At 41.8% G+C, this 283150-nt stretch overlaps 29 protein-coding genes and 1 long non-coding RNA gene across 50 annotated transcripts; 13 read left to right on the top strand and 17 right to left on the bottom strand.

Moving 5' to 3' along the window:
* Positions 1 to 4329: 4329 nt before the first annotated feature.
* On the top strand, positions 4330 to 15564 carry out (outsiders). Its single transcript, XM_030389889.2, has 5 exons — positions 4330 to 4770; positions 13092 to 13268; positions 13351 to 13477; positions 13536 to 15062; positions 15136 to 15564. Exons 2-5 carry the CDS (start codon positions 13104 to 13106, stop codon positions 15273 to 15275), a joined length of 1959 nt encoding a protein of 652 aa, XP_030245749.1. The 5' UTR covers positions 4330 to 4770; positions 13092 to 13103; the 3' UTR covers positions 15276 to 15564.
* Positions 15565 to 16144: 580 nt separating this feature from the next.
* On the top strand, positions 16145 to 22249 carry LOC115564981 (uncharacterized). Of its 5 annotated transcripts, none has more exons than XM_089264307.1 (5): positions 16145 to 16755; positions 17560 to 17769; positions 17838 to 18108; positions 18168 to 19439; positions 22034 to 22249. In XM_089264307.1, exons 2-5 carry the CDS (start codon positions 17596 to 17598, stop codon positions 22159 to 22161), a joined length of 1845 nt encoding a protein of 614 aa, XP_089120433.1. In that variant the 5' UTR covers positions 16145 to 16755; positions 17560 to 17595; the 3' UTR covers positions 22162 to 22249. The 5 variants fall into 5 exon arrangements, with proteins under 5 accessions (XP_089120433.1, XP_089120432.1, XP_089120435.1 ...); XM_089264306.1 differs by having other exon boundaries at positions 16145 to 16461; XM_089264309.1 differs by having other exon boundaries at positions 16145 to 16399.
* Positions 22250 to 22410: 161 nt separating this feature from the next.
* On the bottom strand, positions 22411 to 114650 carry LOC115565019 (chronophin). Its single transcript, XM_089263310.1, has 5 exons — positions 114543 to 114650; positions 114213 to 114333; positions 113739 to 114116; positions 113100 to 113675; positions 22411 to 22685 (listed from the first exon to the last, which is right to left on the bottom strand). Exons 2-4 carry the CDS (start codon positions 114228 to 114230, stop codon positions 113133 to 113135), a joined length of 939 nt encoding a protein of 312 aa, XP_089119436.1. The 5' UTR covers positions 114231 to 114333; positions 114543 to 114650; the 3' UTR covers positions 22411 to 22685; positions 113100 to 113132.
* LOC115565324 (uncharacterized) lies at positions 22698 to 46852 on the bottom strand. The gene is made up of 4 exons (XM_089263298.1): positions 46079 to 46852; positions 24044 to 26594; positions 23300 to 23439; positions 22698 to 23136 (listed from the first exon to the last, which is right to left on the bottom strand). The coding sequence occupies exons 1-4, from the start codon at positions 46082 to 46084 to the stop codon at positions 23050 to 23052; spliced, it is 2784 nt and encodes a 927-aa protein (XP_089119424.1). The 5' UTR covers positions 46085 to 46852; the 3' UTR covers positions 22698 to 23049.
* Muc18B (Mucin 18B) lies at positions 51183 to 52722 on the bottom strand. Its single transcript, XM_089263612.1, has one exon. It carries the CDS (start codon positions 52601 to 52603, stop codon positions 51344 to 51346), a length of 1260 nt encoding a protein of 419 aa, XP_089119738.1. The 5' UTR covers positions 52604 to 52722; the 3' UTR covers positions 51183 to 51343.
* On the bottom strand, positions 52816 to 54460 carry Mur18B (Mucin related 18B). The gene is made up of 2 exons (XM_030389812.2): positions 54233 to 54460; positions 52816 to 54158 (listed from the first exon to the last, which is right to left on the bottom strand). The coding sequence occupies exons 1-2, from the start codon at positions 54332 to 54334 to the stop codon at positions 52959 to 52961; spliced, it is 1302 nt and encodes a 433-aa protein (XP_030245672.1). The 5' UTR covers positions 54335 to 54460; the 3' UTR covers positions 52816 to 52958.
* LOC115564939 (uncharacterized) lies at positions 56448 to 59198 on the top strand. Its single transcript, XM_030389821.2, has 5 exons — positions 56448 to 56925; positions 57243 to 57552; positions 57622 to 58331; positions 58392 to 58740; positions 58805 to 59198. The coding sequence occupies exons 1-5, from the start codon at positions 56770 to 56772 to the stop codon at positions 59110 to 59112; spliced, it is 1833 nt and encodes a 610-aa protein (XP_030245681.1). The 5' UTR covers positions 56448 to 56769; the 3' UTR covers positions 59113 to 59198.
* On the top strand, positions 59559 to 64690 carry LOC115564940 (uncharacterized). Of its 2 annotated transcripts, none has more exons than XM_089263706.1 (7): positions 59559 to 59711; positions 60139 to 60850; positions 60913 to 61004; positions 61419 to 62286; positions 62359 to 62544; positions 62600 to 62798; positions 62927 to 64690. In XM_089263706.1, the coding sequence occupies exons 2-7, from the start codon at positions 60303 to 60305 to the stop codon at positions 63539 to 63541; spliced, it is 2508 nt and encodes an 835-aa protein (XP_089119832.1). In that variant the 5' UTR covers positions 59559 to 59711; positions 60139 to 60302; the 3' UTR covers positions 63542 to 64690. The 2 variants fall into 2 exon arrangements, with proteins under 2 accessions (XP_089119832.1, XP_089119833.1); XM_089263707.1 differs by having other exon boundaries at positions 59560 to 59707.
* LOC115565651 (sentrin-specific protease 1) lies at positions 65505 to 67275 on the top strand. Its single transcript, XM_089264476.1, has 2 exons — positions 65505 to 65713; positions 66538 to 67275. Exon 2 carries the CDS (start codon positions 66634 to 66636, stop codon positions 67150 to 67152), a length of 519 nt encoding a protein of 172 aa, XP_089120602.1. The 5' UTR covers positions 65505 to 65713; positions 66538 to 66633; the 3' UTR covers positions 67153 to 67275.
* On the bottom strand, positions 70723 to 76196 carry Dsp1 (Dorsal switch protein 1). 5 transcript variants are annotated; one of them, XM_018109009.3, is made up of 7 exons: positions 75919 to 76196; positions 75529 to 75709; positions 72357 to 72842; positions 72125 to 72286; positions 71899 to 72062; positions 71597 to 71771; positions 70723 to 71521 (listed from the first exon to the last, which is right to left on the bottom strand). In XM_018109009.3, exons 2-7 carry the CDS (start codon positions 75550 to 75552, stop codon positions 71327 to 71329), a joined length of 1206 nt encoding a protein of 401 aa, XP_017964498.1. In that variant the 5' UTR covers positions 75553 to 75709; positions 75919 to 76196; the 3' UTR covers positions 70723 to 71326. The 5 variants fall into 5 exon arrangements, with proteins under 5 accessions (XP_017964498.1, XP_089119434.1, XP_089119433.1 ...); XM_089263308.1 differs by having other exon boundaries at positions 72357 to 72818; positions 75866 to 76196; XM_089263307.1 differs by having other exon boundaries at positions 75866 to 76196.
* On the top strand, positions 77798 to 78514 carry LOC108656762 (HIG1 domain family member 2A, mitochondrial). 3 transcript variants are annotated; one of them, XM_089263314.1, is made up of 3 exons: positions 77798 to 77935; positions 78026 to 78201; positions 78267 to 78514. In XM_089263314.1, exons 2-3 carry the CDS (start codon positions 78057 to 78059, stop codon positions 78428 to 78430), a joined length of 309 nt encoding a protein of 102 aa, XP_089119440.1. In that variant the 5' UTR covers positions 77798 to 77935; positions 78026 to 78056; the 3' UTR covers positions 78431 to 78514. The 3 variants fall into 3 exon arrangements, with proteins under 3 accessions (XP_089119440.1, XP_089119439.1, XP_017964516.1); XM_089263313.1 differs by having other exon boundaries at positions 77823 to 77973; XM_018109027.3 differs by lacking the exon at positions 77798 to 77935 and having other exon boundaries at positions 77980 to 78201.
* On the top strand, positions 78898 to 81200 carry LOC108656760 (uncharacterized). 2 transcript variants are annotated; one of them, XM_089263309.1, is made up of 4 exons: positions 78898 to 79016; positions 79579 to 79919; positions 80046 to 80358; positions 80427 to 81200. In XM_089263309.1, exons 2-4 carry the CDS (start codon positions 79585 to 79587, stop codon positions 80736 to 80738), a joined length of 960 nt encoding a protein of 319 aa, XP_089119435.1. In that variant the 5' UTR covers positions 78898 to 79016; positions 79579 to 79584; the 3' UTR covers positions 80739 to 81200. The 2 variants fall into 2 exon arrangements, with proteins under 2 accessions (XP_089119435.1, XP_017964513.1); XM_018109024.3 differs by having other exon boundaries at positions 78965 to 79054.
* Positions 81401 to 83772, bottom strand: CalpC (calpain C). The gene is made up of 2 exons (XM_018109002.3): positions 82811 to 83772; positions 81401 to 82730 (listed from the first exon to the last, which is right to left on the bottom strand). Exons 1-2 carry the CDS (start codon positions 83509 to 83511, stop codon positions 81431 to 81433), a joined length of 2001 nt encoding a protein of 666 aa, XP_017964491.1. The 5' UTR covers positions 83512 to 83772; the 3' UTR covers positions 81401 to 81430.
* Positions 83857 to 85436, bottom strand: LOC108656752 (XK-related protein 4). The gene is made up of 5 exons (XM_018109012.3): positions 85004 to 85436; positions 84775 to 84930; positions 84582 to 84712; positions 84348 to 84500; positions 83857 to 84278 (listed from the first exon to the last, which is right to left on the bottom strand). The coding sequence occupies exons 1-5, from the start codon at positions 85240 to 85242 to the stop codon at positions 83890 to 83892; spliced, it is 1068 nt and encodes a 355-aa protein (XP_017964501.1). The 5' UTR covers positions 85243 to 85436; the 3' UTR covers positions 83857 to 83889.
* Positions 87339 to 88990, bottom strand: LOC108656758 (27 kDa hemolymph protein). 2 transcript variants are annotated; one of them, XM_018109022.3, is made up of 2 exons: positions 88835 to 88990; positions 87339 to 88765 (listed from the first exon to the last, which is right to left on the bottom strand). In XM_018109022.3, the coding sequence occupies exon 2, from the start codon at positions 88661 to 88663 to the stop codon at positions 87761 to 87763; it is 903 nt and encodes a 300-aa protein (XP_017964511.1). In that variant the 5' UTR covers positions 88664 to 88765; positions 88835 to 88990; the 3' UTR covers positions 87339 to 87760. The 2 variants fall into 2 exon arrangements, with proteins under 2 accessions (XP_017964511.1, XP_089121256.1); XM_089265130.1 differs by having other exon boundaries at positions 88841 to 88954.
* Positions 89219 to 91749, top strand: LOC108656747 (uncharacterized). The gene is made up of 3 exons (XM_018109003.3): positions 89219 to 89465; positions 89559 to 90293; positions 90365 to 91749. Exons 1-3 carry the CDS (start codon positions 89316 to 89318, stop codon positions 91394 to 91396), a joined length of 1917 nt encoding a protein of 638 aa, XP_017964492.1. The 5' UTR covers positions 89219 to 89315; the 3' UTR covers positions 91397 to 91749.
* Positions 91680 to 93122, bottom strand: Had1 (beta Hydroxy acid dehydrogenase 1). Its single transcript, XM_018109015.3, has 3 exons — positions 92770 to 93122; positions 92325 to 92703; positions 91680 to 92239 (listed from the first exon to the last, which is right to left on the bottom strand). Exons 1-3 carry the CDS (start codon positions 92811 to 92813, stop codon positions 91703 to 91705), a joined length of 960 nt encoding a protein of 319 aa, XP_017964504.1. The 5' UTR covers positions 92814 to 93122; the 3' UTR covers positions 91680 to 91702.
* LOC108656745 (uncharacterized) lies at positions 93263 to 97520 on the bottom strand. Of its 2 annotated transcripts, none has more exons than XM_018108999.3 (7): positions 97291 to 97520; positions 96051 to 97223; positions 95805 to 95973; positions 95371 to 95734; positions 94887 to 95291; positions 94567 to 94814; positions 93263 to 94498 (listed from the first exon to the last, which is right to left on the bottom strand). In XM_018108999.3, the coding sequence occupies exons 1-6, from the start codon at positions 97310 to 97312 to the stop codon at positions 94692 to 94694; spliced, it is 2256 nt and encodes a 751-aa protein (XP_017964488.1). In that variant the 5' UTR covers positions 97313 to 97520; the 3' UTR covers positions 93263 to 94498; positions 94567 to 94691. The 2 variants fall into 2 exon arrangements, with proteins under 2 accessions (XP_017964488.1, XP_089121255.1); XM_089265129.1 differs by having other exon boundaries at positions 94563 to 94814.
* Positions 97688 to 98726, bottom strand: SelG (Selenoprotein G). Its single transcript, XM_018109025.3, has 3 exons — positions 98576 to 98726; positions 98424 to 98508; positions 97688 to 98355 (listed from the first exon to the last, which is right to left on the bottom strand). The coding sequence occupies exons 1-3, from the start codon at positions 98592 to 98594 to the stop codon at positions 98151 to 98153; spliced, it is 309 nt and encodes a 102-aa protein (XP_017964514.1). The 5' UTR covers positions 98595 to 98726; the 3' UTR covers positions 97688 to 98150.
* On the top strand, positions 98974 to 108656 carry LOC108658049 (anoctamin-7). Of its 3 annotated transcripts, none has more exons than XM_089263293.1 (9): positions 98974 to 99173; positions 101767 to 102332; positions 104155 to 104655; positions 105486 to 105541; positions 105633 to 106182; positions 106257 to 106863; positions 106967 to 107172; positions 107244 to 107525; positions 107599 to 108656. In XM_089263293.1, exons 2-9 carry the CDS (start codon positions 101802 to 101804, stop codon positions 107851 to 107853), a joined length of 2988 nt encoding a protein of 995 aa, XP_089119419.1. In that variant the 5' UTR covers positions 98974 to 99173; positions 101767 to 101801; the 3' UTR covers positions 107854 to 108656. The 3 variants fall into 3 exon arrangements, with proteins under 3 accessions (XP_089119419.1, XP_030244977.1, XP_089119420.1); XM_030389117.2 differs by lacking the exon at positions 98974 to 99173 and adding an exon at positions 100500 to 100703; XM_089263294.1 differs by lacking the exon at positions 98974 to 99173 and adding an exon at positions 100500 to 100703 and having other exon boundaries at positions 101767 to 102245.
* On the top strand, positions 109853 to 112300 carry LOC115565020 (uncharacterized). Of its 3 annotated transcripts, none has more exons than XM_030389953.2 (6): positions 109948 to 110193; positions 110358 to 110439; positions 111168 to 111334; positions 111393 to 111527; positions 111586 to 111793; positions 111855 to 112300. In XM_030389953.2, the coding sequence occupies exons 1-6, from the start codon at positions 110179 to 110181 to the stop codon at positions 112163 to 112165; spliced, it is 918 nt and encodes a 305-aa protein (XP_030245813.1). In that variant the 5' UTR covers positions 109948 to 110178; the 3' UTR covers positions 112166 to 112300. The 3 variants fall into 3 exon arrangements, with proteins under 3 accessions (XP_089120542.1, XP_030245813.1, XP_030245814.1); XM_030389954.2 differs by having other exon boundaries at positions 110192 to 110272; XM_089264416.1 differs by lacking the exon at positions 110358 to 110439 and having other exon boundaries at positions 109853 to 110009.
* Positions 114651 to 115394: 744 nt separating the features above from the next.
* Positions 115395 to 119983, bottom strand: crm (cramped chromatin regulator). 2 transcript variants are annotated; one of them, XM_089263296.1, is made up of 7 exons: positions 119834 to 119983; positions 119008 to 119583; positions 118739 to 118942; positions 117251 to 118671; positions 116709 to 117186; positions 115888 to 116039; positions 115395 to 115829 (listed from the first exon to the last, which is right to left on the bottom strand). In XM_089263296.1, exons 2-7 carry the CDS (start codon positions 119546 to 119548, stop codon positions 115728 to 115730), a joined length of 2898 nt encoding a protein of 965 aa, XP_089119422.1. In that variant the 5' UTR covers positions 119549 to 119583; positions 119834 to 119983; the 3' UTR covers positions 115395 to 115727. The 2 variants fall into 2 exon arrangements, with proteins under 2 accessions (XP_089119422.1, XP_089119421.1); XM_089263295.1 differs by lacking the exon at positions 119834 to 119983 and having other exon boundaries at positions 119008 to 119805.
* A 721-nt stretch (positions 119984 to 120704) lies between these two features.
* Positions 120705 to 125910, bottom strand: Syx4 (Syntaxin 4). 2 transcript variants are annotated; one of them, XM_030389949.2, is made up of 8 exons: positions 125760 to 125910; positions 124367 to 125680; positions 123307 to 123495; positions 121699 to 121792; positions 121380 to 121622; positions 121251 to 121324; positions 120932 to 121180; positions 120705 to 120866 (listed from the first exon to the last, which is right to left on the bottom strand). In XM_030389949.2, the coding sequence occupies exons 2-8, from the start codon at positions 124397 to 124399 to the stop codon at positions 120795 to 120797; spliced, it is 954 nt and encodes a 317-aa protein (XP_030245809.1). In that variant the 5' UTR covers positions 124400 to 125680; positions 125760 to 125910; the 3' UTR covers positions 120705 to 120794. The 2 variants fall into 2 exon arrangements, with proteins under 2 accessions (XP_030245809.1, XP_030245810.1); XM_030389950.2 differs by lacking the exons at positions 123307 to 123495; positions 124367 to 125680; positions 125760 to 125910 and adding an exon at positions 123075 to 123116.
* Positions 125911 to 183171: 57261 nt separating this feature from the next.
* Positions 183172 to 183876, bottom strand: LOC149090543 (uncharacterized). Its single transcript, XM_089263392.1, has 3 exons — positions 183730 to 183876; positions 183597 to 183628; positions 183172 to 183545 (listed from the first exon to the last, which is right to left on the bottom strand). The coding sequence occupies exons 1-3, from the start codon at positions 183755 to 183757 to the stop codon at positions 183351 to 183353; spliced, it is 255 nt and encodes an 84-aa protein (XP_089119518.1). The 5' UTR covers positions 183758 to 183876; the 3' UTR covers positions 183172 to 183350.
* A 10428-nt stretch (positions 183877 to 194304) lies between these two features.
* Positions 194305 to 196149, top strand: LOC115564903 (T-complex protein 1 subunit alpha). The gene has a single exon (XM_030389735.2). It carries the CDS (start codon positions 194336 to 194338, stop codon positions 196007 to 196009), a length of 1674 nt encoding a protein of 557 aa, XP_030245595.1. The 5' UTR covers positions 194305 to 194335; the 3' UTR covers positions 196010 to 196149.
* An 11865-nt stretch (positions 196150 to 208014) lies between these two features.
* Positions 208015 to 216114, bottom strand: LOC115565277 (transmembrane protein 120 homolog). The gene is made up of 7 exons (XM_089263379.1): positions 215941 to 216114; positions 215585 to 215703; positions 211127 to 211256; positions 210902 to 211041; positions 209823 to 210040; positions 209374 to 209753; positions 208015 to 208891 (listed from the first exon to the last, which is right to left on the bottom strand). The coding sequence occupies exons 1-7, from the start codon at positions 216025 to 216027 to the stop codon at positions 208682 to 208684; spliced, it is 1284 nt and encodes a 427-aa protein (XP_089119505.1). The 5' UTR covers positions 216028 to 216114; the 3' UTR covers positions 208015 to 208681.
* A 1249-nt stretch (positions 216115 to 217363) lies between these two features.
* On the bottom strand, positions 217364 to 227839 carry w (eye pigment precursor family transporter white). The gene is made up of 6 exons (XM_089263378.1): positions 227459 to 227839; positions 219877 to 220159; positions 219150 to 219804; positions 218768 to 219083; positions 218042 to 218173; positions 217364 to 217982 (listed from the first exon to the last, which is right to left on the bottom strand). Exons 1-6 carry the CDS (start codon positions 227528 to 227530, stop codon positions 217368 to 217370), a joined length of 2073 nt encoding a protein of 690 aa, XP_089119504.1. The 5' UTR covers positions 227531 to 227839; the 3' UTR covers positions 217364 to 217367.
* A 24661-nt stretch (positions 227840 to 252500) lies between these two features.
* LOC115565124 (uncharacterized) lies at positions 252501 to 253821 on the top strand. Its single transcript, XM_030390122.2, has one exon. It carries the CDS (start codon positions 252636 to 252638, stop codon positions 253707 to 253709), a length of 1074 nt encoding a protein of 357 aa, XP_030245982.1. The 5' UTR covers positions 252501 to 252635; the 3' UTR covers positions 253710 to 253821.
* Positions 253822 to 255137: 1316 nt separating this feature from the next.
* LOC115565125 (importin-4) lies at positions 255138 to 260172 on the top strand. Its single transcript, XM_030390123.2, has 2 exons — positions 255138 to 257053; positions 258226 to 260172. The coding sequence occupies exons 1-2, from the start codon at positions 255332 to 255334 to the stop codon at positions 259852 to 259854; spliced, it is 3351 nt and encodes a 1116-aa protein (XP_030245983.1). The 5' UTR covers positions 255138 to 255331; the 3' UTR covers positions 259855 to 260172.
* A 14558-nt stretch (positions 260173 to 274730) lies between these two features.
* LOC149090544 (uncharacterized) lies at positions 274731 to 275559 on the bottom strand. Its single transcript, XR_016197319.1, has 4 exons — positions 275403 to 275559; positions 275273 to 275312; positions 275140 to 275204; positions 274731 to 275088 (listed from the first exon to the last, which is right to left on the bottom strand). It is a non-coding gene; the product is annotated as an uncharacterized LOC149090544 (long non-coding RNA).
* Positions 275560 to 283150: the final 7591 nt, after the last annotated feature.

Genomic DNA, 283150 nt, shown 5'->3' on the forward strand with positions numbered 1-283150 from the left:
TTTCTTTCGTATAACCCGAAAAGGCAAGTCATGCTGGCCGCTCATCAGCAACAGCGTGCGATGTGTCATGCAATTGCCGGTAATTGGAGCCGACGCCGAAGCTGAAGCCAAGAGCCGAAGCTGAGGCCGAAAGCCGAAGCTGAAGTCGAGAACCGAAGCAGAAGCAGAAGCAAAAGTAGAAGCTGAAGCAGAAGCCCAAGCCGAAGCTGAGTGCGCTAACAGACAATGTTGCGAAATATTTGTTGTGAATGTGTATGTGTGTGGGTGTGTGGGTGTGTGTGTGTGTGAAGCTCCCAGTGAAGCCGAAGTGAAACGAATGAAGTTGCAGCCGCTGCCCTTTGGCTCGCTCGCATTTGACAGATTGAATGAAAAAGCTCTGCCCGTGGGCAGATATCAGCTGGGTCGCTGATCTCTGCTTCAGCTTGACTTGGCTTTGGCTTTGGTTTGGTTTGTTGGCCTTAAACCGGTTTATGGCCGTTGCCAATTGTCAGCCGTTGCCGGCTGGCCGCCCCAGCTCGGCCAATAAACAAACCGCACAAATGTGCAGTCCGACGCGTCTGGCAGTTAAATTAGGAATTTACATGAAACGCATCGAGAATCGAGCAAATATTGAACTGAGCCTAGGCAATCAGGACTCGCCGAGCGATAAAAATCCCGATGGTGCCATTGACCATTGATTGTCTACGAAATGAGTTGGTGCCTACGATATATACTTGATGAGAGCTCGATTTTGGTTCGACAAGTCACGATCATTAATCAGCGAACAGCGAATTCGACTTTGTCAATAACATTTGGGCAATGAGCGAAACTGATCAATCAATAGGCAAGAGCATTGCCATCGGGCGCTACCGACTGCAGAATACTCGCTCTAGGTCCAAATGTCACCAGCTACAAGATCGTGTGTTATCTATAAATTCGTTATACCCGATTTCCCATGCCCCCAAATGAGCGTATATACATATATAGTACATTTATATACTCCCCATATATATATTTGAGCCCCCCATTCTAAACCGGAAGTCTTCTGACAAATCGCAAAATAATAATCCCGATATGCCATTCCCCAGAGAATATTTGATCAATTTACGATCACGAGAGTATACTCGAGTACATGTATACGAAATTTAAAGTCTCTACCTTTAATAGCTATGCAATGGTTTGCTTATACAGACGTACGGACAAATTGACGGACAGACAAGAGACCAGTGGCACATAACGCTATGACAAGCCGATATGCTCATTTCACTTTCGTGACTAAGTACAAAAATACAAAAAGAACTTTTGATAGACAGTTTGATCAACTCATGCTATGAGTCAAGAGCTCGGTACAAAGTGGAAAGTCAACAGACCTGACGACGAGCTATCCATTAATGCTAAGTAGAACCCATAAAAAAAGAAGAGAAGAACTGTGTAAATATTTGCGAATGTTTTCGGCAGGGAAAGGCGCCATGAGTCCTACTACTCTATGTGTATAAGCAGTTAGCAGTTACTCAAAAATCGTCACAATTTTCGGATTAGAGACATGGAATTTCCATATACATTCAATATATAAAAGTGCCTAAGTCTGTGTAAGTCTCATATGGTTTTCGATTTGAATTGAATTTTGATTATCGTTATCAAGTAAGCAGACTCGCAGATATAGCAAACATGTTTCAACTTAAATAGAACCATTATCAATATGGTATACTCTATAGATGATTAGATCTACATAGCAGAAAATGCAAAACCTTGGAATACCCCAGTCAATTGAATCTGCCATTAATGGGCAAAACTCGAGCGAAGTCTGTCGATAATGTTTTAGGAATCTCTAGTGTAAGACTATATAATAATTCTTTTAGAAATATTTGATAAGATTACCGTCCTGAAAACTGTATTTTATAATATTACTCATAGATTTCACAGGCTGAAATATTTTTAATAATTCCTTATCGATAAGGCATGCAAAATCTATTACAGATGACTATAAGTATTTAATAGAACACACATTGTACAGTTATCTTATATATTATATAATATATTTGTATGTATTTGAGTACAATTGAACCTATTGAACTTGAAACCAACAAATTGTATACATATGTACATATTGTATATATAATCGATTTCAATTATAATTATTAATATTTTTTTACTTTTATTATAGAGCTATAAACAGAGCCAGTAATTGTTAGTTGGGTTAACTGCGCTACGACAGGTATGAACAAAGTTGTTTTTATTATATCATTATTTTTATTATTTAAGACAAATATATATGTATATACAAATATTATGAATTCTCATGGTGAATTAGAATATTTATAGTTGTGTCTGAAGTCTTCAATCATACATGCGAATAAAGTATTTGTATTAGTTTCGCGATAGTCGAGCACAATTTCCGTATAGAAACATACATACATAGAGACGAGAGCGAGAGAGAGAGAGAGAGAGATACACATACATACACACATAGTTAATTATCTACCTTGTATTATAATTGACTCAATGCGGCATTTCGTAGCACCTGTTTAGAAGCTATGGCGCTAGCGTATGAATGAAAACGCCGGAGACTAAGCAACAAGGCAAGCGAGTGTATGCGAGAGCGAGAGAGCGTTAGAGCGGCGAGCGGCGAGCATTAACGAAGCGACGCGTCATCATCAAGCCAAGCCGCGCTCAGAGCCTCGTGGAGTGGGTGAGAAATGATTGAACTGCTCGGAATGCCCATGGTTATGGTTGATTTATATACCAAAAATTACATATGTACATGGTATATGTATGTGTATGTATGTATATGTAGGTAGTACTCTCTGCAATTTGCAATTTGAGCACCTGCAGCAAATTTCGCCGGCGATTATTTATTGATGTCGGATCAATAATCAATTGGGCAATCTGCCGCACAGAGCCTTGAGGCTTGCCGGCAACGTTAGTTGCTCTTTAAAAGTTAATTAACCATCGATCGATCTGTCAGTCAAACTACCTGATTTTTATCTATTTCCCGCAACTTCTACTTTTGAATGTTTCTCTCTGTGTGTGTGTGTGAGTGTGTGTGTGTGTGAGTGTGTGTGTGTGTGGTCGGTGCTGCCATCTGGTCAAAGTTCAAACCCTCAAGATTTCGACAAGCGGCTAGCAACGGAATCAAAGTGCCGCTGTTGCTGCTGCTGCCTCTGCCGCTGCCTCTGCTGCTGCCTCTGCTGCTGCTGCTGCTGCTGCTGCTGCCGCTGCCTCTGCTGCTGCTGCTGCTTCTGCCACTGCCTCTGTCCAGCTCTGCTGCCAGCGCCAGCGATCGCACTGATTATCTCCCAAACAGAGTGACAATTTATGCTGCCGCTGCGCTGTCGCGCTGCTGCGGCGCTGCTTTCGCTGCTACTAAAACAAGTGTGCGAATCAGGCGCGCAAGCAGCAACAGAGATTGGCGAGGTTCGTCGTCGTCGTCGTCGTCGTCATCGTCTTCAAGTGCATGGTCGTGTTGCTGCTGTCTGCGCTGCCCGGTTTGTCGGCCAGCAGCCTACGCATACGGTTAACTGTTAATGCGCCAATTGCATTGCTCTCTTTCCTCTGCTCGACATAGTCAGCGTGCGTCTCTGTGTATGTGTGTGTGTGTGTGTGAGTGCTGCTGTCTGCCAATGCTGCGAGGTTGTTAATCAATCAGTGAAGCGCGAATGCTTATATACCCTGTAGGCAATGAATTTATATTGTGATAAATATATTAAAATATATTCTTAAATATTTCTGTCATGTGAAAATGTAGTATTAAGTAATTTTTATAAATATACACAAATTCAAGTATATTCTGAGACACTTTTATTAATTATTTTAAATTTTAATCATTTAATATAAATATTCTTAGTTGCTAAATTATAAAAAATAAATATTAAAAATATTCAAATATACTCTGAAATATTTTTAATAAATAATATTATATATACTGATGAATAGTTTTATTAATAAATAATATAAATTGAATATACCATTTCCATATAACTTATTAACATAGATTGTAAGCAAAATACATATATACAAGACCTAGGTATATTTTAAAAATATTTATATAAATATTAATTAATTGTGTAATATAAATATTCAAATTTTTTAAAATTATTTACATAAATATTATTAAATTGTATAATATATAGATATTTAAATTTATTTTGAGATATATTTATAAAAAATAATGTACATGAAGTAAACATAAATTGTTGAATAAATACTAATCAAAATTTAAATATATTTGATTTATGACATAGAACTTAGAACTAAATGATAACCCATAGTCTGTGTGTGTCTAGCATACCCCCTCCACAGTCACACACATTCATGTACAGGGTATCGCGCTATAAAACCAACAGCAATATCTGCTAGCAGGCAAGTCGAGTGCTGGACGCGTAACAGTTAACAACACGTTCGGCTCAGCTCGAGTAACGTGTGTGTGTGTGTGCGTGCGTGTGCCTGTGTGTGCTCTACGTATAATTACATATGTATTAACATTGGCGCTAACGTTAACATTCGCATTAACAGCGACATTTACATCTATTGTACATTGTTCAAGCCGGGCTTTGTGCTCTTCCCATTGTATTTGAGCGCTGTGCTGTGTAAAATCGCTATTGTGAAGTCAACAAATAACTATTAGCAAACATTTTTTTTATTGTGAATTTATTTAAAGTGTGTATATGTGTGTGTGTGTGTATGCGTTTATCAGCCATCTAATGAACGTATAGAAAGCCAAAAAAATTCAAATACACGTTATTAAACTGAAAGCAAAGGCGAAATCTAGCATCGGAAGTGATAAACTGTCGCGTAAGTCAACCCACAGCTATGGCAACAAGTGGAACGAAGTTATTCGGGCTGGGGCATGCGCCCTTCCTGTATGTCTGTCCCAGTGGCATTTCCCGCGTGCCCTGGCCAAATTGAGTTAGCCAAGAGCTGGGCGAAAAAAAAAACACAGTGTACAAAATCAAATTATCAATGTTTGAGCTGCATGTTTTTTTTTGTTTTTTTTTTTTTTTTTTGTATCGTTTATAAAACCGTTTCACCTTGGGGCTCAATAAGCGTAGTCAACTGTAGTAGAGCCTGCAGAGTGCTATCTCAAATAGAAAGGGATTTCGATTCGGCAGAGGAACAACAACTTATAACAAGTCATTCTAGAACCAGTTACTCTGCAATTAGCAGTAGTTAAAGTTAAAGTCATGAAGCATTTAAAAGTTGTGATACGATCAAAACATTTTAATTCAAGCAATTCCAGAGTTTCGGTCGTGTTTTAGATGTTAAAGTTAAAAGTTGAGTTTATCATTATCATAAAATAATGACAAAATAAATAAATATTGCATTTTTTATTAGATCTATATGATTTATATGATCTATGTATATGCTCTATGTGATCTATATGATCGATATAATCTATATAGTTGATCTATATGTTCTATATGATCCATATGATCTACATATATGATATATGTGAACTATATTAACTATATGATCTATATGACCTATATAATCTATATGATCTATATGATCTATATGATATATATGATCTATATGATCTATATGATCTATATGATCTATATGATCTATATAATCTATATGATCTATATGATCTATATGATCTATATGATCTATATGATCTATGTGATCTATGTTATCTATATGATACATATGACTTATACATTTCATATTTATATTTCATATATTTCTACGGTCTCTGTTATCTATATGATACATATGACTTATACATTTCATATTTATATTTCATATATTTCTACGGTCTCTACAGTTTTATATTCGAATTATACGATCCATACGATACGATGTGATCTATTTGCTCAAAAACTAATACGATTATATATTGAATAGGATCTTTGAAAATATGGCATTTACATATGATCTACATAATCTATAATTTAAGGCGTCCATATAGGATCTGCACGAATATATTTTATATATTTCATATATATGCTCCATATAATCCATATCAGCTATACGATCTGTACGCTTCATATAATCTAGACAATGCTATCAATTGATTTTGCACAAATATGCAAAGTGTAGTTGGTTTTTCTCTCAGTGTGCCCTTGGCCTCAGGTTTACTAGCGGACATTATGTGTATGAAGATTAGAATCCAAGAGTCTGATTATTATCGGCGAAATACGAAAATAGCTGTCGGCTGAGTGTACGCCGTAGTTATCGCAGTGAATGCGATGCGGTGTCGATAAAGACAGGCAGAGGCGATAAATGTCGATCGTTACAGATGTCTGGGATGGCATAGATTAACAATGTGCAGCTTGGGGAATTGCTCGGTTGATATGTTTGTCCGTTTGTGGGGTCGCTCGTCATGTTTGACAGGGCGAATTGCCATCGGCTAATGGGGAAAATGTTTTGGGCTTAGACCGCTTTGGATGCTCCTCAAGTGGCATTCGTATTGAATTTCATACACATTCCCTTCACAGAACCACTTAGGGCGCACACATTAGCCGCGTCAAATTGAAGTACGTGAATTTATTTGGTTGTTGAACAAACTCAAGCAAAACTCAGCCTAGAGAAATGACTTGAAATGCGCATTAAATGCATAAACAAGCGACACGCCACTCGCATTGAGCCCGAAAATCGAAAATCCAAAACCAAAACTGAAACCAAAACCGAAAACCAAAAACCGAAAACCCAAATCGAAATCCCAGCTCTGAGTCGGCACGCAGCGGGACAAAGGAGGGGCTGGCTGGCCGGCTCATCGACACATGTGAGAATGCGTCGGGTGCTGGGATTATTTTGCGGCCTATGTGTGCGGCGTGACTGTACGACAATAGCAAAGGCAAAGGCAAACCCAAAGGCAACTGCAACTGCATTGCACACTGACTTAGCACGCAGTCCAATAACAATAATCAAAATACACCTAAATATAGCAATTCCTATGGCAACAGCAACTGGAACCGCGACTACGTACAACACGTGTGCCGTAATCAATGTCACGAAATATTTAATGCGCTGCGCTGACATCTGAGCTGATGGCCCGTCTAATCCATAATCCAGCACACTCAAGCCGAACTCACTGTCTTTGCCTCGGATATCAAAGCATAGAACTTTCATTTCAAATTCAAGCCAAGTTTGCATTTCAATTTCACTTCAAACAGCTCAGCGAGTGGCAGGTGATTCGACTCATAGATCAACTTGAATACTAAAACACAAACTGCATCAACTGATCTCAAGCTGGTAGCTGGGAAAACAATCTAACAGAAAGCTATAATTAACTAATCAGTCAGCTGCTAGTCTACTTGTTCAGGGTATGCAGGGTTCTGGTTCTGGTTTAACTAGCTGATCTTCAGAGATATATCTATAAATATAATGGAAGACCTTATGACCCTTATGAATCCAAATGGGCTCTACTGTATTTATATTATAATTGCGATCAGTTTTAGTGGGTGTCAACGACTGCGTAATACTCGTCCGAGCATATGATATTATGATTTGTTTTAATAACAAACCTTGTAAGACTTATCACTAGGCTTATCATTATTAGATAGAAATATTATGTTATTTTAATAGCTAAGATTTGATATTTACACTCGGCTCAAGAAATCAGCAGCACATAGAAATATCAAATTGAATACTTGTTGAGCTCCACCATAGATCGGAAGCATTACTCCAATTGCTATTCTCGCCAGCTCTCTGTAGTGGAGCTCAATAGTAATATAAACTTTTGATCAATTTATAGAGCTGTATATTTCCATGTGATGCTAATGCCTAAAATATAATATAAATATAAAAATAGCACCCGATTAGCCCCGTGGTAAACCTTGCTAGGACCAAGTCTCGACCTGCTTCAAACATCTTCATATGCTTCAAGAATTTGGTAATTGTTGACTCTACCCATCCAGCAATTGTGGGTAGGGTCCACTACAACTAAAATGACGACAAATCTAGCTAAACTATTGAATAGCTTTTATAGAATCGTTTGCCAATTATGCCGTCTGAGAGAATAGCATTATATTAGCGAACCGAGCCTTTGATTCAATCAATGAGACTATAATAGAGTGCATCAGAATTTTATTGGCACCTCGGTTCGATTGAACTCATTTCGTTTGCTCAGATTGACTGGCCGCTTATCTATATCGTATAATTGTAGTGGGATTGTGGGAGCGCGCGAGAGGGTGAGGGTGAGAGACAGAGATCGTCCCGAAAAATAATGCCCATTAGAGTGCAATCAATAACTAGCTGTAACTCGCACCCATATCTATGGGCCTCAATTAACGCTCATTGACACAATTTAATTGTTCAGCATTCGAAGTGAACGAAACTCTGCTACACTGAGCGAAAAATATGTACAATAAAATGATATAAACCTTTTAGCAATCGAATGCAAGAAAGAGCTAAGAAATGCTCAACCATGAAATATACAATATAATATATAAATTATAATATAAATTATTTTGAATTGCTAGAGTTTTTCTCACAGTGCATATTGGGTGTCTTGTGAGTATAATTGAAAAATTGCGCCGTTCGATTAATCTCAATTAAATGGCAAACAAACTGCCAATTGGCTAGCGAAATGATGAAAAACAAACGAAAAGGGAACACGAAACGCAGCCTCAACTTCCGCCTGGCAAAAGATACAGATATATGGCAGATGTATCTGCCAGATACACGAGCGAGAGCTACACCTGTGGCTACATCTTGTTGTTGTTGTTGCTGTTGTTGTTGTTGTTGTTGTTCCCTTAAGTAGACAAATATGTGAACTTGAGTAACAAGTGTTTCACTATTTGTATTCTGGCTCCGCGCCTCCTCCTGATAAGCTAACAAGAGAGACACGAGACAGACAGAGAGAGAGCGAGAGAGGGAGAGCGAGCGAGTAAAGGGCTAGTTACAATGACCTAATCAATAGAGCCGACAGCGTCGATGCCAATATCGATGTCTATAGTCTATGTCTTTTATCTACGAGTGAGTCAACGGCACAGACTAATTACCAACACCGAACGGCGCATGATAAGCCGCATCGGGCCGCTAGATAGCGATGCGACCGGGTGCGGCCGGTATCTTAGCTGCTGCTTGTTTCCCAAATGTCGTAGCACACGGGCCTGTTGTTTTATGCATCCACAATCAATACACAAAATATATAATAAGCTCGATGTAGGTACATGTATATGCATATTGATATAGATATGTTATATAATGGCATTTATTAGATAATATTAGTGAAGCGACAGAGTTTGATAAGAGATACGCTTTCGCATGGGCTGAACAGAGTTTCTATGAAACTTGTTGGATAGGCAAGAAAACTGAAGCAGACAGAGTATACATAGGTAAAGCATACTGAGTATATGAAGTATACAAAGTATATTGAAGTATACAAAGTATATGAAAATATGTACATAATGTATACAAAGCAATAGAGGTATATGAAAGTATGAATATAAAGTATATATATACTAAGTATTGTATATGATGTGTCTAAAGTATACCAAGTATAAGATGCAGATGAAATATAAATATATAAAATGCAGAATATAGAGTATCTGGGATATACAATGTTTTTAAGGTATATATGGTATATGAAGTATCAGAAATATACAAAGTTTACAAAGCACATGATGTATAAGAAGTACATAAGGTATACAAAGTATATAAAGTATCTGAAATGTATAAAGTTTAGAAAGTATATACAACATATTTCGAGAATAAAAAGTAGACATAATGAATAAAGCATACAACTACGAGTATTGTATATTCGATTTGGGCTAATCTACCCAAGGCCATCACGACAGAGCTAAGAAACATCCAAAGCAGACTTTGCTCTTCTTTCCACAATATCACGTCATATACACATCTGTATATATATACGTATATAGTTATATACACATATATTATTCCCCATGTCAAGCTCTTAGCAAACAAATAAGTCAACGAAACGTAGCAAAAATAATCTTTTTCTTGTTTGCTTGACTAATTAAAGTCAGATGTACGTATATAAAAATCTGATTTAATTGGAATTTAATCACGCTGTTTGCTTTTTTATAAGAATCATATGTATAATTAAATAATTCACTATTTAAATAGGCATAATTATATGCTTGAAGTGTAGAGGTTAGCCAAAAAGTCACAGACCGAAACCAGTTAGGCTCGGGGGCAGCTCTATAAATAGCATCCACTTATAATATTATTCTTGCTTTAATTTATGGATACGACAAGGTATGGATTTACTCCATAAATTGTAATCGCTGAGAAAGTATGACGATAGAATATGTCTATATAGATTTTAATTTGTAACAGTCTTGAATGAATTTCGTGAATGAATCATGTACTCTTAAACTAGCTGATATATAATACTTGAGCTTACCGTTAGCCCTCGAGTAGAGAGTTTCGAGTACAGCGAGAAATTGCGAACAGTCATCGTGGCTTGCTGGAAATCGAGTGTCTGTCTCTCTCTCTCTCTCTATCTCTATCTCTCTTTCGCTCCTGATGATCATGAATTCTGACGTATGCGGAATGAGAATCATTAGCTTGCGTGCTGTTGATAATGATGATAATGATGGTGATCATGATGATGATGACGCCTTCGCGTTTTGTCATGCTAATGGCGTACTTATTATTGTCCATGCCGCATGACTTGCGAAAAGTAAAACCATTAAATAGCCCCAATCGAAGCGACGACAAATCACAACTAGCTGCAAACCGGTCGAGTTGATAACGCTTGTTAAGTATCTCTCTCTCTCCCTCTCTCTCTCTCTCTCTCTTTGACTCTGCTCTCTCTCTCTTGGTCAGTCTGGCCGCTGTCAGTCGGGTCCAGTCTTCGGGCCAACTAAATATTTGGACTGGCTGCGTGTGCTAAGCGAAAGTTATTTGCGTATACCCTGAGATCATTTCAACTGGGTATATAGTCGCTCTCATCTATAATGTATGCCAGTGGCCGAAATGGGAGTGGCTGAAGCCCTAATATACGCTTACATATTGATTGATATGCAATAGACGCGCCCATAACGAGCTGCCCTAAAGGAAATACCGGAGTGCCCTAAAGGAAACACCGGAGTGAGAGATTTCTTCGACAGATGAAGCTTACATTAAATAATCGATAATTAGAGTTATCGAACTTTAGTTCAAGATAGATTCTGGCATATAGATACTCACAAGTATTGTGTAATCCACATATTATGATCGATTTTGACTAGGACGAGTTATTGATCTTTAGTTTTATAAAGCTAAAATAACCAACAAGGGCATATAGATATTCCTAAACAATCTCCAGTTTGTGCTTGGGTTTGAGCAAGTTATAATAAAGCTTACCAACTCTGGCTTATACTAGTTACCCCCGAGTACTGTGCAATCCAGTCAGGGTATTCCATAGCCGAATACTATCGAACTGCATAGCTCTTGTCTTATTTTGTCACAGCCGACACGGGCATTGATCGATGGCATGAGTGCGTGAGGCTGTTAAGTGCTGCTCCCCTTTTCTCAGACTTGATCTTGGTCATGGTTTACCTCGGCTCCCCTCCTCGCCTACAGATGGTTTCATTCAGTACGCCCCTGACACTGACACTGTCTGTCGGAATCTCTGACAGCGGGCGTCAATTTATGGCACGCTTCGATGGAGTTCAATGGCAAACAAGAGGACGGCAGCCACGACAACAACTCCAACAACTCCAGCAACTCCAGCAACGGCAACCACTCGCTATCTTCAGCTGCGATGAAGACATCCAAGTGCCAGCAGCCAAGTGCACTGGCAGCACCAGTTGGTTGGCCTGTCTCCGAATTATCGCTGCATAAATAGAACTCTACAGATGAGGGCGATGCCAGACTGAAAGAGAGAGAGAGAGAGAGAGAGAGGGGGGTGGAGAGAGGGACGCAGATAGGGGCTATGCTTAACTGCTCTTTTCCTTATGGACTCTTCATTATTTTTACAACTAAACCAAATGATTTTGTGTTTTTTTCTTGTGTTTTGTCTCTGCGTTTTTATGAAGAACCCAAATGACGGCGACAGTCTGCCTCTACCACTGCCTCTACCCCTCGTCCAGCAGCAATTCCTGTCTGGCTGCAACCATCAGCCATTAAGCCAGCTCCATGGCATCGCATTGATCTCAATGAACCGGGCACACCCGCTAAGTGATTTCCCAAGCCACGTTCGATTGCCGCTCGCTCTGGGCGAAGAAGCAACAGCGATTGGTGCGACTATCGTGTTTTGCATATAAATACGAATCGCTTAGAAAGATCGACGCGGTTTTTGGTCACGTCGCGCCCATATGGCAAAATCAACACAATATATTGTAGAAAGCACATGTCTAAGACAGACCCAGACCCAGACCCAAACCCAAACCCAAACCCAGACCCGTTCCTACCATAATAGTAATAATGCCTAGCATGGGGGACGGTCTGCCGACGTTGTCGGCGACAATGCCAATTAGCAATTAGAGCATTATCTAGCATTAGGCAATGGCAATAACAATAATGATGAGGTGTGCCGCGGCATGCCGCAAGGAGTCGAAGTCTAACAGCTCTGATAGACCGCAATTTTCCACCTTACAAATGGCGACAATTTTGCATAGCTTCAGGTAAACGCTGATAGATCAATAGATAGATGCCTGTCTGGTTATGCCATGTTAGCTTAGAAATTAGAGTTGAGTTTGTCTATAAGAAAGACATGCTATTTAATCATGCCATGGCATGCGTCCGACTTGTGGCTCTTCAATTGGTTTCGCAAATATTTGCCCTCTAAGCAAAGTCTTCACTGACTTCCGGTATATCGGGATTTTTCTGCTTGAGCACGAATTCAATGTCATGTTGCGTAGTTATCTGAAGATTATCTAATCGGGTAGACGTTTTCGTATGCTAACAAGCCAAATTATAACTGTGAAATGCATTTTGGGGTAGGGAGAAATGGGGAGAGAGACATTCGATCTCTTTGAGAGTAATTTCCTGACCGTCGTAAAGATTCTTGCGGACCCAAAAGTTGTCTTGGCTAACTCTTGTTTAAGTTTCCAACATTCTATACTTTGAACTGGGATTTGGATTGGGCTACATTTCGATTGTAGAGAGATCTGTGAACTAATGTACCCTATCCAATCCACTTCAGTCAACTAAATGCAAAAGTCATGCAGAAGTAAAGTCTAAGACTTTTCCCACTTCTTGCACTCCCATTGCAGGCATCAACTACCATGGATAAGTCCACGTTGACACAGAAGAATTACGCGAGCGTCTACAATGAGACGACGAAGCCCAAGAAACCGAAGCGTCGCGACAAGAGCGATCTGGGTCCCGATTTTGTGGCGCCCGATGGCGGCTGGGGCTGGGTCATCTGTGTGGCCGCGGGCCTGAATAATGTGAGTACCACAGAGAGAGAGAGAGAGAGAACTACAGCAGATATGGAAACGACTTCAACTAATCCTTTCTGGCTTTGTATAGTTCTTCATGTTTCCGGCACTGCAGCAGTACGGTCTGATCTACCGGGCGCGCATGTCGACGCTGGGCTTCGATGCCAAGGAGACGACGATCATTGTGAATGTGGTGATGACGCTGTCCTCGCTAGTGGGTAAGTCACAGCATCTCTGGGTGGATCTAGGCTCGGTAACTACATCGACTATTTCCAGGCATTTTCAATGGAGCAATGTTTCGGCGCTTCACCTTCCGCCAGGTGGCGCTGGCTGGCGCATCCCTTGGCTTTTTGGGCATCTTCGGCTCGGCCTTTTGCACCACCTTCTGGCAGTACATCATCTGCCTGTCGCTGATCTATGGTGTGGGCCTGGGTCTGGCCATGGCCGCCGTCTCGCTGGCCGTGAACACGTACTTTAAGCAGAGCCGCCGGCGTGCCACCGGCTTCTCGTGGACCATCACGGGCCTGGGACCCATCATCTTTCCGTACGTGTCCACCTTTCTGCTGGACTACTATGGCTCGCTGGGCACGATTCTGGTGTATGCCGGCATCGCGTTCAATGCGGTGCTCTGCGCCCTTACGCTGCAGCCGGTGATGCGGCATGTGCGCAAGCCGGAGAAGCCCGAGCCCGACAGCGTCGATCCCAAGGACCAGCCGGAGCTGCTCGAGGCCAATGGCAATTTGCTGTCCGCGGGCAGCGATCCGTGGAGCGACTACGAGTGCAAGTACTGCCAGTACCAGAAGCGCGCCAAGCGTGGCATCTTCTCCTCGCAGTATCTCTTCAATGACGACGATCCCGAGCATCCCGGCTACGAGATCACCGATCCAGGCACACCGATGCTGGCACGGGCCAACGACGGCTGGTTCGGCTCCAAGTTGTCGCTGGCCTCCGAGCGGCGGCAGGTGCTGCTGCGCCAGGCCTCTGTCAGTGTCGCGACCTCGGCGGCCACCAAGCTGAGCCGCGACAACTTGGACAAACTGGAGGAGGCCAACGAGGCCGATCGGCTGCAGCGGCAGCAGGAGTCGGCCATGGGTCTATCCAAGCCGAACTACTTCAATCGTGAGCGCGGCGACCTCGGCCGGTACGCTAGCAAGACGAGCATCTACTCCAAGCCGGGCGGCGAGGAGCCCCTGCGCTGCACTTGCGCCGAGGACAAGGCGGTGCTGGAGAAATCAGCCGAGGCGTTGCGTCTCCAGGAGCAGGCACTGCAGGCCGCCGTCGAGGCCGAGGAGGTGGCCAAGCGCAAAATGAAGTTTCGCCAGAAGGTGGCCAAATTCTTCGATCTGGATCTGCTGCGCAATGTGACCTTTGTCAATCTGGTCGTCGGCATGAGCATCATGATGTTCGGCGAGATGAACTTCTCGGTGCTCACGCCGTTCATTCTGAACAGCTATGGCTATACGAACGAGCAGTGCTCCCTGGTCATGTCGCTGCTGGCCTGCATGGACATCTCGGTGCGCTTCCTGGCCCCGCTCTTTCTCGAGAAGGTGAACCTGGACAATCGGGTGCTGTTCGCCTTCGGCATCATTTGCATCGCTGTCGGCCGCGTCATCGTCACCATGGCCTCGTCCTTCAACGTGATCGTGGCCGTCTTTCTGCTCATCGGCTTCGGCAAGGGTTTCCGCACCATATTCTCCCCACTGATCATACCCAGCTATGTGCCGCTGCGTCGCCTGCCTGCCGCCTCCGGACTGCAGCTGATCTTCAACACGCTCTTCTCCTTCGCCATGGGACCCCTGCTGGGTGAGTATTTCCGCTCGAGTGCAGCACACTGGAATCCCTCTAATCTCGAATCTCCATGCTTTGTGCTTTGCAGGCGTCATCACCAATGCCTATGGCTACAGCGCCACCATTCACTGCCTCAACTTCCTCACCGGCCTCGCCCTGCTCATGTGGATCGCCGAGTCAGCGATCCGACGTGCGCTCGGCAAGCCGTACAGCCCACCGGAACAGTAGCGGTCAGCTGGGGCAGCCCTGCTGCAGGAGAGCTACTTATGCGGCCCACCACTGTAGACCAGTTGGCCCAGGTCAAATCTACATCCGTTTCAATTACCTTGTCTATAGTATTACCCTAAGCAATTCGCATTAACTTCGGCTCGTAAGCTCGTACCATAAGCTGCTAGAATTTAAGAGATATTACCTAGCGTAATACCCGATTGCATATACTTCATAAGTACTTATAGTAAGCTATAAAAAAATATTTTTTTTTTTTATATACATATATGTGTTAGCTTTAACGGAACTGTACTTTAAAAACTGAAGAACTGAGTTAACATACATTTATTTGGCTAAAGTTTTTAGATCATTTTATTTTTACTGTACCATGTATACTGTAAAATCTCTAAAAAAAAAAAATTATAATAAAATAAAGTAAAATACACATATTATTGTTCGATTAAGAAATATATAAAGATCAACAGTGTACACTCGGTTAATGAACACAATTCTTGTTTGAGACGTTCGTTAACCGAGTGTTCACTGTATATGAGAATACATTTACTGGATGCCCTGAGGCCAGTTAGCACTGAAATATAAATTTCGTTGGTTTTCTGCACAGTTGGCGTTCGCTAATATCATAAGAAGTTAAGCAAAGTTGAACAAGAATTTAAATAAAATTTAATATCAATTTAATGAAAAATAAGTTTCACTGTGTAAACTGAATTCATCAAACACACCTCGCTGCTGGCTCGCTCGCTTGGCTTTACTGGCGTTAACAGTCGCAGCGCTGTGGGCTGCACAGCATGCACTGCTGTTAGTTAACAGCACGCTAACAGTTCGCTGTTGAGCGCTGCACACTGTTCGGCGTCTCTCAATTGGATTGGCATTTGCGCTGATTTGACGTCGGGCAATTATCGGTATTTAGTTTGTTTGAGCAGCTAAAAGAGACGAGACCGCGGCCCACGTATTGAGCCGATAACCGTTTACCCGCTTAACCGCTCAGCCGCTTAATCGCTTAGCAATTGTTAACCATCGAAGCGGCATGCCAATTGGATAAGTGCAATTGCAGTGCCGCATTGTTTGAATTGGATTCGAATTCGAATTTCGGTTACGTTGCGTCAATTGGACGAAATTAGATTGCGGTGCGTGGTGCTGGGCGACGTTGAACTTGATGAGTTGCCAAAGTCAAAGCCACTAAAAAGATGTAAAATTATTTATTCATCTAATCGTTTCTTTTTTGTTTGCTTTTTTTTGTAAATGTGGGCGTGAGAGTGTGGGCGTGTGTGTGAGCGCACAAGTAAAAATAAAATTGCACACGCAAAACGAGAAGGAGAAGGGAGGGCAGAAGGCGCCAAGAGGCAGATCGACTGCCAGCGATAAATTCGCATTCGCATTAGCCAAGAGGAGCAAGCCAAAGCAATTAGCGACAATTATATATATATCAATTGATATATGTATATATATATATATATATATAAATATATATATTGTCATCGAGGTATGCACACACTTGCTTAGAGATATATCAATCTATGGCTGATTAGATGGCCTGATTAAATCGGTTCTGTAACACGTTCTTATCACGAATTTCGCTCATGAGCTGGGCGCACCTGCCCGCAGGGGCGTGGCTCTAGGGCAGCAAAAAGAAATCGAATCCCTCAAATCAGTTAGCGATCCCAGGCAATCGATCGATCGCACAAAAGAACTATTGTTATCACTTGGCTGTATCTCTCGCTATATAGAAGCTACATATATGTAGTAGTAGCAAACAGATAAAGATAAGATCAACAAGCGAGCCATTGACAGAGCGAATTGGCTTGCAGTTTGCACAGGTAACTAAGGCAGTGAGTGATAAGGCTTGATCGATCAATAGAACTAAGGCAGCAGGAGCTGAGATCGTTTACAACTATTATGCAACATATATCATATATATATATATATATGCTATATACCATCTACTAATCATAGTCTCTAGCTCTAGTTGGCCAAAATGATTCATTGTAGGCTTAGGTTGGTCTTGGCAACGTCTGGTCATATGACGAGGCTGATTGGGCGGGCAAAAGATCTCAGCTCTGAGCACGACAAAAACAACAACAACAACTACAACAACAACAACCACACGATCTCATACCTGACATCTGCCTCGTTCTGTCGCAGTTAATTCTGACAAGTGCTCGTTAGAACTCTATTGCAATTGAACTGGCTTTAAATCATTCCGGAATTGACGTCGATGCCACGCTCATGACATCGGCTCCCGTTGCGTCACAGTGCGAACTGATGAATCTATTGGCATTGATTGCAGAGCGAGGCCAGAGGCGCCAGCGAGACGAGATCCGACATGCCGTCCCAGGAGCAGAAGGTCTATGGGGATACGACACAGCCGCTGCCGCGCCGGGCCGCAGGAGACGGCGTCTACTACAACCGGAAGGACAAGAGTGATCTTGGCGAGAATTTTGTGGCGCCCGATGGCGGCTGGGCGTGGCTGGTGTGCATCGCCGCCGGCATATCGAATGTAGGTAAAATCGAAACTCCCATCCAGTGCCAAGCAATTATCCATGGGCAATGCCATCGCTCTGACAGATGTCGCTGTATCCGTGCCTGCAGCAGTTCGGCCTGCTGTTCGGCCAACGCCTCAGTGTCCTGGGCCTGAGCAGCTCCCAGGTGACGACCATAGTCAATACGCAGCCGGCTGTCGCTGCCTGTTCGGGCCTGCTCAACGGGCCCATGTTTCGGCGCTTCACCTTCCGCCAGGTGGCCATGGCGGGTGCGCTGCTCTCCTTCACCGGCATCGCGCTGAGCGGCTTCTGCGAGACCTTCGCCGGCTACATAGTCGCCTATTCGGTGCTTTACGGTAAGTCGTGTGCCATTCGATTGCTCCAGTTCCTTGGTCACATCCATCTCCATTCTCAGGCTTTGGCATGAGCATCAACGTGTCGGCCTCCTCGCTGGCCATCAACACATACTTCCAGCAGAAGCGGCGACGCGCCGCCGGCTTCTCGTGGACCATCACCGGACTGGGGCCGATCTTCTTTCCATATCTGGTCACCTTCCTGCTGAGCATCTACGATGTCCAGGGCACGGCGCTGATCTTTGCCGCCCTTTCGCTGCACAGCTTTGTCGGCGCGCTGATCTTTCAGCCGGTGCGCTATCACCTGCGCCCGAACGCTGCGACTGCGGCTGCGGCTGAGGCTAAGGATGAGGCTGATGCGGCACTCAAGCAGGCGGAGCAGCAGCCGGAGATACTGTGCGCCCATTGTATGCTGCAGCGCAAGCGCGAGCCGGGCGGCATCTTCTCCAGCCAGTATCTGTACCAGGACGACGATGCCCAGCGACCCGGCTACGAGATCATTGAGCCGGGCACGCCCATGTTGTCGCGGGCGAACGACGGCTGGTATGGGTCCAAGATGTCGCTCAGCTCTGGACGCATGCGCTTCCGCACGGTGTCCAGCTCGAAGGACTTGGAGCATACGCAACGCGTGGCCAGTCCTGCCAGCAAGGAGCAGCAGCAGGACGATGACTTCCTGCGGCCGAACTACTTTCGGCGAGAGCGCGAGGAGTCCATGCTGGAGTCGAGTCGCTGCAGCTGTGCGGAGCAGCGGGCGATCGCTGCTGCTCGCCAAATGGAGCAGCAAGCGGAGCACAACAACAACCACAGCGGCGACACGGAGCTGCCGCCGCCATCCCAGATGAGTTTCGTGCAGAAGATCGTGACCTTCTTCGACCTGGACCTGCTGCGCGACATAACGTTTGTGAATCTGGTCTTCGGCCTGACGGTCATCAACTTCGGGGAGCTGAACTTTGCGATTCTGACGCCGCTCATATTGACGGACTTTGGATTCGAGACGTCGCAGATCACGGTGGCCATGTCCCTGATGGCCGGCATGGACATGATGGTGCGCTTCCTGGTGCCGTTCGTCACCGAGAAGATACCCTGGGATAATCGCGTCTTCTTTCTCATTGGCGTCATGGGCATCGCCATCGGACGCACCGGCGTCGCCTGCACGCGATCCTACATGGGCATCCTGGCCAGCTTCACCTGGATTGGCCTGTGCAAGGGCGTGCGCACCATCTTCTGGCCACTGATCATACCAGGCTACGTGCCGCTGAATCGTCTGCCAGGCGCCTCTGGCCTACAACTGCTCATCACGGGATTGTTTACGCTCATCTTTGGTCCCTTTGTGGGTGGGTATCTGTATCTGTATCTGTATCTGTATCTGTATCTGTATCTGTATCTGTATCTGTATCTGTATCTGTATCTGTATCTGTATCTGTATCTGTATCTGTATCTGTATCTGTATCTGTATCTGTATCTGTATCTGTATCTGTATCTGTATCTGTATCTGTATCTGTATCTGTATCTGTATCTGTATCTGTATCTGTATCTGTATCTGTATCTGTATCTGTATCTGTATCTGTATCTGTATCTGTATCTGTATCTGTATCTGTATCTGTATCGTATCTGTATCTGTATCTGTATCTGTATCTGTATCTGTATCTTGTATCTGTATCTGTATCTGTATCTGTATCTGTATCTGTATCTGTATATGTATCTGTATCTGTATCTGTATCTGTATCTGTATCTGTATCTGTATCTGTATCTGTATCTGTATCTGTATCTGTATCTGTATCTGTATCTGTATCTGTATCTGTATCTGTATCTGTATCTGTATCTGTATCTGTATCTGTATCTGTATCTGTATCTGTATCTGTATCTGTATCTGTATCTGTATCTGTATCTGTATCTGTATCTGTATCTGTATCTGTATCTGTATCTGTATCTGTATCTGTATCTGTATCTGTATCTGTATCTGTATCTGTATCTGTATCTGTATCTGTATCTGTATCTGTATCTGTATCTGTATCTGTATCTGTATCTGTATCTGTATCTGTATCTGTATCTGTATCTGTATCTGTATCTGTATCTGTATCTGTATCTGTATCTGTATCTGTATCTGTATCTGTATCTGTATCTGTATCTGTATCTGTATCTGTATCTGTATCTGTATCTGTATCTGTATCTGTATCTGTATCTGTATCTGTATCTGTATCTGTATCTGTATCTGTATCTGTATCTGTATCTGTATCTGTATCTGTATCTGTATCTGTATCTGTATCTGTATCTGTATCTGTATCTGTATCTGTATCTGTATCTGTATCTGTATCTGTATCTGTATCTGTATCTGTATCTGTATCTGTATCTGTATCTGTATCTGTATCTGTATCTGTATCTGTATCTGTATCTGTATCTGTATCTGTATCTGTATCTGTATCTGTATCTGTATCTGTATCTGTATCTGTATCTGTATCTGTATCTGTATCTGTATCTGTATCTGTATCTGTATCTGTATCTGTATCTGTATCTGTATCTGTATCTGTATCTGTATCTGTATCTGTATCTGTATCTGTATCTGTATCTGTATCTGTATCTGTATCTGTATCTGTATCTGTATCTGTATCTGTATCTGTATCTGTATCTGTATCTGTATCTGTATCTGTATCTGTATCTGTATCTGTATCTGTATCTGTATCTGTATCTGTATCTGTATCTGTATCTGTATCTGTATCTGTATCTGTATCTGTATCTGTATCTGTATCTGTATCTGTATCTGTATCTGTATCTGTATCTGTATCTGTATCTGTATCTGTATCTGTATCTGTATCTGTATCTGTATCTGTATCTGTATCTGTATCTGTATCTGTATCTGTATCTGTATCTGTATCTGTATCTGTATCTGTATCTGTATCTGTATCTGTATCTGTATCTGTATCTGTATCTGTATCTGTATCTGTATCTGTATCTGTATCTGTATCTGTATCTGTATCTGTATCTGTATCTGTATCTGTATCTGTATCTGTATCTGTATCTGTATCTGTATCTGTATCTGTATCTGTATCTGTATCTGTATCTGTATCTGTATCTGTATCTGTATCTGTATCTGTATCTGTATCTGTATCTGTATCTGTATCTGTATCTGTATCTGTATCTGTATCTGTATCTGTATCTGTATCTGTATCTGTATCTGTATCTGTATCTGTATCTGTATCTGTATCTGTATCTGTATCTGTATCTGTATCTGTATCTGTATCTGTATCTGTATCTGTATCTGTATCTGTATCTGTATCTGTATCTGTATCTGTATCTGTATCTGTATCTGTATCTGTATCTGTATCTGTATCTGTATCTGTATCTGTATCTGTATCTGTATCTGTATCTGTATCTGTATCTGTATCTGTATCTGTATCTGTATCTGTATCTGTATCTGTATCTGTATCTGTATCTGTATCTGTATCTGTATCTGTATCTGTATCTGTATCTGTATCTGTATCTGTATCTGTATCTGTATCTGTATCTGTATCTGTATCTGTATCTGTATCTGTATCTGTATCTGTATCTGTATCTGTATCTGTATCTGTATCTGTATCTGTATCTGTATCTGTATCTGTATCTGTATCTGTATCTGTATCTGTATCTGTATCTGTATCTGTATCTGTATCTGTATCTGTATCTGTATCTGTATCTGTATCTGTATCTGTATCTGTATCTGTATCTGTATCTGTATCTGTATCTGTATCTGTATCTGTATCTGTATCTGTATCTGTATCTGTATCTGTATCTGTATCTGTATTGTATCTGTATCTGTATCTGTATCTGTATCTGTATCTGTATCTGTATCTGTATCTGTATCTGTATCTGTATCTGTATCTGTATTAGTAGCTGTAGCTGTTTTTTTATCTATGTTGTTCTACATATCTTGATCTTCATCTGATTCATGCAGGTCTAGTGCGCGATCGCTTCAATTACTCGGTGGCGCTGCACTGCCTCAATGCGCTGTCCTTTTTGGCTGCTGCTTTGTGGGTCCTGGAGGCGCTGCTGCGACGCCAAAGACGCAAGCTGGCCAGTTGATTAATATCAATATTTAAAAAATATATTATTATTTTTTAGCACTAAGCTCTTATGTAAACTATGCACAAATACATATGTACATATTATACTAGCTGACAAATCCTTAGCTTTGCAGTCAAATAATAAAATTTATAGCATACCTTTATGCGCTACACAATATCAGCTAATTCAACTGCTTCACATTTTTGTTGCATACTTTTAGGCAGCTCCAATATTAAATACAGGAATAAATCAAGGCACGTACAAATATTACGTTTATTTAAATATATTGATAAAATTGCAATTTTCTCAGCTTAGATACATAAAAGTGACTTTGATTCGCATTTTATATGTCTTATAATAGCATTTCAATAGCTTATTTCTTCATTTTCCTGTGTTTTTTTTTATCTCTTTATTCCGCTTAAGTAATTAGAAACATACGTACACATTGCGCAGCCGCCCCCACACGCACGTGACAATGGGGCGTGGCCAAACTAGACTTTCCATATTGCTACGAACATATATATGTATATATATATATTTACCTATATATATGTATATATTTGAAATACAATTAAAGTTCACGTCACGAAAAAAAAAAAAAAAAACAAAAAAAATGTATATATAGACTGTAGTAGTAAAACACATTACCAATACGGATAAAACTAAGTGTACGTGTAAAGCTACCAAATGCAAAAATACTCTAAAATTGGTTTAAGGCTTACAAAATAAATTCGCAACACGATAAGTCAGGTGCATCCATCCATCGAATCGGCCTGGGGAAATATATTACAATAGATGCGCCGCTCGGGTCAATGGAACCGCTTTGGGAAATCGGAACTCAGGAACTCTTTGCTCTCTGATCTCTGCTCCGGCTGAGTCCTGGCGGGCTGCGTCCTGGCATGGACTCTATCTGGGTCTAGGCGATATCGTGGACTTTGGTGTTGGCCGTTGCAGCGCAGCCGCGGACGGCGCCGCTGTCACAATTGTGATTACCTGAGTGTGTGTGTGTGTGAGTGAGTGTCGAATGAGCGGATGCGAATGCAGTGATGAATCATGAATGTGTGTGTGTGTGTGTGCGTTTGTATGAGTGTGTTCGAGACAAAGCAAACATTATGATTACGTATCAAAGCCAACGGTTTGCTGCATTGCGATTTACTTTGGAATTGCCATCAATGATCTCCACAGGCTCCGCTGGCACATAGGCGGACAGACCCATCAAGCCAAATATGTCCGGCGTATAGTTGCGCACCTGTTCCGTGGCGGGCGTGGGCGTGGCGGCCATTACATCGCTGGTGACTGCGAGAAGAGAGAGAAAGGGACAAAGAGGAGAAGTGGGAGAGAGAGGGGTGTACGATTAAAGATATGTACTAAAATTATCATATAATCTTAGGTTATCCTAATGGGATGGATTAGCACTGAGTTGTTGTAATCCCATGCCCCAAAAGGCCTTCCACATATCAGAGAAATATTTCTAATTTGGCCTCTTTTTGATCTCTAGCTTCAGCAAACAAGCGGACAAAACCAATATGCCCAGTTCTCTTTATGAGCATGTATAAAGTGAGAATATATCAAAAGGTAAAGTAGGATATCCAAACTTCATTATGCCAGATCCAAACAGCTTCAATAGAGCACAGATTGATAGCCGCAGTTAATATACCCAGCTTACTAGGTGAGAGAGCATGAGAGGATAATGCAACAAAGTTTCTGGAAGCAGACTCCATTGCCCTATATGCTAGATAGACCCTAGGTAAAGCTAGCTTAAGAGTTTATAGACGGATAGGCAAACCCTATATATATACCCAGCTCACTTCATGAGCGAGTGTTGGGCCCAATGTGAAGCACGGGAAGCAGCCTCAGTGGCCTTAGATGCAGTTAGTAAGCCTATGCAGTGTGACCTTACCTGTTGCCGCAGCTGGAGTGGGTCGCACACGTGGAAATCGAGGCCCTGGCGTTTGGTAGACCGGAGCCGGCACCGAGGCGGATGCGGCCAGCTCGCTGTGCTGGGGCTGATGGCGCGGCTGTGGCGTGACGACGTACACCTTCTCGTTGGTTTGGGGCAGAATGGCCACCTTGGCCTGTTTCCACAGCTCGACGGGCGCCGGCGTGGAGGCGGTGGTGCGCGTGTACAGGGGCGTGATTGAGTCGCGCGTCGTCTCCGCCGTGGGCGCTGGCGTTGTCGTTGTCGCCGTGGGCGTGACAGTGGGCATGGGCGTGGTGCGATGCGACGACTCGTAATAGTCGGGCAGCAGGCGATTGTCCTCGACGGGCGGAAAGCGTCGCAGATGCAGCTGCTCCAGATTGTTAATCGAGGTGGACAAGTCCCCGGCGCTGCCCAGGCTCGAGGTGGCGCCGCCGCCCAGCTCGAAGCCACCGGCGGCACCGCTGCGCGTCGTCTTCGACTGACGCAGGGCCGCCGATGTGGCCGTCGGAGTCGCCGGCGTCGTGGTGGTAAGGTACTCCGTGGGTATGTGCTTGGAGCGGCCACGGATGGTCGGCGTGCTGGGCCGGTGCGACAGCGAATTGTACTCCTGCTCCGTCCAGCCGTCGATGTTGTGCTGCAGCTTCGAGATGTCCACGCCAAAGTGGGCGGGCCGACGCTTCGTCTCGCGCTCCCGCTTCAGCAGCTCGCGCAGATTGGAGGCAAGGATTTTGGTCAGATACTTGGTGGTGCGACGCGTGTTCGGTGGTGGAGCCACTGTCACCGCGGACGTGCTCACCAGCTTCGATTCCTGCTGCTCGTGCAGCTCGTTCTCCTGGCTCGGCCGCAGCCGCCAGCCGGGCGTCCAGTTGACCGGCTCGAAGGGGCGTGGCTTCTGCTTGGTCGTATACGGTATGATCACCTGCTGTGGCCCCGGCGGCGACATGCCCGCATACTGTCCGCTGGCATCGATGGCACCGTACGTGGACGTCGGCGTCGGCGCTTGCGTCTGCGTCTGCGTCGGCTCGTCGTGCCGGAAGCTCAGCTCGGCGGGATCTCGGGTAAAGGGGCGTGGCGGCGGTGCACCGTGCGCCTGGCCATGATTGATCGGCGAGTCGAGCAGCCGCTTGGGCGTCTCCCGCTGCCGTCCATCGCGTCCATGCGGCACCAGATGATTGTTCAGCTCGACAGCGGCCGCTGGAACCGGCGCCGGCTGCTCCGTGGTGTAGACCAGCGACTCGTACACGGGCGTCACGGTGCTCGTCTCGGCCAGGTCCTGGTACTGCTCGGCATAGTAGAGGTGCTGCTGCTCCTGCTCCTCCTCGTGCTGCTGCTGCTGCTGTGACGATGCGGCCGGATAGTTGTCTGCGGCCGGAATTTGCGTTGTCGGCGTCTCCACGGTGATGGGCGTAAAGTGGCCCAGCTCCGTGAGCAGCTGCGAGGCGGGCAAATGCTGATGCACTGCACCGCTGCTCAGATCCTCCAGCTGATAGCGCACAGTGCTGATATCCAGCTCCTGCTGCTGCTGTTGCTGCTGCTGCTGTTGCTGCTGTTGCTGCTGTTGCTGGTGTTGCTGTTGCAACTGTTGCTGCAGCTGGTGGAGAGGTCTGTGATTCTTGGGCAGCGCCGTGGCCGTTGGCGTTGCCGTTGCCGTCTGGCCCAGGTCAATGGCATGCGACTGCACATAGGTGGCCGGATACTCCACGGAGGTGACGAAATCTGTCAGCTGATGGCTTTGCACAATCTCAAAGCTGCTGCTGCTGCTGCTGCTCGATTGCCGCGGCGGCGGCTGAGGCGTCGTCGATGGCACCGCGGGCACAGGTCGCAGCTCCGAGTGAGCGCCAACATTCTCCAGCGGATACAGATGAGGCTGTTGGGACTGCGGCTGCGGCTGTGGCTGTGGCAGCGGTCGGAACGGCTGCGCATTGTAGAGTGGAGGCATGGCCACATGGCTCAGTCCGGGCACGGGCAGCGAGATGGGCAGAAAGACGCTCTGGGGTGGCGCCTGAAACTGGACGGCGCGCTGGCGATGCTGCGAGGCCTGCGCCAAGGGCTGCTGGTGGTGCTGCCAGGCAGAGATCTGCTGCTGTGGCAGCTGCTGTTGATGCAGCTGCAGAGGCGGCGGCGGTGGCGGCGGCTGCTGCTGATGCTGCTGCTGCTGCCCGAACATGGGCACCCAGGGATACTTGTTGCACAGGCCGCACGGCTTGCCGTCCGCTGTGAAATGCTGCGCCGGCTTCGGATAGGCATAGCTCAGCCCGCTGGCGCTCAGCTGCTGATCGCGCGGCGCTGAGCCCGGACCGCCCAGGCCGAACCAGCGGGCGACGCGCGTCATGAAGCCACCTTCGGGTGGCTGTGGCTCCGAGTAGCCGGCATGTGTGAGTCGCTGGGCCACAGGCAGCGCCGGCGATGGTGGGGCGGGCGGCGGCACCAGGTGATCAGCTGGCTGCGGCGGCGACAGCGCAACGGCAGCGGTCACCAGCAGCGCTGCCAGCGCCACGCCCAAAGCAGTTGTCAGCTGGCTGCGAATTGCCTGCAATGAGAACAATGGATGGAGGATGAGACTGAGAGTACACTGAGAGAAAATAGGAGCAACAAATACGTGAAATGTGGAACCTAAACAGTTCTAGGTCAATTCCTGGCTCTGACAATTTGAAAATCGCATAGGAGGGCAGCTGATGTGTTAGCTACACTGAACGAAAAGAGGAGACTGAAGAACCTTAAGACTGAAAGCCTGAAAATCCTACAGCTTCTACTCTTAACAAGGCAAAAAAACTCTTATGCATTTAAAAATCATGAAGAAATGCAGCGAAATTGAAAACGAGAGTTGCGCACAACAAGCTCAACATACACTGACAGAAAAGAAGAAGTAACACGAGATGCGAGACAAATAAATGAAAAAGCCGCCCACCTCTACTCCAACTCAAACAAGTCTCACGCTTAATGAAAATCACAGAGAAGAGCAGTGTAATTGAAAATGAGAGCTAGCTGCACATAAAGTCAACATACACTGAAAGAAAAGAAGAGTAACATCAAAACGAGATGAAGATCTTAAGGACTGCTATGGTGATTCTTACTCCGACTTCAGACAAGTCTCAAGCACAAGGGAAGCTCATTTACTGAGTAGCATTGGTTTGAGAATCGCATAGAAGAGCAACAATGTTGAAAAAGTCAAGGCGAGCGAACTTCAAATCTAATGCAGCGAAGTTTCGTCCACATGAAGCTCGAAATGCATTTGAGAAGCGCATAGAAGGGCAGTTAATTTAAAAACGAGAGTTGGTCACACATACACCCACTGATGGAAAAGTAAAGTCACACGAGATGCGAGGCAAACAATGATGTGAGAAACCTCCACTTTGCCTCAGAGGAGTTGCACTTGAAAATCGCAGAGAAGAGCAGCTCGACTAGTTTGTGGCACACATTTTCGCCCAGTGCAGGCAGCGCGCAATCAATTTTCCATTTCACTTTTCAGCTCATAAATTGAATGCCTCGCGGCGAGATGGCAACCATTAGTTTTGGCCAAATTGGAGCGGCCCGGTAAATGATTGGGCCTATTGATCCGGTTAGCGGCGACCGAGATCCATTATTAAGCCGAGCCGGTTAGGCGAGTCACGGCCAAGGTCTGGCCGGCGTCAAAACAATGCCAGCAGGTGAGCGTAACAGGCAAACACTTAAGCAGGTAATCAACTCTTTGCCCATAGAGCGACAGACGCAAATCGAAATGAAGTTATTAGTCGCATAAGGAGGAGCTCAGCTCACGCATAGCATGGAATATTTCCGAGGCTATTTACACAGAGAGCATCGATAGCAGAGGTCTTGAGTGTGACGATCAGGGAATGAAATATATTCGAAATTATATAACGGTCCCATTGATATCGGTTATCAGCTGGCCGCCCCTTTGACGTGATAGTGCGCCTCTGCGATTGAAAGCCCGACCGTAACTGAAACTGACTAATCGGCCCAATGACAGATTCACATAGATACGACATAATTGCAAAATAAATGAATCAGCCATTGATGGTGCGACTATGTGCGACATATCTCTAACTGAGCCCAGCATAGAACAATGCGCACTCACTCGACTCTACGCGGCCCGGCACATAGCTCGAGTCGCGCTGCTAATCTCGGCGATTTCAAGTGGTTTCCTTAGATTAAAAGCCAATTAACGTCAAAACCTCGCACAACCAAATAACAACAATACCAGCGACAGATAACTACAGATATCAAACTGAATACCTGAATATAGGTATATATATATATATATATATGTATAGATGTGACTAAGAGTGCCTAAGTAAATCAATTAAATGTTGGCCTACATGCACTGTGGGGCCTTGACTTCAAATATGCCGACAAAAAATTTATATCAAATAGTTTCTAAAACAAATAACAAATATATTTTTGACAATTTTTTTAGAATACATGTTTTTGATACATATTTTTTAATAATATTTTTTTTTGAAATGATTAAAAATTTGTTAGTCGATTGTATGTTAAATATTCTAAATTAAAATTGATTACTTATTATTATTTTATTTTTATAGCTTTTTTTATAATTTTTATTAAGTTGTATTTTTTGAAAATTTTTTATAGTATATAAAAAGATATATTTTAATAAAATAAAATATAAATTTTAATATAATAATATATAAATTTGTTAGTTAATTATATGTTAAATATTCTCAATTAAAATTGATTCCTTTTTTTAATTTTATAGCTTTTATTTTATAGTTTTTATTAAGTTGTATATATATATATTTTTTTAATTTTATCATAATATATAAAAAATATATTTTAATATAATAAAATATAAAACAAATAAATATTTTTATTATTTTATTAATTTTTATTTCGAATTTTTATTTTCTTTATTAATTTAAAATTATATATGTGTCGAATTTTTAACTAAAATATATATGTATATATACATATATACATATGCATATTATATATGTATTTTATGATATATGTATATTTATTTGTACTTTTTTTTAATATTTATATGTATATTTATCTTTTTAATATATATATTTTTTATAATTAATATTTTAATATTTTTTATTTTTTTATTTTAATTATTTGTTTATTTTTTATTTTTATTTTTTGAATTTTTATTTCATTTTGTTTTATAAAAAAATTGTATATTAAGAGTATAAAATATAAGTACAATGTACTTGGTACATTTTCTATAGTGTTTGATGAATATTTTCATTATATATATTAATAAAACTTTTTAAATTAAATATGCAAAATAGAGTTTTCTTAAGCATTTCAATAAATATTAAAAAAGTAAATTATTTATTGTCTTAGTAGAATTTAATAACTGCTCAAAAAACAAGAGTAGAGAGTAAAGAGTGTCTGGCCTTTCATTTTTGGTAAACCCTAGCTCAATAACAGAAAACAATTTGTATTAACAAAATTTGAATATGATTTGAAATATGTGTAACTGTGGCTATGACGAATGAATTTTGGCTCAGTGCGGCTTTCTCTCGACTCGAGGGGGCAGGGTCGTGGCCCAAATTGTTAATTGACCCAAGCCAATGCCCAATGGCCAATGGCCAATGGCTACCGGCCGCCAGATGGCGTCATCATGGCCATCAAGTAACAGCAACTAAGACTTGGCAATGCCTTTTGCTTTTGCGTTAGCTGTTGTTGTTGTTGTTGTTGTTGCCTTTGCTTTGGCCTTTGCTTCAGTTGTTGCTTTCCATGCAACAACGTCCGACCACAATAAAAAAAAAAGAAAAAAAGCTGCATGCAACACACGGCCCGGTACCCACAACTATGTTGAACTTCCTTCCATGTGCGTCTAAATGTCAATTTACCATTATTTATGGTGGCTCTCGGCATTCGCCCCGCTCATTGACATCCCCACAGCGCCCAGCTCTGGCTGAAGCTGAGACTAACCAGGCATCTTCCCTCTCACTCTCACGCTCACTCTCTCTCTCTCTGTCTCTCCCTCCTGCTTGTGGTTGGCTCTTCATTATCTGCACCACGATTCCGCATTTCGATCGCCAGCAGCTGCTTAAAAACTACTTAAAGCGTAAACAAACCCAAACTAATTGAACTTTTCTTTGGGAATTCAATTCCATTTTTGGTTGGAAGTCAGTTTGCTAGCTGGATATTGGCTATTAAATATGACTAGATATAAGTTTGGAGATAAGAAAAGATCAAATTGAGAGCTATATTATATTTAAAATTTTTGCAAATCGTAATATTTGTCAGGCATCACGAGAGAAAGAGAGACAGAGGAGGTCAGAGGAAGCTATAGATAGCGACAGCGAGAAAGAAAGACAGAGTGAGAGAGACTGAGAAAGAGAAAGACGAAGAGAATGAGAGAAAAAACTAAAATACACTGAAAGACAATGAGTGGGAGACATAGAAACGCGGATAGTGAAAGGAAAAAGAGAGAGAGAGAGAAGGAGTAAGACAGAGACGAATGATCATAGTGTGTAAAAGAGAGACTGACAGAGAAATACTGCAATACACTGAAAGAGAATGAAGGAGTTAAATAGACAGATGGAGAAGGATAGAAAAGGAGAGAGATGAAGAAACAGACATCTCGAGATTGAAAAGAGAGGTAGGGATAGAACTAGATGGAGAGCGATAGCACGAGACAGACAGAGAAACGGACAGAGATAATCAGACATTGAGATATCGAAAGAGAGAGTGAGAGAGAAAGATGGAAAAAGAGAGAGGACAGGGCACATATCGGAAGGGAACAAAGGATAGCATAGAAGGAGATAGACAAGTGTCTGAGTAGAGAAACACAACAAAATAAGGAGAGAGAGAGAGAGGGAGAGAGAGAAAGAGAAAGAGAAAGAGAAAGAGAAAGAGAAAGAGAAAGAGAAAGAGAAAGAGAAAGAGAAAGGAGACAGCAGTAAACAGAATACAAAACGGAGATTAATACAGAGAGAGACACAGAGAGAGCCATAGTGAGATAAAGAGACAATAGGACACAGTGAGACACAGCGAGATGCAGACAGAGACACAGTTAGAGACCAAGACAGAGAGAGAGAGAGACAGAGAGAGAGAGAGAGAGAGAGACAGAGAGAGACAGACAGAGATACACTGAGAGGGACAGAGAGAAACGCAGCTCACAGTGGGACACACTGAGGCACAGTGAGACACAGAGCGAGATAGAGAGAGAGAGACATACGGTTAGAGATCCAGAGTAATTAAGAGAGTGGGGGAGAGGTAGAGAAAGGGAAGACCAATGAGGGATTAGTAAGCAAGAGCAGCGAAAAAGAGACACACATATGAACTCAAATAAGAATCTGCTAAGAACTCGAACTCCAATTGGATATCCGCGTGTGAAATCGCCAATCGAACTTAATACAACGAACCTGCACTCAGACTCGGATTAACTAAACTAATCGCAATCCCACTCAACGCCAGCAGCAAGAGCCGCAATCAATTATTGAATGAGATATTGTCATTGGCTCAATTTTCAGTATTTCTCAGCTCCCGGCTTGTCATTGGCATTGCCCCACGATGATCCTAATGACCCAATTTTCATAATACATGGAAATTTCGGGCCCAGCTTCCACTCGGCGTGACTCTGGTCAACTTTGAACCGTAGTTGGGTTATTTTATGGAGCCGGAGCCAGCTGAGCTAATTATGTGAAAACTTGCTATCAATGGAAATGGCAATGGAAATGACGGGGGAAATGACGGGGGAAATGGCAGTGGGTGAGTAGCCGAAAACGAGTTGAGGCGGCAACAATGGGCGTGGGCTTTCTCATAATTATATTTGGGCGACTTGGCGCTTGGATGAGGGACGAGAGAAGGGGCAGGCATAACTGTCACCATGTGGGGGGGCAGGGAAAGAGACAGAGACAGAGACAGAGAGAGAGAGGGAGATAGACAACGTAATTCAATTAGAGGCGCTGTGACACGATATAAAATACAAATAAAACAAAAGCAGCGGGGGCTGTGTTTGTTGTTGCTGTTGTTGTTGTTGTTGTTGTTGTTGCTGTCATTGGTAATAAATCGGGGTCAGCGCAATTTCGAAAGAAAGTGAAATTCTGCAACAGTTGGCAGCATCAGCTCCAGCTGATGTCTCTCTCAAACAAGCTGTACTCTCAGTACTCTCTCTCCCACTCTCTCTCTCCCCCTCTCTCTGTCTCTCTCGCACAGTGTCTGCAAACCCGTTTCGTGTCGATAATAGAGCCAACTGCTGGCTCAACTCCTTCGCATGCAACCTTGGCTTTGCACTTGAAAACGCCATAAGGTTTGACAAACGACCCCAGCGGGCAGACATACATATATGTATGTATGTATCTGTATGTATGTATGTATGTATGTATATTCAATCCAAGAGCGAGTCCATAGAAAAATACTGCACGCGATTCAACAATGCGCCTGGGAATCTTTGAGCTGCCAGCGACCGCAATTGTTGTCGACCTTATATATGCATCTACATACATATATCTCTATATGCATGCATGCATGTGTGTGTGTGTGTGTGTGTGTGTGTGTGTGAGCTTGAGCTCTTCCTCGAGCTTGTGGCGGCAACGAAAAGTGAAATTGTCGATCAAAAATGTGAAAAGAGGCGGCAAATGCAGCAACAAAAACTGTCACAGACAAACATATATAAATATAAATATATATATGTATATATGGGCATATACATAACGGCATTGGGTTTTCCAAACAACAACAACAACAACAACAATTGCAATGGCAACAACATTCGCAATAATTCACATTAGGCCGCGCCGCATATTTCTCTTGGCGCAGCTGAAAGAAATTAATTATGAAAATACTCAGCGCATGGGCCATAAATATTATTAGAGATGGAAAAAAAAAGGCCAGCAACGCCCAGACACTCAGCAGCAGCAACAACAACAACAGATATGACTTTTTATGTGTCAGCTGGAAGTGCAAATGATTATTAAGATGCAAAATATGACCCATTAAAAAAAAATAGGCAACACTCAGACTTATTAGACCTAGACAAAAGCAAAGAAGAAGCAGAAAGCATAATTATTGAATACAAATGGCAAATGAATTAAATATCATAGATATACAGAGACAAATGGCAAATGAATTAAATATCATAGATAAACAGAGACAAGCTCAAGACTGAAGCTAGAGTTGAACGATTTGCATTAGCTCCATTTGAGCAGTTAGAGATTTGCCATTTATTCTCAATTTCCATTTCAATTCACTCTTTGTTCTAACAAAAGTTTTTTTTCTGAATGAAATCTTACAATAATTTAAGAATTTTAGGCTAAAAAATAGGTTGTTATATTTAATAAACTATTTGGGGGTAAAAAAAAAAAAACATAGAAATAGAAAATCTTATTTTTATTTTATTTTCTATTAATTATTAAATTAAATTAATAATATTAATTAATAATATTAAATTAAATTAAATAATAATAAATTAAATAATAATAAATTAAATAATAATAAATTAAATAATAATAAATTAAATAATAATAAATTAAATAATAATAAATTAAATAATAATAAATAATACCAAAACTACATGTCTATGCCAGGTCGCTTATATGCGCATCAGTGATGCCAATTTGTCCTCTTTTCGGACAGAGCTGTCCTGGTTTCAAGGGGAAAAATATTAAATATCATCTATCCGAAAATCTGTCCTGTTTTAGTGAATGCGAATTGTGTTCTTGTTCTTCCAGTTGGTTGCTTGTTTTTTTTTTTCAGTTGATCGATTGAGGATGCAACAGAGTTCTATTAATTAACATTGCAGAACAGTTGAACAGAACTTTAGCACTAAATATGCTTAGGCAAAATTGAATTGTGTATGTGCCTTGTGTGTATTGCCGATATTGTTTGTAATTGTGTTCAATGCGAATAGAGTGACAAAATGCCCAAGAAGGCTTATAGGCAAAAATTTCGTGATTTCTAGCTAAAACAGCCAGATTTCAAGTCATTGATATCCCGAAATGAAGACGACAAGAATAAGGCGCTCTGCAGAATCTGCAAATGTTATACAAACTGAAAATTTATAAAAAAAAAAAAAAAAAAAAAAAAAAAAATGTCCTCTTTTCTGTCTTTTTTTTTAATTTAGCCTTTTTTCAGTATTTTACAGACTTTTTTGCCTTTTTTTCAAAAAAAAAATTGACATCACTGATGCGAATATTTCGCGATAGACCATTATCTATTAATCTCACATTGGCTCGACAATGTAGATCAAACGTGGAATGATGCCATGGAAGATTCAAGATAAGTTTCAGGACTTTATTTAGCGTGATTTGGCTATATCTGACCAGACTGCTTGGAATATTGACCTAAACGAAAACATTTTTCTTTTCTATATTTAGATTTGCCATTTAATAAAATATATTTAATCAAAAATATTCCAAATAAATATAATTTTCATGCCCATGACTCCATCTGTAGTGAATATACACATAAAGCCTACGGCAGCAACTTTTCTCTTTGGCAGCAAATAAAACTTTGGTGTCAAGAGAAAATAAAAATAAAAAAAAAAAAAACCATCACAATACAGTTTAATTAACTAATTAATTAGCTTTACTTAACAATCAAATTCCCATGATAAAGCCCAAGTAAGTTGCAGTGCAAGCAAGCAGAGCGCTAATGTGAGAGAGAGAGAGGGAGAGAGGGAAAAGCGTGTCTTAAAGAAGACTAAGAATACCAACTACGACTTCTAGGCTCAGGATATATCCTAATCAGGCAGTCCATGCCGCAAGCCTCTTACATAATTTGGACGCACAAATCACCTCTGCTATCACCCTAAGCCAAAGATTTCGTATACCCAGCCTCTCAACTCTCTAAGACATCCTCATTTCATGACTTTTCTGGCCAAATAATTTTCATTTTAATTACAAACGATGAGCTCCAATTGGATAACAATAATGAGAACTCTGGGCAGCAGCCGCCTCTCGCATTTGAGTTGACTTTTCTTTTCCATCTCTTAGCTGTCTCTAAATTGTAGCGCGGAAAGTATCTGGGCGGATATTTCTGTTGTTTCAATGTTGCATATCATTTTGCAACAACTTTTCCAAATGACGCTGCACAAAATTTCAAATGGGCAAGTGGAAACGAACCGCAAAAAAGCAAAAAAAAAAAAAAAAAAAGTAAACAGCAAAACTCAAAGAGACGATATTATGCACCGGAATTTGGGCCACAAGCGAAGATCACGTGACAGCGGGCTTCTGGCGAAATTCCCATTAAAATATATATGCATAGTTACATATATGTATATCCCCTGGTATATGTATGTATGCTTGATAAAAACTAGAGTAGCGTGACATAAATAGCTTGGGACCAGTCTTATCTCGCATTGGTATTCCAGATACTATGCCAGATAGGCAATCACAAATGGACAATGACTGCCAGCCGAATGACCGATTCCTGGTATTGGATGGCGACGTTACACAAATGGAGCCAATCAGCAGTTTTTGACGCATAATCAAAAGTAATGCCGATAGGCCACACTATGTAGTCTATATCTAATATGTATTATGATCATGATAAACAGCATTCGAATTTTTCGTTTTGCAATACGTAATATATTATTAGAGAGCGGGAGAGTGAAGTGGAGGGAGAGAGAAAAAGAGATGGAGAGAGACAGAGAGAGAGAGAGAGAGAGAGTGGTCTGTACTCAAAGTAAGAAGCTCTAGCCTATAGGACTTTTTAGCTCTACGATCTAGAACTATGCTTAATTGTTATAGTAGATAATTTTTTATCTGTAAGGAATATCTGCTTAGGAAAGAAATGTCTCTTAGAGGCTAATTTCATTCTTTGTGTACTTGTGGAACTATCGAAATACTAGATCCAGATAAATGGAGATTGACAGCAGCTTTAATTGATGGAAAAATGGAAAACCTGCCTATACATACCACCCATATAGTATTTCAGTTTGTTAACTTTTGTGACTTATGAGCTCAGTCGGACCGACGAACAGTCATAAGGAGCGAACAGACGGGCATTTGTGAATACTTATGTAACAGGCAAAAGGAGGCGTGACAGAGTCCATAAAGCTTATATTCTTGATCAGAGCGACCATGGATGTACATACATATAAATACATTCCTAGCAGGACAAATTTATCATATATCATTGTAATACCTTTTACCACTTCAAATGGACTCTGCATATACAATAGTCGCATATTAAGTTGTAAGAATTACTAGGGATCTTATATTTATATGATCCTAGATACTCTCTATAGAAATAGATAGATAGATAGATTCACAACCACTAACATTATATCATACAAAGTTTTCACTCTAACTGATGTAGCAATATGTGTATATATATACATATATATATATATATATATATATATATCTATCTATCTATAAATATGTATATGTATATTATCTATCTATACATCTATACATAACTTCTAATTCTAATTAATATAGATATAGATGATATATGTATACGACTTTACATAACTAACTCTACATCACACGCACTTCCAACTCTAATTGGGATACATATATGCATTAATGAGACTGACCCTAGTCTATAAATTTGCCCTTGCCCCAACTTCAACACCAGCTTCAACTCGAACTCCAACAGCAACTCCAACTCCAATTCCAATTCCTCCACCGTGAAACCACTCGAATGTGATAAAGTTAGTGAAGCTGGCTAATTAGTGGATTGGTTGCGCTTCTCTGTGCTTTGTCGGGCAGGTGCTATTCGGGCCAGCTGGCTGCGACATTTTGCGCAATTTGTTTCATGCAGATAATTTGCGAGCAATGCGCGAATGTTGTGCGGAGTAGTTGGCCTAGCAATGCGGAAAGAGAAACAGTGAAGTGAAGACAGTGCGAGAGTGCGAGAGTGAGAGGGAGAGAGTGTGAGAAAGAGGGATGGGTATATTTCTCTCTAGCAGAGCCAACAATTGTGACAGCACGCGAGTAATTAACGAGTTTTTCTGTGATTTGTCGCGTAATCGCATTATAAACAAATTATTGCCTCGCATCGGGGTCCAATCGAGGAGACATTATGCTCCACAGATCGATCAGTTAGCGAAGACCATCAAAAAGATGGCGCCATCGCACCGAGCCGAGCTGAGCTGAGCCAAGTCCGTCTGTCTGTCTATCGTGTCGATGTAACCAACAATTTGCATTGTCTTTGCATAATCGCATCAATCGATGCTCAATTGTCATACTCCAGACCCATTCAGTAAGCCAGCCAGTCATCTATTCAGCACTCCCGGAAGACCGCATTTAACGCCGCCTGTTGCGGTGGCACATTCGTTGGGCGTATCAATTGCTTATGATACATGGATATATGTACATGTATAATATATATATTGGCATATCCCACGGCTATAGGATAGACTAGGAAAATAAAATGAAAAGAAATGAAAGACATCCATACCTAGGCAAGGTCCTAGCGCACAATGGCTTAGACTTGAGCTGAAGAGAGATTCCTGTAGAGAGTTTTTCTAAGAGCTAACCAACAAATATATCATATATATCTGAGAGCTAACCAATATCAAATACATTATATTCACATATATTTCTTTCTTACTTAAGTTAGACTGTCTAAAAGTTCTATCAACTTTATATATGCAACTGAGCTAGAACTCTTCCAAATGGATTGTTTCCAGCTAGATAGCTTATATGTGTAACAGCCCGATCAATTTACGGATTTAGCTAGATGTTCTATATATTTATGTTTCTTTTTCTTTCACCTTAAGATTATTTACATGAATTTCGTACCCTACAACTCTTAATAGAAGTATATGCATATATTGATATTCCATCTTATATATTGAGAGTGAAATAAACGAATAAAGGTTTACAAAAAATTCGAGCAGATTTTAGACTTTAGATATATATACATATATGTATATATATGATTTTTAGTTTAAATTTTCACTTTGATAGAAATTGGTACAAATTCCTTTATATACAGTCGAGACTCGTTAATTTGTACCCCACTAATTTGAAAAAAATCCGATCCCCTTGAAAAAAATAAGTTTTTAATAATTTTCAAAAAACCTGATCCCCTTGCCATATCGAATTATAGGGATTTTAGTGTATTATATATAAGCATATTTTATACATTATTTATATACATATGTATGTGTATATGCATATGACTAAAGTCAACGTCCCGCCCAGACCTGGTTACCCAGAGGCATTCACATATTCTCAAACTGAAGAGGCTTAAAAGGACAACCCTATGCGATGACTGAATAGATAAGGAGCAATAGATAAAGCAACTCGAACAACTTGACAAAAAAAAAAAAAAAAACTTTTTTTTTATTTTCTCTTTCGAATTAATCTATAATAACAGTTCAGACATACTTTTAGAGATGATATGAAATACACATATTAAATATAATATTATATGAATGCATTAGAGTATTATACAACAAATTACTCAAAAGAGAAAAACAAAAATTCTTGTTAATGTTTGTACGCAACACATCATTATGAAGTACCTTAGTTAATTAGCTGATATTGGCCCAAAGGCAATTAATTAATCAAGCATAGTTGGACAAGTTCAAGCCAAAGGGAGCTGTGCTGCTGGCAATTGGCCAATGCCGTTCACAATGGGCCAGCGCGAACGTCGTGTGGCCCAGACCCCAGCAGAGCGCAGCTCTCACATCGAGAAGACACACACAGAGAGAGAGGGAGTAAGAGAGAGAGAGAGACGGCATCATAATAATATATGATAATAACAGCTCCCAAGATTGGTAACATAATCGGCGCATTGTGGATTTTTATTGTTATATCCATTGTCGCATGGCGCTCCAGTCACCCACAGCAGCCGCTGCCGCAGCTAACTAGCCAAGTCAGGCTAAGCCTGGCCAACGGCGGCAACCGCAGCGCCACCTACAACAACAAATCTAATAGTTAGGAAAATAAAAACGAAAACACAAAAAAAAAAAAAAAAAAAAAAATAACTACAGCCGGCACGTCAGGCCGTGCAGCGGCAAAGGCTGCCGCCGCTCAGGAAAAACAACAGCAAAAACAACGACAACAACAACGAAATCACAAAAAAAAGTGAAAATTTGTCCGCGTCCAAAAATTATGCGCTTTTCACACGCGCAGCTTCAGATTCAGTCGACGCTACTTGCCCGACGTCTCATTGTCCCGCTCAAGGTGACGGGAGGGGAGGGGACGTGGGCGGCACTGGGACTGGCGCTGGGGTGCTCCAGCCAGCCAGCCAGCCAGCCCCCCAAGACGTGTGACAACGTGCACATCGTAGAACCGGTCGCCCGTTTGGCTTTGCTTTAGTTTCGCGAAATTCACGTAGCTGCTGAGCAGCAGGACGGACAAACGGACGGACAGGGGATGGGAGTGTGCAGCGGGGGGGCAATTGCCAAGCCAGTGGAGGCGGCCGGAAAGCAGCTGCTCAAACGAGGCACAGTGCAGCAAGGTGAGAAAAAACAAACGCAATAAAAATGAAAATGAAAATGAAAATAATGATATATTGAGAAACCTAATAATAATACTTAAAGCGCATGACTTCAAGACGTACATAAATCTTAAAAAATCATTCTCTATATATAATATTTGCTCGACAAGTTCTTATTTTATGAATACCACAGATAAGTCAGTAAATAGCCTAGGCATATCAAAGTTTCATTGAACTACACTGATTAGATTTAATAAAACACGCTACGAGTACTACGCTTAATAAATCAACTGAATCAATGGAGTATTATTTCTAGTAAATATCGAATGGTTAAGCAGAAAAGAGACACTATAGGCTCGTAATGCGCATAGGAATAGATATTGCAAGCTTACCAAAAAAGGGAAAGACAGAAGGATAGACGGAGATGGGTATATGCTGATCAAGATGTATACATATCTGTATATATGAATAGTACGCTCCTTCTGACTAAATCATTCTGCCTTGAATTCACATGACGAATTCATAATTCAGCTTCTCCAACAACTTTCTGAAATAATTTTCGGATATTTAACTTCAGAGATCTGAAGAGCTGAAGACTTAGGTTTCTTTGTCATATTATTCTTATAGTCAATACTATTATTATTAATCATATTATAATCATCATTCTTGTTTTCATTGTTACTATTGTTATTATCATCATTATCATTCTTAGGCTCTTTAGAATCATATTACGTATTATCATAATTATTATTCCTGTTATAGTCATTATTTTTCTTATTAGTGTTATTAGTATCAGTATTATTATTAATATTATTATTACTGATTATTATTATTATTAATATTATTATTATTATTATTATTATTATTATTATTATTATTATTATTATTATTATAATTATTATTTTTATTTTTTTTTATTTTATTTTTTATTTTGCATTACCATTATTAGTCATTATTTTTCTTATTCGTGTTATTATTATTAGTATTATTATTAATATTATTATTACTGATTATTATTATTATTTTATTATTATTATTATTATTAATATTATTATTATTATTATTATTATTATTATTATTATTATTATTATTATTATATTATTATTATCTTATTATTATTCTTCTTCTTATTCTTCTTCTTCTTCTTTTCTTCTTCTTATTCTATCTTATTCTTCTTCTTCTTCTTCTTCTTCTATTTTTTTTATTCTTCTTCTTTTCTTTTCTTCTTCTTCTTCTTCTTTTATTTCTTTTTTTTTTTTTTTATTATTGTTTTTTTTTTATTTTATTTTTTTTTTTCTATTACTATTATTAATATTTTGATTATTATGAAATCTGTTAAACTGTTTCAATTAGACTTTCGCTATTATGCAAAACTTGATCAAAACCCTCTGGGCTGGCCCATCAAATTGATCTAGGCCCACTGTGCAGGCGACACATTGTGAACTTGAGTGTTGAAAATGTAAATTAAAACAAAAGTAAAAGTTGTTGTTGTTGTTGTTGTTGCTGCTGCTCGCTGTTTCTAAGCATTTTCTATTGTTGTTGAACTTTTTTTTCGGTTTTCTTTTGTGGCCATTTCTTTTTGGGGTCAAATGCGAGCATCGAGCTAGATGTGTGCGTGTGTGTGCGTGAGTGTGCGTGAGTGTGCGTGTGTGTGGCAGTGCATGTGTGTGGCATGGCCCAGCAGCTGCCCTTTGGTAATTAAGATCTTGGCACTGGGCCTAAGTGACGCCAATTAAGCCATATTTTTATGGGCCGCTGGCCAAATGGCCAACAGGCTGCCTGCCTGGGCGTCAGTTAACAGTTTAGGTTTTCGTCTTCTAGCATGCGCACTGCAGTTATGCAAGTTCTGCACATTATCTAGGGAAATGCCGAAAATTGTTGCATGTTTGTTGTTCATTTTCTGTGGAACTGTGGGAACAGCTCAACGGAGTTGGACAGCCCTCAATTATGAGGCCGGACGAGACAAGTCAAGACGAGTCAAACTGAGACTCCGACTCGTAGTTGGAGTTGGAGTCACATAAATAACTGACACTCTGTGTAAGTTGTTAAAATTGAAGTGAAATTGCAACTGATTATTTGAATTGTTTTTTGTTTGTTTCGTTTTTTGTTTTTTTTTTTTTTCTATTTTATTTTTTATTTTTTTTTTTAGTTTTTTATCTCTGTTTTGGGCCATAAAAAGTGGGCATAATGAGGTAAGCCGCATCATATACTAGATATTTTTGAGCTATAATTAAATGGCGCGACGCTAGAGCGCTTATAAATAATGTAAACCAGACCCTGATGGCACTGTTATAGTCATTGTTGATTGTTTCCATTCGCATCTGTTGCTGCTGCTGCTGCTGGCTGTCGTTAATTTCGTGATAGCTGCTCGGCCAGCGGCTTAATTGGCCGCGTCTTAAATCAAAAGCGTGTCAACTAAATGCATTAATAAGCTCATATAATTTACTTCATGTATGTAACACACGCGGCGTATGCGTAATATCTGTACGAACATTGCTTGCATAATCCATTCGACAGTCAACCGTAATCCATGGCATCTCTGACTGTCTGCGCTAGAAATCCCGCTGATTAATCTCTGATTAATGCAAATCGAAATTAGCTAAGCCTAATCAGTTTTCTAATCGGAATAGCGGAAGGCTTTGGCCAAACGGAAATCGATCGAAACTTTGAGCGAATTTCACTCAACTCGATTTGTGGCAAAAAGTGAAAACTTTGCGTATGCCAGATAGCTGCTAAAAGTTAACATTCAGTTGAAAATGTTACAAAATTTAACATGTGTTTGGTAAAATGAGTCTTTAGCTGAATATTTGCTTTAGAATTGAAAGAGCTTTGTTCATATGTTAACATGTAAAATATTTAGGGCAAATCGTGGGATAACTGAACTTTAAATTTAACAGGTAGTTGCCAAAACTGAATATTAAATATATATTTGACACTAGTTAAAAACTCGTAAAGAAGTTGTTTCATTATGATTCGGATTGTTTTTATATATTTTGATTATTTTTTTATGACTTGTAAATCTTTTGTAGTAAGTCAATTTGACTCATAGAAGTAACTGGCAGATCTAACATTAAATTAATGGAATTCACTTGCGAAGTAGCTAGCAAATGCAACCATGACTTGTAAGCTGAATGTCAAATTGAGAATTTGCAAATAGAATTTCCAGATGATGAAATAGATTAGAATTACTTTAAGGACTTATAGTAAGTGCCAAGTAAATTTAACATGCAGTTCGTAAAAGTAACTTACAATCAAGTATGACAAGGCAAATTTCACTCTGGCTTTATCTGACAACTCTTGTTACATTTCATATTTATCATTCAATAAGCAAAAAGTAAATGACAATTGACAGCTACTTTGAATTGACAGGAACTTTAATAGATCCAACATCCAAATCAGCCCGTCAATCAGGCGAGCGTACATCTCATTTGAGATGGATCATCGTGAGAGCGAATCGATGCCGACCGTATGGGAGCCCACGTATATAAGTGGCCCGGGGTCAGCGTCAATCACTGATTGGACTCAAGTAGCGCCCCTGTAAGCGATTGCCAAGACGCTATTTAGCCTTATCAGTGGCATTAGCGAACGCTGCAACGGCCAATTACGCATTATGGCGAACGAACGACGAACGACGGACGGAGGTAGAGAAATGAAAGATCGATTCGGCTTTTTGGCATGCGAAAAGCGAAACGGACGCGTTTCTTTAGTGGGTTACATAAAAGCCAAACGCAGAAAAATAAAATACCAAAAACAAAATAATATATATATATATATATGTGTGTTTAAATATATTACACTTTGGGTATTGCCATTGTTAATGTTAATGTTATTGTTTCAGCCCGGTTGCGGTTCGAAGGCGGCGCAACGGGGTTACCTGTGCGTGCGTAACAGGTGCGCGCCGGCCAATGCATTTCAATTGAAAAGTGAAACACCAAATTGGACGAGCACCAAAGCGAGCTGCCAGACATGTGTAGCTATGCTAAGCTATGGTGCTATAGCACCAAATCCTTCTCTCTTTATGTTTCATTGTATTTTTGTGTGTGTTTTCATTGTATTTTTTTTTTTTTTTTTGGTTTACGCGACACGCATAACATGCGCCACATTATATAGTACTTCGATATATGCATATAATGAATAATGAATTGCATGTAGTCGGAATGTAATTGTAGCACTTGGAACGGCGCTGATTGTGTAAGATACTCCAGATAGACCAAAATAGAAGTCCGAGTCGAAGTCCAAGTCGAAGCTGCGGACGAATGTCATTGACACGGGCCGCAACAGTTATGCGATTGCACGCTGATGGCATCTTAATTTCATCTCGGCTTAGCCGCTGACAGGAGTGAGTACAAACAGCAGCAACAACAACAACAACATAGTCACAGTGACTGCCACAAGGCTGTTGTCAGTTGGCCAGGCGACGCATGAACGTGTTGATGTGATAATGCATTTAATTGCTAAGCTCATTGGTAAGTGGAAAGCGAGCGCTTGCATTTGCTTTTAGCCAACTGATTTACCCTTCAATTATGATTTGACTGTTTTTTTTTTTTGGCTTCTTCTTCTTCTTCTGCAGCAAATAGTTTGTTGTCAGGCAATCCGGCCAAGCTAACAAGCCACCCGAGATGTGCCACAGGCAGTGGAGGCAGGCCTAAGCCTGAGTGTGGGCACAGCATGCATCAAGCTGCATATACCACATGTCATAATATTTAGCTAAACGAGACCTGAGCATGTGTGTGTGTGAAAGCTACATACATACATATGTATATGGTTATTGTATGAGGTAGCTACTGCTCATATATAGATGCATATAACAGGGCAGTCATCAGTGAGTGCTGCCTAGAGAACAATTCTTACTTATGTTGGTCTATACCATATGAATGCCTAATGAAAATAGCTAACTGCAAGTTAATACTCATATGCATTATTAGTAAAATGTTTAACTGTATCATCTGTGCACGGTCAAGATTTACAGTCAGTGTCAACACTCTTAACTAGCAGTTAAGATTATATACAAGAAAGTACTTTAACTAAAAGTCAATACGACATTACTATATAGTCAGCTAATTAGTAGTTTATTCTACATAGCTGAGTGTACAATAGTTTTAACTGGTAGTTAATAGTATAAAACAGAGTAGACAACAATTTTAACTGGTAGTTAGTCGTATAGAAGAGAATAGGCAATAGATCTAACTAGTAGTAGTACTATAGAACAGAATAGTCCACAATTTTAACTGGTAGTCAATAGTATTGAACTAAATAATCAACATTTTAACTTGTAGTTAATACTATACAACTGAATAGTCAACAATTTTAACTGATAGTCAATAGTATAGAACTGAATAGTCAACATTTTCAACTGACAGTTAGTCGTATAGAATTGAATAGGCAATAAATCTAACTAGTAGCTAGTAATATAGAACTAAATAATCAACATTTTTAACTGGTAGTTAATACTACACAACTGAACAGTCAACATTTTTAACTCTTAGTTAATACAATACAACTGCATAGTCACATTTCTTACTGCTTGTTAATATTCCATAGTCGTATATTCTATGTTCTCAAATGAAAGTTAATACTATAGAAAATTATCAGGCCTTTTGACTGAAAGTTAACTATACTAAGTGGATCACTTAACACAACACCTAATATTGAACACTCAACATTTCTAACTGGAGGTTAAGATAGTCAATAACCTTAACTTAACCAGTAAAACTAAATAGCTGCATAGTCCACTATCTAACTGGAAGTGATCAAAAAGTCCAACACATTTAACTTACAGTTAAAGTAAACTCGAGGAATTGTAAACCATAAAATACTAAACTGAGAGTTCGTATTTTGGTGTCAATCTAAGTCTTAAAATGGTCTAGTATATTAAAAATATATAAAAAAAAATATTTTTAATATTTTTTTAACATATAAAAAGTAAAAAGTGTTGCTTAAAAATTCTAGAAATATTTTGAAGTACTTTTAACTACAATAAACAATTTAGTTTTTGATAAACATGAGACCCAAAATTATACAGTAAAATGTCTTCTAAAAAATAAAATAAAAATAAAAAAATAAAAAAAAATAAATTTAAAAAAATGAAATCCTTCATTTAAAGATTCCCTTGATATTTTTAAGGCATATTCATTTTGCAAGTCATTTCACTTCTTGGTTCTGGACCCAATCGAAATACTTCTAGAAACTTCAAGGAAATTCAGCTGAAAGTGAAGGTCGAAAAGGGCTGTAAGAAGTGGCAAATGCACGTACAAGAGGAGAACATTCAAGAGACCTACAATATGCTAGAGAGGCTGCAAGTGTGGTTCTATTAATATAGATCTAAAAACATTTCCGAATACAATATGAAAGCGAGAAGAATTCTTGTATTTTCTATAATGCATTTTATAGCTATACTCTACTTTATGCTATATGCGCACAATTATCGCCGCATTATATGGAAAGGTGGAAAGTGATTAGGTGGCCTGGGCCAGCCAGGCAGCCGCTGCCATAAAACCCATTTCGGAATGGGCATTAACAAGCCCTTGACATTCTACAGAGTCATTTGCGAGCAGAGAAAACCTGACCTAACCCTCAGCGAGGCTCATAAACTTTGTTAGCCATGTGAAAATTCTTGGTAAATGCTGTTCGCAATGCGTCATTTGTTTTTACTACTAGTATTTGCTTTCCATTTCCAGTTTTCATTTTCACACTTACCATCATCAGTGTCGGCGCAGCAAATGCATACACCAAATTTCCCAGGAAAAGTCTCAAGTGCGAGCTGGGACGGGCTGGGGCTCACAGTACGCTGATTGATCGATTGATAGATCCTGCGCGCAGGACAGGTAAAAAAAAAAAAAACAACTAAGAACACTCGATGTTTCTCTTATTTACTTTTATCTATGTTAAGATCACTTTGATGCTGGATGAAATGAAATAGCACTTGAAAAAAAAAAAGAACTACGAAAATATATATAATTCGATTTTAGAAACTTTTTGCACTCGATTCTTTGTTTTTGTTTTTATTTTAATTTTATTTGATTTTTTTTAGCACTATTTATGTTTTTGTTTTCTTCTTTTTTTTTGGTAATTCGGCACGGATGGAGGCTCGCTGAGGTGCACCCACGTATCTCGTATCTCGTTGATCGTATATATACAAATAAAAATATATGTTTCTTTTACCGCTAGCCAAGCGATCGATGCCAGAGACAAAAACTAACTGCACATGCGCGCAGGCGCCCACAAACTGAGCCGCGCTCGTGGAAAATGCGGCAGGTAAAGCCAACAAAGCGACGCGCCGCAACGTGAGATCGGCGCAAGAGAAAGAGAGTGCGAGCGACAGAGCGAGAGAGAGAGGGAGAAAGGGAGAGATAGCGTCGCATTGTGTATGTCTCTCCAGTCTCTAGTCTCTAGCGCTACGTGAGCGCTCGCGGGCGGTTTTCGCTCAAAGGCAACATGCAAAATGTTGCAAATAAATGTGACAACGGCCAAAAACTCCAAACGAAAACTGGAATCGAGCTCGCTAAACTGAAAATGAAACTGAAGCTGAAGCTGAAACTGAGCCACTAAGCCACTGAGACACTGGAGACATCCTTGGCCAAAGCTCTGAGCACATTCAGAGCAATGAGAAATTCCAATTGCGACAAGAAAATTGATTTCTTCTTAAGTGTGCTGGAAAAGCTTGTAAATTTAATAATGCTTCTCTGTTTTGATCAAATAAATAAAAAATAAAATAAAATTAAAAATTTTTTTTTTTAAATCTTGAAGAGATTGATCAAGAAAAATCTCTCAGCTGACTAATAAAATTTGAAGCGATAATTTTTCATTTTTATTTTATTATAAATTTGAAGCGATCATTTTTCATTTTTATTATTCAGTCAAATAAATAAAAAATAAAAAAAATTTAAGTAAATCTTAAAGAGTTTTTGCTTGATCTATCTCTTTAAGTTTTACTTATATTTTTTTTATTTATTTTTTATTTATTTTTTTTATTTTATCATAAATTGTAAGTTGAAACTATTTATGCCATGGATATGCAGGTTATAATGCTTTGGTAATGAGTATGTTACAGGCAGTAGAAGGCGCGGCAGCCTTAACTCAGTTAACAGCCAATAAATGTCTCTTCTTCTATCTGGTTTGATATTTCATTATGGATAGACATAATACTCTGTAATATTCAAAATATTGTTCTCAGATTGCTTGAATGCCTGCACTTCAATTGAATACAATCCAAAAGCTTTATAAATGCTGCCTAGATAAAAAAAAAAAAAATTACTATTTCATATGCCTCAGGCCTTAGAAACGATGATTGAATATTGAGAAAATTAGGGTGCCAGACAGCTCTATGCTGAGCTCGTAGTATCTCCTAGTTGTGCACACCCGACTAGAGACGTCTTAGTTGTTTTCTCTTTTGGCTTTACTTGGTTAGAAAGGCTGGGAGAACGTTTGCAAACTTTTTACATTTTCACTCGTAAGAAATACATGAAGAGCACTACGATCATTCGACGCTGCTCATTGTAGAATATCTCCAGGCAACAAGAACAAATTTGGTGCACAGTTTGTACTTGGTAAATATTGTTGCAGTTTAGTTGAGCCAGATCCAAATCAGTTTCTCAACATTGGATAACTCTGTGACGTCATTATGGCAAACTTTGCGAACAGATCTTGGCTAGCATTCAGATAAGAACTAGAGCGTCGTTCACACGTCTATTGGGCTCAACAGCAACATGGAAATTATGACGTTTCATCAAGTGAAACGAGTATGTTGGCTTTGTGCTAGTTTCGTCTTGCTGTTCATCCGTCTGTATGTCCGTCTGTCCACCGCCCTTCCATTCGTCTGTCTGTCCGTATGTTCTTCTGTCCATCTGCCCGTCCGACTGTCTGTCTGTCTGTATGTTCTTCTGTCCATCTGCCCGTCCGACTGTCTGTCTGTCTGTCTGTCTGTCTATCCGTCTGTATGTCCGTCTGTCCACCGCCCTTCCATTCGTCTCTCCGTCTGCCCATCTGTCCTTCTGTCTGTCCGTCTTTCTGTCTGTCTGTCCGTCTTTCTGTACGTCTGTCTGTCTGTATATTCTTCTGTCCATCTGCCCGTCCGACTGTCTGTCTGTTTATCCGTCTGTATGTCCGTCTGTCCACCGCCCTTCCATTCGTCTCTCCGTCTGCCCATCTGTCCTTCTGTCTGTCCGTCTTTCTGTCTGTCTGTCCGTCTATCTGTCCGTCTGTATGTTCTTCTGTCTGTCAGTCTGTATGTATGTCTGTCTGTCTGTCCACCTGTCTGTCCGTCTGTCTGTCCGTCTTTCTGTCCGTCTTTCCGTCTGTCTGTCCGTCTGTCTTTCTGTCTGTCCGTCTATCTGTCCGTCTGTATGTTCTTCTCTCCATCTGTTCGTCTGTCTGTTTGTCCATCTGTCCGTCTCTCTGTCCGTCTGTCGGTCTGTCTGACCGTCTGTCTGTCCATCTGTCCGTCTGTCCGTCTGTCTGTCTGTCTGTCCGTCTATCTGCCCGTCTATCTGTCCGTCTATCCGTCCGGCCAGGCTTCCGTCTATCCACTGGCTTTCCATTCCTCCGCTCGTACCACGGACTTTCTCAGTTGAGATACTTCCAACTTCCTCTCGAGATCTAGCCCTTCATTTTGCCACACTGAAACAAAGTGAGTACTGATAACCCCGATTGGACTCCGGCAAATACCCAAAAATAGCTCCGACGTAATGGCTGGCAAAATTTCTGTTGAAACAAACGGCTGGAATTGTTGTCGATTTCGTTTGCCTGGTGGTGCGGATCGCATAATTTGCGCACAACATTTGAATGCTGATCTGGGCTAACAGCCCAGCTCTCAGCTGCTTCTTCATCTGCTTCTTGCCCGCATTGATGCTTGGGCAACAGCGGCGACAAGATGAAAGAAAATGAGTAAATATATATGTATATGTCTATGTATATATACGTATAAACAAATAAAAAATAATGTGTAAATGCGCAAATTACATAAGAAGTGCGAGTATGAGCAACATTCAAATAAAGATACAATTGTATCTTGCCATTTATCTTTACTGTGCCCCCACAGCAACAACAACAACAACAACAACCAAGTTTTGGGCGCAGTTTCTGTGGCCCCCAAAAAATATGATGATAATAAAAGAAAGGTTCGCACGAAATGTTTGTGATTTGTTTAGTGCTGTTTAGCTGTTTGCTGGGTCAGCAGCGACGCAACACCTGCCCAGAAGAAAGCGAGAAACAAGTCTCATCACTGTTTGAGACAAGACTCGCATCAGCCGCAGCAACTGCAGCAGTTAGCTAGCTGTTGCTGTTGTTGCTGTTGCTGTTAATGTTTGTTAATAATGGCCAAGAGTTACATTTGCGCCATGAGCGTATATGAGCATCGTTTAGGGCCAAATGGCACAGCGTTGGCTGGCCCGTGCGTTGCACGTAGCTCGTCTCATTGCTCTAACGCTTATCATCAACATGACAACTCGACAGACGGACAGCGACGTGCCTGGACTGCGACCAATGCAAAAGTGCCGGAATCATTTTTGCATTTGAAGACATCAGCCAACTGACGACTGACGACTGCCGGCCTGGGATTGAAGTGGATCGAGTCTGGCTCGGCCTGCGTTTAATTGTCGCCAGCGTTGGAAATCATTTTAACGAGTTACGCGCATGCGCAATTGTCCAACCAAGCGACGGTTCCCGCTTCGTCTTCATCTGCCTCCCTCTATCTATGCCCCCGCGCTCTTCCCTCACCCGGCTTATGCAATCGTTGTGGCGCCGGCGACTTTCACTCATTTGAGAATTCATCGAGTTGTGGCCGCCGTGCGATTTACTTGCATATTTATTGTGCTCATTGCCAGATTCACACTTCTCTACCACTCCCCTCATCCGCTACTCCTCTACAGTCACTCCTAATCAGACGTACTTTTTCTTGAATGGTTTCTCTATCACAACAATATTACAGATAATGTGTTACTCCATCTCCCCAAGCACTTCACTTATCAGGAAGGCATTTCTCCGTCGAGATTAGAATTTTTATTATGCGCAATTATCTGCATCGTTATACCTAGCACTTCTAGAGCAGTTCGGAGTGGGCACAGCATGAACAGGAATCGATAGCATTAGGCTCCTAGGCTAGACTCCCCCTAGGAATATTTAGTGAAACAAAATCAAATCATGGCATTCACGGCCGAGCAATATCTTTCCTAATGAACTTTTTTTGATAATAAGCTGAATAGAAGTTACCCATAGACCTCATCCCTCTGACTATTAACTAAATATTGACAAAGCCCTATCATCATATATCATGTTCGATGAGCTCTGAGCTTATATATAGAATTGTTCGCATTTAAAATAAATTTCCTTATCAATCGCAGCTATTGACTATTTCGAATCATAATACAGGATGTTGACTTCGATGTGATTCACTGGAATTGACTATCGAAACTATATGCTTAATCAGATATTACAAAGCGATTGCAGCCAAATGGAATTCAGGCAGACTCTGCCGGCCAGCTCTGGCTCAGCTATTCGTAACTATGCAGAGAGATAAGAGCGGATCATTCGTGACACTGTCTGATTTATCGTAGGGCTAATAAAGTAATGTTCCCCACAATCTGGTACGAATGGCTACGTGGCGCTCATTGCAGTAGCTCGTCATTTCGTTGTCCAAATTTGGACTTGAATATCGAAAGAGCTCATCAAGTGCCATCGATAAGATACGGCAGACAGTCAGTTAGGCGGAATTTTAAAATTAAAACGCCCTCTTATCGTGGTCACTTGAGTATTTTCTATTAAAGGCGAATCGATTACTGATTTCGCATATATCTTCTCCAATCAATTAACATCAATTAGACTAAAGTTTATTCATTTGAACAAAAAAAAAAAAAAACATACAAAAAAAATTCCACAACGATTGAAAAAAAATATATGTTGCTATAGTTATGCATTGCTTAATAGTACACACAGTGGGATATTTATTTCATCATTCAAATTCTGCACTTATTTCTCCTGCTCGACAATGCATTCACCATTAGGTGAAGGCTTGGTGCAGTCGTAGTTTGACCTACAGAATCCGCAGCCCGGATCAAACTGCTGCCCATTGATGCACTTTTGGATTATCGGGTGTAGATCACCCTCGTTGTCCTCATAGCAATATACGAATTGATAACAGTTTCCAGTTTTGGGCATGAATCCAGTTGTTGCGCACTTTATGTCAGGTTCCGGGGTGGTCGATCCAGTTCCGGGAGCATCCGTTGTTGTTGTTGTTGTTCCGGGAGCATTTGTTGGTCCGCTGGGCTCAGGAGCAACGGTTGTTCCGCCGGTTCCGGGAGCATTAGTTGGATTAGATGGTTCAGGAGCAATCGTTGTTCCGCCGGTTCCGGGAGTATTAGTCGGATTAGATGGTTCAGGGGCAATTGTTGTTCCGCCGGTTCCGGGAGCATTAGTCGGATTAGATGGCTCAGGAGCAATTGTTGTTCCGCCGGTTCCGGGAGCATTAGTCGGATTAGATGGCTCAGGAGCAATTGTTGTTCCGCCGGTTCCGGGAGCATTAGTTGGATTAGATGGCTCAGGAGCAATCGTTGTTCCGCTGGTTCCGGGAGCATTAGTTGGATTAGATGGTTCAGGAGCAATTGTTGTTCCGCCGGTTCCGGGAGCATTTGTTGGATTAGATGGTTCAGGAGCAATCGTTGTTCCGCCGGTTCCGGGAGCATTTGTTGGATTAGATGGTTCAGGAGCAATCGTTGTTCCGCCGGTTCCGGGAGCATTTGTTGGATTTGATGGTTCAGGAGCAATCGTTGTTCCGCTGGTTCCGGGCTCACTAGTTGGATTCGATGGTTCGGGAGCAACCGTTGTTCCGCTGGTTCCGGGAGCATTAGTTGGATTAGATGGTTCAGGAGCTGCAGTGGGACTTGGAGGCCCTGGAGCAACAGTTGGCTCTGGAGGCGATGCGGAAGTACTCTCATCTAAATTTCCAGGTGGAATTGTGGGGTTCTCAATGTCGCCACCATCAGCTGGGACCGCATCCCGCTGAAGATCAACACATTGAGCCTGTTCCGAATCGAAAACCATGTTATCCTGGCACCTCAGGCGAACTAGATGGTAGTCCCCATTTGTTGATGGAAGGCACGCATAGAACGCGTTAGAATTAAGTCCATCAGCAAAGAAATCCGTGCCACTGCATGGCTGACTGTAGCCAGCGTGGACAGCTCCAAGCAGCGCCAGGCAGGTGGCGCTGAGTGCCAATTGAATGATAAACATATTCGGGTCTTATTGCTCGATTTTTGTTCCTCTGATGGTACTATCTCTTGCGATTCGTTACTTGTTTCGACAGACTAACTGGATGGGCACTTGGTTCGGTTCTTTTATAGTCGGCCACAAACAACTTTTTGACAATCGTCAAGATTGCGGCTGATTAGCTGATAAACGCACCGTCTAGGGCGCTCTGCGTTGACCAAAAGCATTTGAAGCCATTTTGTTAAAGAGCTCTAGTCTTTATTCATGCAAAACAGGGAGAAAAAAAAAATTGTGCAATTAACAACCATAACTTAGTGAGACTACGCTATACACCAACATAGATTAGAACTGAATTACTGGACTGAGTGAGTGGGCCTGATTACTCTTCGATGCTGGGCACCTCGGGCGACTCGACGCTCTCAATGGACACGGGCTTGTTGGCCTTGGCCTCCTGCTTTGCCTTCTCCTTGGCCGCCTTTTTGGCCAGCTTCTCGGCCAGCTTCTGTTGCTTCAGCAGCTCCTTGGCCTTGAGCTTTTCGGCCTTCTTGCGCAACTTCTCCTCGGTCTTCAGTTCCTTCTGTTCACGCTTGATGGCGGCCAAATCTTCAGCCTCATACGCCTGTCCGGGCTGGTAAACAGTCCAATCGTAGCGCCAGCAGCGGCCCATCAATGGCTCGAAGCGCTGACCGGGCGAGCAGCGCACAATGTACTTGTGATAGCCACCGCGCAAGCTCACCACACAGTTGTAGTAGTAGCTGGAGTCGATGCCTGCAAAGCGTCCGGGGGATGTGCAAACGAATGCATCACTGTCGCATGCCGAGACGTCGCGCACGCATCGGCCGTACTCGGGCGAGAATGCCATCAGCGGGGGGCACACCAGCTCGTATTCATTCAGCGCACCCAAAGGAGCATTCTGGACGCACTTATGGAAGCGTTGGCAGTCGCCGCTGCTGTGGGCGAACACACCAGGCGTCTCGCACTTGAATGCGGGCGGTGCCGGTGGTGTGGGTGCAATGGTGGTAGCGCTGGACTCTTCTTCGGGAGTTGTTGGCTGCTCCTCGCTGGGGCTGGAAGTGGACGGCTGTTCGCTGGGGCTCGGGCTGGCAGAGGATGAGCTCTCAATGGGGCTGGCTGTGGATGGCTGTTCGCTGGGGCCGGCAGTGGATGACTCCTCGCTGGGACCGCCAGTAGTCGGTTCCACAGTGGAGGGCTCTCCACTGGGGCCATCGGTTGGCTGCTGTTCGCTGGGGCTCGATGTGGACGACTCCTCATTGGGTGCGACTGTGGTCTCTACCTCCGGCTCGCTGGGACTGAGCGTGGTTTCCGCATCCTCAGCGGCAGCAGTGGTTGTCTCTACGCCACCCTCTGCTGAATTATCGGCAGCTGTTGTCGTGGTGTCCAGCTCCTCAATGGCATCCGTTGTCACTTCCTCCTGCACGGTGGATTCGTCTGGCTGTGCTGTGGTTATGATCGTCTCCTCCCAACCGCTACCCTCGGCCACCGTTGTTGTTTCGCTCCAGGCCAAATCACCGCTACCAGCACCGCTAAGGGCCTGAACGCCGCAGGACTTGGTCAGCAGCTGTAATCAATGCAAGGTCAAAGGTCAGCTATCCGAAAATCCTGAACTCGTTGCTATGCTGATGGATCTCTTACCAGGGCTGCGCAGAGCAGCAGCACCGCGGTGGCTGTCGAGAAGAATCCGTGTCTCGCTGTCATCGTTGTTCTGGTTGTTCTTCTGGTTGTTGTTGTCGTCATCGTCGTGTTGCCTGTGGCTAACTTCGGTCGATCGTTGTATGAGCTACTTGTGTTACCCACACTCTATTTTATAGCAAAATCTTGTCGCCGGATGCTGGGGCTTATCAACCCTAGCGCCTAATTACGATCGGCCCTATCTCACGGCTCCAGGCCGACTTTAGTATATAGCGCAAATAAAATCTGTTGCTTTAACGTCACCATCACCAGCGCAAAATACAGTTGTAAACCCATAAAGACTCACCAGTGCGAATAGGGGCAGCCGGCACGCCCAGTGCACTGCTCTGTCCGCGGATGTGAAACGGAAGTGTGTAAAGATATTGTCTTGATAAGCGCCATACAGGAGGTCAACCTCTGTCGCTCTCCGATGCATCTGCAATTTGGCTGAGCTCCAATCGGACACCGCCGACACCCGCCCACCTAACCACCCATCAACCATCACCCAGCCACCGCTCCACAATATTTATGGCCATGTGTTTACATTGGAGGTGATGAAAACAACAAGTCTGAATCACGGCAATTTCATAATTTTACTTTAAAACAGTTTGCATCTAAAAAGTTTTCCTTAATATCTTATAAGCACATAGATTAGCTTGTTCCACTATCTACTTAAGACCGTGTTTGCTTTACTTTATTTCCCAGATTACCTAGCCAAAGATCCATTTGAAATGATTATGCTCAAAGTAATCTACGTTTCCCATGAATCATTGAGCAGGGATCATGCATGGACTGATAACATCTCTTCGTCTAAATTTAGTGAGAGTTAGTCATTATGAGCCTGAGGCTAGTAGATTATGAGGTGGATTGTAGGCGGATTTTAATATTCGATATTCAATATTCAATTTTAAAAATAAATAGAATTTGTATACAAAAGAAATTGTGAGATTTCAAAATATCAGAGTTTATTTTTATTTCAAAATGAATATTTAACATCTGGTTCTAAATTTCGAATATGTATATAAGAAAATATATTTAAAAAAATAAATAAAAATAATTTTTAAATACAAGAAGAAAAATAAATAAATTGTAAAAGCTAATTATTTCCATGATATTTTATTTATGTACAAATTAAAATAAATGTTAAAAGTAAAAAAATAATAAATAAACAAGTAAAAATATTTTATAAATAACAAAAATATATAAATTAAAGGAAATATGGGAATAAAGTATTTTTAATAAGCACATATTAAAATATATTTAAAATAAATAAAAAAAATAAACAATAAATAAAAAATATATTATTTTAATAAAAAAAACTAAATAATAAAAAAAAAAAAGAAAAAAGAGTATTAGGAAGATATTAACATATTTGTAATATTTAAAAAAAAAAAATAATAATAATAATAATAATAATTAATTAAAAAAAAAAGTTTTTTAATAAATAAAAATAGTTTATAAATCAAAGAAGAAAGAGAAGAAATTAAAATAACTTTATAAAAAACGAAAACAAGGAAATCGAGAATATACATAGTCAAAATTTCAAGGCGTCGAAATGGTTTGCATTCAGACCAACAGACGGACGAACTGAGTGACGAATAGATGGACGAACAGCAAAACGAATATTGCACAAAACCAATATGCTCATTTCACTGCTGCGAATGAGTATCAAAAAATAATACTTATATAAGACTTCAAGGAATCGTAGTTTAAGGAGGAACATTCAGAGGGCGACGCTGAAGGCAGTTGCCTTGGTTGCCTCTTGGTCTGATCTTAACATTCAATTGAATGAAGCTTTCTATGTGATGTGTGTGTGTGCGTGTGCGTGTGTGTGTGCTGTTACACAATTGCTGGCAACGTTGCACTCGGAATGGCTCCTATTGCCGGATCGTATGCTGCGCGTTATCAGAGTGCGATGTCTGATCAGCTGGCGTGTGGTCATAAACATAATCCTCTGCTGGCGTTTGCTGGCCGGAGCTGCAGGAGAGCCAACAGCGTCAACAAAGACGAACGATTATTTTTCTACATTTTTTTCGTTTTTTTTTTTTTTTGTTTCTTTTTTACATATGTATCTGACGTTAATCTCGGGCACACACACACACACACACCCACAAACACCCACACCCACACACAGCTAGATAGACATGCACGCACACACACACACACACACACTGTGCATGCGTCGTCTGTGGGGGTGTTGGTACGCAGAGATATCTTCAATGTGATAAGCGCGATTATTATCACAATTTTATTTATTTTTTTTTTTTTTCGCCATTATCTAAACGGGTTTCGGTTTGGTAAATGATGAATGCTAACGGCCAGACGACGCGCCTCACACAGTACCAGCACACAAATTCCATACGAAAAGCAAACTGTGCGGGATCATCCACAAAACGCTCGCAATTTTCCAGGGAAAAGTGATAGGAACGGGGAAGGCAACGGGAACGGGAACGGGAACGGGCACGGGAAGAGTAACTGGAACGGCAACGGGAACGGCGGGCATGACAACAATGCCAATGACAGCAGCGGCTGCGGCACCAGTGGCTGGTGCACCCGTACGTCGTGCCGCTGCCCGCGCCACCGCCGGAGTGCAGCGGCGGCGGGTGGTCAAGAAGCACATACAACAGAAGTATATGCTCTGCGGCTTTGCCATACACGTAAATATACATCAGTCAAGTCTCTCTCTCTCTCTCTCTCTCGCCCTCTCTCTCTCTCTCTCTCTCTCTCTCTCTCACCTCTCCGTCTCTCTCTCTCTCTCACCTCTCCGTCTCGCTCTCTCTCTCTCTCACCTCTCCGTCCCTCTCTCTCTCCCTCTCTCTCTCTCACCTCTCCGTCCCTCTCTCTCTCCCTCTCTCTCTCTCTTCATTGCCTTGCACTTAGCTCAAGTCTTACTTGCTCTGTCTCTTTCTCCACCCTTCCCCCCCTCGATTCATTTATCTTCTGCCTTCTCTCACTCGTTTATTCGCTTTTCTAGGCATTTCTGGCAACGCCAGCCTATTTATATGGCAACGTCGTGGAATCGGACAAGGATATGGTGCTGCGCATTTGGCCAGCGATCGTCTACCAGGCCACCGGGGAGCTCTGCCGCTCCATCATGGAGCACCTGGACACAGAGTATAGCGGCCGGGCACGCGAAACAGTTCAATACAGACGCATCTTTCTGCTGGCCACCTTGATTGCCTGCGTCTCGCTCATGATCAGCGGCATCTTCTTCTCATCCGCCTGGGTGGTGGTCACCACCACCACTCAGACGGTGGCCATTGTCTTCTACGGCTGCTTTGCGGGTAAGTCGCTTGTGCCGGCTGTCAGCAGCTCCCAGCATCCCAGTTTGAAATGCCCGCATGACCTTTTAGGTATCGGCGCCAGTCTGTATCAGTGGAAGACGCATGTCATACTGGAGGCAGTGCGTCCGCGCGAGGACAAGTACGTGCGGAAGACGATTCACCTGTGCGGCGAGGCCTTCTGCCAGCTGTTTCTGTCCTTCGTCTTCACCAGCCTGCGCACCCTGTATGGCACCGCGCAGTCCATTGTGTTGATGTCGGCAATGCTGGTGAATCTCATACCGCTCAGCCTGATCATCACCAAGCATCGCGAGGATGCGTTCACAACCAAACGGATCTCAGTAATCAAGGCGGAGCCCGGCTTCGGTGCGCTGCCATTGCGTGCCGCGCTGGCGGCCATCTTTGTGGCGGATCAAATGGATGGCCTGGACACGCCCATGTCCTGGCGCAATCCGGGCACAGAGATGCAGACGAACGCAGCGCCAGCCTCAGCTGTGGCCGCCGCCGTCGTCGACACGCACAGCAACTATATGCTCGCCACGGATGAGGCATATGTCACGTATGTGAATCCGAATGGCGTTGAAATCATGGAGATAATACCGGAAGAGGACGAAACGGTGTCCATCATGCGCTCCAGCAATGCGACCATCGACAACTACAGCATATCGCAGTCGCAGATGCTGCACAAGTCCCAGTCGAATGGTCGCCTCTACTCCCAGAATCCGCCGAATGCCAGCGCCACCGGCAGCTCCTCCCCCTCGCCCGAGGCCTATGCGAATCTGGTAAGCATTGGAGCGTCTCTGATGTAATCTGATGTGATATCAGCTTTTGCTTGTTGACAGCATCGCATTCGACGCATGTCTCTGGCGGTCACATCGCACTTGTGGTGGAATCTGTTGGATAAGATTGTGATGCCGCTGCAGCAGGCGCTGCTGGTGCCGCAGCTGTATGCCACCACACTGCTCATCTCGGCGGACATCTTCAGCTATGTGATGTGCCTGACGGTGCTGCCGGGCCTGGCTGTTAGCCATCATGCGCTGAAGAACGCCGAAATTCCATTCCTCTTCTCGCTGCTGGCCTTTCCCTGGATGTGCTTCTCGCTGATGACGCCGCGCTTCGGCTCGAGCCTGTTCAAAAGGAAGCTGCAGTGGTTCACGTTTGGCAGCATCTGCAAGTGTCTGGCGCTCATTTGTAAGCATTTAGATTGTGGCACACCATCACCTATTACTATCATTTACTATTAACAATTCTGCAGTTATTAGCTTCTCCACGTCCAAGCTGCTGTTGAGCGTTTCGGCTGTGCTGTTGGGTTTCGGCCAGGTGGTCACAGCATTTCTGCAGGAGATGGTCTTCCAGTTGGGCATGACGCGTGCCAATTGGACGGCCATTCGCCGGCCGGTGCACTTCACCAACGGTCTGCTGATACTCATCTGGGGCGCACTCGCCCATTGGGTCGTCGTGCACTACACGTTCCAGGCAACGGTGGGGCTGGCGGGCGCTTTGTATGGATCCACAACATTGTTGTGGAATTTTTTGTTTTTCTGTTGCCAAAGCAAGGATTAACACTGCATTATTGTGCATATTGTCTGGCCCTAGCGATTGGGGATTTCAAATAAAACGTACATACATACATACATATAACTATAAATGTTAATATATAAGCTGTAGCATAAATTCTTTTAAAAAATAAACAAAACAAAATGGCGCACATGCTTTCAATTTTTAGCGGGTCACGTTTTAAAGAAATCGAGCTATCGATATTCGACAAGTTTCCGCACAGCCATTTAGTGTTGCAAAATACATTGTGCAGAGCAGATTTGCAAAAAATTATGTATTTTATAATTAATTTTAAATCAATTGAGAGTTAAACCAAGAAACAAAAATAAAAATAAACAATTTTTAGAGTAATAACCATTCAATGAAATCTTCAAAATGAAACACTTAACAACATCGTGCAACATCTAAAAATAAATACTGATTTTTGTTCGGTATTTTTCGGTATCTTTTTGGTAATCTTGTATTGTGTTGATGTGGTTGCTTTATAGATATGTGAGGCAGTCAGCACGCTTAGTTTTAGGAGATTAGACTTTAAATTTTGGAAAAACTGTAAACTTTGTATACATTTTCAAATTCATCGTAAATAAACTCTAAACAAGAGGTAAGTGCATGCCCATGCAACGATACAATATATGGTGCATTTGTATTTATGTGGACGCATACGTTTCAAAGCGCAACTGCGAATGTCAAGAGCGGCGTCGAATTAGCAGCAACCGGCATTAAATTAACTTCACTTATAAAATCTGCAGTTTCATTAGACGTGCGTGTTGAATTCGCAATGCAATAGCTATACCACATATTGTTTTGCTAATAGCACAAGCATTTAGCTTGTTTCGTACATGAGCATGTTGTGGTATCCGCGTTTTCTTTTGCTCTTTTCCTGTGTTGCCGTTGTTGTTGTGCCCAGGCGGCGCGCAAAATTCGCCAATGCACCTGGGCTCCGGGCAAGAGTTTGGCAACGTCGCATGGCGGCCATATTCTGATGCATGATGAACTAAAACTTAATGCATTTGCATTTTTTCTCCCTATTAGTATTCATTCTATAGGTGTGCACACTCTAGTAGGGGTGCGCAAATCAACCAACCAATATACTACCTAGTCAAGTAATTGTGGCGGCCAGAGGAGCCAACTGTAATCCAGGGCTGGCGCTGCCATTCAACGGTGTTGTGCTCCCGATCTATTCGAATACTGCATCGATGACAAATGGCTCTGAATTCTCGCCTTCAAGCAACACCATAATCACATCAATCTACAATTCCACATCACGAAGTCAACAGGAACAGCTCATAAACGCAACTGACTTGGAACGAGTGGCATTTGCATCAAATAGCAACGTTGCGGAGACGAAGCCGGAATCGGATCCGCGCTTGGCAGTAATACAGCGAGCACTTGACATAATTGTGGAAACCTGCCGGGGTCGACATTTCAACAGTCTTTGGGCCGTTCTACTGCTACTGACTAAACTGAACGATGTACGCGAATATCTGGTGACTTCCATTATAACTGAGCCAGCGACTGCATACGAAACGTCTGATCTGCTGAATGAGATCGATTTAAAAATAAAAACGCTATCAACCAGAGTCGAACAAATCAAAGGCGGACCCGATACACATCTCGATCCGATGGGCTTTGATATAATTAACTGGATACGTCACTGGTTGCCAAGCGGCGGCCGCAATTCGAAGAACAGCAAGGAGCCCCCCAATACTGCAGCTGAAGACAGCGAACGTTCTCGCAAGCGCTCGTAAGTCCATCAATGCAATCTAGTTGTTTACATTACCTAAATTCTCCCATATTTTATTACAGCTACCCAAGCTTGGCTGACGGGGGTGAAACTCTACAGTTGATCAAATATCGCCGCGTGGATAATACATTTCCAAAATATATGCCGAATGACGGTAAGTACCAGATAGATGAAGATATCGCATGATCGCATGGATATTGAAAATCCATTCAAGAATTCAAGCCAAATTCAATCAAGAAAAAGTCAAAAATAAGAATATGCTGGCCAAGTGTTGATATCCCTGAATTTGAAACTTCCCCATCAACTTTCTCTTCAAAATGATCTCAATTTATACATATATGTACCACAATATGTGATATAAACGAATGTCAAAAGGAAACTGTGTTTTTGTATAAAAATAGAGCAAAACTATTTGTATTTTGTATGTTTATATCTAAGTTAAATTTTAAGAACCAAAAGCCATATTGAATGACATCCACATCAGTCATCGATCATCTCAAAATTGACGACAATATCATAGTCAAGGAAGTCTGTTATGTATTGAATTTCAATCTTATATTCTCCACAGTTGATACTTTTTGCCGTATGGCAAACCCAACCCAGCGCAAGGAGCCAGAGAACAACAACAGCAATCGCAATGCCTTCCAGTCGCAGCCGAAGCGTCTCTCGATATTTAACACGCCGCCAACACGGCAAGTTAATGTCCGCAACATACAGCCCACTTCGCCGATCGATCTGTCCGACTCGGACGATCAGCAGCATAACGAGAGTAACTTGTACCAAACATTCGCTGATCGTCTTGGCCCAAGTGGGCAGCCAGCGGCACGTCAGAATGAGTTTGGACGCATCTCGTCAGTTAGGCGCAACAATTTGCTCTACTCCGACGCATTGCGTTTCGGCACAAATGGTTTTTCAACCAACATCAACTACCAGCGTCCGTCTAGCAGCCTTGCGTCGTCCGAGGCGCGCTTAAATGGTCACAGCAGCAATATGTTTGAGTCGGGAGTTCTTGGAAAAGATTCCATATTGTCGCTAGAGGAACAGCGCAATGAGCACAATCAGTATGTAAATCTGATCAATAATCTAAGTCTTCATGATCGAGAATATGCACGGCGTACGGCCGCTGCACGTGAAAAGGAGAAGCCACCGCCGCCGCCGCCATTGCGTCCGATCACCCTTAATAACCCCGACTGGATGCGCGCTTATATTAAGAACAAGGCCGAGTCCGGTGCGGCTGGACGATCCGAATATGCTAAGCTCTTGAACATCAATTCGAAACCGGATGAAGTCAAGTCAACCGATCCACTGAGCACGAAACTATCGTCAACTCCCCTTCAGAGCTACTTAAAGAGCGACAACACTGGCAACAGCACAAATGTCGAAAAGTCGCCAATATTTAAAATCGTAGATGGCGTTCCCAGCCAACTGTCGGAAAAGTGAGTGACATTAATAAGCCGGTTAACATTTGGCAAGTCGAGCATATATTTTTCTATTTATTATTTACTTAGTTCGAAGCCGATTACGCAGCCGCAGCCATCGACCCCGAAGGAGCTGTCGATGCCACGCACGAAAGCGCTGCAGATTCGCAACAGCAAATCGATCTATTTTGACGACAATTACGGTAAGGTTTTTAACCAGAAGTGCACCAAAATTCAGGAAGAGGTGCACCGCGCTCGGACAATGGTACTTCAGGAGTACGTAATATCAATATTTATGGTCTGTCAACTGTCTAATACGTTACGTTCGCAGAGCTGAACTGAGAACCGAGGAGCGTCGGGCATTTGAGCAAGGGCTGCGTGAGAGCCTGGCCAAGCGACGCTATGTCGGCCAGACATTATTTGTCTTGGATAAATATCCGGTTGAGGAGGATAGCAAGCCAGAATTTGTTCCATGGACCGATGCCCATCAGCAGCGTTATAATGAACTGATTTTCGGCAAGCCCGACCAGGTGAATATTATTTTGACAGGAAACTTTGTGTGTGTGTGTGTGTTTTTTTTTTTTTTTGAGCTGTCACTTTCAATCACTATAACTATCCCTCTCTCTCTCTTTCTCATTCGTTCTCTTTCCAACTGCAGGTACTGATTTCGAAGTTCAGCCTCAGCATTACTCGCAACGATATTCGCACTCTGTCTGGTAGTTCCTGGCTGAACGACGAGGTTATCAACTTCTATATGAATCTATTGACCGATCGATCCCAGCGCAGTGAGGGCAAACTGCCCAGCGTGTATGCCATGAATACGTTCTTTATACCGCGCCTCTTGCAGGGCGGCTACGGCAACGTGAAGCGCTGGACTCGCAAGGTTGATATATTCAGCAAGGATATTATTCCGGTGCCGGTGCATGTCAGCAACGTCCATTGGTGCATGGCCATTATTCATATGAGAAATAAGACCATACGCTATTATGATTCTATGGGTAAACCAAATACGGAGGTGTTGAACGCCCTCGAGAACTACTTGTTGGAGGAGTCGCTGGACAAGCGCAAGAAGCCGTTCGACACGAGCGACTTTATTATTGAAAATGTCCAAAATGTGCCCCATCAGACCAATGGCAGTGACTGCGGTGTCTTCAGCTGTATGTTCGCCGAGTATATAACACGCAACAAATCGCTGACCTTCTCTCAGGAGCATATGGAGTACTTCCGCAAGAAGATGGCCCTCGAGATTTGTGGCGGAGAGCTCTGGAATTAGGGAGCACCACATGCCCATCAAGTAATATACAGCATTATCATTACTTAAGAATTACATCAAATCCTTTATTTAAAGTAATTTATTTATTATTGAAAATAATGTATGTGTGTGTACGATAAGCAGCCGCGGGCGTTCTCAACCAGGAATTCGGAATACAATGGTTGCCTTCAATTAATTCGGGCTATCTTACTTTTTTGCCAACTTATGAGCATACAAAACATTTAAGCAGTGCGGTTATTCAAAAAAAAATATATATATATACTAGTAATGACAGCTATTTGAGTTTTGCAAAACACAAACAGATACCGAGACAGAAACCAAGCCCGATATAACCGAAATACTCCTATATTATTGTAACACATGGAAATTGAATCCAGATCGTGTAATAAAATGAAGGCAACCACCACGATTATGCCCATGTCTATTATTGGGGTTTGATTCAATTTGTAATTACTTTCAGCTATAGCAATTAAGTTATTAAGTTAAGAGCTATGTATCAAAATACAAAGTTAATCAAACACTAGAAATAGTAGCAGCTCTATGGACATCTCTGTAGATGTCTCTCTAACTCAACTGTTCTTGAACTAAGCCTAACTAAACTCAAATTAAGTTATATATACATAAGTCGGATCTGACCATAGACCAGTTACTCTTAAGTAATTTTATTTTGATTAATAACTAATTTTTTATAGAAAGGAATGTAGTGGCTGGAGTTATGCTCCATCAACTGATGTTAGAAAGGGCAAGAGAAAGAGAGAGGTGTCAGATATATGTAAGCCATCTCTTTCTACCTACATTGAAATACCCAATTGGAATTCCTTTGGATGTAAAAATTCGGAAAGAAATTTGAATAGCTTAAAGCAAATATCCCATGTATTGCTAAATCTAAAATCTATGCAGAATTTCTCAAAGATGCGTCAAGATATGAAATGGAAAACTTACAATTTTAGCTAAGCAAAAATGAATGAAAAAATTGTTGTCTGTATAAGATATGCAAATAGCCTAAGTTTTGACTATATGTTAGTGCTATCTCCCTCTCACTTCTGAGTTAGTTACTTATGTTAAATAGCTTACCTTTATTGCGCAAAATGTAATTTTTTTTTCTTTTTAAATCCAAAAACATGTAATAAAATTAATTTAGTAAAAGTACAGCAAAAGTTTTTTGGGTCATGTAACACTTAGAGAGGGCAGACACTGATGTCTGAAATAGCTTCGTCTCGCTCTAATCGATTGCTTGACGCGCATTCACCATACTCGCCTATGCAGAGAGTAGGTTCGGTTTCAAGGACTTGCTTTATATTTATACATATGTATACGATCCTTGTGTAATATCGAGTACTCAAAAAAGGGAGTAAGAATTGTAGATTACCAAGCTCCTTGGGATATCGTAAAACAGTGCAGTTACTATATATAGAGTTATACAAACCAGAAATCGAAATAGGCTCCTTCTATATCTTCAGAAATCGGAAAGTTCTTTCACTTTTGTTTCCAAATATATATGTATGTATATATAGAAGCCTGTAGAACGTATATGAATCATGGCTTCGTATTAATAAAAAATCCTATCAAAATCAATTAAAAAAAAAATAAATAAATAAATAAAAATAGAATAAATTGGAAATCATATTTCTCTCTGCTTCTTCTGAAATCGTCAAAAATGAAAGCAAAGTAAACAACAGACACAAAAGCATATATTTTTCTATTTATTATTGTTTTATTTAGTTCGAAGCCGATTACGCAGCCGCAGCCATCGACCCCGAAGGAGCTGTTGACGCCACGCACGAAAGCGCTGCAGATTCGCAACAGTAAATCGATTTATTTTGACGACAATTACGGTAAGGCTTTTAACCAGAAGTGCACCAAAATTCAAGAAGAGGTGATTCGCGCTCGGACAATGGTACTTCAGGAGTACGTAATATCAATATTTATGGTTTGTCAACTGTCTAATACGTTACTGTGTAATACGTTCGCAGAGCTGAACTGAGAACCGAGGAGCGTCGGGCATTTGAGCAAGGGCTGCGTGAGAGCCTGGCCAAGCGACGCTATGTCGGCCAGACATTATTTGTCTTGGATAACTATCTGGTTGAGGAGGATAGCAAGCCAGAGTTTGTTCCATGGACCGATGCCCTTCAGCAGTGCTATAATGAGCTGATTTTCGGCAATCCTGACCAGGTGAATATCATTTTGACAGGAAACTTTTTTTATACCCTGAACCCATTGAAACTGGGAAATCAGGGTATAATGGTTTTGTGTAAAAGTATGTAACAGGTTGATCAGCACGACGAGCTGAGTCGATAGAGCCATGTCCGCCTGTCCGTCCGTCCGTCCGTCAGTATGAACGCCGAGATCTCAGAAAATATAAGAGCTATTGAGCTGAAATTTTGTGCACATACTCGTGTATACCATACGCAGTACGAGTTTGCTTTATTTTTTCGATAAATTATCCGATAGCTTTGTTATCGAGAATAATTGAAAACTTTATTTTGTTTTTTGAGCCTCATCGGAGTACTATTGGACGTGGAGACTTCAGATTTACTGTGTATATACATATGATGAATACAAACATTTTGTAATCAACAGATTTTGGATACCACGCCCCCTTCGCCCCCAATTTGTAAAAAACGTATTTCAAGTACTAGAGACTTGTGCTTTGGAATGTACACACATTTTGACCACATAATTACGCCCTGAAAATTTCATTAAGATCGTGTGTTTACAAAAGAAGTTATTCACCAAGTAAATTCTCATACTATTGCCCACCCTGCAGCGCAGCCCAAGCGCAGTCGCTGCTTACTGCGCAGTTAGCAGAGCGCGGGCGCGTGAGGGTGGATGCATGTGTATGTATGTGTGCGCGCATAAAAGAAGTGCAGAATGATAAGAATATCAGCTTGGAGGGTTCAGGATATATCCTAGTCGAGCAGTCTCGACTAGAGTCTTCTTACTTGTTTTTTTTTGTCCTTCTCTCTCCTTCTCATTCGTTCTCTTTCCAACTGCAGGTTCTGATTTCGAAGTTCAGCCTCAGCATTACTCGCAACGATATTCGCACTCTGTCTGGTAGTTCCTGGCTGAACGACGAAGTTATCAACTTCTATATGAATCTATTGACCGATCGATCCCAGCGCAGTGAGGGCAAACTGCCCAGCGTGTATGCCATGAATACGTTCTTTATACCGCGCCTCTTGCAGGGCGGCTACGGCAACGTGAAGCGCTGGACTCGCAAGGTTGATATATTCAGCAAGGATATTATTCCGGTGCCGGTGCATGTCAGCAACGTCCATTGGTGCATGGCCATTATTCATATGAGAAATAAGACCATACGCTATTATGATTCTATGGGTAAACCAAATACGGAGGTGTTGAACGCCCTCGAGAACTACTTGTTGGAGGAGTCGCTGGACAAGCGCAAGAAGCCGTTCGACACGAGCGACTTTATTATTGAAAATGTCCAAAATGTGCCCCATCAGACCAATGACAGTGACTGCGGTGTCTTTAGCTGTATGTTCGCCGAGTATATAACACGCAACAAATCGCTGACCTTCTCTCAGGAGCATATAGAGTACTTCCGCAAGAAGATGGCCCTCGAGATTTATGGCGGAGAGCTCTGGAATTAGGGAGCACCACATGCCCATCAAGTAATATACAGCATTATCATTACTTAAGAATTACATCAAATCCTTTATTTAAAATAATTTATTTATTAATGAAAATAATGTATGTGGGCGTTCTCAACCAGGAATTCGGAATACAATGGTTGCCTTCAATTAATTCGGGCTATCTAGTTTTTGCAGAAACCAAGCCCGATATAACCGAAATACTCCTATACTATTGTAACACATGGAAATTGAATCCAGATCGTGTAATAAAATGAAGGCAACCACCACGATTATGCCCATGTCTATTATTGGGGTTTGATTCAATTTGTAATTACTTTCAGCTATAGCAATTAAGTTATTAAGTTAAGAGCTATGTATCAAAATACAAAGTTAATCAAACACTAGAAATAGTAGCAGCTCTATGGACATCTCTGTAGATGTCTCTCTAACTCAACTGTTCTTGAACTAAGCCTAACTAAACTCAAATTAAGTTATATATACATAAGTCGGATCTGACCATAGACCAGTTACTCTTAAGTAATTTTATCTTGATTAATAACTAATTTTTTATAGAAAGGAATGTAGTAGCTGGAGTTATGCTCCATCAACTGATGTTAGAAAGGGAAAGAGAAAGAGAGAGGTGTCAGATATATGTAAGCCATCTCTTTCTACCTACATTGAAATACCCAATTGGAATTCCTTTGGATGTAAAAATTCGGAAAGAAATTTGAATAGCTTAAAGCAAATATCCCATGTATTGCTAAATCTAAAATCTATGCAGAATTTCTCAAAGATGCGTCAAGATATGAAATGGAAAACTTACAATTTTAGCTAAGCAAAAATGAATGAAAAAATTGTTGTCTGTATAAGATATGCAAATAGCCTAAGTTTTGACTATATGTTAGTGCTATCTCCCTCTCACTTCTGAGTTAGTTACTTATGTTAAATAGCTTACCTTTATTGCGCAAAATGTATTTTTTTTTCTTTTTAAATCCAAAAACATGTAATAAAATTAATTTAGTAAAAGTACAGCAAAAGTTTTTTGGGTCAGACACTGATGTCTGAAATAGCTGCGTCTCGCTCTAATCGATTGCTTGACGCGCATTCACCATACTCGCCTATGCAGAGAGTAGGTTCGGTTTCAAGGACTTGCTTTATATATATACATATGTATACGATCCTTGTGTAATATCGAGTACTCAAAAAAGGGAGTAAGAATTGTAGATTACCAAGCTCCTTGGGATATCGTAAAACAGTGCAGTTACTATATATAGAGTTATACAAACCAGAAATCGAAATAGGCTCCTTCTATATCTTCAGAAATCGGAAAGTTCTTTCACTTTTGTTTCCAAATATATATGTATGTATATATAGAAGCCTGTAGAACGTATATGAATCATGGCTTCGTATTATACACACTGATGTATTTAATAAAAAATCCTATCAAAATCAATTTAAAAAAAAAAATAAATAAAGAAATAAAAATAGAATAAATTGGAAATCATATTTCTCTCTGCTTCTTCTGAAATCGTCAAAAATGAAAGCAAAGTAAACAACAGACCAAAAGAAACATAAGAAAAACTTTTAAAAATTTGCCTTCATAAGCATACATCTAGCTAAATTATATTTATTTTTAACTATTTTTACAGGATTGTGTAAATTCATAGAAAAAAATTAAATAAAAAAAATACCTTAGTAGCTACCGTTGTATTGCTAATGTATTTCACACTTACATATACATAATAATAATATTAAAAATAAAAATAATAATATGTAATCCAAGAGCTTATTATTTTTGTGTGGGGAAAAAGGGCTTAGGATTTTTGTTTCTCCTTTCCTTTTTTTTTTGTTTGTATTTTTGGGGAACTTAAAAAAAATTAGGATATATGGAGCCTGAACGTATGTACATACATATCGTACATATCGTATACACTAAAAACAAAGTATCACTTTTCTAAAAGTTTATTTGTATTAGTTTAGTTTCTTATATAACAAGCACGGGGAACTGGAATTGTCATAGTAAATGATGTAAGGATTTACGGTTTAATAGAAATAATTAAAACACATATATAAACGATATGGACTCATATATATATATGTCCTAATCTACACTTCTATGAATATCATCTCGGTGGCGAGTTGTTCTCTGGCAAAACGAAAACGAAAAACAAAAACTAAAGAAAAAAAAAAATAATAAAACTCAAATGATATTTATGAAAATAATATCTGTACATACATTTTGAGGTATATAACGTGACCCATCATCAGGTGTACGGTATTCTTAATAAAGCAGTAACGCTATCATGTTACAAAATATCATTAGATATATATATAGATTTATATGTTAGTTGTCATTATTGTGGTTGTTGTTGTTGTTGTTGTTGCTGTTTTTGCTTGTCGATTTGTCACGCCATATTCTAACTAATACGTATCCCTACTAGTCTATACATACGAATTAGGAAGTCTCACGTATTACCCAGATCTTGTTCGATATCTGCTTGTATTTATTTATTGATAGATGCCACACACATCGGAGTAAGAGAGTTACACGATTGCGTCTTATCAAAAAAAAAAACAAAAAAAAAAAAAAAAAAAGCATAATTTACTCTATATAGTATATACATATATATATACATATACATACATATATGCGTGTGTGTGTGTGTGTTTTTTTGTTTTTTTTAACTGAGTTAATTGGCCTGCATAAAAGGATCCATGTCTATATGGTCCCCCTAAGGCATTGGCAATACTTTCCCCTAGTGTACATATGTATATGTTGTCTTGTCTTGTTAAAGCTATATACTCCTTACAGACACAATCTGATATTGGTATAAGCCCAATGGTTTAAATAATACTTCAATATGTATGTACATGGCCAAGACAACGGGTACGTTGTCAAGTGCTTCTGCTTCTACTTTCATATAATGCAATACAATTTACTCGTGTATATATATATATATGTTTCAACAGCCTAAAAAACATACAGTTTTCATATATTCATAATACATCCGGATTCTATCGGAAATCTAACATCTAAATTAGGCTCTTATGTATTTACACAGAAAAATAACTCCAGCCAGACAGAGTTCACATCATTTGACAAGGAAGAAGGGAAAAACTTTTGCAATTTGGAAATGTTTTACATATATACATACATATACATATATGTATACTGAAATAGTTCTATATATATATATATAGGTGTGTATATATTGAAGTAGGTGTTGAAATTTCCGATTTGGACCGATGAAAATATAAAATTTTGAATGCTTTTCGTCGTCATTTCATATTGATAAAAAGTTATTCGTTAAATGCTGACCGTATATCCATTGTGATAATTTTCAGTAGTAGTATTTCTGAAACTATGATAATTTATGAGTACATATACATATCTTCATATATATATATATATATATATATACATAAATATGTAGAGAGATATCACCCGCCACTGAGTTAAGTATTTCAAATTATCACGTTTCATTGAGTGGTTGCAACTGCAATGAGTAAACGCATCATTTTTTGTTTGTTTTCAGTTGTTTTTTTTTTTTTTTAGTTTTAGTTTTAGTTTTTAGTTTAAGATTTAGATTTTTGTTTCATCATTTTCTTAGTTTCATTATTGGTGTGAATCATCTAACTTTAATAAATGGGGGAAATATGTACCAATAATATACGTAATATATGTATATACATATGTTTGCATGTTTAGTGGTAACGTGTCTATGTATGTGAGTGTTCTGTGAGTGTTTGCTTGCTGAGAATGACATGATGAATTTCTTCAAAGTTATAAAATAATTCGTACTTAGTGTTTTAGGAGAAACTTATCATTGAAGCACAAAATTAAGATTTGCAGACAGATTAATGTCATTTTAATCTAACCATATATACTTATATATTATATTCTTAAAAATAAAACTTATAAAAGGTTTCTTTGTGATTTTCTCCTTCAGTAATTCATGGAAATTTGATTACTTATTATTAAAAAAAAAAAAAAATTAATATTATATTTCTATATATATATATATATTGTGTGTATATATATATATATATTATATCAATATATACTGGTGTATATATATATGTTCAACACGCATCAGTTAATCTGGTTATCGATCAGCTGACGCCATTTCCTTGTTCGTGATGACCAACGGAGGATAGTGTATAAATAGTGAAGAGTATTTTACTGCTAGACCTATTGATTCTCGTCATCATCGCCGTCACCGTCATCGTCGTCGTGCTGCTCATCCAGCTGCTGATGCTGCTGCTGCTGTGCGGCTGCGGCGAGTAACGCGGCTTTCTGTACTGCTTGGGCCTGCGCCTGGATCGACGCTTGCATCGAGGGCGCTGACATGGCAATTTTCCCGCTTGTCTTGTACTCGGTCATTTCCTAAACACGAAACGAATATTTAATCATTAGCAATTTATACATCAAATATATGTATATGCGACCGTTGGCACTTACTCGCTCATATCGTGCCTTGTCCCTCTCTGCCATCGACTCGTACTTTTGCTTCACTTCGGGATCGACGTCCGACCATTTGCGGCCCAGCTCTTTGGCAATGTCACCAACACCGTATTCCGGATTAAGAGCCTTCACTTTATTTCTTTCATCATTGCAGAACCAGAAGAACGCAGACCTGCAAATCGAATCAATTGGAGATTAGTTATTGTCCCTTTTAGAAATGGGCATAGATGCCGCATCAATGCCAGATTCGAATTAGTAAATAGTATTAGTATTAGTAATCAATTTTGCTACGAACTCACAATGAACGTTTTGGCGCATTCGGATCCTTGATTTGTTTTCTTTTCTTGCCACGGCCCACGACCGCACCCTTGGGCGGCACATAGTTCTGCATCTCCTGCTCGTACCGTTGCTTGTCTTTTTCAGCCATTTCGTGGAAGCGTTTCTTCTCCTTGTCAACCATCGTCTAGATGAAAGGCAAAACAACTGGTAGACTTCAACTATGCTGTTGATGGGGTTATTGCTTACCTTCCAGCGCTCAGCGCATTTCCTTGAGAACTCAGCGAAGATCACTGTCTCATCGGGATGCTTCTTTTTGTGCTCCTCTCTGCATGTCTGTACAAAGTATGCGTAGGCGGTCATTCGGCCTCTGGGTTTCGCATCAGCTTTGCCCCCTCTAACCATTGGGCTCTGAAATTAATGTGAATATGGATATGAGTATAGATGGTAGATATTATTTCTTATTATTTTAGCAATTTACCCCAGCTGAGTTGATGACATTCTGTTGCTGCTGCTGTTGTTGCATCTGTTGTTGTTGCTGTTGCTGCTGCTGTTGCTGTTGTTGCTGCTGCTGTTGTTGCTGCTGTTGCTGCTGGAGCTGTGCAGCTGTGTTGGCATCAACCTGACCCTGATTGGCAGCCGGATACCACCATTGGGAGCCGGGCACCGCCGCGGCTGCCGCAGCCTGTGCCATATTTAGGCGGTAATCGTAGCCAGTGGTTGCCGCATTCGAGGTGGCAACGACCTGGGCCATTGTTGTGGCTGGATTGGGGAAACTACTGGCCATTTTGTATGTGAATAGCTGTTGGGTGCCAACGTTGGAGGTGGCGTTGGAGCTATTCTGATGTGCCTGCTGTTGATTTTGCTGGACAACCACTTGGTGTTGCTGCAACTGTTGCTGTTGTACTGCAGCCGCTTGTTGTTGTTGCTGCGCAGCCAGTTGCTGCTGATAGTGTTGAATTGTTTGCTAATCAATAGTTTGTTGTTGTGGTTGTTGTTTTTGGTTATGAATGTGTTTAGGTGTTGTGGGTGTATATGTAGGTGTAGATGTGGGTGTTTCAATAAGCACGAGGCCAAAACGCACCAATTGTTGCCAAAATTAATTAAACATCAAACAAGAACAAAGGCAAAGTCAACAACAGTGTCGGCGTCGCACTTATCACCCAATTAGATATAAACAAAAACATTACAAATTTACATTTGGATAGTTGAATAATTTAATCAAATTAATTCATCAAGTTCTCATTTATCGGTATATTAATCAACTTTCAAATTTAAATTAGAATGTTATTATTTAAGCATTTAAGCATGTGCATAACTGACCTAGCGTGCCTCAAGCACACGCATACATACATACATACATATGCATACACAAACACATTCATAGACGTACGTATTTATGTATGTATGTAAGAACGCGTGTACATTCATTCGCAACAATTCAATGAGTGTTTGCAATTAAAATTATATATGGGAGCGCAGCACACACACATACAAAGTTAAAACGTAATAAAAATAAATAAATAAGAAAACAAAGCATTTTTAAAGAGAACACTCAAAGCAGATCTTGCACAGCTTTTGTTGGCATTTGGCGCCAAAAACGATCTCTCATTAGTCGCTGGCGGGTTTCACGCTCAGCAGCACACACATGCATACGCAAGCGTACACATACATAGAGACACCGCCACCGCCACCGACACACACACACACACACACACACACACACACACACACACACACACACACACTCATAAACAGGCTTGTACATTCATATAGTCAGCGGTGAAAACGCGCATGAGCATAAGTTCCAAATGGCTGGAGCAGCGAACATCTGCGTTGCATGTTCCAATTCTCAATGATTCCATTCACTTTTTGTCCGTACAAACGCTACGTTTCTTATTGGCAATTAATGCGTGAAAAATGTAAACAAATTGCGACTCTTTTCGTGAGGCAAGGTAGAGCAAAACAAGTTAATTCATACGTAAACACATAAACAATAATAAACTATAGACAATAAATTGCATTGTTTTGTCACAAATATCAGCTGTTCACGTTTTTCTTGTGTTTTGTTTTTCCAAACAAGTCGCGCATATGCAACAACTGAGAATGGTTTTTGAAAAAACGGCAAGTTTTTAATAAAGAGCAGGTTCATTCGGTTCATGAACCAATTTATCGGCTCTTCTTTCATTCTCTCAATGCCAGGGGTGTCTTAACTACTCATGCAAAAAACGGCAACACTGTCAAACATACAAACACATGTACATATTTGATGTACGTATGTATGAACGCGAGAGAGACTCGCTGAGAAAATAAAATATATAATGCTCTTTACAATGTAAAGTTGTTTGTGCACAAATCAACACATAACACATATGTGTGTGTGTACGTATATGCGTACAGAGAACTGACAAAGCATTTCGAGTTTTGTACACATACACAAAAGCACATATAGACATACCAGTTGTAGTTGTCTTAAAACAAGAGACACTATACAAAGAAAAGAATTCACATGGGGAGCAGCACGTATACATATTTATGTACATACATACACATACATGTTTGTATGTACATACATACATAAATTTGTATGTACATACAGACAATTTCAGATTACGCAAGCTTCAATGTTGTGTGCATATTTCAAGTTTTCATACATATGTACATACATGTGTTTGTACATAAATATATACACATTCATAGCCACTATATGTATGTATGTATGTATGTAGAAACAAATACTAACAAACCGTCTTGTTTGTATCTGTTCAACATTCGAAAATCGAGGCACATGTCATTTCCAATTTTATAATGTTAAAGATATGTACATACATATGAACATGCATACACATACATATGTTTTATATTTGTATGCACACAAAAACGCATGTAGCATGCAATTTCGGCTGTTCTAAATTAACAAAATGCATAAGTTAATGCCGAACGAGCAACAAAATAAAATGAAATAAAAATGGCGGCCATAGATGCGCACGCAAAATAAAAATGTTTCTTGTATGCCTATATGTTCGTATGTTTGTATGTATGCTTGTACGAATAGCGTCGTCGTATGGATGCCTGCTTTTAGTTCGTATATTTAGTTTCTTCTGAACTGTCTGTGTACAGTACATATGTACATATACATATGTATGTACATATTTAAATGCTCGTGATGTACATAAAGACAAAAAAACTAACCAAAACTTATGTACATACATACATACATATGTATGTACGTATGCTGCTCGCACACATGTATGCATTGAGATTCCAACTCGGCCATTGTAAAATTTCCATACTCTCTCATGCGTCTCATTTTATATGTATACATCCATGCACACATATGTATATGTACATATGAATATGCTAAAGCGTATATGTTTGTGTGTGCGTCTATGTGTATATTAAAAGTAGTGCGTGTTTGCCAATTTAATTTGTTGTTGGCGGGAAAAAAATCTTTAACTTGCGACAATAAATGATGTAGACACAAAGTGAGCAAAATAGACGATGAACGCCAGAATAGTTTGTGCAAATATATCTCTCTATGTACATATGTATGTACACATGTGCATATATGTATACTAAACATACAAGACTGTAGATTGGTGTGCTTGTGTGTGTATGTATGGGTGTACGTGTGTGTGTGCACTTTAGCTTACCTGTATTTGATGAAAGTGTTCCATGATTTTGGCCGATTACTGTGCGAATGGTTCGTACTGAGGGGGTTGAGGGTGGCGAGGAGTTAGTTTATATATTTTGCAATAGTTTTATATATGTACGTATTTTTCTGCGTTCTTCCTCTTTTGATTTTTTGCACTGCACACAACACAAACTGAATGGCTAAAATAAGTTGAAAGCCAATTGCAACTCGCATTCGTTTATTCCATGTACATATGTACGTTATATTGATTATTATGCAGATATATAAATATATATATAATATATATATATTTATATGTATATACGTATTTATGTATGTACGACGAAGGAACTAACAGAAGCAGAGCCGTCAGACGCCACACGGTAAAGTTTGAAAAAATTTTTGTTACCGATTCTTACGGCGAATCGGCGTAACAGCGAACGGAACGATAAACGTAACGTAACGCGAGTTTGGAGTTTGGTGCTTCTTGTGTTGTTATTGTTTGTTTTTAGTTAGTAAAAAATAAACAAACGACGCCACAAACGCAGCTTTATTGCAGTAAATATGTTTTTGTTGGTATCAATGCGGAAAAGATGAGGTTCGCGCGCCGCTCGCTTGATTGAAAACACACACAGAGAGAGTACCAACAACGAATGCAAAGGCTATTGAATTGAATAGCCGTCTCTGCCTTACTGTGCTTCATAGCCCAGCCTGGCTAGCGCCAGACTTCTGTATGCGTTGAGTGCGCAAGTGTGTGCGTTTGTGTGAGTAACTCTTGTCTGTGTGTGGGAGCGAGAGAGAATGAGGGAGAGAGAGAACAGGCAGCAAACCAGCAAGCAGCCAGCGGCGTGCTCTGCTCTGAGTACAGTTTACTGAGCGCTTTCTCTCCTGGTGCCCAATGAGTGCTGAGTGTGTGAATATGTATGCATGTGTGTGACAGTGTGTGTGTATACACGTGGTGGAGGGAAACAGGCCTTTTAACATTTTTGGCTTGTTACTTTTTATACTAAGGTTCATGCAAACATATGAACACTATATGTATGTATGTATGTATGTACGAGTCTTAAGAAAAATGTACCTACGGTCAACGCATTTACATACATACATACATGCATACATATGTTTGTATGTATGTATATACATACATACATATTTACGTCCCTTTAAAAGTATGTGCATATGTACAAAAAGAAAACGCAATAAATCATCTTAATGTCTAATAAATATTAGTATTTACATACATACATATGTATGTATGTACATACAATGTACATACTATGTACATTTATACGTACTTACTTCCATATGTACATATGTACGTACATATGTATACAGTTGTAAGTAATTATGTACATTTGTATGTACGTGCCTGTGCATACATACATATGTATTTATTTATGCACGTACGTTCAAACGTACATACTTGTCTATATGTATATGCCCATATGTATATGTGTGTACATGTATATATCCCCAGCCCATTCCTACAATACATTCACATTTGTTTGAGTGTATGAGTTTGTTTTTCGCCTTTACACAAACACAAAAGTGCATGTATTTTATTTGATATACACACACAATGATATTCTCGCTACATACACATGTTTCATTTTGCGTTCCTCGTCTGACTGTACTTCCCAACTCTCTCATTTTAAAAAGAGAGAAACATTGTTGGAATAATGCAGCTGTGTGTGAACGTGTTAGTGAGGTCAGAAATACCCAACACACAAATTTTCTTCGATTTTATTTGATCATCACAAGGGTGTTTTTAAATAAATGTACATACATATGTACACGTGAACTTACGTACATACATATGTACATATGTATGTTTCAATGTACATACAATTGTATTTATGTAATAAGTTTTCATCGTATATACATATAGAGTAGAATTATGATGACATAAATTAAAATTTGTATTATATAAATAATATATACAGAAGCTAAATAAAAAAATTATATATATTTAAATAAGAATGCAATTATATTAAATATAGATATATATTCATATACATACATGCATAGATGTGAATTATGCATATGTATGTATAAATATATAAATACTGTACATAAGATTTGAAAAAAAAAGAGTAGCTCAATTCGATAGACGATAAGCTTGTGTGGCAGCCCTTGTTTTATTGCATATTCAAACCGACTAGGGATGGCGCTGATTCACATGCAACATAAATTTTAAATAATTAAATGAACCATGGATTAAAGTTTATACCACATGCATAGCAAAACTGATATACTCATCTTATGTATATTAAATAGCTTTATAGAAAATATATGATATAGGAATAATTTGAGAAAACAATCAAAATCGAGTGAAATGTGAGCTAGTTCAGGCAAATATTTTAATCGGAAACTGGGCAAACATTCAGCCCTGTTTCATTCCATTGTGAATTTGCAACGGTGCGAACGTATGTAATCATATGTTTATATAGTTGTTTGTGCAATTGTATGTTAATATGCATTGTCGGTACTTGATCTGGCATAGTGTTTAATTGCAGAGACTCTTACGTTCAGATATATATACAAAAGATGGCCAACAAATCGCAGATTCCGCTACCATCCGAAGATCTCGACTGGATACAGTTACGTCAGGACTTGGGCCCAGTTGTTGAAGTTGAAACGACAAAGGAACGATTTGTGCGTAAAGTCAAGGAAAATCCATTGGTGCCCATTGGTATGCAATAAATACATATGCTACACTTGCCACTGAGTGTTATATAAACATTGTAAATTTCATAGGCTGTCTGGCGACCACAGCCGCTCTGACCGCTGGCCTCTACAACTTTCGCACCGGCAATCGCAAAATGTCGCAGTTTATGATGCGCACCCGTATCGCCGCCCAAGGATTCACAGTTCTGGCTCTGATCGTCGGCGTAGTGATGACCTATGGCGAGAAGAAATAATTATGATATTGCCCCGCTAGTTACTTACTTTTAAAATGTACATACGTATATGTAGTATAAATTAAACGATTATACTATAGTTCACATACACGCATACCTACATATGTAGCTATAATTGATAATAAGGCATGGAGTGCAGTTATGTTCGTATGTATTGGTCTGATTCTAATTAGAATAAAAATTTGCAATGTTGTCCAATTAGATGTGATTTGGTCAGATTTGGCGCTGCTATGGAATATTATGACCGTAGCGCTGCTTACATACATATATGTATGTGCGGTTTTTTTACATACTTATGTGACTTGTAGATATTATTAAGTAAGCTGCATTTTACCATATATTTTCTTTGCTAAAAATTTGTTTTTATTATTTGTTTTACAGATTTACGTTTATAGCACGCAAAATGTTGTATTTTCTTTATGGGTAGTTGAATAATTGAATACATCCAGAGTGTGTGTATTGGCTGGGTGTGGCTAAGGCGTGATGCAGGGGTTATTTGTTACCCACTTTCGATGGGAGATGTGCGCGCGCATCAAGACTCTCGGAACTTTTGAAAATGCCAATTGTTTTCGGTAGTTAGTTCAAGGTAAGATTTCAACGGTAAAGGACGTTTATTGGATTAAGGTTGGTCAAAGTTGCAATAAATGTTGTTTTTACAAGTGAATTAGTGTTAAAAGCCCACCAGTTCATATAAAGATATACTATATACAAATATCTTAAGCGACTATTGGATATTCAAAAATTTGTTGATATTGAAAAGCAATTTTATTATGCTGGTATTTGGGTCGCACAACAGATATGCATAGGTGTATAACAGATATATGTGGGTAGTGTATATCTGTTATATACATAGCAATTAATATAAAACTAATTGGAATGAACTTTCCCCTCTGGGCAAGGTAAACATTTTTCTTTTTGGTGGGCAAATTATTTTCTAATAAGAAATCAACCCTAACGGTTTGTTATGGCCGTTTTGTGTATGTGTGCAAGTATGTGCACGTATACTCATACACACATACTTACATATGCATACATACATTGGTATTTGCGTAAAGCCAGTCTGGCGTCCCAGGCATACATACATACATACACATGTACATGAATGCAAATGTTTATTATTTACATACATACATATCTATTTATTTTAGGCAAAAATGAATATATTACTTGGCAATTGTGTGGGCAGCTGTGATCAATTGGCCGGCCCGCCGCCCGATTTCATATTATCGATGCCACCGCCGCCGCTGCCATCGTTTCTGATCTCGAAACCAAAGAGCATTGATATATTATTGCCAGCGAATGAGTCGCAGCCCTGCTTTGCGGCATTCATGTGCGGCCAGAATCAACATAATGAGAGCGGCAATGAGCTGATGGAGCTGGTGCGCAGCGATACGAAGAGTATGGAAAATGTTTGGTTTTTCGTCTCGTCCTGCATTGGCATCTTTGTGCTGGGCTGTTTTCTGGCATTGATCGTAATTCGATGCAAAGAGTGAGTTCATTTCAATTTGACTTTAAACAGGGCTGTTTCACACAAATGAAGCCTGAGCGCTTGCAGCCCTGATTAACGTTTACAACGGGACTTTAACTAAATGCATTTGTATTACTTTGCATGCAGCACCTTTTTCTCGTACCACGATGCGAATATCAAGCAAACGGCCATCAATGCCCTGGGTGAAGCAACCAAGTCCAACGCCTTCACATCGGGCGGCATACTCTATCCGTGCGCCACGGCCAATAGTCGAGATCTGCTCCAGAGCCAGCTAGTAAACGACAGCCGTCTGCTGTGGGCCACCCTAACACCGCACGGCACCCGGCATTTCATAATCGAGAACTCACAGGATGGACACTACGAGTCCGTTGACTATCGCGGCAAGGCACACAATCAGGTGTTCCGCGGCTATGCCAAGCAATCCCAATCCTTTGTCAAGGTATGTACATATGTCAAGTGTTTTCTGATTGGAGTCCGAATTGAATTCGTTTCACTCTATTTGTCTAGTCCTTCGATAATAATGGCTTTGTTGATTACGACTATGAGGATCCCACACCCTTGATGGACTCCTACCATGATGACATGGACTCGGGCTATCAGGAGCCGCATGAAGTAACCGGTTCGCTGCGTCGTTCCCCAATGCGTGCGCTCGCCTCGTCGCCGACCACACACGATATCTCGAACATCGCATCGGCCAGCTATAGTGCCAGCCTGGCGCCCAGCAGCCAAGCGGCGCCCAATTCGCTGTCCATCAGCCGTAAGACAACGTTGTCGCGTCGCATCAGCGATGCCTCCTCCCATAATGGGACATCCATGTAATTGGTGGCATCGGCAATAATGTTAATCAAAATGCAATCAAGTTTTTTTGTAAATTAAGCATGAATCTATTGAGCGAAGAGCGAACGGAGAAAGCTGATTCGATGGAACGCCTGTCGTCCAATAAAACAAAACTAAACTCAAACTCAAACTCAAACTCAAACTAAACTCAAACTCAAACTCAACTATTCATACAGTATTCATATACACATATAGAGATACAGTTATGTATGCCATCCTAGCTTAAGAACTCAACTTGTTGTATTACTGCTTATATAGTCATTATGCTAACTAATCCAAATCAAATTCAGCTGCTAAACCAAAAATAGATGTATGCAAAAGAGAAGAGAAGCGAAGAGAGGAGTTGAGAAAAGCAAACGATTGTCCTATCATATTTATATATATATATATATATAATGAATTTAAGTATATAAATATACAATCTCTATAACTAATATACATTAAGTCCGCTGATTCTGTTATGTTTCTCGTTTCTCAATTTGATTTTATTTTACACTTTGCGCTCTTAACAACTTATGTATGTTCCAATACATAGAAAGTATATTTCTTTTGTGTCCCATTTTAAAAATAAATAATTATAAATATATATATATATATAAATATATATATAAATATATAATTTATAGAAAAAAAAAATTTAAATATAAAATAAAAAACAATTTATTGCATTCGCCTTAGCAGCTCAATATGCTCTTGATCCAATCGTGCAGATGCACCTCAATCACATTCACCTGGTTGTAGTTCTTCGAGTGGAACTGATTGAAGGCCGTCGTCAGCTGGATGACCGCCGAGACGAAGTCGCTCAGGCGCAGGGTGCCATCCTTGCGAATGTAGCGCTGAATGAGACAGTTCATGATGTCGGTGCTCAGTTGGAAGCCAATGTCGTAGAGGGCATCGCGTAGCCGCTCCGCGCGCAGAATTCCCGCCTTCTCTTTCGTGTAGATTTTGAAGACGCCCTGCCAGGACTTCAGATTGACCATGAAGGTCTTGAACTGCTGGAATGTGATGCGGCCGCTGCCCGTCTTGTCCTGCAGGGCGATCACCTTGCGGCAAATGTCGATGTTGGCGCATCCCTTGATGTAGTCATTGGGCAGGCAGGCCTCCAGCAGCTCGTGCAGCTCGAAGCAATTGATGGTCTTGTTCTCGTCCGCCAGCTGCATATAGACCGGCTCGTACTGGCAGATGCTCTTGATTTTCTGCACATTGTCGTCGGTCTTGAGCGCCGGAAACGGATCCAGCAGGATCATCGTCTGCGTCTCCAGGCACGACAGCCGAAACGACGATGTGCCCAATATGCGCACCGTGAACTGCGCCTCCTCGGCCGGCTCATACGTGGTGGGCATCAGCACATAGTGACCGATGTCCAGCTGCGTGTGGTAGCTGACGTGCCGTGTGTTGCCATAGTCCGAGTTGAGGAAGCTCACCTGGTTCTTGAAGAAGTCCTTCTGCAGGCACTCGTTCAGGCTGTAGTCCCGATTCCACATGTACATGGTGAACCCAATCACTTTCGGCTCCACGGCCGTGTGCTGATTGAGCGCTATGACAATGTCCTGCTTCTCCTGTATGGAGACCAGCAGCTGTGGATTGATGTGAAACGATTCGTGGTTGCGACAGCCGCCGGCAGTCACGCCGCGCTTCCACTGTCCCTGGTACATCTTCATTTTCCAGTGCAGCGGCCGCCCCTTCAGCATCTGCTCGCCGTTCGCCGTGTCCGAGTCCAAGTAAACGATTTCCAGCGATGTGAACGTGTGCACGAAATCATAAAACGAGATCCAAAACTCGCCCAGCTCCAGTTGGGCCAATAGACGTCCGCGTTCCGTGGACGAGACGCGCTCCCAGGTCTTCGACGTGGGCGACCAGTCCCCGGTGAAATTGGTCTTGTCGCCGAAGGGCTTTGATGAGAATGTGTCCTTGATGCGCACCAATTGCACCGAATCGCCCATGACCGTCTCCACCTTGTCCAAGCAGGAGAGTCTACAATGGATATGTTTTAAATGTATATATATATAGAGAGAGAGAGAGATACTCTGAGAGATCTATGGCCCATATCTCACCTGTAGTTGACATTCAGCAGGATGCCATTGGAGAGCCTCTCCGCCGTGTTCTTCTTTTGCACGGCGGCATTCTTGACCGCAATACAGGTGACAATGCAAGTGGTGGCCAGGTGATCCTTCAGGGTCTGTGGCCTTATGGTATCCGCTATGATGGGCATGCATTTCACTACGCCGCCCAGCAGATCGGTCAGGCCATCGGAGCGTGTGCCGTACTTGAGCGCCTCGTAGGAGCCGTGCAGTTTGGCAATAGCTTTCTCCAGCAGCGATGCCCAGAAACAATTCGACGATTGCGGCTGCATGAACGCAAGTCGTCCATTGATCGTGGGCAGGCGATCGTCGACGAGCACCTCCACCCACTCGCCGCACCACCACAGGCGAAAGCGATAGATGCCCATCGCTTTGTCCAGACTCTGGTCGGCGGGCACAACGCGATAAAATAGATTCCTCAGCGAATAGAGTACGCCCAGGCAGGAGACCAGCCAGCGATCGCCCATCTTGCCAGGCACCACATCAAACTCCGCATTCTCATTGAGAAACGAGGCCTGGGCATTGTTCAGCTCGGCGATGCGCTTCCACTGGAATGTGAATGGGGGCGTTTGATAGTAGAATACCGATGATTGTATTGCTGGGAAATCAGCGTCTTCCCACAATATATTCCTCGCTCTGCAGTCGCTGATAATGCGCTCATATTTGGATGCCATATTACAAATAGATATAGTATTCCATAGGCTATTAGTTAGTTAGTAGTTCGGATCACATCGGTCGATCGATCGATTTCTGGTTTCTTTTATTTGATATTGATCTGTGCAACTTTTGATTTTTGAAGTGAAAGTTAATTTGTGACCTGCTCGCTTGGGTAGGCTAAGTCACTGCCACCTAGTCTAGGCCATTTCTTTCGCTCAGTGTGGCCAGATAGGCGCGACGAAAAAAGCGCTAATCGAAGCTTTGGTTCAATCGGCGCGCATGCGCCCTAAAAAAAAAAACAACAATTCAATAACAAAATAGTAATTTTAATTAAATAAACAAATTTTTAATTTTAATGGACTTTATTGCACTCTAAATGCTACTTATTTTTGTTATTAAAATACGGCAGATGTAATACCGGGATGGCATTCGAGATAATAATAAATCATAAGCACTATGCCTATTATATAAAAAGCATTAATAAAAATGGCAAAATATATTGGAATCCATAATATACAAGCCAGGACATTCTGTAAAAAGCATAGCAGCAAATAAATGATATACTTATACTTTGTGGGTCCATCGGAGACGGGCGTGAATATGAATATATAAACAGCGCCGAATGCCAGACACAAAATGTAGTTGGTTAATGCGGTTTTTGCAAACTTCGGAGTGTCCGCTATGAAGACAACAGTGCCACAAAGCAGCAAATGTAGAAGACAGGCGACAAATGTTTCCATGGGAAATATACTGGCCAAATAGGCAATGCATATGGTGCGCGAAGCTTCAAATAATGATTGAAATATATATAATAAATAAATTGAAATTTATACGTGATTGAAAGTAAACTAACCCGTCAGACAGAGCAGAAACCAGAACTGCACAAAGAGTCCCTTGGTGCCTATATCGTATTTATCCAGCTGCACCAATCGATTCGATCGGTTATAGGCCACCAAACACCAGGCGAGACTGAGAAAATAGACCAAAAATGTGAGCGCGCGTACATCTGAAAGTATCTTGAGATTATATATTTATAAATTTTATACGCTTCAGAGTTCTCAACTACGATATGCTCTATACTTATTACACGTTAAGCTTTTCGTATTTTGCAAAACAATGGCGAGCTGCAGGATTTTCTGCGGAGCCGTTTCCAGGAATGAATCGAAGAGTCGCAGGAAACCAATGTTGCAGTCCTCCTTCAAATACCTGCGGTAGCATCTACAGATATACATATATACATTAATTCGGTTATACACATATATATATATTTAACGTCATACTCGATTTCGGCAAGCTTGTCGCCACGCCTCTTTGCCTCGGTGTATTTCAATGCCCAGTTTAAGGTCGATGCGTCGCGAAATAGGTAGGAAGCCACCAGCCTCCAAAATTGGCGCGTGTGAGCAACGGGTTGTTTGCCTGAGTCGCTAGCAATTAGTCTACGAGTCGAATAAATGAATCATTCAATTGAACATAGATATATGTTGAAATAAAATCCGTAGTTAATCTTACACATGCGCATAGATTAGCGTCGTTATAAACAAGGGTATTACTATGGACATAATTGTCCAGTGGCAGTAGGTGTACGATTCGCTTCTCCAATACTCATAGGCCAGGCAGCAGTTCATTATGATTGTTAAGAAACGCATAAATGCCGAAATGGCCGTCATAACAATGTTGAATGTTGTTATATGATGCGGCAGTGTCGCAGTTTGCATATTCTCCAGAGTTTGCCCATCGACGAATTCCATTTCGAACAGTGAATCTTAGAAGGAGATATCTGCAGATATCTCCCATACGGTTTAACTTGTTAGAACAATCATTTCCAATCACTTGCTGACTATGGCCAGCTTTAGTTGAGATCAATTTGTGGCTTAGTTATGCTCGAAGGTAAGCCAGCTGCGCATTCGAGATGGGACAGCTTGAGTAGCTGATCTATCGAAATACCAGAATTGCGGCTTAGCAAATATAGCCTAAATCTTACCGAAATAAATACTGACATGCATTGTCTAAGGGCAACTGCTGTTGGACTAAATTCAATTTAATGTATTCAGATTGTTTTAGAAAAAAACAAGTTCTTCTACCCACACTTTTACTTTTCAACATTTTTATTTCTTTTTATTCTCACTTTCTTATACATTTCAATTTAAATTTTCAAACAAAGCAATCAAAAAAGAGGTCTAATTCGAGATTTCTTTGAGGTTTCTTCTAATATAATAGAAAGGGGATTGCATTTCGGAGCGAACCTGCTCTACCCATTACAATTGAGTCAGATTCGCATTTCCAGGCACGGGCAATGGTGGCTGTATGTGGCACATATTGTTTCTGAAAATATGTAATACGGACACTACCAAATTGATTGAAGTTTCTGGCAAACAGTTTTTTAAGTGCGACAGAAAGCAGTCTTCATATGAACCCAATTCCTTGCATTCATTCTCTCCAATAACCAAATTATCCTCGTCATCAGAGTTGCTAGCGAGCATCGGATAGCGGCATTCATCTAGATTGTCAAATTGTGATGCAAAGCACGTTTTGGTTGAATCGTCATTAAATACGCGTATAATGTGATCTTCGTTCTGGCATCCAAACGCGAACAGTCTTTCGACTGTAGTAATAAATGTTGCCACCGTTTCCTTGTCCTTCACCGTTAAGCATGGGTGCAATGCCGTCAATAGGTTCGCCAAACAATTTATAGGGACTTTGCGGTTGTCGCAAATGTATTTGAGAATAGAATGTGTCAGTTGAAGTTCAGCATCAGAAGATCTCTTGGGTCTCATTATCATGGACATCACAAAATTCTGGCGACATTTTGTAAACGTTTCTTCAGCTAGGACTATTTGCTGGAGCGCATGTTTGCCATTTTCTTCGCCGGCAACTGTGATGCATATATTACGAAACGTTGGCTCCAAACTAATAGTAGCAGATAGTTCAACGTCGTCCGATTCATCTTGGCTGTCATCTGAATTGATTACCTCCTCCGCTGCGCAAAGTGTCGCTCCCATTAGGATTAGCCAGATCCATATGTATGCCATCAACTTCATTTTCTTATTGAATGTTGTTTAATCTTACACAAACTTTTGTTTTAAAATGCAAAGCTCTTGCTGTGTAGATGATTCAATAAATACTAAAGTAGATCCTAATAAATGGGTACACTTTATAGGTACCTTGAATTTGAAGTCTGATCCGCATGTGCCTGAGATTATCATTATTTGTAATTTTTTTTTTTTTTTTACATTTTTTTTGGCTAGCAATGTTAGCAGTCTTATCGCTGCTATGTCCAATTATATGTACATATGTATATAGCTGCATTTCAAAATATGAGTCTATATTGCCCACGATTAGTCATCAAATTAAAATGAATATTAAAATGCATCAAAATAATAAATAAAATCTCTAGTATGCCAGACTCTTACATTTTTGCATGTACAGGTCGATGTCAAAAAACTCATCGCTTATAATAATAGTCCTCTATATTTTTCTAGGTGCGTATATGTATTTGAATCAAACGGAAAAAGGTCGATTGCAGTGTCTAAGGTGATGTCAATAACAAATAAAAATAAAATGTGCAATCGATAGTCTAAACGATAAGTGATAGCAAACACGTTGAATTATCGTCAAACTTTTTAAATGTCCAAGGCTTGACGAGCTGTTTGCCGCCCATTTGCAAGAAATTACTTTATTCGTTTTGTTACTTGATATTTATTTTTGAAATACACATTTAAAAAAATAATAAAACTTGTGTTCTTCAGCGGAAATTAAATCGCTGAGAACGTTTGTTAAGTTTTACTTGTATAGTTGTCTTTTTTTTTTTTTTCTTCCAATTTTTGTTTCTTTTTATTTCCAATTCTTCCAATTATGTATTTCCATTTATACGCCAAGTCTTTACAAACTTTCAACCTTTACCTCTATATAAATATATTGGTTTTTTATATGTTTATGAGATTTCCTTGATTTTCAATATGTAGTAAATATTCAATATTTGATATAAAAGCATAAAATAATAATAATAAAGCATGTTCATAATACATATTGTGAAGAATATACATATTCTTTAAGTTCGTTCGATTGCATTTTGTGGAAAAACTATTTCTTATTCGTCGAAATATGTATAAGAAATCTCAATTGACACCTCATTATTTTTGCTTTTGTTTCCATTCCATTTTTTTGTTGTTCTTGTTTTTGGCAAGCAAGCAAGCATATTTTTTTTTTCTTAAATATAGAAGCATGCACCATTCATTCCATTACAAATTGGAATGAAAAGAAGAGAAATTACTTAAAATAGGAGAACTTAAAGAGAATAACGAGCATGATTGAAAAGATGAGTATGTTATTTATATGAGTAACATGGGCAAATGCATTAGCTCCCCCAGTCAATGCCATCTGATTGTAGTTGCGGCATAGAGTTTCGTTCCTTATAAAATTGAACATCGACTCTATTAGATTGGCCGGTGTGATTTTCGAGCAGTGTTCCAGGTGACGCACAACGCAGTTCTCAAATGTGATTATGTCGCCGCATTGTTTCTCCTCGACAACTAGTTTGGGTATTGTTTTGATTTTGTTGTTGCCCTGCATGTCGATCTCATCGAAATAGGTTGAGAAGGTGCTATTGAAGCACTGGTGAATATTGTCCTTTTGTGATTCGAGGCATTCGAAGCCTTCTTCGGCAATGAATAATGCTATCTGATCGCCATCCTTGTGACATACAAAGTTTAACAGACTTTTCACGATATGTTTGATCACATCCAGGCTCTCCAGCTCCTTCTTATCCAGACACGGCACCAGCTTGTTCGTGAAGGCATCAACGCATTCTGTCGCATTCGAGCGCTTCGCACAGTACTTATTGAAGACGACGTCCAGTTCGCCCTGAGGACTCGCCTCCTGAATTTCCTTCTGCATTGTCGTATAGTTGACAATGTTGTTCATGCATTCGCTAAGTGTTAAGAAGCCAGTCTCTATATCGGCGTACGCCTGTTCGCCATTTTTTTCGCCGGAAACCTCGATGCACTTCTTGCGAAAAGCTTCCTTTGCTTGATTGAAGCTGCTGTTTTTTAACAAATCCTCTGGAATTTGGCTTTGCATGTCGAGCTTATCCAGATTCAATTCTGCCTGAGCCTCTAGGCTGACGAATACGATTAGGATTGACCAGATCCATGCTTGCGTTGGCAGCTGCATCCTGTTTACTTGATTCTCAACAATTCTTACTCAACTTTGAATATTCCAATTGTAAATGCTTTGCTTCACCGCTGATGATCCAACAGGCAACACCGTAGCTCCCTTTAAAAATCAAGGTACTGTTTTAGTAATTAGTTGTAAATTGCCATCACATATGCATATTATGTGTACTTGTACTTTGAAATCCGAACCGTATGTGTGGATTGTTATAATTAATTTGTCATTGTGTTTATGTTCACTATGCCCACATTTGCTTAAGACAATCTATCGAAAATGATGGAATAGAACAAGAATTGCTCATGTCTTACCCGCGATAAAAAAAAGAGTGTTCATCTGAGCTAGTTATCTGATTTGGGTAAAATATGATAAGGAAACTTATCTCAGTTATTGATACATTTTTATTTGCAAGTAAATTACGATTTTTTGTTTATTTTTTAACTACGTTCTTATTTTAATATGGCTTTAGATAAAAAAATACAGATACTGCAAATTGTCTCATTTGATAGCAACGGTCTGCGAATTTTAAACTTTCGATAAATGATTCGATATTATGCAAATTTGCAAAAATTGCATCACTAGATTCAGGTAAAAGCGGGAAATCGTGCATAGCTTCAAAAGACTTTCGCCAAGTTTATTGTATACTTCAGATAAAATGTGTGATATTGGAAATCTAATTGATTTAACGGGCTGGGATGAGCCTGTTAAAGAAGAGACGGTCGTAGAAGATGCGCCAATTCAATCGAACAGCTTTAAAGGACCATACGACCCATTCGATTCAGTGGAAAAAGAAGCCTGCATCAAGGTGTGTATGCGCATGCACACAGACACTCTCTCTCTCACACACAGAGATTTATAACAGGATGACAAGCCATTTTTCAAAATCTCTTCTATTTAGGGCGAACACTTTAAGAATGATATCCAAAGCACACCAACTACACCAGCTGAGGGCCAGCTCGTTAACAATGAGTCTTCGCCATTAACCACAGAATCTGAGCCGAGCAATTCAGATATAATTAGTAGCTCTACAGTTAGCAATGAATCGCGTCACCGCAGTCTACAGCAGCTTGCCAAGCTGAATGCAACCAGGCTATCAAATATGAACACACCAACGAGCAATTTTTTGGTAAATGTTGCAACAAGTGGGAATAGCTCGTACTTTAACAGCTGCTTTCTGACCGAGAATCTGCAAATGATTGCAGCTGAGTCGCCAGTTAAGCTCATAGAAGATGAGCCCAATCCCATTCCAACCACGATGCCATCTGTCGATCTGCCTGACTATACCTGTTCCAATACCGAGTTCGAAGTACGCCTAAAGCAGATGCGCATTGCCATGTTGGGCTCGCCAGCTAAGTCCGCTGCAACAGACCCTCTCCCTCTCCCAGCTCAGATAACGCCAAATGCTCACAATACTCCAGCAGAGATTGAAGCGCTGTGGCAAGAGCTGAAATTTCTGGTTTATGCACACGTTGAGCTCTCCAAGAGGGAGCAATTCAATGCGGTAATTGAATCGCTACGCAGAGCCATCCACGCGACCAATCGCCCAGCCTCAGAAGATGTCAGCCAGGTGCCTAAAGAATCGCCAATTCTATATACACGTCAAGGAACCTTCGATTTAGATCTAGAGCAACAGGTATATCCAATCTGACTTCAATTGATGCACTGCATCCAATTTAATATATTTTGTTCCATGTCCATCTATAGCGAATGAAAGCAGATGCTGCGGATCATTTGAAGGCCAATGGAAATATACAAGAGTTTCCCGATGTGATGACGTGCTCGTCGGCCACATACGATGCGGAGTCGGCTGATAAGCCAATGAGTCCGATTCGAGAAACCGAATTCAAGAAAACACCCGATTCGTATGTGACCGAAGTGGTTAACGACGACAATCTAGCTCAGCAAATCAATCAGCTACTGGAACGACACAATCTAACCAAGCAGCAGGTCAATGACAATGAGCCACAGCATCACGAGTCGGAAACGAATCAGCACTCGTCTGGCCAAACGGTTATCTTGGTGGTTAACTCCACGGCCGGCAGTCAATTGCCCAACTGCATAGTGCATCCGTCTTCGGCCAGAGTGTCCAACGCGGCTGCCAAAACTGAGAACGATAACACGCTGCGTCGACGCTCATCATCACTGTCCATTCACGACAAGGCCAAGCAGGAGCGCTCGAAGTCGATAGTTAAGCAATCATCTGCCGAAGGCAACGGCAACAGCAACAGTCACGTGATGCCTCTGAAGGAACTATCGACTGTGGGCGATAAATTCAATGCCATGTCGAACTTTAGACAGCGTCGCAACTCCTTTTCAATCGCTTCAATAGGCGGTGGCAAGGGCACTGCGCCTGCTCCCGCCGCCAGCCAGGGCAGAGGCCACATGGTTGGCCGCACCAAGGTGACGGCCATGAACGAATCGGTTATGAAACTGAATGCGACCTCAAAGGCGAACAGCAAGCCGGTTAAACGGGTTGTGCCCATGGTGAAGCCATCGCTGGAGCTGACTGATGTAACGCACCTGAATTCAACGACGCCCCGCTGCAATGTCCAGGACACGCCTCTGACGACCAAAGGCAAGCAGGCCAGTAAATTATTCTGCACCAGCACACCGATGCCACAGATGCGACCGCTACAGCGCCGCTCCCTGAGGCCAGTGAGCAGCTATGCTAACACCTCCTGCGCCACCACCTCCACGCTGCGATCCGCCAACTACTCTAAGAAAGCTGCCCAATGAATTGCCAGCCGAATTGTGATGTCTCTTGATAGAAATGATTTTGTTTTCAAGTTTAGTTAGAGTTAAGAATAAGAAAAATTAGATTAAGAATCCGTCCGTTTCTTTTTGGTTTACATAATGTATACGATTGGCAGAAAGAGGCATGGCCAAACCAAGACTAACTATAGCACTATATACATTCGATTCTGGATAAGAACGACGGGAGACTTGAACCGTCCGTCTGTCTTGATTCATTCCTACATATTCATAAGGCAAACGAATAAATATATAAAACAAAATAAAATTTGTAATTCAGATTGAGTGATTTTATTTGTTGTTGTTGATCTTGTTCTTCAAGATGCTGAGGTGTGTCAGGCAGTTGTCGCGGTACGCACGTCGCTCCACCAGCTTGTCCAGGGGCACCATTTCGTTCAGCTGCTTGGCTATCTCGACGGCCGTGGGTCCCTCCATTTTGGGTGTTTCGCCCATGGTTTGGCTGACGGCATATATCGTCTTCGAGTAGCGCTCAAAGTAGTTCTCCATGCCCTCCGCATTCAGATGCGCCGTCTCCAGCGGACCCAGGAAGGCGTAACGCATGCCCAGGCCATCGCTCATCACGCTATCAATATCTTTGACATTGAGAATGCCCGCCTCGACCAGACGCCACGTTTCGTTTAGAATCGCATACTGAATGCGATTAAGGGCGAAGCCCTCAATCTCGCGAGATAGTGTGACGGGCTTCTGGCCGATTTCGTCCATCAGCTCGCGCGTCTTTTGCACCACCTCGGGTTTAGTCCATGGCGCCGGCACAATTTCCACCAGCGGCACGTAGTAGGGCGGATTGACTGGATGGGAGACAACCGTCTAGAAATGGAAATAAATCAATCCAAGATAAGACCCAAATATATGTGAAGATAACGTCTATATCTATAATCTCTGACCGACTTACGTTCTGTTTGTGCTTCAGGTTGGCGGTGAACAGGGAGGGCAGGAATGTGCTGGTGGAACTGGACAGGATTGTGTTGTCCTCGACCACATCGTCGAGTTTCTTGAACAGCTCCTGCTTCCAGTCCAGCTTCTCTGGGATGCACTCCTGTATAAAGATGGCGCCCTTGACCAATTCCTTGATGTCATTAGTGCCCGAAATGCAGCTAAATTGTTGAGCCGCATTCAATTTGCCACGCAGCAAACCCTTCGCCTCCAGATCGACCAGCTCCTTTTGCGTGGCCTTCAATGCGCCCTGCACTTGCTCCGGCAGGATGTCATAGAGCATCACCTGGTAGCCCACCGAGGCGAACAGCATGGACCACGAACGTCCAATCAGGCCGCTAGAGTAGAGCAAATACAGTTATATTTTAAGTTCATATTCCTATGGATTCATATGTATATCCTACCTGCCGACGATTCCTATTTTGGCCATTTTTTTTAAATCTGACATTTTGCTGGTCTACTTTATTTATTTTTTGTTCACTCTTAATTCTCAGTGCGCTGCCAGAAGGAACACGACTTCTACATTAGGCGTACTGCAGGCGTTTGAACACTTTTGGTGGAGTACAACCGGTTTAATACCACTTATTTAGCGATAACAATAAAAGGTGAACGCGACCTACATACACATGTACATACATACATTTGTTTGTATGTTTGTATGTGCACGAAGTGTGATGTGTTGTGTTGTCTAATTGGGTGCTGGGGTGTTGCTGATTCCAGTGCAGATAATGGAATGGCTACCAACAACTTAGCTACATATAAATGTTCACACACACACACACACACACACACATACACATATGCGCATGCATATGTATGCATGTACATAGTTTTATTGCTGGCAACGCACGAAGGAAAAGGAATCAGCTGTGGCAGAGCGAGAGAGACTGAGAGCAGTAAATCAAAACAATCATCCCGCTAGAAAAGTTGCTGCCAGCTTGGATTAATTGAATTTGTAAAGTGTTTGAATTTATATCATGCACGTATTACGTGCATGTGTCACGCATAACCGGTTACAGCCCGAATGATTTTCAATCAAAAGAATTTCATATCACAAGTGCGTATAGATGTCATTGAAATTTTATTGTTGCCCAATTCGCTACAGGGTGTTTGTGCTCTGCTTAGCTCATTTCATAAATTTACTCAAAATGCCCTTAATTTGACTTTTAATATGAATTCACTTTTATAATGTTTACGGGGAGTCGGTCGTATCTATGGGACACAAACATATACATATGCATATGTACATATATGAAGGAAAATAATAATAACTACCGTCAGAGATAAAGATGAGTGTTTGAATTATAAAATGAATGTGCAAAACCATTTATATTTGTATGTATGTATGTTTGTATGCATGTGTGTGTGCATTTGCCGCCTCGCTTGCACATAGTCAATACAATTGCAGCAGATAGCACTTACCTCACTTAAGGATATTCCACACTATCTAAAACACACATTCTATTTATAATTACTACTAACTATAAGGCTAACCATATCTGTACGATTATAAAATAGTAAAAAACTGCATCTTTCGAATGTTGTATGTATGTATATGAGAGGCGTGCCGAGTCGACGCATTTATTAATTCACTTTCGAAGCAAAACAAATTTATATATTTTTATGGATTGTGTTGTTCAATATCTGAGGCCTCAGATAAGTTGTGTTTATACAATACATAGATGTATGTTTAAGGATGTGTGTGGATGTGTGTATCCTTGTCTGTTTGTGTAGATGTGGCGGCGTTTCTTTGTCTGTGTGTGTGTGTGTGTGTGTTCCCTTGTCTGTGAGTGTGAGCGTGTTTATTTTTCATTGTGTGTGTGTGGGTGAGGACATATGTATGTGGTTTTTTTTGTGAATGTGTGTGAGTGTATGTGTTTCTCGATGTGCATGTTTATGTGTCCTCTGTCTATGTGTGTGTGTATATATGTATGCAAGTGTCGTTAATTAGATTTAATTTGCTTGAGACATTGTGACAAAAGCGTATCACAGGACAACAGCGACTTATATTTCTTGTGCAGGAGAGTATTCCAATTGGCAGATGTTGATGCTGATAAATTTGTCTACGGTACTTGAGGAACCCATTATAATTACTTAAGTCTGTCAGCGGTTGTCAAATGTATGTTCATGTTTCTGCAAGTTGAATATGGATATTTTTGTTAAGCTAAATTGAAATAGAAATTATTTACATACATACATACATGTATAGAAAGGCGTTGTTATATATATAAATACATATACATATAAATATACATATATATATCTTCAATCCTTGTGTCGAGTGTCTTTGTATGATCTTGTATGTATTTGTATTGTTGCCTTATACTTAAAGCGCCATTTTACGGCCCTCTATTGAGATTTCGACGGCACGTCGACTCTCCTTCGAGCGTTTTGAATCCAAGAAGCGTTTCATGTGCTTCTCATAGCGATTGGGCTTGCGTTTCGAGGACTGCGGGGAAATATTTATGTGTGTTAATTGAAAATGACAAAAATTTTGGCCAGATTGTTAACTGTGGCTTACCGAAACTTCGCCTTCGACGGTTGACTTGGGGCGAATAACGTAATCTTTGTTGGATGGCATTGGTACACGGGCGCGAGCCACCCAGCCGGGATCGCCAGGACGCAGCAGTTTGTCATCATTGGAGAAAGTCGGATTTAGCGATGGCGGATTGCTGCTTGATGCAGGCGCAGGCTCTGGGGTCTTATGACGAGTGCGTGACATTTGCGCCAAATCGCGCTCCTGACGCTCCTCCTTGCTCATTGCTGAGAAATCACAGCTCAGATTGAAGATGGGACGGGCCCATTCCGATATCAAGCGACCAGCCCGATCTCGATTTGTCTTTGTCTCTTGTGGATGTTTGTACAAATACATGACGGCTTTTCCGATGCCCGATTGCTTTAAATATGACTTGTCTATGGTTGGAAACTGATGAGGGAAAGAGAGAAACAGAGAGAGAGATAGTTATATGTATTGTATGATGGAAAGTAATTCAATTCATACTTACATCGGATAGCAGACGCAATATGCTTTCGCGAATTTGCAGACAGGGCAGACTTTTATTTGGCAACGGTGCTAGCCAATCTGTAAGTACATTGAGTATGTTGTGCTCCAAGAAGGCCAATTGCAGATCCTTCTTAATTAGCTGAGACATCACTTGTTTGAGCATTGAAATCTTCTTAGTTGCCGGCTTGCCGGCCAAATTAAGCTGGCGATCATCGTCTGAGGCGTTCTTCATATTGATTATCAATTGATCGATCAGATCATCATTATCATTTATCAAATCGATATCGCGCTTGCGTCGTCGCACACGTTTCTCCTCCTTCTTGCGCATCAGCATTGCATCGAAATCGGATATGAAATTGCTGTTTCTAAATACATTCAAGAGATATATATTAAATATATGTATGCATATTCACTGCCCGTATTTGATTTCCTTACTCTGGCTCGTTTGAAATGGGCGTATTCTCGTCATCCGAACTTTCAACGATTTTAGCCTGTGACTTTTCAGCCATATTGTCATCAGCGTCCTTCTTCCTGTCCTCATCCTCGTCCTCGTTGTCTGTGTCGGTGATTTTTGCCCGTTTCTTGTGTAGCTTTGGTACGTCATCTGTGTTCGGATGGACATGATATAATGACGATTCCAATATATTTGTATATTTGTATTTGTATATATATGCAGCTTACCTTCAGAGTCGCTGGTGATAACACGTTTCCGATTCAGTGCATCCTGAGATGTGATCGAGTCGGCAGGACTATTTGAGCGCGAGCGATGGTCAGATTTCCTTTTTGATTTGCTGCGACTGTGTGAGGATTCTGCACTTTTGGATCGACTGCGCGAACGAGCGGAGCCAGCACGTGAGTCCTTGGAGCCGCTGCGTGAGCGTGTGCCGCTACGTGAGCGCCTGGAACCAGAGCCACTGCGGGATCGTCTGGAGCCGCTACGTGAACGTCTTGATCCACTGCGAGAACGAGATCCACTACGCGAACGTCTAGATCCACTACGCGAACGCCTCGATCCGCTACGTGAGCGCGCTGAGCCACTACGTGAGCGGGCAGATCCACTACGTGATCGTCTGGATCCGCTACGTGAACGCCTTGATCCACTACGTGAGCGTCTTGATCCAGATCCACTACGCGAGCGTCTAGATCCAGATCCACTACGCGAGCGTCTAGATCCCGATCCACTACGCGAGCGTCTAGATCCAGATCCACTACGAGAACGTCTCGAGCCACTGCGAGAGCGCCTTGATCCGCTACGTGAGCGCGCAGATCCGCTACGTGAGCGTGCAGATCCACTACGTGAGCGCGCAGATCCACTGCGTGAACGCTTGGATCCCGATCCACTACGGGAGCGTCTGGATCCACTACGAGAGCGTCTAGATCCACTGCGAGAGCGTCTAGATCCACTTCGTGAGCGTGAGCGTCCCTCAGAGCCGCTGCGTGAACGCTTCGATTCACTGCGTGAACGTCTGGAGCCACTGCGAGAGCGAGTACCACTTCGTGAACGAGCAGATCCACTGCGCGAGCGTCTAGATCCAGATCCGCTGCGCGAGCGTTGAGATCCGCTTCGAGAGCGATGGGGCGACCCGCTGCCTGATCGACTACGAGAGCGTCGAGAGCTGTCAATAGCACTGCCGCTGCGGCTGCGTGACTTTCGAGTGGCACTTGGTGAACGACTACCTATTGGTGCAGTTTCCGGCTTTTCCTGCACTGGCTCGCTAGGAGGAGCGGCGGTTGATTCCTCCACAGAACACGTTGAATCGACTTCATTGTCTTGAATGGTTTTTGGGTCTGTGGGCAAGGCTGCGACTGCGTCCGTGACTTTGCCGCCGTCCGGCTCTTTGTTGAACGCTTCGCCTAGAACACAAAATGTGGACGCATAAGCACGCTAACGCTGTTTATCCACCATTTTTTTGTACCATACCTTTTTCAGCCTCCATATCCATTCTTGAAAGTATTTAGAAAATTTGGTACATGTGATATTCAACAATTTAGTTTTTTTATGGTGCACGCCGATAATTAATTTCCGAAAATAACACTAAGAATAATACTTATCAACTCTCTAAAAAAAGTTATGAGCATACACACATTTGTAGATGTATGTAGGTACAATTCGATTAATTTGACATTCAGACAGCTATCGAAACAAAATGAAACTGAAACATTAAATGTTCGATATATTTTGACGTGCACATGTACGATACTGAGTTGTTGAACTGGATCCAGCTCAAACTTAATTTTTGTTTATTCCAGCTACATGGCATGATATAAATGTTAAATCATTTATACAAATTTAAAATTTTACAAACATTCAATAAATATTTTTTAAAGCAATAAAATATTGTTTTATTTTCATATAAATGTATGAAATACTCAATTTGTATTGGAAACAATTTTACATTAACTTAAAATTTCATTAGTATTCTTACAATTCGATTTACGTTATAAACAGGATAACATACATATAACCGGATAGATTCCATAATAGGAGATGAATTTCTAAAATTATCAGCACTAAAAACTAAAACTTGAAGTTGAAAAAAATATGGTTAGCCTAATATCGAGAGCGTTGATTGTTTAAGGCGCAGAAATAAAGAACAAATAAGTCTTATCCGCATAGACGTATCAGCAATATTCCTCTCAAATGATGAGTTTATGAATATTGCGTCATAAGCGCAAAAAAATTGCGAGATCTAACACAGATATGGACCATTCACTATTTGCTTTAAGACTACGTTGAGGTCAGCGGCGACTGAGACTGGCTCTAAGTCGCCGCTTTTATCCTCATCCACCTCCCATTGAACAGGTTGAGCAGTCCATGGTCTGCTGTATCCGTCCAATGCGTCTATTGGGCCTTAGACCACCTCCGCCACCTCCGCCTCCACCTCCGCCACCACCTCCTCCTCCACCGCCCCAGCCACCATTACGGCGTCCAGTGTTGCGGTTATTGCCATTGCCCCCGCTGAAAGGTGCGAGTAGGGTCTGAACACTGCAGGATAAGGCAATTGACAGTTTTAGAGCGCATATGTTTTACGCCAGCATCCAGCCAGTACTTACAATTGCACTAAAATATACCAAAGTCCTACAAATATCTCGATAATACGTTCCAAATTCCAAGGACGCTTCTCCCACACACGACCATCTGAAATCATAAATTATTATTTAATTATTATTTAAATACAACCTACATATGTATATACTATACTTACTCCGGTCTATGTAAACCATGTTGCTATCGTCTCAACATAAAAAAATATTGTGTTTATTTATTATTTTAGTTAATTTTGGAGACCATGACGTGTCTAAGGCTAAAAAGCTATAATGATATCGGTAAATCGATATTTATGAAATGTTATTAAGGGCATTCCTCAATATTCGCGATATGCCTATAAAAATAGTTCGAATATTAAAAAAAAAAAACTGCAAAAGCAATTGTTTTACAATAAATATTTGCCTAAAAATATAATTTTCTTTTCAATCAAGTGAAAGCAAAGATATGTATTTTATTAGGGAGTATCACTGATTGTGAAATGTTTGTTGACATAATGCGATGAGTTGACTCTAGTGATATACTATCGATATCTTCGATAGTTCGTCGGCTAATGTCAAGTGCGAAGAAATACAAGTTTGTAATTTAACCATAACAAAACGGCAAAGACGCTCATCCGTCTGTTGTCTGTTGCTGCTGTTGATAATAGCTGCGATAAGACAGCCGACAGAGTTAATAATCCCGCATAGGAAGACAGAAGAAAGCATCGTGGAGCTGACACTGGCTATAATCACGGTCAGCTGCTACCTGAGGCCAAGGTGAGTTCGACTAGACCGCAATTGGATGCACACTTACTACTAATCCATGTCTCTAACCGAGTTTGCAGCCACCCGAGCTCATCACAGACTAACAACGTCGTCATCTGACTTCTTAATCATTAGCCAAATTGGCGACAGCTGACAAATATGCTTAGAATTTCAATCTGTTGTGTTTAGTTATGGTTGACCTCCCACGCGCTTCTCAAAATACCCCGCAATGAAGAGGCATTGTCGGCTATAGATAGAGACATAGTGTTGTTGATTTCAATAATATTATTGAACTATTTACATACATACATACATATATTGACAGACACATGATTAACCTGCGTATATTGCAAGCCGGCTGGATTGTCTCAGCAGTGCAAGATCTGACCTAAAGCAACAAAAATAGAAACTGCAGCGACCGTAACTACACACACATACACTCACACGCCCACACACACGTGTATGCGTCTTTGCTTTTAGCAATTGGATGAATTTGATTTACATATTTATTTTTGTGGCATATAGTTTGACGCATTGTTAACAAACACTGGCTGCATGCCGCACGTAAATATTTATTTCTATGTGTATGTGTGTGTGTGTGTGTGTGTGTGTATTTGTGTGTAATAAAGCGGGGTTCATTTTGGACGTTATTCAAATTTGCACTTTGATTTTGCAACACAAATCATTTACATTTCAACTTGACCTTTGCGGTTATACAAATATACATACATACACACGTCTATATTTGGTGTGTGTGCATACATACATATTGATTCGAATTAATTCAAGTGTGCGTGCGTGTGCGCGCCTTCCATATGTGTATCGGTTACACCTCGCTGCACGCTGTCGCTGCCTTTTTGGCAATCAAATCTTGTTGTTGTTGTTGCTGCTGTTGTTCTAGCTGCTGTTTTGTTCTAGTTGCTGTTCTGCGTGGACCGTAGACCGCTGCCGCATTGCCTGAGTTTGGTCAGTAATCGTCAAACAACGCGCGCGTACGCATTTTTCCAGCTCGATACGTTTTATTTTATTTTTTTTTGCTTTTATTTAGCCGTTTATTAGCTGACATCATTTAGCCATTGGTCAGACTTGCTCTAGCTCTCTCTCGCTCTTGCTCTCTATATTTCTTTCTCTTCGGCTCACTGTTACTGCGTGTGTGTGTGTGTGTGTGAGTGCGTTAACAATTTGTTTATTAAAGCTCCTGCTAACCAACGGTCTCTTTGTTCTTTTGCTTTTCGTTCTCTTTGTTGGCCTTCCAGTCAGTGTACCGTTATGCCTGGCACGTCCTCAAAAGTTGCGATCGCAAGTTCAGCGTGAACTGGATCCGAGTGCGTGTAACGTTTAACGTGTAACGGGTGCCAATCACAATACACGATACTTCAAGCTGCCATCTTGCAGGCTCTACACTTCAACTTCCCTTCCTTGCCGCCGCTCTGTCGCCCCCCCCCCCAGTCTCGCTACCTGTCTCTCTCGACTCCCACACTCTCTATCGCTTTACGTCGCTCACTGCTGTCCTTCTTCTTGCCGCAACAATGTATTCAGCGGGTAAATAAATAACGTTATATCCTGTACATACATACGTGCATACGTGCTGGCCATCTGGCCTAACGTTTGCATGTGTGGCATCGGTTAATAAATAATAAATAGCACGATCAATATGCTCTCACGCTATTCATTCATATGCAAAATTCCACGCAGTCTGGCTTTATATATACACATACATACATACATACATACAAATACGTATACATATACATATGTATATTCTTAGACCAGTTTAGTTCTTATGCTTGTGTGTGTCCGTTTGCTTAGAGACTCCCGATCGCTTGGGTATATAAAGGTGCCCAAACAGGCCGTAACTGTTTAATTTGCTTTCATTTGTTTATGGCAGGCTCTCCCATAGGTACACCCATACATACATACATATGTGTATACTTCAGCACCCGAACTGCATGAATGATTTGCTCACTCTGCACTGTTCCAGGCCGGAAATGGTTGATCATCCATTTGCCCCCGGTCCTACACCCATGGGCACACAGACAGACAGACAGACACATCATAGCATTATATAATTGACCGCATTTCAATCACCCCCATTAAACGAAATATCAGTAGCATATATTAGTTGCCACCGTCGCTCTCCATTGATAAGTCAACTCATTTTGCCATCTAATTAGACGCTGCACAGTGGGTCAAATGTGATTAACGAAAAATCCCAATTCCATTGGACTCGGGAGTTTTGAGGTCCCTCGGAGCTTAGTCGGGAGCTATATTGGAGCTATCACACTTCATGTGGAGAGAATGATGAATACATTTGTATCCCTCATTTACTGCCACTCTCCCCTCTCACTCAATTTAGTTTCTGTTGATGCATTTGCACCACTGTGCCATATTATTTGATTAGATTGCTTTTATCAATCGATTAGCTCAACGGTTTTTAGAGCCGAGCACAACACTCCATGCCCATTCACATATCATGCTTTGATTGTAAATATCTGCATACATATGTATGTACGTACATATGTATGTATATGTATGTACGTATGCATCTGTGTACTTGTGTTGGTTATCGCATACACCGTCCACTAATCGGTAATACTGTTTGCAGTGCGCACCCACGACTACGATTATCCCGAATCGGAAATGGATGAGCGAGAGAGTCTTTACTTTGACACGATCTCGCTGGCCGATTCGGAGGCAGCGGCAGCGGCGGCACATCGCAAGTCGCTATCGCAGTCCCGCAATACCATTTACCACTCGGCGGTGGATTTGGCCGGCGATGAGACGCGCAACAGTTTAAGGAATGGCGCCATCGCTACGGATCACATGAGGCTCGCTGGCTGGCAGCCGGGCTATCGACAGTCGACGGCGCTGGAGCATCTAAATGGTGATGCTGGTGCTGGTGCTGGTGCTGGTGGTGGTGGTGGTGCCATTGGCGTTGATCATACGGACGCTGCCATTGCTGCCCAGCTGCTGGCATTGCAAAACGGACGCACACATCTGCCCACCGGCATTGGTGTCGCCGGTGGCTATGGCTATAGCCGAATTGGCGCTGGTTGCGGCAGAGGCAGTGACAACGATCATGAGGTCTCTAAGCGCCTTTTAAGACAAAGTAGCACAGTTTCTAATAGCGATAAGAAATTGCCAATTACATACTCCGAGTGGAAGTCGAGGGTAAACAACGATAAACTCAAAATCAAAACAAACAACGCACAAAAATCAACAAACTATCAACAATTCAATAAGCAGCACAAACAATGCAAATACCCTATGTCAATATGTCAATCCATGCAAACATCATTAATAACAGTTATAACAGTTTTCCGTTTCTGATACGCTGCGATTGTATATTGCTATCGCTCGCTCTCTTTCTCTGTCACTCTCACTACGCTAATCGTTTCCAGACATTCGCACAAGTTTCATTTCTCAGCATTTCATGGCAACAGCACACGCACATCCATTTCAATTCCAAGTCGTTCCACTCTTTCTTCTTGGTTAGCTGCGCACTGTGGTACGTTTGGCTTTAAATGCATTTGACTAACATAAAACTGTTTTTGACAGCATCTACATACATGCATACATACATACATATGTACACATGTATGTATGTACATGCATCACATACATACATATGCATCGATTCACACTATATTCGCATTCTTTTGTTTATTTGCTGTGGCTACGTTTTTCACCATTTTGCTTTCTTTCTCTATTTTTCTCTCTTTTTTTCAAAAGTCTGCTTGCGGGAATGGGTAATGGCAATTTTTTAGATATGTAAATACCATATATTAATATAAGTACATACATATATACGTATTCAAAAATACCCAATATACTTTAAATTATACATACATAAATTAAGTTTAAGCTCAGTTGTGATCAAACATACATACATAAATACGTAAGAGTCAGGAGCAGTATCTGAGAAGTTGACTCACTGCGCTTTTGATATCTTAAACGATTAGCAGCTGTATTTACATACATACATTAGTTCTCTTTAAAAGAGTTCCTTTTTTATCTTGCCTGCAATTCCAATAATTGATAAATTTTTACATATGTACATATATGTTATCCGCACAATTTAAAGCGTAATTCTGTTATGTTCCTGACTTTCGCAGTTATATATGTATGTTCTGCTCTATAAATTGAAACATTAAGACGTACTGCAACTAGTTGGACTTTTATGTTTGGCCAGATCGGTTCAGTTATTGAGAATGTTTTGCAATAATTTGCGCAAAGCGGTGCTCGACTGCTGGAACCAAGACGGTTCAGGGAAGGATGTAAGAAGTTGATGCTTGATCAGTTTTATTTTTTTTTGTGTTTATACCATGAACCCATTGAGAAATCAGGGTAGAATTGTTTTGTGAAAAAAATATGTAACGGGCAAAAGGAATTATCGCAGACCCCATAAAAAAAAAATATATATATTCTTGATCAGGACGACGAGCTGGGTCGATATAGCCCTGCCCGTCCGTATGAGTGCGTCGATCTTAAAAGCCCTACTCGTGTATACCATGCGCAGTACAGGTTTGACTTATTTTTTGATAAATCATCCGTTAACTTTTTTTTTATCGAGAATAATCGAACAATTGATTTTGTTTTTTTAGCCTAACTTGAGCACTTTTAGACTTGGATTTCAGATTTACCGTGTATATACACATATGATGAATACAAACATTTTGTTATATACAGATTTTGGAAACCACGTCCCCTTCGCCCCCAATTTGTAAAAAAAAACTTATTTCAAGTACTAGAGACTTATGATTATGTTCTGAAAGTTTCATTAAGATTGTACGTCAGCCGGCAGAGTTCCGGGTATCTCCTAGTCGAGCAGTCTCCACTAGAGCACCCTTACTTGTTTGTTTTTACGAAGCGGCACTTGCACCATTGTATACAACCTATCCCTGATATCAATTATGTACGATATACATATATGTTCTATATATAAATGTCAATCGAGCTCTACTCTAATCTCTGTGAACCTTTCCCTTGACAGACGAGTCGCTTAAAGGATGCACGGAGCGTGGACTTTGTCTTGGCTTACAAAGGCGACGATAGCAACACAACGCACCAGGATGAACGTGTGAAATTCGAGGAATATCTGAAGAGCGAGGGCCTAGTGCTGGAGCCCTATAGTGGTAAAACGGTGCACTTCACCAAAATACATGCACCGATGCAGGTGCTGCAGCGGTATGCGGAAGTCCTAAAGATCAAGATGCCAGTCAAGGAGCCATCCATCGAGGAGAGCCAAAGCGTACCGAATACCTGCGGCGGACTGTTCAGTTGGATGCAGCTAAACAGTAAGGTGTTAACCGAGCGTAGCCAACGCATCCACATGGAATTCGCACGCAAATACCTAGAGCTGTACGATGCGGAGCATCCCAACTACTTTGATGCCAGCACACGGTATTCGATCATCAATTCCATTATGCAGCAAAAGGACATCGAGAAGCTCATCGAGGATGGGGTCTACCTCTGCGCCTATCCGCTCCATGACGTAAGCAATGTGGCGGATATATATATATATATACAGTCGACGGCATAAGTATTTGGAAACAATGTTTTATTCTCCTTTGCGTTCGGCTTTGAAGAAACCGAATATGTTCTTCGTTTATTATTGTAAGTACACTAGTAGGCAGAAGTATTTTGACGAAGTCGTTGTGTGCAATCCATAGTTAAATATAAAAGACTACTAGAGTCTATTGGAACTCAAAATTACAATTTAGTTAAATAAAACCAAAGAAGAGACCATCTCTGAGGACACTCTCCTGATTTCCCATTTGCAATGGGTTCAGGGTATAGTAAATAAAAAGTTCTGAATAAAACCGTTAGAAAGTCATGCTTAAAATATACGAAAATTTGTTCGTCAAAATACTTATGCCGACTAGTGTATATATATTCTTGATCAGAGCGACGAGCTAAGCCGATTTAAATTTAAAAAAAATCGATAATTTCGTTATTTTGTTATCGATTAAACCCCGTATCGAAAATCAGTTAGAGCTAGAGTCGCCAAATTTTAATATGTTAATCCATATGTATTTTATAGCATTTCAGTTTTTATACCCTGAACCCATTGAAAATGGGAAATCAGGGTATAATGTTTTTGTGAAAAAGTATGTAACAGGCAGAAGGAGGCGTGGCAGACCCCACAAAGTATATATATTCTTGATCAGGGCGACGAGCTGAGTAGATATAGCGATGTCCGTCCGTCCGTCCGTTTATGATAGATAGTCATTGCTTCTCACCATAATTATTATTTGTCGTCGCCTGTATACATATGTAATAAATATATTGAATAATATTAAGTTATAAATCAATATATTTCAGAACGACAAACGTGATGTCCTGCTGAAGGAATGGGCGAGCCTACGCAACTGGAAGAAGTAAGCACAGATTTGAATTGATCTAATTTGGCATTCATTAATCCTTCTCTCTCTCTCCCTTTCTCTCTCGTTCACTCTCGCTCTCTCACAGAATGCAGCCACTGGATCACATCAAGGATTACTTTGGCGCCAAGGTGGCGCTCTACTACGCCTGGCTGGGCTTCTATACGCAGATGCTGATACCGATTAGCGTGCTGGGCATAATCTTCTTTCTGTACGGCTTCGTGACGTGGAACAGTGATCCGATTAGCTATGACATCTGCAATGGCAACGAGACGATCATGTGCCCCCAGTGCGATCGTGGCTGCAAGTTCTGGTATCTGAACGAGACGTGCACATCCTCGCGTTTCAACTATCTGATTGACAACGAGATGACGATGGTGTTCGCCTTTATGTTGGCCATCTGGGCGGTGGCCTATTTGGAGCTGTGGAAGCGCTATTCAGCGGGTCTGGTGCATCGCTGGGGCCTCACCGGTTTCAATCATCATGTGGAGCATCCACGCCCCCAGTACCTGGCCAAAGTCTTAAAGTCCGACAAGTTAAAAGATAGGATGGTCGATCCCAAACATGATCCGGATGTGCCCTTCTGGAGCTTCAAGTTTCTGCCCAAATTCACCAGCTACAGCATCGTGGTGTTGTTTGTATGTTCTCTAGCTAACCATTGTCCATTCTCTACATCTATATCTATATGTATATCCGTTCGATTTGCTGACAGATTTGCATATCATTGATCGGCGTGGCGTCCATCATCATTTATCGGATGGCCCAGCGTGCCTCCAGCTCCATCATTGGCAACGAGAACTCAATGACGTACAAGATCATGGTGTTACCCATAACGGCCGGCTTTCTCGATCTGATTCTGATCTCTGCGCTGGATCTCGCCTACAGCAAGCTGGCGATTAGGCTAACCAACTACGAAAATTGTCGCACACAAACTGAATACGACGAGAGTCTCACCATCAAGAACTATGCGTTTCAATTCGTTAACTACTATTCATCGCTATTCTATATTGCATTTCTGAAGGGCAAATTCGTTGGTTATCCCTCCAAGTACAATCGGATATTCAATTTCCGGCAGGAGGAATGCAATCCCGGCGGCTGTCTCATGGAGCTCTGCATGCAGCTGGTGATCATAATGGTGGGCAAGCAGGCGGTGAATGCGATCATCGAGATGCTTATACCATATCTGATACGTGTCTTCAATGTCTTCAAGCAACACAACAAAGACAACAATCAAACAACGGAGAGCAATCAGTTAAATGTAGATTATAATTTGCTGCCAGCCGAGAATAATTCATTATATGAGGAGTATCTGGAGATGGGTAGGATTGGCTAGATCGATCAACTCTAATCAAATAGCTCTAATCACATTCTCTCTCTCTCTCTCTCGCTCTGTCTGTCTCTCCCTTTCGTATGCATGCGCAGTGGTGCAGTATGGCTTCATCACGTTGTTTAGCTTGGCATTTCCTTTGGCGCCGCTTTTGGCGCTGATCAATAACGTGATTGAGGTGCGTCTGGATGCCATCAAAATGCTCCGCTTCATACGGCGTCCCGTGGGCATGCGGGCTCGCAACATTGGCGTCTGGCAAAACATTATGGCCGTCGTCACACACATCTCGGTCGCCTCGAGCGTGAGTAGTGAACCCAAAGACTAACTCTGGAATGCACATACGAAATATATACATATATCTATCTCGTGCAGGCCATGATAATTGCATTTAGCTCGAACTTTATACCGAAACTCGTTTACAAAGCCACCCACGATGATCCCGATCTGAATGGCTATCTGAACTTTACGCTGGCCGCCTTTTATACCAAGGACTACAAGACGCAATCGCTGCTGGATGTCAGCAGGGCGGCCAACGTGACGCTCTGCCACTATATTGAGTTTCGCAACGATCCGTGGGAGAACGCACCCTACAAGCGGCCCATGATCTACTGGCAGATCCTGATGGCCCGCCTGGCCTTTATAGTCATCTATCAAGTGAGAGACTGTCTCTAGATACATGTATATCTATATCAATATAATAATTATGATTTTATTGTTTTCATTGTAGAATATCATCAGCATGCTGCAGGGCATTTTGCGCTGGGCTGTGCCCGACGTCTCGGCCCGTCTGCTGAAGCGCATCAAAATCGAAAACATGCTGCTGCGCGACAAGATCATCGACTATGAGAAGCAACAGGCGCAGGCGCAAACGCATCAGGAACAACTGCAGCAGCAACAGTTGCAACAGTTGCAACAGTTGCAGCAGCAGCAGCTGCGCCTGCGCCTCAATGGCAACAGCGACACTGCAACAACTTTTGTCTAAGACTCAATCGAACCATCGAGATTTTTGCATGCTACAAGTTTTGTTTTTGTATTTTAGTTCATAAGCCTCGTATACATACATATATATATATATATATATATATCTTATATACTTTTGTATATAATGAATATAACATACATAAAGTTTCTATGTAACGTACTTAACCATGTCCGGTGCGCAATTGCTCGCAACGCAGCTGGTTACGCCCCCACCCTAAAACAAGCAAAAAAAAAAAAAAAAAACAATCTTTCAGTCCCGCCCCACCCGGAAAAAGAAAAACCCAGATTAACTTTGTATAAAATTTGTATAAAATGCCAAATTGTTAGTGTTCAAAAGGCATAGCACTATGTATTCTATATATATGTATATATATACGTGTGTATGTATGTATATTAATAGGTTAGATCGCTTTTGGCCCACATTATTTGTACATCTTTGATGATTGCTATGCGTTACACTCGTATTGCATTTTCGTACTAATCTTGTGTCGATCTATATGCATAGGTATAAGTGTACATTACTATAAATATGCATATACATACATATTTGTATGCATATGTATATCTGTGTTTATATCTGCTGCCAAGCCAGAAACTATCAAATTGCGAGTGCCTAGCCTATTTGTATATTAGCAAAAACAACGTAAACAATCCAATGTACCTTATATCATTTACACACACACGCACAGAGACACAGAGAGAGAGAGACACCTACACACACACCTATACAGCCATATGTATAGTACGTGCTGCTTTATGTGAGTTGTTTATACGAATTTGCGTTACGTTCGCCCAGCACAAAAATCCAAACGAACAAACAAACAAAAAATGTTTTATACAACCGAATGTAAAAGTTTAAGAGATGCAGTTAATACAATATATATTTGATTATACTGATAAATATATTTATATACAACAAAGAGAGTTGGAGCGGAGGGAGAGAGAGAAAGGTGCGATGTACAGAATGCTCTAAATATAAATTTACACATCGAATTGTTAACAATTTACAAAAAATGGTAATCAAATAAGATTACAAATGACTTGAAAATGTTAAACAAAATACTAAATAAACACAAATAAATGTAAAGTAAGAATATATTAAAAAAAACTGGAAACTGAAAAGAAGCTCCAATTCTAGAATATTGGGGGGGAAAAGGAAACTGTGGATAAAGGTAAAATGATTTATGATGTTTAGTATATGTATGAAATCATATATAAATATAATATAATAATATAGGTAACACATATGCAAGATGATCATTTGATGAAAGGACTTTCTTGCGCCTAAGAGCCAGCTACAAACCAGAGCATAATAGAATATACAGTAGAGCTCGGGGACAACGACTTCCAGAGCACGAGGCGGCAACAGACCAGAGAGTATAGCCAAGAGTATAGCGATAGATAGACGAACGAGGGAGAGCATAATCGAAAGAGCGATAAGCTAGATCTAGAGCTCTATATCTATAGCGAGAGCGAGATCTATATCTATATCTATAGCTATATCTAGATCTATATCTATATCTATATCTATATCTATATCTATATCTATATCTATATCTATATCTATATCTATATCTATATCTATATCTATATCTATATCTATATCTATATCTATATCTATATCTATATCTATATCTATATCTATATCTATATCTATATCTATATCTATATCTATATCTATATCTATATCTATATCTATATCTATATCTATATCTATATCTATATCTATATCTATATCTGATCTATATCTATATCTATATCTATATCTATATCTATATCTATATCTATATCTATATCTATATCTATATCTATATCTATATCTATATCTATATCTATATCTATATCTATATCTATATCTATATCTATATCTATATCTATATCTACATCTACATCTATATCTATATATCTATATCCATATATGGTGTCAAATCAATTGCAACCGCGTCTTTGGTGGATGCAAACAATTGAGGCATATCGAGAGCTTGTCACACTCAAACACTTTACACGACGAGATCATCGAGCGTTCCGCTAATCAAATCGCTGGCAGCTAAATTGAAATGAACGCAGGGCCTCGCCGCCCCTTTGGTCAGCCCGTTCCGTACCGATCCGATCGGACTACGTCAATTGTCTTTGGTCAGTCGAGCATCAGAGTCGCGGGTAACTGGAGCTTTGGTCTCTTTTTAGACGCAACGCTTCAATGCAATTTGCATAAGTCGCGCCGCGAGCATAACAAAAGCACAAATAATCTCACAAATCTCGCCCAACTTTAACCCGCTTTTGTCTCTCATCTTCTTTTTTTTTTGGGTGTTTTTTCCCTGAGTGCATAATGAGCTGCAGTTCGGTAAGTAGTTAGGATGCTGCGTCGCCTGTGTCGAGTCGGTGCGACATCTTGGCGCTCAGCTAAGCCAAATTGCCAAAGCGTGCGTCACTCATAGAGAATCTTGACTCATTCCAAATTGACTAAGCCTCTTTCTCTATTCACAATTCTTTCGTTCTCGTTGACAGCCCAAAGTCTTCAAGCAGCTCAGCGCAGCGGAGCGTGAAAAGTTTTTCGATTCATTCGACGTCGTTTTCTGTGATTGCGATGGTTTGTTCAAAGCATAGACAGCTAGGGCTGTTAAATAACTAACGGGAATTCTGGTCACCTAAGAGTAAACCCCATCTGATACTATAGCAATTCATTTCAGCTCTATAGGCGTAGGTTGACCTCTGTTTAAAGAGTCTACGAGCCCAATGCTAAAAGTGAAAATGTCAGCAGCTCAACAGTTCTAAGGATCTAAGGACCCAAGGCCTAAGGGTCTAGAGTTTGAAAGATCTAAAGATCTAAGGGTCTAGAAGTCAATAGATCTAAGAATCTGGGAGTCTATAAGGGTAGACCGAAGATTTTGTATTCGGAGTTACTAGAGCCTTTAACATTTAAGGGTACAAAGTTCTAGAGATCCAAAGGTGTAAGAGTCTAAGGAACTAAGAATTTGAAGGTGGTAGGACTTAATGGTCCAAAGTTCTTAGGGCCGAATGGTTAAAAGGTCTAAGAATCTGAGAGTCTGCAAGTGCCAAAGGTCTCAGATTCTATCTAAGGGCCCAAATCTAAGGTCTAAGGTTATAAAAGTCCAATGATGATAATGCAAAAGTTCGATAGTCTAAAAGTCAAAGATTTAGAGGTCTCATCGCCTAAGGTCTATGGGTTGAATTGCTCAAAATAGAATGGGCCAAAAGAGCTAAGAGCTAATAGGTCTAGGGTCTAAGAGATCTACGGTGCAATGTCTAATGCTCCAAAGGTCCAAGGGCCCTTTAACATATTGGGCTTGCTTGCAGGAGTTGTCTGGTATACGCTGCGAGACTTTATACCCGGCTCGGCCCAAGCCCTGGCGGAGCTGCAGCGTCGTGGCAAGCGGCTGACCTTTGTGACCAACAACAGCATCAGCTCCGTGGCGGAGCATCTGCACAAGTTTGCCGAGCAGGCGCCGCTGCATGTAGCGAAGGTATGTCCAGAGATCAGGTCGAGGATTCGAGGATTATTCCATAAGTCTTGACCCACAGGAGCAGATTGTGCATCCGGCCCAGGCCGTTTGTGACCATCTGAAGGCCATGGAATTCGGCGGGCTGATCTATTGCCTGGCGACGCCGCCGTTCAAGCAGCTGCTGCGCGATGCTGGCTTCCGGCTAAGCCAGGAGGTGAGTTGCCTTGCCTCGAGCTCGTTGACCGGGACTCAGCTCGTTTTCGTCCGATCAGCGCGAGGGCTTCGTCATCAAGACTCTGGCCGAGCTGCGTGAGGCCATCTTTGGCGGCGAGCCCGTGGATGCGGTCATCATCGATGTGGACTTCAATCTGACGGCGACCAAGCTGATGCGTGCCCACGTCCAGCTGCAGAATCCCAGCTGCCTGTTCCTGGCCGGCGCTGCAGATGCGCTGATACCCTTCGGCAATGGCGACATCATCGGTGGGTAATCACTTGGCTGTGCTCGGGCCTGGAGTGACTAGAGGTTTTCGTTTCGCTCTAGGACCCGGACCATTCATCGACATTGTCGCCCAGTCGACGGGCCGGCAGCCAACGGTGCTGGGCAAACCGGGCGAGGCACTGCGTCAGCTGCTGCGCCAGCATCACGCCCACGTCCCGCCCAACCGCGTGCTCTTCGTCGGCGACAGTCTGGCCAGTGACATTGGCTTTGCGCGCGCCAGCGGCTACCAGACGCTGCTGGTGCTCACCGGCGGCAGCAGCCAGGCCGACGTGGACAGCCTGGCCGCAGGCCATGGCCACATGCCGGACTATGTGAGCGATTGCCTGGGCGATCTGTGCGATAAGTATGACTAAGCTGGCCACCGAGGGAATGCTGAGCAGGAGGAGGAGTGTCGAGCCCTAAACACGCCTCATATATCATTTGTAACTTAGATAAGTCTATGGACACTAGAATTCTAGATGCAATAAAGTCGATAGTTTACCTAGTAATGCATAATGTATATAAAAAGGGAGAGGGAGAGAGGGAGAGGGGGAGAGAGAGAGAGATAGACATAGAGAACGAACAAGAGGAGCAGCGCAATCAAATTCCCATTTCAAGTCGAAATGGATACTAGAATTCTAGATGCAATAAAGTCGATAGTTTACCTAGTAATGCATAATGTATATAAAGAGAGAGAGAGAGAGAGAGAGAGAGAGAGAGAGAGTGAGAGAGGGAGAGAGAGAGAGATAGACATAGAGACCGAACGAGAGGAGCAGCGCAATCAAATTCCCATTTTAAGGCGAAACCGAATCAAATGGAAACGGGAATCGGAGTACATGTTGAAAACAATATCTTATCAATAATATAAAATAAATACATATAGATCTATTTATAGTAAGGTACAGGTTTACGATCAAGTAAGGCCAGACATACTACAGAATAATTTGACAAATCCGAGTCAAATGAATAGCTAAAGTGAAACAGATTATATATGTATTAAAAACAAGGTCTTATCAAAAAAATAATACACCTATATACACACTACAAATATATAGTATAGTTATGGAAGCGGCTTCCAAGCAAGTAGGGGAAGTAAGGCAAGGAATAATTTGATAAATCCGAGACAAAATAAAGAAGTGAAACAGAGTGCATATTTAAAGCAAGAACTTATCAAAAATATAACACATACTATACGTAGTACATATACTAAATTAAAACGGAACCAGTTAGGAATACTTAGGAATACATTTTCTATATATATGACAAGGTCACCGTAAACCCTTAAAACTATGGATATATATCCTCTACAAGTATTTGTATATCTTCAAATGTTGTTTGGGATTAGCCATGCGCCTTGGGTGTACTCTCGGCCAGCAATTGCACTAGATCCACCACGCTGTCCGCATAGTAGTCCGGCAGCAGATCGGGATCCGTTACGGCCCGAAGCTGGCTGAGCGAACAGCCGCCGGTTAGGACGAGCAGCGTCTGGAAGCCGAGCTGACGGCCGAAGAGCACATCCTGGGCGAGCATGTCGCCGATCATGAGCACGCGCCGTGGATCCGTGATTTTGTTCTGCTGGAGGAGCATGTCGCCCAGCGGCCGGCCCGGCTTGCCCATCACAATCGGCGGCCGGCCGCTGGCCTCCACGAGAATGGAGGCGAAAGCACCCGGCCCGATGATGTTCACACCCTTGCCCACTGGGAGCAGGCGATCTGTGGCGCCGGTAATCAGCAGGCAGTCGGGATGGCGCAGGTACAGATGGGCACGCATCAGCTTGGCTGAGGTCAGATTGAAGTCGACATCGATGACCACAGCGCGCACTGGCTGCTTGTCGAATATGTGGCGCGCCAGATCCGCATAGGTTTCCTCGATAAACTGATTGGGCTAGAAGAGTGAAGCATCGAGATGGGATTAGGATTTGGCCAGGACGCCTCGGCTGCCACTTACGCCTTCGAGCAGCTGGAAGCCCGCCTGCTTCAGCACCGCCTTGAACTGTTGCGAGGCCATGATATAGATGAGCCCCTCGAACTGGATGCTCCGCAGATAGTAGACCAGCGTCTGGGCCGGATGCCAGATCTGCTCCGGCGTCACTTGGATCTTCGACCTTTCGAAGCGTCGCACCGTCTGCTCCAGGGTGCGCACGCTGTTGTTGGTCACAAAGGTGAGCCGCTTGCCGGCCCGCTCGAGGGCGCTATAGGCCAGGCCAGCATCGGGGACATCCGACTCCAGGTTGTAGATGACGCCATCTATGTCACTGAAGACCCAATCAAATGACTCCAAGAACCGTTGCCTCTGCTCGCTGCTCATCGTCAAGATGTGTTGCGGCTGTACAACAGAAAAAAAAAAAAAAAACAAAAAAACAAAAATTCAGCCAAATGATAAGTTAACTTCCTTAATGTGGGCCAAGTCCATGAGACTAACACTGTTGCTCTCCGCCATGTTGCTGTTGTTGCTGTTGCTGCTGGAGCTCGAGGTTGTCGCTGGCACGTCTGGCAGCCAACTAACGTGACAAACTCGACCGGCGCATCATAAAACGCCTAAGCTGCAAAACAAAATTCTAGTATTAAGAACACAGCACAGAAAAAAAAAAGAAGAAAAACAACAGCAGCAGCGGCAGCAACAACAACAAATTAAATAATGATTAACACTTTGCAGCGGTAAGCTAAGACGTAGACACTAGATTTGTCAGTCAGCGCAAAGCCAATAGCAGCAACAACAACAACAATTAAAAAAGGGGCAACTTTTATTTACTGATGTTGTTGTCACAGCAAACTGCCGTTGCTTATCGGAACTATTTACTACACGAGCTTCAGCTCTCTTTCTGTTCCTCTCTCTAAGGCGCTCTCGCTCTAACTATTTCACACTCTTGCTTTCTTGACGTGCGCTCTCGTTCATTGCACTCCCACTCTACAAACACACGCACATGCATACACAAACAAATACGCATACATATGTGTATGTATGTATATCGGTATCTTGCGAGGCGTCGATTGGTAAGCAGCGTTCAAATCAGCAATTTAACTGGAAATGTAGCAATAAACATACATGCATACATATGCATTTGCATATGTGTGTGTGTGTGTGTCTTTCATTCAGGAATTGCCCACAGAGCAACTAACTGTCAGGGCTATGTGCACAAATGACGTATGCCTAACAGTGGCGTATGCCTAAAATGTACGCTTTACATTATTGTACATATGCATACATACGTGTATATGTACATATATACATATATGCAACGATAACATATTACATTATGTTAATTTCCAATTTTACGTTTTCGTAAGTTTCATATTTGTAATCTGTTACTTTCCAAACGTAGAATTCAAATGAAAATCTCTTATTCGGGCGTATATATACAGGGTTAACTGTTATTTATTATTAAAATTACATGATTATTTCGCATTACAACTACAATACAACTTATTCTCGACTAAGTTTCTAATAACTAGCTACAACCAAAACAAAGAATTAAAAAAAAAAAAAAAAAAAAAAAATTATGAAATCGAAACCCTGTTCAGTGCGGGTTGAACAACGTAAGACAATGTGAGTGCTTGTAATACTTAGGTATAGATAATATGTATGAAATAAATATCGAGCATGTGTATGTTTCCAAGTATCATATAAGTGGTATTAATATTAGTATTAAACGTAACGTAAAAGAACAATTTCAAAATCACAAGGCTTAGTGTAGTAATAGAGATAAGTGTAATATGTTTAAAATATAGATATAGATATATATGCGACTATACACCTGTATACAGATATACACATTGAAAATGTTGAAATTAACATTAATAATATCCGTGTTAGAATTAATTTCCTTTTCTGTTTTGGAATAGCACATTCTGTGCTCTAACTGATAATAATACGAAAACAAATCAAATTCAAGAACGCCAACATAGTGTATGGCCCTAGAGGCCGATTTCTAGTGTGCTAATCCTTCTCCTGCTGCTGCAACAGAGCCGAAATCTCCTGAAACTTGTGACGATAATCCACGCTGCTCTCACTGATCACCGACATGGAAGACGACGGATCCTGAAAGATGGATTGATTGAGAGATTGATCTGCTGCTAGATTCACTAGAATCACTCACCAGTATATCGCGCGTGGCATCAAAGTCATCCAGATGCCCCAGCAAACTGGTCAGCGAAAAGTCATTGATATTCTCCTCCAGCCAGCGTGCATTGGACGTGGAGTCGCGCAGCAAATGCATCGGACTGACGCTGCCATTGAAGAAGCTTTGAGCTGAAAAAAAAATAAGAATAAGAAGAGGAATTAGCATCAGTAAATAGCGATCAGTAGAGCAGTTAAGCTATTTGTATGGAATGAAAAGGGATAGCCTTTGCTTGAGACACGCGGAACGATTGGAATTGAAATGCCAATGCACAGACAAATGAGCTCAAGTTACCAAGTAAAGTTCATGTTATCGTAGAACTCTCAGTATATTTGACATGTCTAGCTCTTTCAACATTGTTATCTGTTCTCCGCTTTCGTCTTCTCCATTAATTATCTAGAAATTCTCTAAAGAGTTTTTCATATATCACATGGATTGCAATCTTAAAGGAGAAGAGTATTTCTAGTCTCTGGTTATCTTCTAATGTCTTCACATTCTTATAAATGATTCAGAGTCCATTGAATTGGGTCACCTTAGCAACGCCCACGTCTTGCCCATCTTCGAGCAACGTTGCCTACCCACAATTGCTAAGCTATAACCAGTTGAGAATTTCAAGGCTATAAATTGTCTAAAGTCTTACAAGAGAAGAGAATTCGTAGATATATAATAGATAATTCCTAGATAATGGACATACGTTAGCCTGTTCTAAACTCTAAGATCTGCCCCCTGTCTCCCTCTTTCTCTCTACTTATTATCTAAATCTTGTTTCGCATGGATTCCACTCGATTTGTTCCACTTACAAGTGCTTTCGTCCTGCACCTCCTCGGGCAGAGTCGTGCTTGTGGCTGGCAGTGTTGTTGGCTCCGGGCAGAAGTCCAAGTTCGGCATGTCCAGCCCGCTGACGCCCGAGACGTTGTATTCGATGTTGTTGTAGTTGTTATTGTTGTTGTTGTTAAGGCTATTATTGCCATCCACATCGCTGTTACTGTTGCTGCTGGTGCTGCTGCTGGTGCTGTTGCTGCTGCCCATGCCGGCGCTGCTGTTGCGATCCTCGGCTTCCGCCCGCCGCTGCCTGGCGTTGCTGCTGCTGATTGCATTCAGCTTAGATATCACAGCGTTGATCTCATCGTTTTCAGCGTTGCTGCTGCTGCTGACGCGGTCGATGGGCTCGAAGAGTCCGTTCTGCAGGCTGAGCACATCGTACGGCTGATCGACCGATGACGGCGGCAGGAGGCAACGCTGCACTAGCACCTGCCGTGAGAGCTTTTGTCGGCTGAGCTGTAAAATCAATGCAAATTAATAAATGTCATATGGCTCTCAGCAATTTGTGAGTGATACGCACCTTGCTCAGCTGACGCACTGGATCAATGATGTTGACCATGGGCCGACGCACTGGCAGCATGGGCGTGCGAAAGACAACCTCGTTGCCATCGCCAGAGTTGCCGCTGGCTGCCGGAGCTGCACCGCCCGCTGCCGCTCCGGGCCCAGAGCCGACCAGATTGCTCATACAGCGTGCCTTCGTGATGAGATCGCGCTTGCGATCGCAGCTGTGGCCGCAGCTGCACTGGCGCTTGCGCACGCGCTCGCTGAGATTGGCGACGAGCAGCAGATGCTTCAGCTTGTTGCTCACCGACGCCGTATTGATGGCCTTGACGCGCTCCACGCTATCACAGTCGTTGGCATTGTAGGGCAGCGATGTCGATGCTGACGTGGACGTCGAGGCGGTGACGCCAGTGGCGCTGCTCGACGTGCCCACCTCCGGCTCGCACCAGTAATACTCGAGCTCCAGCTTGGAGTCCTGGCCCAGCACCACATACAGATCCCCGATGGTGATGTCCGCCGAGTTCGCTATCGTCCAGCCGCGGCGTATGCGCTTGATCACGTCGTCGCTGAGCAGCGGCTTGAAGTTGCGCGCTGCAGCCGCTGCCCTGGAGCCCTTGCCGCCGCCAGCGCCAGGGCCCTCGCTGCGTTTGGCACGTGCCGGTGCCGGTGCCGGGGCCGGAGCCGGAGCTGGAGCAGGTGGTGCGGGCGGCGCTGGTGGCGGCGGAGCAGCTACTCTACTCTCGACTGGCTCAGCTGCACCGCTAGCGCTTGTGGATGTGAGCAAATCATTGATCTCTTCGCTCAGCTCGTCGCCGCTGCTACTCTCTAGCTTTACGTGATTGCTCGCCTCGGCCAGCTCGTCCATGGACTTGTCGTGCGCCGGGCTGGACTGTGGCTTCAGTTTCTTCGTCTCTGGCGAACGTTTCTCCGAGCCGCTCTCGGTGCGTGCCCGCTTGGCGCTTGCCGCTGCTGCAGCTGCGGTGCTGTCCAGTGTCTCGCTGCGCACCTTGACGCCCAGACGCTCCTCGTAGGCGGCCAGGCAGATGTTGACGCTGCTCAAGTACGCCGTAATGCTGAGCAGCGGGCGGTGTATGGGCACGCCTGGCTTGGGCAGAAAGCAGACCGTTGGCTCCGTGTAGGTCTCGGCTGGTTCCGCGCTGCCGGCAGCAGCGGGGGCGGCAGCAGTGGCGGCAGCGGTGGTGTTCGCAGTGGCTGCAGTGGCGCTGCTCGATTGGAGATGCTGCTCCGCCAGGCGAACGTCGGGACTGCGCCATTTGTACTGGAACGTCTTGATGAACGTGATGAGCTTCTTGTGCAGCGGCACAATGGCTCGCCCGCGCGGATTTTGGGCCAGCGCCTGGACACGACCAAAGGCCTCCATGTTCGCCGGACTGACCAGCACTTCGATCTTGCTGGGCAGGCGAATGTCCTCCAAGGTGTCTGAGGGAGGAGGAATATTGAAATGAATTGATATGGATTGGACCTCAGTTATTCCGAATCAACTCACCGTCCAGCTGATTGAGGCGTCGCAGCGCCTTGCACGAGGGCGTCTTGATGCGTATATTCTTGCCCTTGCTGCGCACCGTGATGTGGCCCTGGTAGATCAGCTGCTTCAGCTTCATGAAGTGCTTCTCCGTGAGGAACTGCAGCTTGCGCCGCATCTCGCCATAGTTAATCAGCGTGTAGAGCTCTTGGGCGGGCTTCTTGAGCTCTATATAGTGGAGGTGGAGGACTTCAATAAGTAAATGCGGATGGTTGATGTATTCAAGAACTCACCATCAGTGAAGCGCACATATTTGCCAATCTTGTGATATGTCTGATAGTAATGCTGGCGCACCTGGTCCTTGGTCTTGAAGCTGTAGTCGCTGCTGGAGTTGCGACGCTTCAGCTTGGCATTGATGCAGTTGGCCACCGCCTCGAAATCTTTGCCAAACTCGTTGAGCGCATCGAAGAAACAGTTGCGCTCCAAATTTGTCCAGGTCGTTTTACTGGCCGCACGCAGCTGCGATGGCGTCTTCTGGGCGGCCTTCTCCTCCTTCTTGTTGTGCTCACGCTCCACTGGCGGCGGTGTCATCGGACGCGTCAGATCCAACTTCATTTTCTGTATGACGCGCGCGCTCGCTCGGGTGCCCGGGCAATTTTGTGTGGTCACCGAGCCCAGCAGTTCCTCGGGCTCGGCCACTGCTGCCAGCTTGAGCTGCACACCCTTGCCATTGCTGGTGGATGTGCTGGCTGCACTGGCTGCCGTCGATGTCTCGGCAACAACAGATTCGGCTGCAAACCTCACACTTTTACACATGCTGCCGTTGTCCTCCATTGCGGCCCACGGCCCACGGCAAATCAACGAACAGGCTATAACGAATGGTAGCAATGATTCCAATTAATATGCTACAAATAGCCCACTCTGCATAGATAACAGATCTGCAGCAGATTCACAGATATTTGCAGATCAATGGCAAACTTTGTGCGACGCCAGCGAAAAAATGGCGCTCGCTAATGGGTCAAGAATTTGATTGGATTTTGTTGTTGTCTGTTTGCGTTCGATTGACTGTTGTTGTTCGATCACTGGCTGCATATTGTATGCATTCACTTGCGTACTTACCCCAAAATGAGTTAATTAATTATTTTACGTTGGATTTGTTGTCGTCTTGGCTTTTATTTATCTTCATTGTTTTGCATTCTTAGCAGCGTATTATGTTATGTTGAATGGCTATTTGGACCGTTAACATAGCGCTGTTAGGTTTGCAGATTACGTTACTCAATCTGCGCTTACGTTACAGATTTATGCATATACACTGCTGATTGAATTAGCTGGTATTTTGTTTTTCCTATGAAATTCAATGTTGTTGTGCTCATTTTCAAGATTCTTGCGAAATGGCACATAAAATATTGTGTTTGTCTACCTGAACCTTGCAGCTTGCTTGGCAGATTTGACCATTAAACTTATCTAGCGCTGAGTCTAGTCATTTCAATTTAAATTTAAAATTGAAACACTTATTTTATTTTTTCTTTTTAAGTTTAAATAAACAATACTGTAATAGAGGTGACCTAAAATCTTGGTTTTATTACTTACTGTTAACACAGATTCCGGTCGTATAAGAAGTTTCGCTTCTGCGTTTTCAAAATGGATTGTCTCGTAACGGAACAGATGATTGCGTTTAACAGCGTACGTTAACGTTAACAGCATGAGCGTCGTAAAAATATTTTAAAGCTGTCTCTTTTTGTATATGTATCGACATTATTGCTTTAATTTTAAGTTTTCAGTTGTCTGTCAATTTTTTAATTTAATTAATATTGGGCAAATCATTTGAAGAAAATGTTTATTATTTATAAACAAAAATCAGCTGACAGAGAATATGTCATTTCTTTTACAGATATTTCTAGCGACAGCAAATGCAACCCTGTAGCGCGCCTGACCAAGTGTGGTGAGTTCAGCATTTGAAAGTCTGCCGTTTAATTAAAACAAAATCTGCTTAGCAAAATTAAATTTATTTGTCCTATACATATGAAAAAAAATATATATTATATATAATTATAGATAAATTGTTTTGCGCTTGTTTGCATCACAAATAAATACCGATAAATATTAAAACTAACACAACTGCAACGAGTATGGCAATGAGCATTATTTTTTTCTGCAAAAAAATAGATGGAGGTTAGGAAAATGCTAAGCTAAGAAATTTATTTTCAACTAAAACACCTTGCGCGCCTTCTCCCGGTACTCGTTGGCCTTGTCGAGCTCAGTGCCGCCCTTCTCAGTGTAAAGGGTCGCTTGATTCGCATGGAACTCCACCCGCTGTATAGTCTCGCTCTGCTCCATGACGAGCGTTTGGATGCGCATGAAGAGCGCATGGACATCCTCAATGGATTTCTCCAGCTTTCGCAGCTCATTGAACCGATCCATCAGATCGCGCAGCGTCTGCCGCTCCTTATCTGTCTCTTGCAGTATCTAAAACAATTTAATTTGTTCATTTTTGTGGTTGTTGTTGCTCCTCTTTGCTAGTCATCATTGAACTCACATTGTCCACAAAGAGCTTCGTTGTCTTGTTCTCGATCAGCAGCTCAATCTCCTGATCTGTGGCCTCCGAATTGACTAAACAGAGTGGGATTAATGGGATTCTAGTTGCTTACTGATCTCGATTACTTACTGATCTTGGAATGCATGCGCAGATTCTTCTTGACCTTCAGCTCATAGTTCTGCAGGAACTCTTCGTTCTTCTGCCACAGATTGATGAACGTCTGGTAGAGGCCATAGAACAGGGTGCGCTTCATGCGCGCCTCCAGACAATAGTCCGTCTCGGACGGCAGATTCGTTTTGAATTCTCTGAATCGGCTCATCAGGTGATTGCCCAATCGCAGATTCTTGTTGTGCAGCTCATCCATTTCGTTCTCTGTGGATTATATACATGTATTTTGTATATATGAGTGCTTCTGGTGTTAACGCTCATGTGTATTCACTGTACCTACCGCTGAAGGTGCGCAAGTGAATCGTCTGGGACATGCGTTCCATGGCCTCCAGATTGGTCACGATTTGCGACAGTTGATACCGTATTTCCGAATACTGCAAATAGTGTTGGTAAACGTGGTTTGTTAATAGTAAATATACAGTTATATATTTAAATAACTATCAAGTGCTCTCCCTCTCTCTCTCTCTCACACACACACACACACACACACATACATATGTTTGCCACTGAGCCGCAAGCTAAAGCGCCATCAATAATCGATTCATAAATTAATTAGCTCAATTAAAGGTAGGCATACAACCACTTGGCTTAATAATTATGTTGGCCCCAGTAAGAATTCAAAATTGACATTGGACAAATCAAAATCAATTGTATTTACATATCCGTTCAGGATATTAAATTTCATGACTTAAGTTGTATATTGTCTTGAGAAATGTGGAAGTATAGCAGTGATTAATTATATATAAATCTATTATTATCTTAAACTGGAACAATATGATGGAAATATAGCCTAACAGTGATTATTTATTAATAGTTGTTCAAAATTCTGCAGAACAAGGAACTCATTATATTGCAAGCTGGCCTGCGATAAGCGAAAAACTTGTAAAGTTCATCATAATCATTTGTTACATATAATAATCCAAGATTCGGTAACAAAAAAGTTCATTAAACCTTTTAATAAACAAGCGATAGTTATATATATATGTACGTACATATATACAATAAAAGTAATAATAATAATATTAACAGGCACTGACATACACTCTATGCATTTACACACATATACATATGTACATACATACTTATATGTACATACATATATGTATTTGTTGCTCTATATGTATGTACTTTATTAATTAGACGCTGCTATAAGCCAGCATTCGGTTATCACGCGGTTCGATTGAGTAATTCATTTCTGATGTGGAGGCGCTTGCTCGCTGGCTGATTCATTGGTATGGCCATCAAAAGTAGTGTGATAAACAACAGTTATAGAATCCAATGAGAATTTGGCCTGATTGGCGATGACAGCGTGCCGATTACAAAAGGAAAACAGCTCAGGTTCCATTTGGCGTGTAACGCACGCAATTAAATATGAGACATACAATAGAAGCGTGAGCCACAAAGCAAATGTAGAAGAAAGAGAAGTGATTTCATTTCTTCTTATACTTAACGTTTATCTCATGCTAATCTTATCTGTGTTGGCAACTTGTTGAGATTTTGTGTTTATAGTTTGCATTTTATACTCGATTCATTCATAATTCTGAGCATAACATTTGCCTCATTATGCGATGCGCACAATATGCTTTATACGCTCCGCTCTAGTTTTGCTACACTCAGAGCTCACTCTCTCTCTCGTTTACACGCACACTAACAGACTAGATTCAGGATAGCATCCACATTCGTTACCTGCTGCGACATATCGCGATAGTATTGCCTATCGTGACCGCTCTTGCTTCGATATACAAACAGTTCCCTCTCACTCACACTAGATTCAGGATAGCATCCACATTCGTTACCTGCTGCGACATATCGCGATAGGCAAGAGCGTGACCGCTCTTGCTTCGATACACAAATACGCTCTCTCACACACCAATACACACATACTTACTGGATTTAGAATAGCCTCCACATCTGTGCCCGACATTTTGCTGCGATCTTTATTGTTGTCTACGCCGCTGCTGCTGCCGCTGTTGTAGTTGCTGTTGCTGTTGGTTAAGGACTCGGTGGTGGCGTTGTAAGCGCTAAGCAAAAGCGAGCCGTTCGATGATGAAGACGTTGAGTTGGCGCTCAGCGAGCGCTGCAAAACAGTTAACAAAATGCTCAAACAGTTAGCACAGCGCGAGCTCGACAGACGGGGGAAAGAAACTAACAAAATTGATTTTCGAGCATCGCTGCTGCAGCGATGCCGGCGCGACTCTAACTAAAACTTCGTGCTTAAATTAGACGGCTTTTTTTCTTCATCTTCTTTTCGGCTTGTTGCTTTTTTCTTTGTCGCTAACGATCTGCGCTGCTCTCACTGCTCGGAGGGGGCTGGGCACGATGGGCGCGAAATGCACAATCTGGCAGCGTTGTGCATAATAAAAGGTGGCCAGCCAAATTGGAAATTGGAACGGAACAATGGGTCTGGGGGAATGGCCCTCACATGAGGGCTACTTTATCGCTCTTATCTGTGGCCAATCTGATAATAACGGCCCGAGCTCAACAATGACAACACGCACCGCGCCATCTACCCCCACCCCACCAGCGTACATGACAAGATAGTGCTAATGCCGGCTGTGGAATGTTGCTTAGTGTTTGGCAATGCCGGGCAAAAAAAAAAAAAAACCGTAAAGCAAAAATTAAACTAAAAACTATTACAAAATGCAGCTAGACGGAATCACAAGTTTTTGATTTTATACGAAGCAATTTATTTGTTATTTGTTTTGAACTCTAGCCGAAAGTACTGCCTAATAATGGGCGCCACAGGATGTTATTTATGAAGCACTTATGCAACACTTTATTCTTTTGCTTTTTGCTATCATCATTTTGCATTTTGGCACACTGTATTTGCTCAATAAACAACTGAAGCTTGCTCTCTCACAGAAAAAAAAAGAATCGGAAAAACATTGGCGCTAATAACTTAAAAAAAAAAAATAAATAAAAAAATAACAATTTACACAGCGACTCACCTGTAAAAGGTCTGGCAGCCTATCTCTGGTCATTGTGGCTGTGTTTGTGTGTGTGTGTGTGTGAGTGTAGGTGCTGCAAAGTTTGTTTTTGTTGTTGTTAGAGTTTAGCGTTGATTTTGTAAGCAGCGACGCGATACATTTATACACATATGTATGTATGTATGTATGTATGTATAAATTTCTTTTTGTTTTTGTTTTTGTTTCAGAGCACTTGTTTTAATTGCTTTGCACATGCGGTAGGATAAATATATACATACGCATGTATATTGCAGTTGTATTTTGTATACATATGCATGTAGATGAGCGGCAGTTGCTGTTGTTGTTGCTGTTGCTTTGCATAATCGACAATGCAAACTGCGCGTTGAGCTTTGTGCGCGCTTTTGTTATTGTTGTTGTTCAGCTTCTTCTTCTTCTGCTTTCTGCTGCTGTTGTTGCTGCTGCTTCTTCATTGCTCTGGGACACTTGGACGACGGCAACAGCTGTGCTCTAACTGTGCGTACGCTTCTGCCCAGTGAACAGTTACGCGTGAGAGTAAAGCGCACACAAATCGCAAGTGTGAGAGCGAGTGAGAGCGAGACCGAGAGAGTGAGCAAGTAAACGAGCGCGAGAGTGCGATATCAAAGTTGATAAGTAACGGTGCTTATCGGCAATGCCCTTGTGTGTGCCGTGTGGTGGGAGTGTGTGAGTATTCCTGTTTATGTGTGTGTGTGTGTGTGCATGTATTTGATTAAGTGCTACCTTATCGCACTTTCAGCACTACATTTGCCGTTATATTTGCAATTGTATTTGTATTTGGAAGACGCTTTGACTCTTGCACTTTATTTTTGTCATCGACTGTTGCACGACCTTCTTTACCAGGCGGCAGATGGAGTATTTGTGAGAGTGGGAGAGAGAGAGCGAGAGTGCATAATAATATTTATAGCTTTCATTAATTGCAACAAGTTTTGTTTTTTGATAATGTATAGGTTTTGTTTTTTTTTCTTTTCAATTTTGGTTTGTATATAAATATTGTATAATTGAGATCTCTTCACGCCGCACGTCGCCTGCCAACTAACAGCGCCGGCAGCAAAATAAATTCCACATAGCGCTGGCTCCTCCGCGTCAGAGGCTGCCGCCACTGAGATTTCTTTCAATTTAAAGATTAGCACAAAGCGTGCATGTACATGTGTGTGTGTGTGTGTGTGTGTGTGTGTATGTAGCACAGATAAAGTTATGTATTATGTGTAAGTCAGTCCGTCCGTCCGTCTGGCTGTCTGTCTCTGCGTCTCTCTGCACTTTTCAGCGTCTATTCTGGAAATTGAACCGGTTGCGACGCTCTATGAAAAATGTGTTAATTGCCACTTTTATTCGCGTATTTTTTGTTGTTGTTTCTTTTTTTTTTTACAAGTACAACCTTTATTTTTTATGCTATTCAACAGCAACAATAACAACACCGTTCAATTGAAGGTAGCGACGTCAACGGCAACGGCAACGGCAACGGATCCAAAAGTCACTTGCGCTAATTAGTTGAACTTTTTCCTATTGCTTTTTTGCTGCTGCTGCTGCTGCTGCTGCTGCTGCTGCTGCTGCTGCTGGTGCTGTTGTTGTTGTTATTTCGTGCTTGCGGTTGCAAAACGCTTATAAGCTTGACGACAGCGACAACGACGACGCTGGCTGGCGTCGACTGCAAATTTGTATACTTCTCATTCTCGTTCTCGAATCGCCAGCAAAAAGCGCACGACGACGCAACCGTCCGTGGGTCACAGTTCTCAATTCAGAATTCAATGCATTCCAATTACGACAATGGAACAGAGTGAGGAGCAAATTGATATCGAGTGATAATATATGCAAAGACACACACACACATACGCACACATACACACACATACACATACATATACATACATACATATATGCTGATATATAATTTATTTATAGTGCAAATGCATATGTATGTATGTATGTATGTATGTGCCTTATAAATGATATTCATTGTTGCTTAATGGATAAAATGGAAGAAGAAAACTGAATTTGCTTATATACAATATAAATATTTGCATACACACATACGTATACATATGTACATACATGTATGTACACATTCCCCGGGCTTAAAGGCGCAACGCCGTAGGGCTAAATGTTATTAACTAACTGTGTGTCGTTCAGTGAAACCACAAGAATGCAAAATTCATACAAAGCATTCAATATAGATGACCAAGATACCCTGTAATGGCAAATGTAGAGCATATTTGTGTGTGACTTAATACATTGTGTTCGCCTTTTGTACAAGGTATTTCACAGTCGAGCTACAGCCCTTGATTTCCTCAATGTGAACTTTGATTTATCAGCAACAGAGTCGAACCGAACGACGTAACGTTGAATTTGATTGAAAGAAAATCTTGCTCGATATGCGGGTAAATGCTATATATGTATATTCGCATACAAGTTGCACTCGAGTTATACATATATATGTATATATGTATGTATGTATGTACATTTATATATATAGACGTGACTCAGTCCGAGCAAACACACAAAAAATCCCTCGTAAAGCCGATCATGATTCAAGCTAACTGAAAGCTGATATTTAAGCTGCGTTGTGACAAAAAAATGGCATTCAATTGGAGAGGAATCAGTGAAGCAATCTAAAGAGAATCATCGGACGGGAGAGTGGGAAAGGGGAACAGAGAGAACTGAAGACTGCCAGAGGGAGGGAGGGAGTTGGGATTCTCTTTTAATGAATCAGCGATATATGTTCATTAGCTCTTTATATTTCTTTTAAGGAGAGAGAGAATGAGAAATATGTAATATATGATGAGGGAGAGGAGAGAAGGTAAGTAAGAAGGTAAGGGGAGAGGGAATGAAATACACACAGAGAAAGAAAAAATTAGATAGGAAGGCAGAGAGAGAGAGAGAGACAGAGAGGTACAGAGAGAGAGAGAGAGAGAGAGAGAGAGAGAAAGCGAGAGAAATAGAGAGAGGGGGAGAGAAAAAGAAAGAGAAAGCGAGAGAAATAGAGAGAGGGGGAGAGAAAAAGAGAGAGAAAGCGAGAGAAGAAGAGAAAGGGGGAGAGAAAAAAAAGAGAGAGAGAGAGGAAAAAGAGAGTAAGGTCGAGAAAGCGAGTCAAATCGAGAGACAGAGAGAGAGAGACTGAGAGGAAGAGGGTGACGTGCCGACAGATGCAGAGAGTGGTAGAGAGAGATGGAGAAAGAGAGTGAGAAAGTGAGAGGGATAGTATGATCACAAAAGAGAGAGATAGAGAGACAGAGCGAGAAAATATTGTATACGAATGGGAGAAAAATAGACAATAAATTATATAAACATTTAAGAGAGGTTTATTAGTTTTGATATATTACTTGAAGTCTCAAAGTTCGTAAGTCTGTTGATTTAAAGCTCAACGAATTGATTGGATAGTTTAATATGACTTACCAGAAAAACTAACTAAGCTTTAATGAGAATGCATATGACTTTACTAAGTGGAAATCAAATTGTATATCTTAATAGACATTTCTCAAAGTTCTATGACTAACAAAAGCCCCTAGCGACACATTATAGATGCATTAGCTTTGTGTTCAGCTTTTGTTTGAGTTCAATCATCGATTCGGAATCAATTGAGGCGATTTAGTGATGCATTCAAACTCTTTGCAGTGCAAATGCTGTGCTGCAGTTCCAGCTCCGAGATCTAGTTCCACTTTGAGTTCCAGCTCTCTTTCCAGAGTTCAATCTCAGCTTCAACAACCTTTCTTACCTCCTCATAGAAGAGATTATAGAGATATTGTTGGTTCTTAAAGTAGCAACTCCAGTTCCCGCTGCAGCTCCGGTTCCAATTCAAACTTCAACTCCAGTTCCAGCTGCCAATCTGAGTTCAGCTTCAGCTTTGGCTCCATCAATTTCGAAATAAATTCTGAACTCTTTGGGAGCCTTTAGTTGTCATCAGTGGGTTCAGCTGCAGCGGCAGCTACTGGTTCCAGTTCCAGTTCCAGTTCAGCTTTGCCATTTTTGGTTGATTATGAACCTTTGGCTTCATCGGCTCGTCTGCGCACGGCAACAATTCGAGATGTGCAAAAATGTATATTGCTCATACGCCCTGTATGCCGGGCCTTTGTTTTTTATGTTTGTTATTCATGCTGTTGCTGTTGTTTGTTGTGTGTGTGTGTGTGTGTGTGCGTGTGTGTTGGTATTGGTGTTGCTCATGCTTTAGCGCAGCTTTGTTTACAATTTATTTTGTCATGTGTCGAAAATTGCAAATTTATGAGTTTTTGATGAGTCTTTTTGTGCGCGTCGCTCGCTCGCTCGCTCGCAGTTATTTGCTGGTGTTTTCCTTTATGTGGGTCAGCACACACACACACACACACACATACGCATAGGCACACGCATCGAGCATATCCAGGCGCATCCTGCGCGCTTTGACTTTTGATTAAATTCGCACGCGCCAAACTATAAATGACGCGCACGGCAAAAACAGCCAAAGGAAAAATACAAAAAAAATGTATAAAAAAAACACAGCAAAAAAAAAAAAAAAAAATAGTAATAAAGGTAAAAATAGATATGCAAAACTAAATAGATAAAAAATATATATATTTATATACAAAAATATGTAAAAAATAATTCTATAAAAAAATGTATAAAAAAACACAGCAAAAAAAAAAAAAAAAAAAAATAAAAATAATAAAGGTAAAAATAGATATGCAAAACTAAATAGATAAAAAATATATATATTTATATACAAAAATATTTAAAAAATAATTTTATAAAAAAATGTATACAGAAAAAAAAAATAATAAAGGTAACAAGTAAGAAAGCTCTAGTCGAGACTGCTCGACTACGAGATCCCCTGAACCCTACAAGCAACTGATATTTCAAAAATAATTAGCAAACACACACGCACACACACACACACACACACGCATACATACAAATACACGCACACACACACACGCATACAAACAAACACACGCATACACACACTCACATATACAGGCGATTGCGCTTGGGTTGCGCTGCAGTGTTGGCAATATAATGAAAACTTATTTAATAATTTAATTTCTAGACGTACGATCGTAATGAAACTTTCAGAACGTAATTATAATGTTAAAATGTATGTGTATACCGAAGCTCAAGTCTCTAGTATTTGATATACGACTTTTACAAAGATGAGGGTGAGGGGGTGGATTTAGGTGTGGGGGGTAAATTTTAACAAAAACCGAAATTTTATAAAATTCATCTTAATATACATTTTAAATTTGGAGACTCTAGCTTGAAAGATGTAGGAGATAAAATTATTTAAGTGATCTTCGATAAGGTTTTTTATCGATAAAAAAATATCGGAATGAGTTATCGTTTTTTAGTGATAAACTCGATCTGCCCGTGATATATACGGACATTTTAAAAAAAAGTTGAAGTCTCTAGCTCTTATATCTTCTGAAATCGACGCGTTCATACATACGGACGGACGGACGGACGGACGGACGGACGGACGGACGGAGGGACGGACGGACGGACGGACGGACGGACAGACAGACGGACAGGGCCAAATCGACTCAGCTTGTCGCCCCGATCAAGAATATATATACTTTGTGGGGTCTGCCACGCCTCCTTCTGCCTGTTACATACTTTTAACAAAACCATTATACCCTGATTTCCCATTTTCAATGGGTTCAGGGTATAAAAATAGATATGCAAAACTAAACAGACAAAAAATAAATATATTTATATACAAAAATATGTAAAAAATAATTTTATAAAAAAATGTATAAAAAAACACAGCAAAAAAAAAATTAAATAAAAATAAAAATAATAAAGGTAAAAACAGATATGGAAAACTAAATAAATAGATAAAAATAAATATATTTATATACAAAAATATGTAAAAAATAATTTTATAAATAAAATGAAAAAAATTTATTTATTTACATATATATATATATATATATATATATATATATATATATATATATATATATATATATATATATATATATTTATTTATTTATTTTTTTTTTTTAAATGTATATTTTCTATAAATTATATACATTTTTAATAAATTTTTTGTATATATTTCTCTCTTCTAGTTTTTCGGCTGTGCCACAAATTGCTTTTAAAGCCTTTAAGGCGAATGCTTATGCATGTGTGTGGCTGCGTGTCTGTGTGTGCGTGACAGAGACAGCATGATTGGCTGCACAGCTTGCGCCGGATGTAGTTTATACGCTTTACGCATCCAAAAGCTCGACAGAATTTTGTTTTTTGTTGTTTTTTTTATACCCTGAACCCATTGAAAATGGGAAATCAGGGTATAATGTTTTTGTGTAAAAGTATGTAACAGGCAGAAGGAATCATCGCAGACCCCATAAAGTATATATATTCTTGATCAGCACGACGAGCTGAGTCGATATAGCCCTGTCCGTCTGTCCGTCCGTCCGTCCGTCCGTCCGTCCGTCCGTCCGTCCGTCCGTCCGTCCGTCCGTCCGTCCGTCCGTCCGTATGAACGCCGAGATCTCAGAAGATATAAGAGCTAGAGAGCTGAAATTTTTTGTGCATACTCGTGTATACCATACGCAGTACGAGTTTGCTTTATTTTTTCGATAACTCATCCGATAACTTTTTTATCGAGAATAATCGAAAAATTGATTTTGTTTTTTGAGCCTCATGGGAGTACTAATAGACATAGAGACTTCAGATTTACTGTGTATATATATATGATGAATACAAACATTTTGTAATCAACAGTTTTTGGATACCACGCCCCCTTCGCCCCCAATTCGTAAAAAACGTATTTCAAGTACTAGAGACTTGTGCTTTAGAATGTACACACATTTTGACCATATGATTACGCTCTGAAAATTTCATTAAGATTGCATGTCTACAAAAAAAGTTATTCATCAAATAAATTCTCATACTATTGCCCACACTGCAGCGCAGCCCAAGCGCAGTCGCTGCTTACTGCGCAGTTAGCAGAGCACAGGCGCGTGAGGGTGGATGCATGTGTATGTATGTATGCGTGCATAAAAGAAGTGCAGAATGATAAGAATATCAGCTTGGAGGGTTCAGGGTATCTCCTAGTCGAGCAGTCTCGATTAGAGTCTTCTTACTTGTTTTTTTTTTTTGTTGGCACCTCAGAAGCAATTTGCATAAAAGTCGCCGACGTTGAATTCAAGTGATTGCAAAAACTAATGGTAAGCCGCACACACACACACTCACACTCACACACATTCATATGCGGGCCATGTGCACTTGTGGCCATCGTCAACGTCATAATGATGTGAATTATTCATTGTTTCTGCTTCAGTTGATGTTTTAATTAAACAGCAAATGTCAAAGGTAAAAAGCAAAACATGCGACAATAGCGCATTTCACTGGGATGCTGCTGATGCTGAACCAGGACAGCGGATGGAGTCGGTGAGCGGGTGAGTGGGTGAGCGGGTGAGCGGGCGGAAGGTGTTCCAGTCACCCAGTCCATCATACATAACAAATTGACACAAGTGGACAATTTAATCATTTGTGCTCGAGCACTTTAAGGCAACGCTGCCAGCGCTTCATTTCACTTTCTCCGTGTCCCAAGGGGGGAGGGGCGTATACGCTATATCGAGCTGGGAGAGTGTGGTATGAGGTGATTATGATTTATTCGAATTGAGAAATGAAACAAGTAAAGCAGCGAGGCAGTGAGAGAAAAAGATGATAATCAGAAGGGAGAGAATGAGAGATAAAGAGGAAGTGGCAGGAATAGATGAATTGAAAGATAAGGACAACGGGAAGGGGAAAGGGAATATAAGAATAGATAGGATGAAAGACAGAAGGAAAAATAGAAGGAATTGAAGATTATAAGAAGACGAAAGATGAGAAGGTGAAGGGAAAGGGAAAGAAGGAAAGGAAGAGAAATAGATGGAAAAAGTAAGAAGAAAGGATTGGAGGCAGAGAGAAGTAGGTAAAATTGGAAGCAGAGAAAGAGAAGAGGGAAAGAGAGGAGCCTAAGAAGAGACGAAAATGCAAACAAGGGTGGAACAGAGAAAAGAAATCAGATAAGGACGCTGAAAATGAAAAAGAGTAGGAAAATGAAAGTGAAAGGAAAATGAGAAGAAGAAGGCGAACAATATAGAGAAAGATATGAAAAGCGAAAACGAGAAAGAAACGGATATGAAGAGAGCAAGAGAGAAAGAGGGAAAAAGGAAATAGAGATAGAGTAAGGAAGTGGAAAAGAGAGGGATGACAAAAGAGGGTACTGAAAAGAATAGAGAAAGATAAGAAGAGAAAGATAGAAATAGAGACAAAGATAATGAAAGAGTGGGACGGAAGAGGACTTGAGAGGAATAAAGGAATAGAGGAGGATAAAGCAAAGTGAGAAAAAGAGGAAAATAAGTGAAGATGAAGACACAACTGTAGAGTCGAAGAAAGAAAGACTGCAAATGTGGAAGTGAAGAAGCGAAGTGTAGAAGAGGAAGAGGTGTGGAGATGAAGAGGCAAAAGAATGAAGCGAATGAGAGAGCATATATACGAGAGAATAGATTATGAGAGAACGGCAGATTGAAGGACGGAGAGGGAATGAAAAAGTGAGGGGCTTAAGATAATAAGAGAAAAGCGGGGAGAAAGAGAATCAGCAGAACTTAATAGAAAGTTCGCTAGGCCATAGTTCGCATAGAAAAGTCATTTAGCCCTACTCGCCTAAGCTGTGGAAGAGAGAGCAAGATAATGAGAGGGACAGAGCACGATCATCAGAATCGCATAGAAAGGCATTTTAGTGCAATGCTCACATTGCAGCCAAAGGCGTTAACCGTTATGTAACGAATGAAACGAAACGAGCGACGTGAAATATAATGCTCATAACACTCAGATTTGTGAATGTATCGAAATGAAGTGAGTGCAAAATCAGCGTCGCATGAACCGATAAGCGACTTGCCACATCCGCGCGCTGCACCTTTAAAGTGCAGTCGGATGCGATGCGATGCGGCGTGGCGTGGCGTGGCGTGGCGTGGCGTGGCGTGGCTTAAAGCGGAACGTGGCACGGCCATCCAACCATCCGAAAGGCATAAAAAACAGTGACAGTGGCATGGTGGAGGCACGAGGGGGGAGGCAGGGGGGGGGGGGGCGGGAGGCGACGCCAATTGCCAAGCTGCATTATTTATCGCATTCGCGTTATTTGGATTGCGAGCGCCGGGTAGAGTAGAGTAGGGTAGGGTAGGGTAGGGTAGGGTAGGGGTAGGTACCGGGTGCAGTGTGTAACGGTTCTCCGAGTTCGGTTTGCAGCAAAACAAAATGGCGCCAGTGCCATAATGGCGCTCGTCCTTGTCGCTGGCGCAGCGGATGCTTGGCATTTATTGCAAGCGACAATATTTCGCTCGCTGCCTCAGCCATGGAGCAGCAGCCATGGAGCAGCCGCGTCCTGCTGCGGGTGCCGTGCGTCCTGACTGTGCACATCCGTTGGCTGGCGCATAGATGCGCCTCCTGCTTGCCGCATAATGGCGAGCGTGTCATTGTCAGACCGATCGAAAGGAGGGATGCATCACCAGAGGCCGGCGGGAATGGTGGGGGGGGGGGGGGTGTGATTGTTCGTTGCATTGCATCGCATCTCGGCTATTTGTTTATAATAAAGCGAGCGAATTTTTCACACAACACAACGCGACAGCGCAGCCAGCGCCGGCTTAGCGGAACACGACTGCGGTGCATGCGGTGGGTAGGTGGGTGGGTGGCTAACGTCTTCTCAATTCAATTGGAAGACACTCAGCCGTTGGGCCACCAGGCTGACGGCAGGCAGTCAGCTCCATTTCGCCAAGCATCTACTTATTTATTTATGCAAACACATAATTCGTTATTTCGTTATTTCGTTCGAGCGCCTGGCAATCAGTGAGCGATGATGTCCTGGCGCAGTCTTTTGCCTGCCTATCCTTAGCTGTCCTCTGTGTGTGTCTGTGTGTGTGTGTGTGTGTGTGTGTGTGTGTGTGTGTGTGTGTGTGTGTGTGTCATATTCCTCTTGGCATCGAGCTGATTGTATAAAGCAAACGAACGAACCAACGACCGCTCGACTCGCTCTCTAAACGGCTTAGTTTGTAATCAAGCTGCCATGGCCAGGCTAGGCCAGAGCCGGAGTCGGAGCCGGAGACGGAGCCGGAGCCGGAGCTGGAGCCAGCCAAGGACACGCATACCAGCACAGTGATGTCAGGTTGCCACTGTTAAAGCCCAAACAACAACAATAACAGCACACACATAGTCACACACACACACACACACAGTCACACACACACACACACACACACACACTCTCAAACACACGTACGTGCCAGCATGTGTGGCAGTTGCAGCTGCACAAAAATCGCTCAAATCGTTTTCAAAATCTGTCAGCAAATCGCATTTAGTCAGCATAAGAATTTAATACACCTATTTTTTGCTAGTTTGTATATATATATATATATACCAACTATTTTGCTGTTGTTGTACAATATTTATTGCGCAATATTGATTGTACAATATTCATTGAAGCAGGGCCCCTTGATCTCACTATGGAATCGCCAATTTGATGTTATGTGTTATCGATTACCAAATGTTATCGATAGGAAAATCTTGAGATTCGTGTTAGTTCGAGTGATTGAGGAAGGAAGGCAGATAGAAGAGGAGACAGACGGAAGGATAGAAAGACGAAAAGATGGAGAGAGGGAGAAACAGATAAATGGAAGAACAGACAGATAGACAGAACAGAAAAACAGACTTACCAAAGGAAGGACTGGCGGAAGGGCGGATAGACAGGTAGATAGATAAAGAGAAGTGACTGACGCGAGGGCAGCTAGAGGAAAGAAATAGACGTGCAGTAGGACAGACGGTTAAATAGAGTGACAGATAGGAGGACGGTTAAACGGAAGTACTAGATAGACTGACGGGTAGACAGAAGGTAGAGAGACTGAAGGAAGGACAGATGCAAGCAGAGACAAGTAGACGAAAGGATAGACAGAAGGAAGGACAGATTGAAGGAGGGACAGATAGACAGATGAAAGAAGAGACAAAAGGAAGGAAAGTAGGATAGCTAGACAGAAAGACGGATAGACATAACGTCAGGTAGATGGACGTAAGGCAGAGAAACAGAAGGGAGGACAGAATGAGGGACAGAAGATGTGGATGTACGGATAGACAGACAGACAGACAGACAGAAAGAGACTCTTACTACCTCTCTTTCTCTCTCTCTTTCTCTCTCTCTCTCTCTCTTTCTCTCTCTCTCTCTCTCTCTCTCTCTCTCTCTCTCTCTTCCTCTCGCTGAACAGATGCCAGACATGATGAATTCGACTTATTCGCATGATAATTATCCAATTCTCACGGACCCATTCAATTTTCACTGAAATCAGGTCTCCAGAATCGAAAAGTGAAAGGTATTGCGAGGTTTAATCTAAATATCATGTTTGAGTCTTAGCCCCTGGTACTAGGAAATGAAGCTGGATTAAGAAATAGGCAGAAGAGGCTCCCTAAAAACTAAAGAGGTTTTCGAAATTGAAAAAAACGAGGGAACAGACGTGAAAAACTTGGCTTCAAATTAAAGGTCACCAAGAGCCCCATTGAGGATTAATTCGGCCTTGCGAGGAAAATAGAGTTAGCCATGGGGCTTTTCATTATTATTAATTCCTTAATACTATACTCAATATGAAGAGTATATCTAAGAGCTCAAACTAAGTCTAACTATTCTAGTCTATGTTAAATTTCGCTTCTAAACACCTATAATCAACCCAATTACTATTATTTTTTGGTGTTTATTAGAAATATAATGAAATTTGAGCTGAATCAAGCGCAAATCATATTTAAAGCTGCCCGCTTTTCATTCAATCATATTTATTGATATATATGTATGTATATGTATGTGTATGTGTATCTACAGTGACGGCAATTTATATGGGCGGGCATTTATTGTCTATGGCATCTATGATATGCCTATTCATAATAATGCATTATTTATGTATGAGCGGAAAAGCCGCTTGAAGCGTTTACCCGCACCACGCGGACGACTCAATGGGAATCGGCTTAAATTTGCGAATAGATTCGGAACGTTTACGTTTCGTTCCATTCGTTCCATTGTTGTATAATAGTGTATAAATAAATGGTATAGCCTACTTTTTGGGGTGTGTGTGGGGTGGATTGCCGGCAATCATAATACGGGACTTAATAAGCGATAAACTTACCGTTATTTATGGACAAGGCGACGGTAAAGTCAGGTAAGTGATTAACGCCCCCCAATGGCTACTTAGCGGTAATTGAAGTGAGGGGGAGGGGCAGGGGCTGAGGCAATTTCATATATAACTGTAACTGTATATAGAGTCATATATATATGTACGTATGTAGTCGTCATTATCGGGGCTACATTGTTCAGTTCGCGGCGAACAATAACAGAAATCGAAACGAAAGAAACAAAATATTTGCACAAAAAACGTTTTGCAGCCGCAGGCAAAGACCGCCAAGACGGGCTGAAAATGGGCCAAGACGGGCCAAGGGGGGCCAGGGGGGGCTCACAGGGCAGCGGCTCTCGCTCATTGTGTGCGGCTCACGTACTCGAACCCCAATAAATATTGATGAGCACACAAACAGAACATTAAAACGCTGTGCGTAAAAGAGCCCCTCCCCTCCCCTCCTCCCCTACACACACACACACACACACGCATACAGTTGGCTAGTGGTGCACTAGCTAAGGCACATACTACGCCCACTCACCTATGGCTAGCTTACCACGCCGCCCCTCCCCCTCCCCCCACTAATTTGTCTTGCCGGCAACAGTTATGGGCGGTAAAATTTAATAACAATAATAACAAGGCCAGGCTTTATTTTCATGCCAGTCGTGTTCTCGGCGTGGGCGTGGCCATTGCTGCTGCTTCTTCTTCTGTGTGTGTGTGTTTTTTTTTTTTGAAAATGATCAGGCGAATGCATTAAATATTTACAGCCAAAAGTATATGTGCCTTAAATTACAGCTCAGAAAGCTATAAGCGAAGCGAGGGTCGCGCGAGCAGTTACAGCAATATATGGGTCGAATGTGTGCAGATATTAGAAGAAAAAATACGAAATACCTTAATTTACAATTTAAAATTGTTTGAAAAAATATTAAAAATAATTTTAATAATATGTTTAATATTATTTTTAATATTTTTTATAAGAATTTTAAATTGTATATTACCTAATATTCCTTGATATATAATTAGTTTGATTGGTAATTAAAAATAATATTTGAAAAAATAAATTAAATTACGCAATAAAAAATATGTATTTTTTAAGTATTTGATATAAAAATAGTATTTGAAAAATTAAAAGAAAATAATGATATTAAATAGGAAAATATAGATATATTATATGAACATAGTATATGTAAATTAAAAAATAATAATAAAAAAATATATAAAAAGTAATTAAAAAATATATATATTATAAAATAAAAGTTAATAATAATAAAAAATATTTTTAATAATAAATGACAAAAAAAAAAAATAAATAAATAAAAATAAAAAAATAAATAAAAATAACAACTGAGCAAATACTAAAAAAAATTATTTAGATAATATATATAAAATTGTTATATAAGCAAAATATTTAAAATTATTATTTTAAGTAAATGTAAAAAAAAAAAATAAATGAATATATCTCATATCTTCTGAGGTTGACGCTTTCAAATACACAGATAGACGGACAGGGCTTAATCAACGCAGCACGTCGCACTGATCAAGAATATATATATACTTTATGGGATCTGCCACGCCTCCTTCTGCCTGTTACAAACTTTTAACAAAACCATCATACTCGGACTTTACATTTTCAATGGGCTCCGGGTATAAATATAGTGCAATAATAATATTTGAAAATTATTATGATGTACTAGTTTATATGTCAAGTTAAGATAGCATAAACCTTTCTTTTTCTAATATGAAATACAAATTGAATAATATACGAATAAAATAAAACTTGAATAAAATAAAATCCAAATCTTTAAAGGAAGCTAAAATCAAATTAAGGCAATTGAATTGCATTTATAAAAGAAAAATATGTATACTGTAATTCAGTGAATTTCCGTGGCAGCCCTCGGCCTTGGTCAATGGCGACCGTTAGTAATTGAATTGACCTGCAGATTGGCCTTTCGGCCAGGTTCATGGGCTTCGGTTCATTTCGTTGGTAATTTCTCTAATAGGTTTACACTCAATATGCGACTCCCCTCGCCCCCCCACTCCTGCCCCGGCCAACAGCGCAACAGCACATAAAATGCCTTCATAATGTGTGCGCGCGTGTGTGTGTGTGTGTGTGTGTGTGTGCTGGTAGACAATTTCACAGTTACTTCTTGAGTATGTGTGTAAAATAATTGTAGATTTTGCGCGGCTCGTCTTGCGGCTTAAATCAATTAATCAGAACAGCACAGAACACAGCAGTGATTAAAATTTGGCAGTAGGGTGGGAGCAGGGGGGGGGGGTGGTGTGGGGTGGTGTTGCGAGAAGGTCGAGGTAATTGCTTGCTGTGTGCTGTGGCAGCGACGCCAGCAGCGAAGCACAAATAATTTTAGTAATTGGCCGCGTTGACAATACGATATGCATGCAACGCAATATCTCGCTCTCACTCTTACACTTTACCTACATATGTATATATATATGTCTCTCTCTCTCTCTCTCAGTCTTACTCTCGCCACATGCCATGCCTGTTAAGTGGGCCGTAACAATGCAACAGGATAATCCTAATTATGTTGCTGGCAGGTGGAAGGGAGGGTGGGAGGGGGGGTGCTAGGGCTGGGGATAGGCGAGGGGGGGTAAGGGTAGCGGCAGGCGCAGATGTGGCTGTGCGGGCGCCCCACTTGCATCCGATTGACCGTTGTGGTCCAGTGCAATTGGAAATAATTTCGCTGATGCAGCATCTGCGTCAACCGAGCTGCGGTCGATTAAACAGGTGGAAATCGCGTATGAATCTTAAATATTGAATTTGCTTTAAGCCATCAAGAAGGTGTTGTTGCTGTTGGCATTAGAATTGGAGCTGACTTTCTTTGATTGCCTGCGCAGTTAAAACTAGATTACCCAGATGAACTAAAGTCCTTAAAACGAAAAACTAACTGTATGTTTAATATATTAGTACTAAGTCTAGTCGCTTGCTAATCTTGCTAGTAGTAGGACATGGCATGCGAGGCATCGCTTACTCGTTTGCTTGCAGGTCGTGTGAGTGTGGCACTCGTTGGTTTTACTCGTTCGTTGTGTTTACTCGTCGGAATGGACTGCAGCATTTGCTGAGTGCAGAAAGGTGTTGTTGCTGCTCGCTGCTCTGGAGAGAGCTAAGCTGTTAATCGTTGCTTTTGGCATTCTTTCTCGTTGCTTTTGCTACTCGTTGATATTGATAACTCAATTGTTGGTTACATTGTAGCTACTCGTTAATACAACTTGAAAGAATGCACTTGACTTTGATGGTGTTTAGCTTTGTATTGATCTTTATTCGTCTGAACCCGGGTTTATATACCCAGACTCATGCATAATTTCAACCCTTAAGTCTAGTGCGTCTGTTGCTGAGTGTGTAAGGCTCAGCCTTGGTCTATTACATATTCTTATTTTTATCTTATTAGTTATTCTTATCCTATCGCTGAGTTTGTAAGGCTCAGCGCTCGTCTCTTACATAAAGTGACCTTGGGGTTGCAAAGGTTGGTGTTCTTCAGTCTATTTAAAGAGTCCGTACATGTGATCTTTATCTTTTCCCATTGCACTACCTGGTCGTATACGATCTTCGTATATTCGTATGCTCATGCCTGTACACAACTCGTTGTCACACTGTTCAGGAAGTTTCCTGGCTGGCTCTAGTATTGGCTCTCGTTGCTGCTATTCGCCTTTACTTCTCGGCAACACTTCTCGTTGCTTCTATTAGCCTGTTTTGGCATTGCTTCTCATGGCTACTACTCATTAGTCATTATTGTAACTACTCGCTGTTCTCATTTTTAGCACTTCATTCAATTGCAACTACTCGCTCATGACACTCGTTGGTCTTCTGTAAGCCTAATTATTACTCGCTGCTTTTGTCTCTGCTTCTCAACGGCACAATTCGTTGTTGCTAACTGCTGCTACTCACTCAAATTTTTCTTTGCTCTACTTACTCGCTGCCCATGCATTGCCTCTCGTTGCTGCTACTCGTTGTTCTTCACTGCAGCTACTCGCTCTACTCAGCTGCACTGACAGCTATCCCAGCTACTCGTTGCACCGTCTCACTGCTTCTCTTCACCAATTGCTGCCACTCGCTGCTCGCTTTGCGCTCACTCGTCGCTCGCTCTTATGCTCGCTCTCAACGGCTAATTGTTATGTAATCATCTGTTAGTCGGGTCCGTTCGGACGCCGTGGCGTCGCACCTGAGGGCATTACGGCCATCGATGCGTCACGAGAGGGCGAACTCGGCCAAGTGGCATGCTAATTGAACGCAAATCGGCATGTTAAGCACCTGTGCGCACACCTGGGCGACAAATTGATTTGGACATTCGTTGGGCAATCGCGGCGCGAGCAGCCAGTGGCCGTTGATGGCTTAGATGCGCAGCATGGCTGATTAATTCATTAGCGCCAAGTGCTGGCCGGCCAAGCTCGGGCCAGTTGTTCAACTTGGCCAAGGCTGCTGCTGCTGGCCGATGGCTAATTAAAACGCGTTGCATTTTGGCCACAAACGTCTTAATCATGGCGTTGTCCTTGTTCTCGTTACCCCGCTCTCTCTCCCTCTCTCTCTCGCTCTTGTGCTGGATCTTTGTGCGCATTTCCATGCGCCGCTCGTGCTCATAATTCAATTAACAGGCGGCAATGCAATTTGTCAAAAGAGTTGGCCGCTTTGTTCATTTGCAGCCAGTGGCCATAAATCGCCGACGCTCTACGCAGCGCATGAGTTATGCACCTGACGCACCTGAAGCACACACACACACACACACACACACAAAGGCTCACACACAGACAGAGACATATAGACACCTGCTTGCAGGTGGCGTCTGATGAGCGGCCGTGTTGGCTATTTTTCATGCATTTAACAATAGAGGCGACGATGCTGGCGACATTGCCTTGTCCCAGCACATCCATCCACATCCACATCCACATCCACTTGCACATCCACATGCACATCCACGTCCAGTCAGTCAGCCGTGCGTCCATTCATCTATGCCTAGTTAGTGCCCCACTGCGGCCGGGGCATTGTGACTTTGTGGTAACAGTTGGGGCGCAGCCACAGTGACAACTCCATATGAAGTCCGTTTAACATTGAGTTAGCTAAGCTTTCGAATGCGCCACAAAGAGTAAGCGAAAAGGTTTCTGTTATTTAATATAATTTTTGTATAATATTTAGTATTTTTTAAATAATATTCATATTCTATTTTGTTATTTAGTATAATATATATGTATAATATTTGTGTTAAATACATAAATCTTTGAATATTTGTATATGCATATAAAATCAAAATATATACATTTTTTCTGTTTTGTGTCTACATTTTTAAATTATTAAATGAAATATATACATGTATGTATATATATTTAATATTAGGTATTTATATATGAATTTATTTATATTTTTATATAAATACATTTTCTTTTATATAAATTAATTATAATTAAAAATTCAATATTGTATAAGCCCCTCTCTACTCAACAAGAATGCAGGGCATTTGAGCTTCGTGCTCACGCAGCATTTTGAAAATTCATTCTTCGATCTTCATTCGTCTAGTTTCTCGTTGTTGCTTTGCTTTTGTTTTACTGTTCGAATTTGCAATTCGAATGGCGGCTGCAATGGAATTTGCCTGTTGTTATTTATGCCGTTGCCTTGGCACAGTCGAAGACATTAAATCGTCGGGCAGCGCAGGCAAAGCCTGTCGAACAGTGGAAGACGAAAGCGCAAAAGGAGGAGAAAAGGAGAGAGAGTGAGAGCGCAAAAAAAAAACAGTTATTGCTTAATTTAGTTTGCAGCACTAATTGAAAGTTGGCGCAGGCCCTTGTTAAAGCCTCTAGGCATTGACATTGAGGGGCGTGGCGGAAGTGGGCGAGGGTATTTCATTTTCGCACATGCGACCTTTGTCTGCTGTCGGCATTGCTTTTACTTTAGATTGTCTTTTTCTTTGATGCCCTGCAGGCAGGCAACAGCGGGCATCGGATCCCATAAATATTTAGCTGCAATTCGACCTAATATTAATATTATATGTATATTAATAAAAAGAGTAATATAAATTTGCCTAAGCTGTGTACTTAATGAGCTTTAAATCAACAATTTAAGTTACTATCATCGCTAGAGGGTAGCATCACGTCGACTACTCGAGCCTCAGCGCCTTCTCACTTGCTTTGTTGTTATTGTAATATTTGCTGCGCATTGTCCTGCACTGCAACAAGCACTACAAAGTTGTAGACGTCGGTGACTGTGTCTGTGTCTGTGCCTCTATATTCGCAGAGTTATATTCTCGTTTCTTTTTCTTTTTTTGTTGCTGTTGTTGTTGTTTTCTGTTCACTCGCATTGCTGTGGATCTATCGCACACTCTCTCGCTTTGCTGTCATGAAGCATACAGCTGGCTGTCCCGGCTTGTCTCTGGCTTTTTGATTTCAACAAATGCTTTTCTAATCTCAACTGGTGCTGTTGCTATTTGCTGCTGTCCCACTGCGTCATCTCCTCTGCTTTGGCTGCTCCCTTGCCACTCTCTCTCTCCCTCCCTCGGTGCACTAGCTGCCCGCTCGAAATGCCTGCATATTTCTCATTTCGTTTTGTCGCCTATTTGTCATTGCATTGCCATTGGCCGCAGGCGACTTCTACGCACACATGTCAACAACAGTAGCAAACAGCAGCAGAAGAACTACATAACGGTGCACAGAAATGTGTGGGGAGTGCAAGAGAGAGAGAGAGAGCATATTGTTATGGCAAAGCGCTAGTGCTGGGGCCGTGGCTTAAGACGACTGCCTGCGGGCATCTGCAACAGTTTTGCTATTGCTAAGACGCATTTAATAGCCTGGCCGCGGCCAGATTCAATGCTGCCAAGCGTTGAGCGTTAAGTGTGACCCAGCTAGGCGAACAGCATATGGCGCACAGAGCAGCAACAACTACACAAACAGAAAGAATTAACTTCCAGCTGGACTGCGCCAGTGTTGCCTGCTTTACGGCGCTGACAATGCGTGACTAAGAAGAGCATAAGAAATGTAATAGATAAGTAAATCTGTTATCATCTGCAGATGTATTTATTTAACTGTGATCAATGCCAGAAGCTCATGTGGAAAGTTAGTTATATACATACATATATTGTAAATAAATAACAGTGAATTAGCTGATCAAAGTATATCTATGAGAGGAGAATGTACATAATTTGTATTGGAGTTAGATCGAGTAGAAAAATATATTCTCATCAACAACTAAAAGCCAAGCCTTAAAATTCCAGTCTAGAGGCTGTGAGAATCTCATAGAAGAGCGTTAGCTTGCAGCTTTAAAGCATATTTACCAAATTTAAAGTAGAGTAAAGTGTTTAACCACCCATAAAATGAAACATTTATTTCGAATTCAAGTTGAAGAAGTCTCCCGGAAACTGCCTTCAAGTCAGAAGTGAACAAGTCTTTGCCTGCGGCCGAGCTAAGTGGGAGACAATGCGCTCCTGTTGCCGGTCCTTGTTGTGCCGCGTTGCCATCAAAAGTGTCAGTCAAATGGGCTAAGGACTTTTGGCTGCCTTTGGAATGGGCCAGAATGGAATGGACGGCAGGCAGCAGAGGTAAGGGAGACATCTTTCAAGCAAGATAGGGCAGCTGACCCAAAACTCGATACTCGACGCTGCTCGTTGTTTTTGTAGTGAAAGTATCGTATCCCTTTTCTCATTCGATTTGCTGGAAAAGGTCACGCGACCGCACAACCAGCCGCAAAATATAGCCAGACTGGTTGGCCGACTGGCTGGCTGGCTAGCTGGCTAGCTGGTTATTGGTAACTGGTAAGTGGTCAACAGCAGTTAGCCGTGGTCAGCGAATCAGGACATGCACGTATTTTATTTGGTTTTATTGATTTTCAACTATGAAAAGGGCTTTCGACCTGGCCTAAACCACTTCAGCATTTGGCTTTTAATTTCAATTTGACAAGCACTTGGCTCTGTTGTCGTTCTGTGTGTCCTTGTCACTTGTTAAACTGTGTGTGTGTGTGTGGGGGGGGGGGGGATGTTGGAGCTTACTGCGACGTGCCACCTCAGTCTAAAACGTAACTGGAATTTTACAATAACTCACGGCATTTGATGACGACTTTTGGTTTTTTGCTTCACACACACACACACACACACACACATGTAGCTGTGGCCTATGCCTGTGACTGTGTCTGTGTCTTCCTTGTCTGGGAGTGTTTTGCTTGCCAGGAAGCAACATCATGTACGTGCGCTTAAATCTTCGATAACTTTCCTGTTGCTACGTGACTAAAATGCCATGCAGACAGTCCAAAGGGCCGCAGTTAGCAAAGAATAAAATCTATATATACATATACATATATATACAATATAAGTATATACATATATAGTGTAGTATATATGGACTGGCTGACCCGTTAAAGCCAACTGATGTCGCTGCCGTTGCTGGCCATTAAATTATATGCGAAATATGGCCTCAGGCATCACACATTGATTTTTAGCAGCCGGCGACGGCTTAGGTTTAGCCTGGCAATCCCAGAATGGGACTCTTGTCGGGACTCGCAGCTGCTTTGTTTCCAATTCGGCTCATTTGGCTGCGGCCTCGGCTCCTGCTTAAAGCTCACACGCGTGCGCATTAAAAGCTTACAGCTTAAAGCTTAGCTCTCGTCTGGCATTGTTGTTCGGCTACTTATTGATTCCGGGGATCATACTCGGCTTACGTCCCTGCAATTGCTCCAATTGTTATTCATATGCAAATGGCTGGCTGAAAGCAGCTTAGTTTGGCTGGCATTGGTGGAGAAAAGCTTTCAGCATTTCAGTATTTATGCTAACACTAAAAGCTTCATGGCTTTCGATTGTATTGACAATGCTATGGCAGCTCAGCCATGTCTATGATTTTGACAGTAAAACATCTTTCAGCTCTCATCATGATTGACGGCTTATCGTAATTTAACTGTTGACTTTAAGCGAGCTTTAAGCAAAGCTATTTAACTTAACGGGGCGTAGACAGCTTTAAGGCAGCTTTGATTGGATGAACTTGGAATTTTGATGGGGTTTTCTGTGTGCTTTAATATACATATGTATATGTATGTAATTAGTAATTATTATTTTAATTTTAATTTTAGTGAGAGCTTTAAAACAAATCCTGCTAAGCTTAAGTAGAGCTCGCTCAGCGAAGGATTACTCATAGAGCTTTAGTGGTATATTATTTGGCGTGAGCTTTGTACTATTACGTCTAATTTGTGCGCATATCACTCAGCCCAAGTAGAGCTTTAATATTACTTTTATTTAATGAGCTTTACCATGTTTATTTAAGTATTTCTTTCGTATAATTCAGCTAACGTAGGTTTCTAGTGAAACTTTTATCGATTTGGTGTGATTACGTCTAGCTGTGCATGTATCACTCTGTCCAAGCATAACTTTGATGGGGCTTTAATTCAATTTGGACGAGAGCTGTAATATATGCATATATGTAAAGCTAAGAAGAGATCTAACTCAGTTTTAGAGAAAATTAACATGAGCTTTAGAACACCTTTATTTTCTTAGATTGACGAGATGGACCTGTGTATATCTGAGCTTTGCTGAGAATTATAACTATCTAATAGAGCCCAAGAAGAGCTTTAATCATTCAATATTTATGTAATTAAGCTTTAGCATAGTAGAGCCCAAGAAGAGCTTTAATCCTTTAATATTTATGTAATTCAGCTTAAGAAGAGCTTTAGCATAGTAGAGCCCAAGTAGGTCTGAGCTTTAACTAACCAATAAAGTCGAATAATAACCTCATACATGAAATATATATCTTATGTAGCCTAAAAAGCACTTTAGTTGTTCTTTCACTGCCCACTTGCATTAATGAATCTTGATCATACTTTAAGCTTTTATCGTCTTAAATTTATATAAGCAAGTTTAATACGAGCTTTAATCATCCAGCTTTAATGAGGCTTCACAAAACTTAAGCTGAAGTTCAGCTTTAATTGTTCTCTCAGCTTAACTTAACTTTTCGAGCTTCCCGATTTAATCACTCGTTAATGAGAGCGCTTATTAATTCTCTTTCAAAAGTGTTCGAACTTTATATTTATATAGTGGATATATAAATATATATGTATATATGTGTGTATATATATGTGCTTTTATCATTCACTTTTAAGCTCACGCATCTCTTTGGTTACCCTCAGATATTTTTCCCATTTGTTTGCAGTCGTCGTGGGCGGAGGGGCGGTACTTAGTGTAAGTGCTATTGCGCGGATCGGCATGGCCAGGGCGGTAGGCGGGGCTGGCGCTGGGCCGTGGCATGGCTTTAATTATTTATTACGACACCAGACGACGCTTGGCTCAATGGGCTGACAAAATGTTTCTGGCCTGGTCTGTGCCAATCGAACGCAACTCAATCAACAGCGAAGCCAGCGACGCGTCCTCCAGAGGCTTCGTGCGCCAATTCGACGCCGAGTTAAGCCTAGCAAAGGAGTGTGCGTGAGTGTGCGTATGTGTGTGCCGTTTACTAGTTTGCCACAACTTTCAATTGCTCGGGGAATTCGAGAGAACGTTTTGTGCCATTAGAAGCGCTCAGCGCTCAGTTCGCAGTTCGCAGTTCGCAGTTCGAACCTCGAAGCGTTCAGCGGACGCACAATCGACATGAGCGACGCAAAGGCGCTCCAAAAAAGGGAATAGCGTGTGAAAGGAAAGTGGCTGGGAGCAGAGAGGAGGGTGGTGGGGGGTTAGGGATGAGAGGGCGGGTCGCTGGGGGCCAACGGCGGCGCGTGTTAATGCTAATGCTGTTAATGTTAACTTCGGGCTTGTAATGTCTGTTTGATAAGTTAATTTTCGCCCTTAACGCCGAAGAGTGGGGCGTGGCTAAGGCGGTAAACGCTGCCGTCTAGATGAGTAGGATTATCATCAGCCGGGAATGAACCGAAGCAGCCGCACTGCCAGTCCCAGGACAACAAAGTCATCAAGAGAGCTCCTTTGCGGCTTTGCCTCCTCCAGCTGATGCCCAGGCACTGGCCCCAAGCCCAAATGCTGATTGATCGATTTGCTTATTTCGACCAAACGGAGTGCCTGACCTAACGGAACATTGAGTATGCTGAGCATGAGTCGTATGTAAAGGATCTTGCATAGCTTTTCTAATGCAACCCATTGTGCAGAGGGTGACCCTCTTTAGGGCTATCTGTCTGTCCTTTCGTTCTTCCATCTGTCGGTCTTGTTAGGCGTCCATCCGTCCTTCTTTCCGTCTGCTCTTTCTCCTGTCCATACAGGGCAGATATCTGCCGTTCTGTCTTTCTGGCCGTCCGTTCGTCTGTTCTGCCATCTGTTCTCCAGTCTGAATTTCTGCGTGTTCTTCTGTTCTTCTGACCATCCGTTTGCCCGTTCATCCCTATGTCCGTTCATTCGTCCATCTGTCCTTCTATCTGTCTGCCCTTCTGTCTGCCCGTCCGTCTTTCCTTCTGTCTGTCTGTCCGTCTGTCCGTCCGTCCGTCTATCTGTCTGTCTGTCTGTCTGTCCGTCCGTCTGTCTGACAGTCCGTCTGTCCGCCTCTCTGTCCGTCTTTCCTTCTGTCTGTCCGTCCGTCCGTTTGTCCGCCTCTCTGTCTGTCTGTCTGTCTGTTTTTTGTCTGTCTGTCTGTCTGTCCGTCGGTCTGTCCGCCTGTCTGTCTGTCTGTCTGTCCGCCTGTCTGTCTGAAAGTCTATCTGTCTGTCCGTCCGTCTGCGCTCTATGCCTTCATACATGTTTGTTCTTCTGCCTTTTTGTGCGACCGTCCGTCCTTCCATCCATCAATCCGTTCTGTCTGACCGCCTGAACTTTTACCCGTCTGCCCGGCCATGTGTCTTTCCGTCTGCTTTTCTGTTTGTCCGTCCGTCAATTCGTCTGTCACAGCAATCGCTATACTACTATACAATAATCCTTACTCTATATGCAGTACGATTTTATCACAGTTATCGATAACTGAATACAATCAGTATGTTATCGATCAATACATTTCTAAAGCATACCTTGAATACCGCAATAGATGGGAGCTACAAATTTCTCTACCATAATGAGTTCACAGCTTTTGCGTGCTTCAAATTTTCGGATATCTTCCGTTCTTCCCTATACATATGTATATGAGTGTATAAATTTATTTACATACACATACGTATATTCCACATGAAGTCAGCAGCGTACAGCTTGTGTCATTTGACTTTCAATTAAATGTGGCATAAATATTGTTAAGTAATAATCATTACAGTAATTATTGCAATTAAATTGCGCCGTTTTCCATATGCGAAGCGCAGCGAATGTTGTTGCATTAATTGATCGGAGGCTCTATCATTATATGATTTACTTAACGGCATCGAATGCTTTATGCATTTTATTGGTTTGCCGAGGTCGAAGAGTGGGCGGGGGGAGGAAGGGGAGGTCCGCAATTTACTAGACTTTGGTTATGCTGTTGTTGTTGTTGTTGTTGTTGGTTGCCGGCAATCCCAAGTGGTTGGTGTCGTTACTTGACTTCAGCTCCTGCTCCTGCTGCTCCTGCCCTGCTGCTGCTGCTGCTGCTCCTGCTCCTGCTGCTGCTTGTTATCCTTTCGCTCTCTCTCTCTCTCTCTCTCTCTCTCTCTGGCTGTAATCAATGAAATTACTTTTTGCTGCAAAGCAGCCAATAGTGTTGCGAAATTAAATTATTGTTGGCCAAGGCAACAGCCAACAGCCAAGAGCTAAGAGCCGAGAGCCGAGAGCCAAGAGCCAAGAGCCAGCAGCTATGAGCAAATAGAGCAGCGAGCGCTTCACTTGCAGCCGGAGCTCTTAGCGTTTGCTAATGAAGTGTTGCCAAGACGTAGATGCGATTCGAATTTGGGGCTGTTGGCGCTCTCGCGCTGCGTCTGACATTTTTCAGCTTTCAGCTTCATTTTTTTTCTTTCTGTTTTCTGTTTTGCCTCCCTCCCTTTTGCCTTTGCCTGGCTGTTGCATACATTTGCGCTTAATGGCTTTGGGGAATTCCAATGACGCTTATAGCCAGCTTCGGCTAGAGCGTCGCGGCGCATCCTCTGGGAAATTTGCTTTTGAAACTTGGCTGCTGGCGCTTGCCGTCCTGGCAGCAAAACACACTTAAAGCGAATTGCATAAGCCAGCAACGGCAGCAAAGGGTGGCCGAGGGGGGAGGCCAAAGGGGAGCACAGCGAGAAAAAAAAAACGAGGCGCCAAGAGCACGCGGCTGGACAATAACTTGTCGCTGATCAATAATTTGCTGATGGATATGCCACAGCTCAGTTAACGGCATTTTATGCACTTTAACTAACGCCAATGCTCTTGGCTTCGCTATACTATTGGCCATTTGCTAAGGGACGCCAGTTGACTCCATATAACATCTATAAGCAGTTGGAATTTACTACGATATACTATACTGCTATATATGTAGTTAAGTAGTAGTAGTAGTCGATAGAACGGCTTGGATAGAGGTATCTGATATAGTAGTAGAAGTAGTAGTAGCAGCTAGTAAATTAGTAAAAGTACTAGCAGTATATTCTAGGTAGTAGTAATCGATATGGAGTAGATGGTACTCTCTATATAAAAAACATATCATATATCTGCTATTGCTAGTATAGTAGCAGGTAAATTAGTAGTATATAGTATAGTCCATCTACTATTCTGCTACTACTTCTACTGCTATACTAGTAGTAATCGATAGCATAGTAATAATATAATAATAATAATATCTACTACTACTAGTAGTAGACGGAGTAGTAGTATATTGTATAATTCATATGCTATACGACTACTACTTCTACTACTGTACTAGTAGTAATCGATAGTATAGAAGATGATAATCCCTATCTATCTCTATCTAATCTCTATCTACTACTAGTAGTTGACGAATTAGTAGTAGCAATATAATCCATCTGTTATCCTTCTACTACTTTTACTACTACTTTTTAGTAGTAATCGATAGTATAGTAGTAGTAGTAGTTGATGCTAATTTCTCTATACTAAACTTACCAGATTACTATAGTATATATTCCTACTACTAGTAGTAGTAAAAGTAGTAGTAGTAGTAGTAGAGTAGTAGTATTTAGTATAATCCAGCTACTATATTGCTACTACTTATAGTACTGTATTACTAGTAATCGATAGTATAGAAGATGGTAGTCTCTACTACTACTAGTAGTAGACGAAGTAGTAGTAGTAATATAATCCATATGTTATACTTCTAATACTTGTTTTACTACTTTTTAGTAGTAACCGGTAGTAGTAACTGCTGTAGATGGTACTTTTAATGTACTTACCATTCTAGACTATTATACTACTACTAGAAGTAGGCGAATTAGTAGTATATAGTACTCCAAATATTCTACTACTATTTCATCTACAACAATAGTAGTGGTAATCGATAGTAGTAGTAGATGTTAATTTTTTTATTCTACTACTAAAGCTACTACCAGTAGTAGATGTTACTTTTTCTATTCTACTACTACAGCTACTACTAGTAGTACTTCAAAAAAATAGTAGTAGTAGAGTAATTCGATTATACTATTTACTACTAATTCGTCTACTACTAGTAGTAGCTGTAGTAGTAGAATAGAAAATCTAACATCTACTACTAGTAGTAGACGAATTAGTAGTAAATAGTATAATCGAATTACTCTACTTCTACTATTCTTTTTGAAGTAATCAATAGTATAGTAGTAGAAGCTACTTTTAATATACTTAACATTTCATACCACTATGATATCTACTACTAGTAGTAGCAGTAGTAATCCAGATATCCATATATCTACATTTATCATGTCATTCAAGAGTGTATTCAGTTTTCGTTCATTCCCTTTCTCTTTGCTTTTATCTTCTCCTTTCATTGCTTTCTTTTTATTAGAGTGCCAAATATGTAAAATATTGATGGAGCTTCAATTAATTTTGGTTGCATTGATTGTGCTACAAATGAATGGAAAGCTATTAATAAAACTATTCATAGAAATTTGTTCAAGTTTGCTTCTTTTTATTCTCCTTTTGTTTAGTAAACCATTGAAAATGGAAGCTCAGCGTAAGCAGGCGTGACAGGCGTCTCAAAGGATTTGTTAGAGATGAGAACAGCTCTTAATCATCTTAAATAAAAGCTTTATTCTTTATGCAATTAATGTTTCTTTTTTTTTACATATTAATTTCTGATTTTCATTGTTTTGCCGTAATAGTTTTATCGTAGAACGAGCCGCAAGAGCTGAGTCTATCTATGCATGAGCTGATGTTTGAAGCAGTGGAGCGGAATACCCCACTTGATAGAGCCCTACTCGATACTTGTTAAGTAAATGCCTGAATGCTCAGATTATGAATATTTTATTTACCTTTTGTCTAGCATGTTGTTTTGAATAGCAATTCTAAGCAGCTTTCCGGGTATTGGCTAGTCGTGCATTCCCATCTAGAGTGCTCAGAGTTGAGTCAATTAGTTGTAGCTCAAACATGTAGAAGTTGTGTAAGTCTGCAGCAACAATAGATTCTCAAGGTAGTGCTTGGGATAACGGCTTTAAGCTGCTTTCCGGGTATTGGCTAGTCGTGCACTCTTGTCTATAGCGCTTACCATTATTTCTTTTGCTGTACTTTTGAAAATAATAGTTGTAACATGCAGACGTTGATTAAACCTAACAGAATTTCGAGGGTATCTACCAGTCAGGTAGGCCCGCCAATTTAAAGATTCATTCGATGAGAGTCTGGCTGCCTGATTGTCGTATTACTCACTTTTTGAGGCCCTGAATTCATTTGTATTTTGTATTTACATGGTTTTACAGGGTATCTGCTAGGCAGGCATTCTCTATAATTTAAAGATTGATGACTGCCTGAATGACTTACTTATTGAAGCCCCGCCTTCATTTGCATTTCAGTTCACATCTTTTTTTTTTTGTTATAATAAACTTATTCTAAGTTAATTTCAATTAGTTCCTTTACTCATTACGTACGTGTTCATTTATATATATATATCTCACTTGGCAGCACTTTGCTAATGGCTTCACATAAACTTCAGTTGGCAGCACTTGTCAATGCGTCAGATTTGCTTGCACTTGATATTTTTTGATTCTGCCAACATTGCGATGCTATTAAATCAAATTAACATCATTTGCCACACACGCACGCAGACATATACACACACACGCACACACACATAGTGACGTAGACAATAATGTCATCAGTGAGATTGAAGTATGGCGTCCGGAGTCGGGAATCACAGCCAGCAACTGAAACAGAAACAGAAACAGATGCAGCTGCAGATACAGATACAGATACAGAGACAGAGGCAGATACATATACAGATACAGATACAGATACAGATACAGATACAGATACAGATACAGATACAGATACAGATACAGATACAGATACAGATACAGATACAGATACAGATACAGATACAGATACAGATACAGATACAGATACAGATACAGATACAGATACAGATACAGATACAGATACAGATACAGATACAGATACAGATACATATACAGATGCACAGGCAGCTGCTGCTGCTGCTGGAGTGTGTGGATGTCTGAGCACTGCTAATAAACGTCATCGATGCATTGATGCATGCCAATTAGCAGCGCTTGGCGAGGCCATCGAGTCGCTTGTTCGGTCGACGATTGACGGGTCGATGGGACGCTGGGTCGACGCTGGGTCGACGCTGGGTCGACGCTGGGTCGACGCTGGCTGCCTACAATGCATCTTTGCCAAGTGCAGCAAAAAGTGTACGCCGCATTAATTGCAACTGTCAATTGTTAGGCGGGGCCAAGTGGCCTGGTGCAGGCGGGGGCAGCGTGGGGCAGCGAGGCCGTTCCAGGCTGATTCCTTGCCACATCGGTGCCTGGAGGCAGCCAGTCAATCATTCTGATGGCGAATGATGCCAATTGCCGCGGCGGATAAGCAGCAGTTGCAGCAGTTGCAGCAGCAACAATGTCACAGCTGCAACAATGTGCTGAGCACAGCAGCAACAGCAACAGCAACAGCAACAGTCACACCGACAACAGCAACAGCAACAGCAGCAACATCAGTTAATCAGCAAATAACTGCCAATATAAATTCATCTGGAATTTCCGTTGTTTTTCGTCCACTTTCTCTTGTTTTTATGCAAATTACAATGAAAGCGAGAATCAGACGAAGAAATTGCGTTTTCTTTGTCTATATCTTACGATTGATTCGACAATTTGTAAACAAGTTCTGATTGCCTCAATTGCCAACTCTCTGCTTCCTTTGAACTTTGAACTGGCTCTAGTTCTAAAAGACATGTAAACACTAAGTGTTCATATGAGTGATAGTTCATATGTATATAGTAGTTCATGAGCTTGTTTATTTAAATAAATATTGTATTCACTAGTTCATTTGAACTTATTCTATACACTAACACAATAGAGCCAGTTCTTAGTTCTTAGTGTTCTGTAGTTTATTTGTACAAAAGTTCAGTGAACTAGTTCATTTGTATAAGTGAACCAGTTCCCTTGTACAACAGTTAATATAGTCTCAAGCTCTTCACATTTGTCCAGCAATTCTATAGTTCATTTTTTTGATCACCTTTGGTATTCTAGTTCATTTGTACAGCTCATCTAGTAGTTCAACTGCAGAATTGTTCACATATGCACTAGTTCATTTGTAAATACATCTTCGTTTATATTTCCTGCATTTACTACCTTCGATTATCGAGAGGCCCAACTATTTACTAGTTCATTTATACAGTTCGTATGTATAACAATTTATGTACATACATACATATATTCCCGCTTATCTGAAGAAAATCTCTTACTGGCTCATTTGAACTTCAATCATACGCCTTTTGGGTATAGAAAGTTTGATCCATTTATTAATTCATTGGGGCTAGTTCACTTAAATAACAATAGATAATACGTGCTACTTCAGGCTACTTCACTAGTTCATTTACACCACATGCATTTACTAGTTCAGTTTACAGAAAGACTCTTTAAATTACTAGTTCAACAATCCACTACTAGTTCATTTATATAACGGAACATGCTTAGACTTTTGTGATTTCGCCGTAGCCCCGCCCCTACTTACAGATAAGTGTATAATTTCTCTTTGTCTTTATGCTAATCCCCATTGAGGGCCCTGCTAAACAGTGTCCGCCGGTTACCCTGGTTCTGGGAAAGTCGGATCTTTAAATGAGAAGCCGACACTTCGACTTAAGTGCGCGCTAAGACCCGTTGGAAATTGGATTGTAAAATTTCCGGGTAAACGCATATTTGATTCGTTTGGCAGCCGCGCAGGATACTCTTTCAAGTCGTGTCTTTTTCCTTGAGTGGAGAGCTTTCTGCCTCTGCCGCTTGTGCTTCTTCTTCTGCTCCTTCTCATTTTAGTATTTCATTTTTCTTTCTTTTTCACTTATTCACAGTCGCGAGTTCGGGGAGATTGTGTTTGCATTTTTCTAAGAATATGCCATGTGGCATAGCACCGGGAGGGTGCCGTTGGGCGGTACGCTCGTTGATTTTGCGTCGTCATCAGGTCGAGTGGCAGCATTTAATGAGGTGCAAATGAGCTTGTCCTGGCAGCGGCAGGCAACAAGAGTCGCAACACTTTAAAAAGGAAATTAGCCTGGCAGGAGTAGGCCAAGTGGCAGTAGCCAAGAGGCGCGTAAGACGAGTGGCAAATGTAGCGTCTAACGTTTGTCACTTGCTAATTTCAACAGTTGCTCTGCTTTGCTTTTGTCTGTCCATTCGTCCGTTTGTCTCTCTGTTTCACAGTCCCCCCAGCTGTCTGTCCGTTTGTAGATTTTACATATTTTCTATGAAAATTACCATAGACAGGAGGCGGCATGCAGCGGAGGATGCGAGGCACGTAGACGTGGGTGCACCCACTTAACATGATAAGCGACAAGACACCTAACATGTTCAACACGACACCTTCACGACACTGCCACATGTGGCGGGGCAGGCAGCTGCCGCTCCTGCTCCTGCTCCCGCTCCTGTTTCTGCCCCTACCGCTGTGGCTGCCACTACAAGAGGGCTACACACACACACACACACACACACACACACAGAGATTGCCTGCAGCAGCAGCAACATCCTCGCACCTCGCCTACTCGGCCTGCTGCTGCTGCTGCTGACTTGTGGCAAGCTGGCGCTTGTGCCGCACCGTGTCTTTGTCGTTTTTGGTTTTTGCGGCTCCGGTTGCCAGCATATCTTGCCGTGATATTAAGCAAGTGCGTCTACGTGTGTGGCATAAGTTGCCGCGACATTTACACTCAATTTCGACAGACCAGCAGCCACTCCACACACACGCACACAGCAGCAGCTGCACTACCAGCACTACCATCAGCAGCAACAGCAGCAGCAGCGAATTAACCACTCAGCCATTTGCTTGTTAGACATACAAATAAATAAATGCCTCAATATTCTTGCCATAGACACACATACACATACACACACACACACACACACACACACACACACACACACACGCATAGAATGTCTCTACCTATTGAAAAGTCTTGGCTAATATTCTCGTAATTGCTCTAATTAGCTGATTGCAAAAGAAAAAAAAAATTGCTTTCACAATATTGTTACTCTTTTTGCATGCCCTGAACCCATTCGAAACGAGCCGTACGGGCATATTGGTTTTGTAAAAGAAGGCGTGGCATAGAGCTATAGCTCAACTCGTCGTCGATCTAGCCAAAGTCCGTATGACTGCATTGTGCTCCTAAGTACTTGAACTCTTGGCAACTCAAGGGTATCCCACAGTCGGTTGCTCCTGACGTGACTTAGTATAACCGTATGTAGACCCAGATACCATTGAAAATGGCTAGGTAGAGCATATTAGTTTTAGTAAAATGAAGGCGTGGCTCCATGTAGATCAAATCGAGAAGCTGAGTGGATCTAGACGATGTGATGAATGAATATCATCCTCTTGGTTAACTATCAGTAGTATTTATCAGATCAACAATCTATGTTGACATAGACTATGTCATATTATTCGTACCTGCGTATCCCAAGGTATCTTAGAGTGGGGTATACCCGATTTAAGTTGTTTGTCAGATCGAAAAGCTGAGTGGACATAGACTATTTCCGTATGCCCACTAATCATAATTGAATATCAGCTATATGAAGGGCTGGGTATACCAAAGTATCTTATAGTGGGGTATACCCGATTTGAGTTGTTTATCAGACCAACAAGCTGAACTGATCTGGCTCAAAGTCGTCCATCAGAAGGCCAAGACTTCGACTTGAATTCGTGGTCTGAGGTCTGAGGTCAGAGCACTTCGCAGTCGGATGCTCCCGATTCAACGCTTACATCTTTTTTTTTCATTTTACATTTTTCTTCTCAGTTTTTCCTGTTTACAGCTTTGCATTCAACAAAACGCTGCAGTGCTGCGTAAGCTGCTTAAAGCATTTGAGACGTCAACAATATGCAACAAAGTCTCGCACTTTCTGCACAAATAACAACTTTGATGGCATGCAAATAGAATTATCTAGGTACACAAATATAAATATATATATATTTATAATACTTTCAGGTATTTGTACTTCATTTTCTATTGCTGGCAATTAAAATACATATTCATTTAAATCTACTTTAGGGGAATCATTATAACAAGCGAGTTGAATCGTTGGCAAACAGTTTTAATTTCAATTATGAGATTATGAAGTCGTTACGGCTCATTGTTCGCCTGTCTGCTTGTAGGCACTCCAATGGGGTAACATTTGAGAGGTGAGATGATTCCTAATCTATAGCTTCTGGAAATGCAATGACGCTCCTCGTAGCACCGTCTTTGGAGTGTGGAAAATGAGAGCAAAAAGAACTACCACAGTTTTGTCGCTGGAGATATTCTGTTCTAAAAACTATTTAGAGACTGTAAACTGGAGACCCTTTGGAATACTGGTCTTATAAAGTAGTTCTATATTGCTTATGGCAAATCTCTGCAGATCTGGGAGTTGATCTCTTGAAGCTAGGAGCTATTGAGACTTGGTAACTGTCATAAAAGTTGGTTATACCCGTGCTCAGTAGAGTAGTCAATCCGAATTTACTACCGATTATAATATATTGGCCGGGTTAAAATAGTTTATATATTATATTTCTTATGGGTTCATCTTCTATTTTCTTTATGTAAAAGGGCATATAGAGTTATAGTCTCAAGATATAATAATAGTTTTAAGAATGAGTTATACATAGATATAAAATTAGATAGAGCGCTTCTCTAGCACACCATATACAGGGTATCTGTTAGCGCTTCACAGAAAACTTGATCAACTATTGATTGCAGTTCAATGTAAGCCCTTTTCCCCCCTCTCGCTGCCCCTTCAAACCCCCCTGCTGCAGTTCAATGTAAGCCCTTTACCCACCTCCCATACCCAACTCCCCCCTCAATGAACTCTACACCTTCTGCAAACAGCTTAAGCAACCCATAAGACTCTCGCAACGCATCCCATTCGCAATGAGCTTAGGGTATACACAAAACATATTTGTGGACATCAAGCATATTGTCCACACTTAAGCCACTTATCTTGTGTCCATGGAGAAATTCGTTTCTAAATAAATTCATGTTCAATATATTTCATATAAATATTCTATTCTATATTCAATTCAATGATTGAGGTGCAGGCGAAGACCTTATTCTGTGTGCCGTAAGCCATGTGTGTGCGAGTGTGAGCTTGATTAGATTTTCAATGCACAACTAATGGCTGGACAATAAATAAAAGCTCTGGATTCTCTCTCATCCAGAGCTGGGACAAAACTCATTCCATGGTAGGACAAATTTTTTAATTGTTTCCAAAGTAAGCGATGGATGCTCGATACTGGATGCTGGATGCTGGCTGCATGGATGCATGGCTTGCTTATTTTTTGATTGCTCTTCAGCTGTTTGGGGGCCATAAATTCAACAAGCTCACTATGAGGCATGCGGTTGACCAACCGCAAAACGGTTGCATGCAACAGTCGCGCAGTTGTTGCCATTTCCAATTTTTTTTTTTTTTTGTATTATTTTTATCATTTTTGTTGCTGTCATTTTTATGTATTCATAAACCGCAACAAAATAAAGCTCGAGCCGAGTGGAATTCATATAAAAATTTTTGCCCTAGTTTTGCACTTTAATCCAGAGGTTCGGGCGCTCCAGAAACGAAAATGTATTTCACTTTATTTCAGAGCTGGAAATGTGTGAAAATAATCAAAAATTCGAAATCAATTCACTTTGGCTACATTATTTACATCTTAAATATTGATACATGTGGAGAGATTCTGTTTGAAATTTATCGCTCCTTCTCTCTCACACAGTCTCTCCCTCTCGTTCTGCTCAATGAAAACACTAAATGATTTAAGTGAGCTTAAAATACGTGTAATTAGGCCGATTTAATGCTGTTTTACTTTGACCTAAACAAGTTGTGTTTTATACCCATTAGAGAAACATTTAAGGTGGGGTATATTGGTTAGCTGCTCATAGTAGTGAGAGGCAGCAATAAATGGGATGTGTATCGGTTCGTCTGCATAAATGTAAAAATTTGGAAAACATAAATGCTACTACAGCTAGCTTGTAGATACCCTGTAATAAGCAGTTCCCATATAATTGTAGCATGCTACAGGGTAACTTTTAGTGTCACATGCATGCATGTTGCCTGACTATAATATACCCTGTCTATAGCTAGCTTTTCTAGTGATGTATCTAGTGAGTATCTATTCGTCTGTCATTTAACGCTTTTATATATACCTGTAGCAACAGCTAGCTACAGGATATCTAGTAGTCTGGTACCTATGACTCACTGTTGCCACAATTATGCATGTTATGACTCGCTAGCTGGCAGGCTATTCCACTGCAGGGTATTTATTGGTCGGATACACGCAACTCTCTGTTACGTCATATATATCTGTAGCTGCAACTTGCTACAGCGTATCTTTTAGTGCGACTCGCTCTTGCTACAGCTATGCTACAGCTTGTTTGTCTAGCTATAGGGTATCTAAGAGTCTGTCATAGTTCTCTGTTACTTCATATATATCTGTAGCTGCAGCTTCCTACAGGGTATCTTTTAATCCGATTCGCTTTTGCTACAGCTATGCTATATTCAGTTATGCTACAGCTTGCTTTTCTAGCTATAGGGTATCTAAGAGTCCGTCATTGCTGACTTCTTATTGGATATTTTCTAGTCGGATACTCGCTGTTGTGTAGCTTTTGCTGGCTGCAAGGTATCTATCAGGCTGATACATATAGCTTGCTTGCTTGTCTAGCTACAGGGTAACTATGAGTCTGTCATTTATCACTTGCTATTGGGTATTTATTTTTCGGCTACGTTCCACTCTTGCTTCATTTGTATATATGTATGTGTGTAACAATGCCTGGCTAGAGCTTGCTTTTCGAATTACAGGGTATCTGGCCAGTTTGCCAGTAGCAGTCAGCCCACAGGTCTATTCACCAAATTAAGCAGCTGCTGCATATATTTTTCTATTCAAGCTGAGTGAAAGTTGCTTAAATGAAAATTTTGTGTTCACAATTCTGAATCTATTTTTGAGAGCACACACTGAAAAGAAGTAGTGCGCGTGTGTGTGTGTGTGTGTGTGAATGTTGCTTGGGAAAACTGTTTGGGCAATGACACGGAATGAACACCTTTAAGCCGCTTTGAAAATTGCAATGGTCAAAATCAAAGCAACAGACTCGATCTAGTTGGACGTCACGTTGTGCTCGTTCTGTAGTCCTTTTCAAATTTGCTGCAAAGGATTTCGAAATCAATTTGATTTGCTCGCCAGCTGCCGTTGGGTTCGAGGAGCGAGCAGTGAATGGAATAGGGAATAGGGAATACTAGGGGAATAGCCGGGGAGTAGCTGCAGCTGGAGCTGAGGTTAACAGGACTGCAGCCCGTTCGCAATCAATATGCAATGACAATACTGTTGCCTATACAAGTCTCGTCTACCTAGCTTTTGATTCGTTTCGCTTTTGTCAACTTCGCTCTTTTGCTACATACATGCACACACACACACACACACATACCTACACACACGCGTTGCAACATTTTGGCTGCTGCTGTTTGATTTCATTGCTTGGTTTGTTTGTTTGCCTTTCCGTCCGTCCGCTCTTCCGTTCCTCTGTCCGGCCGTCCCTCTGTCCGTCCGCTTGGCCGTCCGCAGCAGTAGCAGCGGCTAAATCACATTTGTCTTGGCATTTTAATGACGTTGACAAACAGGATTTCAATTGTCACAGCTCGCGGGTCGAGCCTCGCCATGATAAAAGGCTAAATGCCTGACTTTTCCCGCTAAATTTCAATTTCATTTCCCTTCGCGTTTTTCCACATTTATGATTCAATTTCTTTCAGCCTTGCTTTGTGCGTAAAGTTGAGTTGAGTTCATATAATATTGTCTTTTCTTTGCAAATTATTAAATTGCAAAAAATCGACGCCTAAAAGTAGGCTTCAATAGTTTCCCTTAAGTCTAAACGACTTCTCATTGGGCTAAAGCAGATGCGGAAGGAATCACTAAAGCTATTTCTACAACAATTTAAATAAACAAATATTTATTTATATGCGGACATATATTTTTTTTTTAATTCGGACTTTATTGTTGTAAATATATTTATAGAATTTTTTTGTTATATTTTTTTTTAAATTGCTTTACGTATTTTATTACAAACATTTTCCTTGGGCTACAGTAAATGAGGAAAGAATTAAAAAAAAAAAAATGCTTTTTTATATGTGGATATACATATATTTATAGAATTTTTTTGTTTGTTTTAATATTATTATATGTATATTATTAAATAAATTTTTGGCACCATTACCACTTTTGAGAAACTATTCGATTCAGAGGTTTATTAGAGACTAAAAATAACATAAGCATATACGCTGCAGCGCAGGTAGCCGAATATGGACTTAAAGCATAACCGAAGAAATGTCCGTTATAATTAACAGAACCTAACATGAGAATAATGTTAGCAAAAGAGGTAGACATTCAGCGTTGTTTACATACATAATTTTAACACTCCTCCTCAACGCGATGTCCACTTTACAAAAATGTATCATTTTAACCCTAACATTCCTGTAAATTTCTCATGTTTAACTTTACATAAATTCTTCGTTAATACATCTGATATCATTTCATCTGTGGGAATGTACCTTATATATATTACATTATTTTTGTACATTTCCCTTACAAAATGGTACTTTATTTCAATATGCTTGCTACGCGAATGAAACTTTGCATCTTTAGCAAGGCATTGTGCGCTCTGATTATCGCTATAAATCAGCACCTTTGCGATTGGCCCGAGCTCCATTTCGTTGATCAATTTTCTAAGATATACCGCCTCCTTGGCTGCCGTAGAAAGTGCCACGTACTCGGCTTCTGTGCTACTGAGAGCGACTAAATTCTGCTTCTTTGACTCCCAAGAGACTGCTGCTCCAGCAAGGTAGAATGACCAACCCGTAAATGACTTCCGGTCGTCACTGTCGCCAGCCCAGTCTGCATCAACAAAACAGTGGATAGGCACACCCGTTTTGTTGTAGTGTAGTCTCAAATCTGAGGTACCTTTTAGATATCTCAATACCCGCTTGGCTGCAACCTCATGCTCCTTGTGCGGATCTGCATTTCTCTGCGCCAGCTTAGCCACAGAGTGTATTATATCTGGCCGTGTAGTCAACGCCAAATACAATAACGAACCAATGAGCGATTGATAGCGTGTTTTATCCACCTGGCCGCAGTCAACATCATCGCACCTCGTCTGGAAGCCAATTTCCAACGGGGTCGCGCTTGGCTTGCACTCTTGCATGCCGTAATCCTTCAGCAGGTCATCAATGTACTGCTTATGGCCTATGGAGAGACTACCAGTCTTTCCATTTCGCTCAATCTCCATTCCCAAAAAGTAGTGCAGCTCACCACCATCGACCACATCGAATTTGTTTGATATGAGCTGCTTAATGTGGGCCACATCTTCTTCTCTGGTACATGCAAGTAAAAGATCGTCAACATATACAACAATAATATTTAAATACCCTTTGTTTTTGTTTGTATAAATGCATGGTTCACTTGCACATGGAACGAAACCAATCTCCAAAAGAGTGCTCTCCAGTTTTTGGTTCCACTCCCGACCGCTCTGTTTCAAGCCGTACAACGATTTCTTCAGCTTCAGTACGCGCTTGGGATAATCAGCGTCGATAAAACCCTCTGGTTGTCGCATATACACGTCATCGTGTAGCTCGCTGTTCAGGTATGCTGTAGAAACATCCATCTGGTGCAAGTGCATCCCGTGCTCGACAGCTAACGCAATCACCAATCTGATTGAGGAGTAACGTGCAACTGGAGAGAACGTTTCCGTGTAGTTAACTCCGTATTGCTGTCCGCATCCTTTCGCGACTAATCTAGCTTTAAAACGCTGAACGTTGCCATGCTCATCACGCTTGGTGGTAAAAACCCATTTACAACCAATAACCTTTTCGCCTGCGGGAAGATCGACCAGACTCCATGTGTTAATGTTTTGCAGGCTATCATACTCCTTCTGCATCGCCGATTTCCAGTCTTCACAATGTTCTGATCGAAGTGCCTCACTAACACATGTGGGGACAACAACATTTCGAGCGTCTAGTACATTCAGAACATTGTACTCTTTTCGTGGACGACCTGAACGCCCAGTGCGAACAATTCGTGGTCTCCCTGGACCTCTTCTTCCTGTCACCTGCTCCTCCTCAGCATCTTCTTCGCTATCACTTTGCCACTGTCTATCAATAGCTGGACTTTGCTGCTGCTCATCAGGGTCGTGACTTTCATCATTTTGCTCGCAATCAAGTTTTTCCCCTGGCTCAAGGATTAGCACATCTGACTCACGTGATGATCCTTGGTCGTGCTCCAATCCTTTCCTGAACTTGTGCTCTAAAAACACAACATCTCGGGATAACGCAACGCTTCTCTTGACAGGGTTGTACAGACGATAAGCTTTGGCGGTTTCAGAGTAACCTACCAGTATATGCTGCTTGCCTTTTGCTGAAAACTTGTTTTTATGGTTTTTATTTAATACAATGGCTTCCATACCAAATACTCTTAGATGAGAAACGCTCGGTTTTTTCCCATACCAATCCTCATATGGAGTTTTGCCAATCAAAGCTACGGTTTCAGCCCTATTGCGTAGATACGCAGCCGTCATTATCGCCTCGCCCCATAAAGATTCACCAACTCCAGCATGCACCATCATACTTCGCGCCATCTCCACCAGTGTTCTGTTGGCGCGTTCCGCCACACCATTTTGTTGTGGAGTGTGGGGAACAGTTAGTTGTCTCTTTATACCATGGCTCGATAAGAATTTTTCAAATGTACTGCTCAGGTACTCACGCCCGTTGTCGCTTCTTATAGCCTTTATGCGTTTTCCAGTTTGATTTTCAGCTAATCTTTTAAAGTCCTTAAATTTCTCAAACACATCACTTTTATTTTTTAGCATGTACACCGACATATAACGCGATTTATCGTCAATAAATGTTGCAAAATAACGCGCTCCACCTTGTGATGTCGTACGCATAGGACCACAAATGTCTGTATGAACTAAAGCTAGTAATTCTTTCGAGCGATTTTCTGACACTTTGGGAAACTTCTTCACGCAAATTTTGCTTTTTGCACACGTTTCGCACACAAAGTCATTTGTATTACACACACTAGATGTAAGTCCATTAACCATGCCCTTTTTAATCATTTTGTTTAGGCTATCAAAGTTTAAATGACCGAACCGATCATGCCATTTCACCAATTGATTCATATTTGCATTCACATTAGCTGAAACTACATTTTTCATACTACTTTCAAATAAAAACAAATCGTTATGTTTTTCTGCAACTAGCCAAGTGTCATTGTTACCGTCTTTAACAAACACTTTGTTTTTCTCAAAAATTACTTTTAACCCTTTTTCAGTTGCTTTTGACACAGATATAAAATTGCATTGCAATTCTTTCACATATAAAACGTCGGCCAATTCGATCGTTTTCTTTTTCCACTTAATCAACACATTCCCGCAACCTTCAGTTTCTATGTAATTATCGCCTGCTAGTTTTATCTTCTCTTTGTGCTCACGCATATTAATAAACATTGATTTGTCCGCGCACAAATGAGCCGTAGCACCACTGTCCACACACCAGACATTTTTTGTCAATTGGATTTTTCCAAGAAAAGAGAACATCGAAAAAACCGTTTTACTGTTCTTTTCGGTCGTTTTTTCGCTTTCGTTGTATTTATCAACCTTTCTCTCTCTTAATCTGCACTTCGCCGCGAAATGCCCGTTTTGCCCGCACAGCCAACACTTCACGTCTTTCGGGTCTTTCTTTGTCTTGTTCCTTTTACCGTTTGTTGGACGCGACGAAAAAATTGTATTCTCGCCCTTTTCACCTACTTCGCCTATGTTGCGCCTCTCTCCTTCTTCCAACAATTTGATTTTTAGAGCGCTAAATGAAGGCAATGTGTCCCGTGTTTCGATAGCGACCACGAAATTGTCCAACTCTTCATGTAAACTTGCTAGTAATATTATTACAAGCATTTCATCAGCCACCTTCACTTGTATTTCATATAATTTTTCTACGACATTAGAAAAATTATCCAAATGTTCACGTACACTGTCTGTAGCTGACATTTTCATATATAACAATTGCTTGAACAACTGTACTTTACGCGCGGGTCCCGAAGGCATGTGGATCTCGGACAATTTTATCCAAGCTTCTCTCGCGGTTCCACAATGCTTGATACAGTTTATCTGCGATGCTTTTACAGACAACAAAATGCTAGCTAGAGCCTTCTCATCTTTGCTATCAAACAACGCTTTCTGTTCCACTGTATCGTTCTCATTTTTCAATAACCGGCCACATGTCACCGACCACAAGTCAGAATGAATTAACAAACTTTTCATCTGCACTGACCACGCACTATAGTTTTCACTATCTAGTTTCTCAATTGCAAACATTGAACTCATTTTGCACAAATTAGTTTAACACACGCTTTAACTAATTAATCGAGTCTCATATGTGATTTTTCCAATCACCAGCACAGCTTTCACTTTTCGCTGCCTGGGCCCATAACCTATTCGATTCAGAGGTTTATTAGAGACTAAAAATAACATAAGCATATACGCTGCAGCGCAGGTAGCCGAATATGGACTTAAAGCATAACCGAAGAAATGTCCGTTATAATTAACAGAACCTAACATGAGAATAATGTTAGCAAAAGAGGTAGACATTCAGCGTTGTTTACATACATAATTTTAACAGAAACTTTTATTAAAATTATTTTCAATTGACTTAAGCTTCATTCGCAAATTTATTTGTTTTTTTTTTTTTTCATATATTTTTCATATTCTTTTTAATTATATATATTTTTTTAATTTAAAATTTAAATTTGTTGTATATTTTATTATTTTATATTTTATTTTGTAATGTATATATTTATTTGTTTTGTTATACATATTTAAAAAATAATTGAATTACATTTTATTTGTGGTTAATTTCGTAATATTATATTTAAAATTAATCATGTTTAAAAATTTATTTAGATTTAATTTTTTGTTTCTTTAATTTTATTTTAATGCTTTATTTGCATTTATTTTATTTCACATGGTTTTAATTTGATTTACTTCCCTGAAACCTACTTACAATTTTAGCTTTTTTATTGTGCATTAAATATATTTTACTTATTTTATTTTTAAAATTTTATATAATATTATTTTTTACTTTTTTTTTTTTTTTTTTTTTTTTTTTTAATTTATTCAATTTCATTCATATTGATATTTTTTTATATAAATGCAGCTGATATTGTTTTTTTTTTTTCAAATATTGCCAACAATTTCTTTGCCTGATTTAATAATAACTTCGCTTCAGCTCTAGCCAAATAAATAAATGTCAATAAATTGTAAGCGTATTTTGGCTGGCTGAGGTGCGAAGCCTTTGCCCCATTTGTCGTGCTGGGCAAATATTTGTGAAAATTATTTGGTAATGGAAAATCAAATTGCAACAAATTCGCACACAATTGCAACAAAATGAGCAGAAACCAAATAAAGTGAATGCCATCAGCGGGTGGGCGGGAATGCCCAGTTTCGATTTAGAGATGCCGCCACAGCACCCGGCGCGCCCCCATCCCAGCGACTGCTGCCACACGGCGGCAACCTGCAGCAGACGACAGCTGTTGCAGCAATCGAGCTTAGTTTTCTCCACATCTTCTCCCTTGCTTTTCACTTTTTTTTGCTGTTGCTGTTGTTGTTGGCGGGGGGAGCAACCCTTGACGTGGTTGCCAGAGCAACAATGTTGTCGCATTTGTAACTGTCTTGCAGTCGACCAGGTTCGAGAAACAATGCTTTAAACAACAGCAGCAACAACCGAAACAACAACAGCAACAACAACAACAAAAGTTAGCTAGACGAGCAACTCGTAAGACAAAGGCCACAAGTGTGCCGGAGGGGCGGCTGACGGGGAGGGGGGGTTCCTGCTTGGTTCGAGGGTCGCACTTTGTGGCACATGCAGCAAGTTAAAGAATTCCAATCAGCACAGCTATTGTTCTTGAGACATTTGCTGAAAATTGAAGATAATTGAAGTGTAAAGCGTAGAGCGGAAGTGGAAGTGCAGCAGTCAGCAACAGCATCAGCCCATCAACCCACGCTCTGCCCGCTCTGCCCCCTCTCTCCTCCCCTTCTCGCCTACATCCGGTCTATACGAGAGGCTGCCTGCCAGCAGCACCCACTGCCCACACATCTACGGCTTGTGGTGTTGACTGCTGTCCATTGCATATTATGCAATACAATTTTGGCTGCCCTGGCTTTGTCTGCTTTGTGGGTCACGTCGCCCCGGCAGCTGACAACAGCAAGCGGCCCAAACACTAGATACCCTATGAACAATAGACGGATATACAAATAGTTTGCATATGTGGTAGAGGTAAACTTAAGCCAAGGGTCGCATTAAAGTTGCATGAGTTTAACTTATCTCAAGTTGCTTACTTGAATTTGATAGTCTTTTGCATAAATTATAACCAAACACTCTCCCATAGAATACCTATTGCTCTTAGCTTAAGCCTAGTCAAGTCTATAACCTATTAGTTTAACTTATCTTAAGCTTCTTGCTAGCATTTCATTTAATAATAATTCACGTATCTATATATACCATCCTTTGAGCCAATTACAAGTTACTTAAGTGTTAACTTATCTCCTGCTTCTTCCTTGCATTTTATAATACTTTCCAAGTGTCATAGCTAAGGATAATTCTTAGATATGATTCTCATAACGATTAACATTTCACACTATTGTAAGCCCAACTTATCTCTAGCTTCTCTCTTTTATTTAAGACTGTTTTCAATGATATCTTATGGTCTAATTATAGATGGCCCAGCAAACGATCTGTATTTAAGAAAATATCCCGCATTCTTCTCATTACTTTCTTGGGTTAACTTACCTTTAGCTCCTCTCTTTCATTTCTGACTATTTTCAATGATACCATATTATCCTATTATAGATGGTCTAGCAAATCTATATTTAAGAAAATTGCTTGAGATACCATATTATCTTATTATAGATGGCCAAGCTAATATTTTGTATGTTAGAAAATTTCATACACTCTTCTCATCCCTTTCTTGGCTCAACTTATCTCCAGCTACTCCCTTTAATTTCAGAATATTTTTTAATGCATAAGAGCTTCTGATCTTATAGATGATCTTATTATTCATGCACTTTGTCCTCTACCTTCTCGACTTGACTTATTTCAAACTTTTCTCTATCTTATTATTCATGCACTTTGTTCACGACTTTCTTGGCTTGACTTATCTCAAGCTTCTCTTTATTATTTCATCATATTTGTTAACAAATAATACCTAAAGATTGTTCTTATATATAACGATCGGCATTTGATTGCGAGCTACCTGATCATTAAGTTTATGATGATTCATGAATCTAACTTATCTGTAGTTTCTCACTTTCATTTGATACTACATTAAATAAACAATAGATATTTCTTATATACGATATCGTTCAAATTTGATGGCCTTCCGATTAACTGCTTACCTCAACTTAACCCCTACGTGCCCTCTCGCCCTCTTCATATTCACATATGTTTCAGATCATTTCTAAGCTGTTTGCTCCGGCAACAGCAATCCCTTTTCATGTTAGTCAACAAAATATGATTCACACTTGAGCTGCAGTTCAGATAGCAGAGGATATGGGGGTGGTGCTGGGGTTTTGATTGTGGTGCAGACTTTGGGGCAAAGTAAATGGGGCTAACTGTTTACCGCATCAACAACAACGAACAAGAAATTTGCGGCATGCAGATACTGTGCTGTGCCTTCAAGGAGCCAAACCATCAACTTGGCCTCGTGCTCGACAGGACACTGCATGCTCAACGCAATCACAAAGTTGCTCAAGTAATGAAACCAAAAGACACAACAGCAACAACAACAACAAGAGCGTGGCTTGGTTTAGACCAAGCTAATACCGAGTATCTGACAGCATTTGTCTTGCGGTCGCCTGCAGCACTGCAGAGCGCTCGTTCGCCCCAATATGTTGCACGGAGATCCTCCGACAGCTAAACATATGGCACAAAGTTCTTTGGCCGTCGGCCATTCTCACAGCAATTGGCTGAGTGTTCTACAATTTCGTTAAGCCAAATGCCGGAGAAAAGCTTTCCTCTACCTAATTTGGCCTGAATGCCATTTAACGAATTTACGGCGAGAGACGAGACGAGAGGGCGGATCCGTGCCCCGACATGGCCTTAACGTGTTATTATTTAATTACGGCTGTTAGTGAGTATATTATTATGGCTTGTACATAATTTATATATTTATGGGTCTATACATACACATGTATATAAATGTATAGCCTAAGCTAGATTGACGCCCTTTATAGATTGATTGTGCGTAGACAGAAATTACCTACATATACTCATTCGGGAAAGGGAAATGAGTATATTGGTTTTTGTCCTTGTTGAGCAGAAATCTATTATATATACTCGAGCTGACAAACCGAATTCAGTAAGATATGGCGTATATATCAACGCTCCTTGGGGCGTGGTGATTCGGTAGGGCTGCGTTTTCAACAGTTTTAAAATAATATGCCGAGATATAATATGATATAGTAGAATCCGGTTATAACGACTTCGCTTATAGCATCCGTCCGATGAAAATCCTGGACCGCAGACAGACTTATATGAGCAATCTATACGTTTGAAGCGTCCTAGGGGTATACTGACGGTTCCTGGAGCGTTGTTATAACCGCACTCTACTCTTCCAATTGAAGGAGTAGCATATCGGAAAAGCTATCTGGCACATTTGGGGCGTGAATGAGTATTCTGCAGTTGGTAAAACCCGACTTTTAGCTTGCTTCAAATGCCAGAGCGGGATTTTAGGTTAACTTACCAGAGATCTCTAGTTTAGTGATACGACTATGCATAAATAATAAATAAAGACTTGTATTTTATACAGTAATGAACAAGTATTCAGCAGTCGGCAATACCCGTCTTCTACCTTGATTCAAACTGTGTCACATGTGAGTTTTCAAATTCCATTTACATTAAAGTCTTAGAAAAAATTGGTAAATGAATTCGTTTTAGTGTTTGAAAGACGAGTGGAAGGGGGAAAAATACTTTAATATTAAAATTGTATATTATATATATTTATTTTATAAATATTTTTTACCATTTGCATGTTTTTCCTTATGCTTCACATTTAACATTTCTCATCTGTTTTTTTTAAGCCTGTTTTCAATTGAATAAATGTTTTTTTTGCAGATTTCATATAAAAAGTTTGTTTATTTATAAAACTGTAATGTTTGATAGTGCGTCCAGTTAATAAAATTAATTTACACATGAATATGGTCGACATGGCGCTTATGACAAGTGCGCGTGGGCGTGGCAAAGGGGTAGTGAGAAGAAAAAAATGTAATTGAAATTAGTATTATTGTATTTATAGCTGGGAGCCAAAAATGAAAAGAAAAACGCTGAGCGAAACAGAGGAAAGCAAAACAAAGGCAGAAATGTAATGAAAGGAAAAACGAAGCGAAATATCAGCGAAACCAAAAATGAAAATGAATATACTGTAAATAAAAAGAAAACAAAAATGAAAACAAATCAAATGCACGGCGACGAAGCATAAAAAATTGCTATGCCACTGTGATTGAAGTGGCCGAAGGCAATTCCAGTTGACAGCAGCAGCAGCAGCAGCAGCAGAAGCAGCAGCAGCAGCACCAACGAGGGGCCCGGGGTGGGTGCGGCGGAAATGGCATTGGCAATACAGCGGCAGAGACGTCAACAGATTGGCAACAGTTGTAAAAACGATTCGAATGTTTACTTGGTAATACGCGAAGCATGTGGGAAGCTGCTGCTGTTGCTGCTGCTGCTGCTGCTGCTCATGCTCGCATATGGCCAGAGGCAGCACAGGTAGTGAGTGGCTGAGGCAGCGACTGAGGCAGCGGCAGCGGCAGCGGCAGTGAAAATCAAACGAAGCGAAAACACAGCCCACAGGGGCTAACGAAAAACCCAAAAACGAATAAATGAAATTCTGTTGCGAAATAACAGCAGCATCAACTCATACACACACACACATACATATATATACATATATAGATATAGATATGCGTGTGTGTGTGTGCAACTATGTAAGCATGTATACAAGTGAAATTGCATTTGTGCATGCAGATGAGCAGCATCAGAGTTTGGGGGCAATATATGTATGTACATATGTATATACACACAGAGACAAACAAACATACATATGTGGGCGTGGCACTGGGGTTAGGGGCCGTGTCTTGGTTAGCGAGCGAACGTCCTGGTTTAGCCTGCGACCCGCTCAATGATTGCATGAAAAATGTAGCTGCATTTCATGGCTTGGCCGATGAGAGAGCGCGAGCGGGAGAGAGAAAGTGGGAGAGGCAAAGTCTGTTAGCCAAGGCTTAAGCCCAAGCAGGGCAACGGCGGCGGCAACGGCGACGGTTGTGTTTGTGGTTATTGAATGTGCCACACTGTTGCGATAATAGTAGTCTGCTGCCAATGGCTTTTCGATTCGATATTTTCGCGCTAGGTAAACGAATCTTCGCTTTTGCCATGCATAATTCAATTCCCTTGCCGAATTGTGTTAGCTGTTTCTATTAACCAGTTTCTCGTTTCGCAAATGCTGTAAGCTAGCAGGCAAATTTGTATGAATGTCTAGGATGATTTGTTATTGATGTAATCCCAGTTGTCATCCCACTGTTGATGTGCTCTCCTATGCCACTACTGATGTAAGCACCCAATGTTCCACTATTTATGTAGTTCCACTCATTTCAGACTTTATTTTAATTCTTATTGGTCAACCTTTATTGCTGCTCTCTTTGTGCGCCGATCGAGTTTCTAGAATTCTCATTCACGCAACTGAAATGCGTTTTACGCTGTTATTAATTCGCTCTTTATTGGTTAACGGCGTACACAATGCATTGCAATGAGCTGAACGTATATGCATGAGTGTGTGTGTGTGTGTGTGTGTGTGTAGAAAAGAAAGAGATCAGAAAGCAAGTAACAGCAAGTAACGAGAGCCAGTTCGAGTTATGCTATTAACATAATGCTGTTAATAGCATAGAATGACGTAGCGCGCGAGGAGCAATTCTGTTAATGGCATCTGCCAATAACAGTCTCAGAGCTATGTAAATCTAGAAAATCATGAAGCAATTCTGTTAATGGCATCTGCCAATAACAGTCTCAGAGCTATGTAAATCTAGAAAATCATGAAGCTGAAGCTCTTGAAGCAACTAAATCAGCTCTCTTTTGTACATAATTATATATGGTATACATGTAAATATATTCTAAGCACATTGTATATACATGTGTAAATATTCTAAATATAGTCAAAGTCCTTGCAGTTGCTTAAACATGCTGTCAACGCCCGTCTGCTGTCTCGCCTTGCCCTGCTCCGTTGACATGTGTGTGGCCTGGCTGCGGCGAACGCTTTTAGTTTGTGGTTAACAGAACTATGCGCTATATTAGAGCGCATTCCACATTTCGTGGCTAACAAGTGCGATCAAATCAAATTGGTTTCGTATTTGTCTAAGCTGAGCTTCGCGCGTGATGAGTGCTCAAAGAACTTTTGTGTGGGGCAGAGAGATAACTGTGTGTGTGTGATGTGCTGTGATGTGTCTCTCTCTATGTGTGCGTGTGTGTGTGCTTACCTTTATTTTTTCGCTGCTGTCCGTTTAAAGTCAACGCTGCGATTTGGGCACGCTCGAGCTGAAGGACCTGCAGCTGTCAGCGCAGTTAGTTAGCTTTGGCCCAGCACACACACACACACACACACACACCCGCACACCCGCTTGGCCATAACCAGACTGACAGCTCACAAATGTGCAGCACACAGAGTGCGAGCGAGACGGATATACTCATGCTGCACTGCACCTTTTTTGGCTGGCGGATGTTTTGCTGCTGACTGGCAGCCAGTTTTGTTCAAAGGAAATGCGCGCAGCGTTTTGGCTTTTTGCTCACGCTGTTAACAGAGACACACACACACGCACACGCACACGCACACAGACACACACATGTGCTTTCAGTTTGTTTGCGGCCAAACGGAAATGCGATTTAAATTATTTGATTTCCGCTTTTGAGCAGCAGCCGCAACAACGCTTTGTCGCGCGCTGCATCTATCTCTCTCTCTCTCTCTCTCTCTCTCTCTGAGGCTGTGGACATTTTCAACAGTGCCTGCTGCTTTTTATTTCTATATATACATATTTTCGCCACTTTCTTCTCTTTTTTTTTGACCAGTTGTTGTTGTTGTTGTTGTTTGTCTCTTGCAGCCATTTGCTTTGCCTCTTAATGATGGCCACTTCACTGTTTCCGCTTGTCGGCAGCACGGTGGGCGTGGCTAGCTGGGCAGCTGGCCGAGCGCGGCTTGGCTCCGTTTGGGTTTAACGTGGCTTGGCGTGAATGTAGCTCGTAAATTTGTTAGTTTATTAGCGCAATTTCCGTTGCTAATTAATTGCTAGGCCACACACACACACACACACACACATACACACACAACTCAGTCGCTCAATCTGCTCAAACGGCCACGCCTACGCCGACCAACCGCCCGCCCGCCCGCTGAGCTGCTGCAAGAGATATAAGTGACATGCAGCTGCAATTTGAAAGCGAGAGAGAGAGAGCGAGAGAGAGAAAAAAAAAGGAACCGACATGCCGGATATTTTTGCTGCGGCTTGGGGCAGCTTTGGCCTGGTTGCTGCCTCCGCCTGCCACTCAGCTGCCTGTCCCGCCTGGATTATCCAAGCCAATTTGCTCTGCTGCATATTTCTAATTAATTAAGCTGCCTGCTGCAATGCACGTCTTATCTATGTGTATGTATGTGTGTGTATGTATGTGTATGTATGTGTGTGTGTGTGTGTTCGTTTGTGTATAAGCTGCCTGCCTGCTCTCACTCTATCTCCACTATCTCTTCCACTCTCCCCCTCCCCCCTCTCTCTCGCCTATGTCTTTGTTTCTCTCCGTCTATTTTTTCAATTTCCGGCTCATAAAAGTACATTAACAGGAACAACATGAGAAAAAATGCAAAAGCTTAAGACACTGCATGCAGCGCGCTTGCTGCCTTTGGCTTCATTATAATTTGGCTACGAATTTTCTATAATTTTTGGCCAACAAATTCAACGGAAGATTTAAGGCAAATAATTTATACATTTTAAAGGAAACTCGTTTGAGAATCGCATAGAAGAGCGATCGGCTCTTGCTTCGTGTGGTTTGCTTGCAAGTGTTTTGTCACTTTTGCTTTCATGTTTTACTTCTCATTTACTCTCATCTCATCGCACTCTATCTGACTCTCTCTTATTCTCTTTTTTCTCTTTCTCACTCTCTATATACCCTGTAACCCATTGGAAATGGGAAATCGGGGTATATTGGTTTTGTTAAAGGTATGTAATAGGCAGAAGGAGGCGTGGCAGACCCCATGAGGTGTATATATTCCTGATCAGGGCGACGAGCTGAGTCGATAGCCGTCGATAGCCGTCGATAGCCCTGTCCTTCTATATATATATTTCATGCTCTACCATCACTATTTAGAATCTGTTAGAAAAGCTGTCGTCAGACTTTCACTTTTTGATGGCTTTGAAGTAAATAAGTATAATATATAAAAGTTTTTCTTGTTCTTCCTTATTCTATTCAACTTTGATTCAAGCAAAGTCTAGACCTCGATCGAAATCGCCTAGAAGTGCATATTCATTTCTCTTCACAACATTTCACTCTCCAGCTGAGAATCGCATAGAAGTCCTTGAAAGTATTTGGCCTATCGCCCTTCAGTTGACTTAGTTTTTGGCTCGCTCGACGAATTAACCTGTACGGTGCTACACAGTTAAAGCTACCAGACTTTAGTCGGCGCAAACTTCAACTGTGGGCAACGCCAGGGAAACGGCGACAAGCTATAAATTATAATTTACAAGACATGACTGCCAAACAAATGGCAGTCGTTGAGCCACTGCCGCAGTGTGTGTGTACGTGTGTGTGTGTATGCCTAACAGTATGTGTGTGTGTGTGACTTTGACAAGATTTTGATGGTATATGCCCAGCGCACAGTGCACTGCTGCACAGTGGCATGAAATGAGATTTTAAAGCGATTTAATTTTATTTTTATGGACTATATATTTTTAATAGATATTGTTGTTCAGGCATGAACATATGATTATACGAAGATCGTATACATGCCACCGACGCACTCAGATAAGGGTCACATGTACGGACTGCATAAAACTGTGAAATGAAGACCAACCCTTGCAACCCCAGAGTCAGATTACGAAGGAGACGAGCGCTGAGCCTAACAAATTCAGCGATGGGATAAGAATAAGCTATCCCAATCCGCGCGGAGTCTTACACACTCAACGATAAGAAGAATATTCAGCAATAGATACATTAGATTTGCGGGTTGAAATTATGCATGAGTCTGGGTATATAAGCCCGGGCGCAGAAGAATAAAGATCAATACAAAACTAAACACCATCATAGTCAAGTGTATTCGTTTAATGTTGTATATGAGTTTACAATTTTACTTAGCTTTTTGTTCAATGAATTTTTGCTTAAATATCTAGCTTCAGTTCCACTGTGCAGCGAACGGCGAACGTTGGCAGCGGAGGCTCTTCATGTAGCCAACATTTTTCAATTAACAAACGAACGAAAAATGTATGACATGCCACAGACACATACATCCGCCCACACACACACACACACACACACACACACACACACACACAGTCACTTACACATATATAATTTTTCATAAGCGCCCATATTTTGGGGCAGCGAATCAAAGCACCAAAACGGCGCTGTCAAAGAGGGAAGCGTCGGCAATGGAGAAAGAGCGAGAGAGTGAGAGAGAGGAGGTGTGGCGGAGGCTACTTTGGCATAGGTGTAGATGTCGTTGTGCCGGGCCGGTCCTTGGCAACTAACAAACTAACAACAATAAGTTGGCCAGGACGAAAGGCATGTGATGTACTTGTGTCATTCGTTTCCTGGCAAAATGACAAGCGAAATGTTTGCCACAAAATTTCATTTAGAAAAAGGGTTATTAATAATATCAAAATTTGACGCTGGGCGGACATAATGGCACACTATGTCTATCCCTCTCGCTTGCCACTCTCTCTCTCTCTCTCTCACTCTTTTGCTAACTATCTCCCTCTCGGTGTGTGTGTTTGTGTTTTTTTTTTTTGGGCGCTTTGTGGAGCGCTAAACACCTGCTATTTTATGATTTTATTAGGCACTCAACACGCCACATATAGAGCAACAAACACACACACACATATGCACACACACACATGCGCACACACACACACATGCACACATGCACACACCATCTGTTTACTTAAGCTAGTCGCATATGCGAAGCAGGTGCTGTCAGCCATCGAGAGCCAACTAGGCGTATGTGTTATATAATGCCCTAAATTTTAGAAGACTAACAAACGTGAATTTACATATTCACATTTTTCGAAGGGGGGCCCTGAGACCGAGCCAGTGCTCAAAGCAGCTTCAAGCTTGTTGATGACCAAATTTAGTCAAGCGCTGGTTGTAATACTAGCTATATATCTACATATACATGTATATGTATATGTATATGTATATGTATATGTATATGTATATGTATATGTATATACATATGTACAACTAAATTCAGCTATATCTAGATTTCCAAATAGGTATTTCTCTTTGGTAATAGTTGGAGTAATCTAATCATGTTTTATAAAGCATTTCTTTGCCTTAACTTAGAATTTGAATTTAACTAGATTTTTTTTTAGATCATACACTGTGTTTCCTGAACCCATTGGAAATTGTTTAGAGTCGGTAGATCAAAAATCGCAACAAATTGAAAAAATGCAATTCCTTGAAAAAAGTTCGTTCTCCATAATATCAGCTTCTGTGTAAAGCGAAAAAAAGAAACTGATTCCCTTGCCATTTCGGATTATTGGGATTCGACTGTTTTAGGACTTTCAAAATTCATTTAATAGACTGAAGTAGGCTTGTCAGAGCCCGATGCTCGCATAAATTCTAGATGAGGAAGTATGGAAAGCATAGTAATATTCATCCTTCTATTCGACTGTTCCGTCGGTCTATTCGTTCTTCCGTTTGTTCCCGCCGTCCGTCCGTGGATGGTCCGCCTCTCCGGCTTTCCGCCTTTTCATCTGAGGGTCTGTCCATCTGAGTGTCTATTAAACCATCTGTCAGTCTGATTCTGTCTGTCTGTTCCTCTCAGCATTTGTCCGTCCATATGAACGCCTCGATCCCAAAAAAAACTTTAGAATATATTTTAGGTGTTACATACATTACATTTTAATAAAGAGTGAGAGAGAGAGAGAGAGAGAGATGAGATATATAGATAGAGCGAGAGACATAGAGAAAGAGAGCGAGAGAGAGAGAAAGAGAAGGCGAGAGAGTGAGAGTGTGAGTGAAAGTGAGATGGAGAGAGGAGAGAGATATGGAATAAGTTGCTTAGTTGGAGAGAATCGCAGAGAAGGGCAGCATGTGTGCTGCGCATAAAGATAACCAACACATATTCACACACACATATATACATATAAATATGTATATATATATGCATTTCTATATGTGGTACTTTTCAAGTTTTATTACTTTTCCGGGTTGGTTAATTGAAAGTTAGCCTAGTTAGAGGTTGATGTGGCCAGCGCTCTGGGCACTTGTGGGACTTTGCTCTAAACTTGTTTGAATTCACCACATAAACAGATAGACCCAGTCGCACACACACACACACACACACACACTTAGCGACCTTTGGATATTTTTGAAGTTAAATTTTTAATATTTGTCGCATTGGCCACTGGGCGGCCATTTTAATTGTCAGTGCCAGAGCTTGGCCTCGGCCGCCCGCACCCCAAGTTGCGTTACATGAAAACATATTCAAAACAAACATAATAAAATGTTTTTTTTTTTTTTTTTTCTTGTTCCCCTGTTTGTTTTTCCAGCAGCCCACAGCTGATTTCCTTGGAGACAAATTAGCCAGCAGTTGACACACACACACACACACACACACTGAGAGAGAGAGAAAAAAAACCATCAGCCGCCAATGTTTGAGTTGGTTTTTCCCTTTATTTTTTTTTTTTAACTTTTATTTTTGGGCAAACATTAATAAAGTCGCCCGGGGGCGTTGGGGTGGGGGGCGGGCGAAGGCAGGTCGGGCAGGTCGAATGTCGTCGCTGGGTACAGTTTGGCATTTGTCTCTATTAAAGTGCCCTTCGGAAATAGCCAAAGGAGCGTTAGCTGAAAACCGCATTGGGCTTTGGGCCCAAAAGGTATCTGCGTGTTGACTGCGATAATAAAGAGAGCAGCTTGACAGACAAACGGCCAATGCTTTGCCAAAATATTGATAGAGCCCGCTGCAGGCAGGCAGGAGTTGAGAGAGAGAGGGAGAGAGGGGGAGAGGCAGGTAGAGACTGAGAGTAATATATCTTAATGATCGCCAAATTGAATCTATCAATTTGGCTTGGAGAGGCAGCAAAGGCAATGAGAGTGCTTGGATTCTGTTCGAAAGTCAATTGATTGAGCGAATTAAGAATTGATTGACTTGTTGATTGAAGGAGGAAATGACTGATTGACTGAGTGATAGTCAGAGATCATGCTGACTAGCTCTGTGAATGACTAAATAATTGATTGACAGGCCAACTGATTGACTGATGGGGGAAATAGCTGACTGAGTGATTGACAGGTTAATTGACTAAATGATTGACCGTAGATGTCTGATTGACTGAGTGATAGGCAGAGATCACGCAGACTTGATGATTGCCTAGCTGACATGCCAAAGAAGTCAATGATTGATAGGCTAATGATAAAACTGATTGGCTGATTGACTGATGGACTAACTGATTGATTGAAGTGCTGGCTGATTGAAATGGAATTCGACGGAGTTTTTGGATTTTCTAAATGACTGATGGAACGATTGACTGACTGTCAACAGAATGATTGGCTGATTGACTGATTGATGGATATTGGACTAATTCTCGTCAACTGTCTAACTGATGGAATAACTAATTGAATGACGTATTGGCAGACTGGTCGATTGTTTGATTGATTGACTGAAGACGGTTGACGGATGACGGTTCTGACTGATTGATTGATTGGTCCATTGAGAGATTGATTGACTGACAGACTGACTGGCTGATTGATTGACTTATTGATGGACTGAATGATTGAGTGACTAATTGACTGGTAGATTGTTGGTTGTTTAATAATCAAGCTGACTGATTGACATTGAGTTATTTATTTTTCGGCTCACCAACTAAATGATTTATTATTCAACTTAACTGATTGATTGATTGATTACACCTGACTGAACGCTGCCCACTGTGCAGCTGAATTGAATTTAAGCAATTTCAATCGCTCGCCTCATTTTCAGCTACTCGCACTTGATGCTGACTGTACTCTCTCTCGCTCTCCAAGGTCTTTCGTCTAATTTGACCTGGCAGATGCTTCTTATTAGCCGAATTGAATTCGAGCCAATTCGTTGAATGCTTTAATGTTATTTGCCATGAAAGCAAAAGTAACCCAAAACTAGCGTTCAGTCAACTGGCTCTGGCACTGCCACAAACACCACTTCACAGTGCAACATAGTGCCCAGACCCAGCCTCCAGTTGCTGCCACTGTTACGCCCCTTCCCTTCCTCCCTTCCACTCCCTTTGCTCTGCTGTAGAATTTGCCACCTTTTGCGAAACTTTGCTTTTGCAGTCAGCTTTGCCTTTACGTGATGTTCGCTGCTCTGATTTTGCTTTGCTCTTACGCCTTTACAAAGCAAAGTGAGGGGCGAGCGGGGTGGGGTGGGAGAGGGAGGTGTGTGTGTATGTGTGTGTGGGCAGGTAAATGCTTAATGTTACTTCAGGTAACGTTTTGTTCTTTCAGTTAATGAAATTACCAGGCGACATTTTGCATTATGCACTCACTTTTTGTTGTTGCCATGCTATTATGTTGTTGTTGCTGTTGTTGTTGTAGCTCTACACATGCGTGTCTAATTTCAGTTGGGTAAAGCTATTTGATTACTTTAGCACACGAGTCGAGAGGAGAGATTCAAAATAAGACAGGTATTCGTAGAGCTTCCATTCTCTCTACCTAACTGTGTGTGTGTGTAGGTGTGTAGCTGTGTAGGTGTGTGTGTGTGTAGGTGTGGGTGTGCGCGTGTGTGCAACTAAATGTAAAGCGTAGTTGGGAATTGTGTGGGCGTGGCCAGTCATGTGTTTAGCGCCCAAAAGCGTCTCAAAGGCAAAACTGGAATCATATTTAAAACAGAAAAACAACTCCAGCTTCAGACTAACAAACTGTCATCGAAATACCCTTAACATTGAGACTAGACTAGGTGAGCTAGTTGGACTGGCATGATTTTCTGTTTAAATTTATAGTGTACAACTTTTTAGTCACTAACATAGATGATATACGTGCAATACCGCTCAATTGAATAGCTTCAACGCATAAAATGTTGAATCTTTTGAGCGCAAACTTCGATTATTATGATATCAATTTTATTGTATACAAAAATGAATTACTTTTGAGGAAGAAAAGTTTTTCGCTATTAATTGATCATTAACAACATGCAAAAAATGTTTATTCTTCTGGTTCATCTGATTAGTTTTGTCATTAATTTAAGATCAATTACATAATTGTGAAAGCCTTCTTTTTTTGGTATTTTAATACTTAAGGAAATTATTACTCTTTTTGAGGAAAAGTGGATTCCTAAGAAGCTTAGAAGGAATTTTAAAACTATGAATTGAAATGATTCAAAACAGTAGCAAAATAATATATTATAATATATTCATATATATTATTATAAAAATTATTTTTTAGTTTACCAAGGCGTATACTTGATATTAAGGATCATGCTCCCTAATCCTTATTAATATAAAGTATACTACTTTATTAAAATTAAACAATACTAAAAGAATATTTGTCATTTTTAAATTTATTTAGCATCTTGATATTTTAAGAATAATCAATAGATGAACCTAAAGAAAAAATTGTTTTCTTATGTTTTTTAAATAAAATGAATTGTTTAAAATTTTATAAAAATATGAAATATAAAATTATAAAATTTAAATTTAATTTAAATTTAAATTTAAATTTAGTTTAAAATATAAAATATAAAATATAAAGTATAAAATATAAAATATAAAATATAAAATATAAAATATAAAATATAAAATATAAAATATAAAATATAAAATATAAAATATAAAATATGAAATACAAAATATAAAATATAAATAAAAATATGAAATATGAAAAGATAAATATAAAAAATAAAATATAAAAAATCTGAAATATAAAGATAAAATATAAAATATAAATATAAAATATAAAATATAAAATATAAAATATAAAATATAAAATATAAAATATAAAATATAAAATATAAAATATAAAATATAAAATATAAAATATAAAATATAAAATATAAAATATAATATATAATATATAAAATATAAAATATGAAATATAAAATTATAAAATTTAAATATACAAATTTATAGATCTGAAATTTTTTTATTACAACTGAATAATTTCTTTAGATAACAAAACTGACTTTACTCAAATCGGAGTTTCCATTAAAGAGATGTGAGCTTTCCAGCTTTCTTCTGCTATGCAGAACCGCCTGGCAGGCCGTTAGACTCGCTGCTAATACTCCGAGTGAGGGCATCAAAATCATAAACAACAACAGGCAACAACAACAACAATGCCAAAAGCAAAGCGGCAACAACCAGTTGGCGAATGGCTGGAGAGTGTAGGACTCGGGCTGGGGCTGGGGCTGGGGCTGGGGCTTGTGCTTGGGCTTAGGCTGTCCTGGCCTAGACTCGAGTGCTGAGGGTCTCGCTGTTGCGTGGAAGACGATTTAATGCATACAAAATGATTTACACGCCGCTGGCCAAATATAAAACCCAAGCACGTTGAAAAACTGCCAACGGAGGCGAATGCGTTCTTGAGGTGCCTCTCTCCCCTCCCCTTCACTTCACCCAACTGTCCTAGCCGTAAGCGCACGCACATGGATGCTGCAGTCGCTGTCAACGTACCCCTGGCCAAGAGCAGCTATCTGGCCAGGTCTGGCTGGCTCTGGCTGGGTCTGTCTGGCTGGGTCTGGTTCTGTCTGGGTCTGTGGCTATATTTTTGTTTTGTGCTTGGCTTGCATATGCTTTTGGGCTCCGCCTCTGGGCGCCACATAATCAGCAACGCAGCAGCGCTGAAAAGTATGCTACGCGTTTGCCAGAGTACCCTTATGGCATAGGCCTGCCCTGCCCTGCCATCCCTGCCTGCCCGCCTGAAAATCTCTGATGATACGAAATCAACATAAACAACAGCAACAACAACTACAACAGCAACAAATTGCAGTAAGAATAACAACAGCTATGGGCTTAGGGGGGGCGGCGGCTGGGCCGTGCCTCCACACTGACTGGGTTTATGGCACAAAAGCAACTGCAAATAGGGTTAACAGCCAGTGCAATTTTCATATTACCCAACAGCATTCACAGCTATTGCAGCACCCTATCTCTCTAAGCCAAACCCCTGGCACCAGCAGCTCCCCCCAGCAGCCCATAGAGGTGCCCGGCCAATGCTCCTACTTTGAGCGTGCGACGTGTGGCGTGCGACGTGCGGCGGCTGCCTGAGATGCGACCTCGTGAGGAGTTCGTTGAACGGATTGCAGCTGCTAAGCGGCAGCTGCCATGAGATACATTCCGATGATAAGCGCAGACCAATACATAGATACACACACACACACACAGGCATGCATATATATGTATATACATATGGGTAATTGTTGCAGTGGAGCAGCCGCGCTGCAGCTGCATCAATTGCAATCGCACATTCGCCTCACATTGTATTAATGCACTTTAACTGCCGGCAGTTTTTCAATTAAAGTTGATTTAGTGCGAGGCCTAGTCGAGAGCCTGGGCATCAGTAGAGAGTCAAGCGTGTTCCATATCAACGATTGCCGTCCGCTGAGCCAAGCAAATGAAGTGGGTGCTGGTTGAGAGCCAAGAGCTCGACCTTAGCTACTCGGCATGGCTGGGAAATCAGGGTATAATGGTTATGTTATAGGAGGCGTGGCAGACCCCATAAAGTATATATACTCTTGATCAGGGCGACGAGCCGAGTCGATTTAGCCCTGTTCATCCGTCTGTCCGTATGTGTGAACGCGGCGATCTCAGAAGATATAAGAGCTAGAGATTTGAATTTTTTTCATAGGTCCGTATATACCTCGCGCATATCCAGTTTTTCTTCAAAAATTGGAATAGATGCATATCTGCAACATCCTTAAGGCTAGCGTCGCCAAATTTTAAATGTATATTCATATGAATTTCATAGAATTTCGATTTTCGTTAAAATTTACCCCACACTCCTATATCCATCCCCTCACCCTCACATTTGTAAAAGACTTGTGCTTGGGCAAATACATACATACATACATACATATATATTTTAATCATAATCTAACAATTACTTCGTCTCATGGAAATGATGTAAATTGTCTGCTTAATACTAAATAAACAGTCTAGGCGCATGCTTCTTCAAGTCCGGCCAAGTTTAAGCTCTGGTAGCTTTCTGCTTTTTAAACTTGCGCTCATTTGCTCATTTGTTTCAATGCGGCTAGGATACCAGCTGGCTTCAGACCGGGCTCAAACCCATTATTAACAGTGGACACCATCTTATTGTGCTTCTTCATACATAGTCGCAACACTTTTGCTATTGCATTTTTGTTATTGACACTTTCTTCACTCTTTGACACCGAGTCCAACTGATTCTTACGTGGATGACCCTGCAAACGAGAATCAATAGCTGGCGCATTGATGCAAAGAGGAAAACTTACAGGCGGACGTTTCGGTGTTTCGGGGTCTGGCCCTAGAATAGGTAGAACCAAAGAAACGACGACAGCTTAAAGTATGTGTATATATAGCACCTAAATGCATGAATATAAATTAATGTAAATATCTAACACTTACGTCGCACATTCTTGACAGGAGAAGCCATTGCGCCTTCAAGCTAAATTAGTTCATATCCAGTTAATATTGAAAAATAAAAAATAAAAATTAAAAAAAATTATCGATTAAATTTCCGAATTTCGTCTTTCCATTTTATTGTAAGATTGATAATTTTTACGATATGATTAAATCTATATCAAGACATTTGACAGCAAACAAGCGGACTACTAGATTGTTTGATGCTGAGCAAGCATAGTTTGCCAATACCTGTTAACCGTTTCGGGTTGTCTGTAAAAGTCTTTTGGGTATGTATGCGAGTAAACGTATTATATGCACGCATACTTGTGTTTACCATACGCAGTACGAGCTTATCGTATTTGTTCGATAACCTGATATCTACTTAATCGAGAATAATCGATCAATTGATTTCGTTTTTTCATTCTAATTTGAATACTATTAGAGCTGGAGACTTCAGTCAAAGCGCAGTCGCTGCTTATGTGTGTATGTGGCTGCTTGTGTATGTATGTGCGCATAAGAGAAGTGGAAAATCATTAGAATATCCGCTGGCAGGGTCCAGGGTATCTCCTAGTCGCGCAGTCTCGACAAGAGCACCCTCACTCTGATTGATAGACTGACTAGATTAGATGCTCTGATGCTCTAACAGCCAAAGGTTGGCTTCATTTCTCACTCGATGCCTGCTCTGGGGCAGCTGGCTTAAGGATTTAGTAGATCTCACTCCCATTTAATCGGGCAGAGAGACAAGCCGAGCACAAGCAAACAGCTGGACTGGCCGGCCTGCAGGCCTTATCGATTAGCCGTCGCGTAATTAACATTTACTTGTTCGCGTTCATTAATATTTATATCGGTATTAATGAAATCCATTTTGATTATTGTCACAAATGCTGTTTGACAATTGGCCGCAAGTGCAAACAGTGCGAGCCACGGCGAATCGATGCGAACGTTAACTCACTTTTTGCCTGATCAGCATAATTTTTATTTTTATTGATATTTCATTTGTTTTGCTTCGTTTTTGAGTTTTAATTCATTTATGCCAGCTGTTGCTGGCATTTGGCATTTGTTGTTGTTGCTGTTGTTGGCTCTTAACGTTTGTTTATTTATACGATTTCAATCATTTTTGTGGAAATCCCTGAGCTCGCAAAACATTTGCTAGCCATTGTCCATACGGAATGGCCAAATTAAGCTATGCCTAGTTGTCACTTCCGAGAGAGAGCGAGAGAGAGAGAGAGAGAGAGAGAGAGAGAGAGAGCGAGAGAGAGAAAGAGAGAGAGAGCGAGCAGTGAGTGAGATAGATTCTTATATGAAATGCCGTTTGCATTAATAACACAAAACGGTGCTCGAGGGGCGCAGCCACCCCTTCAGTTGTTGGCCCGAACGGAAATGCAAAATTGACAAAGCCAAAATGCTTTAAAGTCCATTTTTGGCATTGCAGCTGAAAATACACACACACACACACACACACACACACACACACACACAGAGAGTTATGTGTGTATGTGAGATGTTGCTGCTGTTTGAAATTCTTCCTCTTCGTTTCATTTTGCTTTTGGCCAACAATGGGGCACAGATCTGAGCAGAGACAGTCGAGAAGGATGCGAGACGGTGCACGCCATTAAATCTCTTTAGAACTCAATTCTTATTCCCAACGCAATTTATACAACAAAACTGCACAAACACGAACAAACACACACACGCACATGCACACACACACATGCACTAACAATGCAGCAAATTCACAGGCCGAAAAAAAAAGAGCCGAACTGAGGAGCAGAGCGCCAATACCCTGTATTCCTTCGCTTACTTAGCCCAACTTTAGGTACTATATCTTATATGAGGATTATTTATATAGAGACAGTTGTAAGCAGAGATATTTTATTATATTATATTATATTATATTATATTATATTATATTATATTATATTATATTATATTATATTATATTATATATTATCCATAGATGGTAGATCTTATCTCATAATATCATTAGGGATGCTGGATCTTTTCTCATTATATTCCTTCTTACAACTGTATCTCTACAACAGAAACATTGGAAAGAAATATGTCTATATCTATATCTATATCGATCTCTTAACATTGCCTAAATTTCTCTGACTAAACCTTAAGACCCACAGAACCCCACTTCAAACTGAGCAAACTCCATCAGCTATGGAGCTTTTAAGTTTACAGGGTATGCGAAGCAACCAAAAGAATGAAAATACAACGAAAGCAAACGGCGAGCTACAAGGCAGCGGCACTGCTCTGTGCATATGTCTGTAGATAAGTTTCTCTGCTAGAATGTGTGTGTGCCTGTGTGTGTGCGGGCGGCAATAAGAACTGAGAGCTAGCGTGACATATGGAGCGGAATAGAAAATAAGCACACGTCAACTGCATAACACAAACACATAGAAAACATACGACGCGACAAAGCCAAAAAAGAAATAAGAAAAGAAAATGAAGCAAAAGCAAAAGAAACCAGAAAAAATAAGAACACAAGTAAAAGTGTTAAAGGTGAAAGAGCATGGCTAGCAAATACCCTGTAAACAGCACTTTCAGCTGGCGGTCTCTCTCATAGCATATAATAGAACTAGAGTTAGGCAAGCTTCAAATGTCTCAATCGATAGTAATAATTATCGATATATGCATATCGACTACATAGAAATGTACATTACCAAATCTAACAGAAATTGTGTTCAGCAATAACTTAAATTTAGCTATCGATATTGATTTACATACTTATCGATAATTATCGATTTTTCATAGAATTTACAAATGGTAGTAGCTCTTTCTATATTGAAATGCTGCAATATTTTTGGACATTTATCAATATGCTGCTGTGACTCTTCAAGTTTCATATGCCTAGAAGTCTACTAATCGATTCTGTTATTGATCGATATTTATAGAAAAATCCCAGAAAATTACTTAACCATTTCTAGTAATACCAAACGATGTAAATATGGATATCGATATATATCGATATAAATATCGAGGCAATTTAGTTGTATTTCTTACATGGTTTCGAAGAGATCTGCTGGCTGCTCGCCATTTACAGGGTATCTAAAAGGAAAGTCGCTGCCCAGGCTGGCATTGAATGGGGCAAAGACGGCATTGGGGCACTGTGGTAAGCGGTGAGTGTATAAAAATGGCGTAAAGCCGTGGAGCATATTTATATTTCAGATGCACACAGAGCAAGGGCGAGAGGATGAGCGAGAGAGGTAGACACACGTGTGAAAGAGAGATAAAGAAAAAACTAGTGAAGCTGTTTGATACAGAAAAGCGGGCAGGCACAACAGTGAGCCAGCACAATGACAATAACAGCAGCAACAACAAACGGGACAAATGACAACAACATAAAGGTGCAGCAATGCACAGCGACAGACAGACAGAGAGCGACAGAGAGAGAGAGAGAGAGAGAGAGAGGGGTCACAATCTGTGGCATGCACAAAGGCTAATAAAAGCGAGCCAGGCGACTCGCAGCGGGCAGCAGGGACAAGCACTGGCACAGGCTATACAAAAAAGATGTAGCCAAAAAAAAAAAAAAAATTTATATATATACATCCATAGACATTCATATATACATATCAGATTTTCACATTTGAAATATGAAGCCATATGAGAGTTAACACGTAGCCGAAGGACCCAAATGAATGCAGCTATAAAATCAATTAGTGCTCCGCATTTTTTTCCGGTCACATTTTGTCAGCGTGACGTGGCTTAAGAGACAGAGGGAAACAACAGAAATAAAAAACTATAAAACAATATCAGAATGAATCGAATTTTAATTGTAAACTCGAACTGCAATGGGAAGTCTGTGTAGATCTCTCCTCCTAGGATGTGCGTGGCTCTGGAATTGCTTAAAGCCAGAATCTTAAAGCGCAGCAGGAGATGGATAAATTTTGGCTTGAGTTGTATTAGTTTGGGTAGGTCGATGTCAGGTATTTGAGAAGATACAGAGCTGCTCTCGTCTGTTTTATGGTACACGGAAGCCAGGGACATTGAAAAGTATCTAGAAGGTTCCTAGGGTGAGCAACTATAAACAGCAAGGGACTTTCAAGGCCTTGAATGTCTAGCTGCTAAGCCAAGCCAAAAAAAGACTCAAAGAAGAAGAAGAAGTAGACTCAAAATGTGTCAATCGAAGAATTACCCTAAACAATTTCTTCGGTAAACAAAATTTTGGTACAATTTAAGTGCATATAATTCATATGTTAAACTAGTTCTATTCATATACCAGCTCATACCATATGTTTAATTCCCGGAATGTTGAATGTAGATTGAGTTGCCACTAGACGTTGCACAAGATTTGTTCAATACACAAAATAATATTTATTCTGTCATTTTTTATATATAGTTTACTGTATATAGATGTTATTATTATTATTGATTAATTATATATTTGTGTTTTATTTGAAATCTGTTGTCATCTAGTATATAATAATTTTTTTTGTCGTACCTTGATTATTTTGGTCTTGAGATTTTCAATTTGGTATATTTCAGTTGCTGGATACTTCATCCACTTTCCTCATGGACTCTTAAAATTACCAGAAAAATATTAGGTAATAAAATATTTATTAAATATGCAAATACTAAAAACTTGTCTTGTGGAAAATAGATTTATAGAAAAAAAGTCCAGCTAGATGAAAAGTTATACAACAGCTAACTTTCGATAGTAAGAAGCTGCATTATCTACGTATGTAGTTAGGAGAGAACATGTTTATTCTTGTGGGTGTGTGTGGGTATACATGTATGTACATATATGGGTATATAAAATCTAGTTCCGATAATGCAAAATGGCAAGGGAATCAAGTTATTTTTCTCGATTTACATAGAAAGTCAAACTATCGATAATTATCGATAACAAATTTTTTCCAAGCGAATAAAATTAATTTTCGATTTTTGCAATTTTGCATTAATCAGGGCATATATTATAGAAACTCGACAGAATTTTGTTTGTTTTATTGTTTTATATGAGGATACGAAGCATAGAATATGTGGAATAACAGTAAACAACTCCCGACTAGTTCGATTAGTGTAATGCATATGAAATAAATGCGTTGATAATTGTTGCACCTTAATCTGAAGTTGCGCCAACGTGAGCTGAAATGTCTCGGACGTAGTCGAACAAGTTCAATTACAAACGAGTCTGACTGATGGGAAATTCCCTGCGAGCTGGCCACAAATAAGACTAATATACGGTTTTGTGCAGTAAATGTTGACACTCAAGTTGACCCCTTGACCTATTTAATTGGCATTTGCCGTAAATATATATATATATTTGAGCTGCAGTCGACTGTGAAATTGCATTCAAGACATCAAATTGTAAATAGAAATATTACGAAATAAATTTTCCATATTCTGATTAGCTCTTCTTTAAGGCAAGCACACACGAATAAATGTATATATGTATTTAATGTTGATATATGTATGTATATATATGTTTATGCATATGTCTATATCTCTTTGATACTCTTTGCATGCAAATAATGGAGCCCGTAACTGACTCGGAGCACCAAATAAATCTCATATTTTAATCTGTGAACAATTTGCTGAAAGGCAAACAATTCTGCAAAAGTTCTTTTGATGCTGCAATTTTCTTATGATAGTGCCGAGTCGCAGAGAGCAGCAAATGCATACATAAATATATACATATATATCTATATATGTGTATGTATATGTACTTGTAGTCGTATCATTTGGCTGCCCCTTCAGCTATGCAATGCGACATGTACATAAATAAGGCGGCCAGACGTCCGACAACAAAACCCAAAAAATAACCTCGGACAGGGGGGCGTGGCAAAGGCGAAGGCGACCAAAGCAAATAGTCGAGCTAGCTAAAAAAAAAAAATATAAAAATAAATAAAAAGAGAAAGAGAAAGAGAATCTAACAACAAGCGCCACAAAACAGCATGGCCCAGATGCGAGGGCTGCAATAGTTTTTTTTCTGGTATTTTTTTTTAGTTCTCTGGCTGCAACAGACAACGAACGAATGGCATTTGATAGACAGGCAACAGCAGTCCAGTTCCAAGTGCTGGCCAAGCACCTGAACAATGCGGGACATGTGAATAGGTAAAGGCGTGTGTCGACGGGCTGGACAATGGGTCTAGAGGGGGCGGAGGCGGTGTTTTGGGGGAAAACAAGCTACAAAAGTTTAGCAAGCGAAACAAGTGAAGCGAATGGACAACCAGTTCGACTATCGATAGTTGACAGCAGCAGCAAGTGTGTGTGTGTGTGCGTGTGTGTGAGTTTAGAAATCTGATGCACTGCATAAGTAGTGAAAACTTTGCTGCCGGACTCAGTGAAAGAACGTGAATGGGATAATTAAGACTTGGAATTTAAAGCGTCGCACCGGGAATTGCAATCATAAACATTTGAGGAAATCAAATAGAAGAAACAGGTATGTTCTACATATAATAGACAGGGCTGCTTATACTCAACGGATCTATCTATCTGGCAACCCTATAACTTTAGCCAGAGGCAGGCACAACCCTGTGCAGGTATTATTAAATTTCTACTCCGTAACTCTGATGGGTTGCGAGACTAGACGAACACACACTCAGATGGACAGATGCTTAGTGTGATGTTCACTCAGCTCATCAAAATACTAGAATAGAATTAAAACTGTTGTTTTCCGAGTGCCTACGAACTCGACGGGCGATCGTCTCAATTGTATGCTCTCTGAGTCATTTTTCAATTTATCAAACAATCTAGTAGTCCGCTTGTTTGCTGTCAAATATCTTGATATAGACTTAAACATATTTTTTAAGTCAACAGTCTTACGATAAAATGGAAAGACGAAATTCGGAAATTTAATAGGTAATTAAAAAAAAAAATTTTTTTTTTATTTTTCAATATTAACTGGATGTGAATTAATTTAGCTTGAAGACAGAATGGCTTCTCCTGTCAAGAATGTGCGACGTAAGTGTTAGATATTTACATTAATTTATATTCATACATTTATGTGCTATATATACACATACTTTCAGCTGTCGTCGCTTCTGCGGCTCTACCTATTCTAGGGCCAGACTCCGAAACACCGAAACATCCGCTTGTAAGTTTTCCTATATATACTATCAATGCGCCAGCTATTGATTCTCGTTTCCAGGGTCATCCACGTAAGAATCAGTTAGACTCGGTGTCAAAGAGTGAAGAAAGTGCCAATAACAGAGATGCAATAGCAAAAGTGTTGCGAAGGTGTATGAAGAAGCACAACAAGATGGTGCCCACTGTCAATAATGGGTTCGATCGCGGTCTGAAGCCAGATGGTATCCTAACCGCATTGAAACAGTAAATGAGCGCAAGTTTAAAAAGCAGAAAGCTACCAGAGCTTAAACTTGGCAGGACTTGAAGAAGCATGCGCCTAGACTGTTTATTTAGTATTAAGCAGACAATTTACATCATTTCCATGAGACGAAGTCATTGTTAGATTATGATTAAAATATATATGTATGTATGTATATATATGTATTTGCCCAAGCACAAGTCTTTTAAAAATGTGAGGGTGAGGGGATGGATATAGGAGTGTGGGGTAAATTTTAACAAAAATCGAAATTCTGTCAAATTCATATGTGTAAGTATACATTTAAATATCTTGCAGATATGCATTTATTTCGATTTTTGAAGAAAAACTGGGCGTGATATACACGAACCTAAGAAACAAAATTCAAGTCTCTAGCTCTTATATCTTTTGAAATCGCCGCGTTCATACATACGGACAGGCGGACGGACATGACTAAATCGACTCAGCTCGTCGCCCCGATCAAGAATATACATATATACTTTATGGGGTCTGTTGCATACATTTCACTCAAACCATTATACTTTGATTTCCCATTTTCAATGGGTTCAGAGTATAAACGATCCATTAAGAGTTCTTCACAAAACAACTCAAGGATTCTCTTTCAAGTCACATATATGTCTTGCATGCCTGGGCCTGTCTATAAGATAATTCCTTTACTTCCTGAATTGCGTTTTGCACTTTAAGCATTGAATTTAAGTTTCGCTCTTAGCATTATATCAAACGCATTTTATTTTTTTACTTAATATAAAGCTCGACACACACACACACACGCACACACACTCGTACGCACGCATACTCATGCAGCTTGGCGGCGCCCCAAAAAAGCGTCGAGCATTAAATTAATTGTGGGAATATCTCAAGGCGGCCTTCGCGAACTTTCGCCTTTTGTAGTCCTTGTTGTTGTTTACATTGAAGTCCGGGGCCAGCTGCGTCTGAGGCGCGTCAACATGATTAACGTGATATTATCAAAGTGTATGTGTACGAGCGCGAGTGAGTGTGTGCGTGTGTGTGTGTGTGTGTGTGTGTGTTTGTCCGGTACTCAGTGTAGTTTATAAGCCCCAGCATCACTTTGCATGCTTCATGTGGCGATTTTTTTCCTTTTTTTTCGTGAGAGGAATATGGGTTGACTGGGGCAATACCCTGTAAGCGGAGTAGAGCTTGAATTGGAATCTTCGGTTAGGCATTTGTTTATAGTGCATATAGTGCGTAGAGTAAAGTCAGCTCTAGTTGAACTAGCTTCAGCCACAGCTCAGCTAGGCTCAACTGACTCTTGGCCAACTATAAGCTGATCTGGAATTCTCTTAAGTAAGTATTTGGCACATATATGAATATACAGTAGAAGCAGGTTATAACGACTCCGTTTATAACGTCCGTACGAACAGAGCAACTTAGATGAATATGGACGGTCCCTTGAGTCCTTATAACCGGACTCTACTGTGTTTATACATATATCTGTAGTCTTATTATGAAAATTATGAAGTAAAATCAGATCAAGTTGGATTAGCTTCTTATCTGAATCTGTCAACATTAGTCTCTACTCTTTTGGCCAAGTAGAACCTTATCTTATCGTACCTTAGACTTTAGTATATTAATATTATTATATGTATTTTCAAGTATATTTTTAGTATATATTTTCAGTATATTTGCAGTATATTTTAGTATATTTCAGTATATTTTCAGTATCTTTTAGTATATTTTCAGTATATTTTAGTATACTTTCAGTATATTTGTAGTATATTTCACTGCAAAGTCAGCTCTAGCTGCGATTGCTTTCAGCTTCAGAGTCTAGTATTCTCAGTTAAATATTTTGTATTTTGCTATTATAGTATATTTAAGGTATATATTTACATTAAAGTCAAAGTCAAAGTCAGCTCTAGTTGGGATAGCTCTATGCATAGCTCAGCTAGCTTCGGTAGAGCTTAAAATTTTCAGTTAATTATTTAGTATATTATTAATAATATATGCATATTTTTAGTATATTTGAAGTAAATGTTTGTAGCATATAAATATATTTTAGGATAGCTATATGCATAGCTCGGCTACTTTCAGTAGATTCTAAAACCCTCTGTTAAGTATCTCTTATATTAGTAATATATGTATATTTTTAGTATATTTAAGGTATATATTAATTATAATAATAATATATGTATATGAACAGAGTAAAGTCAGCTCCAGTTGGGATAGCTTTCAGCTTCAGAGTGTAGAAATCTCAGTTAAGTATTTAGTATTAAATTACATTTACATATGAATATTTCTAGTATATTTAAGGTATATATTAAAAGTAATATATCTATATATATATAGAGTAGGTTTTGGCCACCTCTAGGCCTCTAGTTCTCAGCCAGTCTAAGCTTTTGGCTTTGGCACTTCTCTTCCAGGGTATCTCGACTGTTTTGTTCTGGTGCTCTGTGCTCGTCTTCGCATAATTAATTGACACATGTGCAGCAAGGCGTGGCATGGGCTGCACACCCTCTCGACCCGTGCCACGCCCATCAACACTTGGCGCATCGCATTAACTGTTATTATTATTTATTATTATTTTTTTTTTCGCTAGGCATCTTCCATTGCGTTCTTTCTTTTTGGCTGTTGCTGCTGCTGCTGTTGTTGTTGTTGTTGCTGTTGTTGCTGTAGTTGTTGTTAATTAAACTAAAGCGTTCTGACCCGCTCCAGCCGCTGTCGATCCTGGCCGCAGGCGCACGCTGTTCGGGGAATTGCCGCCAATTCATTTTGCCGCATTTTAAATGCTGAAAGTCATTTACAAAAAAGGGATCAAAAGGATATCAACGGCATTGGGTAAGGATGCATCAGCTGCGAGCCGTATACATGTACACATATATGTATATATATATGTGTGTGTGTGTGTGTTTTCCTTTTCCCCCTCTCGGTACGTTGAAAATTTATTGTTTTTGCCATTAGCGCGGCAAATGCGTCGAACAACGGCTACGGCCGTAAAGAGACGCCGCGCTGTTAATGCGCGAATTCATTAAGCGAATTGTGGGCACCGGCACGCCCATGCAACGCCCAGGGCACGCCCCTCGGTTAATTGTAAACAAATGCCAGGCGAGACCAGAGTAGGCCATGCCAGCCCAGCCCTGGCATCGCTCGCTCGATTTAAGTAGGCGAGCGATTTTTAATCGGAATTTGCTGTCATATTTTGCCGTCCCCATTTCTCTCATTTCTCACTGAGCGCAGCAGCGAGCAGTACGGGTTAAATTTCTCGAAAAAAAAGTAAAATTTTCTAAAAAATCCAATTTTTTTCTGTGATTTTTCATTTTTTGTGAAATTTTTTTGCATTCGATTTGTAAAAGTAAACGAAATATGTCGACTATATCGAGCCCTTTGTCTATCGATGGGACACGTCAGTCCGGCGATTCCGTGCGCACTCAGAACGTTACGGCCGCACTGGCCATAGCCAATATCGTGAAGAGTTCGCTGGGTCCGGTCGGCCTGGACAAGATGCTGGTCGATGATATTGGGGACGTGACCATTACCAATGATGGCGCCACCATACTGCGCCTGCTCGAGGTGGAGCATCCGGCGGCCAAGGTGCTGGTCGAGCTGGCCCAGCTGCAGGACGCCGAGGTGGGCGACGGCACCACCTCCGTGGTGCTATTGGCCGCCGAGCTGCTGCAGAATGCCGACGAGCTGGTGAAGCAGAACATTCATCCGACCTCGATTATATCGGGCTATCGCCTCGCCTGCCGTGAGGCCTGCAAATTCATATCCGAGCGTATGACCGTGCCCGTGGAGTCGCTGAACCGCGAGTCCGTGGTCAGCATTGCCCGCACTGCGATCGGCTCCAAGATCATTGGGGCCGATGCTGATTTCTTTGCCAACATGATCGTGAGCGCGGTGCAGGCCGTCCAGTTTGTGGATGACAAGTCGGCGCCGGGCTACGCCATCAGCTCGATCAATGTGCTGAAGGCCCACGGCAAGTCGGCCCGCGAATCGATGATGTTCAAGGGCTATGCGCTGAACTGCGCCCTGGCCTCCCAGCAGATGCCCAAGCGGGTGGTCAATGCGAAGATCGCGTGCCTGGACTTTGGCCTGCAGAAGACCAAGATGAAGGTGCACGTCCAGGTGCTGATCAACGATCCCGACAAGCTGCAGGCCATTCGTGCCCGTGAGATGGACATCAGCAAGGAGCGCATCGCCCTGATTCTGCTGACCGGCGTCAATGTCGTCTTCTGCAGTGGCGGCGTCGATGATCTCTGCATGAAGTACTTTGTCGAGGCCGGCGCCATGGCGGTGCGTCGCGTCAAGAAGAACGATCTGATGGTCATTGCCCGGGCCACGGGTGCCACCTTCCTGAGCTCGCTGACTAACTTGGACGGCGAGGAGAGCTTCGATGCCTCGATGGTGGGCGAGGCCGCCGAGGTGGTCGAGGAGCGCATCTGCGATGACGATCTGATCCTCATCAAGGGCCCCAAGGCACGCGCGGCCGTCTCCATCATACTGCGCGGCCCCACCGACTCCTACTGCGACGAGATGGAGCGCTCCGTCCACGACGCCCTCAGCGTGGTGAAGCGTGTGCTCGAGAGCAAGAAGGTCGTCGCTGGCGGCGGCTGCATAGAGGCCGCCCTCTCCATCTACCTGGAGGGCTACGCCACGTCGCTGTCGTCGCGCGAGCAGCTGGCCATCATGGAGTTCGCCAAGTCGATGCTGGTCATCCCGAAGACCCTGGCCGTCAATGCCGCCCAGGATGCCACCGAGCTGGTCGCCAGGCTGCGCGCCTTCCACAACTCGAGCCTAAACAATCCCACCTATGGGCATCTCAAGTGGGTGGGCCTCAACCTCACCGACGGCGTCGTGCGCGACAACAAGAAAGCCGGCGTACTGGAGCCGGCCATTTCCAAGATCAAGTCCCTCAAGTTCGCCACAGAGGCGGCCATCACCATTTTGCGCATCGACGACATGATCAAGCTCAATCCCGAGGACAAGAGCACCAAGACCTATGACGATGCCTGCGCCGCTGGCGAGCTGGACGGTTAGATAGTTCCCCCCTCTCATCTCATCCACTTGCCTGAGCACACACTCTTAATCACCAAGATCTTATAATGACACACACACACACACACGCACACACACACACACACACACACACACAACACTTATGGGCCTCACACTTATCATACATATATGTAATTCTGCAAGCAATTTAACTGTTTTTTCCTTCCTTTCTGCTAAATGTGATATGTAAATTCATCCATTAATAAAGCATCTGCGGCATATACACAACTGAGAGGAAAATCCCAATTCTATTTAAGGTGTAGTTCGGGCTCAGGTGAAATGGGGCGTGGCACACTGTATCAAATATATACATTAGATTCTTCCTTCCTCCGTTAATAACGTTCACACAGCTATTGAGACGAATATTCTGGTCCCAGGGTAAGCTTTATATATGGTAATAGCGAGGCTCTAGGGATCGTCGCTATAAATAGTTACTACAGCATAATCGTGAGCAGGGCGAAGAGCTGAATCTGTGTAACCAGACGTATGTCTGTCTGTACGTTGGTCTATCCGCCCGTCTATACGTTTGGCTCTCCGTTAATCTATCCATGCGTCTGCCTATCATTCGCCTATCTTGCCGTCTATCCGTTCTTCTGTCCTTTTAGCTATCTTTCCGTCTGTCTGTCCGTCTGCCAGTCCATCTGTATCACTCTTCTGTATCGCAATTGTCCGTTTGTCCGTCAGCCTGTTCGTCCATTTCATCGACTGTCTGATTATTTGTCCGCCTCTTCATTCATCCGTCCGACAAGCTGTCCGTCTATCGGACTGTCGGCTTACTTATCCGTCAGTCCATTCTTCCGAACGTCCCACATCCCTTCCGTCCATCTGTTTTGACGTGTGCCCAACTGTCTGGTTATTTGTCAGTCGGTTTAATTCTCCGTCTGCTCATCCGGCCGTAGGTGCATCTGCTCATCTGTCCATCTGTTTGACCTTTGTCTACCACAATCTAGCAAGAGAATGGTCAAATTTCTATTACTATATGCATATAAGTCCCAGTACGGCAATTTAATAATATTTTCGTTCCATTTCCCTTTCGATATCATTATCGATAACTTGATAATGTCAAACATGTGCCAGAATCCGATATTAGTCTCTTAATATAATTTCCAGTGGTATGTGCTTTGCCTATCAATGCGATATCTCAAATGTCTATACATATATCAAGTTACCCCTCATCCATAGCTCTACCAGTAGTATCTAATCCAGATCTTCAACTTGTCATCTAACTCCTTATATCTGCTACATCTCCTCTATGATATCTTGCACTGCTCCTGCCTACTTCTCCTGCCACATTTGATTGTTTAATGTCCACTTATCGATACATGACTGTATATATTTTCTTTTGCTAATTATCGATAGTCCATCTCTCCATCTCCACTGACGTTGCATATGCCCCTGCTGGCTGTTGCCGTAAATGGAGCTGTTTTTCAAGCCGCTGGCTGCTCATTAGCCACTTGTCCGGCTGCTCGTTTGTCTGGCCATTAACCAGCTACAACTTCAGCTGCTCCGACTCCGGCCGCTCTCGGGTGCGGCAAAACTTTAGCTGGGCATTGTTGTCGATTTTAAAATTGACGCCCCGACCGCTGCCAGCGCAACTACAACTACAGCAATTAAACAGCGGGCGGTCTGGGAGCGCGACCAACAGCGAAGGTGACCAACAGCCATCGAAGTTCGTTGGCGGCGACAATCAATTTACCTGTCGGCCGTCATGGTCAGGCACAGCAGGAGGGGCGTGGAGGCGGGCGGGCGGATAGGCGGCGTCGCCCCAACGGCGTCTGATAAATGAGAAAAGTTTTAATGCCCGGCGCTCAGGTCGGCTCATTGGCATTTTTACGATGTCGGACCGGGACAACGTAGGCTGCCCCGGACAAATGGCCAACAAATGAGACGAGTCCGGGTTGCTTAATAGAAAAGCGCAGCGTATGCAAGACAAGCGAAATTGCGGACAACAGCAGCAGCGGCGGCAGCGGCAGCAGCGGTGGCAGCGGCAGGCGCTGTGGGTTACCCGAAAACACGGAGCCACTGCCCAAGTGGGGCACTTAAAACTTTTGCGCATGCAACCACCGGCCACTGATGTTGCTGCCGCTGCTGCTGCTGCTGCCTCTGCCTCTGCCTCTGCTGCTGCTGCAAACTTTCCCTTTTTTTGCTCTCTCGCTCTCTCTTTTTTTTTGGAGGCGCCAACTGGAGGAGGCGGCTCCGGTTCGCAGGGGCGTTGGGCCAGCAATTAAATGAACAGCAGCCAGCAGGAGGCGGCAACTGTAATGCGAGCAACGCTTTAACGCAGCCATAGCTGACGTTGCTGATGCCCTTACCCGTACCTACGGCCATAGCTCTGGGCTTTCCACTTGGATCTCCAACTGGCTCTAAGATAATCCCCATCTTATCCAAGGTGGAGCACTATTATGCGCCCATTGAGCAGGTCTTTGGAACAACTAGAAATATGGACAGAGCTGAGCTTGGACGTCGGCTTTATGCAACGACTAAATACAGCAGAATCCGCTTATAAAGACGCTCAAGGGAAGGACGCTATAAGCGGAGCCCTTATAGCCGGATTCATAAATGCTTTTAGCTAGATTTTGCTATAAATATACATATGAATATACATATGCTTAATATATGCATATATACTACATATACACACACACAACGACGCTCAAGAGACGGACGATTTTACATCATTATGCCCTTAAGGTGCTATAACCAATCGGAGGACCTTTCATTTAAGTTTTTCCCATTATGATCGAGTTATCGTCATAGTAACCGGCCGAGCGTTACAAGCGAAGTCGTTTATAGCGCTCGGAACTTTAATTTCATTGAGCATGAGCTTCCTAACGTTGATTTTACAATTATCTTCATTATCATCAATATTTTGCATTTCAATCCTGAAATCAGGGTATAATGGTTTTGTGCGAAGTATGTAACAGGCAGAAGGAATCATCGCAGACCCCTTATATTCTTGATCAAGCTGAGTCGATATAGCCCTGTCCATCTGTCCGTCCGTCCGTCCGTATGACCGCCTAGATCTCTGAAGTTATAAGAGCTAGAGAGCTGAAATTTGGTATGCATATATTTTAATAACCCATCCGATAATTTTTTTTATCTTATTTGTTTTTACATTCTTTGCCTTTATTAACTATATTGTAATAAAAATAACATATACATATGAATATACTTATATAGAAATGTAGTTATATATAATATTAAGAGCTATATGAGTTGTAATCCTAAAAGGCACACACACACACACACAGAGATCATTTGTGTCTGTGTTCATGTTGAGCCGTAACGCAGGCTAAGTATGCTCTTGCCAAAAAGCTCTTTCTTTTAATATTCATAATGCTGCTAAGTGAGTGTATGAAATATTGCAACAACAAGCGCTGACTGAATACCGCGTGCGGCGAACCCTCCACACACACACACAGACCGAGAGAATATTTCAGTCGGGTGCTACTGACTGCGGTATACTCAATCATGGCCCAAACTTTCCCAGTTGGAACTTCCAATCTGCCACGCCCCTAATTGGCAAAAGCATATATTAATTATGTGGTTCAATATGGAGTGTCTAGTTCTTAGACTGTAGAGAATACAATTTTAAACGCCTTGCCACGCCCACAACGGATAGCTACCATAACTCATATATTGTGAGTTATTAGTCCGATTATATATTCCAAATTTCGACTCTTTAGCACTTTACCTTCCATACTTTTTGAGATACAAAAAGGACAAAAGGTATTTACTGATTTGCCACGCCCCTGGTAGGCGGTTAAGGAAAATGTTGACACCTTATAAGTCGAGGGTATACAAGGGGTATGTGCACGCAATTCCAAGCCTTCTCTAGATTAAATAACAGCGAATTGCATTCAAACGAACAAACGGACGGAGGGACAGCCGAACGGAGGGAAAGACGGTCGAAAACGAATATACTCATTTCACTTTTGTGACTGCGCATAAGCAGAATTACAAAAACAAGGAAGAAGGCTCTTGTCGAGACTGCTCGACTAGGAGATACCTTGAACCCTCCATTCTGCACTAGTCTCTAGTATTTGAAATAGGTTTTTTACAGATTGGTGGCGATGGGGGCGTGGTATCCAAAATCTGTAAATTACAAAATGTTTGTAATCCTTTTATGTATATACACAGTATATCTAAAGTCTTCAGCTCTTATAGTATTCAAATGAGTCTAAAAAAACAAAATAAATTTTTCGATCATTCTCGATAAAAAAGTTATCGAATGATTTATTGAAAAAATAAAACAAACTTGTACTGCGTATGGTATACACGAGTATGCGTGCCAAATTTCAGCTCTCTAGCTCTTATAACTTCTGAGATCTAGGCGACTCAGCTCGTCGTCCTGATCAAGAATATATGTACTTTATGGAGTCATACTTTTCACAAAACCATTATACCCTGATTTCCCATTTTCAATGTGTTCAGGGTATATAAGCAAGCCGAAAACGCAACGAAGGTGCTCCACACGCACAAGGGCGGGCAGGAGGAGCCGCGGGGGCGTGGGTGGCTGAGTGGCTGAGTGGACTCGTAGCAAAAAACTAAAACTATGAGAGCGTCTGACTGTTGACCGCCGCTGCTATTTTTGGCGACTAGCGGCGACGGCGTGACAAAAAACGTGACCAAAACTTTTTGCCTTGGCTTGGATGACAGGGGAGAGGGGAGGGGGCGGGTGCGCCTCCGCTTTGTGGCTACTCCTGCTGCTGCTCCCGCCTGCTGCTCCCGCCTGCTGCTGTCTGCGCTCGTGGCTGCTCGGCGCCAACAAATTTCAATAAATTACAGTTACATTTGCCAAAGTCAGCTGCGCTGTCTGCGGGCTCGATCCGCTCTCGCTTAATGGCAATGTCCTTCTGCCAGCCACGCCCACTCGGTCCACGGCCCGGAGCTCGCTCGACGACTGCATAATTCAATTTGTGTTAAAGTTTTGCGAGTGCGTCGCACTCGCGGCTCTCCTAATGCGCCGCATAATTCAAACAAAACTCCTTCGCCCCGCTCCTCCCCCTCTCCTCCCCCTCACTCCTCGCGCGACAATGGGGGGCTGGCCTGGTATTGCGCATATCCGAATAGCTGGAGTCGAGTTTATGCTGACGAAAAGTCCACAAGTAAAATATATTTTGGGAAATTTTTAGTGATGGCAAATGGGATTTGTTAATCGATTATCGAATCGAATATGATTGATTTAAGGCTAAGCGATTATTAATTACAATTAATCGACCAAAACATTTGATTAATAATAAATGAAATTATTATTTTTTTTAAATACTTATTAGACAAACTTTATATACTTAAATAAAACACAAAAGTTTTTTATTTTTGGTGCGAATAAATTTAAAAAAAATAAATGAAATATACCAAAATTTAAGACTATAGCTGAAACCATTGTAATAATTTGATGTACTTTTTAGGCTATACAATTATAGTTTTAGTTTTTGCCTAAGCTGACTCACACTTTGTCAAAATATCATTAAATATATTTATAAATATTTAAATAACTAAAAGTTTTAGGAACTATAAATTTGAAAATGATTTTCGATAAGCTCCTATATCTTCTAAGGTCGACACGTTGAAGCATAGGGACTGTCGGAGGGACGAGGACGGACAGTGCTTAATCGACTCAGCTCATTACATTAATCTAACATATGTACATATATGTATATGGCTTATGGGATCTGCCACGCCTTCTTCTGCCTGTTAAATACATATGTAAACGATATATGCTATATATGTATATGTGTATGATATATGAATGATTCATGGATGATATATGGACGTTATCTGAGATGTGTATATGTAAGATATATGCGGGATATATGCAAGATGTATGCTAGATATATGCAGGATATATGATGGATATATAGAGGATATATGTATAGTCGATATATGCTAGATATATATGCATGATATATGAAGAATATATACAGGATATAAACAGGATAGATGCACAATATGTAGAGGACATACTTATGAAGGATATGTGCACGATATATTGATGATATATGGAGGATATATAGACGATATAGGCTAAGTATACGTGGAGGATATATAGACGATATTTGGAGGATATATTTAGGATATATATAGACTATATATGCTAGATATATATGCATTACATATAAAGGGTATATACAGGATATATTTATATATAGAGGATATATGCATACATAGCTATATGCATGATATATAGACAATATATGATATATAGACGATATATGAAGTATATGATATATGTGCATGATATATGCAGGATATATAGACGATATATGCTAGATATATATGCAGCATATATGAAGGACATATATACAGGATAGGCGATATATGCTAGATATATATGCATGATATATGCAGGAATAATAGTCGATATATGCTAGATATATGTATATGCAGGATAAATGAATGATGTATAAGGAATATACAATATACAGGATGGACGCACAACATATAGAGGACATATGAAGTACTTATTTTGGATATATATAGATATATGCACGATATATTGACGATATATGCTAAATATATGTATTTGCTAATGTATGACAGATATATTCAGGATATATGCGCAATATATATGCGATATATACATATGTATACTGTAGATCGTAAAGGCTGCAATTGCAGGCAATGGGAAGGTTTTTGGGTCAAGCGCGTGTGGCGGCCATAAATCAGCTGCTGCTCGAGCGGGTGTGAGAAGGCGAAAGGAGCTGTGGCTACTCCTGCTGCTGCTGCTGCTGCTGCTGTGGCTCCTGCTCCTGCTCCTGCTCCTGCTCTGGCTCTAGCAGTGGCTCTGGCTGGTTGAGACAACTTTTTGGCAACTGATTATTGTAGCCAGAGTCGAGACAGTAGCGAAACTAACAATTTTGTGGGCTAACTGTGACGATGTTGCCGATTTTCCGCTACATTTGCCGCACGATTGTCGCTAGCGGATGCCGATGCGGATGCCGATGCGGATGCGGATGCGGAAGTGGAAACTAGAGCATTTACCGCCAGCCAGACAATGTCTATCTATGTATGTCTGACCAGGGTGCGCTGCCTGTTGGCCATATTACATACTTGAGTGCACTTATTTATTTGCTTGTATGTCAACCTGCAATGCCTTTGTGTGTGTGTGCGTGTGTGTGTGTGTGACTGCCATTTTTCTATTTTGCGATTTCAATTTGTCTATTGTACAGCACGAGCAGCAGACAAATTACCAAAGCAGCCAACCAGACCAGACCAAAGCGGAGCAGAGCCCGAAGGCCCTGCAGGATGCCCAGCTCCTGCTCTTGATTAACCTATTATGATCATTTGATTGCTCGATTTAATTTGCCATCGTTTTCTTTTTTTATATTTTCCCCTCTCTCTCTCTCTCTCACTCACACTCACTCACCCGCTCTCTTGGTTTCTTTTCATTTTTGTTATATTTTGTCGGGCAAAAGTTTTTGTTGGGTTTGGAGAGGTCGCAGGAGTTGGGGAAAACTCATTCTTTGGCCATTGATTCTTTATCAAATTGAATTTCTTTGATGACTTTTTTGGCCTCCGTTTGCTTCTGCTCCTGCTCCTGCTCCTGCTCTTCCTACTCCTTCTCCTTCTCCTCCTCCCTCGCATTGCATTCAACCAACAACAACAACAACAACAACTGACCCTAAATTCATTTTCATTATAAACTTTCAATGCTGTGCTGGGGCCCTTTTCTTTCGTCAGTTGGTCAGTTTTCTGTTTGCATTCATTTGCTATCAGTTTTAATTGTTGCTCCATTTGGCCGCCGAAATTCGATTACAACGAGCTTTACGTTTTGATGCAGCTCATTCAGCGCCTCCGTCTGCTGTCGAGCCCAACGATTTGTTTAATTCCACTCAATTATTCAGAATTTTAGAGCAGTTTGTTTGAGTGGTGCAGCACATGTTTATACCCTGTAATTTGTGTCAACGGAAAGTTGTTTGTTTTGGTTTGAGTGGCCATAGAGAAGGGGAGTAGAGGGAAAGAGAGAAAGACATGGAGGGAGATAGTCGAAAAAGGAGAAGGATTCAAAGTTTGAGGAGATAGAAAGAGAGAGAGAGAGAGAGAGAGAGAGAGAGAGAGAGAGAGAGAGAGACAGAGAGAAAGCGAGAGAGTGGGAGCAGGAGAAAAGGAGGAGTGTGAAGAAATGGAAAAAAAAAATCGGAGAGAAACAGACAGGCACAGAAACAAAGACTGAGAATGAAGGAAAAAGGGAGAAGGCAGAAAGAAAAGCCTGGAGGGAAAGAAGGAAAAGTAGGAGAAGGAATAGGAAAAAAAGGGATAAGAAGAAAGCGAAGAAGAGATAGAGAGAGAAAAATGTAGATACAAAGTGAAAGAGAGAGAGAGTCAAAGAGACAGGGTAAGATCTTCAAAAGACTAATCCTGGAGGAAAAGGAGAAGGAATAGGAAAAAGAAAAGGAAAAGGATAAGAAGAAAGCGAAGAAGAGCGAGAGAGAGAGAGATGTAGATAGTAGAAGTGAAACACGGAGAGAGATCGCGAGAGAGAAAGGCATAGAGTCAAAGAGACAGAGTGAGATCTTTAAAAGACAAATTCTATTTTCTTTTTCTATTTTTAGATTTATCAACTCTTATATTTATCGATTTATTCATGCTAGCACTCACATTATCGATTCTTCGATTGAAAAAACCTCCATCTGAAATCGCTTAATGCTCGAAGCCAAACAACCTAATGAGGCAAGCATCTACCTGAACAATACTTTAATGTGGCCTTTTACAGGGTATTAAATAAATCAAAAGCTGATTAAGTGCTATTTCTCGCGCATGAATAAATTAAATTTGAATTATTGAACAGCAACAGCAACAACAACAGCTCTAGCTAGTAAGCGCGAGAGTTGCCCGAGAAAATAATCTAATAAATATGTATTACGATAATATTGATATATTAGATAGAGATTTTATATATGCGCTATATAAAGGCGGAAAGATCGGAACGTAAGGAATGGTTACACAGAGATAGAGAAGGAGAGAGAGAGGAAGAGCGAGAGAAGGAGAGAGAGAGACAGAAGGACAGAGAGAAAGAGACAGAAGGAGAGAGAGAGATGAAGAAAGAGAGAGAAGGAGGGAGATAGAGAGGGGGGTAGAGGCTAGTAAAGAAAGATGGAGGTAGAGAGACAGTGCGAGTGAGAGGGAAAATATGCTACTAAATGTGAGAGAGAGAGAAAGAGAAAAAGAGATAGACATAGAGACAAGATAGATGCAGGCAAATCGACAGGGAGAGCAAGAGAGGGAGAGAGAGAATATACCAAGAGAAGAGAATGAAAGAGTATAAGATATAAGACAGAGATAAACGAAAATAAATAGAGATAAATCAAGATCAATCCGGAAGTGGCTTTACTGACTCGAACTTTAATATCGAAATAGACATATCAAAGACGTATCAATATCATAAGCAATGCACAATTATCCCACAATGTACAAGGAACCGTATCTCCATTCCCATTTCGGGGCAATCTCTCGAAATGCCCGTCGACCTCAGTGGAGGGGCTCTGGCTTCGGTTGAACTGGCGGAACTTGTCGATCGGCCCGCGGGCACTTGAACTGGCTGAAAACAAAGCCATTGGCATTAATTTGCTGTTAGCTGTTGCCTTAATGCCAATTGCCGTTGCCAGTGGCAATGGCCAATGGGCTTTTCAATCGCCTGTTCAACATGGCGTATGCTTATCAAATTAACGAATTACGCGCTTCACAATGCCAGTGACGTTTCCCGTATGCGGTTGCAATAAATGATAATCGCACGGCTCGGCCGAAAGCCGCCCACTTAACACACACACACGCACACACAGGCACACAGGCACTCTCTCTCTCCGTCTCCCACTCTCGCTCTCTCTTTCACTCTTTCCCCGCCTACTTTCGTTACGTTGATGGGCGCTGCGGCTGCATCAACCAAAAGTCGTAAATTCCGTTGGCGGCGCAGAAAAACAGGCAACCAAAATGCGGCAGTGAGCAACTGGCTGCTGCTCCTGCTCCTGCTCCTGCCCCTGCTCCTGCTCCTGCCCCTGCTGCTGCTGCTGCTGCTGCCCCTGCCGCTGCTGCTGCTGCACAACAATGCAAACAATGCCACAAATGCACTAAATACGCCCGGTCTGTGACCAGAATCGCCGCCATCCAGCAAGCATTCCGGCCCCCACCCGCCGCCGGTTGCCGGGAGCAATGGCGCGTCAGGGCCGACGTTCGACATAATTAAAAGCGTGCGCCGTTTACGCAATTAATGAACTCTCGCCAAATTAGGCTGCGGCAGCGCGACAAGCAAATGGCCAGGACATGGATGTGGACGATGGGACGATGGGACGACGGGATGAGTGGATGGGTGGATGGAGCGCGCGACAAGTGAACGGCACAGGATGTAGCCTCAATGACCGCCTGCGCTGCGGTTGCGGTTACCAGCCCAACACATCCCCGCTCGCCCACCTATTCAGGAGGAGCCCACATCAATGGAGGCGGGCGCGGGCAAATGGCGCCCAACGTGGTGCACAAAACCCGCCGCTTTTGCCGCATTGCAGGGCTTTTGTTGCAAACGGGCAGACGACAGCCGCATTAATGGCCATCAGTAAAACAAGAGTCACACGGCCCGACCCGGCCAGACCAGACCACCCCCACCCCCACTCACTCGCTCACTCACTCACTCACTCACTTGTCCAACTCACTGCATGCGCCGCCTAAGCATACGCCCCGTCTGCCCAGACACCGAAGCTCACTCAAATCGCAGTTCGCACAAGAGATAAGCTGCAAAAAAAATAAAAAATAAAGAGAGGAAGAACAAAAACCACAAGTAAAATATAATAAAAAGTAAAGTCGAGGTCGAGTTCGAGGTCGGCGCTGACATTTTAAATTTGAAACAAATTAGCAAAATCAACAAAATGCTGCAATTAGTATTTACTTTATTATAATAAGCAGAAAAAAAGAAAAATAAAAAAAAAAACAATTTCTCTGCTCTCTTCTTCATGCAGCGCGATCGAGACGGACTCAGCATACAGAATGAAGTAAAAGGAACTTGATATACGTGTGTTTATACAAGTGCGAGCGAGACAAGTGCAGGCAGGCACAATTATGGAGTGAGCTAAGCTGAAGAGAGCTGTTGACTAACGGTAAATGCATACAGCATTCGAGCATGCTAAGCAATATAAGCAACAACAACAACAGTCACGACAGCGGGTGTAAGGAGAGCAGAGAACTGCTGACAAAATGGTCTTCAGTATATGTATATATGCATGTGCATATGCATATGTACATACAATGTATACACGTATACAAGCAGTGTTTGTGAATGAGCGAGGGAGACGGGCAGTATTTGTCAAGCTATTGCAAAATTGTTGCGAGCTTAGCATAAAGAGGAGAGCAGCTGATTAAATTGTCTTCACTGACACACAATATTTGTATGCGTTTGAAGGAGATGAAGTAAATGATGAAAGGATCTGCTTACACTTGAAGAAATGCCACTACATATTATATTTAAAAATTGGATTACACTTGAAAAAAAAAAATACACTTGATATACATACTTTATAAATACTTTAAAAATGGTATTACTATAGAAATAAAAGAGAATAAAGATTTAAATGCATTTTAATGTATTTATGTACATGTAGATGGCACGTTAGCGCGCAATCAAATAAACCACTAAACCAGGCAGCAATCAACATTTTTGCATATTCACATTTGCAGACATTTTGCCCATGGCCAAAACCATAATGAGCAACTTTAAATGCCGCTGCTTAACACGCAATTCAATAAATTGTGGTCAGTGTCATCGATTTAATTACTGTTCCATGCACACACCCACATGAACAGAGGCGAGCGCATTCAAAAAGAGCAACACTTTCCCACACATTCGCACTCGAAGTCCACAGTCCACAGTCCGCACTCTCGCACTCTCGCATTCGTATTCGCCCTCGCACTCGCGCTCTCACTCCCACTCCCACTCGCACAAAAGAGCCAGCCCAGCACACACACATCCCCAGTCGAATACAATGAGAGAAACACAATGTTAATATTTTTCTTGCAATTTGCTTTCTCTGTTTATTTTTGTTGTGTTGTGAGCGCAGTTTCTTTTCATTCAATATCAATTCGCTTCGCCTGCACTCAGGACAATTTACAATTTCATTTCACGTCGTTTCTCCTACAATTTTTCATTACAAGCAGCCAAGTAAACAAAAAATAAATTAAAAAAAAATTATCTTAAAGAATATTTAAAAAAAAAAAAATTGTACATAGCGTGTGTACGTACATACAGCGTATGTTACTCTATTTTGAGTTTGTTTTTTGCTTAAGTATTTTTTTTTTAATTTTGTTTTTTTATGTTTTTTTTTTTGGGGGTTTTTCTTTTGTTTTCTTTTTCGCTTCACAAAAGGTGAATGTCTGGCTTAAGTTACCGTTCAAAGCGGAACGAACATGCAGAAAAAAAAATCAATGATTGCAATAAGCTGAACGGGAATAATAAAGAGAGCCAAAAACTTCAACTTAAAGCGAAATCAATAAATAAGCATGCAAAAATAAGAAACGAAAAGAAAAACTATGGAGGGAGGGTTCAGGGATTGGGTTAGGGTTCTGGGGGTTGGGGGGTTGGGGTGGGGACTATCGGTGTTTGGGGTGTCGGGTCCAAAAATTATACATAACATATGACTGAGCGCTAGACCTCTCACAAATGCTCTCTATGCTTTAGTTCGCCTTTTTCTCTGCCGGCGATGGCGTTGCCGTTGCCGTTGGCGTTGGCGTTGGCGTTGGCGCCGCTGTTGCCGTTACTGATGCAGCAGCTGCTGCTGCTGCTGCTGACGTCGGCGTCGTTTTAGTTAGCTGTGCCGCTGTCGGCGTTGTCGCTGCCGACGCTGCCTGCGAGCTGCTTGAAATGTCCAAGTCGCTGGCGCTGTTCTGTAACGGTACAATGGAGAAGAGAATAAAACAGAATAATTACAGTTTATGTTAAGCGCACGCCTGTTTGAAGTTAACCTAAAGAGAGTTGATTGGTTTTGTAAGAAAGTTTGAGAAATTTGCAATTTCATATAGGTTATAAAAAATCTCTTATATAAAAACTACAGTTAAATTATTTATATCAATAAATAAATAGTAAGGAATGATAATGAAAGATAAGAAGTGAAATGATATCGAATGCTTCTAAGAAAATAATGCTTTTAATAAATAATAATAATATAATCGGGATTTTGCAAATTTTATGTAAATTAATCGTTTATCGATATAGAGTGTATAGGGTCCTGTTCTACAGAAGCAAATTAAGTGCAATGTCTCAAGGCTAACATGCATCTCGCCTTCTGATTTGCACCCCACCCCCCCAAAACCCAAAACCAAAAGCCCAAGCCAAACCCACCCTCACACCCGCCTCCGGCCACACTCACCTTCATCTCCTTGCGCAATTTCATGGACTTGCCCATGCTCTGGAGGCGATAGCGCTCCTTGGCCCGCTCGCGTATCTTTTCGGGCACCACCAGGAGCGTGGTGGTGATGTTGCCCACAAAGAGCAGAAGGAAGAGCCCGCACATGACGGACACATGCCAGGGGGCGTCGGGCGGGTAGTAGGCGAGCTTGAAGAGCGTCCAGGCGTTGTAGGCCTGAAAGGCGTAGCCAATGAACAGGAATGGCAGGAGAAAGCTCAGGCCGCGCCACATCCACGAATGGAAGCCCTCAATGGTGATATCCATGTTGTGGCGTTCGCCCAGCGCCTTGAGCCGATACAGCAGACCCTTCTGATAGCCAAACTGCAAATACTGCACGATGCCTGTGCAGAGCGCAAACGAAACCAATTAATGCATCCACCGACATCCACATCTTGCTCGGGTTTACTCACTGATGTACACATTGAAGTACATGAACTGCAGGCGAAACAGTTGCCAGTGCTCGCCCTGCGGCCAGACCAGCAGGACGCCGGCGGCCACCGTCGAGATGAAGTGATGGGCGCGCCACCAGCCCTTGATCCTGGATCCATTCACCTTCAATATGGACTCCCGTATAGTCAGGGTGCAGTAGTACCAGACTAGCAGAAATATGAACGCCAGTTCCAGAGCTCTACGAAATTTGGTGTGGAAAAGAGTATTTCAGTATATCATATCTGTGTATCTGTATCTGTATCTGTATCTGTATCTGTATCTGTATCTGTATCTGTATCTGTATCTGTATCTGTATCTGTATCTGTATCTGTATCTGTATCTGTATCTGTATCTGTATCTGTATCTGTATCTGTATCTGTATCTGTATCTGTATCTGTATCTGTATCTGTATCTGTATCTGTATCTGTATCTGTATCTGTATCTGTATCTGTATCTGTATCTGTATCTGTATCGTATCTGTATCTGTATCTGTATCTGTATCTGTATCTGTATCTGTATCTGTATCTGTATCTGTATCTGTATCTGTATCTGTATCTGTATCTGTATCTGTATCTGTATCTGTATCTGTATCTGTATCTGTATCTGTATCTGTATCTGTATCTGTATCTGTATCTGTATCTGTATCTGTATCTGTATCTGTATCTGTATCTGTATCTGTATCTGTATCTGTATCTGTATCTGTATCTGTATCGTATCTGTATCTGTATCTGTATCTGTATCTGTATCTGTATCTGTATCTGTATCTGTATCTGTATCTGTATCTGTATCTGTATCTGTATCTGTATCTGTATCTGTATCTGTATCTGTATCTGTATCTGTATCTGTATCTGTATCTGTATCTGTATCTGTATCTGTATCTGTATCTGTATCTGTATCTGTATCTGTATCTGTATCTGTATCTGTATCTGTATCTGTATCTGTATCTGTATCTGTATCTGTATCTGTATCTGTATCTGTATCTGTCTGTATCTGTATCTGTATCTGTATCTGTATCTGTATCTGTATCTGTATCTGTATCTGTATCTGAGTATCTACTCACCTGTAGTTGAATATCAAGTTGAAGAATGCCATTATCAGTCCAATCACATTGAGTATTAGCTTAAACTTTTCATAGTCATCTTTGTAGCGAACTTTGTCGTTTCTGTTCAGAATCGAGACATTCACATCGCCTAGTATTATCTGGGGGATGGCATGAGGGATGGGGGAGGGTAGAGGCGTGTCAACTCTAGTGCGCGACTACAAGGGGTCAGTGTGACCAACTCACCTGTAGATAGCGACCGGATCGTGCTGGCAGCGATTGCTCTATTTCATGTAATTGCGCCTTTCGCTTGAGCGACATCTTTAACAGATTGTCCAATTTCTCCTTCTCCTCGCCTTCAATCGGTCCTTTATATCTGGAATGCAATTAGTATGTTTAGAGTGAGGGGGAGATACATATATAGGAGGAGATATAAAGACTTGAGTTAATTCTTGTTTGTATATAGTTTGTCTTTTGGTGAGTTTCTTTTTACTTTTTCGTAAGACTAACTGAAAATGGAGTTTTGGGAACATTCTGTTATTATCAGGATTTTCATTACATTATTAACAAAGTAGTACAAAGGAACAAATTGAGATTGATCTAGTCGAAAGTGTTCTAAGTTCGGACAATTAATTGTTGCACAACTTTTAATCTACTTAGACTTTCATCATCGAATTTCTGGAGTATAATAATAATGCTCGGATCTCTGCAACTGCCAAAGAAACTCCCGATTTTTTCCAATTCTTGGGAGAAGGCGGAAAGGTATACTAAATCCAAAATAACATTACATCCCAAGCTACCCATCTATTAACGATACATATAGGTAAAAGGCTTGGCTTATCATAACCCATAAGATTAACCCATTCGTAATGCCGTTAATAGTTCATCTTAAGTTTTTCCCCAACAGTATTCCGATCTTAAAGCTGCCGGCGAATTGCTCCATATGCAATTTGCATAAATATATAATATTTATTATTATAGGGCAGGGGAAGCACTGGCCCAGGGGAGGTTGGTCAAAGCCGGCGAGCGATATCAATTATAGACACGGCACACGGCATACGGCGTACGGCGTACGGCGCACGGCACACGGCAATTTCAATTTAGCCCACGTCAAAGTTCAATTTAGACATAATTGACAGTTGCAAAGGAGCACGAGAGCCGACTCACTCCATGTGCGTCTATAGGGTATACGCTACACAGGGCATATGCCCAAACACATACTATATATGTTTGTACAGATATGGGTATTACCTCCTGGGTACATTCTTATTAGATTTCGTTGTTTGTTTTTAATTTTTTATCTATGGCTTGCATAATTCATGTTTTTATTTTTAAACATCCAATAAATAACACGTAAGACTCTTGCGAACGGGCGTTAGCGACTGCCTGATACTCGTGCATGGTGGAAAAATAACTGATTTTCGATAAGCCTCAGATGTTCATGGAAATTAAACCATCAAAATTTGGAACTTGAATTTTATATAGATAAAATATTAAATAATAAAAGATTATATATGTTTGATCTTCAATTAACTAAACTATTATAACTATTCCAAATTGCCATCTTAGGCTTATATCAGATATATATCTTATTTTAAATTTCATTTTTCCAAAGAACAAATATACTCCTCACATTTGTCAGACGAGTATAACTTAATACATATGCTCCATGGGCATGCCTACATATAAAATTTAGTATATATATAATAAAAATCGCGCTGATAAGCGATAAACGAGGGAGCGCCGTCTTAGAGAATGCGAAAAAAAATCGTACTTGAAATTGTGGCACTGATAATGGGGGCTACTGAGTTGGTCAAATAATAATCGGGGCTCTGTGACTTGTGCTTGTACTTGATGTATGGCGAAAAAAAAAAAAAAAAAAAAAAAAACAAGAAAAAAACAAACAAACAAAAATTGATTCGTAAATTCCACCCGCAGGTGTGTTATATAACACCGGAAATGGGGCTAAAAGGCGACATGTTCTCATAGACAAAACATATGTACATCGATACACACACACACACATACACACATACATACATATATGCTAGACAAGCACAAGCAACTAAAAATAGTTGCTTGTATTTATCTTTGGCTAACAGTTTTTATACTCTGTTTCCAAAGAAACAACAAAAGTATATTGGCTTTGTGCAATATTCGACCGGAAATACATTTTAAGAGATAATAATAATAATAAATTTATTAACAATAGTTTTCGACAATAACAATATTAGTTATTTCTGTTATACACCGATGTCCTAACCTGGGCGCACAGTATTATGCAGTCAGTAGCGCCCGACTGCATCGTTCTTACATTTCTCTTTGATTCCATTTGCACACGCGCCAAGAGTCGCCTGTGAAACGCGCGCGTTTTGCATGCGCTTTTAAACGCGCCTTCGGCTGAAGCGAAAGGCAAACACAAACAGAAGCACAAGCGTACGCTTGCGCAACTCGCCTGTGCTGCACGCAACGTTGCGCAAGCGCAAGCAAAAAAAAATAGATAAATTGATGCTACTTTGTTTATATTCATATGTTTACTTTGTTTGCGCAAACGTAACGACAACGGCAAGCAAAACAATAACCGTAATTGCTTTTGGGTGCTGTTAGTTAAGCTTTCTATTTTGTTTTTAGTTCGTTTTTGCATCTGTCAATTAAGCTTTATTTGCGCAACAAGTTAAATGCCCTTTAAGGGCTGCACAGGTAGCGATTACATTTTTTTTCTTTCTTTTTTTTTATATTTCTCGTGCTTTCTAGAGTTTTGTAATTTTAGCTCGTGTTTACCATTTTGACAGAGGCGAAATCATTTAATTTATTGTTATTTTGATGTAGTTGCTGTTGTTGTTGTTGTTGCATCATTTGGATAGAGTAAAGCTGGCAGCTAGCCAAGCGCAAGGTCAACCGTTTGGAGGCAAAGACACAGCAAAACGCGCGCGTCTACATACATATGTATGTATAAACGCTCAGAGTGCACATACAAATATACAAACACACAAACAAGTGTTTGAGTTCACCGTTCAGCCATACAGAGAGAGAGTGTGAGAGCGGCGAGAGAGAGTATGAGAGTGAAACGCTTTGGTTTGCGAACCAGCGTGTAAAGCGTCTGAGCGAGTGCAAAGAGCAATTTTGTACATGTGCTCTCTGGCGATCGTTGACACACATACATACATACATGCACACGCTGACACACACAATTAAGCGCCAGCAAATAAAACTCCACAACTGTTACAGCAACAACAACAACAACAGGTAAACTGGCCTTGCCTGCGTGCACAGTGGATCACTAATGCATCTCTCAAAGCGAAATCAATATAACAACAACGAATGCACAGTATATATTCATACACATATGTATATATAAATTGCTATTAAATGAATGATTTGTTTAAAAGATTTTGAATACGCAAATAACCTAAATAAATAGACAGGAAAACATATGAAAACTGGTTTTCAAACAATTTGTTTACCTATGCAATGTGCGCTTGGCGCATTTGTGCCACTGTGGTCACAGAGTTGGCTTTGTTTATTATTATTATTATAGTTGTTGTTGTTTATTTGGTTATTGTTTTTCTGTTTTCTGTGTCGCTTAATGTTTGCTGGCTTTTCAGTTTACGCTTCATGCAGCACAGGGTCAAGGGCAGCCAGTGTGAAAGCGGGGCAAAGCAACTGCAACTTATTGAATAGGAAGAGCGAACGAGTGGACAAGACAGAGTGAGAGCGAGTGAGCGAGAGGGAGGGCGCGAGTGAGGGTAAGAGAGTAGTGGCCTGCTCGCTGGGCAAAGGTACACTTTCAATTACAAAATAAACTTTTTTTTATATTTTTTTTATGACATTTGCTTTGACAATAAATGCGCCTAATGCCCGTGCCCGTTCGGGCGCAAAGTCTACGTATATTGGGGTTTTATCACAGATTTTTATCAGAACGGCTGCAAACACACACAAACACACACACACGCACATACACACAGCTGTAAAAACTAATTGCAAACTAACTAGAAGCATTACGCACTTTAAATGCCGCCACAGCTGTTTATAGTCTCTGGGAGGAGCCGGTGGAGGGTGGGGGCGTCGCAGTGACGATAAGAACAAAATTTACTGACTAATTGCCGACATACAGTTGTGTTTCACAACTTATTGCGGCTGCTGATAAGCAAACGGTTGGGCTAGCTGTTTCCCAGTTGCGAATCTGATTAGAATAGCCTAGTTCGCAACGGTAATTGATTCGAGATCAAATTCCAATTGGGCCACAACTTCAATGAGAGTGTGTGCGTGTGAGCGAGACAGAGAACGTGAGAGCCGTCGGGCTGTTTGTACTATTCGAGATGGCCATTTAGCAGGGCATTCGTTACCCGAGTTAAGCATTCGACATGGAGTTGAGCAGGTAGCTGAGTGCACTTAACGGCACTTTAACACTTTGTTGACCTTGTCAATTTGTTTGTTTCTTACGGCAGCGATAAGATGCAGTTATTATGGCATTTACAGTTATGGCCGTAATAAATGGCATGCCCAAATGTGTCGTGTCACGCGGCCATCCCTAGCTGAAGCCTGTTGCATACGAATGCTAGCTAAGTACAGTTGAAAAGTTTTGCATGTAATTATATAAGGGTTGGCTTTGACACCATAAGCGTGCGTGCGTGCGTCTGTGTGTGTGTGTGTGTGTGTGTGTGTATGTAAATGGTACAGTTATATGCTAGTTATTCTACTCACTGTCGTATTGAGGCTGATATTTGATTCATACGATATCGCTGATGCTTGATCTCGTTAAAGCATTTCTGTTGATGCTGATGCAGCTGCTCCAGCAGCTCAATGTTGCGTCTGTTGCACTCCTGCACAGAGGAACACAGAGAGAGAGAGAGTGAGAGAGAGAGAGGAGAGAGAGAGAGGAGAGAGAGTGAGACTGTGTTAACAATGAGCAGCTGATTCAAAATCGAGAACAAGAACAACAAACACATCTACTTATATGTACATAAATACATATGTATGTATGTATATTTATTCATATCTATATTTACACCTACATCATTTAGAACAACAACAACAGCAACAACAACAGCTCAACTTACCTCAAGCTCTGCATATTCACGATTGAGCTCATCCCATTCATTGCAGAGCGTTTGAATGTCCATTTTGTGTATTGCTTTTGCTGCCATTGTTCTTGTTGTTATTATTGTCTTCGCTGGACGCGCTTCGCACGATGTCAATTGTATGCAACAGCTGATTTGAGGTTAGGGTCTATGCAGTCTGTGTTGAGGTGCGAGAGATAGAGAGAGAGAAACAAAAAGAGAGAGAGAGCGGGTGAGAGAGAGCTTGACGGGAGGCGGGAGGTCAGCCGTTTGCCGGCTGCCTTTTGTTGGTAAAGGCGGTGTGGGGCGGGGGAAAGCGTCGGCTCTCAAGTATATTTTGGTGAAAAATCAATTGGCCGCTACGCAAGCAATTCGCTTTTACGTTCTGCACCGCAGCCACATCCAATTGGAATTGAATTGTAGTCACAAATAACACTTGGGTTTAGCACCTGGAGGAACTGAATCGATGGTAACGACGCTAGCGCCGCTATGTTTGGGGCTGCGTTTGTTTGGTTTGTTTTTAAAAATAAATTTGTGCGGAGCAGCGACGCTTTTGCCGTGCGGTAACTAAAACTGAACTGAACTGAACTGAACCCCAAACATCGACCGCGACAGCGACGGCGATCCAATTGGCGGCGGCGGCGGCGGCGACGGCGACGACGGCAGCGGCAGCGACGGCAGCCTGATCATAGGCAGCAAACGGCGGTCGGTGTGTGTGTGTGTGTGTGTGTGTGTGTGTGTGTGCGACAGTTAATTTGAACTACTCAAGACACTGATTCCGATTGGAGCGAGCTCCAAGCTAACCACAGACACAACAAACGACACTAAGCAGCAACAGCAGCCAGCAAGGCAGCCAGCCGTCAGTCAGTCAGTCATTCAGTCACGCATTCAGTCCGTCCGTCACTCGCTCGCTCACTCACCAAACAATGTAATGCGCGCTGCTGTGCCAGCAACAAATCAATGAGAGCGAGCGAGTGCCGTCAGCCAACGCTCGCTTGTTGCGCCAGCTGGTTGTCTCGCTCATTTGCCTGCTTCTTGCTTGCTGTCTCGCGCTCGCGCACACACAGCTTGCGGCGCGCTGTGCTCGCGTGGTTGGCCCATGTTGAGTTTCGCATGTCGCCGTGGTGAGTCTACTCGGGGTGGTAGGTTTGCGATAGCGCGCGCAATTCAAAATCTTCGGCACTTACCAGCATGTTAGTGTGTTGGCCGTGTTTGGTTCACGAATAAACAAATTTTGGGTTCATTGTGTACATACGGTAGATTTAATGTAAAATGCGACGCCTGTTAACAGGTAATATGCATATACATTCAAATTTTGTGGGCGTCAGAAAAAAAATGTATAATAATAATAAAAAAAAAATTTCCATATAAATATATATATATGTGTATGTATATATATAAGCATGTATATGTATTGAATCGGGGGCCTACTCCTTGCGCCTGGCACGTAGTCGCAGCGCAAGGTAGGCAAAGCCACGGAAGCCCACAATGAGCAGAGCTAGGCCCACATAGTCGAGCGGCAGATCCGCGGCGGAGAAGTTCAGCGTCTCCAGGATGACCTTGCCGGAGCTGGGGCACGTTGTGTTCGAGGAGGTGCAACTGATTTCGCCGGGCTCCACGTCGGCCCACTGATTGATTAGTAGGCCCTCGTTGGCATACCGGAACCAGGAGAGATACGACAGCCATTTCAAATAGATGGGCACCGAGCCCGAGTTGAGGAAGAAGCCGCCGAAGAGCAGGAACGGTATGATGACCGGCGGACCCACCGACAGTGCCATCGATGTGGAGGAGCTGGCACAGGATATCAAATAGCCAAACGAGGTGGACACATTGGCCACCAGTGTGACCAGCGCCAGGCAGTTGAAGAAGTGCAGCACGCCCGCCCGCAGCCCAATCATCGGATACGCAATCGCCGTGAAGACCAGCGGCACGGTCAGAAAGAGCGGCAGCTCTGCTATGGTCTTGCCCAGAAAGTACGTGTCGCAGCGGTAAAGGCGACTGCGCGCCTCCCGCATAAACACCGGCAGCTCCGACGTAAACACCTGGTCAACGGGAAAAGCAAGCCATAGAGTAGAGCGGGGAGTGAGAGAGTTTTGCTTACATTGATCGTGGCAAAGACATTCTGGAAGGTCATGTTGGTCAGGAAGAGGAATATGGCTCCATTGATGTTCATCACGCCCACCTGCGTTAGCTGCTGGCCCAGAAAGATGAGGCCTATCAGCACAGCTACCATCTGGAAATATGATTATAGCTCAATATTACGAGTAAACTTGAAGATTTACATTGGACAGCGGATATGTGGCGGAGATATCAGATGTCCGACCTTGGATCTCAGTCCTCCGGCGGCGGACTTCCGACTAAGGTCATACAATATCAGATACCCGACCTTGGATCTCGGTCCTCCGACGTCGGACTTCCGACTACGGTCATACAATATCAGACACCCGACCTCAGATATCAGTAAGCGGACATCGGACTTCCGACATCGGACTTCGGCCATACAATATCGGACATCCGACCTCGGATATCAGTCCTTGGGCATTGAACTTCTGACACCGGATTGCCGACATCGGTCGTAGGACTTCAGTCAGAGGATATCGTATATCCGACTTTGTATATAAGTCATCGGGCATCGGACTTCCGACATCGGAGTTTTGACATTGGATTTTCGACCTCGAGCGTGGGACTTCAGTCATAGGAAGTCGGACATCCGACCTTGGGTATCAGACCTCGGACATCGAACTTTTGACACTGGACTATATTGTCCATTCGACTTTGTATATAAGTCATCGGACATCCGACAGCCTAGATCCATCGGCGGACTTACCGTAGTCTGTATGAGTCGCACTTTGACCAGCAGCGGCTCCTTCAGCACCGACAGCCAGGAGCGCCAGAGCACGGCCCGGAACTGCATGAACCACGTCGCCTTGTACGTATACCCATTCTCGGGCTGTTCCAGCGGCTGCGTCAGCGCCTTGGTGGCCAGCAGGTGCTCCATGTCGCGTGCCACCTTGCTAATGGCGAAATTATCGCAGATCTTGGCGATGCGCTCACGCGACTCCACCTCGCGGCCCGGCACAATGGCCAGCACCTGCACGTAGAAATCCGCCGGATTATAGTTGGTCGGACACTGGGCGCCAACGCTGCAAAGTAATTGGGGTTGAGTTGGGTTAGACCATGGGGAGTAATGTCCCATTGGGAACACTTACTAGGAGAAGAAGTCCACGGCCTCGCTGGGCGTGCCAAGGAATGCGACACGTCCCTCGGCAATGAGGAGTATCTTGTCGAACAGCTCGAAGAGCTCCGACGATGGCTGATGTATGGTCAGTATGACGGTCTTGCCCTTCTGCGATAGCTTCTTCAGCACCTGGACGACACTGTGGGCGGTAAAGGAGTCCAGGCCCGACGTGGGCTCGTCGCAGATGAGCAGCGGCGGATCTGTCAGGGCCTCGGAGGCAAACGCCAGGCGCTTGCGCTCCCCCCCCGACAGACCCTTCACCCGGCCCGGCACTCCAATGATCGTATGCTGGCACTTGCTGAGCGAGAGCTCCTGGATGACCTGATCGACGCGTGCCACTCGCTGCTTATAGCTCAGCTGGCGGGGCATGCGCACCATCGCCTGGAAGATCAGATGCTCCCGGGCCGTCAGCGAGCCAATGAACAGATCGTCCTGCTGCACATACGCGCAGCGCGCCTGCATCTCCTTGGCGTCCACGGGCTGGCCATTCAGCAGCCGCATGCTCGACGGCGACACCTGGACGCCGTGGGGCGAGCGAAAGGCCAGCGCATTCAGCAGCGTCGTCTTCCCGGCTCCTGAGCTGCCCATCACGGCCAGCAGCTCGCCCGGATAGGCAACGCCGCAGACTGTGAAAGTACGGCAAGTGAGTAAATGGAGCTGGAGGAGATCCCCGGGATCCCCGGGTCCTTGGCTCTTACCATTTTTGAGCAAATGCTTTCGCGGTGCCGGAATATGGCGTTCGTTGCAGAAGAGGCCTCGCGTCCGATTCACCAGCTGGCGCCAGTTGGAGCCGGGCTGATGCACTGCACCGAAGATGTCCACATTGTGCCAGGCATAGGTGAGCGTCTCGGGCAGCTGGCCATCGTCCGATGGGCTCAGCGTGCCATAGTTCTTGGCCTGGCCAAAGCCCTGGCTAATGCAGCTCTGCGCTGTAGCCGCCACATTTGTGGCAGCCGTCGCCGCGGCTCCCTGCTCCCCCTGCTGTAAGACACAAAACACAGTTTGCTGGGTGAGTGAGTGAATGGACCGGATGGCAAGGGATGGGATGGCTGGCTGGACAAAAAGGTTTCAAAACTTTTCAATTTCGCGCGAATAGCCAACACTCGTGGCCATAAAAAAGGGCGACGGCGCGTAAATCTTTTCGCCGTGCTAATCCCGTCGCCCACTTACGACCTTTCACAGGACAGACAGGCCCGGCGTGGGAGGCGTGGGCCGTTTAAGTTTCATAAAAAGACTCGAGACCATTTAAAATGTGCAAATTAGGGCGTCCATAAGCCGCAGACTGTGTCGATTGCTCGGCCCTGTTGCCACTTCGTAAGACAAATGCCGAATCGTCGCCGGATTGGGTTGGCCGTACTCAATCCGGCCGGGCCCAAGCCATTTGAAGGTGACTCGAGTCGAGCGAATGCCAAAACTTTGTCCTCAAATCCCCTTTTCGGGCGCACCGAATCGGTCCGAGGCCGTCCGACTCCGTTCGACTGCCTTCCGCCGTGTCCCACTGTGTCAAGCAATTGAGCAATTGGGCATCTCGTAATTTACTTAGCATACATTTCTTTTCGATTATCGAGCGAGTTAACTTGCTTGGCTGCGCCCCCTGCGATGGGATACATTTCGCATTGTTTATCATAAAGAGTTTTCCCCGCTAGATGCGGACGAAAAGTCGAATGCCTTTACATCTCATCTGATTGCTTTCAATGCCAGCTAGCACTCGACTTCGCTTCAAGATGTAACAAGTCTGAACCAGTTTTTAAGGGTGGGTCAGCTAGCGAGGCTTTGATAGTATTTGTATTTGAGAGCATTACGAAACATAGCTTGAAGTTGGGGAATATACAAAGCTCTTTCAAAGCAACTTTGTGCCTATATATCTCATATTATCTCCCTCGATTCTTGTTCTTCTCTCTCTATCTCTCATTATGTGAGTATCACAAATTCTCCATCTCCTGAACTTTTTCTATGAATCTTTCTCCCTCTCTCTCTCTTTCCGAATTTTCTCTCCTTCGCTTTTACCCTCACTCTCTCTAGCTCTTAGCATTTCTTTCTTTCTCTCTCTGTCTTTAACTTCCTCTCTCAGTCTAATTCTCTCTCACTTGAGCTCTATTTTATTTTCTCTGTCTTTCTCACTCTCTTTATGTATCTATCAGAGAGAGAGAGAGAGAGAGAGAGAGAGAGAGAGAGAGAGAGAGAGAGAGAGAGAGAGAGAGAGAGAGAGAGTAAGAGACTCTCACTCCTCCTCTATCTCTCTCTCTCTCTCTCTCTCTGAGTCGCCGAGCTTCAGTCTTTCTCTTTCTCTCTTCAAGTGTCTTTCTATCTATCTCAGATACCGTAACTGTTTCATAGAGTCTATATTTTTCCTTCTCTCTCCCTTCCTCCTTTTGCTTTCACTGGCTTTCTCTTACTCTTACTGTCTATATTTCAGTCTCGATTTTCTTTCAGTCTCTAGTTCTACCTCCCTCTCTCCCTCTCTCTCTCTCTACCCTCATCTGTTATTGCTCCACTTCCTCCATAATTTTGCTCTAAGAGTAGTTTTATAAAAGATTGAGCTATACACATGTATATGTATATGTATATGTATATGTATATGTATATGTATATGTATATGTATATACATACTTTTCTGTATATACTAAGTGCTTCCTCCATTTTCGATTTTATATTTCAGATGCAAAAGAAAAACTAAGTTTCGACTGAGTCCATTAAACATATTCATAAACTTGACAGACTTATTAATTTGTTTGAAATACTTAGGGTAGTTACAATATATACATATATATGTATATATGTATGTATGTATGTATATGTATTCGTCGCTCTAGCGACATCTGGCGGCGAGAAGAGCTATGCCTGCGGCGTTGCCAGGCAGCCAAAGGAAACGCATTTCTCGCAAAAGTTATGCAAAAACGATGTAGAGAAACGCAAGAAAAAACAACAGAACAGAGAGAGAGTGAGAGAGAGAGAGAGAGAGAGAGTGTGAGGGAGAGAGAGGGAAAAAAAAACACAAGAAAGTACGAAAATTAAATAAATATGAAATGTGAAATATAAGCCGGGGGCCAAGCTGCCAGACACCGAGAGATAATACAGCAACACACACTTAAGAAGCGCCAAGGAGGCTTACAGCAACAAACAGCAACAACAACAACAACAACAAACAACAACAACAACAACAAGACAAGCAAATAAATACAGGAAAAACTTTTTAATAACATTTTTCGGCCTCATTTGTTGTGAAAACAATTTTGCTTGGGCTCTGGCACGGCCGCAGAGCGTGCCGCATGCCACGCCCACAGCTGTCCGCCGCCTGCCGCCTGCCACATGTAACGGATATTAAATTTTTCGCGTCTACCTCAGCGAAGACGTCGTCGTCGTCTTTGCCGTCTCCAATTTCTCAAGCCAAATTGAAATGCAACAGACAAACAGCAGCAGCAGCAGGAGCTGGAGGAAATGGAAGGAGACGGATGCTGCTGCGGGACAGCAAACCCAGAACGTTGGACAGTATTAATGGCCTCCACGACATTTATATATATACATATATACAAATACATATAGATGATAAATAAAAATATTTATGTAATTTGTCTGATGATTTATACAAATTTTTGATGATTGCGTAAGGTGAGACGCGAATGCGTAGGCCCTCAGACCCTCAGACCCTCAGCTGCGCCAATTAGCGCACTGCCAGGCGAAGCCCCTCAAGCTGTGGGAGTGGACCAGCCGCCGCCGCCGCCGCTGGCGGGAGATGCGACGTGGAGCGGCAGCCCAACCGCAATGGACATTGTGGGCGTTCAGCTGCGGCTTCACTCTCTTGGAAGCCCCACGTGCGGGTCAAACAGACAGCAGCAGCAGCAATGGAAAGCTAAAGGAAAGCTGAGCAAGAGTTGGCCAAATCCGCAGGCACAACTCGAGCTTGAGAAACGCAAGACAAGATGGAGGAAGGCCCAGACCCAAGGAAGTCTGTCTGAGGGAAAGTGTTGAAACGAAGAAAAGAGAGTGAGAGGGAAGGTCTTCTTGTGTTGGACTAGGTAGAAAGTGAAGGCCCTTAAAAAAGGGGTATTGCTCACTCAGAGAGTACGAATAACGACTTGGAGATTTGTTGAGCTATTGGAGAACTCTTAGCTAATAATATATGTACAAAATATAATACAATAGCTTCGAATTGGTTAAACTTTGGGAATAGAATTTGATATCTGATGAAGCAATCAAATTATCCATAAATAAATCCATAAAAGCAGAGAGATATTCCTATAGGAAATACATACATTGAGCTGCAACTATATCAGGTATATCATAGCTGTTTTTGTAGATCTTAAATACATCGATATTTTAACTAGGATTATCGATAAATTTACATCAGATATGTCATAAATATATCTTTATCGAATGCATCGTAAATATATTTATGTCAGATTTATGGTAGGATTTATATTATACGATTCATCTATATATGGTATATGGTAGATATGACATAGATACATTTTCATCATATGCATCATATAATATATGATGTATGCATATATTTATATCTATATCTATATTATAGATCATATGATCATATGATATATGAGAGATGATATATGGAATTTAAATATACTTTCGTATGATATATGATGTATGCATATATTTATATCTATATTTATCATATAGATCATTGATATGATATATGGGATGAGAGATGATATATGGGATATAAATATACTTTCGTATAAGCTATAAGGTCTAAGATATATCTATAGCTTTCAGCCATATCCTAGATACATATGTATATAGGATATAGGGAAAAGACATCTTTGTAAGATTTTGTGACTTATATAATAGGTACATACATATATAGCGGGTAAATATATAGTGGGTAAATAATAGATACATTCATATAAGACCTATGGGAGAAAACTTTATATTAGACACCCTCTATCAGAAATATCATAGATTAAGCGTATCTGGTAGCTCATAGATACATCTAAATCATACAAACTTTTATCAGATCTATATCATACCCTGATATATAATCTATATCTGTTTTATATGTGATCTATCAATTACGATATATCCATAATACATATATCTCATAGAAATGTATTTAATATGTGTGACTCGCCGATATATTTTATATAAATATATATTTCTATGAGATATATGTATTATAGATATATCGTAATTGATAGATCACATCTAAATCAGATATAAATTATATATCAGGTTCACCATATAGGTATATATTTTAGTTACAAAGATATACATTGATATCAGTTACATCATCCATGTGAGGTATATGAGAGATACAACTATGTCATAGATATATTAGCAGGAATTTGAAAGGCACAGATAGACAGATAGATTAATATCATCCACTTAAAACAAATCCTAAATACATCTATATAATCTACATGGAATGTATTACAGATACATCAACTTGATCTACTCAGCTGTCTCATAGATACATCTATAGCTAATCATAGATACCTTATTAAAGTAGAGCTACAATTTCAATTCCCGCCCATCGTTACATAGCTCCCGGTTAAATTCGGCATTCCCCTCCATTGCACGTACAATATACACATATAAAATATATATGGATGAATCCGAAATATTAAGTTGGCTTCCTGTTTTGTTTGCGCTCAGTTTTCCATAGAAATGATTATGTTGAATATAAATTCTGGTCGGAAAATGCAAATGAGCGGACGGCAAAATATTTGCTTTAATTTGTGAATTTGTGAAAATTGCGTAAAGCTGAAAATTGTATTAAATTAAATATGTGCAGCTCCAGCTCTGGTCGAGCTCAAGATAAACTAATTGAAATATCCGAGTCGAAGGATTCTGAGTGGAAATTCTGTTGTCAGTTTGACATGTGTTCGAAAAGTCAAAGTTGGAGTGTGTGCGTGGCAAGAGGGGGTGGGTAGGGTGGGGTGGTGTATATTCAGCTGAGAGATCTTTAAAGCCTTGAATAAACACAGACGGGCCGAGATAGCGACACTTGTCAGAGAAAAAGGTGCCAAGAGACAGAGATAAGGATACAGAGATACAGTGGATGCTGATACAGATGGACAGTCAAATAATGACCCAGATAAGCGTGGATTATACAATATCAATAAAAGCAAAAGCAAAGGCAAATGAATGAGACAACAATAAAAAAAAAAAAAAAAAAAAAAAACAAAATAAAATAAAAATAAAACCGAGCAACCAGAATGCGAACAGAATGAAGCCAACGCAGTGACAACAAGTTCTTGTTAACAAGCATAAACATGCGTTAAGCACTTCTCAGATATGCCACCTTAGATACATAGATACGCCAGCACATAGATACACACAGATATACCTATATATATATAGATAGTTGCTACAACTTCGTTGGAATTGTTCGCTGACACCTGAGCTGCTCTCGTTGCCCGCTGCACTTGACTCACTGCTGAGCCAACGCCCCCTCCCCCCTCCCTCGGTGGGCGTCTGTGACCCAACCCACAACCTTGCTTCTTCGGAAACTTATGGGTTTCTCCAAAGCCATTCAAATCGAAATCATGCAAACTTGTAGCTGCTAGGGAATACATTGAAATCCAAGTGAAAACACATAAATACCTTTTATTGCACTTTAGCCAGAATTATGAAAACTTGGGGATTCCCGGGAATGGATCGAAGTGCATTGAATGAATCAGGGATACTCCGAGTTTCAAATCTGAATGAATGCTCATAAAAGATACTCTTGAAAACACTCAAACTTGAGTGAGTGATGAGTACTCATGGATTATTCGAAATGCATTCAAGTTGGAGTCTAGAATATTTATGGATACTTGTGATTATATTTAGGCTGAGTAAAGTCTAGGTACTCCTGTCTATTTGTGAATACATTTAAATCAAATTGAGTTTCATATCTTTAGTGAAACATTATTTTTCTAAATATATTCACTCAATCCTGATTACTTCAACCTTGAAATACATTCATGTCCAAAGCTGAAAGATTCATAGAACCACACCAGAGTGAATGCTCATGTATAGTTATACAGACATTAGATATTTTTATTATGGATACTTATGAATACATTCCAATTTGAGTAACTTATAGATATTTTGGAAATATTTTGGAATATTTCGAATTACTCATAAATCTAAATCTGATGGAACAGACTCTTAGAGCTTTTATAAATTCACCCCAGCTCATAACTACTCATAGATACTTTTATTGATTTTCAAATTTGAATCAATTATGAAAATGAATAGTTACTTAATATTTTTGTATCTTCAAATCTTAGTGAATTATTTAAGCCAGAACTGTGAGTCTGTGGTTAGAGCTTTATCCATAATTGATTTAGGATTCTCTATTAAATATTATTCAAATCTCTGTTAACTTTAGATAGCTTTTTGTCGTTGCGTTTACCTCCTAAGTGGTGAACTCTCTAAAACTCTCTTAGCGTTTCCTATATACACTGACTTTAAGTTTAAATATTTAATTAATTATTTAAATGGAATATTTTTATTGCTAATCTAATATTTTTTTATTTTTATTTTTCTATTAGATATATTTTTAAAAATTAAATAAAAATACTTGTTGAGACATATTACTTTAATGTATGTATATGGAATTTATATGATAATATGATGACCATAAACATGTATGATATCATAGTAGTCCAGAAGATAAACGATATGTACATGTAGATATGTGCTATATAAAACCCAAGATAAACTGTAAAAGAGCAATTAGGCTACTGCACACGTTTTAGGCATATGCCAACTTAGGATATTAACCCATAGTCGAACAGTGGTCGCTAGTAAAAGTGTATATGTAATTGTATATATGTATTTATACACATACATATGTATGTACTTCTACATATATATTTATCTATCTAGAGTTAAACAAAAAGCGAGTCTGTTATGTGAATTCTATGCCAAACTATAGTTGGTTCTATAGTTGTTATTCATGTTGCTTCTGGATCCGATTACACATGTTTTGCAACATTTGATTCGCATAATGCGTGCCACTGTCCATGTGTGTGTGTGTGTGAGAGTGTGAGTGTGAGTGTGTGCGTGTGTTTCCATTTTGATAGTCTATGAATCTTGGCTTTAAATTTGACTGATGCAATGCGGTTGCGGTTTCTAGGCATGTCAATACACACACACACACACACACACATACATACATGCAAATACATGAATATGCTCTTGCATATTATTGTTCTTGTTTTATGTTAGACTGCCCCGCCTACCGCCTACCGCCCGCCACACACTGCCAGCGTGAGAACCAAACGCAGTTGCTGAATATAGCCTGCAGGCCTAACGGCATTGTTTACTTACGTTGTGCAATTGCTCGGCCGACGGATGCTTGCTGCTGCCGCGTATCAATAGCTCCTGATCCTCCTGTCCCATTCTGGCGTACACGCACGCACACAGAGATGCACCACAGCACACACACGCACACAGCACACGCGCGCCACACACACAAAAATTAAATGAAGCGACGAAAAAAAAAATAACGGCTATTTACTTGGAGCAAGGCACTCTGCGTATTGTTGTTGTTGTTGTTGCGATTTTTGCTTTGGTTTTCGTTGTTGCTTTCTTTTATTTGAATTCTTGTTTTGTTGCTCTTGTTGTTGTGCCGTTAAAGCTCCTTTTGCTGCACTCTTTGCTGCGTGACGAATGCGCGGACAAAACGCAACTGACGTTCAACGACTGCGCGACTGAGCAACGGCGCCGGTAACGACAGCGACACCAACACCGACAGCGACAGCGGCAGCAGCAGCAGCGGTAACGGTGCGCCGTGGCGGCCATTGACGCTGACGACGCTAACGATGGCAGCGCAGCGCTGCTTGCGGTGTTAGGGCGTCGAGTGAAATTTGATGAGTGCAAACAGATAAAAGCTCTGCTGCTGCAAAAACAACAACAACAGCAAGAATAGGCGCGACGGCAGCAAGAACAGCAACAACAACAACTGTTGCTTCGTCTATTTGCATGCTGATTAAAGAGCCGATGCGAGCACTGCTCAACAGTTGCTCAACGGTTGCATTACGTTCGCTCAGCTCTGCTCTCTGCTGTTCGCTTGGCTGATCAGCGCGTGCTTCTTCTTCGTCTGGGGTTCTCTTTCTACTATAGTTTGCTCTTGTTAATATTAGGCGAACTCAAAATCGCTTAATTGAAAATCGATCGATACTATCGAACAGCCTATCGATCAAGAGCGTGAACTATCGTTGACAAGCTGAAAGCTGATCAATAAAACAGAACGATGAGGTGTTTATTTAATTAATGCACATATTTAGAACAAGTAAGGGTGCTCCAGTCTGGACTGACAGACGGACAGGGCTATATCGACTGACGAGCTGAGTCCTGATCAAGAATATACATATGTACATATATACTTTGTGGGGTCTGCGATGATTCTTTTTGCCCGTCACATACTTTTACACCAAACCATTATACCCTGATTTCCCATTTTCAATGGGTTCAGGGTATAAAAACGTATTTCACGTACTCGTGCTTTGGAACATCATTAAGACAGTACGTCTACAAATCAAATTATTCAACAAATAAGTTCTTATAAGATTGCCCACACTGAAGCGCAGTCCAAGCGCAGTCGCTGCTTACTGCGCAGTTCGCAGAGCGCGCAGAAGGATTAGAATATCAGCTTGGAGGGTTCAGGGTATCTCCTAGTCGAGCAGTCTCGACTAGAGCCTTCTTACTTGTTTTTGTTTTGCATGCTTATGCAAATATGGACTATTACATATAACACTTTTTCTGTTGGGTCCTTGATAATGGTGCCATTATCGACAAACAATCATCTGTTGTCTTCAATCAATTATGTATTATTATAATAAATTTATATTTAATTTTTAAAGCATATAATTTATTTATATATATAATTTAATATGTATAAATTGCAAAATACATATTAAACTCTTTTTTAGTTCAATTATTCCTCCAAAATTTTCTTACAGTGTATTTATAAGCTGCTGCATTTGCATTCTCATGTTCTTTTCCTTGCTGATCTAAGGCGAGCACTAACAAACAATTCGTTCAATTGTGTGCCCTGCACACAATGGTAATATGTACCTATATGCGTGTGCATGTGTGCGTGCCTTCATCTCTCTCTCACTCTCTCGCTCTCTTAGTGTGCGTGCGGCTTCCTCTCGTTGATCGCTTTCAGCTGAGCTCAAGCTCTCGAAACGACTTTTACAGCAAAACTAACTCAAAGCTCATAAGTAGCGGCACTTGTGGCTGTTGTTGTTCTCGCTCTTCTTGTTCATTTTCTTTGCACTCTTCTCAGTCTGCCTCTGCTGACGCTGCTGCTGCTGCTTTAAAGTGTCACAAATTTGCTGCATGTGGCGCTGGCGCTGCTGCTGCTGCTGCCTTCGCTGCCTCTGCCTCTGCTGCTGCCTCTGCCGCTTCAGGGGGCAACACACAAAATCTCTGTGGAACTTTTGCTAAGCCATCCGCTGCTCCGCCCCGGTCGGATGCCATCATTTACTCACTCAAATGCTATAAACTTTTTACACTTAACAATTTATTGTCACTCTGCTGGCGTCGATGGCGATGGCGGCGGCGGCGACGTCGACGCTGGCAGCATTGTTTGTGCCTTGCAAGTTGCAATGTAAAAAGCAAAAAGTGCAAAGAAGTAACTCGAGCAAAAAGCGTAGAAAGTTTCGCTAACACGCTTTTACACTCTCTCTCTTCCTTCTACGCACACACACACACACTCACGCACACACATACAGGTAAAGCGGCCATTGACACTTTGGAATCAAGTTGGGCGAGCTGTTTGCAGCGTGAGTTTGTCCTCGCGCTGACGCTGAGCATGACTTAACCCCTGCTCAATAGCCAGACTTTCTAACTGCCCGCCCAGGCGAGAGGCTCCCACCATGCCCACCACGCCCACTATGGCCGACTGGCCGCCCATGCAACGCGTTAGCCCATGCAAATTATTGACGCGGACAGCGGCTTCAATAAATCTGTGTATGTGTGTGCGAGTGTGTCTGTGTGTGGGTGTGCGTGTGTCTGTGTGTTTGTGTGTGTGTGTGTGGCAACTTTTGCTGTGCCTGGTTTGCGCCAACTTTATGCCAAGCACCACGCTAATCAGACAGCTTTCTAGTTCATTGCATTGAACGAGCGTCACGCCCACATCTGTAAACGTAACCGCCGCACCGCCCACCCCTCTCTGCCCCCGGGCTAGTGCCTCGTCCGTCAAGCAGCCACTCAACTGGCTGTAATTGCCAAGTAAATCAGCGCTGCCACTTGCCATGCCCCAAAAGTATGTTCAGCCGTGGGGGGGCGGGGTCGGGGGGCGCGGGTCGGTGGAGCGAAGGCCACGACGAATGGGAATTGGAGTTTGGGCTTGAGCTAGGATCTATGTGAGCGGACGAAGGAGATGGTGAGTAAGGGGACTGGGGGCTGGGGTCGCTAGGGGGGGGGGGGGGGGGGGTGTGTGGTCCTTGGCCCGTGCTAAACTTTGAGAAGTTTTAAAGAGGAATGCTTCATGGGCTAGATTCATAGTTAGTTAGTTAGTTAGTTGCTGGGCGCAACTTGGTGAGGGATGATGAGGCGGGGGGGAGGGCGAAACTTTAAAAAGGGAATGCAGCAGGAGCAGACAAGCGCTCTAACTGTGTGTGTGTGTGTGTGTGTGTGTGTGTGTGTGGGTGGACAGAAACATGCTTAGCTTTTGGTTGAAGAACAAATCGCAACTCAAAGGAAGCTGAGCGTGATATATATGGGATATACATATCTATAAATATACCTAAATATACATACATATGTATATAGTACATGAAGTCAAGTTAATTGAAGCGATATTCACATAATTCTAGGGGAGTTTCTAGCAGCTGGAATAAAGCTAAAAGTTGAGGTTTGTGGAAGGTTTTCTCAGATCAATTAATATGGAAATTGACCAGAGTAACTATCTATATATAGAGGTGTACAGAAGATAGGGATATATTAATACATTTGTACTATATTTATATTTATCTATTCGATAAGCTAAGCTCCGCTTGGATAAAACTAGAAGTTGAGAATTAAAGAAGCTTTGATGCAAAAAAGTAAAAATTAGAGCAGCGTAGAGATAGACTAAGATAGAGATGGGAAATATGTGCAGTAGAATCCGGCTATAAGGACCTTACACATAGCGTTCTTCTGGATATTGCACGTAATACTTGAAATACGTCTTTACTCTATCTATCTATATATGTCTATGCATATATGTAAGTTAAGCGCTCCCACACTAGAGTACTAGTGATTGGGGACGCTGTGTTAGGTTCTTGTGAATATATAACAACTTTGTGTGCAATGAAATAATATATTTTATATAATTTGGAACAATAGGTCTAAACTCTCTCTAGTTCGAATATAAACTGAACTAAATCTGTTCTACTCGTTAGGTTCTCCCCTTGAATCTCTGACTGGATTCTCCAGCCTTAACTTGTATAAGGCTATAAATACTTTCTGTCTTTATATAACTCCATTAGTCTATCCTTGCATATTTGTCGAAAATTCGCCTTAAGGTCTTCTAGAAATAGAGGCAAAGTCCGCTACTTACAAAAATCCTAGAATCAGGCTATCTAGTCGAGAGATTAGGCGACTCGGAAATGCTTCCTTCCATCTTTATTCGTTGAAATCTTAATGGAGCAAGCCGATTGCTTGCTAGCCAAAGGTCTTAAAGGCTTTTGCCTATGGTGTGATTACTTTTGCCACGCACTGTATTGAGGATCTTCATAAGATGAAGCTGAAGCTGATGAAGCATCTTACAATCGAAAATATTCTTTCTTTATTCCTTATATAGTTCTCATTATCTTTTAATGAGGAGCTCCCAACATCCCATCCATGTACTCTGGGCCTAGATTTTCATTATAATGCAGGTCGAGAGCATTTCAAGTTTTGTAATCCCTAACATCTTTTGGCTTCCCTCAGAGTTCGACGGTGTCTTCATCCATTGCTTCTTCTTCTTCATTTCTAAACAAGTTTTTTCCAGTTGTCGCCGTCTTTAAGCTCTCAGGCCTCGAATTGGTTTGCTTCACTTTGATATTTTTGCATTGTGATTGCCGAGCAATACGCTCGGGGGCTGGGTACTTCGATTGCCTGGGCAAGGGTTGAGGACTACGGATTGAGTTTTGCCCATTTCGGTGCGTGCTCCGCTGGCTGCAATAAAACCAAATGGCAGCGGCATATTTTTCTATTAAAGCGCATCAAGCGAATGCTCAGAACTGTGCAGATAAGGCCAGAGCTCAGCCAGCGGCCGATGGAAACATGTGAGAGACAGGGAGATTGAGGGAGAGAGGGAGCTGGAGAATCGCCTACGAATTTGCCGCTTACAGCACGCGCGCGTCTCATAAAAACGTATCAAAACATCCGCTGGGAGTCGTAAAAATTTTGCACTTTGCCCGCTGTTGCAGGCAGCGAAACTTTTGTCTTGCCGCGCCAGACGCGGCGTATGTGTAATCTAATAAAATGTGCTGTTTATGTGGCAACAGGCACAAGTACAGACAGAGATAGCAACAGAGACAGAGAGAGTCAGAGATAGGGATAGGAACAGAGACTCGCATACTTTTACTATGCCAGAGCATGCTCGCCTAGTTAGCCACAACTAGCTACCAAGTGGCTTCCGGCTCGAGTCGTGCAACAGTTGCGCTGCTTTATGGCCGCCCTGTTGGCCGCATTCTGATAGCTGACAGCCACGCCCAGGCCAACCGCCTACATAGTCACTAACTGCAACTTATGAATATCATGCGAGGGTATGTGAATCTGAGTCCGATGGAGGCTTCTGCTCCTGCTCCTGCTCCTGCTCCTCCTGCTGCTTGTCGGGAGCCATAAAAGGTGAATTGTTCAGCTGGGCAAAAGCTCTCAGCTGCCTCAAGATTTTCCTTTGCAAGCCTGTGAAGAAAACTTTCTAGTTAAAAGTTAAAGCAAGAAGCAGAAAAGAAATTGAAAATACTATTTTTGGACGTTTTGCACTTCTGAGGGAAGTCTCTGAACCGAAAAATTTGAGTGAGCCAAAAAGTAGTTCCGTACTATTGGAAAACGCAGTTCTATAGAAAGCAGTTCTATTATAGGCCATTCCATAAGCAAGCTCTAGGATATTCTCCTTCAGAATATAACTCAATTCACTTTTGATTTCTATTTTTTATATATTTCTATTTCCAATTTCATTCAAATTTTCCGCTTCAGAGACTTGACTCAGTCTCAGTTCAAGCGCTGAGCTAACGAATCTAATCAAAAGTGCGGAAAGTGCATTTTTCCTAAATGTGAAGAAGTCTCTAGTAATCGTACTCCAGCACATTTCATTACATCAATTTGGGGATAATATTTTAAATTGTGAATTGCGATTAACTCAAGGGGGAACTCACTAACTGTGAGCTTTACTTGGAAGTAGAATCTATGGGGCTGAGTATGCATGACAAACTTAGGAAATATTTATGAAATGTATTTGGGAATTCAATGAGTATGCATGTTAAATTTTCTCAGGGGGTGCACATCACATTCCCCTCATTTATCCTCCATCTGCGTCTTTCTTTCTCATTTTCACTCTTATTCTCTGTTTTATCTTTGTGTTTCTGTCGTTCTATCAATCACTTTTTCTTAGATTTTTGTTTGTCTTGTTTCTCTTACTGTCTCTCTACTTTTCTTTCTGCTTTTCACTCTATTCATCTCTCTCCTTTTCTCTCGTACTCTCTTTTGGCTTAGGCTATAACTCTCTGGTTTCATTATTGATTATCCATCTTTTCCCCTCATTCTCTCTTAACAGATAGGTATCTACATTCCAAGACCATTTTCCAAGTATCTCTCTCTCTCTCTCTCACTCACTCTCCCTCTCTCTCTCTCTCTCTCTCTCTCTCTCTCTCTCTCTCTCTCTCTCTCTATAGGGCTCTCTCTCTTTCTCTCTGCCTCTGTATTATACCTTATCCATTATATCCATCCTATCCTCACCCACACTTTTGTAAAAGACGTACTTCAAGTACTAGAAACTTGTGCTTTGGCAAGTACACATCTTTATTATAATAATAATATTACAACAATATTACGTAGCCCTCTCATAATGAAAATTATCTAAATTGTCTACGAAATATCGAATATACAATTTTGGGGCATGCTTCTTCAAGTCCCGCGCAGTTATAAGCTCTGGCAGCCTACGATACTTGAACCTCACAGCAAACGCTAGAACATTTTGCTGTTTCAATGCGGTTAGGATATAATCTGGCTTCAGACCGCGTTCAAACCCATTATTGACAGTGGGCACCATCTTGTTTTGTTTCTTCATACACCTTCGCAACACTTTTGCTATTGCATCTTTGTTATTGGCACTTTCTTCACTCTTTGACACCGAGTCCAACTGATTCTTACGTGGACGACACTGCAAACGAGAATCAATAGCTGGCGCATTTATACTAAAAAGAAAACTTACAGGCTGCCGTTTCGGTGTTTCGGAGTCTGGCCCTAGAATAGGTAGAGCCAAAGAAGCGACGACAGCTGAAAGTACGTGTATATATAGCACCTAAATGTATGAATATAAATTAATGTAAATATCTAACACTTACGTCTCACATTCTTGACAAGAGAAGCCATTCTGTCGTCAAGCTAAATTAATTCACATCAGTTAATATTAAAAAAATTAAAAAAAAAAAAAAAACAACAGCAAAAAAATAAAAAAATTTGTTTTTTTTAAATTAAAAAAAATAAAAAAAAAATAATTAAAAATAAAATAATAAAAAAAATTACCGATTGAGTTTCCGAATTTCGTCTGTCTATTTTATCGTAAGACTGATGATTTTTATAATATGTTTAAATCTATATCAAGATATTTGACAGCAAACACGCGGACTACTAGATTGTTTGAAGCTGAGCAAGCATAGCATAACAGATCCATATATGCATAGTTTTTTTTTTTTTATCAATGTGAAGGCAATTTAATGATTTTTTTATTTTATTTTATTATTATTATTATTATTATTATTATTATTATTATTATTATTATTATTATTATTATTATTATTATTATTATTATTATTATTATTATTATTTTTTTTTTTTTAAATAATTTTTTCTTTAACAACTTAAATTAATATTCAATTTCAAGAAGATTATCGCAGGCAAATGCACAAATATTGCAAGTGTGAAAACAATTATTAAAATCTCTCCCCCCCCTCACCGCCCGTCCCTCTCCCTCCCGCTCTTCCCCTTTAGTTGTATATAGCGTGTTTGTGGCATGTTGAGCTTTGGAGTTGAAGTAGTGAAGGAGATGGCGAGAGATTTCGCTGTTGCGGCAATGCAATGCGATTAATAATGGATTTGATTAATCAGAGGGGGCTTTGGCATGTCACAAGACATAAGCACAGCTGTCAGCCTGCCCCCCACTGCCTCGCTCCAATTGGGGCTGGGAATAAAATAATTAAATTGCATTAAAAAGAGAAAGAAAAAAAATAAAATAAAATAAATAAAGGAGAAAAATAAAGTAAATATGCATATGAAAAGCGAATTTAATTGTAATGCCGCAAGGCGTCAATGAAAATGCGCTGCTAATTAGCGCACAAAGGGAAGAACGGTAAAAATGTGTGTTAGACAGACGGACAGACAGTGGGCGAGTGTGGGAGAGGGGGTGTGCGAGGGTGTGGGCGTCATGTAAAGCATACGCACCGTTAGACAAGCCAATGAATTATGCAAAATATCTAATGACAATGAAGGCCCCGCAACACCCAAAGGGTCTGCGACACAGAGCCGCTGCCTTTGTTATTATCTACGTACGTACATACATATATTGCCTCATTTTTTGCTCTCTTCTTCATCTTTTTTACATTTGACATGGCACACCCTAATGTGTGTGTGTGTGTGGGCGGGGCAGCCCTTTCTGCAGCGACTAATATGCCAGCTAATTTGTTATTCATGTGATTTAAGCGCGTCAAAGAAGATTAATGACTAAAGCAAACTAAAGCAGACGACAAAAATTACAACAATACAGCAGAGAGAGGGAGAGAGGGAGAGAGAAGCAGGAGTGGGGCAGAGGAAGGGGGTGAGGGGTGAGGGTGTAGAACAAAACAACGAAAAATGTAAAAGAAAATGACAAGCGGCACAGTTTACATGGAATGAACGGGGGGGAGCAGGAGTCAGACACCCCAGATGGAGTCACTGGCCAAGGGACAATTCAATAAAGACCCAAACACAAGCTCCAACTCAAGGTGATTCCCGACTAAAAAAAAAATATATATATATATATGTATATGAACAACAAAAACAGTGAAGAGATGAAAAAAGGTAACCAGAACAAAGGCGGAAAAGTCACGAGCCAGCGACTACAAAGGCAGCGGCCTTAATTTGGGGGCGGGGCGGGGCAACAAAAGTGGCAGAGAGAGCGAGGGGGAGGGTTGGGGGAGAGAAAGACAGCGCAGGTTGCCTCTTAGCAGCTGCCATGTTTAAATAATATAAACAGTGCATGAGAGAGAGAGAGAGAGAGAGAGAGAGAGAGCGGACGGTAGCGGTAGAGGCAGACTTTGGCTTAATATTTTGATTTTATGCTGAGGTTTACTTGGCTAAGCTAAACGCTTAAATGAAGCAGCGCCGTCATACTTAATTCGCTTAGTTCATAGGCAATTTGGCGAGCTGCTAATGGGGAGCAGCAATGCCTGCACTGCGAATACCCTGTAGTTGAGAGCAGCTATAAAAAAAAAAAAAACGGTTGTTTAGCTCCTTAGCTCTACCCTCTATTGCTCCTACTTAATACTTGATATGTCTATGGAAAGACTCTGAGTCCAGACTCTATAGATATGCTTGTACTATATATCTTAATTCAGTTCTGCTGCTGTTAGTTGTCTGGAATTTGTTTATGGTATACCTACTATTTCTGTATTTTTGTATCCATATAATATTCAAATATTTATCTATCTGTATTTATCTATCTGTATCTATCTATCAACATAATATTATCTATCTAACAACCTAACTATCTAACTATCTATCCATCTATCTATCTATCTATCTATCTATCTATCTATCTATCTATCTATCTATCTAACAATCTGCACCTATCTATGTATTTATCTATATCTTTATATCTATCTATCTATATTTATCTATCTAACTGTTTATCTATCTGTCTATCTATCTAACTAGTATTCATCTATATAATATTCATTTACTATCTATCTATCTATCTATCTATCTATTTATCTATCTATCTATTTATCTATCTGTCTATTTACATCTATCTTTCTAACTATCTATCTATCTATCTATCATCTATCTGCACCTATCTATATCTATCTACATCTATCTATCTATCTATCTACCTAGTATTCATCTATCTAATATGCATTTATTATCTATCTACATCTATCTATCGTCTATCTAATATTCATTTACTATCTATCTATCTATCTATTTGTATCTATCTATCAAGATTATATTATCTATCTATCTAGCTATCTGTCTATCTGTCTATCTATCTATCTGCACCTATCCATATATCTATCTGTCAATCTATCTACCTATTTACATCTATCTATCTATCCATCTATCTACACCTATCTATATATCTATCTGCATCTATCTATATATCTATCTATTATATCTCTCTATCTATCTATCTATCTATCTATCTATCTATCTATCTATCTATCTATCTATCTATCTATCTATCTATCTATCTATCTATCTATCTACATCTATCTAACTGTTTGTCTATCTGTCTATCTATCTATCTAGTATTCATCTATCTAATTTGCATTTACTATCTATCTACATCTATGTATTGTCTATCTAATATTCATTTACTATCTATCTATCTAACGACTATTCATTTACCTTATATACTATCCTAAGTTTCTACTATCTATCTATCTACATCTAATATTTTTAATCTATCTATCTGCTATCCATCTTTCCAATATCATCATGTACTATCATTATTTGCTATACATATGTATGTACATATACATATGCATATATGTTTATATAAATACCAGAATCTTAAAGCATATATAATAGTTAGTCGAACTGAAAAAGTTCTCTAGCTAAAGATATTCAGAGCATTTTATGTTCGTTGCTAATTAAAAGTTGTCAACGGCTCGAAGGACGCGAGTGAGTGTACATGTGTGTGTATGTATATATGTGTGTGTATGTGTGTGTGTATGCCTTGCTGCATCTTAGTTTCATGCAATTTGCATAATTTGCATTTGCTGGCGCGTGGGCGTGCTTGTGGGCGTGGCAAGGACAAGGCATTGTTGTGCTCTTATTAGCTGGCGCTTAGGGAATTTTTAATTGAGTTTTGTTTGGGGGCTTATTAGACCAGACAATTTGGCCTAAAGACGCGAGCGTATGGCAAATGAACCATGAAAGTGGACAAAATGCAGCACAGCTTGAATAAGTCTATGTGTGTGTGAGTGTCAGTGTGTGTGTGTGTGTGTGTGTGTGCTGCAGCTGTTAGCTTTTGTCTGCCTACAAATTGCTGAGAGCTGTGGAAAAGCCGAGCATGAAGTTTGCTTTGATGCGGTCGGGCGGCAAAGTTGCGAGTTGCTCCACCGCAAATTAAAGTGCACAAATGAAAACTTGGAGTTGTATATAAACAGATACACACATACACATACAAACATACATACATACTATATATATATGTATATATAGAGTTTGTGGAGCATGCAGATGCGGCTGGGCGTCCGTTGTTGTTCGCACCGTTGAAAAATTGCCTTACGGCGGCAAGTTTCCAATAAGAAAATGGCCAGAGCTCTCGCTCTCTCCCTCTCCCCATCTCTCTCTCCTTCTCTCTCTCTCTCTGTGCGTGCGGTTTGTGTGGAGCAACAGTTCTGAAATTGCAGCCTGCACTGAAGCTAAGCAAAAACATTCTTGAAAAGCCGCTACCTGCCCCTGCTGACCATCTACCCCCACCCCGCTTTCCACCCCCCTCCGTTGACCCTAGCTGGCCGCACTCCGCAACGGGTGCTGCTTGAGAAAATGTGCGGTTTCTGCGGTTTACTTGAGAAATCTAATTAAACGAATAACAACATAACAAAGTCGGCCAGGACAATGCTGTAACCGCTCCCCCCTCTCCTCCCGCTCCTCCTCCTCGTTCTCGACTCGTAGCGCTCGCCTAAGCTGCGGCCATCCAGACCCGAGGCGATGTCGGAAGTCAAGCCAAGCTGACGAAATGCTAAAAATAGTGCGCTGCATGGCCGGCTGCGGGGCAGCGGGGGGCGTGGCTGCCTGAAGAGGCTGTCCACTTATCAATGAGAGCTAATAATGAAACTATGATTAGAGGCTGCCGCTCAAGGCTCTCGGCCATTTAGGAGTCAATGGGGGATCTGGCTAAGCGCTGCCAAGTGTTGCTCTCCTTGGGAGTACATGTCTTCAAGAGTGTCCTGAGCAGTGGCAGTAGGTCATGGGTCTTGCTTAGCGCTTTATAGACATTCAAGGAGTTCCATTTGTGAATTCGGTTTCACTCTTTTGAAAACAGGCTTTGTCTTGGGTTGGCTGGAGCTCATCACGGCATTCCTTTGAAAGAGTTTAGTCTGTCCGTATGTTTAAACGCGTCGATCTCAGAAGATATAAGGGCTGGAGACTTGAAATTTGTTTTCCTAGGTCCGTGTATACCACGCGCATATCGAGTTTTACTTCGAAAATCGATAACTCATCCCGTTATTTTGTTAGCGATTAAAAACATGATCCAAAATCAGTAATAGATTTATATCAGCTACATCTTTAAGGCTAGAGTCGACAAATTTAAAATTTATATATTCATTTGCATTTTATACAATTTGGATTTTTGTTAAAATTTTCCCCCCACCCCTATATACATGCCCTAATCATCATATTTGTATAAACTTGCACTTTTTAGGTAGAAAGAGTTGGCTCGAGCGACAGAGATGAAACTGTACTAATCCCTATTGCTCATTGCAATAGGTTTCTCTATCTGCGTATCCTTTTCTCTTTGTATCTCTTTCATACTCTCTCCCTCTCTCTACACCTTTCTTTCTCCCTATCTCTCTCTCTCTCTCTCTCCCTATCTTTCTCTGTCTCTCTCTCGCTCGTCCTCTATTCTTATCATTCTCTCTCAACTTTTCTCTCTGATTGTCGCTTGCATTCTCTAAAAAGTTTCGTTCTTCTCATCTTCCCTTTTACAACACTCTCTCTTCTTATCTCTCTCTCTCTCTACTTCTGTCTTCTCTTTCTCTTTCTCCCCCTCTCTTTCTCATTGCCATGATGATATCAATCAATTGACTCAATTCAATTCGAAATTGACCGCAAACAGGCAACTATATCGAAATCGTGTCAAGGGCTACGTGTGACGGCACTCATCAACTGCGCAGTTACAGTCGCTGGCCGTTGGGTGTCGCTTTACGATGCGGTCCGTAGCCTCGTGTGGTTCGACTCCTTCAATTCCATTTTAATTCCCAGCCCGGCAACGGGATGCAGCGTGGCTGTAAAACATGGAAATGGCGCAACAAAAAGCCAACAAAGAAATGAAGAATGACAACATCAAATTAGCTTCATAAAAATGTCGCGCTAGCGACTATATGTGTGCGAGTATGTGTGTGTGTGTGTGTGTGGGTGTGGGTGTGGGTGTGGGTGTGTGTGTGTGTGGGTGCGAAACAAAACAGTTTATAAAAATGCGAGAGTACAAAATATTTTTATGATAAATGACTGTAAACGAGCACGTGAAGCAACAGTCAGCGGCCATAGACATAAACGTGCTCCTGGCAACCACATACGCACATGTCAAATACACACACACACACGCACACACACACGCACATGAAGACATGTGTCTGGCAGCAATTTTGGCGTCGACGTTGACATTGATGCCATTTCCGGCCGCCACAACCGAGACACGAACCAGCAATGCCAACAGCCACAGCCAGCAGCCAGCAGCAGCAACAGTTGTCTTTTGTCCTTGCCAGCATCGTGGCGACATGTGTCAAATGTATACACACACACACATACACATGCACACACACACACACATGCACATATATGTATATACAGACGCATACAGACAGGAAGCGAACATTCTTGCGACTTTAGCTGACTTTACAACAAGATTTGCGAGTGAAAAAAAAAAGTATATATATATATATATATGTATATAATATATTACCACATTTCTAGACAAATAAAAATAAAAATAAATATGTATATAAAAATATAAAAATAAATTTAAAATAAAAATAATAAATAATAATAATATATAAAATATATTACAACATTTCTACACAAAGAAAAATAAAAATAAATATGTATATAAAAATATAAAAATAAATAAATAAATTTAAAATAAAAATAATAATAAATATGTATATAATAATATAAAAATAAGTAAATAAATTTAAAATAAAAATAATAATAAATATGTATATGAAATATATTACAAAATTTCTTGTAATTAGCCGCAATTTTTACACAAATAAAAATAAAATAAATATGTATATAAAAATATAAAATAAATAAAAAAATTTAAAATAAAAAAAATAATAAATATGTATGTAATAATATATAAATAAATAAGAAAATATATATATGTATATAAAATATATTACAAAATTTCTTTTAATTAGCCGCAATTTTTAAACAAATAAAAATAAAAATAAATATGTAATAAATAAATAAATATAAAATAAAAATAATAATAAATATGTATATAAAAATATAAAAATAAATATATATATGTATATAAAATATATTACAACATTTCTTATAATTAGTCGCAATTTTTACAGAAAATAAAAATAAAAATAAATATGTTAAATCGGTCAACAAAAATATTGCTATATATATATATATACTTTGAAACAGGAAAATGTATTTGCTGTGAGATTCAAAAATCGTAAGCTGCCAGAGTTTATAACTGCGCGGGGCTTGAAGAAGCATGCCCCGAAATTGCATATTCTATATTTCATAAACAAGTTAGATCATTTTCATTAGGAAAGCACTACATAATATTGTGAAAATCTATCTTCCTGAAACTTGTATATTATGATTTAAATATTAGATACATATGTATGTATTGGCCACAGCACAAGTCTCTAGTACTTGAAATACGTCTTATACAAATATGAGAGTGAGGGGCTGGATAAAGCGGTGGGGGAGTAACTTTTAACAAAAATCGAAATTGTATAAAACTCATATATTCATTTTAAATTTGACGAATCTAATTTTAAAGATGGTAGCAGATATAAGTTTATTACTGATTTACGATCATTTTTTTAATCGATAACAAAATAACGTTTATCGATTTTTGAAGCAAAACTCGATATGCGCATGGTATACCTAGGAAAAAATTTTCAAGTCTCTAGCTCTTATATCTTCCGAGATCAACGCGTTCAAACACACGGGCAGACGGTCGGACGGAAAGACAGACGGATAGGGCTAAATCAACGCAGCTAGCCGCCCTAATCAGGAATATATATACCTTATGCGATCTGCCACGCCTCCTTCTGCCAGTTACATACTTTGCTTTATGCCCTGTATTCCCATTTTCATTTCATAAAAAGAATAAGTAATACTAAAAATTATCATAAATATATTATTATCTACAGTCATTGCCTGAGCTTGAGCTTTTCTTTAAATTTCAACGCGTATTATGGAATATATGAGCACAAATTGTGATGCTGAAATGTCGCCATTAACTGGGCTAATTGCTCAAATCTGATATAATTAAAAAATAATAATTTCTTGACAAGAAAATATGAGGAGGCAATGCATGCGGGAAGCCGGTGCTGATTAGGTGTATTATGAAAGGCAGTTGAAATGCCTCGACAAAATCCTCGTATCCACTTAAACGAAGCGCTAGAAAAGCGCTCAAGAAGCCAAAGCAACGAGGGGTGTGGGGCCGTGTGGGATGGGCGGTCTATGAGGCAGTGGGTGTGGTTCAGTGAGGAGTAAGTCATGGTGGCAAGGCTCTGGCATTGGGTACGGGCGTTGCGCACTTGTGCATCTCATTTTTATGCGAGAATGTAACATTGGGAGAGGGAAGGAGAAATATAGAGAAAGAGAGAGGGAGAGAGTCAGAGAGTCAGAGGCAGCAGTAGTAGAAGCAGAGACAGTAAGGTATATAAAAAGGACTTCCTCTTAGACGACGCTTTTAGCTAAATTGCGACAAAAGTGAGCAGCGGATGTGAGCTTGAGGTTTTGGGGCTACGACGGGACGGTGGCGCGGGCCGGGGCGGGGCCAAGCGACTAAAATAATAAAAGAACGTCAAAAGAAGAGCAGGCACATAAATAAACTGTCCCACTCCTTTACACGCGCTCGCTAGCACCCTCTCGCTCTCACCCCTCTCCTCATCCATCTACCACTCTCTCTCTCTCTCTCTGTATGTGTGTGTGATTAGGATAAATGTGCACGCGTCCAAATTGATGTGGCCTTTTCTTTTGTGTGCGTGGCTGAGTGCGAGTTGGTCGAGTAGTGGGGGGCGGTAGAGGCGGTAGGGCCTGGCCCCAAACCGGAAGCGGATATGCGCTGCAATTGTCATACGCCGTTGGCTAAGCTACCCAAATAAGGATAGAGACCTAGAGAGGGAAGAGTGGGACAGAGAGAGAGAGATAGATAGAGAGAGAGAGAGAGGGTGATAGCTGTAGAAATGTGCCAAGTGCACGTGAGGCGGTGTTTGCCATCGCTGGGCAACTTCATAAGGCGTATGCCTCATCCATTTACAATTTTATTAGTATTTTCTCCTGCTTCTCTCTTCTTCCTCTTCTTCAAGCACACACGCACACTTGTGTCGCATCTGATGTTTGTCTAATTTGCCGTTGCGTTATTATTAAATGGCCTCGCACTCAATGTGACACAGAATGTGGCACACGCGCGCCTCAAATGCTTGCCACTTGCTGCCTGAGCGAATCTGTCTCCGATGATATTTCAATGAAGCCATCTGTGCAGGCGTGTGTGTGTGTGTGCAGGCAGCTTAAGAGATATTTACTTCATTAGCTAATATTTCCAAAGCGAGCAACAAAAATGTATATAAAAAAAAAGAAAAAATTGTAAAATTTTCAGTTTGTAGCAATTTTTCTAGCAGGTGAGAAATCTGCTTTGACAGTTCGCCACTTCAACTGGGACTTAATAATTTTGAAAGCGTTCGGCTGGCAGAGAGCTGGCCCCAGAGACACTGTTTGCCAACTAATTGAAAATGAAGGGGGAAGGATCAGCAGGATGAGCTGAGTGGATGTCTATCTCAGCTTAATACTTGAAATATGAGGAATATATGGTTAGCATTATCGATTATTAGTACTATCGATAAGTGGGGATAGCTTGACGTGGTTCTTGGGTCTTAAGTGTCATAGTATTATAGTTGGTAGCTCCTCCCATGATGACCCTCTACACCTCTACCTATCCTAGCTAGTCTCAACTAGGTCTTCAGTTGAATATAATTGCGATATATTTGTATTAGCGATACATATCGATATCTCAAGGTGGTTTCTTATAAGAGCTATATATATGGAATATGAGGAATATATGGTTGACATTATCGATTACTAGTACTATCGATAAGCAGCGATAACTTGACGTGGTTCTTGGCTCTTAAGTGTCATAGTGTTATAGTTGGTAGCTCCTCCCATGATGACCTCCTAAATCTCTACCTATCCTAGCGAATCTCAACCAGCTCTTCAGTTGAATATAATTTAGATATATTTGTATTGGCGATACATATCGATATCTCAAATTGGTTTCTTATAAGAGCTATATATGAAATATGAGGAATATATGATTGGCATTATCGATTACTAGTACTATCAATAACTTGAAGTGGTTCTTGGCTCTTAAGTGTCATAGTGCTATATAGTTGGTAGCTCCTCCCATGATGACCCCCTACACCTCTACCTTTCCTAGCGAATCTCAACCAGCTCTTCAGTTGAATATAATTGCGATATATTTGTATTAGCGATACATATCGATATCTCAAGTTGGTTTCTTATAAGAGCTATAACTATGACTATAACCAAATATCATCATTTGATGATATATTTAGCCAGCCTCTACAAGTCAGCCTAGCGTCCTCTTACGAAAGAGCAAAATAATTGAGTTTTCTTTTCTTATATTTGATAAACAAAAAAATCAATAGCTCGATTTGGTTTCTTGGACCATTGCTGGGAGATTATAAGAACAGCAGTAGCAATGCAAGCGAACTTTGGGTATTCAGTGAGACAGGAGATAGAGCTACAGAGACCAAAGTTGTCTATAAAGAAAAGCTACCTCGCTTAACAACTCCATCAGACTGCTCACAAAATGAACTCGCTGTACTTATGACGCCTTGAACGCACAACGTACTCAATCAATGGCTGACTACTATGCAGTCCACGCATATAGAGTCACGTGGCAAAACGCAATTCAGTGAGAATTCAGAGCTTCTCTTCTGCAAATTCGAATTGAGGTAGGTTAGAGAGATCGCATAAGCTGATATTTGCCATGCTTGATATACACATGCATGCATACACACACATATATCAGACAGACGTGTGTATATATCCTGCATATATATTCATATAGTGTGGCATATTCATTATTCAGTGGGCAAATCAATCATGCGAGCGGCACCTCTGTGGCAGCGGGTGCATGTGATGATTGAATGCCGCACGGTGCACGGTTGGTATGTGTGTGTTGGCATATTTTTGGGGGCATGCGGCAGGGCGGCAGGCTTAATTTCCAGTGCTCTGGCACGCCCATGCCTACGTTGGCCGCCCGCTTGACAAAGCAGCTGCGTATTTCCGACTGTTTACAGTTAATTGCGGCTCAGCCGCAGTTAATCGCATGTTACGCATGCACAATGCGTGAAAGGGAAGGCAAAGAGAGAGAGGGAGAGAGAGAGAGTCGTAGCATATGAGAGGTGCTACTCCAATTGGTGCTTGCCACATGCCACTTACTCCTTGGAGGCATATCAGTTACAGACAGGCAGTCGCTGCCCTGTCACGCCGTTTGTCTGTTTGCGGTTTCAATTGTCACTTGATGTGTTGTGATTATCATATGTACATATGTGTGTGTGTGTGTGCGTGTGTTCGGGTGTGTGTGTGACCACGCCCACATTGCCCACTTTGATGCGGTAATTTGTGTAAATGCGCTTGTCAAAGTGCGTCAGATTATATTTGCCCATGTTTGACAGACATTTGATGGCAGCTGCTGCTCCTGCTACGGCTCCTGCTCCTGCTCCTGCTGCTGGTGCTTCTGCTGCTCCTTCTTCCACTTTTTGTTCAGCTTCCTTCTTTTTTTTTATTATTATTTTCTCTGTGTGCCACGCTCCCGCATGGCGCATACGACGCGTGGGCCAGCCACGGCCAATTACAATAACTTGCTTTAATGTGTTAAATTTATGCTCTCACCTGCTGCCAGCTACAACATTGCTCGCTCTCTCTCACACCACCCTCCCCCCTTCACTCTATCTATGTGTGTGCGCGTGTATTTAGAAAGTTTTTCGACAAAAGTCAAACGAGCTTTGAGCCGAGACTGGGCAGCAGGTGCGTTCGATGCTCGACAACGACAACTTTAACACTTGCCACACCACTTGCCCACCTCATCCTCTCCATCCTCTCGATCCCTGACTACCTGCCTCGCCCCGCACTCTGCCTGGCAAGCGACGTTGCATAAAAATTTATAGCGCTTCTAAGTAATTGCGAATTCTATGTTCCATTTTTTTTTCCTTCTTAATCCATTTCTTATCATTGAACTGCCTCCTGCTGACTCGAGTGCAACTGTTAACTGTATACTCTTAACAGTTCACTGTAATCTGTAGACTCTTAACAGTCCCCTGAAGACTCTTAACAGCCCCCTGTGAACTGAAGACTCTTAACAGTCCACTGTGAACTGTAGACTCTTAGCAGTGCACTGTTAATTGTAGACTCTTGACAGTCCACTGTTAACTGTAGACTCTTAGCAGTCCACTGTAAACTGTAGACTCTTGACAGTCCACTGTTAACTGAAGACTCTTAACAGTCCACTGTTATGCTCTTAATAGTACACTATAAGCTGCATATTTTTTTAACAGTGCACTGTAAACTAAAGACAATTAGCTGTACAATGTAAACTATAAAGTCTAAACTCTAAACTATAAACTGTCGACTGTTAACAGTGCACTATAAAATTTAAAAATGTAAGCCCAGCCACGCCCAGCGGCCGAGCATATTTGAATGGCAACATGCCTCATATTCAACTAATTAGGAGAGTTTCGCAAATACATTTTCATTATTGTAATTTTACACTCCTCCAAAAAAAAGGAAGTAGAAATACACACACACACACACACACACACACACACACACACACACACACACACATGCAGAGACAAGTCAAGAAACGAGCGCAAAAAAGTAGGCAACATGCAGGCAAACTTTCTAGCAGAATCTCTGCCCCACCTCCACACTGGCAGCGCCCGCTCCCTAGACACGCCCCTGTTTAGGGGCAAACGGAGTGCAGCAGGCGCTCTGACACATGTAGGCCGAGCATTTGCATATGCATATATACGAAAAATCTGTAGGTAAAATGCAAAAAGCTACCGAAGCAGCAAAAGCAACAAGCCGCCGTCGCCCGTCAGAGTGAGCGAGAAGCGTGTGAAACGTGAATTGCGAAATGTGAAATGTGAAATGTAAAATTTGAAATGTGGGCAATGCGGTTCGAATGTGGTTCGACTCTGGCTCTGTCTGCTGGTTGGGCATTTAAAAAAATACATACATATCCACTCAGGGAGTCGGGTGTGTGTGTGTGTGTGTGTGTGTGTGTGTGTGTGTGTGTGGGTCTGACTCAGACACAACTCCTATTGCAATTCGTTCAAAATTCGCAATATCCAAAAATGTAAAACACAAAAAAATAAACAAAAAACTGGAAAAAAAAGAAAATGGCATAAAAAAGTCTACAAACAGAAATTGAGTTCAACTTTCAAACTGAACACATGCAGCACAAGTTGAGGTAATATCATAGTGAAAGATACAATGATTTTTTACAAAATGCATCTAAGTAAAGCGAGTTCGAAAAGAAAAAAAGAGAACGACCAATTGGTTGAAAAACTCTATTATAGAGGAGTTTAATGTAAAGAGGTAGAGGTAGAAGTAGAGGTAGAGGTAGAGGTAGAGGTAGAGGTAGAGGTAGAGGTAGAGGTAGAGGTAGAGGTAGAGGTAGAGGTAGAGGTAGAGGTAGAGGTAGAGGTAGAGGTAGAGGTAGAGGTAGAGGTAGAGGTAGAGGTAGAGGTAGAGGTAGAGGTAGAGGTAGAGGTAGAGGTAGAGGTAGAGGTAGAGGTAGAGGTAGAGATAGAGTAAGTAATGTGAAAAAGGAAGTACAGAATAAGAAGGCGAAGGAGAGTTAGAAATGGGATGCAGAAGAGACGGATGAGATGGACTCTATAAAACATATTAGAAAGACAGAATGACTTTAAGGGAAATTGAAACATTTGAGTATACTTTTCCACTTATCACGTCTCATCAATCAAAGCTGGCTTTACTCGAGCTAAGCACATACATATCTGGCATGCCTCAAGAGAGATTCTCTCTGCTAATTATACTCTACATATTTGTATGCCCCGCTTAAAGGGTATACAAAAGAGCCCATCAAAACTGCAAGCTTCGCTGAAAAGTTTCTCCTCTCTGCATCACTCTCTCCCTATCGCTGCCTGTCCATCTAGGGCTCGCTGTCTCGCTCAGTGACTCACCCGCTAGCTATCTCTGTTTAAGCCTAAGCTCAAAACCATTAACACTTGTTTCTGTCATTTTACATGAAAAGCGGAAACGCTTTTGTTTCTGTGCAACAAACAAGTTTCTTTGCGCCCAGTCAGTGGCTGCCACTGCCACAGCCGCTGCCCGTGGCCTAGTCAAGCTTCAGGACGAGCCTCCCGCCTCCCCCCCAATCCGCCGAGTAGCGTGATGTGAAACGCTGTTGGGCGAGAGGCACGGTGCGGCTGGTTTTTGCGGCGTATGCAGGACTTTTATTTTTTGACATGGGTATCCGTATCCTAGATTCATTTGTAGCTTCGCCTGTTTGCAGCAGCAGCAGCAGCAGCAGGCGCTCGTTTATTTGCTTGTTTTTCACTTAGACAGACGCCATACCTCCGCCGCCGCCGCCCTCCCTTCTCGGGGCCTGCCCGATTCCCAAATACCCGCCAGCAGTGTTAAATACTTGTACCATGTACATTATAGCTCGGCCTGGCTGGCTGGCTGGCTGACTGGACGGCTGGCATGTCAGCCAGCTGGATGAGGGTGCCGCATTGCATGTTGCCCGACAAACTTTTCTTCATTCTGTGCGCCTGTCAACGTCAAGGCGTGGCTGCTGCCTACTGCGCGTCAGCCCACGGGCAGAACTTTGCCATTCGAAAGGTGTTCGCTCGCCTTGCTGGCATCGCATACGAGTCCACCACGCGTACCAGCCGCACGGCACCAACTGGATAATCTCTCTACTCTTCTATACGCCGGCTTTCATTCGTGTCTTCCTCTCTTTTTCCCGCTCACTTTCGAATAAAATTGAATTTCACTTGCCTAAATTACGAACAGAAGACGAGAAAATTCAATTTCGACTGAATATGACAACAATTTCACGACTGAAACTTTTCAAATGTCTTCATTAGTTTGCTTAGTAGACCAAAAGTCCTTGTATGACTTGGTTTCCCTTACTTGAGGTCGCTCTCTCTCTCTCTCTCTCTCTTTGTCTGGCTCTCAAATCTCTCTTTCTTGCTCTATCTCTATCTCTGTCTCTCTAGATATAGATATAGTCGTATGCCTTCCTTCGACTTTCATTTCCATTTTCTGTATTCTTCCTTTCCAATTTTAGAATCATCTCTCTCTATCTATCTCTCTCTCTCTCTATCTATCTACCTCTATTTGTCTCTATCTCTCTCTCTCTCTCTCTCACTCACTCTCTCTCTCTATTTATCTACCTCTCTTTGTCTCTATCACTCTCTCTCTCTCTCTCTTTCACTCTCTCTTTTTCTCTCTCCTTTCATAGCACTATTTATAGTTCCATTTTCCATGAGTATTCCTCTAATCTGATTTGAGATTCCTTAAGTGTTTTCCCTTCAATCACTCTCAGTTTTTGCCTTGTGCCCTCCTTCACTCTCTCCCATTCGCGTTCGCATTCACATTCGCATTCGCAATCTCTTCCACCTGCTTGGGCTTTGGCTGTCTCTCAATCTAACATACTTGTCCATGCTATCGGGTATTATTGAGTCTTGAGTCCGCATAAATTTGCTCATCTTCTGGGCTGACGCGTTTATGCATAAACTCTGATGCTTTATCATGCATACATGAACTGCCACGCCCACAGAGATGAATGAGCATTCATGTGGTACGTGATTCAAGGCGACCGAAACGCTATTGCCAAGCCTTTCGAGCAACTAGAGGTGTTTCGCAAGTTTCTTCAGCAAAATTAATTTATAAATTTATCATAAAGCCGACACCAAAAATCCAATGCACGCACATACACACACACACACACACGCACACATCTACATAGAGCTGGGATCGAAGTCTGTGAAGGAATTGAAGTTGGACTAACTCATCGACGCTGACGATGCTGGACCAGAATGATATGTGAACAAGGATGAGGATGAGGATGCGGATGTGGATGATGATGACGTTGGTCGTGATGATGATGATGATGACTGCGCTTGCATAAACGAGTTGGCCCTTAAGTGTGTGGGCCGTAGCTAAAGTCTATGCCTGTGTATGTGTGTGTGTGTGTGTTTTTGGCAGTTTCGAATCAATGCGTGAGCAGCATTTTCAATGGGTTCCACCATCCATGCGCTCCGCATTCACCTTATGCTCATCGAGATTCACATTTAAGTTATTTATGCAGACTCACATACAAAGCATGCAAAGATTTCAGCATCAGCAGGAGCAGCATCAGCAGGAGCAGCAGCAGCATCAGCAGCAGGAGCAGGAGCACCAGCTCGACTCAAGCTGTAGCTGGGTGGCTCTCGTCTAGAGCATCTGCCCCGGGCTGCATACAATTAGCTGCAACTGTAATTAAAGCAATTGTACCATAAATCTTTTGCCAATTTAATGGCAAATGCTCCAAATGGGCGTGCCACTCACACCAGCCGTGGCCGAGAGGCCCGCCAAGCAGCGTATGTGCCAAGTAACTGTTGCCAAAAAAAAAAAAAAAAAAAAAAAAAAAAAAATGTAAAGGAAAATTAAGGATAAGAAAAACCAAATTAATATAAACTTAATAGTTGGCTGGCGTTTATGGTCCAAGCAGAGCGTGAGAGGGGGGAAGGAGAGATGGGATGAGAGAGAGAGCGAGTGGGAGCGGGAGAGAGGAGGTAGAAAGACAGAGAGCAGAAGAGAAAAGAGAGAGAGTAACAGAAAGAGAGAGAGAGAATGGATACGAAAAGTCATTAAATGCATCCGCACACATTCTTTACAAAGTAGGCATTAAAATACCCTGTAATTATATTATTCTACTCAATAGACAGTGAAATAATGAATGGAGTAAATTTTAAAAATCTTATAGAAGTACAGCTTATGATACCCTTAAAAATAAAACAAGTTTTGAATACGAAAAAAATTATGTGTTAATTAAACGGCATGATACCGTGTAATTATATATGTAGCTTATGTAGAAATGCTTAAGATATAATTTACAAAATTATTATATTTCGAATTTCGGTAACAGAGGGTCCATACCCTGTAATCGTACAAGGTAAAGTACCTAGAATGATTTTATACGGAGTACGACTTTTGATAGAAGTGATTAAAACATAATTTACAAAAATATTATAAATCGCAGATACCCTTTAAATACCCTGTAACCATATAAGCTTCAGAATCGAGGGCAGCTGCATACGGAGTAGACTTTGTGATACCCTGTAAAATGCAAAAATTTTGAATAGACTAAATATATACATTATTTATAATTAGGACTTATAATACCCTGTAATAATATATTTAGAATGACTAACTAATGTACGTATATGATAAACTAACTTGGTGATACCCTGTAAAATGAAAAACTTAGCAAGACAAAATAAATACATTATTTATAATTAAGACTTATAATACCCTGTAATAATATATTTAGAATGACTAACTAATGTACGTATATGACTAACTAGCTTGGTGATACCCTGTAAAATGAAAAAATTGTGAATAGACAAAATAATGTATTAATTAGGACTTCTAATACCCTGTAATAATATATGTATGTAGAAGATCTTAACAAGAAAATGTATGTATATGACTAACAAAAATATCAATAAATATTGCCATGACGATAGTGTATACACCCCATATGGTATATGTAGATATGCGTGTAATGAAAAGCATTTAGTCTCTGCTCTGGCAGCATCCACACATTTGGCCGCCATTCAAAAGCAATTGAAATTCCAAATTAATAACCGTAAGCCGTCGTTACGGCATTACGTACGTACGTATGTGCGTACGTCCGTCCGTATGTGATGCCAAGTAGCCGCATCGAGGGAGGCGTGCGCTTGACTGCCAGCAGTCAGTTGAAACGAAAATCACTCAGAGAGCTGAGGCATATTTAGCAAAAGTACAGACTATATAAACAGCTAGCTAAGCAGTGAGCAAACGCCGGGGTCAGCGTGGAGTAATTGAAATGTCGGGATCAAAGCCAAAAGCCAGGACCAAGTCCAAGTCAAATTCGAAGCAGAGCTCGCCACGTTTGTACAATCCAGCGGATCTGGTGCAGCTATTGAAGCCGCTAAAGCTGCCATGGACTGGAATAACCGAGCAACGGAAACACCGGCCCAAATCGGAAATCTTGTGGGAGCTGCAGCGCATGCGCTCCATGCCCGTGCGCGTCGATGACGATATTGGTGAGGTGAACGTGGTCGTCGATGTGATGGGGGGGCCAAAGGCAACGATGCCGGCTCGCACTCTCGTCCAGCTGGACGCGCTGCGTTTGACCCGGCACCGGCTCGAGCAGCTGTTGCGCTGCAACAATTTCGAGGCGACGGTGCGTAACTGCTTTGTGCGACTGAATGTGACTCCAATGACTGTGCCGGCCGAATATCGCATTGCCGAAATCATGGGCATATCAGAGCTGGCCGAGGGCTATTATGTGGGCAAAACCCCGACAAATATTGTACTCCATTTGCGCTACGAGGATCTGGTGGAGAAGCACGAGCTCAACGATGTCTCCAACATGGCGTTCACGACCGAGGAGTTTGATTTCTGGCACGACAACTGCATCTGCCAGGGCTACGAGTGGCCCACCCTCGAGCTGATCTCGCTCAAAAAGATCGAGATCTACAACGCCCTGAACAGCGAGAGCAAGTTCAGCTCTATGCTGAAGCAGAGCGGATTGCTGCCGGTCCCAATTCCGATGCGTCCGGAGCCCAAGGGCGGGCTGCTGGAGCGCTCGGGCCGTGTCTATCCATGGAAATTGCAGCGTCCGCCATCGCCGCGCACTCTGCTGCCATTACCGATACCAGAGCTCCAGCTACAGAGCGCTGCGGTCAGCAAAGCGGTTGAAGCTGGCACCAAAATGGAGCGCGAGCTGAGGGAGATGAGCAAGGCGGAGGCGAAGGCGAAGGCGAAGCCGAAGGCACCGCCGACGGTGGACCCAAAGGCAGGGATGAAACAGAGACTGGAACCGAAGTCGGAGCCGGGTAAAGGGAAGGAGCCGAAGCTGACGTCGATTAGGAAGCCGGCTGTATCCAGTGCGTAGCGTGTGCCGGGCATGTCGACTAATGCCTCAATTTGAGACGCAAAATTCGGAAATAATTGCATCATTGTTTTAGTATTGGTTGAAAATATTGCTGTGAAAAAAATCTATAAAAAAAAACGAAAAATGAAAATAATAATAAAAAATTAAATGTTCAAATAGATATATAAAAGCATATGTAATGGAGTATCATATAATTGATTGACTGAATTGGACTGGACTGATGGAATAAGTCAATCAGTGGGAGATTCAGTGAATGGCTTAGATTGACCCACTGACTGATTGACTATCCCAATGATTGACTAATTAGTTGATTGATGGACTGCTTGAATATTTGATTGATAGACAGATTGATTGACTAAGAATTTTGTATGCTTGTTTGTAGTATTGCCAATACTATGACAATTTATTTGTTGAATAATTTAATTTCTAGACGTACACTCTTAATGAAGCACAAGTATGTGTATACCGAAGCACAAGTCTCTAGTATCTGAAATACGCTAATTACAAATATATGAGCAGGGGGTGGATATAGGAAAGAGGGTGGGGGCGTAAATTTGAACAAAAATCGAAATTGTATAAAATACATCTTAATATACATTTTAAATTTGGAAACTTTAGCTTTAAAGATGTGGGCGATATATTTTTATAACTGATTTTCGATACGGTTTTTTATCGATAACAAAATATCAGGACAAGTTATCGATTTTTAGTGATAATCTCGATATGCACGCTATATATACGGACATTTAAAAAAAATTGAAGTCTCTAGCTCTTATATCTTCTGAGATCGACGCGTTTAAACATAGGGACAGACGGACAGATGGACGGACAAGGCTAATTCAACTCAGCTTGTCGCCCTGATCAAGAATATATATACCTTATGGGCCCTGCCACGCCTCCTTCTGCCTGTTACATACTTGTAACAAAACCAATATACTCGGATTTGCAATTTTCAATGGGTTCAGGGCATAAAATGATTGGAATTGGAAGATTACCATAAACAGAGAAGTTCAGATATTTAAGTAGAGTCGACTAGCGATAATTCGAAATGGCAAGGGAATCTTTTTTTTTTTCGACTTAAATAGAAATTCAATTCAACGAGAATACATTTTTTCAAAGGGGATAGAATCTGGTTGAGTTTATCGCAATTTTCGATTTATCGACTACAAGTTATCGCAATTTTCGATTTATCGGGCTACAGTTTATCGAGACTCGATTGAATTTTGATCAATGACAGCCGGTAAATTTTTTCTCAGCCTCATGTATTGGGCATCAAAGTAGGCGAGCAAAGTCGAGTCGAGCATGTTGGATTTCGTTAGTTTGTTAGTTCATTTTCATTTGTTAGTCGAACAAAATAACGTGTTTTGAAATTTATATTTTTTCACAATTTTTTTTCCTTTTTTTTTTCAAAAATATATAAAAGTGATACCCTAGGGATAGTTCTTGTACATTTTTTACTACCGAACTAATCAGTACAACGCGCTTAGTATTGATTTAAGAATATTATTGAAATTGCGTTTGCACACAATTGCCAAGATCCAAGTGCGGTTCCTCAGTTAGCTTCCACAGCCAGCTTCAGACTTGACGAAAATACATCCAGCGTGAGACTCAAAGCGAAGAACATGGCCATCGAACAGAGTCGCACACAAGTGGTCCAGCTGTTGGGCGACATTATGAACAATCCGTCGGAGTTGATGCATCAATCGACCGAGGAGCTGACCAGCCTCCATGCCAATCCGGACAGCACCGTCGAGCTGTGCCTGATGCTGGGCAATGTGGGTAAGCTGCCGGCCATGCGCAAGTGCTCGGGCCACATACTGAAGAATCGATTGGCCCAGGCGGGCATGTGGAAGAAGATGACGTTCAGCCAGCAGCAGGAGACGCAGAAGGCGCTCTTCAGTGCCCTCAAGTCGATGTCCGTCAGCGACGACGAGAGCCTGCAGATGACAATCGTGCGCTGTGTTGGCCTGGTGATGGAGCATGTGATGGACGCCACTGACGAGACGTCCGAGTGGAACAATCGCATCATGAATCACATCAACGACCTGTGCGTTTGCCCCGACAAGATCGCCCAGCAGCTGGGCTCTATTTGCTTCAAGCTGCTGATGAAGGGGGCGCCGAATGTCTTCGAGAAGTATCTGCTGCGCGCCAAGAGCATATTCATGAACGCCCTGCAGAAGGCCAAGGAGAACGGTGATCTGGGTTCGCAGGCAACCGAAAATCTGCTTGCCGGCTGGAGCATGGCCATACCGTTGTTTCGCAGCCACATCAGCGATCAGGATGAGCTAGCCGCCACGCTGCCGCTGATCATGGAGCTGACGCACGCGTTCGCCTACCTGCCGAATCCGAAGCGCAGCTACCGCGGCTTCGATGTGCTCGTCAAGCTGAACAAGCATCTGCCGGAGCTGGTGTGGCCCCAGCTGCACGTGGTGCTCAACAAGCTGATGGGGCTGGCCGGCGACTTGCATCTGAGCGATGAGATACGCGTCCAGGCGATCATCTCGCTGAGGAACTGTGTGCGTCACAAGCGCCGGCACATCATTCGTCTCAAAATGATGGACAAGCTGCTGATGACGCTGTTCCATCTGATGGCCGTCAAGCCGGCCCTGGACGCCGATGGCGAGGAGCTCTATTTGGTGGACAGCAATGAATCGCAATCGCCGCTCTCCGAGGCGGCCCAAACGGTCCTCTTCATTGCCGCCCAGTCGGACACGAATCGTGTGGCACAGCGCGCCCTGCGCCTCATGCTGCCCAAGCTGGACCAGCAGAAGTCGGCGCTGCAGCGCGTCGCCGCCTATCTGTTCCTGGCCCTAATGGCCAAGGGCTTCACCGACCTGCTGGCGGACGATCCGCTGCACAGCTTTGTCGCTGCCGTCGAGAGGGGCGTGCACGATGTCGATTCGATGGTGCGCCGATCCGCGCACTTTGCGCTCGCCATTCTGGCCGAGAATCTTCAGCCGGAAATCACGGTGCTGGCCCCGCAAATATTGCGGCTCTTCTGCGAGTTTCTCGATCAGATGACGCCGGCACAGCGTCTGACCGATCACGAGACGGAGTCGCAAACCCGCATGTTCTGCACCCTGGAGATCTACTGCGAGAGCCTGAGGCGAGAGGCGCTCCAGCCGCATCTGGGCGAACTGATGCGCCGACTGATGTACACGGCCGATCCCAACCACAACTCCATATCGCTGCGCCAGCTGGCGCTGAGTGCCATCGCCTCTCTGGCCAAAATGACCACGGATATGTTCAAGCCCCACTTCGACGAGGTCCTGGCCGTCGCCCTGCCGCTGGCCAGGCACACGCCCAACGACGACCAAACGGTGCTACGAACTCAGGCAGTCCAGGTATGTTGTTGGCCCACATAGATAGACCTATTGTGGCAGCATTAGATATGTATATGAATCCCTCGACTTTCCTCTCTTTCCATTTATTTCTTTCCTTAGAGTTTTCCCTTGCTTTCCTTTCTTTCACTCTTTATTTTAGTTCAAGCTTACGTTTTCTTCCCCTAATTGATCAGTGACGTATAGGTATTTGTTATTGCCTTTCTTTAAGCAAAGAAAGGCAAAAACCAATAGCTAGAGAAAGCCTCTTATTCTCATTACTTCATCTCTCTAACCTTTCATTCTCATTTTCTGCACTGGCAATCATTGTTCTTACTTCTCTCTATCTCGATCTTACATATTTATATTCTGCGTTTCTTTGATTTTCTCTCTCTCTCTCTCTCTCTCTCTCTTTCTCTAGCCTTTCTTTCAATTTTTTCCTCTCTGTCAATCTTTGTTCTTGCGTCTTCTTTTCTCATATCCCTCTCACTGAAGTGGATTCAATGCTTTCTCTTCTTCTCTACGTTGCTTTCCCTTGTCTTTAACTTACTTTCACTCTTTTATCTCATCTTTTTCACTCTTCATTATTGGTTTTCCTCTGTGTCAATCTGTTCTCTTGCTTCTCTCTCTCTCTCTCTTTCTCTATTTTCTTCTTTTGCTTGGCCACTTTTGGTTATTGGACTGCCAATTCTAATCTTTCACTGATTTTACATTTTTCTCTCGCTTTCTCTATAGAGAGATCTCTTATTTTTTCTCTATTTCTTCTATCGCTTTAATTTTTTCTTCCTTTCACGCATTTTCTCCTTTTCTTCTCTTCTTTCTGTCTCTTCTTCCCTCACTCACTGTTTCTCCTCGTTCTCTCTCTCCCTCTCACTCTCTCTCTCTCTATCTCTCTCTTTCTCTCTCTCCCTCTCACTCTTTCTCTCTCTCTCTCTCTCTCTCTCTCTCTCTCTCTCTCTCTCTCTCTCTTTCATCGATCGTCTAGTCATATCTCTATCCAATTTTCCCTCCTCAACTTTTTCTTCCCATTCATTTATTGTCTTTCCCCTATTCTTCACTGCTTTACCTCCCTCTCTTTTTACTCTCTTCTTCCCATTGATCTCTCTCATCTCGCCGATCTCTCTGTTGCTCTTTGCTTCCCCTTCTATTTCGTTAACTTCCTCTTCTATCATCACATTTCCTGCTCCTTCTTTCAGGTTATCAACATGTTGAGCCACGTAGATACAGAGAAGTTCAAGTATCGTTCGCCCGAGCTAATGGGCTGCTTCTTGGATTTGCTGCATAACGAGAATGGTGTGCAGGTGTTTACGTTCGAGCTGCTGGGGGCGCTGGCCAAGCATGTTCCAAATATGATCTTGCATCATGTCGAGCCCATAATGGGTGGCCTCTTCTTGGCGATCAAAGACGGCCCCAACGACGGCAAGGCGACCGACGAGGAGCGGGACGCCGATGACCTCGAGGTGGAGACGGATGCCGATGCTAGCATCTGCGCCGAGGAGGACAGCATCGGCGACGGGCACGGCGACCAGACGGAGAACGATGGCAACTCCCGAAGCGGCACCAGCAGCGACAGCTTGTCCACAACGGTGGCAGCGGACGAGGCGCTACTGTGCATCAAGGAGCTGGCTGAGCATGTGCCCGATGCACTCATCCCATGTCTGACCGATACGGAGCGCTACGTTGCCGATTGCAGCGATGCGCGCAACGAATTGACCCGCCGGGCGGCCTACGAGGCGATGAGCCAATTGGCAGCACTGCATTTCTACAAGGACGACGTGGAGGAGACGAAGCGGCAGTGGCAGGAGCTGATGCCCGACCTGGTGGACTTTGTGGAGACGGCCAAGGAGACGGCGAACGTGATTGGGGCCATGAACTGCATCACGCTGTTCCTCAAGATGCTCAAGTCCGATGCGCTGGAGGGCGAGGGCTTCTCCGACATGATCATCAGTGTGGTGCGTCGCACGCTGCGGCGCAAGCTGAGCTGCCAGTTCAACATTGGCCAGGACACAAAGATGTCCGTGCTGCAGCAGTGGAGCCAGGCGCTCTACGCCGAGATGCAGGTGATGGAGGCCGTCGGCGATCTGCTGCCGGCCTTTGGCCAGTCGATGAGCAAACGCCAATTCGCCACCCACTTCCAGAGCATTAGCAATCGATTCCTGAAGAGCCTGCGCCAGTGCAAGCCCTCCGGCCAGGTAACGGCCCATCTGTTCTTCCTGTACAATCTGGTCTTCCGCTGCATGGAGCCGCTGGGCGTCATGGCCGAGCAGTACTACGATGTGCTCTGCTACAGCGCCGTCGACTGCATGATGGATGGCAAGCCGCAATCCCGCAAATTTGCGATCGATGTGCTCCACTGGCTGCTCAGCCATGTCCATGACACCGAGAGCGCGGACGTCATCGTGAAGGCCACCTCCTCGGTCTTCATAGAGGCGCTCGATGCCTGCACGCTGCTGTCGTCGGCCGAGCGGGAGCTGGTCTGTGCGGTTGTGGCTCGCATGATGCTCAACGTCGACACCATCACCAACGAGAATACATTGGCCTTGCTCTATGCGAATTTGCCCCTTCGCAGCGAATTCGGTGCGTATCTGCACATTGTACAGGCCATGCGTCGCCTCTACGAGAAATATCCGCAATTGTTGGAGCCACATCTCAGAGAGACGGTGCAGCTGCTGCTCGAGTCCCTGGAGAAGCAGCAGCTGCCGGACGAGAACACCCAGGACAGAGCTATTAGGCTACTGACTCAGATCAGGCGCGATCGCAAGCCGCTGTACGACGAGATCAGTCAACAGTTTCCGGCGGCTATGGTAAAAATGGCACTGAACTAGTTCAAAGAACGGAAACGAACGCGGGGCAAGCGATGGAGCGAAAGCGAGAGCGAGAGCGAGAACGAGAGCAACAGCGAAGGAAGGATTATTAACTGAGAATTCAGGCAAAAAACAAATGGATCTTTGTATTCGATAACACAACTATCTCTATATTTCAAATTCGATATACCAAATGAAGACGTAAGAGTCGGACTATGCTCCAATATATATATTAGGTACACCAAATTCTAGTGATGAAACCCAAATTTCGGTACCTGAAGCAAAATTCTCTTTTATATCAGCTAATGAGATAATAAAGCTGAATTTCTTACAAGTTAATCGAGTGGGTGTTTTATTATATCAAAATTATCGATATATATTATTTAAAGTTTTTTGATAATATTTAGAAATAGTAAATTTATGAAATCGATTTTAATCTGAAACTTGATATGGATGTAAGTGGAGTTCAAGGGATATCAAGAAGTTGAAGAAAGTTAACGTCGATAATGGCAATGGGTATATTATATGATTTAATGATATGGGTTGACCTTAGAATGTTATGATAGAATATATTCCAACTAAAATGTGGAATGTTACAGCTTATGCCAATAATTAAACGGAGAGAGGCATATACATATGATAATTTCATCGCATAGCGAGTCTCAGTTCGATCGATAATAATCGATTTGGTGTAAATGTCGGCATACGAAAAATCTATTTAATATATCAAGTAAATTTTGTTTAAATGTCAGATGAAAATCGAGAGAAAGGATAAAAATGTGAGTTAAACTAAAGTTTCATAACGATTTAAGGTGACTTTAGTTATCGATGCCCACCTATAAGGGTAAGAGCCTCCAGCATACGAAAAATCTATTTAATATCTCAAGTAAATTTTGCTTAAACGTCAGATGAAAATCGAGAGAAAGGATAAAAATGTGAGTTAAACTAAAGTTTCATAACGATTTAAGGTGACTTCAGTTATCGCTCCCCACCTATCGGACTCAATGGGTAAGAGCCTCCAGCAATGATCCCTTCTAGGTTCATTAAATTTGACTCTAATTTATCGAACTGCTCGTTGTCTTGGCTTTAATTCGGGTTGGTTGCGCCCACGCGCTGTGCCCGTTGCCTCTGGCACGGTGCTAAAAGTCGAGTATTTAAGACTTTATCAAGCCATTATATGCGCTGTCAGGGGCTTAGCCCCACAGATTATATTATACTGTATACATATAAACGTGGCCATATTTACGGGGCAATCGATCAAAGTTAAACGTCATGAAGCTATTTAAGTGGACTGCTTGCTGTTCATTTTTCTAAGCTGTCTGTGCGGATGGAGGGCAATGAAACAATGCAATAAAAGGATGTTTGGGGGTGATTGATTGGATCGCTGGCCAAAGGGAAATGCGAAAAGCATAGCGACAAATCGAATTCTCAAGCCAAGCGGAAGCAATGCCAGGGAGTTGGCGGGAGCAGGAGTGGGAGCAGGAGCGGGAGAAGGTTGACCCGCTAAGGGACAACTAAATATGTAAACTGTTTCAATGCAATTAGCGGACAAAGCGAAGCAACAATTTTCTTTAACAAGCCTTGGGAAAATGTTTTCATGATTTTCTTTTGCTTTTTTTTTTTTTTTTTAGGCGAATTGAATTGCCAGCAAATTGTCGTCAATAGGGCGAGCGAAATGAAATAAAATGCAATTAGCCAAGATGGTCTGGCCTGGCCCAAATGTAACAATCATACGCCTGATGAGCAATTAGAAAATGCAAAATAAGCGACGCGACATGGCCAGGCCCGAGCGGCCTTCGAGCGAGTCCATTTGCGCGCTCTCTCTCCCTCTCTCTCCCTCTCGCTCTCACATTTATTGTTGTTGTTGCTGCCTTTCTTTCAGTGACGGCTTTTTGTTTTTGTTTTTGGCCACGAACAGACAGACTGGCCAATTAATTAATATTTAATTTATAGCCCCAGCAATTCTGCCAACAATTTCATTATGCTCCTCTCTTTCACTCAGTTACTAACTCTCTCTCTCTCTCTCTCTGTCTCTTTTTTTATTTTATTATACGCTTTTTTTTCTGCGTAGCGCAAAATTTCGTTTCTATATGGGTTTGCCTGCCTCCCCCTACCTCTCTCCCTCTCTCTCTCTCTCTCTCTCGCACTCTCTCTTTCTCTTGCGCTTTTTATCTTCCTTTATGGCCATTTTTACTTGTTCTCCTTCGTCTTCGTTCTCTTCTGCTTTGCTGTGCTGCATATACTGTTATTCCGCGCTCGTCTAATTAACTTGAAATGAGTTTTTCGTTTTCCCTCTATCCCCAGCCAACTCCTAGCTAGCTTTTTTTTTCACTTTTAGCTGCACATGTGTGTGTGTGTGTGTGTCCGACAAATGTCTTTTTTATGCTGCTGTTGTTTTTTGCCTTGGCAAAATGTCACTTAATAAATTTGACGACTGTTTTATGTTGTCGCTTTGGCTCTTAAAATGAAAAAAAAAAAAATGAAATGAAATGGGCAAAAACAAACCTCTAAAAAAATGGAAAACCAGAAAGCAACACGCCCATTACAACACGTAGTGGCCATAAATATAATAAAAACAACAAACAAACAACAACAAAAACCTGCCACGCCCACAACAAACTCGAGGCGAGTCGCTCATATACAGAGGGCATCACAGCGCGGCATCAACCTTGACCCGCCGCGGGTTAGGGTTATGCGTGTGCTCCACTGTGTGCGTGTGCGTGTGTGTGTGTGTGTGTGTGTGTGCGTGTGTGCGTGTATTTTCCAACTTCAAATGGCACGCACGACCAAGATCAAATGGGTGTGAAGCAGCTCAGGTTGCGCTTGGCGACGTCTTATGATTTGCCATATTAATTGCGCATCAGCTTGTAAACGAAAGCAGCCTGAAATAGGAGATGTACTCCAGAGTGCTGAGAGGTCACTGCCCGACTGCACGATACCCCGTAATTAGCATTTAGTAAAGCTGAAATGTTTTTCAGTAAGATTCTCATCAGATTTTCGACTGCTAAAAGTTGCTCATACTTTGAGCTCTTCACTTCGAAGTTCATTCGGCTTGAAATGAAGCGAGCTGAGTTTAAGTTATAGTAAAGATGGTACAGATGGCTCGTACTATGGGTTCAAGCACCTATATAGACTATCAGGTCTTGAGCGTTGGCATTATAAAATGTTTCGGCTTTTTAGATATACTAAAATGTTATTTTTATTTTTTTATTTTTAAAACATAAAATTTTTAGGAATTCGAGTAAGGGTGAAATTTAATTTATATATGTTTATACCCTGAGCCCATTGAAAATGGGAAATCAGGGTATAATATAAAGTATATAAGAGGCAGAAGGAGGCGTGGCGGACCCCATAAAGTACAGTAGAATCCGGTTATAACGACTCCGCTTAAAGCGTCCAACCGGTTATGTCGACGAAAATTCGATGTCTTGCTTGGTCCCCATACAAACTTATATGAAAGAAACCTTCTGGTTAAAGCGTCCACCGGGTATAGCGACGTAAAATCGTCGGTTCCTTGAGTGTCGCTATAACTGAATTCTACTGTATATATGTACATATACTCTTGATCATATCCCCCATATGCATTCCCTCACCCACACCATTGTAAAAGGCGTATTTCAAGTACTAGAGACTTGTCCTTTGGCCACATACATACATATCCATATTTTAATCATAATCTAAGTTTCATGAAGATGATTTTCACAATATTATGTAGGCCTCTCATAATGAAAATGATCTGAATTGTCCACGTAATATCGAATATACAATTTTGGGGCATGCTTCTTCAAGTCCCGCGCAGTTATAAGCTCTGGCAGCCTACGATGCTTGCACCTCACAGCAAGCACTAGCACATTTTGCTGTTTCAATGCGGTTAGGATATAATCTGGCTTCAGACCGCGTTCAAACCCATTATTGACAGTGGGCACCATCTTGTTGTGCTTCTTCATACACCGTCGCAACACTTTTGCTATTGCATCTCTGTTATTGGCACTTTCTTCACTCCTTGACACCAAGTCCGACTGATTCTTACGTGGACTACCCTGAAAACGAGAATCAATAGCTGGCGCATTGATACTAAAAGGAAAACTTACAGGCGGACGTTTCGGTGTTTCGGAGTCTGGCCCTAGAATAGGTAGATCTAAAGAAACGACGACAGCTGAAAGTATGTGTATATAAAGCACCTAAATGTATAAATATAAATTCATGTAAATGTCTAAGCTTACGTCGCACATTCTTGACAGGATAATCCATTCCGTCTTTGAGCTAAATTAATTCACATCTAGTTAATATTGAAAAAATAAAACAAATAAATAAATAAATAAAAAAACTTACCGGATTTCGTCTATCCATTTTATCGTAAGACTGATGATTTTTACAACACATTTAAATCTATATCAAGATATTTGACAGCAAACAGGCGGACTACTAGATCGTTTGATGCTGAGCAAGCAAAGTTTGCAAATTTATGTTTGTATAAAATAAGTGCAGAATCATTAGCATATCAGCTGGTAGGGTTCAGGGTATCTCCTATTCGAGCAGCCTCGACTAGAGCACCCTTACTGATTTGAAATGTTTTCCTCAAGCATCGTCTAGAAATCCCATCAAGTGACAACTTATTAACTTTTTCTTTCTGTATTTCTGCGAATCTAATCTATTTACGCACTTAAAGACAAATTAGTAACTAAGTTGTAAGCGCCGGAATTCACAGGAAATACACAAAAAAAAGGTTTTCATGGAGCTTGGATGCTCGAAGCTCTGCTCAGGCAGTAAGAGGAAGAGTAAGAGAAGCAGCCGTACCTTGCTTTTGTGTGTCATTGAACTTTTGAGCATTTTAATTTGTGTTATATTAGAATTTTCTGTGTTTGCCATTGTTTTTTTGTTTTTGTTTTCGCTTTCGAGTGTGGCCCACGCGGCGTATGGGTAACATGACACAAATACGAGTAAGTTCAAGTGAAAGTCGTTTGCATTGTGGACAGAGGCAGCCGCAGGAGCAGAATGAGCAGCAGCCGTAGGAGGAGCAGCAGAGGTACATGTTACAAGCTCCTACTTCTACTGCTGCTGCTGCTGCTGCTGCTGCTGGTACTGCTGCCAGAGCACCGGCTCAACTCGACTTTTGACATTTACAAGTGCCTGGCGGGCAGCCATGGCCGGGCCGTGGTCCGGGCAAAATACTGACGTCTGACGTTTGGCTGTTGATGTTGCGACTTTTGGTCGGATTAAATGCGCAGCTACACCTGGTGACATATCTTCGAAAACAAGTGTGCAGATGGGTGATGGCAATCAACGAACATCAAAATTCAACGTTCAACTTTACCATACAACAACAACAACAACAGTAGTAGCAATAGTAGCAGCAGCAGCAGCAGGAGGAGCAGGAATGGGGCTAGCAAAGGCAGCAGCAGAGTGGGGCAAGGACAACGTATGGCAGCATCAGCATCAGTCAAAACTTTACCAGCAACTGAATTATGTCATTTGGAGACAGGGCGTGCACAGAAGCCGAGGAGGTTAGGACATTTGGTGGGTTGCCTGCTGGATTTCTGGTCGATGGTAGCAGTCGACGGTGGCCGGTAGCTCGGTTGGCACAGCAATGGATCCGGATTTGGATTTGGAGGCAATGGCGCCACATGTATGTCAACGCACCGAAGGCTGGGGCTGGGGGCTAGCTAGCAGGTAAGAGCTAGATTGGTAGCAGCTTAAGACAAAATACAGTGAGGCAAAGTACATATGTATATATTGGACTGGATCTTCATATTAATAACACTACAAATGAAAAAGAGAGATAGAGCAATGACAATGACAATGACAATGACAATGACAATGACAATGACAATGACAATGACAATGACAATGACAATGACAATGACAATGACAATGACAATGACAATGACAATGACAATGACAATGACAATGACAATGACAATGACAATGACAATGACAATGACAATGACAATGACAATGACAATGACAATGACAATGACAATGACAATGACAATGACAATGACAATGACAATGACAATGACAATGACAATGACAATGACAATGACAATGACAATGACAATGACAATGACAATGACAATGACAATGACAATGACAATGACAATGACAATGACAATGACAATGACAATGACAATGACAATGACAATGACAATGACAATGACAATGACAATGACAATGACAATGACAATGACAATGACAATGACAATGACAATGACAATGACAATGACAATGACAGTTTTAAAAAGTTTTCACTAGTTTCTCCACATCATAAATTGGAACCACTGTGCAGCTGACGTCAAACGGTTTTCCCAACTTGTCATTACATGCCGCACATTTTCCATTTCGTTTTTCAGATATTTTTCTTTATTTTTGGCCTGGCTTGTGCCAGTGCCTTGAATATTTTTCTTCAATTTTATTAAAATTATGGAAATGAATGAAATACTTTTATTTTATTCTTATCTGCTGCTGCTTCCTCAGCTCAAGCCTCAGCCTCTGTGTCTCTCTCTCTCTCTCTGTCTCTCTCTCTGTCTCTCTCTTCGCTTTCGCTGTCTTTATCTCGTCCGCGCTTGCGACATCTTCTGAGCCACGAATTTATCGAAAATTGCAGCAGTCGTCGCATGCCACGCCTCCTGCCTCCAGGAGGCAACTGGCATAATCCCATCTGCTGATGCGAAACCAATCGATGCGCAGAATGTTACCTGCAGCTCCTGTTGTCGTGCCTCCCCCCCCCCCCCCCCCCCCCCCCCCCCTCCAAGTTCTTCCACTCATTTGCATGTCCAACTTTTCGGTTATGGTTTCCAATTTCGTTTCCAGCTACAAATTGCGATTCAGTTTAGTTGTTGTTGTTGCTGTTGTTGTTGCTGTTGTTTTTTTCCTAGATGCCTCTGCTGCTGCTTTATCTTCATTTCAGCGCCTGCAGATGACAGCCGTGAGGCAGGGGGGCGGTGCCGGGGCTGGGCGGTACATCACCTGGCCAACTTGCATTTAAGTGCTTTAATTGCTTTTCATTTAATTTGTCCGCCTTCTTGTGAATATTTCTGTTGCACTTGCTTCATCTTTGGCTTCGTTGCGCCCTCGCCCCGCCCCGCCCACCTGGCCAGCTGTAAAAGTTGTTCGAGTTTGTTGTTCATTAGCGCAACAAACTTGACACCAAAAATGGGCTGGCGCCACCTGGCGGCGCATTTAGCAGGCTGTCACTAATTGCATCGAGCTGAGGCTATCCTTTACCCCCTCTCTCTCTCTCTCTCTCTCTCTATGCTATGTTTTTTTACACTCATTTTCCGCACCTGCCTGCATTTGTTTTACCCAGCCCACCACACGCCCCGCAATTTGATTTGTCGCAATATTTTTCGCATTTTGCACATCAATCACAGCCGTTGCAGCTCCAATACGAATACCAATGCCAATTCGAATTGATATTGCAATTCGAATTCCCGTTTCGATTCTAATTTGTTTTAGCTTAACCCACATACATATACATACATATATATGTATTTCCAATTGCAATTTCAGCAATTATTTGCTATACATTTTCCATTGCCTACTTTGTGGGGCATGCAGCATAATTTCCCACACATTCGCCATATTTGATATTATTTGAAATTATTACGCGATCTCTGACAATATGTGCGCTCACTTCAAATCGTCCAATCAGCCCCACGAAATGCCGTCGCTTACCAATTACGGAACACCCGGGAGAGCAACTGTAAATGGGCATAGTTTTGGGGCACTGACAATTAGCGCCATGGACTGCGCCTCTTCCGGCCAGTGCAGATGACAGCTTAGAAAAATCACCGTCACGTAAGCTTCAACTGTTTGTCTCCCTCCCACTCTCTCTCTCTCTCTCTCTCTCCCTCTCTCTCTCTTTGTGTGTGTGTGTGGGGTTTGTCGGGTGCTAAATTGAAGTTTGAAGTGGTCGACGCTGCGGCTGCCTGTCACTAGACAAATGTGACATATTTGCGGCATATTTGGCCTCTCGCTGCTGTTGCCACTGGACTGAGCTGGACTGGACTGGACTGGGCTGGGCTGGGCTGGAGAGCGGCATCATTAGTCATCTTCAAGTGGGCGTTGAGTGGAATTATGCAAAAGTTGCCTCAAAGTGACCAAAATCACGCGCACAACAACAACAACAACAAACAAAACAGAGAACAGAGAACAAAGCAGGAGCAGGAGCAGGGAGACCACAACAATAACTGGCATTCCACTTGAAGTCAAAGTGAAAGCCGTAACTGTGACTGCCGCACAAACTTGGACATGGCCGGACTCGAGCTAAGCTTGTGAATTCTTTTTTTTTTTCTGGAGAGCTGTTGAGCTGGCAGCAGCAGGAGTAGTGGGAGTAGCAGGAGCAGGGCCGGCATCAGTTGAGGCTACGAATTAATCTTATTTAATTTAAATTTTTATATAAATAATGGAGAGCTCACCGTAAAGCCGCCAAAAACTTTTGTTCACATTTTTATTATTAAATGGCTGTGGACAGACAGTGATAGAGAGAGAGGGAGGGAGAGTGAGAGAGAGAGTGGCACGTGCGCAGCTACTTGTGAACACTTTCCAATTTGTTGAATCCTCGACAGCAAAACAATTTGTGACCCTCGCAGCAGCCAAAGCAAAACTGTAAACAAGCACACGAGCAGGAGAAGGCAGCAGGAGGCAGCAGGAGCCGGGGCACCTGCTGTCCATGGCCAGGACGCGCCTAGGCAACGCTGTCCAAGCGTGTGTCATTCTGCGGCAAACGCGGCAGCCAAATGATTTATGGCAAAGCGGAATCGGTTGAGCCAGACCCTATATACAGACATACATACATAGACATATATGTATATATATATCGCGTTTGTCGCATAAATGCAAAGTGTTTGAAAGTTGTTGTTGATTTTGGCCCGGCCGAGATTGGCGCCGGATGAAATATGCACGGCAGGCGCAGTTCACAAAAGGTGACACAAAGTTGACGAGCTCAAGATGGATGGCAGTTGAGAGATGAGCGCCAGAGCTCAAAGGTTAAATTGTGCGCTTAGCAGAAAAATGAAAGAGCAAGAGCAAGAGAGAGAGAGAGAGAGGGGCAGGAGCAGGAGCAGGGGAAAGTAAATGCGAATGAGAATGAGAATAAAACTAAAGCAAATTAATCTGCGAGCAGCAAAGCTCGCTCTGTCAGAAACTTCTCAAGCTGCCCCCGCCTGACTGATGGACAGACTCTATTTATATTTGCTTAGGCCACTTCGTTCGCTCGACGGCCAGAAGAAATCTGAGCTGCTGCCAAACGGAATGTGATGAAAATGATGATGGCGATTTGCCTAGTTGCTCTCGCTCATCTTCTTCTTCTACATCTTCTCCTCCTTCTTCCTGTTGTTGTTATTTCTACTTGGCTAAACTTTCAACTATAAACTGAGACATAAATTGGCCATCGAGCGTCGCCGGGGCAACGGGTCGCCAAGGTGTTGCCCACAAGTCGATTGTCAGTTAACAGCGCCAGCGATTGGCCGGCAACTTCAGTGTAAGACGAGCGCAATGGCAAACAACTTTTTGGCCAAGCTTTGCTAACCAGTTACTGGCCAAATGCACTGAGCCGTCATTTGAGTAATCGCCATGAGCTCAACTACCTTCTCTTATAACCTGAACCCATTGAGAAGGGGAAAACAGGGTACGTAACAGGCAGAAGGAGGCGTGGCAGACCCCATTAAGTATATATATTTTTGATCAGCGCGACGAGCTGAGTCGATTTGGGTTCAGGGTATAAGAGAAGCATGTGGGTGACCTTTAAGGGCTGCCGGATGGGAATATAGACAGCCCTATGTTAGCTTAAACTGATTCCTGCTATGGGGCTGAACAATCTTACGATAGTCTGGCAATGTTTTTTCTAGAATGCAGCTCAATCATTGAAAAAATCCGAGACTTAGTGCAGATGAGCCTCAAGTCTTTATTATGTCTGATTTGTAAATGATTCAAATGACCCTACAAACTACTCCCAGAGTATCTAAACTGACTCATATACTCTCTGAACGAATACACTTGACTATGATGGTGTTCAGTTTCGTATTGATCTTTATTCTTCTGAGCCTGGGCTTATATACCCAGACTCATGCATAATTTCAACCCTTAGATCTAATATATCTATTGCTGAGTGTGTAAGGCTCAGCATTGGGCTATTACATATTCTTATATTATCGCTGAGTGTGTAAGACTCCGCGTTGGTCTATTAGCTATTCTTATCCTATCGCTGAGTTTGTAAGGCTCAGCGCTCGTCTCCTTCGTAATCTGACTCTGGGGTTGCAAGGGTTGGTCTTCATTTGTCTATTTATGCAGTCCGTATATGTGACCCTTATCTTTTCACAGCGCACTTCCTGCTAGTCGCTGAGTGCGTCGGAGGCATGTATACGATCTTCGTATATTCATATGTTCATGCCTGAACACTCTCGAAGAGTGCAGTTTCTAATATCCCCCGATATATATATCGTTTATTTTTGCAAAAATCTGTTGGAAATATTCCCGATACAAGTTTAATGTAGAGATCTAGAGCTACTCCTTAAGCTTTCATTGCTGTGATGGCTCACTTGAGGTTCCGTTCGCATGCGATTTCGTTGCAGCTTCCATAATCTCTAATTCCAGTCAAAGATCCGCAAACTTTTCCAGATTTTCAAGCATTTCCGTAACACATATTTTTAAGCTGCGGCTTTAACTAATCATCGCCGGCTCGGTCCGGCCGCAGTTCGGCTGGAAATTGTGATAGGCCCATGGGATAGGCGCGCAAAATAAAAGCATTTTTAATTTTATTTCATTTTGCTGACAGGTGGGCCAAGCAGCACGAAGAAGAAGAGCAAGCAGGGAGAGAGAGCGACAGCGGCAGCAGAAGATTCATTGTTCTGCCTGAGCCGACTTTTTAATTGTATTAACACGCTAATGTAAATCGCATAATGCCCACAGGTGAGGGGCGGGGCAGGCCTAGGGCAGCGTCCCTTTCTGTTCTTTCTCTCTCTGTTGCTGTTGTTATTTATTTTTTTTTTTTTTGGGGGGGAGGCCTCGGCGCCAGCTTCGCTTATTACATATTTATGTTTATATTTTCTTCCGTCACGCTTTTAAGAGCGTTGAATAAATTTTAATTGTCTTCGGATGTCGCGATGTTTCTTCATGTTGTTGTTGTTGTTGTTGTTGTTGCTTTTCTTTTACGCCCCCGGCTGGAGCATTAAAAAATATTGCAGCATAAGGCATGCCTCCACCCTCCCCCACTCGCCTCCTCTCTCATAAGGAAATGCGGGAAAAAGTGAAAGGAAAAGAAAGAAGAGACAAAAAAAAAGAGAGAGAGAGAGAGAGAGAGAAAAACATATGGCCAACATTATGCGCGTACTTATACTTATATACGATGCTCTCTGGCCCTTGGCCTTTGGCCGGGCAATAGTAAAAGCGAAATTAGCCAAACGCAGGAGGACAACAAATTTTCTACCTGTTGGCCATAAAATAAATTCCATTATATTGTGACAAAACAGAAAAAAAGAAGAAGAAGAAGAAGAGCAGCAGAAAAAAAAATGTCAGCAACAACGCAAAGAGAATGAAAATGAAAGAACAGAAAACGCGCTCGTAAAAATAATAATAATAAAAGCCAAGCCAAATGACGCAGCTCGAGCAGAGCTGAGGACAAAGACAGGTGGGAAACAAAACACAAATATTACATGGTTGTGCATTCCAATAAACCGAAACTCCAAGCTTCCCACTCGAACTTCACATTCGACTCCAAGGAAATGCAAGCAAAGCAACGCAGGTTGGGTTCTCAAATGTCTTTGGGCTATTTGGTTTGTGGGAACACAGGTTTGGAGGATGGAAATACCATCGAAATGGTGCCAGCAAATCAGGCAACAACTATAAAAGACCCATAGCCCGGCACTGCTCGAGGAGCAGGACAACAAAGGACATCAGGCACAGGCGATGCGAGCAGCAGGTGGAGCTAGCAACTAAAACAAAACACATTCAGATCCATGACCCCGCCCCCCACCACCACCATCGACCCCGTACCCAAGAAGCGCGCAAATTTTTGAGCAGACAATGCCAGATGAAAAATTGTGAGGCCTAAGGGACGATAACAGCACAAACTACAACAAAAACATTACGAATGGCGGCGACCTTTGTTTAAATATTAACAAAATCTCATTCGCTGGTACAGTAGACACATGCAAACAAGCACACACACACACACACAGACACACATACACGCACACACTCACGCACAAGAAAACGGGAGCTACAGTAGACGAGCACACAGGAAAACTTTTTGGCAAGGTAAAGTTTCTTCTTTTACTTATTTTTGTTGCTATTTTAATTTTATCTGTGTCTTGGGCGAAACAAACAACGAGAATGTGCGCTCGAGTGTGGGTGAGTGTGAGTGTGTGGGAACACCAACGAACTGGACAATCATAAAGCGTCTGCACTGACCCCATCAATTGCAAACTTCACTTGGTAAATCTGAACTCAACCGCAGATACGTTTGGCGTTGCGATTTGTAAGATTTAGGAAACTTCGCATAGAAATATGTGAGATTATTATGTTAGGCTAAGTGAGAAGAAAGGATAGTTGGGATGGAGAGCAATGACAATGACAATGACAATGACAATGACAATGACAATGACAATGACAATGACAATGACAATGACAATGACAATGACAATGACAATGACAATGACAATGACAATGACAATGACAATGACAATGACAATGACAATGACAATGACAATGACAATGACAATGACAATGACAATGACAATGACAATGGCAATGGCAATGACAATGACAATGACAATGACAATGACAATGACAATGACAATGACAATGACAATGACAATGACAATGACAATGACAATGACAATGACAATGACAATGACAATGACAATGACAATGACAATGACAATGACAATGACAATGACAATGACAATGACAATGACAATGACAATGACAATGACAATGACAATGACAATGACAATGACAATGACAATGACAACAAATTACACAGTATCAAGCAGTTCACCTTGCACTTGACCCAATACACTTCCAATTGCAATTGGATTACTTGGCCCGGCCGCAAAAACTAAACTTTGAGATTAACAAATTGACTCCATAAGTGCAACGACGAAGTGCCCCATGAATTTGGACGATGATGAAGATGATAATGATAATGCAGATGATTACTCTGAGTGTGGGGTAATGGGACAGAGCTGGAGTCTGAAAGCCACCAGAACGAACGAGCATTTTCGTGTATTCAACCAAATTTAGGCGGCACAAATGTTTGTCAAAATATAACATTTCGTTTGGCTAAAAGTCACACATGCACACACGAGTAAGAGCGACAGAGAGAGAGAGAGAGAGTGAGCGAGAGAGGGAGAGAGTGACAGAGGCAGTGAGAGAGAGGGAGGGATTTAGATTGGGCGCAGTTTTTGGTAGTTGAGTACTTGGCATTTGTATTTAATTTTCATTTTGCATTTGAACTTTTTACTCCCAAAAACCGCTGGGCAAACATCGGGGCCAAAAGCTTTGGGGCGTATTAGAGCACGTAGCAACCGCAACTGTGTGTGTGTGTGTGTGTGTGTGTGGGTAGAGCACAATTGTTGCCATGTAACAGTTTATGTGTCATAAAAACTAGTTTCCATTGAATTTGCACAGCAACTATATGCGACAGGTGTAGCCAGGTGCCAGGGCGGGCGCAGGAGCAGGGGCGTGGCCAGTGCTGAGTGGGAACTTTGGGCTTAAGGCCGAAACTGGTGAGAGAGTAATCATCTGAGCTGCTGTTGCTGCTGCTGTTGCTGCTGTTGCTGCTTAAGCTCTAAACGACAGTTGGACAAATTACATGCATATACACAGATGAAGCTGTGTGAGTGTGTGCGTGAGAAAGTTGAGCTGGGCATGCAAAGCATTTGAAAATGTTAATTAAATTTTTCGTGCATTTCAGGACTAATTGGCCGCGCCAGTGAACACGTGCCTGCCAGCCATCTAGCCAGCCAGCCAGGACATGCAGGACATGCAGGACATGCAAGGCAGGCAGGACATGCTGGAGCGCCCATTAAATCTTCGAGTACCGCATCCTCATTCACCTCCTGCTCCATCTATGGCCTCTGCAGGATTTATTACCATCGCCCGGCCTTGAAGCAAACCTTATTAATATTGTCAATTATTATTATTATTATTATTATTGTTCTTGTTCTTGTTGTTCAATAGAGCGACTAGCTTGTTGCAACATTATTGTTTCATCCAAGGGGCAGGGGCCAGCCACAGCAAAATGTGCATAAATTAAGTGCAATTTATGCCAAAAGTTCCCTCGAGTTAGCAAAATGACTTCGAATTTGGACTTTGGCCAACAATTTGTGTCTTTAAGTTGATTAAGTTGTAGTTTGTTATAAATTTATGGCTTAAAGTATGAGCTGCCTGGGCATTGCAATTGATTTTGCGACAGAGCAGCCGAACGGCCTATGTGGGCTTAGTCTTTGAACTTGGCATGCACCAAAAACCCATTGTAACTAGGACTTTACAGTGCCTTAACCTGGCTCGAATGTGTGGAAAAGACAAGTAGTAGATGAAGTAGATGCACTATGCACTATATTATCTTGATCCATCATATATCATATATATTTTTCCCTTGGTCCGTGTATACCACGCGCAAATCGATAACTTGTCTCGTTATTTTGTTATCGATTAAAAACATGATCGAAAATCAGCAATATATGTATATCTGCCACATCTTTAAAGCTAGAGTCGTCAAATTTTAAATGAATATTCATATGAATTTAAAAGAATTTCGATTTTTGTTGAAATGTACCCCCCACCCCTATATCCATTCCCTCACCAACACTTTTGTAAAAGGCATTCCAAGTACTAGAGACTTGTGCTTTGGCCAATACATACATATGTATCCATATTTTAATCATAATCGAAGTTTCATGAAGATTGATTTTCACAATATTATGTAGGCCTCTCATAATGAAAATGATCTAAATTGTCTACGAAATATCGAACATACAATTTTGGGGCATGCTTCTTAGTGTCTTGCGCAGTTATAAGCTCTGGCAGCCTACGATGCTTGAACCTCACAGCAAGCACTAACACATTTTCCTGTTTCAATGCGGTTAGGATATAATCTGGCTTCAGACCGCGATCGAACCCATTATTGATAGTGGGCACCATCTTGTTGTGCTTCTTCATACACCGTCGCAACACTTTTGCTATCACATCTTTGTTATTGACACTTTCTTCACTCTTTGACACCGAGTCCGACTGATTCTTACGTGGACGACACTGCAAACGAGAATCAATAGCTGGCGCATTGATACAAGAAGGAAAACTTACAGGCGGACGTTTCGGTGCTTCGGAGTCTGGCCCTAGAATAGGTAGAGCCAAAGAAGCGACGACAGCTGAAAGTATGTGTATATATAGCACCTAAATGTATGAATATAAATTAATGTAAATATCTAACACTTACGTCACACATTCTTGACAGGAGAAGCCATTGCGCCTTCAAGCTAAATTAATTCACATACAGTTAATATTGAAAAATGAAAGAAAAAAATATAAAAAAAAATAAAAACAAATAAAAAATAAAAAAGACTTACCGATTCAATTTCCGAATCTCGCCTTTCCATTTTATCGTAAGACTAATGATTTTTACAACACATTTAAATCTATTTCAAGATATTTGACAGCAAACAAGCGGACTACTAGATATTTTGATGCTGAGCAGGCATAGTTTGCAGACTCATTAGAATATCAGCTGGCAGAGTGCAGGGTATCTGCTAGTCGAGCAATCTTTATTCGAGTCTTCTTATTTGTTTCATTTCCATTTGCTGGCATTTTACACTAAAAGTTAATTATTTTTATGATCGGAAGTTTCGTTGACTGCAATTAGAGCAAGTGGAGCCAAAGACGCTGCCATCGTCGTCATTAGGCGCCAGGTGAGCAGCTTGGTTGGGGGAGTTTGGGTCGGGGTTTTGGGTCCTGGGTCCTGGGTCCTGGATCCTGGGTCCTGGGTCATTTACGCGCTGCGTTCATATTTTTGTTGCGTCGAGTTGGTCAAAGGCTTTTTATTAGTTTTTCGTTTATTCGCCAGCTGCTTTAACTTTTCCGCCGTGAATGTGTGTGCGTGTGTGTGTGTGTGTGTGTAAGTGTTAGTGCTCTGGTGTGCGGCTGGCAAAGGAACAACTCCGGCCAGCAGCTTGTGTAATTTCTTTATATTTGTGGCTTTTATTACAGAGCCACAGAGCCAAGCCCTGGCCCCGGTCTGTGTCCAACTGCAGCTCGCACCGCCTCGACTTTTTGCCATTTGCTTAGTCTTTGTTGTTGTTGTTGGATTTTGCTAATTTTTATTTATGTTCTTAAATGTTGCCTGTCGTGCCGACGGGCCACGCATTTTTATTAATTTTATTTCAGTGTGATTATTGTGATTAGTTTGTTGGTCAACGCCCAGACGACGCCCATCGCCCATCGCCTGCCTGGCTGGCCGAACACCTACATATCCGAAATTTCTCGCCTTAGCGCGCCTTTTCCCCCTTTTTATTTATTTTGGGCAAAGTCATTTTCATAAATTTCGGCACAAGTTTTTCTTCGCCTGTTTTGTTTCGAGGAAATTGGCGTCCATAAAACAGACGGCGCTTAATTAAGAGAAATTTTGTTGAAAAGCGACGAGCGGGAAAAACGCCGAGCGAATGTCTAGCCGACACGGCAATACCCTTTTGTTGCCCCGCCCCCATTTATTGCCCGCTCTTATTGTTTATAGTTTGCTTTTATTTATGACCATTTAATATGTTGCCCTATCAAGATATCATCTAGCTGGCAATTGGATTGCCCTTTGACACACACACACACACGCACGCACACACACAAACACATACACTCTTACTCACTCACTCTTCCTTTCTTTATACTTTCACATATTCACCTCAGTCTCTCTCTCTCTCTCTCTCTCTCTCTCTCTCTCTTTATCTATATCTATCTGTGCTCTCTATGCACTCCTTCAGTCTCTGCCCCTTCGTAAACGTTTTACTGTCTGCACTATTTGAATTTATGTTATGTGCATATTAATCACAATTTCAATTATTCCGCCGGCAAGATTTGCGCCTGGAAGCAACGGATTAATAAATAATGTGCGAGTCCTTAGTTTGGCTTTCGGGATCTACCTTTGAGTTGTTAATTTTTTGCAAATTATATGCCCAAGCCGAGGCCGAGGCCGAGGCCGAGCTGCTCAGCCCCGCAAATCGGATGGGCTATTCAGCTATTCAGTTGGGTCACAGGCATTGAGTGGGGACTCCAGTGCTTCGAGGGTTGCCTCAACAAGTTGCGAAACAATTTGAGTGCAAGTGTGTGTGTGTGTGCATTAGTTGTACTTTAAGTGAATAGAAGAAGACGCAGCAGTTAAAAAAAAAAAAAAATGAGAAAAACTTGTGCAGAATGAAGCCTATTTTGAAAAGTAAATCGCCTCAATTTCCACCTATCAACATGTCTGGCATCTGCTAGCGTTTTTGCCCTATCCGCATGCGGGTGTGCGTGCGTGTGTGTGTGTGTGTGTGTGTGTGTGCCTGCTGAGTGGGCTCTTGAGTCGCACAACACTTCCGGTTGCCACTTGTAAGCGAAAAGCCTTTCAGCCTTTGAGTGTTTGTTGTGGCAATGGCTTGACAGGCGCATTTGCTGCAGCCAAACCAGCCAGACAAACCGTCGCCAGCACTGCCCAGCTCAGAGATACCCTATAGTCGAGCAACTCACTGCATGGGACCTCACATCTGGTCAGGTCATCCGCTCTCTGCTAGCTACAGGGTATGCAAAGAGAAGAAGAAAAAAAATCCTCGCCTTCCGCTGCGATCGCATGCGCGTGGCTTAAACTGCTAATGCTAACCGCATAGTAGGAGTGAGTGAGAGAGTGAGGACAGGCGGTGCTGGTAGGGTCACACAGACATTGCAATATTTGCTTAGCCGTCTGCTACTGCAACTAATTCAAAGCTCATGTGGGTCAGTGTAAAGGAAATGTGTTGCAAGCAGACAGACAGCCAGAGAGAGAGAGAGAGAGCGAAAGAGAGGGAGAGAGAGAGGGAAAGGGAGAGTGTGAGCACAAACTGTTTAGTACCATTTATATGGGCATTTACCACTCGGCTAATAACTCCCAGGCCTGAGCTCGCATTGCCCCATCAAGCATCGACTGATGCGCCATTAGGAGTTATGCATGTGAATTCGCTCAAGTAATTCCTTGCAGCTAATGTTAATTAGATAAATAGGCTCAAGGTTCTCCCTGGCCAAACATCATGTACGACAGAGTGGTTCCACTGTGCCGCACTAACTGGTTAGCCCTAAGCTGTCGTCTGTCCGGGCAGTGAGACGATTTGGCAAACAGTTTTCGAAACGGATTTCCGGACCCGGCCCATATACATTATGTGCCGACATTAGGCACGCACTCTGACCCCACCCAGAGCAGCTTTGGCTCTGTGCCGGGGCAGCTAATGATGTGCTCTTAGGATTTGACATAATCGATTGCATTGTGCTCAGTGCTGCTCCTGCTGCTGCTCCTGCTGCTCCTGCTGCTTGTTGTTGCTTGTTGTTGCTGTCTTTCGATCAAGCACCTTTCGTGTAAGCCCTACCAAAAGCCCTAGTCCATCCCATTTGTCCGACTGTCGACCTCTCCTCCAGCTCTATTCTGAAAGGTTTGCTGAAGGTTTTTCGAACTGGCATTCAAATCGAATTAGGCTCTCATTCCCTCTCTCTCTGCATATACCTACATATATGATATATACTATTGATTCTATATAGTCCATTGTCTATATAGTAATCCTCGATTCGGATTAGCTTTAGCCTAAGGCCAACAACTCTTTGAGTTTAGAGCATTGCAATCTCGGCGTATTGCAAGTTGATTTGCCATAATGAAGGGTCGCACATCTTTATCTTTCTCTACCTACCCGGGAATAGAGATTCCCGCCCTGACCCGTCCCGCCCCCATCCCTTCCCGCACCTGCTTTGCAGTTTCTTTTCTTTGGCTCTGTTATTTTTGCCTATCGTTCATTTTGTTTGCTGTGTGCTTCGTTTTTATTGTGGGCTTAAGCGTTTTTATGGCCAATTTGACGAATGACCCCACCAACCCCACGCCTCCCCCCGTCTGTAAATGGGTTAAGCGGGAATCAGCCCGAGGCGTCCCAGCTAAACAACCGAATAACCTAACGCACGTCTCTGTCTCTGTGTGTGTGTGTTGGTGGGTTTGGTTGTATTAGTAGGCCGATAAGCGGCCCTCTAGGACGGCCCTGCGCCTAATTTATTCGTTTGTATCGCTCATAAATAAACCAAAATTGGGTGAGCGACAGAAACTTGAACTTGACTTATTGAATTTGCAAGCCAGAGACTTCTTCAATTGCGCCGAGGGTAACGTTACCGCAGCTTAAGCGCCAGCGCCAGTTGCCCCTTTGAGTGGGCCCTGAACTTTGGGCTGATGGACTGGAAGATGCGCTGTAAAAAGGATGAGCTTAGGTTCTCATAGATCAGAGAGAGTTTTGAGTGGAGATAGATGTATCAAAGTATTTAGATATATCAATGCATATCACTACATTTCACTCTCTCTCTCTCTCTCTCTCTGTCTCTATTTATACCTTATAGAAATCACAAATTCTTTTCCTTTACCTTTGTCATCCCCCCCATTTTGCTTTGTTGCTCTGATGGAAACCTTGGTGCGTGGTATTCGAGCACATTTGCCACTAGGCTGCATAATCGTAGCGCCCATGGCTAGTGGGCGTGGCTGGCTGCGCTGGGGACTGACTCTAATGCGCGTCTAATGGCGCAAATAAATTTCAACTAAGGAATTTTTATAGAGCGAGCCATAAAACCAAATGGCTGCCAATGCTTGACTCTCTCCCTCTCACTCGCGCCCTCTATCTGCCTCTCTCTCTCTCTCTCTCTGGCTCCCTCTCTTGGATTCTCTTTAACAGTTGTCCGTCAGCGCGTACGTGTGCCCGTGTGTCTCTGTAATGTTAATAGCCTTAATTGAGCGTCTGTTTTGCGCCTGCCACGCCCACTTATTTGTTTATTAGCGCCCCTCGGCGGGCCACAGCATAAAAAACGTCACCGTGGAATTTTCATTTGGCTTTCGGGATAATAAAAACGAAATGCGAATCGTGAGCACCTCAATTACACAGGTGTGTGTGAGCGTGGCCGTGGGGCGTGGCTGGTGCTCAGTTCAGCTCACGTGATGCTATTCGCATTTAATACCCCATTGAGATGCCAGAATGCAGCTGACGATCTCGCTGCCCCCCGCTCACCCACGCGCTCACTTTGCCAGCATCATAAATTCCGTTTTCCTCACCTTCGACTTAATGAGTTGCCGCCAAAGTTATGCGCACCTGAAGTGGCTAAAATGTTGCCCACATCCTGGCTGGCCAAGGCGATCACGACTGCTGGCCAAGTTGAGCAGACGTCGGTGTTCGAGGTGTACGGCATACAACTGCAACAATGTAAAGTTAATTGGATTAAGTTAATGAGAAGGAGAGAGAGAGAGAGAGAGAGAGAGAGAGAGAGAGCGAGGGGGAGAGAGAGAGGGAGAGATAGAGAGAGAGATAGTGAGTGAGTGAGGGAGAGAGAGATAGAACGAGAAATAGAGAGATAAAACATTGTTATTGAAACTATAATCTTAGCATTCCAGCTAAAATGTCTTTCATTATTAGAATTTTGTTAACCACTCGAATAGCTTCTGCATAGAGAATTTCACCTTGGGCTCGCTTGATGCATGAGAATCAGAGACTATAAAGCGCCCACATTGGAGGGAGAATGCCCTATGTGGTTGGAGTGGACTAGACTTTCATCCAGACAGCCTTAAGGCATTTGCAATCCATATATCGGAAGCGTCAGTTGAGTAGTAATGGCACGATTAATCATATCATATCATCATCATATTAATAATCGATCGTAGCACAAAATGTGTCGAGATTAATCAAAACCACATTCGATTATTCCACAGAATAAACTCGTCGCTTTCTAGAGTAGCACCACCAGCGCCTCAATAATCGATTAAAACGTGTTTGCCATCACTACACTAGCCTAAAGAACTACTGGACCGTGATTTGACTTGAGTTGAGTTTAAGTAAATATTCCCTTAAGCTTTATCTGTGATAGTTTAGGTCATATTACCCTCAGTTTTCTGTGCTCCTTATCTTCCATAGAATATATGTGGCTCGATTTTGAGCAGATGCTGTCCAAAAACTAAAGTAAATAGAGTGTAAACGCATGATTCATAGGCAACTCTACTTAACGCAAGAATCTATTCATCTCAGACATTCTAGCCAAAGCCACTCATATCTATAAATCGCGGTCGGAGGCTGACAGAACTAGGTCTCTGCATCGCTGAGCCGAAATTGTTAACTAGAATAGCTCTAGGAGCGCGAGGCAGTGGATTGGCAAGGGCCATAGGGCAAGAGATAATAATTGTGTAGTAGGCCAATAAGAGATTGAAGAGAATACCACTAAGGTTAACTATCGATAGATAGAAGTACATCGAAACTTAGTTCAGTTAAACACGAAATTTATAAATAAAAGAGAGATCTTGAGCTGTATGAGCATTTCTCTTAGATTAGCTTGAATGTAAAGAGAATCAGATTGGACAGCCAATAGAGTTCAGTCTGCAATGACAAGAGGCCCAATGGAGCGAGCAGTCCTTGGTATAGCCCTAAGTTCATGGCTCGCTATGTCATCAGAGAGTGAGAAATCTGTCAATGATTTCTCCCTTTTTTTTTTTCATGCACGTCAATCAATATGTCTATTAGTAGAAAATGAAAAAGGTTAATTTAAAAAAAAAAAAAAAAAAAAAAAAACTGATTCGAATAATTAATAGTCTTTGACGTGCAACACGCGCTCTCTGTCTGCTCGCAATTAGCTAAGTGGGAGTGAAAGGGGAGAGAGGAACGGGGAGCGAGAATAAAGTTCTCTCGGCAGACGCAAAATGTTGCAAATGTTGCCGTGCTGCGAGCACAATGTTCTGCTTAAAGTTAGACAGTTTATATTATTTGATTTTATTTTGGATTGTTCCCTCTTTGCCCTCTGCCTTGCCAGCTTTATATTCGGTCAGTTGAGGAAAATGGCAGCGTATACGAGACCATTAAAATTTTTAAATGCAGCGTTGACACTTTTTTGCACTAATTTCACTGGGGCTGCATGCGATGTGTGCGAGTGTGTGTGTGTGTGTGCGAGTGTGTGTCGTTCGGTCAGGTGTAACGATGTAGCTGGAGTGTGGCGCAGCAATTTGCTAGTGAGTCAAATGGATTTGACCTTAGCCACAAAGACGAAAAGAGACAGGAATACGAGTTGGGCGAGCGAGCGCTGGGACTGCCCAGCAGCAGCAGGAGTAGCAGCAGCAGCAGCAGGAGTAGCAGGAGTAGCATGGCCACACTAATGCTTAAGCTGATTTCAACAAACACACACACACACACATGCATACATACTCAGCGGGCAGACTTCATTTGCAGCCATGAGACAGATAGAGAATGAGAGAGAGAGAGAGATGGCGATAGCCAGGCGTAGGCAGGTGGACAGGGCAGCTGGCGCTGGGCAAGTGTCACGTAATGCAGCGCGGCAAGCGCATTAACACATTCACACAACACACACACACACACACACATACACACGCACATACAGCTTTATAAGTATGTGTGTGCACAGCGGCACAGACAGGTAAAACGGTAAACAGCAACAACAACAACAACAACAAAACGCGACACGCTTAAAAATCTTTGCAACTTTCTTTTGCGCCAAAAGCAGCAAATTTCATTTAACACCCAAAGCGCCAGACATGCCAGAAACTAGAAGAGCAGAGAGAGCTGAAAGAGAGAGGGAGAAAGAGAGAGAGAGCTGAGAGAGTGAAGGAGAGAGAGAGAGAGAGGGAGTGTGGCCCGTAGTGGATAGGAATGAGTGCGAAAAGTGCATGGCCGCGAATTAAAAAGGTCATTTGGTTGCACTTTGCGCATTACAGTTACCTATTTTTTCTTTGCTCTAGCCCGCCTCCTGCTTTTGCTGTGCTGGAGTTGGTCAAGGGAGACAGAGAGGGAGAGAGAGAGAGCGAGAGGCTGACAGTGAAATAACTTTGGAGCGCGCTGGCAACGGTATTTGGCGCTGCTCCAAATGAGCAGCAGCCCAACGGCGCGTGCCGAATGCAAAAAGCGTTAGGAGCACCTGAAAAGAGGGAGGAGGGAGGGGGCCAGGGAATGGAATACTGACACAAAGGCGCTTGCGAAAGGCTAGAGATACGCCAGGCAGCTGGCTGGTATGTCGAGGCAAACATTGTTGTGGCCAGCGAAGCTAGCGAAAGAAAATCAGCAGCAGCTACAGCCTGATTAAGGATGAACATAGT

Source organism: Drosophila navojoa, chromosome X (assembly GCF_054131105.1).
Source record: "Drosophila navojoa isolate 15081-1374.11 chromosome X, UAZ_NAV_1.0, whole genome shotgun sequence".
Taxonomy (NCBI): Eukaryota; Metazoa; Arthropoda; class Insecta; order Diptera; family Drosophilidae; genus Drosophila; species Drosophila navojoa.

Bases quoted from the DNA above. Each gene is read 5' to 3' on its own strand.
- LOC108656758 (XM_018109022.3), bottom strand. From the start codon at position 88,663: ATGCAGCTGCCAACGCAAGCATGGATCTGGTCAATCCTAATCGTATTC.
- LOC115565277 (XM_089263379.1), bottom strand. From the start codon at position 216,027: ATGGCAGCAAAAGCAATACACAAAATGGACATTCAAACGCTCTGCAAT. The intron at 211,257-215,584 runs GTGAGTAGAATA...ATTGCATTCCAG, and splicing joins ATATCAGCCTCAATACGACA to ATATAAAGGACCGATTGAAG. The intron at 210,041-210,901 runs GTGAGTAGATAC...CAAATTTCGTAG, and splicing joins AACTTGATATTCAACTACAG to AGCTCTGGAACTGGCGTTCA.
- LOC115564981 (XM_089264307.1), top strand. From the start codon at position 17,596: ATGCCGTCCCAGGAGCAGAAGGTCTATGGGGATACGACACAGCCGCTG. The intron at 18,109-18,167 runs GTAAGTCGTGTG...CTCCATTCTCAG, and splicing joins CGCCTATTCGGTGCTTTACG to GCTTTGGCATGAGCATCAAC. The intron at 19,440-22,033 runs GTGGGTATCTGT...TGATTCATGCAG, and splicing joins CATCTTTGGTCCCTTTGTGG to GTCTAGTGCGCGATCGCTTC.
- LOC115565020 (XM_030389954.2), top strand. From the start codon at position 110,207: ATGCTGCGTCGCCTGTGTCGAGTCGGTGCGACATCTTGGCGCTCAGCT. The intron at 111,335-111,392 runs GTATGTCCAGAG...CTTGACCCACAG, and splicing joins CGCCGCTGCATGTAGCGAAG to GAGCAGATTGTGCATCCGGC. The intron at 111,794-111,854 runs GTGGGTAATCAC...GTTTCGCTCTAG, and splicing joins CGGCAATGGCGACATCATCG to GACCCGGACCATTCATCGAC.
- Had1 (XM_018109015.3), bottom strand. From the start codon at position 92,813: ATGTCAGATTTAAAAAAAATGGCCAAAATAGGAATCGTCGGCAG. The intron at 92,704-92,769 runs GTAGGATATACA...GCTCTACTCTAG, and splicing joins AAAATAGGAATCGTCGGCAG to CGGCCTGATTGGACGTTCGT. The intron at 92,240-92,324 runs GTAAGTCGGTCA...TTCCATTTCTAG, and splicing joins ACCTGAAGCACAAACAGAAC to ACGGTTGTCTCCCATCCAGT.
- Syx4 (XM_030389949.2), bottom strand. From the start codon at position 124,399: ATGACCAGAGATAGGCTGCCAGACCTTTTACAG. The intron at 121,623-121,698 runs GTAGGTACAGTG...TATAATCCACAG, and splicing joins TCACTTGCGCACCTTCAGCG to AGAACGAAATGGATGAGCTG. The intron at 121,325-121,379 runs GTAAGTAATCGA...CACTCTGTTTAG, and splicing joins GCGCATGCATTCCAAGATCA to TCAATTCGGAGGCCACAGAT.
- out (XM_030389889.2), top strand. From the start codon at position 13,104: ATGGATAAGTCCACGTTGACACAGAAGAATTACGCGAGCGTCTACAAT. The intron at 13,269-13,350 runs GTGAGTACCACA...GGCTTTGTATAG, and splicing joins TGGCCGCGGGCCTGAATAAT to TTCTTCATGTTTCCGGCACT. The intron at 13,478-13,535 runs GTAAGTCACAGC...GACTATTTCCAG, and splicing joins GACGCTGTCCTCGCTAGTGG to GCATTTTCAATGGAGCAATG.
- LOC115565651 (XM_089264476.1), top strand. From the start codon at position 66,634: ATGAATCTATTGACCGATCGATCCCAGCGCAGTGAGGGCAAACTGCCC.
- CalpC (XM_018109002.3), bottom strand. From the start codon at position 83,511: ATGGCATCCAAATATGAGCGCATTATCAGCGACTGCAGAGCGAGGAAT. The intron at 82,731-82,810 runs GTGAGATATGGG...TATCCATTGTAG, and splicing joins CTGCTGAATGTCAACTACAG to ACTCTCCTGCTTGGACAAGG.
- LOC115564939 (XM_030389821.2), top strand. From the start codon at position 56,770: ATGACAACAATGCCAATGACAGCAGCGGCTGCGGCACCAGTGGCTGGT. The intron at 58,332-58,391 runs GTAAGCATTGGA...GCTTGTTGACAG, and splicing joins CCGAGGCCTATGCGAATCTG to CATCGCATTCGACGCATGTC. The intron at 58,741-58,804 runs GTAAGCATTTAG...ACAATTCTGCAG, and splicing joins CAAGTGTCTGGCGCTCATTT to TTATTAGCTTCTCCACGTCC.
- LOC115565019 (XM_089263310.1), bottom strand. The intron at 113,676-113,738 runs GTAAGTGGCAGC...TCACTCTTCTAG, and splicing joins GCTTCCAGCTGCTCGAAGGC to CCCAATCAGTTTATCGAGGA.
- LOC115565324 (XM_089263298.1), bottom strand. The intron at 23,440-24,043 runs GTAAGGTCACAC...CTCTTCTCGCAG, and splicing joins CACTCCAGCTGCGGCAACAG to TCACCAGCGATGTAATGGCC. The intron at 23,137-23,299 runs GTAAATCGCAAT...ACACACACTCAG, and splicing joins TCATTGATGGCAATTCCAAA to GTAATCACAATTGTGACAGC.
- LOC115564903 (XM_030389735.2), top strand. From the start codon at position 194,336: ATGTCGACTATATCGAGCCCTTTGTCTATCGATGGGACACGTCAGTCC.
- LOC108656752 (XM_018109012.3), bottom strand. From the start codon at position 85,242: ATGGAATTCGTCGATGGGCAAACTCTGGAGAATATGCAAACTGCGACA. The intron at 84,713-84,774 runs GTATGACGTTAA...GTATATCTGTAG, and splicing joins GACAAGCTTGCCGAAATCGA to ATGCTACCGCAGGTATTTGA. The intron at 84,279-84,347 runs GTTAGTTTACTT...CATTATTTGAAG, and splicing joins GTTTCTGCTCTGTCTGACGG to CTTCGCGCACCATATGCATT.
- LOC108656760 (XM_089263309.1), top strand. From the start codon at position 79,585: ATGAATATATTACTTGGCAATTGTGTGGGCAGCTGTGATCAATTGGCC. The intron at 79,920-80,045 runs GTGAGTTCATTT...CTTTGCATGCAG, and splicing joins ATCGTAATTCGATGCAAAGA to CACCTTTTTCTCGTACCACG. The intron at 80,359-80,426 runs GTATGTACATAT...CTATTTGTCTAG, and splicing joins AATCCCAATCCTTTGTCAAG to TCCTTCGATAATAATGGCTT.
- LOC108656745 (XM_018108999.3), bottom strand. From the start codon at position 97,312: ATGGATATGGAGGCTGAAAAAG. The intron at 95,974-96,050 runs GTAAGCTGCATA...ATCCGAACACAG, and splicing joins TATCACCAGCGACTCTGAAG to ATGACGTACCAAAGCTACAC. The intron at 95,292-95,370 runs GTAAGTATGAAT...TTCCCTCATCAG, and splicing joins TATTGCGTCTGCTATCCGAT to TTTCCAACCATAGACAAGTC.
- Mur18B (XM_030389812.2), bottom strand. From the start codon at position 54,334: ATGACGACAACAACAACCAGAAGAACAACCAGAACAACGATGACAGCG. The intron at 54,159-54,232 runs GTAAGAGATCCA...CATTGATTACAG, and splicing joins TGCTGCTCTGCGCAGCCCTG to CTGCTGACCAAGTCCTGCGG.
- LOC149090543 (XM_089263392.1), bottom strand. From the start codon at position 183,757: ATGGCTTCTCCTGTCAAGAATGTGCGAC. The intron at 183,629-183,729 runs GTAAGTGTTAGA...TACCTATTCTAG, and splicing joins TCCTGTCAAGAATGTGCGAC to GGCCAGACCCCGAAACACCG. The intron at 183,546-183,596 runs GTAAGTTTTCCT...TCTCGTTTGCAG, and splicing joins AAACACCGAAACGTCCGCCT to GGTCATCCACGTAAGAATCA.
- Dsp1 (XM_018109009.3), bottom strand. From the start codon at position 75,552: ATGGAACACTTTCATCAAATACAG. The intron at 72,063-72,124 runs GTAAGCAATAAC...CCTTTCATCTAG, and splicing joins AATGCGCTGAGCGCTGGAAG to ACGATGGTTGACAAGGAGAA. The intron at 71,522-71,596 runs GTAAGTGCCAAC...TTTCGTGTTTAG, and splicing joins ACAAGGCACGATATGAGCGA to GAAATGACCGAGTACAAGAC.
- Muc18B (XM_089263612.1), bottom strand. From the start codon at position 52,603: ATGTTTATCATTCAATTGGCACTCAGCGCCACCTGCCTGGCGCTGCTT.
- LOC115565124 (XM_030390122.2), top strand. From the start codon at position 252,636: ATGTCGGGATCAAAGCCAAAAGCCAGGACCAAGTCCAAGTCAAATTCG.
- LOC108656762 (XM_089263314.1), top strand. From the start codon at position 78,057: ATGGCCAACAAATCGCAGATTCCGCTACCATCCGAAGATCTCGACTGG. The intron at 78,202-78,266 runs GTATGCAATAAA...TAAATTTCATAG, and splicing joins AAATCCATTGGTGCCCATTG to GCTGTCTGGCGACCACAGCC.
- LOC115564940 (XM_089263706.1), top strand. From the start codon at position 60,303: ATGACAAATGGCTCTGAATTCTCGCCTTCAAGCAACACCATAATCACA. The intron at 62,287-62,358 runs GTGAGTGACATT...TTATTTACTTAG, and splicing joins CCCAGCCAACTGTCGGAAAA to TTCGAAGCCGATTACGCAGC. The intron at 62,799-62,926 runs GTGAATATTATT...TTCCAACTGCAG, and splicing joins TTTTCGGCAAGCCCGACCAG to GTACTGATTTCGAAGTTCAG.
- SelG (XM_018109025.3), bottom strand. The intron at 98,356-98,423 runs GTAAGTACTGGC...CTTATCCTGCAG, and splicing joins TGGTATATTTTAGTGCAATT to TGTTCAGACCCTACTCGCAC.
- w (XM_089263378.1), bottom strand. From the start codon at position 227,530: ATGGGACAGGAGGATCAGGAGCTATTGATACGCGGCAGCAGCAAGCAT. The intron at 220,160-227,458 runs GTAAGTAAACAA...TGTGTCTTACAG, and splicing joins CGGCCGAGCAATTGCACAAC to CAGGGGGAGCAGGGAGCCGC. The intron at 219,805-219,876 runs GTAAGAGCCAAG...GTACTTTCACAG, and splicing joins AAAGCATTTGCTCAAAAATG to TCTGCGGCGTTGCCTATCCG.
- LOC108658049 (XM_030389117.2), top strand. The intron at 105,542-105,632 runs GTAAGCACAGAT...GCTCTCTCACAG, and splicing joins AGCCTACGCAACTGGAAGAA to AATGCAGCCACTGGATCACA. The intron at 106,183-106,256 runs GTATGTTCTCTA...ATTTGCTGACAG, and splicing joins ACAGCATCGTGGTGTTGTTT to ATTTGCATATCATTGATCGG.
- LOC115565125 (XM_030390123.2), top strand. From the start codon at position 255,332: ATGGCCATCGAACAGAGTCGCACACAAGTGGTCCAGCTGTTGGGCGAC. The intron at 257,054-258,225 runs GTATGTTGTTGG...TCCTTCTTTCAG, and splicing joins TACGAACTCAGGCAGTCCAG to GTTATCAACATGTTGAGCCA.
- LOC108656747 (XM_018109003.3), top strand. From the start codon at position 89,316: ATGTGTGATATTGGAAATCTAATTGATTTAACGGGCTGGGATGAGCCT. The intron at 89,466-89,558 runs GTGTGTATGCGC...TCTTCTATTTAG, and splicing joins AAAAAGAAGCCTGCATCAAG to GGCGAACACTTTAAGAATGA. The intron at 90,294-90,364 runs GTATATCCAATC...GTCCATCTATAG, and splicing joins ATTTAGATCTAGAGCAACAG to CGAATGAAAGCAGATGCTGC.
- crm (XM_089263296.1), bottom strand. From the start codon at position 119,548: ATGGAGGACAACGGCAGCATGTGTAAAAGTGTGAGGTTTGCAGCCGAA. The intron at 116,040-116,708 runs GTAAGTGGAACA...TTTTTTTTTCAG, and splicing joins GGTGCAGGACGAAAGCACTT to CTCAAAGCTTCTTCAATGGC. The intron at 115,830-115,887 runs GTGAGTGATTCT...TCCATCTTTCAG, and splicing joins ATGCCACGCGCGATATACTG to GATCCGTCGTCTTCCATGTC.